Raw genomic sequence first — 282,254 nt, 5'->3', positions numbered from 1 at the left:
AGCTGACAAAGCAACAAGCAGGAGGATCAAGGTCTGCATGCTAAGCAAGTCCAAAAGATAGAAAGGGCCTTGGTCTCTGCCAGTATTATTGGGTAATTTTGTGAACCTTGGAATGTCAACCTATGGACTTCTTCCCTATTTGTTTAGCAATTGCTAGTTGCTTTTCTGTTATTTATTGCCAGAGGGATTCCTAGCTGATACACAGACAGATGCAAAATTCATTCTAAATGGATAGAGAAAGCAAGGACTTAAAGTAAGTTTGCAACAATAGGGAGAGGGAGAAAAATATGGATTTGAAGTGTACTGGACATGACTCAATTACTAGTTTAATATTGATGAGCATATTGCAGAGAAAAGTTACAGTACTGCATTTTATCTTGTCTGATACACTATTGATATAAAGGACACCATTATCTAATATGCTACTTAAACAAACCTCATCTGATTAAATTATGATACACTACTGATTGTAAAATATGTCATGATTAAAGAGATGTGAAAAGATGTGTATCTTAGAATCATTAAAAGCTGGTAATAGCTAATATTTGTAGGTACTATATGCTAGGCATTGTGCTAAGCACTGTATTTCAGTTATTTTGCTCAGAAATTTATAAAACAGTTATGGACTTATCCATTTCAGAGATGATAAATAGAGAATGACTATAGGTTTCTCACTAGGGCTCTAGTGGATGATCTTGCTAGTAACATGTAGAGAAACTATCAGGTAGAGTCTTAGATATGTTGGATTTGAGGCTCTCTTGTGAAATTCAGTGAAGCTATTCAGTAGGGAGTTGGGTATAAAGTTCAGAAGTGAAGGAAAAAAAGACATTGATTAATTGGGTCATTCATCCATTCAGTCAATATTTAAGCCTGCTATGAAACAGACTCTGTATTAAGTACTGAGATATTGTGAAGCAAAGCAGTCAAGTGGAGAAGATGGATATTATTTAGTCAGTCCACATATATTTTAATACATACTTTGTACCAGACACTGTTCTGTGGTTAACAAAGACCATATGTTTCTGCCATTGGGGAGTTTACATTCACTTGCATCAAAATTAAGAATGTGGCTTGTGAAAAGCATGTGAGCATGCTGACAGATCTCACTTTAAATTCACGACTATAGACTTTGGTACAAACACAGCCTCCATGCAGTGCTATTATATTGCTCAAGTAATTTTATCCTCTCACTCTCCCATGTCATTGTTTTTGTAAACAATGCCTTCTTTTCTCTCAACTGATGACATCGCTTCTTAATTTACTGAGAGAATAGAAGCGATCAGAAGTAAAACTTCTGATCAGCTTCCACCAATACTGAAACTACCAGCTTATCTGCATCTGTACCTATGTACTCTGTCTTCTCTTGTGTTGCACCGGATGAACTGTGTATGCATCTAAATCCAAAGCATCATTTTACTTTTTTTACTGGAACTTATTCCTTTTTGCATACTCAAAAACTTCATTACTAGATTGATTTACCTCTCTCTACTACACCATAACTTTATTATTTTCATTAGCATATAAATATATATTTCATCTGTGAGAAAACAAATTCTTGACTATACATATCCCTCTATCTACCTCCCCATTTTTTGTTCCCTTTTCCACAAATCTCCTCTCAATATTTGTCCAAACTTATTACTTCCACTTCTTTTCCCATTATTTCATGAACTGACTCCCATCAGGCTTTATCTCCACCCGTCAGTCACCTGTGATCTCCATGTTGCCAATTTCAGTGGTCAATTCTCAGTTCTCATTTTTTTTTTTTTTTTTTTTTTTTTTTTTTTTAAATTTTATTTATTTATTTATTTATGGCTGTGCTGGGTCTTCGTTTCTGTGCGAGGGCTTTCTCTAGTTGCAGCAAGCGGGGGCCACTCTTCATCGCGGTGCGCGGGCCTGTCACTATCGTGGCCTCTCTTGTTGCGGAGCACAGGCTCCAGACGCGCAGGCTCAGCAATTGTGGCTCATGGGCCTAGTCGCTCCGCGGCATGTGGGATCTTCCCAGACCAGGGCTCAAACCCGTGTCCCCTGCATTGGCAGGCAGATTCTCAACCACTGCGCCACCAGGGAAGCCCCCTCAGTTCTCATTTTATTCTATCTTTCAGAAGCAACTGACATAGTTGCTCACTCTGTTCTTGAAATCCTTCCTGAAGCAATTTCTTCACTTGAATTTCAACATCCTGCACTTTGATTCTGTCAATCATTTTCAGAATCTTTTACTTTTTGTTTTCCTGACACTTAAACGTTGTCGTGTCTCAAAGTTCAGTCTTCTAATTTCATCCCTTCTCAAGTCACATTCTCTCCAAAGGGATCTCTCCTTGTCCTAGGGCTTTAAATGCTGTATTTAGAGAGTATTTAAACTCTCATTCTCAAACAATTTCTCATTGCATAGTATCTATCCCTGATTGCTCCCTTCTGATTCAGAATTGTATTTAGAACTGCTTACTCTAACTCTCCACTGAAGTCTTATAGGCACCTCAGATTCAACAAGTTCAGAATTAAACATCGGATTCTTCTTCTCTTCCCAGTTGTTTTCCTCTCAGTAAGTGGTATCTCCATTAAACCAATTGCTCAGGCCAAAAATATGTGGATTCATCCTTAGTTTCTTCCTTTCTACTACTTCCAACGTAAAGTTTAGCAGCAAGTCAGAATATATCTTTAGTATGCTCACTTTTCTTTATTTCATCTATGCCATTCTAGTCTAAACAACCAGCATCCTTTGCCTCTACTAGTGCAAGGGTCTCCTAACTTGTATGCATGATCCTACCACTGCTCTCTTTCAATCCACTCTCTCACAAAAGCCAAAATAAATCCTTTAAAATAAAAATCTAATTACATCATGCCCTGGGAAGCTCCTCTAACAGCGCTCCATGATCCTGAAAATAAAGTCCAAAATTTTTACCAAAGCCTACAAGACCCTACAGGATTTGGTTATTTCCCTCCTCCCATGGTCAGATCTCATTTTTATGGCTTGACCCTGTCTTTTTTGTTTTTTTTAAGTTTATTATTTATTTATTTATTTAATATCTTTATTGGAGTATAATTGCTTTACAATGGTGTGTTAGTTTCTGCTGTATAACAAAGTGAATCGGCTATACATATACAAATATCCCCATATCCCCTCCCTCTTGTGTCTCCCTCCCACCCTCCCTATCCCATCCCTCTAGGTGGTCACAAAGCACCGAGCTGATCTCCCTGTGCTATGTGGCTGCTTCCTATTAGCTATCTATTTTACATTTGGTAGTGTATATATGTCTGTGCCACTCTCTCACTTCTTGACCCTATCTTATTCACTCTGCCGCACTCACGCTGGTCCCTTTCCTGTTTCTAGAATACATAAATCTTACTTTTTCTCAGGACCTTTGCACTTCCTGTTTTCTCTTCCTGGGGCACTCGGAATATGCATAACGTTTTCTCCTCTACTTCATTCATTTCTCTGTACCAGTGCCTCCACACAAAGGCCTTTCCTGACCACTCTACCAGAATAGCAGTCCTCTGCACATTGTCCTCTATTTCCTTACCCTCTTTTTTATTCTTCATAGCATATTTCATTACACATATATATGTGACCATATAACACTGTATATAAATGTAAATGACTATATGACATAAAATATATTACATGTAACTATATGATACTATGTGTGTATATATGTGCATATATATATATATTATACTATTATATACTATACTATTATATAGTATATATACGTATTAGTGCCCAGAACAGTGCCCAGTTGTTCATATTAGGTGCTCAATAAATAATTGTTGAAGGAGAAAAGGACTAAAATTAATATATAAAAGAATACTGTTTTGGCAAATATTGGTCTTTATATTCAGTTTTTCAAATGTGATTCCAATGTCCACAGAGTTGTCTTTCCCAGCACAGTTATTTGCAAAACTGAGAAGCATTCCTTTTGTGTGTTTAGTCACTGATAGAACATGTAGAGCTGAAAAAGCTAAGTATTGAGGACTTGATGCCTTCTATTAGAGAACATTTTCCAAGTTAAAATGTATTTATTAACATTCTAGGGACAGTAATTTGATTGTGAATTAAGCTATGAATTTACTAACAGCTATGTAACTCACATTTCTCTGTTTTTTATAAAGATATCATGGTTTCTTTAGATTCCTTGCCAATATTACGTTAGACAATGGCAACTTCATCATCTTATGCTATCAGTAATTTATTCCTTTCCTTTATTTCCGTCTATCCATCCATAACATTAATTGCACACACACTGAGTTCAAGGTCAATAACTCTTCCTGAAAATGCAATGAGGTTCTTTCTTTGTGAACTCATGTGGGTGTAAAATGTTGACATAAAGAAAGCACTGACAACTGGGGCCTGGATATTACTTGAACAAACATGACAGTCAATGTGACACTTCTGGAGCAATTTCTTACAGCAAAGTACCAATGACACATCCAATAATATCAAAATTGTCTGAGGACAGAAAAACAAGGAACTCAAAATTCTTTTTATGAACTGAGGATAGCATTGATTTCCAAACCTGGCAGAGATAACACAAAGAGACTAATTTCACTTATGTATACCAATTAAATGTCTTAAATGAAAATTTAGTAAACATAATCCAGCAGCACATTAAAGAATTACGGATTTTATGCCATGACCAAGTTCATTTTATTTCCATAGATGTAGAAAGGCATTTGACAAAGTTAAATATCCACTGAAAGTCAGTACCATGCTTAATAAGGAAACATTAAAGTATTTACAGTAAGTCAGAAGTAAGACAAAAAGTGTATCTCCACTACTCTTTAAGTTTGTTCTACATGTTTCATTCAGTACAAATAAAACAAAGTAAAATAAAATAAATAGGTAATAAGTATAAAGGAAAAGGTAAAGTTAGCATTATTTAAATACAAGATAATTTTATACTTGCAAAATATAAAAGAACTAGAGCTGGATAGTTCTAGAATTTCTTCATTTTTTAAAGATCTTACTTCTCTTTCCTCTTCCACCTGTATCATTTCTAGATTTCCATCTTTGAGCTCACTGATTCTCTCTTCCATATGGTCTGCTCTATTTTCAGTGCTTTCTAATGCATTCTTCATCGTATTTACTGAGTTCTTCAGCTCTAGTTTCTGTTTGGTTCCTTTTTAGAGTTTCAGTCTCTTTGATAAAGTATTTCTTCTGTTCATTAATGTTATTCCGGGGCTCATTGAACTGCCTTTCTGAGTTTTCTTGTAGCTCCTTGAGTTTCTTCCTAACAGCTATTTTGAATTCTTTATCAGTTAGATTGCAATATTCCATGACTTTAAGTTTGGTTCTGGAGCATCGTCATTTCCCTTGTCTGATATCACGTTACCGTGGCTCCTCATGGTACTTGATGAGTTGTTTCTCTGCCAGGACACGTGAAGTAGCAAACACCTTTCTTCTTTAGGAAAAACTTTTTTCTTTTTAACTTAATTAGAAAGATTCAATAGGTTAATCATTCGAGGACTTTCTTTTGTTTTCCAGTGGGTGGCGCTATAGCACAAGTTTTTTGGGTTTTCTTACCTGAACTACTGCCTCCAGTTGTATCTGAGAGTGGGCACTTTCCACCCTCCACTGCCTTTGTCAGAGGTGTTGCCTGGTGCCCTCATTGTCGCTGCTCTCGCCTTCAGGATCATTGGTGCCTTGCTGCTCCAGTGTCACCGGCATCACCACCTGGAGCACCAGGATGGCAGGTGCTTCTGACACATCCAGGGCCTCCTGGGCTGTAGGCTCTGGTGCTGTGAGGGGAGGAGAGGTGGGGATCCAGGGTCGTGGGTGTCTCTGCCATGGCTGGGGTTCTTGGGTCGTGGGTGCTGCCACTGTGTGTGTGTGTGGGGGGGTCGAGCTGCAGGCACCTCTGTGGCTGGAGGAACAGGGTCACCGGCCCTGCTGCCACTGTTGTCCGATACCCTGTGGCTGCGGGTGCCTCTGCAGCCAGGAGGCCAGTGCGCTTCTTTCCCTGATGCTACCAGGTTGTCTGGGGCTGCGGGCTCAGCCATTAAGGCTGACGGTCCAGGATTGCAGGCGCTGCTTCCAGTGTTCCCCTGGCTCTGCCTCCTTTATGTGCCCCAGTCCACCCACCTTTAGATGTACAGATGTTTGAAGTTCTCTGATGTCCTGATGTGTTGGACAGAAGCACCTTTGTTTAGCTGTGGATGTTTTACTCATTGTAGATTGAAGGGGAGAGATAAAGAGAGCATCTCACACCACCATGATGCTGATGTCACACCAAAAAGATTGTTCTTGCACTGGTGGGAGATAATGGTGCTTCAGATTAAGATTTAGAATGGAGGTAGGGAGAGCAAATTTAGCTGATTTAGTGATGATAATGCCATTGCCAAGATAGTTCATACAGGAGGAAAGGAAAAGTGAGAAGAGGGCAAGAGTTTGATGTGGTTATAAGACATCCAGGTAGAAGATGTCCAGAAGGCGTCTACCTCTTCAGCAGGGATATCCCAGGGTGATGCTCTGTTCTTCTTATTGTAACTGTCAGGTGGCACATGTTTCCATTTCTCCCATTTTGGGTGATATTAAATTCAATCACTTGATTAAGGTGATATGTGCCAGACTTCTTGTCTATAAAGTTATTTTTTTCCTTTGTAATTAATAAATATTTTATGGGGAGGTACTATCAGACTATGTAAATGTCCTACTTCTCATCAAAATTTCAATGAATTTATTTATTTGTTTATGCCAGTATAGTCATGTTTTCCTACTTTATTTATTCATGGGTTATCATCTGTTATTTCCTTATTTATTTTGATGCTCAAATAGTCTCAGATTTGGCCAGTGAAAGTCCATTTAAGCTGGCTTCTGGGTCCTTTTGACATGTCCTCATCCTTCTTGAGCAATTATCTTCTGTCCCAAGATATTTCAGGCTAATCTTATAATTTTCCTCCTCTTTTTTTTTTTTTTTTTTTTTTTTAGCAAATGACATTAGAAATCAAGAACTGGGCTGTAGGTATGCCCATTATTTTTATGGTGTCCCTACTGGGCTTTCTCAGCAAATAGAGCTGCAGAGTTTATGTATGTTTAAACACATAAACATGTACATACGTTCATACATACTCCACTTGGCTTCTGATGTCCCACCCATAGACTAGCCCTCCGTAAGGACACCCTCCTCCTCTTGCTCTGGCTCTGACAGCTTGAGCCAGGCTGCCCTCCTTTGTGAACCTTCTTCTCACCCTTGTCCGAGTTGTACACCCCACCATCTACTGTCTTAATTCTCTTCAACTCCGTATGACATCTATCTTACCTAGCTCCATCCAGTGGTGTTGGGCTGGATTGTTTAGAAAATGAAGGAAAGAGGTAGAGAGCTGACTTTTACTTCTTTTGTGGCTTGCTACATTTTTCAAATTTACTTTAGTAGCCATGTGCTGTTTATAAAATAAACAAAATGAAGGAAAAATAAACAAACAGACACGCCTAGACAGATAAACTATGGTAAATGCTATTTATTCTGTGAGGAAATTAAGTTTAATTCCTTCAGGGGTTGCTTAATTAGTATCTAGTTAAAATAAATAGAAAAGCCACTTTGTGGCTTGTCTTCTTATTTTCTTGATAGAGTCTTTCACAGAGCAGATTTTTAATTGTAATGAAGTTCAGCTTATCAATTATTTCTTTCATGGATAGTGCCTTTGGTGTTGTATCTAAAAAAGTCATCCCCATAACAAACGTCACCTAGATTTTCTCTTATGTTGCCTTCCAGGGTTTTATAGCTTTGTATTTTACATTTAGGTCTATGATAGATTTTGAGTTAATTTTTATGAAGAGTGTAAGGTCTGTGTCTAGATTCCTTATTTTTCTTTTCTTTTCTTTCTTTTTTTTGCATATGGATGTCCAATTGTTCTAGCATCATTTGTTGAAAAGGCTATCGTTGTTCCATTGTGTTGCCTTTACTTCCTTCTCAAAGATCAGTTGACAATACTTATATGGGTCAATTTTGAGGTTCTCTATTTTGTTCCACTGATCTGTTTGTTTCTTCTTTCACCAGTACCACCCTCTCTTGATTACTGTAGCTTTACAGTAAGTCTCAAAGTTGGGTAGTGTCAGCCCTTTAACTTTGTTCTTTTCTTTAGATGTTGTGTTGGATCTTTTGCCTTTCCATATAAACTTTAGAATAAGTTAATTGATATCCAAAAAATACCTTGCTGGGATTTTGATTGGGACTGCATCGAGTGTATAGATCAAATTGGAAAGCACTATCATCTTGATAATATTGAGTCTTCCTAACCATGATCATGGAATATCTCTCCATTAATTTAATTCCTTGATTTCTTTCATCAGAGTTTGATAAGTTTTCCTCTTATAGGTTTTGTATACATTTTATTAGATTTATACCTAAGTATTTCATTTTTGGGGGTAGATAATGTAAATGATGCTGTGTTTTTAATTTCAAAGTTTACTTGTTCATTGCTGGTATATAGGAGAGAAACTGACTTTTTATATTAACCTTGTATCCTGCAACCTTATTATTACCACTCTATGTAGCTGTCTGATACTAGTCACAGGAGTTTTTTTGTTGATTCTTTCAGATAGCTACATAGGTAATCATGTCATCTTTGAAAGGAGTTTTATTTATTCTTTCTCAATCTGTGAAACTTTTAGTTCCTTTTATTGTCTTATTGCATTAGTTAGGACTTCTAGTACGATGTTGGAAAGAAGTGATGAGAGGGGATATATTTCTTTTGTTCATGTTCTTAGTGGGAAAGTTCTAGTTTCTCGCCATTAAGTGTGATATTAGTTGTAAGTTTTTAGTAAATGTTTTTTATCATGTTGAAGAAGTTCCCCTCTATTTCTGTTTTGCTGAGAGTGGGTTGGATGCATGGGTGTTGGATTTTGTCAGCTGCTTTTTCTGCATCAATTGATATCATGTAATATCAGTTTCTTCTTTAGCCTGTTGATGTGATAGGTTACATTAATTGATTTTCAAATATTGAACCAGACTTGCATACCTGGGATAAATACCACTTGGTCATTGTGTATAATTCTTTTATACATTGTTGGATTTGATTTACTAATTTTTTCTGAAGATTTTTGCACCTATGCTCATGAGAGATACTAGTCTGTAGTTTTATTTTCTTGTATTGTTTTGGTACAGTTTTAGTATTATGTTAATGTTGGCCTTATAAAATGAGTTAGAGAGTATTTCCTCTTCTTCTATCTTCTGGAAGAAATTGTAGAGAATTGGTGTAACTCTTTCCATAAATGTTTGATAAAATTCACCAGTGAACCCCTGATGGTTTTTGTTTTGCAAGGTTATTAATTACTGATTCAATCTCTTCAGTAGATATAGGTCAATTTGAATTGTCTGTTTATTCGTGTGGGAGTTTTGGCAGAAGTGTCTTTCAAGGAATTAATCCATTTCATCTAGTTTATTAAATTTGTGGGCATAGCATTGTTCCTAGTATTCCTTTATTATCCTTTTAATGTCTGTGAGATCTCTAGTGATGTCCCCTCTTTCATTTCTTATATTAGCAATTCATGTCACCTCTCTTTTTTTCTTAGGTGGCCTGCTAGAGGCTTATCATTTTATTGATTTTTTCAAAGAATCAGCTTTTTGTTTCATTGATTTTCTCTATTGATTTCCTCTTTTCAGTTTCATTGATTTCTGCTCTAATTTTTAAATATTTCTTTTCTTATGCTTGCTTTGGACTTAATCTGCTCTTCTTTTTCTAGTTTCCTAAGATGAAAGCTTAGATTACTGATTTTAGATGTTTATTTTTTTCTAAAGAATATATGCATTCAATGCTATAAATTTTCCTCTAAACACTGTGTTTGCTGTGTCCTACAAATTTTGATAAGTATGTTTTACTGGTTCATTGCTGGTATTTTAGGAAAGAAACATTATATTAATTTTTTTCTCCTTCAGAAACTCTTTTATGTTCTCTAAAAGATGCAAAGACTACTAATGCCATATAGAAAATTTATAAGAGTCTTTTCATTTATCAACTTTCTTACAATATATTTCTAAAGTAGGAATTCTAGGAAGAGCTGATAGACAAGATATTAGAATTGGCCACTTAAAATCCTAAGATTCGTATGGAGTCCTAAGAGATTCTGAATAGCGAAAGCAATCTTAAGCATGAAGAACAGAGCAGGAGTCATCATATTTCTTGATTTCAAACTATATTACAAAGCTATAGTTATCAAAAGAAGATGGTATTGGCATAAAAACAGACACATTGACCAATGGAACAGAATAGAGAGCCCAGAAATAAACCCCCACATTTACAGTATATTGATCTTTGACAAGGGAGGCAAGAATACACAATGGGGAAAGGATAGTCTCTTCAGTAAACGGTTTTGGGAAAACTGGATATCCATATACAAATCTTACACCATAGAAAAAAATCAACACAAAATGTATTACAGACTTTAACATTAGACCTGAAACTGTAAAACTCATAGAAGAAAAGATAGAGAAAAAGCTTCTTGACATTGGCCTTGACAATGATATTTTCGATATGACATTAAAGACACAGGCAACAAAAGCAAAAATAGCTAAATGGGACTACATCAAACTAAAAAGCTTCTGCACAGCAGAGGAAACCATCAGCAAAATGAAAAGGCAATCTATGGAATGGGAGAACATATTTGCAAATCAGGTATCTGATAAAGGGTTTATATCTAAAATATAGTCATAGAACTCAATAGCAAAAAAACAAATCACCTGATTAAAAAATGGGCAAAAGACTATTTCTTCAAATAGACATTTCTCCAAAAAAGATGTGCAAGTGGCCAACAGGTATATGAAAAAGTGCTCAACATCACTAATCATCAGGGAAATGCAAATCAAAATCACAGTGAGATGTTACCTCACATCTGTCAAAATGGCAGTTATCAAAAAGAAATTAACAAGTCTTGGTGAGGATGTGGAGAAGAGGGAACCCTTGTACACTGTTGATGGGAATGTAAATTGGTGCAACTACTATGGAAAATAGTAGGGATATTCCTCAAAAAATTAAAAACAGAACTACCATATGATCCAGCAATTCCGTTCCTATTTATCCAAAGAAAACAAAAATACTAATTTGAAAAGATGTATGCACCCCTATGTTCATTGCAGCATTATTTACAGTAACCAAGATATGGAAGCAACCCAAGTGTCCATCAACAGATGAATGCATAAAGAAGATACGGCATATAAATACAATGGAATATTACTCAGCCATAAAAAGAATGAAATACTACCATTTGTGACAACATGGATGAACCTGGAGGATATTATGCTAAGTGAAATAAGTCAGGCAGAGAAAGACAAATACCATATGATTTCACTTAACTGTGGAATTTGAAAAAAAACCGAACAAACAAAACTGAAACAGACTCATAGATACAGAGAACAAACAGTTGGTTGCCATAGGAAAGGGGTGTAGGGGGATTAGTGCAATAAGTGTGGGAGATTAAGAGGCACAGACTTTTAGTTAGAAAGTAAATGAATCATGAGGATGAAATGTACAACATGGGGAATATAGTCAATAATATTGTAAGAACGTTTTATGATGACAGATGGTAAGTAGACTTATCATGGTGATCATTTTGTAATGTATAGAAGTATCAAATCACTGTATTGTGCATCTGGAACTAACATAGCATTGTAGGTCAACTAAACTTCAATTTAGAAAAGAGAAATATACTACTGCAGAAATTGCTTTAGTCTTTGCTTGAAACTGGTTACTCCTCATATGACCATACCATTGTCCAACCCCTCAGCCACTTTGAAGCCTGGCTGCTTGGCTGCTTCTATGCTAGATTTGGACACAGGAATATTTTCTGAGACTGGGAGCTCTGTGGTTGAGAGTTGGCCTCACACAGCCATTTAACTCAGAGGTCCTGGCTTTTACCCTGGGTGCAATGATGGAGGGGCCCCAGGTGCCCACTATCCTGGGTCCCATAAACCTCCACCCACCTCCTGGTTTTGAATTCTTCCTGCCATTGGGGCTTCTCCTCTAACCTCCCTGCAAAAGCCTTGTTTTTCCTCTTCCTCAGGAGCACCTAGAGTAATTTGCCCAAGTAGCCAGGGTTTTCACAAAGTTATCTTTAAGCAACCTCTGCTTCTAACCTTGAAAGTTCTTTACGCAAAACACACAAGGATTAGGCTACACTTTTGAAACAGGGAAGGGAAAAGTACCAGAGGATAAGAATCAGCACAGATCACATTCTTTCCAAATCCTTTTCAGCAGTGAAACCAAAACACTGGCTAATACTTTAGTAAATTATTCTTCCACATTAGGAAGGGGAAAATGCTGGGAAAACTGAGAGATGTTTTGTTTATTTTGGGAAAAGAAAAGTGGGCTTGTATACTTTCAGTTAAGGTTTGTTTGTGTAACTTTGTTTTTGGAAAAAAAAAAAGATAAAGGGACAAGGAAGAGCAGGCTGGTCTTGTTATTATTTGGGAAATTCCTGTTTTCATATGTATATATCTCCATAACCTCATATTATTGAATAAAAACATGTAGAGACTTATGTTGTTCTGTATAATTTTTTTATACAATAGTGAATAAAATGACCCTTCTCCCAGTTTCTTCTTTGGTCCTTGTTTGATAATGCCATCACTGCCCCACACATATATATTCTTTCTGCTTCTGCAAGCAAAAATATGGTTCTGGAAACCTGGAATTTTAATCCCAGGATTCAGTAAAGAGCACTAGCATTGAAACTTAACTGTTTTTTCTGGGAGCAGCAAGATGTTGGGAAAATGTGTTTATCTTTGTTTCCTATTGCTACCATTCTTTATGAAAAAATGCATCAGCAATATTTGACCTTATGAAAAAGGGATCAAAATACATAGTAATAAGTGGTACTCTATGTGTCATTTGAGGGAAGGGACTAGTACAGAGTTTCTTCTTCTCTCTTTGGAAAATATGAAGATGAAATTTAAAAAGTGGTCTGAACTGGGGAGAGAATTCTTAGACTTCTGGCTGACCTGCCCTCCTACCCTCCCTCCTGTTGGCCTATGTAATCCCTGTGATTGAGAATCCATTGTTTTATGCAAAATTCTTTCTCACATTCTAAATCAGATCTTTTGGATCATCTTCAAAGATTTCTTCCAAGTTTTCCGTTGTGAAACCTGTGCCTTGTGATTATGGTCTACAGTAAGGCCAAGGAGAATAGTTTCTTACATTGCTTCTGGCTCTTTCTCTGGAACAGTTTAGATAAAATGAGATGTATAGAAAAGTCTCTGAGATGTTTAAAATACAATGCAAATATAAAATCACATCAATACTTGATTTTCCTCCCCAGAAAAAAAGAAAGAAGAAAAGAAAACCCATATAAAAATTAAAAATGAATGGATAAAATTCCTTCACAAGTATGTTGTGTAGGTTGAGAATTCTCTGACCAAAAGCATAGCAACTGAAACAAAACTGGACTTCTGAATCAAATGAACATCCATTTCTCTCCTTTTCTTTTCCTAATGGCCCATTTAAAGGATGCTGAAGACAGAGATAGAAACCCACAGTAGGGCTGAAAATGAGAGACAACCTCATCAGGTTGATGGATAAGTTTCTTGCAAATTAACTGAAATGAATGAGGAATTATACATACCTAAGGATGAAACAGCAGGGGGCGCAGCAGCCCAGAACATTGAGGTGTAGAGATTGAAGCCATTATTTTGAGCAGGAATAGATTCTAATCATGGCTTGCTCTTTCTGGTGACCAGACCCCATCCTGAAGCTATCCAGGAGCCCACGAAAAGTTGCCTCATTAGAAGAAAAGATCTCCTATCACCTAAAAAAATTCCAATGGATTTAGGAGGTCTGTGTCAGAAACTAGGGTCAAAGACCAAATATTCGAACAAAAGATTCTCCAAGTACTCTTATACAAGGGTTTTAGGAGCACTGTGCCAGGAACCAGGGATATATATATAGGTTCACATATCTTGTGTGGTTTTTTAAATATGAATTTTAGAATCAGCATCTCTGATCCTAATGTTATTTGAATTGATTACATAAAATTTATAAATAAATTTAGGGAGAATTGACATTTGACATTTTTATAATGCTGACTTAACCTATCCAAAAATACAGTGTGTTTTAACATTTGTTCAAGTCCCTTTTTGTGTTCTTCATTACTAAAGTTTTTCTTATATATGTTTTAAACATTTCTTTAACATTTATTCCTGGGCATAATGAAAAAAATCAAATCCAGGACAATAAATGTACCCTTGGAATAAAAATGAAGTCAGAGTTTTGACTGTAGCATCCAACATTAACATTCAGAACTAAATAAGGGTATGCCTAAATGGTACTTTTAAGTAGAAAAAAATGACTTTAAGAAATTTAGGAATATTCCTCTCAGACTGTATTTGCTAGAGAATAGGGATTCTAATAGTCTTGGTCACAGAAGCCTCATAGGTGACCTAAGGTAGAGGTGCCTGTGTTGGAGCGATTTGTGGGTGTTGCTTTTGTCTCATGGAATAAATCTCATTAAGACTGATATGAAACCCATGACATTTTAAAAGACAGTTGTAGTAACAGAAGCACTGCCAGATGGGACATTAAAGAACAGACACAGTTTGAAATGAAAAGAGATTTCAGAGCCCTCAAACCTCTATAGACAGGAAGAAGACTGAGAATATATCTCAACTGAAAACATACGTCCTTTCTCGTGGAAAATAAAGGATGAATTAGAGTGTGGAGTGGATTCTGGAGCCACAGAGATCCACTCTGAGGAAGCAAGACTGAACCCTAATTAGAGAACTGACAACATGTGCCTGGTTAGATTTCAGAGTGGCTATGGACCATTAACTGATGTGTTTTTTTGAACAGAAATATCTGTTACAGTTGTCTTGTGATTGTCCCCAGCAGGGTGGCAGCAGATAACTTTTCTCTTTAGGTCACAGATCTTCAGATTGAGATGAACTATGCTTGAGGAACTGAAATTAAGGCAGATGACCCCAAGAAGTCTCATCTATACTTGGACCTAATTTAGATGACAAGATCCTGCATTTCAAGCCTGAAGCTGATGTCATAATATGACAAGACATCTACTGTTGGAAGGGAACACGGATGAGTGTTTTTTACACGTAAGAGAGATGCAGATGAGTAGGGGCCTTATGGAAGATCATGAAAGCTAGTGGCTAAAGATTGTTCCTCAATAAACCACACCTTCCAGTATTCACAGCCTTATGTGGTTCCCTTCCTTTGAATCTGAGCTTGCCCTATGGCTTGTTTTTGAAAAAGGGTCCATGATGGAAGTGGTGCTATGTGACTTCCAAAGCTAGGTCCTAAGAGGCTTTTCAGTTTCTGCCTTGGTTCCCTAGAATGCTCGTACTTGGGGCGCACAGTCTCTTGGAATCCTGCTGCCACGTTGTGAGAGTCCTGAGCCATCTGGAGAGGACATGTGTTGGCACTCTGGTCAACATTTCTAGGTGAGCCACCAGGTGATGGCCAGCATGAACTGCATGCCATCTGAGGAGCCATACTGGATACCCAGTCCAGTCGAATCTTCAGAGGACCACAGCCCTAGCCAACACCTGACTTCAAGTGCAAGAGAGAATCAAAGCAAATACTGCCCTGTAGGGTGAACCCAGTCAAACCATAGGACCATGAGAGAAAAATAATAAACTATTGTTTTAATTCATTACATTCTAGGTAGATTACTGGAACACATAGCTACGTAGACACACATACACATACACACACTTGACTTATAGCAGAGACTGGCTAGTTCTGCACCAAGTTTCTTTCCTTTTCCTTCTGAATACACATATTGACTGTCTCATCATATGACTGAGTTCTGGCTAATGGAGTATAAGTAAATGTGATGTACATCATACCCAGGTTTGCCATATTAAAACTTCCCGTGGGCGCCTTCACTCTCACTGTTTGCTTGCTGGATGAGTATTTGGAAGTGACACATTGAAAATGACAAAGCCTCCATCTGCTTGGGTTACTGTGCTTTGTCACTGAATTTTAGGGTTTACTGTTAAAGCAGCTAATGTAAAATTAACTAAATACATAGCTGAAACAAATTGGCAATATTTTATTTTGCATTTTACGTTTGTGTTCGTAAGTGAGATTGATATTTAATTTTCTTTTCTTTTTTTGTGTGATTCTTGTGATATTAGACTCTTAAAATGATTTGTATAGGTATTCTTTTTCTGCTCTCTAAATAGTGTTTTTAGGATAAGGATTATCATTTTCTTGAAAGCTTGGTGAAAATTTTCTGTAAAGTATTGTTACGCTACTCTCTTTTGTAAGTGAAGGAATACTTTTTACTCCTAATTCACTTTCATTTATGGTCAATGGTTTATTCAATTTTTCAAAATAATCTAACCTCAATTTTGATAATTTGTATAATTTTTTTATTCTTCTAGAGCATTATAATTTTCATCGAGGCTTTCAAATTTACCAGTTATCTGTTTTATTAATCTTTAGAATACTGACTTTTTGTTTTCTTGATTCTATCATTTTGTTGACTTCCACTTTATTAATTTCTTTTCTTCACAATTTCTGTCAACATTCTTTATATTTATCTTTTTTCTCATTTTTCTAGCTTTTTTTCTAACTCATTTCATCCATTTAACAATCTTTCTTGATTTTCCCATACATATAGTTAGTTTAGGTTTATAAAATGTACTTCTATGTGTACCAGGTATTTAAACAAATAAATTAGGTATTTTGATATGTAATGTTTTAATTTTTGTTCAATTCTAAATGTTTGTAACTTTTATTGTTATTTCCTTTTAATTTTAAAGTTTTTATGTGGAGAATTTCAAACATACATAAAATTAGACAAAATAATAAAATGAATAAAAAATTATCCACCATATTACATTAATATAATAAACTACTAGACTCACAATACTCAGTTCTAATATCCAACAATCTATGTACACTCTTGCCTTACCTATATCCCAGCCACATTCCCATCTACATTCACCTAACCACTTCACCTTTCCCATTATAATTTTGAAGCAAAGCCTGTAAATATTTCAATATGTATTTCCAGAAGAAAAGGATTATTTTTTAAGCAAAAATGCATTATCATTATTATACATAAACATTTAGCAAAATATTTTAATATCATAAATATTTAAATATTCAGCCAGTAAAAATTTATAACTGCTTATTAAAATGTCATGATGTTTTAAAAAATGTCTTTGGAATCAAGATCAAAATTAGGTCTATACATTGTGATTGATTGATTGATTGATGTGCCTTTTATACCTGTTTAATTCCATAGGCTCTCTCTGCTTCTCCTTCTGGGACATTTTATTTGTTGGATAAATCTAATTGTTTGTCAGTTTTCCACAGTATGGATTTTGCAAATTATATGCTCATGATATAATTTAACACATTCATTACTTTCTGTACACATATAATCTACAATATGAGTTAAATTACTCCTGACTGTACATTTTAAGTATTTTTATAGTCAATACCTTCCATCTGAAAGAAAGATTCTGTGAGGGTGGAGTCTGAGATTTTGGTGTCTAATCAAATCATGCTTCCTAATGACTACTTATTGTGTTTATGACTATTACCGACCCAATGAAAAGCATTATTTCAAGAATGTAAGATAGATGAAAGACAAAATGTATTACTCTATTATAATTTTAAGATATCTTAAGGAATGGAAGGGTAGCATTTAATAGGAAAGGCAAAGCAAAGATATAAGGGAGAGACTGAAATAAAAAACAGGCTCTTGAGGAAGGGACTTTGGGTGAGACTTACGGTTCTGCAGAATCTGAGGTGTTGGTAGAAAACAGGACGAGGAGAAATAGCATGAGACACGAGTGAAGAAGTCTGCCTTTCCCCATAGTGAGGGACAAATCGCAAGTATCGTATTGTGCCCAGCTCTCAGCTCTCAGCCTGGTCCCTGAGACCTTTCGAATTTACCAGGCTTTATGTGGCTGCTATTTGCAAACAAGCTCCACCCCAGTGCCTCCAAACAGAGTTCTAGTTGGGCACAGGTCCCCTGAAAGGGTTGATGCTCTCAGCGATTGCCTCATTACTCTGAAGGCTAAACTCTGTCTGACAGGCTCTGAGTCATTTCCAGAGGATAAAATTTATGTTCTAGTGAGAATGAACTTTCTTTAACTTTGACAGCAAAGCTCCTGATGAGGAACTTTCAATCCACCTTTCTTCAACGCCTTCAAAATTCTGATAAGCAGGTGTCAAAGAAAGCTACCTTTGAAGGTCATGGGACATGTCACTATGCCAGTAACTCATAATACAGAGTCATGTCTGGGATTGAGTGAGGTATAACTTTAACTTTAGGGGGATTTCTTTTTTTTTTTTTAAGGAAAGAACCATTGTTTTGTTTGTTTTTAATTAATTAATTAATTAATTAATTATCTTTGGCTGTGTTGGGTCTTCGTTTCTGTGCGTGGGCTTTCTCTAGTTGAGGTGAGCGCGGGCTATTCTTCATTGCGGTGCACGGACTTCTCATTGTGGTGGCTTCTTTTGTTGTGCAGCACGGGCTCTAGGCATGCAGGCTTCAGTAGTTGTGGCACATGGGGTCAGTAGTTGTGGCGCACGGGCTTAGTTGCTTCGCGGCATGTGGGATCTTCCTGGCCCAGTGATCGAACCCGTGTCCCCTGCATTGGCAGGCGGATTCTCAACCACTGCGCCACCAGGGAAGTCCTAGGGGGATTTCTTGACAGAGGATTGAGTAGGAGGCCCTGGGAGAAAGTAATTCAAAAGAAGTGCTTGTGTGTGACTAAAACTGCAGCTGTCCCCCACAAGCCCCCCGCACCCCTGCCCTCAGCACTCTCTCCTGGCCTCGCTCAAGCTGCAGGCAAGCTCTGCTCCCAGCACTTGTCCCCTGCATCACTAAAGCTGCAGATGTGCCCCACCCTCAATGCTCTCCTGCAGCCTTGCTAAGGCTGGGGTCGGGGTGGGGGTAAGCACAGTTTGCACAGGACACCTCTTGATCACCTGGTGCTGGTGGCCAGAGGCACTAACCTCCCCAGGCCCCACAAGTCTATGACAATTAGAAAGACAGTTCTAGGTAGGCTACCACACCCAGGGCACTGCACAGACAGGAGAAAGAAGCATACCCACAGTCTGCTGTGAAAAAGGCATTTACTTGTCCTGGAACTTTAACCTGAGGGACAGGCTTCAGGATTGCCACTCATCTAGAGGCTGCAGATGCACTCGTGGGGAACATAGGCAGGAAGACACCATTGTGGCACCCTCCCCTGGCCTTGCCATGGCTTGCTGGTACCTTCGAGAAGTGAGCATATACACTCATACGAAACCTCAATTTTGCAACTGTTGCCTAGGGAAGTATCCCCAGATCTCCTGGTCTGGAGGTCAGCAGGGTCAACAATTGCAGACCCACAGAACTATATATATTTACATAGTTTAAAGCTGCTGCCCGAGGATCTGGCTTTTGATCAGCCTGAAACTAGGTGCTGACTGAGATCACTCTTTTTGGAACACAGACAGGTCTTGAAACACCCTCAACAACTGGGACCTATCAAGAACAAAACTTAGACAATCACACAGGTTTGAGAGACAACCAAAAACTAGGGCAAGGATAAATGTTAAGTCTCATCTCCTACACAAGGCCACTCCTTCCAGACTGGGAGAGTTAGCTGTTTCACTTAATATGTAGACTCAAACACAGAGAGTCAAGCAAAATGAGGAAACAGAGGAAGATGCTTCAAAGGATAGACCAAAACAAAACTTCCGAAAAAGACCTTAATTAAATGGAGGTAAGTAATCTATCAGAAAAGAAGAGTTCATATAGTCAAAAAATGCTCACTGAACTTAGGAAAGAATGGATGAACATAGTGAGAGTTTCAACAAAGAGATGGATGATATAAGAAAGTGCCAAACAGAAGTCACAGAGCTGAAGAATATAATAAATGAACTGAAAGTAGGCTTGAGGGGTTTAACGGAAGACTAAGTGAAGCAGAAGATCGGATCAGTGACCTGAAAGGCAGAGCAGTGGAACTCACCCAAATAGAGCAGCAAAGAGAAAAAAGAAGTTAGAAAGAGTGGAGATAGGTTAAGAGGCCTATGGGACAACATCAAGCAGGATAACATTCATATCATAGGAGTCCCAGAAGGAGAACAGAGGGAGAAAGAGACAGAAAATTTATTTGAGAAATAACGGCTGAAAACGTCCCTAACCTGGAGGAAACAGACATCCAGGTTCAGGAAGCACAGAGAGTTCCTTATAAGAGGAATCAAAGAGATCTATACCAAGGCACGTTATAATTAAAATATCAAAAGTTAAAGAATCTTAAAAACAGCAAGAGAAAAAAAAAAAACTTGTTACATACAAGGGAACCCCCTAAGACTATCTATCAGCTGAGTTTTCAGCAGAAACTCTGCAGGCCGGAAGGGAGTGGCACGATAGATTCAAAGTTGTGAAGGAAAAAACTTCCAACCGAGAATCTCTACCCAGCAAGGTCATCATTTAGAACTGAAGGAGAGATAAAGAGTTTTCCACAGAAGAAAAAGCTAAAGGAGTTCATCACCACTAAACCAACTTTACAAGAAATGTTAAAGGGACTTCCTTAAGCTGGAAAGAAAAGTACTAACTAATAACAAGAAAACATATGTAAGTAAAAATCTCACTGGTAAAGGCAAGTATATAGTAAAGATAGTGGGTTAAGCTCTTGTAAAGCTAGTATGAAGGTTAAAAGACAAAAGAGTAAAATTAACAACCACAATAAGTAGGTAGTTAACAATAAGTTAAAGGAAACTCAAAATACAAAGGTGTAAAATATGACATAAAGACATAAAGTGTGGGAAGGGGAAGTAAAAAGGTAGAGTTTTTAAGAATGTGTTCAAATTTAACTTGCTAGCACCTTGAAATAGACTGTTACATATATAGGCTGTTATATGTGAACCTCAAGTTAACCACAAGCAAAAGCCTATAGCAGATGTACAAAAGATAATGAGAAAGGAATCTAGACATAACACTAAAGAAAGTCGCCGAACCACAAAGGAACAGAATAGGAGAAGAAGAAAGGAACAGAGAAGAACTATAAAAGCAGCAAGAAAACAACTAACAGAATTTTAAAAAGCTTATGAAACTTACTATAAAATATTATATTAATGCAAAGCTAAAATTTGGGTTTCTCTTTGTTAAATGGTATATTGGTTTTAGAAATTAAATTGTGGTCATTTATCTGGAATATAGTAGGTATTGTTTAAATATATTGTGTTTTTAATGAATCTGAGAAAAGTCCTTTTTCTTTTATTTATGCTCTCAATTTAGTAGATTTTGGTCTTAACAATGGTTGAGTTTATTATTTTTTTCTGTTGCAATGTATCCAGATAACGTTTATTCAATATTGCACCAGAATATTTCTCTCTGCTTTGTGTTAGCTTTACAATCATGTTATCTTCTTTTATGTTAATTTAAAAATATTTTATCACTTTGATTAAATAATAGCTAATAAAGGAATGTTTCCCCTGTTTAATCTAGATAGCAGTTGCAATTTGGCAACTCTCTTTTTCCTTCCAAGATTGAATCCTAAATTAAAAAAAATTAAATTCAGCATACTTTTCATTATATTTATTAATTAACTTATTAGGTTTGTAAGAGATACATGGGAAAAATGATCAAATTGGAAGATACACTCAGCCTTCTCTAGGTTAAGTTTGTATAGGTAGAATATTATTAATATAAATATTTCAGAAATTGTACCTTTTATGTGAAGGCTCTGGAGATTTGTCAATGTCTTCCCTGATAATAGTATATACTTAAGAAAATGTTTTCTTAAGAAAACATTGATCAAAACTATAAAATAGCTATGTGCAGTATGACTACAGAAAATTTTGCCATCCTTCATGTGATGTTATTGATTACTGTGATAAATTAAGTAATTTTATTATCAAGCAGGTATCTGCTTCTTGATGCTTGCTGAAGGCTTCTGGAAAGGATTCTACTAGATCCTCTGAACTTTGATACCTCAAAGAATAGACTCTTGGATTCAGGTTTCTGAGCTGTTATTCCTTAGACAACTTTCAGACTGTACTAGTGGATCAAGACAGGATTTCCATGACTCTTTTTACTTTAAAAACAAATGTAGTGTATATATGTCCATGCCACTCTCTCATTTTGTCACAGCTTACCCTTCCCCCTCCCCATATCCTCAAGTCCCTTCTCTAGTAGGTCTGTGTCTTTATTCCTGTCTTGCCCCTAGGTTCTTCATGACCTTTTTTTTTTTTTTCCTTAGATTCCATATATATGTGTTAGCATACGGTATTTGTTTTTCTCTTTCTGACTTCCTTCACTCTGTATGACAGACTCTAGGTCCATCCACCTCACTACAAATAACTCAATTTCATTTCTTTTTATGGCTGAGTAATATTCCATTGTATATCTGTGCCACATCTTCTTTATCCATTCATCTGTTGATGGACACTTAGGTTGCTTCCATGTCCTGGCTATTGTAAATAGAGCTGCAATGAACATTGTGGTACATGACTTTTTGAATTATGGTTTTCTCAGGGTATATGCCCAGTAGTGGGATTGCTGGGTCGTATGGTAGTTCTATTTTTAGTTTTTCAAGGAACGTCCATACTGTTCTCCATAGTGGCTGTATCAATTTACATTCCCACCAAAAGTGCAAGAGGGTTCCCTTTTCTCCACACCCTCTCCAGCATTTATTGTGTCTAGATTTTTGGATGATGGCCATTCTGACCGGTGTGAGATGATATCTCATTGTAGTTTTGATTTGCATTTCTCTAATGATTAATGATGTTGAGCATTCTTTCATGTGTTTGTTGTCAATCAGTATATCTTCTTTGGAGAAATGTCTATGTAGTTTTTCTGCCCATTTTTGGATTGGTTGTTTGTTTTTTTGATACTGAGCTGCATACACTGCTTGTAAATTTTGGAGATTAATCCTTTGTCAGTTGCTTCATTTGCAAATATTTTCTCCCATTCTAAGTGTTGTCTTTTCGTCTTGTTTATGGTTTCCTTTGCTGTGCAGAAGCTTTTAAGTTTCATTAGGTCCCATTTGTTTATTTTTGTTTTTTTTTCCATTTCTCTAGGAGGCGGGTCAAAAAAGATCTTGCTGTGATTTATGTCATAGAGTGCTCTGCCTATGTTTTCCTCTAAGAGTTTGATAGTGTCTGGCCTTACATTTAGGTCTTTAATCCATTTTGAGTTTATTTTTGTGTATGGTGTTAGGGAGTGTTCTAATTTCATTCTTTTTACATGTAGTTGTCCAGTTTTCCCAGCACCACTTATTGAAGAGGCTGTCTTTTCTCCATTGTATATTTCTGCCTCCGTTGTCAAAGATAAGGTGACCATATGTGCGTGGGTTTACCTCTGGGCTTTCTATCCTGTTCCATTGATCTATATTTCTGTTTTTGTGCCAGTACCATACTGTCTTGATTACTATAGTTTGTAGTATAGTCTGAAGTCCGGGAGCCTGATTCCTCCAGCTCCATTTTTCTTTCTCAAGATTGCTTTGGCTATTCGGGGTCTTTTGTGTTTCCATACAAATTGTGAAATTTTTTGTTCTAGTTCTGTGAAAAATGCCAGCGGTAGTTTGATAGGGATTGCATTGAATCTGTAGATTGCTTTGGGTAGTAGAGTCATTTTCACAATGTTGATTCTTCCAATCCAAGAACATGGTATATCTCTCCATCTATTTGTATCATCTTTAATTTCTTTCATCAGTGTCTTATAATTTTCTGCATACAGGTCTTTTGTCTCCTTAGGTAGTTTTATTCATAGATATTTTATTCTTTTTGTTGCAGTGGTAAATGGGAGTGTTTCCTTAATTTCTCTTTCAGATTTTTCAACATTAGTGTATAGGAATGCAAGAGATTTCTGTGCATTAATTTTCTATCCTGCTACTTTACCAAATTCATTGATTACCTCTAGTAGTTTTCTGGTAGCATCTTTAGGATTCTCTATGTATAGTATCATGTCATCTGCAAACAGTGACAGCTTTACTTCTTCTCTTCCAATTTGGATTCCTTTTATTTCTTTTTCTTCTCTGAGTGCTGTGGCTAAAACTTCCAAAACTATGTTGAATAATAGTGGTGAGAGTGGGAAACCTTGTCTTGTTCCTGATCTTAGTGGAAATGGTTTCAGTTTTTCACCATTGAGGACAATATTGGCTGTGGGTTTGTCATATATGGCCTTTATTATGTTGAGGTAAGTTCCCTCTATGCCTGCTTTCTGGAGGGTTTTTATCATAAATGGGTGTTGAATTTTGTCGAAAGCTTTCTCTGCATCTATTGAGATGATCATATGGTTTTTCTCCTTCAATTTTTTAATATGGTGTATCACATTGATTGATTTGCGTATATTGAAGAAACCTCGCATTCCTGGGATAAACCCCACTTGATCATGGTGTAGGATCCTTTTAATGTGCTGTTGGATTCTGTTTGCTAGTATTTTGTTGAGGATTTTTACATCTATGTTCATCAGTGATATTGGCCTCTAGTTTTCTTTCTTTGTGACATCTTTGTCTGGTTTTGGTATCAGGGTGATGGTGGCCTCGTAGAATGAGTTGGGGAGTGTTCCTCCCTCTGCTATTTTTTGGAAGAGTTTGAGAAGGATAGGTGTTAGCTTTTCTCTAAATGTTTGATAGAATTCGCCTGTGAAGCCATCTGGTCCTGGGCTTTTGTTTGTTGGAAGATTTTAAATCATAGTTTCAATTTCAGTGCTTGTGATTGGTCTGTTCATATTTTCTATTTCTTCCTGGTTCAGTCTCGGAAGGTTGTGCATTTCTAAGAATTTGTCCATTTCTTCCAGGTTGTCCATTTTATTGGCATACAATTGCTTGTAGTAATCTCTCATGATCCTTTGTTTTTCTGCAGTGTCAGTTGTTATTTCTCCTTTTCCATTTCTAATTCTATTGATTTGAGTCTTCTCCCTTTTTTTCTTGATGAATCTGGCTAATGGTTTATCAATTTTTTTTATCTTCTCAAAGAACCAGCTTTTAGTTTTATTGATCTTTGCTATCGTTTCCTTCATTTCTTTTTCATTTATTTCTGATCTGATCTTTATGATTTCATTCCTTCCGCTAACTTTGGGGGGTTTTTTGTTCTTCTTTCTCTAATTGCATTAGGTGTAAGGTTAGGTTGTTTATTTGAGACGTTTCTTCTTTCTTAAGGTAGGATTGTATTGCTATAAACTTCCCTCTTAGAACTGCTTTTGCTGCATCCCGTAGGTTTTGGGTCGTCGTGTTTTCATTGTCATTTGTTTCTGGGTATTTATTGATTTCCTCTTTGATTTCTTCAGTGATCTCTTGGTTATTAAGTAGTGTATTGTTTAGCTGCCATGTGTTTGTATTTTTTACAGATTTTTTTCCTGTAATTGATATCTAGTCTCATAGCGTTGTGGTCAGAAAAGATACTTGATATGATTTCAATTTTCATAAATTTACCAAGGCTTGATTTGTTACCCAAGGTATGATCTATCCTGGAGAATGTTCCATGAGCACTTGAGAAGAAAGTGTATTCTGTTGTTTTGGGATGGAATGTCCCTGTAGTTTTTTGTAGTTCCCATTGTTTTTGTTGTCTGCCCCCAGTGGCTAAGGTTGGTTCAGTGGGTTGTGTAGGCTTCCCACTGGTGGAGGGGACTAGTGCCTGTGTTCTGGTGGATGAGACTGGATCTTTTCTTTCTGGTGGGCAGGTCCAAGTCTGGTGGTGTGTTTTGGCGTGTCTGTGACCTTATTATGATCTTAGGCAGCCTCTCTGCTAATGGGCGGGGTTGTGTTCCTGTCTTGCTAGTTGTTTGGCAAAGGGTGTCCAGCACTATACCTTGCTGGTCATTGAGTGGAGCTGGGTCTTGGCTTTGAGATGGAAATCTCTGGGAGATTTTTGTTGTTTGATATTATGTGGAGCTGGGAGGTCTCTGGTGGACCAATGTCCTGAACTTGGCTCTCCCACCTCAGAGGCACAGCCCTGATGCCTTGGTGGAGCACCAAGAGCCTGTCATCCACATGGCTCAGAATAAAAGGGAGAAAAAAAGAAAGAATGAAAAAGATAAAATAAAATAAAATAAATTAAATAAAGTTATTAAAATAAAAAATAAAAATTATTAAAAACAATTTAAAAAGTAATAAAAAAAAGAAAGAAAGAAAGAAGAGAGCAACCAAGCCAAAAAACAAATCCACCAGTGATAACAAGCACTAAAAACTATACTAAAAAAAAGAAAAAAAAAACAAAAACGGACAGACAGAACACTAGGATAAATAGTAAAAGCAAAGCTATACAGACAAAATCACACACAGAAGCATACACATACACAGTCACAAAAAGAGAAAAAGGGAAAAATATATATATATACGGTTGCTCCCAAAGTCCACCTCCTCAATTTGGGATGATTTGTCATCTAGTCAGGTATTCCACAGATGCAGGGTACATCAAGTTGATTGTGGAGATTTAATCTGCTGCTCCTGAGGCTGCTGGGAGAGATTTCCATTTTCTTTGTTCACACACCTCCTGGGATTCAGCTTTGGATTTGGACCCGCCTCTGCGTGTGGGTCGCCTGAGGGCGTCTGTTCCCACCCAGAAAGGACGGGGTTAAATAGCAGCTGCTTCGGGGGCTCTGGCTCACTCAGGCCGGGGGGAGGGAGGGGTACGGATGTGGGGTGAGCCTGCGGCGGCAGACGCCGGCGTGACGTTGCACCAGCCTGAGGCGCGCTGTGTGTTCCCCCGGGGAAGTTGTCCCTGGATCACGGGGCCCTGGCAGCGGCGGGCTGCACAGGCTCCCGGGAGGGGCGGTGTGGAGAGTGCCCTGGGCTCGCTCACAGGCTTCTTGGTGGCAGCAGCAGCAGCCTTAGCGTCTCATGTCTGTCTCTGGGGTCCGCGCTGATAGCCGCAGCTCGCACCCGTCTCTCTCTGGAGCTCCTTTAAACGGCGCTCTGAATCCCCTCTCCTCACGCACCAGGAAACAAAGAGGCAAGAAAAAGTCTCTTGCCTGTTTGGCAGCTCCAGACCTTTACCCGGACTCCTTCCTGGCTAGCCGTGGTGCACTAGCCCCGTTCAGGCCGTGTTCATGCAGCCAACCCCAGTCCTCTCCCTGGGATCTGACCTCTGAAGCCTGAGCCTCAGCTCCCAGCCCCCGCCCGCCCTGGCAGGTGAGCAGACAAGCCTCTCGGGCTGGTGAGCGCTGGTCGGCACCGATCCTCTGTGCGGGAGTCTCTCTGCTTTGCCCTCTGCACCCCTGTGGCTGCGCTCTCCTCCGTGGCTCCGAAGCTTCCGCCCTCTGCCACCCCGCAGTCTCTCTCTGCCCACGAAGGGGCTTCCTAGTGTGTGGAAACCTTTCCTCCTTCACAGCTCCCTCCCACTGGGGCGGGTCCCATCTCTATTTTTTGTCTCTGTTTTTTCTTATTTCTTTTGCCCTACCCAGGTATGTGGGGAGTTTCTTGCCTTTTGGGAGGTCTGAGGTCTTCTGCCAGCGTTCAGTAGGTGTTCTGTAGGGGTTGTTCCACATGTAGATGTATTTCTGATGTATTTGTGGGGTGGAAGGTGATCTCCGCATCTTACTCTTCTGCCGTCTTGAAGCTCCTCCCTCCAAATAATGTTTTAAGGCATGCAATTGTCTAAGTGTAGAAGAGAGATATGTGTGCTAAACCATCAAAAGCATGAAAACAGCCCCGCTCTGCACAAATGGACTGTATTAGAAATTAGAAAGATCAAAAAAAATTTGCTTTCTTCTTCCCACCATTGCTTAGAAGATGGACTATCTATAATGCATCTCTGAAATAATTCTTTTTTAAAAAATCTTTCAGTGGTTTCTATCAACAAATAAGAAATATTGTTCTAGTCTTTCCTTATCTTGTAATTTTATTTTTGCCCTTATATTTTGTCTCCTTGTATACACTGTTTTATTCATTCAACTTATCTTTCTTACTATTTATGTCCATGAAATGAATCTCTAATTTTTATTCTGTAGTTCAGTCCAAATTTAGAAATTAAGTCAGAATTAGAATTCACTTCATGTGAAATGAATAAATGAAGATAAAATGTGTCTGAATAGGGAAGGCTAAATATTGTAAAAAAGTTGACATTCATAATCATTATAAATTTATTAGTAGTCAATGAATTTCCAAACAATGCTCCATGTGACTATGGGTATAATTCACATCATAAAAAGATTTCAAAATTTTACCTGGAATAAATAATAAGCATAGTATTGCAAAGAAAAGGTGAAAACAGAGAAATGAGAATGGACCAGCCAGAGTAATTATTAAAATATTTTATTAAGCCACAGTAATTCAAATATTTTAGTACATGTGAAAGAATAGACTAGCTAATCAATGAAATAGAATAAATCACTTAGAAACAAGTCTTAAAACATATGCTAATTTATTTTGTGATAAAGGAGTCACGTTTTATTAGCAGGGTAATATTGAATTGGTTCATAAATGATAATGGGACTATTAGAAAGGTACATACATGAGAAAAAAATGTCAGTTTAGATACTCACCAAACAACAGACAACAAAATAATTTAAGATGTAATTAAATGTAAAAATTTGAACCAGGACTTTTGCTTCTACACCTGCATGATTTCATCACCACAAAGATCTCTCTAATGTTATCCCTTTGTAAGTCACATCCCTCCCCACTTGCTCTAGCCTCCATAACCCCTGGAAACCACTAATTTATTTTCCATTTCTATGATTTTGCCATTTCAAGAATGTTATATGAAAGGAATCACACAATATGACCTTTTGAAATTGTCTTTCTTTTCACTCAGTGTAATGTTTTGGAGATCCATCCAAGTTGTTGCCTGTATCAGTACTTTGTCCCTCTTTATTACTGAGTAGTATTCCATAGTATGAATGTACCACAGGTAGTTTAACCTTTCACCTACTGATGGACGTTTTGGTTGTTTCCAATATTTGGAAATATTGTTTTCTTTTCCCCACCTTCCTGTGGGTTACTTGAACAGTTTTTGAAATTTCATTTTGATTTATCTATAGTTTTTTTGCTTATACCTCTTTGCACGGTTTTTCAGTGTTTTAAAAAACACTGTGGGCAATTAGGAACCAAGATGGCGGAGTAGAAGGACGTTCTCTCACTCCCTCTTGCGAGAATACCAGAATCACAACTAGCTGCTGGACAATCATTGACAGGAAGACACTGGAACTCACCGAAAAAGATACCCCACATCCAAAGACAAAGGAGAAGCCACAATGAGACAGTAGGAGGAGCGCAATCACAGTAAAATCAAATCCCGTAACTGCTGGGTGGGTGACTCACAGACTGGAGAACACTTACACCACAGAAGTCCACCCACTGGAGTGAAGGTTCTGAGCCCCATGTCAGGTTCCCAACCTGGGGGTCCGGCAATGGGAGGAGGAATTCCCAGACAATCAGACTTCGAAGGCTAGTGGGATTTGATTGCAGGACTTCAACAGGACTGGGGGAAACAGAGACTCCACTCTTGGAGGGCACACACAAAGTAGTGTGCACATCGGGACCCAGGGGAAGGAGCAGTGACCCCAGGGGAGACTGAACCAGACCTACCTGCTAGTGTTGGAGGGTCTCCTGCAGAAGCAGGCGGTGGCTGTGGCTCACCGTGGGGACAAGGACACTGGCAGCAGAAGTTCTGGGAAGTACTCCTTGGCGTGAGCCCTCCCAGAGTCCGCCTTTAGCCCCACCAAAGAGCCCAGGTAGGCTCCAGTGTTTTGGGTTGCCTCAGGCCAAACAACCAACAGGGAGGGAACCCAGCCCCACCCATCAGCAGTCAAGCGGATTTAAGTTTTACTGAGCTCTGCCCACCAGAACAACAGCCAGCTCTACCCACCACCAGTCCCTCCCATCAGGAAACCTGCACAAGCCTCTTAGATAGACTCATCCACCAGAGGGCAGACAGCAGAAGCAAGAAGAACTACAGTCCTGCAGCCTGTGGAACAAAAACCACATTCACAGAAAGATAGACAAGATGAAAAGGCAGAGGACTATGTACCAGATGAAGGAACAAGATAAAACCCCAGAAAAACAACTAAATGAAGTGGAGATAGGCAACCTTCCAGAAAAAGAATTCAGAGTAATGATAGTGAAGATGATCCAGGACCTCGGAGAAAGAATGGAGACAAAGATCGAGAAGATGCAAGAAATGTTTAACAAAGACCTAGAAGAATTAAGGAACAAACAAACAGAGATGAACAATACAATAACTGAAATGAAAACTACACTAGAAGGAATCAATAGCAGAATAACTGAGGCAGAAGAACGGATAAGTGACCTGGAAGACCGAATGGTGGAATTCACTGCCACGGAACAGAATAAAGAAAAAAGAATGAAAAGAACTGAAGACAGCTTAAGAGACCTCTGGGACAACATTAAACGCAACAACATTTGCATTATAGGGGTCCCAGAAGGAGAAGAGACAGATAAAGGACCCAAGAAAATATCTGAAGAGATTATAGTCGAAAACTTCCCTAACATGGGAAAGGAAATAGCCACCCAAGTCCAGGAAGCGCAGAGAGTCCCATACAGGATAGAACCAAGGAGAAATATGCCAAGACACACAGTAATCAAACTGACAAAAATGAAAGACAGAGAAAAATTATTGAAAGCAGCAAGGGAAAAACGACAAATAACATACAAGTGAACTCCCATAAGGTTAACAGCTGATTTCTCAGCAGAAACTCTACAAGCCAGAAGGGAGTGGCATGATATACTTAAAGTGATGAAAGGGAAGGACCTACAACCAAGAAAAAACACTGTGGAGAATGGATATGTATTTCAGAAGGGAAATATAACATTGGTAAAGAACAAAAGAAAAGATAGAGTTGTAAATGTCAAATTTATTCGACACACAAATTTCATGTACTTCCAATTCCCGTCCCTTCTTTCTCCCACTATCTTCTCTCCTGATAAGTCTTTGTTCTTCGTTTCTGGAGAAGTTCATCTGATGAAGTTTGTAAGTTTCCATCTTCAAGCATTTCCATGTTCAGATTCTAAACAGTAGAAGAAACGTTAGCAGTATTAGGGAAATTTTGTGATCTAATAAAGGAATAATTTTTCATATTTTAATTATAAATATTTGAACTTAATAAGTTTAATTATTTTTAATGATAAGGTTGTTCTCAGTTTTTTCATGTTTTAAAGTGGAAAGTGGAAGGTCTCACAGCAAGTGTTGTATTGTCAAAGATGAACACTGTCAGTCAGCCTAAAGGAAGGTCTTGTAGATCACATCTCTTGTGCTGTGTCATATGGATAATTTATAGTGAACAGTTTCCTGACTTTAACTAGTATAAGTTTAGAAACATCCCAGAAAGGCCATGGGTAATAAATATATCACCATTGAGTATAGAAACATAAACTAAATATTAGATGATTTCCCTTTTTTATATGTGGCAAATTCCTGGATTCATCTTCAAACAAGTCAACCCAGACACCAGTAATTATATTTTACTTGCATTTTTTTTCTACTGTGAAATTCTATAATACATTTGAGATAGTTCAATTCATAAATGATTTACCAAGGAGTTTTATAATATGGTAAGGATATGCTCAAGAAGCAGCTTTACACAGACAACACATATTTTATTTATTTTCTTTTTGTTGGCATTAGATTTTACTGTTTATACTTTACCAGCACTGCAGGGAACACTGTACTCTTCAATGGTGAATTCCTCTGAAAGGCAAAAATGACGAGACAGAGTGAAGACATTCAGTAATAAGCACGTGAATGGTTAGTTGTAAATAAAGTGTGTAAGCTACAAAAAAGAAAGTATAAAGCACAGTTACAGAGCCAATAAAAGGATTTACTTCTGTACTAAGCCTTTTGGGATTGGTTAGTGAGGAGTAAGAGAAAATTGGGCTTGGACATAAAGTTGAGGGACGGATTTCACAAATGGATAACTGTCTTTCTATAGGACACTGTATAGCCCTTTTTCACAACTATGTTTTTCTTATTGGAGTTGTACGTTCCTCTCTGAACCTTTTCTTTTCTAAGAAAGAGTAAAGTTTGAACGCTACCAGCATGCTAAGATGCTGGTAAGTTTCTAGTTCAAAGTCATGAGCAAATGGAAGAATTTCCTGACATATTATACAAAGTTTCCCAAAATTTGTGAAACTAACTGAGGCCCAAGTCAAAAATAGATCAAATTTTGGGTCTCATATAGCACATTCTTAGTTATTGCTACCCTTCTTTTCTTTCTGGAATAATTCAGTCCAGAAAAAACAACGTCATGGGGAATTTAGAAAAAATAGATCCCCTTATTGCTTTATGATCAATTTATAAGAATGATTCTAATACTTGTTTGGGGGCATAAGACAGATTAATATACAGGAATATGATTATCCTGTGATCATAAACTCAACTCTTTCTTCCAGTGAAAGATTGTAGAGTTTTCTTTCAGTTCAGGTGACCCTGCCCTAGTTAGTCATCTTTTTCCTTTCAAGGCTCAGCATGTCTGAATCCCACTCACCTGTCTCATAATAATCATAGGCCTTTACGGTAGCTGGTTTTAAATTCTTTATTGGGATGTCTTGTTCCACTGAGAAGGAGAAACTCAAGCTTTGATGGGTTAGCTGGAGAGACAGGAAAACTTGAATTGGAATCAAAGATTAACAGTTACTCTTTTCTTAAGATAGTATCAAACCCTGTACTTATGCTGTCCTCCGTACCAAAACCTATGAAAAGAACGAGAGGTTTTAAGACTTGCATAATACACTCAATGACAGATAAAAAGAAGGGCAAAAAGACGATTCTATGGACAGTCAAATGTAGTAAATTGAGCTTTGTTGACCTGGCCCAGCTTCATTTCCCTCTGTAGCTATTTTCTTTCCCCACAATTCATAAATGCTATACCGGGGAGTTTTATAATATGAGAAGTTGTGTAGGCGAAATACACTCTTTGGAACCTGGGTTGGTTTGTTAGAATCTGTAGTGGTTCTCCCGGATCTAGCAGAATCGCAGAGAATCTTACCTCTTCAAAGTAAATCAGGACATGGTTGGTGCTCACTTCAGTCCTTTGAATCTGAGGCCTTTCTTGGAGCTGTTGACCAAGAGGAAAGGCCAAAGATATGGGATGAGGAACTTTCAGGCTGAGGCAGTTTACAGGTATTTATGTTCTAAATGGCTTCTCAGAGACATCCAAACACTAATTTTGATTTCTTCAAGAATAATAGTAATAATAATACAAATAATAAAAGTAATATTTATTAAACCCTCCTTATCTATCTATCTATCTATCATCTATTTAGAGAGGGAATTATCTTCCAACTATATAAAAAGAAGAATATATGTATATGCTTACATACGATACAGTCTCCCTTTTTCTTTTTGTACATAGTTGGAAGATAATTCAATGCACTACACATTTCTAGAAGTCTCAGGGCCTGCTGGAACATTATTAACCATGTTTATGATTTATATCTTATAGTTGAGACCACATAGCTAGGATGCCCACTTTTAAAATGATGGAAACACACACTAGAGAAACAAGTTTGAGGGAATAAATCTCTTGGAGAACTGAATCAACACAATAAAATTGACAGCATTTGCCATGACTTTGCTATCTGTAAATAACTTAGGGTTTACCTTTTTCACTGATGCTTTCACAGGTATGAAGCCTGATACCATCTTCACATCAACAATGACCATGTTGGAGCTGGGTCGTTCCCCAGTATAACTATGAAGTCAAGGCATAGGGACAAGGCAGTCAAACAAAATTCTTTGGAATTCATTCAGGACAAAAGTCTCTCCTCTTTTATTTCTACTGTTCCTTATCCCTGGCTACCACTCAGCTTTGCCATCTACTCTATTTTCTTCTGCTATAGTTGTTTGGAAAACTCATTATGAATGCATACTCTGCAGGTATGGTAACATCATATTCTCAATGCTAAGCCTTTTCAGTAAGAGTGAAGAAAATTTTCTTTTAAATAACTATTGCAAGAATTTCTTGTTTATTATGTATGACCTTGGACAATGAAGATCCCCTGCACAAGAAAATCTATTTCACCATATTCTACAAAATGTCTCATAGTGGTTTAGGATTTACCTAATGTTGATGAGAATCTGGACTTTCTTGTGAGCATTGACTCCATCACAATTCTTGGGGAGAGTATCAACTTTCAGAGTAAAGGGAGATTTTCCTTCTTTCTTGGGCAGGATATTATATCTCAGGGATGTCTAAAACAAATTGAAAAAAAATCCTTTATTTTTGCACTCAAATCTCTTTGAGATAGATAGAGAAGTCTATCTCTTCTACGTGATTTATACCTCCCCTTAGGACACGTTTCTTTTTCTATTTTGAAGTTCAAATCGAATTCTTGAGACTTGTTCTCCCATTTGTGGCATCCCCTGAACCCTGGCAGTCTCACCTGGAGGTACACACATCCCGACCCTGACACTGCCATGCTGTACTCCCCTGGAACCTCTGGCAAAGTGACCTCCTGCAGCAATAGGCGATTGCCTTCATCTACTTGGAATTCTTCGGAGAAGGTCTCTGAAGACTTGATGGTGACTGTAGCTGCTTTCTCCCTTTTAGTGAAAGTTGCTGCTCCATACTTGGAGAGCGCTTGGAGAGCTACCACTGTATCCTGAAAAAAGATGGGTTCAGAAAGCACAGGAGAGGAAGGTAACAAAATCATACCAGATGTAAACCGTATCAACACTGTTCTCAGAGTTATTTAGTCATAAACACAGTTCATTAACTGGATTTCAAGTCAATTCAGACCTGGTTATTAATCATGAACTATTCTAGGTACTTTGGGGGAAATGAAGTTTCCTTGTTCAAGTAGTTTACAATGTACATATGGGAATGAGGCTCAAATATTTGACATAAAGTAGAGGATATTTCAATAATTATAAATTTATATAACAACATTTGTTGGAAAAATTCAGAGAATGGAGAAGAAATTGGATCTAGCATAATAAGAAAAGGCTGTGAAGAAGGTGAGAAATAAGATTATCTCTGAATAATGAGAAAGGTTTATAAAGACAGAAGAGAGGCATCAGGCAGTACCAGGGAGGGAAATGTTGTTGTAGTAAAGACATGGAAAAGAGTGAGCCAATTCCAGAAAAAGCGAAGGGATCAGCCTTTTGGCCATGCCACGCAGCGTGAGGGATCTTAGTTCCCTGACCAGGGATCGAAGCTGCGCCCCCTGCAGTGGAAGCGCGGAGTCTTAAGCACTGGACCGCCAGGGAAGTCCCCAGGGGAAGTAACGTTATGAAAACATGGCTGTAGGAGGGTTGGTCGACTTTATGGATGAGGACCCACTAAGGAGAGAAAATATGGGAGATTGTGCAGAGGACAGAGAAATAACCCACATAGAAAATAACGAGGCCGGGACCTTTCTGGTGGTGGAGGAATAGACAAAGTATAAATTAGAAACATTATTCAGCTATTCAACTCCTAGAATGTGGCTGTGTCTACATGGGTATTAGTATATTTATTTTTCTTCCTAGAGTCTCTTCACAGACCTGAGTGGAGGAGAAGCCCCCACTGGGGTTTTGTTGCTTGGTGATCCATTTCACAATCCGTGTAGCCACAGACAGGTCTTCTGAAGATGGGGCAGGCTGGGCAGTAAGATAGGCAAGGAGAGTGTAAGCTGTCATCTCCACTTCAACAGAAGGAGCCCGGGGTTGATAATAGAGTGCATTAACTTCTTGAGGTCTCCCAGGACGTTGCCAGTGGATGGAGTCCTCTTTGAGATAAAAAAGGATACAATCTTAAGCTTAGAGAACATTTTCAAAACCTAATTCATGACTGATCATTATAATTAGAGCTCACCTAGTGAATGGACATACAGGAAGTGAAAGTATTAAGTAATCACCAATCAAGCAAATCTTTGCCATGAAAGTAAATTGAGGTTCTAGCAAATCACATTGTGTCTTTGTGTCTGTTACATACTTGTGTGATATTAGAAGCTGGGCTGTTTAAAGTCTATAATGTGTGAATGGATAAAATGACCCATGTCACCTAGAGAACTTAAGTGTTAGGTCAATAATAAATCATCATCTTCTTCTTATAATAATATAATGGATAGAATATAATATAAGCATGGTATGTGTGAATTTAATAGGTCATCTCCCTTTGATCACTGGTGATTTTTGGAAGTCACTTTTGCGGTAGCAGCTCTTACCTTCTTTTACAGCCTCTTTGTCTAGTGATTCAAGCAGCTCACTTCGTTTGGCCTGGTTTCCTGCTAGAGCAAAGGCATAGGCCAATAATGCCTTGGTATAGACAAGACTTCCTTGGGTCTCTGAAGTAGATTCCCAGGCCCTTTCCAGGCAGAATAGAGCATTGCGGACAACTGGGTGCTATAAAGAAGATGGACCTTAAGATAGAACCAGGCTAACGAACTGTCTCCAGGCTAACCCTAGATTAAATGCCCCGATGTGCCTGTGCAACATCACAGTCTGACCAGAGGGTAATTTTCTTTGCAGCTTCCCAAAGGATCTGTCATCCATTATGCTCTAGTGAAGTATACTAATATTAAATAACATGAAAATCACAACTCATTTTCCTCAGAGATTCCTAGTTCCACAAGTTTTATTCCTTACATTTGTGAGGGAGGTCCAGGGAGTGTGGTAGTACATACAGTGACAGGCAGTGGCATCTCCAGCAGAGCAATGGTGATGTAGGCAGAAAGCGTCACCTCATCGTCTACCCCACCCTGTAAGGATCAGAGGCAGAGACACTCAAACACTCCAGTATTCATCAGCCAGAATCAGCTAACTCTAATTTTCCCCTTGGCCATCTTCACCAGAAAGCATCTTTCCTTGGGCAGTATTATTGATTTTTCCTCTTCCTCCTTCACCCTAAAATTCTTAAATCTGTCCCAAATCACTTTCCCTCACTTTTAGCAATGTATTGGAGCTTTTGGGGCATGCTATTTTCTTTCAATACAAAACAACAAATTTATTGCTAGGTTTCAGAAGCTTTAGAGTCTGCTGTCCTTCTCAGAGCTATGTCACCAGGACTTGAGGAATCAACAGGAGCATCGTAGCGCCTACATGTCACTGTCCTCAGGGCCCAGAACAAATGTAAAGGCGTCACCTTAATGGCGTTGTTTAACAATGATCCAGAGCGCTGGAAACAGCCATCTTCCTTTTGCTTCTGTGAGAGCCAGGTGAGGGAGTTCATGACGTGCGAGTCCTCCACAAAGATGTACGACTGGGCTTGAGCGAAGGACTTGAATACGAATGCAGTGAGCCTGTCCAGCAAGGAAGAGATGGAGACCTGAGGACCATCTCACTTTTAAAGCTCACTGTGTGCAATTGCCTCCAGGTAGCTTCACAGTTCCGTGGAGAAAATTGGTGGCGAAATGATACTTGAATACTGAATATACTCTTATTTGTCCAGCAAACTTCTGAATCTGTTTTAAAATCTCTCAACAACTTGATGGGTTTCCCCAGAGTCGATACTTTTCACTTTTTTTTCTCATAAAATGTGAAATGTGTAAAATGTGGTGCCTTCCCACCACCAAAATTGCCATTTTCTGAATGATTTTACTACATCACAGTCTCTTTCTGTCCTTCCCCTCCTCTCCTCCCTTAATGTAGAAGCTTCTTCCTCTATCATTTCACATTATGACACTTTCTGCCTTCTATTTCCGTTTTGGGGATCCTTACTTTACTGCTATTTACTATACTGTCAGAACAGTGAGCTTTCATAGATGAAATGGTGAGATCCTCCACTAGTGATGACACACATAGGAGTTTTTAAAGGATAACAAAATGGGCAGAAGACCTAAATAGACATTTCTCCAAAGAAGATATACTGATTGACAACAAACACATGAAAGAATGCTCAACATCACTAATCATTAGAGAAATGCAAATCAAAACTACAATGAGGTATCACCTCACACCGGTCAGAATGGCCATCATCAAAAAATCTACAAACAATAAATGCTGGAGAGGGTGTAGAGAAAAGGGAACCCTCTTGCACTGTTGGTGGGAATGTAAATTGATACAGCCACTATGGAGAACAGTATGGAGGTTCCTTAAAAAGCTAAAAATAGAACTACCATACAATGCAGCTATCCCACTACTGGGCATATACCCTGAGAAAACCATAATTCAAAGAGAATCATGTACCACATTGTTCATTGCAGCTCTATTTACAATAGCCAGGACATAGAAACAACCTAAGTGTCCGTCGACAGATAAATGCATAAAGATGTGGCACATATATACAATGGAATATTACTCAGCCATAAAAGGAAACGAAATTGAGTTATTTGTAGTGAGATGGATGGACCTAGAGTCTGTCATAAAGAGTGAAGTATGTCAGAAAGAGAAAAGCAAATACCGTATGCTAACATATATATGGAATCTAAAAAAAAAAAAAAAAAATGGCTCTGAAGAACCTAGGGGCAGGACAGGAATAAAGACGCAGATGTAGAGAATGGACCTGGGGACACGGGGAGTGGGAAGGGTAAGCTGGGATGAAGTGAGAGCGGTATGGACATATATACACTACCAAATGTAAAATAGATAGCTAGTGGGAAGCTATCTATGCTAGTGCCGCATAGCACAGGGAGATCAGCTCGGTGCTTTGTGACCACCTAGAGGGGTGGGATAGGGAGGGTGGAAAGGAGACTCAAGAGGGAGGAGATATGGGGATATATGTATATGTATAGTTGATTCACTTTGTTATAAAGCAGAAACTAACACACCATTGTAAAGCAATTATATTCCAATTAAAAAAAGAAAAAAAAGGATAACAAATTTCTATGCATGAACTCCAGGTATCAGAGAATAGCTATTTCCAGAATTCTGAAATATTGTGGATCTACAGAGAGCATATGGAAATAATTATCTTACCAAGTGTTTCCCTGACTTCTACTATGACGATCCCCAAAGGTGCTGTAAGAACCATCGCTGTGCTTATAATTCAACTGTCTTTGGTAACCTGAAGAGGAAGTTTGCATAGATTTATGAAATAGCAGAGACATTGGAGAATGAATCAGGGTTTTCCTCAAAACTTGTTGAGGTGTCACAGGGAAACTACTATGTTACTACGAAGTCTCCAAGACTTGATAATACCATCGAATTTCCTGGTTGTATAGTGGGACAACTTGTTGGATATCACAGCAACAATAATTATTAAATCTTAATCAAAGGGATGTTGACTTGAGTTCACTGGAGGAGATATTTAGGGAATCAGTTAATGTTTTTCCTTTTGGGGTATTCTCTCACCACTGGTGAGGTGGCTGATGGCTTTGGACTTGATCTTCTCTGTCAGCAGTCCTGTCTCATTCAGATACTTCAGAACATAGATGTTAGGGGCAAAAAGGACCATATTCTGCTCTCCACAACCATAGGGCATCTGGAGAAGATTCTGAAGATTTTGCATTGCAGAGCCTAGTATATCACCTGGGGAATGAAAGATATATGAAAAAAAAAAATCAGAGGAACTCAGAGCTGATTTACGTTGGGACAAGAAGACAGATTACTAACTAAGTGAGAAGTCAAATCATATGTAAAGGGGAGGAAAAGAAAGCATAAGAGGTGAAGGAAAACAAGAACTAGAAAGGAAAGAGAAATGCGGGAACAATAAAGTAGATAGTTCAAGGATGGAAAAAATAGGAAAAAATCTGAATGGTAGGATACATCTTTGTGATGAGCCACAGATCTGGTAAAAAACAATTATTTTAAAATCTATTAGGAAGCATCACTACCTAGCCAGTCTCTTGAAGATGAGGGCACAAAGAGATGACCCTTTTTACTTTTTAGAGTGTATCAAGGTATAAGATGTAGCACAACATCTATTCAACAGTGCAGTCCTTAGCTTGGTGCCCTTTCTCTCAATCCAACGCCTAGACTCAGGGACTTCATTAGTAAGGGATGGTGAGGCCCCATGCACTAGAATTATGGGGATGGACAACTGCTTCTTTCGGGCTGGGAGACTCACCCAAAACTGAATGTGTTGCCCTGGCAGAGCCTTCAACCACATTTGAAGGAAGTTTTAGTGACAACTTTTCAGGTTCTCCAGTTTCTAATGAAACAAGACAAATATATATAAGGGAGGGAAAAATGAGAGAAACGTTCTAGTTTTGTTTGAATTTTTTCATCTATATGATCAAGATCCAACATCTCACTTCTCTTGGTCATTATATAATCTCTTTGATGCAATCCAAGTTTCTCCTAAAGCCACAATTCATCTCACAGTGAAGTTCATATTAATCATATATATTTGTGTTAAACTTCTATAGATTTCCTTATAAGCGTATACCTTATGTTATATTTATTTCTTTCTCTTCATTGTTTATGTTCATTTCTACCATAGCTGGTGGTTGTAAAAAAATCATATTCACTCCATAAATATGTATTAAGTGCGTGCTATGTACCAGATTCTGTTTTAAGTGCAATGATATAGCAATTTTCAAAAGAAGTTTCCCGACATCCTAGAGTTTTCATTTTGATGGGAGTAATAAAATAACAAATAAATATTTAGTGTGACAGATACTGGTAAGTTCTATAGAAAAAAATAAAGCAGAGTAAGTGCTTATATGAGTGAGCTAGTGAGGCAAGGCAAATCAGGAAGTGCAGGGTGTGGGGAGAAGGTTCCCAATGATAAAGCTCATTGATTAAAAAATCATAGGTGACTGAGACTAAGTAAGTCAGGGAGTAAAATTTATAGATACCTAGGGGAAGAGACTTGCAGGAAGAAGGAACAAAATGTGAAAAGACTCCAGAGATTAGAGCATGCTGGGTGTGTTCTAAAATCAGATTAGGAGAACAGTGTGATTAGGATTAGATTAGGAGGAGCAGGGTGACTAGGGGAGAGGGTAACAGGATATGAAGTCATGAGGATAGAAAGGCTTTGTAGGTGATGCTGGAGACGTAGTCTTTAACTTTGAGGGATAAGGGAGACTCGTGGAAGATTTTGAACAGAGGAGGGGCATGATCTGAAATATGCTTTAAATGATCCCTCTTGTTGTATAGGAACAGGGGGAGATGACCAGGAGTCCAGTTAGGAGGTGACTGAGTTGGTCCAAGAGAGGATGGTCTAGAGTAAGAGTGGACATGATGAGAAGTGGATAGATTTCAGATATATTTAAAGGTTCAACCAGCTAGATTTGGGAATGGATTGGGTGTGGAGTAGAAGAGAAAGGACATAATAATGGACGACTCCAAAATTTTTTATCTCCAGCAAGTAGAGGAATGGAATTTCCATCATCTGAGATGGAGAAAATTGTAGGAGGAGCAGGCTTGTGGGGACTAAGCAGGGGTTCAGTTTTGAACATGCTAGTTTTGAGATACCTCTTAGACCTCCAGGCTTAGAAATGCAGATGATAAGTGAGCAGTTGAATACATGAGTCTGAGTTCAGGAAAGAGGTGTGGATCAAAGATGTACATTTTGTGGTCTCTGGTACAAAGCTGTTACTGAAGTTCTGTGACTAGATGAGATTATCAGAGGATACTTATATAGAGAAGAGAAGAGATCTGTAGACTAAGCGCTGTTCTCTAGATGATTTTAGATAGTGCAGAGTTGAATATTTTAATAGTAATTTTTTAATGACTGTGTGAATATTTAAATGGTAGTTTTAAGTGTAATAGAAAAAGATTGGTTTTCTATATATGTTAATGACCTAAAGTTCTTCCTAAAATAACTTGTTTAAATAAAAACATGAGTACACTTCAACTATTAACAGAATAACCAATAGTACTAGTGCCACAAAGATATTTCAATAGTTTGAAAATTGTGTTGGAAGAAGTTTGGGAAGCACAGGTGTATTGGAAAGAATTCTGTCCTATAGTCATCAGCTTTAGTCTTCATTATTAGCCAAGAGCTTTCAGGTGAGTCTCTTAACTTCTCTATGTCTTCATCAGGAAAAGATTGTTCTCCATTCAAATGTCCTTTGATTTGCACATGGGATAGTATACTTGTTTCCTTTTATTCCCCCCAGAGGAAACATGCCCCAAAGAACATTTCACAACTATATACTTTGGCAAGTGGCTTAACAAAAGAATTTTATCTATTTTTTGACACTTACCTGAAGCACAAAGAAGTGTGTTGAAAGTTTCCTCCTTTTCTATTCCTTCAGGCTTTGTATTGAAAGAAAAAAAATCAAAAAGAAAAGTGATAGTGAGTGTAGATAGTGATAGAGAAAAAGCAATCACTTTAGGAGAGAAACTGTTAGTGAAAACTTGAGTTGTGGACATATTCATATTCTTGGGAATGAAATGTCACTGTCGCATACCTATTAGATAATGTGATTTACGTAATAAGGCCTCTGAGACTCAGAGAAAGTAGACCCGCATACCTCAACTAATAAGGGCTTGACTACGGTGTCCTTCTGTCCAAGTGCTGGGACGTGGGGCACCTCATTGTCACACAGTTCCTGAGACTGCAGGGCTTCTGCAGTAGCTGTGAAATCCACCTTTCCTGGGGAATAAGATTCTTAAGGAGTTAAACAGTGATTCTATATTGAATGGTTTCTTTTTAAGCCTCTCCAATATTTATAATGGTTTTCTTTCAATCGATCATTGTCAAAGGAGGATAAAAAAACATGTATCTGAGTGGGAATGGAAAGCAAATCATTACAACATAAGAAGTAGGATTTGTGAACAACTTCACCACTCACCCAGTGACTTTGGGGTAACAGCCCAGGACACAGTTTTCTGCTTATTTCCACAGACACAGTGAGATTCTTCATTCTTCTCTACTGGGATGGCCAAGAAGGCTGGAGAGACCTCCAACTGCACGCTGACCTGTCCCCCATTCCCACCCACAAATTTGAGAAAGAACACAGGCAAAAGGTCAGTAACAGGGGGAAGAAGCTTAAAGGGACAATGCATACTAATTGAGAGGCTTTGAGAAGCTGTTCAAACAAGGTAAATCCTGTCAAATATTTTTTAGTTTAGATGTTTGCCATAAGGACTTTGAAAAACTGACAGGAATCAGGATAAATACTCAGGATTTAGGCTTGTGCCAACACAAGGAAGAGATATTTTCTTTAGTTAGAGTGAAAAAATAATCAGGGGGAAGTAATATCTGAATTTAGGAGTACACAAATAATGCAGAGTCCTGAATAAATATAACCTTACCACCTCAGACCTGTTGGGGAGCTTTGTTCTTAGTACTTATTCCATTCTAAAATTAGGCTACATCATGTTCAATTATGACTTACTAGGAGATTACCTGGGAAATCTAGGTAATGAATGGTGATTTTGTTCCTTCCTTCTACTTTTGCTTACGCCGAGAAGTGCCCTTACCCAAATGCAACGGGACACATAGCTGAATGCAGTGGCTTTGAGTGTGAAGGCTTCTCCTCGAACCACAGAGTAGGGAAGAGTGAGTTCCAGGAAGAAGGGCTGGAAGGCTGTAAGAGAGATGGTGGGGGAGAGGCCAAGCCCTGCAGTTCCAGACAAGCAGAGTGCGCCAGCCTTCCACTCCGTGATGGTGTCAGGGACCTTCACGGCCAACTCACTTCCACCCGATACACTAGGGAGGGGAAAAAGAGGAGGAGAGTCAGTGAGTCCCCTCTTTAGCAAGGACCACAGCTGATCCTAGAGCATGAAAACTTAGTGTGATACATGTTAAACTTGATATAAGGTTTGGCGCTCGTAATGAGGTCTCTGAAAGTTTTTGTTTTTTTTTTTTCTTTTTAGGGTCGAGGGTAGCTTCCTACTTTCTGTTATTTTAAGTATCTCAGGACCAAATTAGAAAAAGAAAACTGCATTGTTTAGCTATGAGATAAATGAACTATGAATCTAAACAACTACCAGAAAAGAGTGGAGCGGAACGGAAAGGATCAGGAATCAGTGATCACACCAGCATCACAGAGGAGGATTCAGATCCTTTTATGAACTCAATTCTGGGCAACACACAACTTACTCGAGTGCCACCAAGTCCCAGATCCAGGTCTCAGGGAAATACTTCCGGACTGTCTCTTTCACTTCCACAGCTGGAGAGTTTTCTCTCCCTACCATTGGATAAGCTATCCCTGAATTTCCACGTGCTAGAGCAGAGCCTACTGGACCTATTGGACCCGCTTGACCTGTGGAGAGAAAACACGCGGGGCCCAACATAAGCCTCAATTTTATCCTTAATTTCTTACAGCTGCCTTATTTATCAAGTAGAATAAGGTCATATGCTCAGGGAATGTTTGTTATTACAACAATTTAACCTACCGGTTTCTTACTTTGTTCACTCATCTATGTGTCCTATTGGAAGGCTAAATCCTATTGCTTCATCAAATGGTTTAAAGGTAACTGTATTTTTCTCTAGAAGTGAAAACAAATGTAGCTCTCCCTAAGCTGAGTTTTCAACTGGTGAAGGCAAAAATAAACAGTAATTTAAAACACAAAATACTGCTTATACCCTGACGGGATGATCACATGTTCTCCATTTGCAGTGAGAATCAAACAAGAGGAATTGATAGTAGCTACAACAAGAGGATTTCAGGAATTTTTTTTAACAGTTAATAAGATATGAGACATAAACAATAACATAGTAAAGTATGGGTTACAGACAACAGAGACTCAATGAAGGACAGAAAATAAACTTTAGATTGGCCAGAAAAGACTTTACAAAGCAGAACTTAAGAAGACCATGAAAGGATGAGAATCAGAGGGGAATGAAGAAGGCATTCCAAGGAAACAGCTACACATGTATGTACACAGATGTCAGAAGCAATGCTCCAAAGGGATAACAAAAAACTTACCCCTCAGGAGTAGAATGTCTATCTCCGGGTCGGGGGTGGGGGGTGGGGGCGGGCACGTTTAACATAGCTGAGTAAATAGTAGGTGTAATTATATAATAAAACACCATGAAGGTTAGGACAAATAAATTATTAAGGAGGCAGGAGTTAGGTTGATTTTAAAAAGTGATAAAAGCAACTATACTCCAATAAAAATTAATTAAAAAAAAAAGTGACCTGCCAGAGATCAGAAGACATATAAAGATAGTATGTATAAATATATAAATATAAACATACATAAAATAATAGCATTGAACATGCTCTTTTAAAACCTTAAATATGATGACCTATGAATTCTGGAAGTAGCGATTATGTCTGAGAAATAAGTGACATGACAGAAGCAATGTTGAAGGGTGATGCGCCTTTCATGGTATAGAGGCTGGATTGAAGTGGAGAAAGACGGAAGGCAAGGAAGGTAAATTATGATGGCTTTTTAGTACTTTGGTTATGAAACAATGAAGGACAGGACTAAGGTGATGTAACTGAACAGGAAAAGGAAAGAATGGATAGGTGACGAATACCAAATGTAAAATTTGTCTAGAGTGTTACAGAGTATCTGTGATAAGAATGTAATGATGGTACTTTGTTTTCAGGTTTTTCTGGATCATTCCACCTACATGTTTTCACTTAAGATTGAAAAGAAAATAATACACTTGGTATTAAGGGGGATGTGAAAATAAAGTAATAATAATGTTTTTTAGTTTTTTTAACCAAAAAACACTGTTATATGGAATCATGATTATATTTTTTTTAATTTATGCTCATGATACCTCGGTGACTTTGGTGTTGTCATTCTGACTTTCAACTGAGCCTCAAAAATGTTAAATGAGTCTGCAAATTTTTTTTTTTTTTTTGCCACACCACGTGGCATGTGGGATCCTTAGTTCCCCAACCGCAGATTGAACCTGTGCCCCCTTCAGTGGAAGCACAGAGTCTTAATCACTGGACAGCCAGGAAAGTCCCTGAGTCTGCAAATTTTCAAAGTTATATGTGTCATACCAGATAAAGGTATGATGAAAACTTGTTGTTGTTTTTTTTTTTACTACATGAATTTGTTTCTGTGGAGGGAATATTCTTATTCATTCCTCTGCTTTCATAACTTTACTCTTTGTCTTCCTAGGCAAATAATTTCTTCTGTATTAAATGTGTTTAATTTATTTTTAAAAAACACTTTATACCACCAAATTTCTTCTTAGAAAATAGGATTAGTAGCCATCCCAGCATGCCTCTAGACACTTCTCTAGGCCTGTTAGCAGCAGAAAAGAAAATAGTCAGAGCTAGAATCGTTTCAACTTTTCCTCTTTTCTAGGTATACTTGAGACACACAAAGAGACTAAGTATATTCACCAAAAGCTGAATTATTCTATTTTGTTCAATATGTCAAAATCACTTTGATTTCCATAAAAGAATATGACAGAGGCAAACAATATCTATATAATCCTTCACATTTCTCAGGATCCCTTGCAGGTAGGGCAATGAGATATATGCCACTTCCACTGCTGGCCATAAAAGTCATGTGCAAATCTATTCCTTCTTCCCCGTGGTAGTAACCTTGAAAGGCACATTGGAGATGGAGTCACAAGATGAAAGCCCAATGAACCTCCCTGACAATGACTGGTCAGGAGGTGTTCTGAACAGCTACTGGACTCGCAAGCAGTGTTTGTGAAAGGAAAAAATAAACTGTTATATGCTTAGCCTCTGAGACGTGGGGGTTTGTTTGTTACTGCAATATAATTTATCTTATCCTGACTAATTTAGGTATTGAAGCCACAGTGGGTAAAGGGGATTTAAAGTACCAAGACTATTGAAGACTATGACAAAAAAGCATTTGTTGGATGAGAAACAGAGAGAGAGAGGGAAAGAAATAATAATGGCTTAAAAATTATTTTTTCCGGGGAAAAATATTATATGAAGAAAATTTACCAAGAAGTTGCTGCAGAGTCACAACATTCAGTACTTTAAAAAATGGCTTTTTATCCCAACCCAACGCAGCAAAGCATCACTTTTCTTCTATTATTTTAGCAGGTAAATAATTCTCACCCTTACCTGCTGCGTAGATCATAGGTGCTCCTGGATATGGCTGAAACAGCTGACAAAAATGTGGCTTGTGGATTTTTGAGTTGGTAAAAATATTTAATCCTACAGACTGGAGGAAAAATAATTATTAAAGCATACTGGCAATCCAGTGTGGAGACTAGAATATTTCCTTACATTTGTATTATACTTTTACTATTATTGTACATATAGCTCATAGGATCATCATGAAAATCCCACACAATGGAGAAGAGGGGTATTTTATAAATATGAAAATGGAGTCACAGAAAGCCCAGATCATCCAGTTAGTGAATGCGAGTTGGGATTAGGCTCCACTTCTGATTCCTATTTCTGAACTTCGTCTCCTGTGTGCTGATGCCTCTTTAATTATCTTGTGCCTCCAAGAAACTTGAGTATTTTAATTTTGGATGTTTTTCTTTCCTTCCTTTCCCCCCCAAAACCAAACATTAACTTTGTGGCAGAGAGTAATTTTTTGTTTCTTTTCATTTGAATTTGTAGGGTTGCATGTTGGAGATTTTTTTTTAAAATAAATAAATAAATAAATTTATTTATTTATTTATCTATCTATTTATTTATTTATTTATTTTTGGCTGCGTTGGGTCTTCGTTGCTGTGCGCAGGCTCTCTCTAGTTGCTGCGAGCGGGTGCTACTCTTAGTTGCGGTGCGCGGGCTTCTCATTGCAGTGGCTTCTCTTGTTGCAGAGCACAGGCTCTAGGCGCGCAGGCTTCAGTAGTTGTGGCTGTCAGGCTCTAGAGCACAGGCTCAGTAGTTGTGGCGCACGGGCTTAGTTGCTCCGTTGGCATGTGGTATCTTCCCCTACCAGGGCTTGAACCCGTGTCCGCTGTGTTGACAGGTGGATTCTTAACCACTGTGCCACCAGGGAAGTCCTGGGGATTTTTCTTCACAGTCAGTACACTTTGTTTTGTCTATGTTTTATTGGAAAATATTCCTGGGCCTGAATATCTATGTTCAACTCATCCCTTTTGTGATTTATCCTTTCCTTTTTTCTTTCTCACTGTCTTTTAAGTATCCTGAATCTCTGCATGCAAAACACAATCGCAGATGTCCACAGCAGCCTGATTCCTAGAGCCCCCCTGTTCTAAGCTTCCTCTTTCTTTGATGTTAGTCACAGTTAAATACTACTTGCTGTCCTATCTCAGAGTACTTGGAAAACTGTGGGACTCTGAAGCACAGTTGTCAGTGGTGGCAGTGATATGGAATGGGGAGAAAGAAGTCAGAAAGAAATGTTTAAAGATGCTGCAGTTAGCTGATAAACCGAGTCTTGTTTTTCTCCCTCTACCACCGTCTGATTTGTGATTCTGAAGGCTCCAGAAGAGGGAGGTTTAAATTGTTCTCAGCTAAGCTGCAGACCTCATCAGCTAAGCTGATGTATGCTTTCCTCAAGGTATAATGAGAGTTTTCAGTCCTTTTTGGTAGAGATAAGATTTAATCTCACAACCTGGATAAACTTCCTTTTCATAACTCTGCCTAATTAAAGATACACATTTGAGCTAACGTACCTAAGGCATGCTAACGTTTCTACTCCAAGTTTTGTAAATCTTTTCTTTATGAACAGCTACTTTCAGTTTTCCTGAAATTTTACTGCACAGAAGGTGTTGGCTGAAGTAATGTACTTTGTGTATTCAGTCATTTACTCAATCATTTATTTATTGTGAAAATGACTGTTATAATGGCTGCCAATAGGGTACTCACCTTTCCAAGGGTGTCAGAGGTGCTATGGGAAATGTTTTGTTTTTCTCACATATTGGAATCTCTGAGAATCACTGAGAGGGGAATACGACAGTGATAACTAGCTTTGGGATCAACCTGGTTAAAGTTGTGGCCCTAAAAGTATACCCCTTGCTGTTTAAAGTGCCAGAGAAGTTCATGATTGACTCTCTGTGCATATACAAAGTTCTCTATGTCTCTGAGATTTCAATATTTTTCTGTTAATCGTAGGGTTTTTTTTTTTGGTGAGTGGGAGGAAGATCAGATTTTAGAGCTTAGAAATCCATTTGTTCTCCATCTTAACAAAGACTCAGAAATCAAATCTGGTTATGTTTTTAGGAAGAAGAATTACCTCAAAGATACTGTAAACATCATCATCACTCAGGACCTGCTTTGGTGTGTAAATGATTCCATTGTGAGTTATATCTTCTGCATTGATGCATTTTTCCCCATCTTCGTTCCCGGAACCTCCATATCTAACACTAAGGCTGCTCTTTACTGGTAGCAAATCATAGACCTGCGAAATAGAGAGAATAAAGGAAAAACTCTATTTTATTTTATTGTATTTTGAGTGTGATAATGTTCAATCTGGAGTTTCAGAGATCCTGGTGCTTATTTAGCACTCCCGTGCCAACATTATAAAAGGTGACACGGAAATCATGGGGAGATACTAAGGGTTATGGATCCTAATCCTCTTCTTGTACAAAAGAAATTAATACAGAAAGATATCAAATTAATTGATCAAAGACTCAGAGCCCATTTTGGCTGAGTAAGTATAAAACTCAAGTCTCTTTGTCTCCCAGCCCAAACGCCTACTTTTAAAAGAAAGCAAAAATGTGGACAGTACAGAGAAACATAATGAAAGAATAAAAGTCATTCATACCCATCACCCAGAAACAACCTCTGTAAATACTTAATTCATTCCCTTTTCCCATTTTATATGATTAAGTTCTTACCAAGTTTTTTTTTTTTTTTTAAGTCTACTATTTTAAGACCAAGTTTAACTTGGAAAAAAACTAGGTACAGGGGTAACCTAGAAATAAATCCATTCCAGTTCAGTTTTTGCCCAGAGCCTTGCACGAGGCTACCTGCTCAGTCATATAGTGTTCATTAAACACACAGTGACTCCCTGCGGACCTGCTGTCATCTCTTATCTACGCTACCACAATAGCCTCCTAACTGTTTCCATTCTTGCTCCCATACTCTGAGCGGCAAACAAGATCTTCTTACTAGATAAATCTAAATCACTAAATCACTCTCCTGCTTAAAACTCCTCAGTGACTTACCACTACATTTGCTGTCAACTCCTAACTCCACGGCAAGCTCACAGCGCTTGTCATGACCTTCTTTACTTTCCATTCCGCCTACCACCTCTACCATCCTCTTCTCTCACCACTACGTATAAGGTCATTACCTTTTCCTCTTTGAACACTGCAGGCTTGCTCTGACTGCAAGACCTTCAGGCACGCTGCTTTCTTTCTTTGTCACGCCTACCCCTGCCCCTCCATTATCTGATGATCTAAGAAGTCACCCCTAATTACTAATCACTATATCAAAAATTGTTCAACTCTTTTCTTTAGCTCAACATCCTGTTTATTCCTTAAATGATACTTATCAAAATTTAGAACTATTATAAGTTTATATGTTTTTGTTGCTTGCTTGTTTAATAACTCACAAGACTATACGTCTAAAATGGTCAAAGACCACATCTGATTGTTCACCATAAGAACTCCTATTCCTGGAGCAGTATCTATCCCATAGTCCAGACGCAGGGGCTATTCGTTAAATAAATAAATGGACAACGAAGACTGTAAACTATTGGGCCCTTTTGGAAGTTCTTCATTATAAGAAACATCTTTAAAAGACAAGTGTGAATGGAAACTCTCTTTTGTCCGTACTTAAAACCAATGAGTAAGTGCCTGCTTTTTAGAGAAGACTTAAAAACCTGGCATTTCACATACTATCTTGAATTGTGGTGTGTTAGACATGACATTGAATAAAATTTGGTTCAAATCCCACCTTTAAAATATATTTTTGGCATGTTCTTTCTATAGTTGCTTAATTTATCCTGGCTGTGTTTTCTTCATTCATAAAATTAAGGTAATAATATCCACGTTAAGGAATTATTATTCATTTATTTGTTCATTAAAAATGTGTTGAGGGACTTCCCTGGCGGTCCAGTGGTTAGGACTCCACGCTCTCACTACCGAGTGCATGGGTTCAATCCCTGGTCAGGGAGCTAGGATCCCGCAAGCCATGCAGTGTGGCCCTCCCCCACTGCCAAAAAACGAAAAAAAATAAATGTTTTGAGCATCTTCTACATGTAAAGACTGTGCTAGGCACAGGGAATGTAGTAGTGAACGAGACTGCTCACTCTTTGATATGTTATAGCAGAGAATGAAGTAAGATGATCTGTGTGAAGCACCTTGTGCAATGTCTTTTTTGGAAATGAATTGAATCCAAACTCATATGTGACTTACTACACTATGCCTGACACTCTGAAGAACTTGTCCTTTGCAGTTATAACTTCCAGCTTCCAAAAATAGTCATATCATGTGTGCATTTTCTGATATGCAAGACTGAAATGGGACTCACTGACTGAGGTGAGACCTCAGCTTCAGGCTTCATTAGCAGGACACTCTGGTCCACTGCACGGAGGGCACAGAGGGAGTAAGCAGCGGCTGTGACCTTCAGGTTGGTATCTGAGGCTGGCAGGCCCTGGGCTGAAGAGAAGCTCAAATTTACCTGTAAAGAGGATATGATTATAGCCACAAATTTTCTAATTGTTACAATCTTAAAACTCTCTTCTACCCCAGGGTAGGACTAGTCCTCTCCACACTTCCTTTCTCTTCATCCATGTTAGAGAAGGGTTAAGAGATGAATCTGCCTGGCAACTACCAGTTAACCATCTCTGGAATAAACTGGAAATGTGGTTCGGTTAACTCAGGTTTCCCACTCTTTTTATAACCAGTGAAATATAAGTTGATTTTGATCACAGTAAAAGAGAACCTTGAGTGGGAATTGGAATGCACACGCTAACAAAGATACATACCTATCTCCACGCAGTGTTTTTGTGATGAATGTGTGTAGTTTGCACGGGGCTGTGAAAAATCCTATTCCACCTCTAAGACCAGCCAATGAAGTCTCCTTCAGTTGGCCCTGTTAATCACCTGGCATTCTAAAGTGGTGTAGTACTGTTTATCAGGATCAGGAATTTACTCATTAATTAAAAAAACTAAACGTCTACTATGCATCCTAAGAGTTAATTCATTGACAATATTCAAAGGACTGTGAATAAAGAATAAGAACTACAAAATAATGAAAAATTGTGCGTAATTTTTTTCAGAGATTTGACTGGTTTGGCCAGTAGAAATTCATCTGTAAGTGAATCTATTGGTTCCTTATGTTTATATTAGAATTTTTTGAGTAGAATCTTGAGTAAATTATAAAATAATTTGGAATTTAGTCACTGCAGTAGCATCTGTTAAGCTTCCACGTTCTTGAACTGAAAGCTGATTTGGACTGGAATGAAACAGTACATTCCGTTAAATAATATTTGACTTGGATTGCTGAATTTAACTATGATAATCTGCTATGTGGTCTACTGAATTAATGTAACACTTTGGATTCATGTATATCATATGACATATATGAAAAAAATTAATTGATTTATCCTCAAGGTGCAGTAGTATTCATCTCTATAGTTCAATATATTATGAAAACACTGCTTTTGGAGAATTCTATTTTAAATATGTTTGTTTTTATTTTTAGAAAATTTAATTTCTTTAAAATATGTCTGTGAATGTCCATATCAAATGAACAAGTGAGTTATTTGAGATTATAATCACTGAAAATACTCCTAACCAAGAAATGGATATGCTTGAAAATGTAAAATGTTCTACTGATATGAGAACCAGAAAAGAACTTTAAGGCGTATTTTGAGAGCCTGTACCTATCCACATTAATCAATGTTATCCTTAATGAATAATTATTTCCAGTTAGGAATAACAGACAATTTAAACTGTTACATAGTATTTAATGTGTATAATAAATCTGTCATTATTAAAGTAAGAAAGTGGTATATGGATGGTGAATAGAAAACAGGTTTCCTCTTCCCAACAAAGATCAAAAGATTAAAGTATATTGGTTTAAAGAAACACAGGTCTCAGACTGACCTGGATCTTTCCTCACATTCTCAACCCACTTTTTACTCTGCTCATCACCCTGTCAGGATGTCTCACTTCTAGGGTCCTTAATTGTTAACTTTAATAACTCTCTAACTTTTAAACACATAGTCAACTTTCTTCTGAATACTGCAAAAATCTTCATCTATATTTATCATAGCTTAGCTCCATCTCTGATCAATGATAAGTGAAAAGATATTTGATGTGAAGTGATTGAATATAATGTCCATGGACTTTTGCTTCTATGTGGAAGTTTTATGATATGACACAGAAGCTGTCACATGTTTTTGCACCAGAGTGAAACCACTGCTGGGATGAGTAAAGTGTGCTGAAAGCTGTAGCATAAGATGGCCATTCCAAGGTTTAACAAAAAACTAACTACCCATGATTAGCAATAAAGACATTGGAGCTCGAAACAAAAGTCTCTTCTAGGTTTATATGAAACACACAGAACATCCAAACAGAACACAAATGATGCTCTTGGACACCTGTCCAGGTTTAACAGCATTCTTTACTAAGATGGAGTTGAAAATTTATTCAGAATCCACTGTGTATTTTCTTAGATCATTGTATGTTAAAAAGGACAATCTAAATATAATTCTCATTGCAGAAATGTTCACTTCCTGTATATGCATGTTGTTTTAATCTTCATAAAGCTCATGTTAGAGTCCTTGTAGGTATATTTTAAAAAATATATCTGAAGTCTGTGGATCCTATTTGATTGTTAATGTTAAGATTACACAGAAAATTCTGTTGGGATAAAGCTTATTAATATCTCAGTAGGCTTCTCATTACAACTATGCATTCTTTGGAAATATAAGAAGATCCCATATGCAACTTAGATTTTTATGCTATAGTCATTATTAGAGTGCCCAGGCTATGTTTCTCAAAATGGGATACATACATATACCCCTGTTCTGTTTCAAATTCAAAGTGAATTTAACTCACAATAAATTACTGATTTCTGCAGTAGTACATGGAGGCGTGTCAGGGGGATATGATAGAATAAAATTGACATCATTGTGAAGCATCATTTTTAACCGAAAATTTGGGGAACAAACATTTCAAAATTAAAACTATTAAAGGTTAATTGTAGAATATATTTTGAATTCCACATGAATTTTCAGATAAAGCAAGAGAAAAAATTGTGCTGATGGCCACCTGCTTTGAATGACTCCTCTAGACCTCCCAGGGCTTAGGCATCAATCTTTCCTTTAGAGATCCTTTGGCAGAAAGTTTTGGGAGCACTACATGGCAGTCTTTTAATGTACATAAGTTCCTTATTTTCCATACTTCAAAAGGGGAGATGAAGAAAAGGACTGGGCTTAAACAAAACACCCACCTTATTGGCAAAACAGTTTTCAATCTCGAGTTTCTCAGTATCTGCAATAACTTCTCCATTAGGTAAAATAGTATAAATAAGCAACTGGGCTGTAGGAGCAATGTCTGATTCCACTTGAAAGGAGAAGGAAAATACCCCTTTCACTGGAGAGTAAAGAAAGTTCAAGATAATAGATTAGGAAGAGGGAAGAGTTTCAATTTTATAAAGAAGAGGTTCTCAAATTATTTAACATATTTATTACATTTGGAGCGTACTGAAGTAAGACTTGCATTTATACCATTTTGCGTGCAGTAGTATTCAATAAATATATGCTGAACTAATGACATTTTCCCCTAAAGATGTAGGTTAAATTGTTCATTTCCTCTGCGGAAGTAGAAAAGAACATTTAGTGAATGTCTCTATTTTTAAATTAAAAAAAAAAAGACATTAAGAAGAGAGAAGAACTTTTAGACACCTTTAATGATCTCTATCTATGATCCAATCAGCACAGTTCTTGTCATATGCATGAGGCCAAGTCAAAGAATGCAACATAGTCTCTACCTTCAGGCCATTTAAAACAGAGCAGAGATACAGGTACAAATAATCACGTACAAAACAGTACGCCTCTGATTTTTATAAAAGAATTCAATGCATTTATCTTAGTGGTTACTTTCTGTGTGAATTACATAGTGTTTAATTCATGTATCTGCTTAATCTCATAAATGTTCTGTTTTATATTTGTAGCATAAATTTCTTTAAAAACTGTAGCCTTCCTATATCTATAGAAGATCTGAGGGCAGCTTGTGGTGAAAATACACAAAAACAGCAGGGTCAAAATAAATTTGAAACAATGATACTGAAACCATATGAAATTGGATTTCTGAAGCAGGGTTAAACATAGGCAGGAATACATTTTATTAAGAAGCTATAACAGGGCTTCCCTGGTGGCGCAGTGGTTAAGAATCCGCCTGCCAATTCAGGTGACACGGGTTCGAGCCCTGATCTGGGAAGATCCCACATGCCGCAGAGCAACTAAGCCTGTGCCCCACAACTACCGAGCCTGCGCTCTAGAGCCCATGAGCCACAACTACTGAAGCCAGTGCGCCTAGAGCCCGTGCTCCACATCAAGAGAATCCACCGCGATGAGAAGCCCACGCACCGCAATGAAGAGTAGCCCCCGCTCAACGCAACTAGAGAAAGAACATGCGCAGCAACGAAGAACCAATGCAGCCAAAAATAAATAAATAAATAAATAAATAAATAAATAAATAAATAAATAAATAAATAAAAATAAAGTTCCCCTTTTTTAAAAAAAGAAGCTATAACAGATGGTTAAACACTAGAGTGCTTAAATTTAACACTGAGTTTCCTAGAAATCAAAGACAAATGGGGGGCTTCCCTGGTGGCGCAGTGGTTGAGAATCTGCCTGCCAATGCAGGGGACACGGGTTCGAGCCCTGGTCTGGGAAGATCCCACACGCCACGGAGCAACTGGGCCCGTGAGCCACAATTACTGAGCCTGCGCGTCTGGAGCCTGTGCTCCGCAACAAGAGAGGCCCGCGCACCGCAATGAAGAGTGGTCCCCACTTGCCGCAACTAGAGAAAGCCCTCGCACAGAAACGAAGACTCAACACAGTCATAAATAAATAAATAAAAGAACGTGAATTTCTTTAAAAAAAAAAAAAGACAGATGGAAAAGCAACCATTTACATAGTTATCATCAAATAAAATGAAGTGTATTTTTTCTTAGAGAGACACTTCCTTCTCTGCATTTCACCTCTCAAGATACTCAGTATACTATATAGGATTTAAACTCTATTACAGGAACTGATTTTGAAGAAATTGCCTTAGGAGGCAGTTTGATTTTTGATATGCTATTAGGAACAACCTTACCTGCTCTAGAAAAACCAATATAATGATCAATCCCATAAAAATCAATGATTAAATGGAGAATTAGAGGCACTGTCCATATTTGAGTGCCTGAATTCAATTTTTTTAAGCAATAAAAAAACTTTTAGGGCTTCCCTGGCGGCGCAGTGGTTGAGAATCTGCCTGCCAATGCAGGGGACACGGGTTCGAGCCCTGGTCTGGGAAGATCCCACATGCCGCGGAGCAACTACGCCCGTGAGTCACAACTACTGAGCCTGCGTGTCTGGAGCCTGTGCTCCCAACAAGAGAGGCCGCGATAGTGAGAGGCCCGCGCACCGCGATGAAGAGTGGCCCCCGCTTGCCGCAACTAGAGAAAGCCCTCGCACAGAAACGAAGACCCAACACAGCCAAAAATAAATAAATAAAAATTAAAAAAAAAAAAAAAAAAAAAAAAAAAAAAAAAAACTTTTAGCAAGAGATATTTTACAATACATATTCTTTATTTTTTCTTGGAAGTATTGACTCACCTTGGGTGAATGGGCTTTTCGATCTTTCTAAATATGCTTTGTTAATAAATATTGCTTTAGTAAAATGATAGCCTATAACTATTCAAATGAACAGAAAAAAAGGAAGCTACTTATGAGATTTAACCTGGGGACATATAACAAATAAAGAGACTAAATATACTTATCTTTTCATAATAGATTATTTCTTGAAAAGTTAGTTATTCTTTCTGGGATAACAGATATCAATGGATATTTATGATTCAAGAAAATCTAGAAGGAGAATATGATCTAAAAGAGAGAGGCAGGAATATAAGAGAGATTTAAAGATGGTGTGTTGCTGGCATTGAAGATGGAAGAAGAGGCCATAAACCAAGGAATGCAAGAGGTCTTTGGAAGATGGAAAAGGTGAGGAAACAAGTAATCTCCTAGAGTTCCGGAAGGAATGTAGTTCTGCTCACAACTTGATGTTAGCCCGTAAGACTTCTGATCTACAGAACTATAAGATAATAAATTTGTGCGGTTTTTAGCCAGAGAGCTTCCTACAGAAGCAATAGGAAACTAATACAAAAACATACAGAGTAAAATTTTTCTTTGGTGATTTTCTGCATTTTTCAATTATTTTCTGCATTTACAAAATTTAATAATAAAATGAATATATTTTACTTTAGAAATAATGTTTAGAATATAGAAATGTTATAAAAAGGATAAAAAAAAGTTCTAAATGGACTAAAATGAACCTAGTATCCTTCTTTTATCAGCTTCCTCCTCTTCGGTTGATGGAAGAAAGCTGGTGACCATTTCCTCCAATGTAAGAAATAGCTTCATCTTGCTAAAACGTTTAGGATTTGACAATTTGAGAGAAAAAATAGGAAATCCTGAAAGTACTTACTCTCTCCTTGCTTAATGGACAACACATGGGTTCCTGACCGAGCGATGCTTCCTCTTGCTTTGATCTGAAGGCAGAGGGAAATACATGTATTATCATTTTAAAGGGTACTTATTAAACTTACTTAAACATATGTATAATACACAAATAAATAATAACTCACTACTTCAACCCAGAAATTGTTTTTGTTCACTAAATTTCTCTTTCAATATTTTCCTATACATATAGTTTAAATAATAAACTTTACTTCAAACAACATACTTTAAATAAACATAAAATTTTACAGTGTTTTAGAATTTTACTTAATATTACTACTTATCTTGAATATTAATATTTTAAATTTACATATCCTTTCAACAAATATTTTAAGCATCTATTATGCGCAAAGCAATATATTATAGTGAAGGCAGGTATAAAATATATGTAAGTATTCTCTATTGTTGCCTCTATTTAAAAAAAAAACAAACAACTAAAAGTATTTACACTCTCTATGTGCCAGGTACTGAACTAAATAATTTAGTTTTAAGATTTTTATTTAGTTTTGACAATAACTCTATGAAGTAGGTATAAATACTATCTTCAGTATTCAGATGAGATGACTGACATTTCTCTTTACAAATGAGATTAAGTAAATTACCTGAGGTCACATAACTAGGAAGCAATAAAGCTAAGATTCTAACTTACTGCCAATTTTTTCACTTTTTTATAGAATAAAAAAATACTATTTATAGTTAATGTTCCGATACAGAATTTCCTAAACATAAGTTTTTCTTCTTAAAAAGACTTACTTGGATAACTACCAGCTTTGAATATTTTAAATTTTTGTACATAAATAGGTATACTGACCTGAAAAGGATCATATCAATTTATAATATGCCTGTCAATGTACTTTTCCCTGCAGTTTCACCAGTTCTTGAACTTTGTAAATTATTTAGAACCTTTATAAGAATAAAATACTACTGCTTTATTCTTTTAATTTTCACTTCTCCAATTAATGTTAAATTGACATTTTTCCAGAAGATTGTTTATACTTTTTATTTCCTATTGGCTAAGTTCTTGATTTTTATCCTTTGCTTATTTATCTACTGGGTTCTAGGAAAAACAATCTTTTTGTCTAACAAGGCATTTGTCTTAAGCTCTTCCCTCTTCCATTCAATAATTTTCCATTGGAACTCAGAAAAAAAAAAAACTTAAAAAGTTTCAGTGGAGACCAGAACATAAATGAAAAATTAAAGCATTAATTTGTTAGGAAACAACTTCTCTTCACTCATAAAAACATTATATTGATATAAAGAGCATTACTTAGATAGGAACTCTATCTTTTTAGGGTCTACATAATTAGTAAGAGCTACACTGGCTTTTATTCTTACCAAATAATAGAAGGTTAATTCTTTTTCATCATTCAGAATCTGTCCATTCAGGATGTAGTGTGCCCAAATCTCCTGGGTTTGCCCACAGGCCATGGTACCAGCCACAGTTTCAAGGTGAACATAACTCTTGCTCGGGGAAAAAATATGCCTTACAGTGTGCTGTGCTGGTGTGTGAAATTCTTCAAGCCACCAGTTATCAAAACAGAGGTTATTCTGCTTGTAAGTGACCTAATGGATAGAATAAAGGTCTTAAGTAGGTTATTTGTTATTAACATATATTATGTATATATTGGTCACTCTGTCATTTACTGAAGATTTTATAAGAATCATGCTTACTTGGTTTCATTATAGGCTGCCTTCCCAAATAAAGCATAATCTCGAAACAACTTTCCCTTAAGTTTATTTAAGTTTATGCCATACTGATTTAGTAGGTATTATTCACTCATAGTCAAGATTACTTTTTCTTCATACCCTTATGGTTGTAAGTTGCATAAGGACATTTGAATATTTAACACAAAACAAAAATAGTGGTATACCAAGGAAACAAGGCAAAATCTAATTTGTAATAAAATTGTAAAAATGTTGAATTTTCAAGAGACTATCAAGATGTTCTAATATTTAAAAGTCTCCTGAAACTAGATCATGTTGTAAACAGAGTCTATCTAAAGTAAAAGTTTCTGACAGAGAATTTTTCATTTCTTATTATGTAGTTCTCCACATTGCTTAATTTCTACTTTAGTCTTTATCACCTTTTCTTTTCTCCCTGGAATTCACCTGCTTCCCATGTACCCTTAAATTCTGTGGCCCCAGTGATCTGTGTCTTTTTAGTCCCAGATGCCCCTTTCCACTTACCAAAACTGAAATGAAAGAAGACGTGAAGTTACTGGTATCAATGGAAATGTTCACCAAACCATGCTCGTTCGTAGTAAAGCCGGCACGGTATGCAGGTACGTCCACATTGACAACTACAGTTTCATTGGGGATTGGCTGATCCTTCTCGTCAACTAGAAGAACCTAGAAATAGGAAAGTGATAGCTGGTTTCGGGTGTTATATAGCAATAACATTTTCTACTCTGTCGTATTCGCCTCTTGACACCTTGGCCATTGTCACTTAACGAAGATCTTAGAATACGAAAATAAGATTTGTTTTCTGGGCTCTAAAATATTTTTCTTTTTGACATTTATATTTAGATAACTTATGAGCATTCAACTGAGAATAGCCAATAGTGGACTCATGATGTTACCTTACCAAATTTTCTTCATCTCTGGTGTTCTCTATCTCAGTATATATAGGGCTTCTATCCATCCGGTAATTTATGCAGGAATATGTAGGGCCTTATTTTTTTGGTCATGTTCTCTCTTTCACTGCCTATATATAACAGTGCCTATATCTAACCCATTGCCAAGTGCTAACCCTTCCCCTGCTAAACATCTTTTATTCCTATTTACTTCTCTCCAAATCTACTGCTTCCATTCCAGTTAAAACCACAATATTTTTTCCCATCCGGTTTCCTATATCTTTCTATTTAAGTTTATGCAGTACACCACCCTCTGCTGCTCTGTCCTTGCTTCAAACCATTCTCTATACAGTTTAAACTACACTGCTCATGTCATTCTCCCTAAAACTTTCAGTAACTTCTCAATCCAAAATTCTGAACATAACCTAAAACACACTTGGTTCTTTGATCCTGAAAAAGCTGTTGTACACCTACAGCCTTGGCTGTTCTCTCATCTTTCTTAAATTTCTGGCCAAGTCATATTCATCCTCCAAGTCTTCAGTTTTCTCATGCTTTTCTCTTGACCTGAAATGGTCTTGCCCCATTATTAATTTCTTGCCAATTTGATACAAAATACTGGAATACCTTAAGACAACATCAAATTCGTATACGTCAATAAAATGAGGAAATTGCCTGTAAACTGTCAATTCAAAGATTAGTTATTACAAAATAAAATGTAAAATGCCTAGAAATCTTACATTTCCTTGACAGTTTACTAAATTGGATATCAGTCTTATAATTTAGCAATATTATTATGAATATTGAGCCTTGAAACTAAAAAAAAATTTAAAAACTAACAATAATAAAAAAACTAGATGAAAATATCTTATTCTTTCTATAGAAAATTATATTATAAAATCATTGTTTATAAAGAGGCAGTCAAAGAGTATGCAGCCAAACTATACAGGAAAAGTGTATTATAAAGGTGCGTTAGGAAGTTAATTAGTAAGAATATGCTTTTTTTGGGGGGATTCTGTGACAGTATTTGCCTTTCAAATTTGTAATTTGTTATGTTCTTTTCTTACTCTAAATAAATATTCATTTTTATAATAAATTTTGATTTTGTGATATAAAAATTTGTTTTCTTAAAAGCCACATCCCCCCAATCATGATTATATTGAAGAGATTACTTTACCTGCCCAAAGAAAGGGAGCCCACGTCTGTAATGGGAATCCACTTTTGTAAATTTCAGTTTGCTTAAGGTGTTTGTGATTTCACATGATCCATGTCCAGTTAATTCCAACCCTGAAAAATAATTCAGTGAAGTTGAACTCTTCCATATATTCAGCTCACCTCCTACTTCCATCCCAGTTTCACTCCATTGTAACAAAATACCATCCATATACTCTTTTCTTAGTCTTTCCAGAATTTCTCATGCTTAGAAAATCATTGGTATCCATACTTCCTCAATTCTCTGTTTTCACAAATATTCTGCTTGTTGCACACATGTTCTTGAGAAGTTTTTCACCTCATCTCCTCTGGGATCTTGCTCTATCTTTGTGTCTATTTCACATCCACGCCTTCCCCCAACAACTTTCTGCATACAACTTGATTCTTCACATTGGCCTAAAAATATTCTTAAATTTCTATCACAAACTACTTCCCCAGCGAAAACATTCTTTTTACCACATGGTGAAAAGTATAGCCAATACCCAGTGCTCTTCCATTCAGTGAAGTGTGATCTGTATTTTAACTCCATCATCTAAAGCACCGCTCTATCAAGTCTAAAAGATCCTTATTTTCCTCCAATATGGTATTCTCATCTCAGACCTCATCAAAATGAACTCTCAGAAGTACTTCATACATAAGTACCACTGAAACCCTACCAGTGGCATCTAAGAAATTGTCCTTATTTCCCCTAACCCTGTGACTTCTAGTTTTATTTTGCTGACTTATCTGATACTATTTCCTAACTGCAGTTGTTTCTGTTCTTGGGCCCCTCATTGTCTGCCTCTAGCCTCAATTTAGCAATGCTAAGTGAGCTCACTTTCAGAACACTTGCATTTACTCTTAGGAGGATCTGGACACAATGAGAATGGTTTCAGATTTACATTTCTGGTTCTGATTTTGTTCTGGCTTTCTTTTGAAATTGTCAAAATGAATTTCATTTTGACATGAATGGAATGAATCAACTTCCATCTTGATGTTCCAAACTGTGATTAATTATCTTTGACACATTCTCATCACCATAGCTCTTTCTCATCTTTTCCTTATCTTGGTTAATGACACTTCCATTTCCCCGGCCCCCAAGTTGTAATCTTTGGGGTCACCTTTGAATAGTATTCTGATGTATCATATTGTAACACATTTTTCATCTAGCCTGTCCTTCTCATGCCTAACTTTAAAAAAAAAAATCAATTTATTTAGGTCATTCTCCTTAAATATATCTGAAGATATCCAATGCTTTTCATAATAAAGTCTAATCTCTTTAGTACATGATTTACTTTTCTAAAACACCTTAGCACCAGCCTACTTTTTTAAGATTCTTCTGGGACTGAACACATTTGTTTTATGCCTATTGTGCTTTCCTGTTCCATTGCTATCTTTCAAAATACTCTCCATTCTATTCAAATCTGCTCAAATGTTACTTTTCAAAGCCTTCTTCAGCTCTATATTAGAATTAACTCTCTCTCTTCATGCTCATTTGGCCCTTATTTTTTACATTTCCTGGGGAAATTTTATTACGGTTATATATAATACGTGCATACGTATATACATAGCCATATATATAATTTCTTTGTAGATTCCTAATTCCTTGAAGGCAGAGACCATGCCGTTGTTACAGTCCCCAGAAACTATAAAGCATTTTACATGGAATGGAAGTTTGATAAATGTTTAATAAATTAATAAATATTTAAAAATAATACAAACCTGTTCCCTCCTCTCTGACCTTGGCTTCCACTTGTAATTTCATGTCATATCCTTTTTGTCTCAGATGAAATATTTTACTTTTTACTAGTTGTGTGAAACAGCCTTCCTCGTCTGCCTGAAGAGAAAGGAAGAGAATTCCTGGGTCCTCTGATTTGTGATAAAAAAAAGTCAGTTACCAACCTATGAACATTTTGTGTTGGCCACAGAAGGAAATTTTACAAATGTTCTGACCATCTTTTGGGTGCTTATCTTTTCCCAAGCCCCCAAATGATACAAAATTTCTTCATTAATCATTGAGTTAATCATTGCCAACCTTTGCCTTCTCCCCTCTCTTCCAAAAGCCTATCCCATTGCTGTCATATTAAACTTCCTAGAGTTTCCCCAATGTACCATGGTATTTTGTCATTTTATCTCTTTGTGTGTGTGTATATATTGTTCCTCAAATAACATTCTTTCTTCCATTCTCATCTTGGCCAACAGTTACTGCTCTTCTAAACTCAGCTCAGACATAACATGTTCTAAGGAGCCTCTGTAATGACCTCCACCTAAATATCGACTAGGGACTGTATTTTCTTAACTGTGTTTTCTTGATATCTAGGACATTAAAAAAAACACATATATTCCTTGACTAGATGAATCATTATAGCAATTAGATCTCTAAACTAAACATCGGGTTTCATATTATAATCAAGATTTGTTTTCATTTTTGTACTTATTTACATGAAAATATTTATTGCATAATTAAATTTAATCTTATTTAATGTACTTATATGCAGATCTCATGACTCATTTGGAAACAGAAATTAATCCTAGTCTCCCTGATATAGTAAGGATTTTGGCAGCTAGATTTCTCTCATGTTTATCTTGCTTATCGATGTTTATCTTGAACTTCATCATCATATTCACCACCCTAGCCTTTCATTTATTGGGTCTCTACAACTTTGGTAACTTGCTTTTCCACACCCTTATAGTGTCCGCTCACATTGCCGCACCCTGGACTTTTATATACTCTTCCCCTGAAATCAGTATTCAAACATTTCATTTTTTAATACGTGTCCTACTGCTGTTTCCCTTAGTTATTCTTGCTCCACTTTTTCTCTGATGTAATCGAGGCCTCCAGTTCATCATCCCTCTCAGTCCCCCTCTCCTCAACCTGCTGCTGCTTTCAGTCTCCTCTACGCAGGGTAGATTCCATAGGGTATCATTTGATTCTCCCACTAGCCCAATTCTTAACATCTGTCACATTCTTCTTCTATTATCCTTTTGATAAAAGCCAACTTTGGAGACTTCCACATCCTTTTATGCCCATATACCTGGCATGTCAATTGCGGTCAGAAGGAAATGACAAAACTGGCCAAATAAATACCATTATAAATCCATGAGCCCAGCCCTCAAGTTGGTTCCGATCATTGCCAGGCAATCTTAAAATGTTTCCCTTACTCCACACTTCTCCTAGGTGACTATTTCAAACACTACTCTCATATTGTATTGTATTGTATTGTATTCTCTATTCTATTATCAGCCACAAGAAAACAAGATCTGGTGTTAATGTCCTGGGGAGAGTGATTTCCATATACCTGCTGACTAAATTCTTCACAGATACTTTGTGAATGTTTTCCATGGCAGGTAGAACTGTATCGTGAATATCTTCTGCACACATTAATTGTCACCAGACCACGGACAGGCTTTCCATATGTGTATCTATAACAGTAAAGAGTCACACAAAAAATACTTAACATAAATAACTCAGATGTTCTTCACAGGATTTGATCCATTCATATACCCATCTTATTCATTGACAGCAACTGTATTTCCTTCCAAAGCATTTGTACTTTAGAAGCACTTATTCTGAAACTCTGTCTTAATTATCTACAACTCTAAGAGAAAATACTTACTGAATACTGAAATACTTTTTGAAACACCTCCAAATGGAAAAGTAACAATGCAGTTTTTCTCAGATCTTTCTTCCCTCTCAGCTGAAGTCTTACTATAAAACTGCCTTATTTCCTTCTTTCTCTGCTGTCAGAGTATCTAGGTTATGTTTCTAGCTTTGCCAATACCTCCTAAGTTGTTTTAGGAAAAAAATTAGGGAAGCATACACAGTGTATTTCTAAGTCCTCCCTAACTCATGTATATTTTAAGAGGATAAATGAGGAATTAAATGGGAAAGCACTAGCTATAGAACAAAAACATTATAAGTGAACAGTATCATGATGACAGTCGGATTCTGCCAAATCTGATGGAGAGATGTGACATGGTATGGTCTGAATATTTATGTCCCCCCAAAATTCACTTGTTGAAACTCTAAACCCCAAAAGATGATAGTATTAGGAGGTGAGGCCTTTGGGAGGAGGGTGAAGTTCGCATGAATGGGTTAGTGCCTTTATAAAAGAGGCTCTAGAGAGCTCTCTTGTCCCTTCCTCCACACACAAGGACACAAGGAGAAGACACCAGTTATGAACCAGAAAGAGGACCTTCACCAGAACTTGACCATGTTGGCATCTTGATCTTGGATTTACCTGCCTCTAGAACTGTAAGCAATAAATTTCTGTTGTTAATAAGCTCCCCAGTCTGTGGTATTTTGTTATGGCAGCCTGAACGGACTAAGACGTGATGTGAAGCTGAACTTAGTCTATTGCTTCCTAAAGTATGCTTCATGGACCACCCACATTGAGATTTCCTGAGATATGCAGTGATATTCAGAGTCCCAAATCCTTCCTCAGGTTTATGATTGGAATCTCTAGAGGTGGAGCTGAGGAATCTACATTTTAACTAAGAACGTCCATAGATTCTGATGCAGACTTAGGTTAGAGACTTATTGCCCAAACTGTGAAGCCCCAAGCTTCCTCTTTTTATAGTCTCCCACCCCCAAAAAAAGTGCTGATAAAGTAATAAATTATTTACTAAATTTAATCACTTTGTTGAATCTTATCTTTAAATCTGAATCAAAAGCCTTTCCCTCTGATGGAAAAATTTATAGCATCAGAGCTGGTGAGAAGAATGAAAACATGTTTTTCATGTTGTTTTTAGAAGCAAGAAGTAAAATCAACCTCCTTGGTGCATGTAGGGGGGAACTCTACTGCACTAAAAGTAAGCAGGGAAGAAATAAATGACATGTATTTTAAATTCTACCTTATATATCCAGCCTTTAAGATAGAGGGTCTACTTAGCTTCTTTCTAGCTTTCCATAGTTTAAGAAATTGGGAACTATAAAAAAAACGGAAATAATAAGACATGGAATAACATGGAATCTATGAGCATGGGCTCCAGAGTTGGATGGCCCACGTTCAATTTAGCCCAGTGTCTGGGATATAGAAATATAGAAATGCTTCATGAAGCTAGATTTTTTTTTTTTTTTTTTTTTTTTTTTTTTTTTACTTTCAGAGGCAATATAGAATAGTGGTGAAGGGTTCAGGGTCTGGAGTGAACTGCTGGATTTAAATTCCAGTCTTCTGGAATTTACTGTCTGTAGGAACTTGAACAAGTTATTTTATCCTTTATGTGTTGCAGTTTCCTCATTTGTAAAATGAGGATAATTATCCCCATTTCATAGGATTAGTGTAAGAAAAAAAATGTAAATAAGTGCAAGGCACTTAAAACATTGCCTGGCACATTTTCAGTGCTCAGTTAATAATTTTTATTATTAGCAGTAAAAGTGTTGTATGCCACCACCCCTGCTCCCTAGTCTGAGTTCAGACAAGTTGGGGAGACAGTCATTCCTTCGCTAATTAAAACACTTCAAAGTCCAGTGATCATCATGGGCAATACAAATAAAGTAGGGAAAAAGAAATGAGATGAAGAAATGTAACTCACAGGCTGCAGACGGATACCACAAATTCATCATCTAGAAAACCAATAGTCTTGGGCATTTTCACTTGGACTTCAAATTTGGGCAACACTGTTATCAATAAAAGAGAAAAAAAATGGTGAGAGTGGGCAGGAGGTCCTGTAAGTATTAGTAATGATTCTACTACAGAACCTTGTAACAAAGGGTCACATAAAGTGATTTCAATTACAATAAGGGGCAGCAGGGCCACTATTGGCAAAGGAGATGCCGTCATAATCATGGGCAGTTGGTACCATGTTAACTTGGTTAAAAGCTGGTATTATGGTTCCTAGAATCTCCTTCTCTGAATTTGTCCAAGATTTCAAAGGTGGGAGGAAAGTAGCATCATTAGTCTCTAAAGATCACCATGGTTAGACGTGGTTACAGGTACAGAGGGACCAGCAGTTTCCAGTTTGTCCTTATTTTTTCCCTCTCTGTGTCCAGCTCTCCTTCCCAACTTCTAAACCCTGCTGACTCACAGAGACCCTAGGCCCACCATCAGCACCTGGTTATAGAAATACTGGAGTGGTAGGTAAGGAGAGGTAACAGTCTTCCATTGATTCTGTCAGTTTCCCTTCGTGTTCCACTCTGGCATCTGAAGGTGCCCTTGTGTGTTCTGATCTGTCCATCCCCACCAATGCTTCAGGAGGACTGGTTAGTAATTTCCTCTGAACTGCCATCTCCTCCTGTTGGACTCTGACTTTTCCAGCCTCTCTCATAGTTGTGTATAAGGTTTGTTATTTCTATAATGAATCCCTGTTCTATAATTCTCATGGCAGTTCTGGTGAGTTTTGGGAATCCTGTTTTTGTGATAGGTCTCCTTATCCATGGCATGATATATTTAACTTACGTTAGAAAATCCGCATAACTGATAACTAATAAGATGGTTTCAATGTCTGATTACTATTATTAGAGTAGATTACATGTAGGTCACACACAGCCAGAATGTAATCCCAGGAAATACCTCCTGTTATAAGATATAGATCAAGAGATGCATGTAGATAACTTAATGTATTGGTTAACAATTGATGTTTGAATAGGGTCAGATGGAACTATTAAAATTTCTCTTGCTTCTTGTTGGCTCTGTGATTTTGGTAAATTACTAACTTTTCTAGTATTAATATGTTCATTTGTAAACTGGAGAAGGTTTAGGATCTGCCTCAGAGGGCTACTGTAAGGATTAAATGAGATAGTGCATGAAACGTGCTTAGCAAATATTTAAATAAATAAAAAGGCTTGCTGATTTTCAACTATTATATGCTAGATTTTTGCTTGTCACCTACATGTAAAAATGATCCAGTCTTACACTCTATAATGTCATAAATATCTTGGACACATGCACAATTCTTACCATATTCATTCACCTCAAAAGAGTGCTCTATTTTTTCCCCTGACTCCTTCTGCAGTATGACCTTGTAGGGACCCAGCGTGGGCTCCACTGAGAGTGGGAAAGAGAGCTGGTTGAGTCCCCAGTGCAATTTGAGATTGTGCCATTGGAAAATCCGGTTCCTCTTGGGATTCTATAGGTAAAAACATCACAAGTTCATAGAAGCAACTGAATATATAATTTTGAGTAGAGGAACAGCTTTTCAGGGAGAGTGGCATTGGGAGTTGGAAAATTAGCTGATTGGTAAATTGGCACCAGAGGATTAGCAAAGGTTTCTAGGAATTCTAGACTGAGCAAAGGACATCTTTCCCAGCTATGAGATATGACAGGTGATAGTACCTTTTTTTGAGATTATGCATACCCATCTTGGTCAGAAATATTGGAAGAGCCACTAAATTGCATCATCTCAGGGAATTTTGTTCCTTCATTTATATCTTATCTACTCTCCCCAGGATTTATGAGAGACAGGGAAAACGGTGTTTATTTAGTTTTGGTGAAGTATTGGTGAAGTGCCAGTGGGGAAGGTGGAGGTGGAGACAGGCAATTTAACACAACTGGCAGTGAGTCCTCACCCCAACTGAGATACACAATATATTACCTACCTCAATATAAACCACTGGGAACTGAAAAGAAAGAAATAGTATGAGTGTGAGATAGAGTTTAGAAAGAGAACACCATGACATTAGCATTAATACAGTATCGGGACCAGAGGAAGTGAGCCTGTTCATTTCTTGTCCAAATGAGGAAATGTGGCCCCATTTCATTCACAACACTTTATGTTTAGTTTGGGACATACGTCTCTTAAGAAATCATGACTTCCCTTTAATGAAATAATGTACAATTGAGAAACCTGCATTTAGGTAAAAAGGTCCTAATAATAGTTTATTTTGCAGATGATGTTTATCTCTGAGAAATTCTCCATTTCTCTAGGAGAGAAATGAAATGCATTTATTTTCTTCAGTTCAATGAAAATAATTGAGTCTTTAAGGGGATAATTTTAACTGAGTATTTAATTTATTTTAAAAATGTAGTTGATGAGCTGATCTCCCTTATTCTCCAGCAGCGATACACTTCTGAGATCTTTCTGTGACAGATTTAAGAATCTCATATTGGTCTCGGTTCTCCAAAAGAATAGGTTTTACATTTTTGCCTGTTTCTGCCAATCGTACCCACTGTTGTGACACTCACCATTTCATTCAAAGGGTGAAAATTGACATCCACAGAGACAATGCGGAATCTCACTGAAACATAGAGATTTTTCTCATGAAACCCTCCAGTGGGAACTCAGGGTGGTAAGACAGATAACAACGTGCCAGGATTTCCATAAATTAATAGAGAACCACACCTTCAACCTTTCAAATTGCTTTTGCTCATTTGATTCTTTGTACCTGTTTGTCCTGGTTTGTAGATGGGTTTGTCTGTCTGGACAAAGACTAGGCTTTCTACTTTTGTTATGTGCATCGGCTTCCTCTTTATGAAGTGCTGGGTTGACCCTTTCACCTGCACAGTAATGAACGCTGAGGAAGATGATGACTCCGGAATCTGTAAAACCGAAAAGAGCTGAAGAATCTGCCCAGATCCACTTCTGAATGTCTCAGCCGCTGTGATTTTCTCATTTCTCTGGTTAGTCCCATGAAAATTAGTAAGGGATAGGGTCAAAGGTGATGTCCCCTCTTTTTACAGATTATTAGGATCGTGTAACATGACAGCAACGAATTGTTGATTTGACTGAAGGAAAAATGTCATTGCAATAAAATGAACTAATTCTTCAACAAGTTATGACAATGAAGGCAATAACAAGCTCACACTTCCACAGCAATATGGTAGTATTAAAATAATTATTAAATTTTATTTTTCAACGGTCAAAAACAGCATTACATATCATTGTTGGCAGTAAGCTGGTATGATTAACTATTTAATACTTTAAGTTAATTAAAGGTTACAAGGACAATACATTAACCATCAACCATCTGCGAGATCTTAGAGAAGTCACTTAACTTTATGAATCTATGTGTTTATATCTGTAATGGCATGAACATTATTTTCCTTAGAAGTTTACTTTAAGAGCAAAGATAATAATGGTTATAGAAGTCCTTCCTATAACCATTATTATCTTTTGTATATTGCACTAGTTCTGTTTGTAAATATTATGTAAGTATATTCAGTAGAACTTTTATTTTTAGACTCTAATTTGAAATTTGCTCTGTACTCCTCATTTTTTTCTTCCTTTTGCTTTTTTATTGTTGGGGGTCAGAATGCAAGGCATCAACTAACATGCTCTCCCTGTAATGCTCTCCCTTTTCCCAAGGAGGGATACTGACCATGAAGGAGCTGCAGTAGAAGGAGTGCTTCGCCTCCAGGTCTGTGAGGAGATTCCTGCTCTGCATCTCATACTCCAGAGTTACTGTCAGTTCCACTGTCTCATTTAGGTGATTAAGCACAACACAGGCCTTCTCGGTAACCCCAGCATACAGCTGTGATGGGACCAGGACCAGGTACTGCCTGCGGAGAAGAGGGGTCTGGGTCAACCATGGAGGGGCTAAAAAGACATCATTACTGTGGTTGTTTTCTAGATGATCTTTGCTATCATCACCAATCAGAGAGCAGAGCCAGATTTCAACAGGAGTGGAGAGGAGTACTTTCTTCAAAGACCAATCCAGAAGGCCTTAGAAAGTCAGAAAACCCCTACCAAGTTAAACATCAGTATGCTTCTACTATACTGTGGAAATATTCACTCTCAATATTAGTAAACCTATTCATAAGTTATGGATAAGCACTCCATGAGTTGTTATATATTTTGTATAGAAATAATTTTCAAATTTAGAAATTTTCAGTGAATCAAGTAAATGTGATCATACACACGCACGCGCACGCACACATGCACACACACAAATATTATTCAGAAATCCTGCTGTTCATGACAACATGGATGGGCCTTGAGGGCATTACGCTAAGTGAAATGAACCAGATAGAGAAAGACAAATACTGCATGGTATCTCTTACAACATGCGGAGTCTTAAAAAAAAGTCAAACTCAGAAACATAGAGCAGAAAAATGGTTACCAGGGAATGGGGGATGGAGGAAAATAGGGATAGGTTGGTAAAAGGACACAAACTTTCATTTATAAGTTGAATAAGGTCTGTCTGAGGATGTACTACATAACATGGTGACTATAGTTGATAACACTGTATAATTGAAATTATATAATTGAAATTTGCTATGAGAGCAGAACTTAAGTGTTCTCACCCCCCCAAATAAATATTTGAGAGATAGATGTGTTAGATTAATTGTTAGATTGATAGATTAATTAAACTCAATGGGGAGAATACTTTCACAATATATATGTATTGTACACTTTAAATATCTTACAATTTTAATTCTCAGTTATATGTAAATAAATCCCCAAAAAACTTAAAATTTTTTTAGTAACAAACAATATTATTAATCAATTAATTATCATTGAAACCAGTAAGAAAACCTATCCACGTGTGGTCTTGGGTTTCATATGGATGATAGCACAAAACTCTTTGTTCCAGGAAACATTAAGAGATAACGATAATACATGGAGAGGAGCTGAATCGCTTTTCACTACTGTTTCAGAAGCAACCTTAGCTCTTTTCTTTCTTCCACTCTCTAGAGATGGAAGAAAAACTAGGCTAATCATCAGACACATTACCATATACATCCAGAAGAAAATATTCTCCTGTTGCGGTTTGCCCATCGTTTACAATCACCTAAATGTGCTGCACTTTGTGATGCTCTGCTGGCCCATGACCCTCTCGCTTTCTGAAATGTCCTGGTCTAGCTGGAAAACTTCTATTGGCTTCATAAGCCTCATCTCAAAAGCAACTTTCTTATGTAGACTTTGGTGATGCCCCTTCACTTGTAGCAGTTCCCATGAAGAGTTAGGTTATCTCTGAGTATTCTCACAGAATCCTACAATGCCTGGTTCTGTTTTTGCATTTTATTTCATTTGCTGTGCACCATCTCTCTATCTCTCTCTTTTTTATACTATGAGGTACTAAGGGCAGGGGCCACATTTTGTTAATCTGTATATTCTCAAATCTAATGCCAGCCCTAAAGTTTTGCTGTAGGATTGAGTGAAATGACACACAAACCCTGGCTTGTCTCTAAGTCATGCATCCATCTTGGGAATACCTGCTTGGGGAAGACACAGACACTGAGTCACTTTACAATGGCCAAGACACTGCAGCCTTTTGCACCAGTCAAAAAAGAATTTATCTTTTTTCGGTAGGAATTCTATATTCTTATTTGATGAATGTCGTAGAATTCTATAATCTTATTTGGTAAATTATTCACAAATGTTACTGCCCTATATCTCTGAGTTTTCTAGAACTGGAGTATGCCTTTTACCACCTGTGCAATAACAATTTATCAACACTTCTGAGCTTTTTCAACAACAGATAATTTCAGAGGGAATCAGGAAATAAATAAAAAGACAGACATCAAGAAGCTGATAACACAATGGGAAGAGGAGCAATAGACTTTTCTGGAAATGTTGCTTACGGTTTGGAGGTAGCTGAAGCATCTCTGGGCAGGAGCAAGGAAAGCAGAATCAAGACTGGAATAGGCAGCTGACATCCCCTCATGGTGCAGAGAGGAATAGGAAAGAATGGGACTCTTGAGTCCTTGATTCCTTGAACTCTGTTCTTGTTCCAGAATCACTGGTTTTTATTTTACCTAATGGGCAGTAAAAGTAAATGGCTAACCATTTTTTTTTGGTAACATATTAACTACTTCCAGTATAAAAAAATCAATTGCAGATCACTTTCATCCACTTGCTCAAATTTTCTAAGTGCCTGAAAAATAGTAATGTTGAGGCTACATTAGCTCTGATTATTAATCAACACTTTAAATATCTTTAAGAAAAAACAAAGTAAATGACATGATTTGATGAAATCAATCAACATTCTTGATCTTTTTCTTTTTTAACAAGAGCTATTTATGTAAATACATTTCCCAAATCTCTTCTTGGTAGACCAGGGAGCATCACATATTCTCCCAAGCTTCACCCAATACAGTTATTTAATGAAACAAAGAAATAAAATTTATCACAGATGTTAAACAAAATAAGTATGAAGATGATCTCTCCTTTGTTTAAAAGCTTAGCTTTTGCTTTTTACAGCTGTCCTTATATATTTGTTTGTTTATAAAGAAAATGAACCCATGTAATGCATTTTTATAGTTTCTTAGTTCATTTAACATCTAGACTATAAAGCCAATAAATTAATTTTATCCTCTAAGGAAATAATCTTTGTTTGATGAACATTCTTATTTATTTTACCGTGAGAAATATAAACATTTTATCAATAGTGATCCTCATCCTATTTGCTTTTCTAAGGAGATGGGATGTTAGAATCTATTTTTATGGAATTCTGAAAATTAAAAAGATCCACACTATTACATTAGTATAACTAGTACTCCACAAAATTCAAGTGTGTGTGTTTTGAATAGAGAACTGGTTTAAACTATAAAATTCAATATGAGGAGAAACAAGCACTCCCTTGGATGAGGTATATTTAGTTCTTGACATACATTTTTGTATACGATCTGAAAGAGTGAGAAATGAAGATACCGTACATGACAGTCCTTAGTGAACTATAAAACTACAGATTTGTAAGATGTTAAAATTCACTATTTACACTATTTACAATAGCCAGGACATGGAAGCAACCTAAATGTCCATCAACAGAGGAACGGATAAAGAAGATGTGGTACATATATACAATAGAGTATTAGCCATAAAAAAGAAAAAAATCGTGCCATTTGCAGCAACATGGATAGACCTAGAGATTGTCATACTGAGTGAAGTAAGTCAGACAGAGAAAGACAAACATCATACGATATCACTTACATGTGGAATCTAAAAAAATGGTACAAACGAACTTACTTACAAAACAGAAATAGAGTCACAGCTGTAGAAAACAAACGTAAGGTTAAGGGGTGGGGGAGAGATAATTTGGGAGACTGGGACTGACATATACACACTACTATATATAAAATAGATAACTAATAAGAACCTACCATATAGCACAGGGAACTCTACTCAGTACTCCATAATGACCTATATGGGAAAAAAATCTAAAAGAGAGTGGATATATGTATATGTATAACTGATTCACCTTGCTGTGCACATGAAACTAACACAATATTGTAAATCAACTATACTCCAATAAAAATTAATTAAAAAATAAATAAAATGCCAATCATGATAATATTTATTTATGTATTATTTATTTTTTATGGCCGCGTTGGGTCTTAATTGCAGCACGCAGGATCTTCATTGAGGCATGTGGGCTCTTTGTTGTGGTGAGCGGGCTTCTCTCTAGTTGTGGTGTGCGGGTTTTCTCTTCTCCAGTTGTGGCACGCGGGCTTCAGGGCGCGTGGGCTCTTTAGTTTGCAGCACACAGGCTCTAGTTGAGGCACAAGGGCTCAGTAGTTGTGGCATGCAGACTTAGTTGCCCCGTGGGATCTTAATTCCCTGACTAGGGATCAAACCCACGTCCCCTGCAATCTAAGGCAGATTCTTTACCACTGGACCACCAGGGAAGTCCCCCAATCATGATGATAGACTATGAGTGATATAATGCCAGGTCAGAGTAAAATGTAATAATACATTGTGCGAGCCCTTGGTAGTTGGTAAATGCTTGCTGAATGAATATAAAACTCTTCTGCTTCAGTTTGGTTTCCTCTCTCGTTAGAAACTTTATGCTCTCTCCACTTCCATCCTGCACTCCTACACTGCCATAAATAAATATCTTCATTCTCTGCCAGCTTAATACGGAATAAATTAACTTACAATAAATAATAAATGACTTTTAAGAAGTCTCTATGTTACTTTTCACAGGCATAATTATACTTTTTGGATATATACCAAACCTATATTTTGGCCAAATGCCTAATGACTAAGTATAAAAATCCACATTTGTATGAAGCAAAATCACCATTGTAGTTTAAACTTCTGGAATAGAAGAATAAATCTGAAGTATTATCAAAACTTTATTGTTGTGATTTTTAATTGAAAATATTAGTAGATACATTTAAAATATTTATTGTAGAGCATAAACAATATGTTCTCAGAATTCTCAGCTAAGGCTTACATATTCCTGTGGTCTTCAACTCTTTTTTCCTTGTATTCCCTAAAAGAATTTTATTAAGCATGTAACCCTTCACACATACTTGATTTCTAAAACTTCTCTTCACCAGTAAGATAACAAAAAGTGTATTATAAATACTGACACTTAAAAAATAAACTGTAATACCATTTTTAAAATATATCTAGGGGCTTCCCTGGTGGCGCAGTGTTAGGAATCTGTCTGCCAATGCAGGGGGACACGGGTTCGTGCCCCGGTCCGGGAAGATCCCACATGCCGCGGAGCAGCTAGGCCTGTGAGCCACAACTACTGAGCCTGCGCGTCTGCAGCCTGTGCTCCCAACAAGAGAGGTCGCGATAGTGAGAGGCCTGCGCACCGCGATGAAGAGTGGCCCCCGCTCGCCGCAACTGGAGAAAGCCCTCGCACAGGAACGAAGACCCAACACAGCCAGAAATAAATAAATAAATAAAATGTATCGAATGAAATGTAAATACTGCAGTCATTTATTGCTTACCATCATCCATTTAAAACATACATGAACTCTTCTTTTACAAGTTGGAAATCTTACATCATTCTTGTTTTTCCTTGATCTTGGATTTCCATTCTAATTCCCCAGATAATTTTATCCTGGTATTTTATGCTTCAATATACTTTAAAGATCACCCTATCATACATTACTGAAACTAAAGATAATCAAAACTGTAAAAGAGGTTCTTGTACCTATACAGTTCTGAGTAGTAGTAATGAACTTTTCTGGATCAAGTTATCATTACAAGTATTGTCAATATATTCTTTTTTTTTAATAAATTTTATTTATTTATTTATTTATTTTTGACTGCATTGGGTCTTCATTGCTGCGTGCGGGCTTTCTCTACCTGTGGCGAGCGGGGGCTACTCTTTGTTGTGGCACGCGGGCTTCCCATTGTGGTGGCTTCTCTTGTTGCGGAGTCTGGGTTCTAGGCACGTGGGCTCAGTAGCTGTGGCTCGCCGGCTCTAGAGCGCAGGCTCAGTAGTTGTAGCGCACAGGTTAGTTGCTCCGCGGCACGTGGGATCTTCCCAGACCAGGTCTTGAACCTGTTTCCCCTGCATTGGCAGGCGTATTCTTAGCCTCTGCGCCACCAGGGAAGTCCCTGTCAATATATTCTTTATCAAAACTGTATATATATATACACACATATATATGTATGTGTGTGTGTGTGTGTATATATATATATATATATATATATATATATATACTATTATCTCAATGTATATTAAACACAAGAAAAAAATCTTATTTGACAATCATTTCTTAATGAAATTAAATGTATATTCCATCCTGTTGGCTCCCCCAATCAGATCATGTGTCTTTGGATTTATATTACTTACTGCTAGATTGACACAAGTTTCAACTATCTATTCTCTTGCTATGTTTTCTATTCTACTCTATTTTATTCTAGAATATTCCTATCTACGTCCTATCCTATAGATGTAAGCACCAAGAAATCTCGTTCACATAAAGAGAGAGATAAAAATGTGAGAAGTTCCGTTATAACATTATCATTTAAATATTTAGGTGTCTAAGTTATAAGCCAAAGGTCACACTGTAATCATCATTAAAGAAGAATTTTAATTACCTATCAGCTGATAAATCAAATATGATCTCCTTAATTCTATTGAAAGCAAAGCACTGGAAGCTAGGTCAATTGCAAAAGGGTTTGGAATTCAGTCACTAGAGTCATTCTCATTCTCAGTGTCTCGAAAGAATGCAAAAAAGGCTTACCAGCACTTATAAATGGTTGCTAATTGTTACTGTCTTACTTAAAGACACTTGATATACTCAAGAACTTTGGGGAGATTGAAATATTATTCATTTCAATATACTTCTGTCAACAGAAAACCTCACAAGGTGCTTTTTATTATTGTCAAAACTATGACTTGCACATGTAGCTGATTAAATTTCTAGAAAGCATCTACCAATAATCTGATTTGCAAAGCCAGGTGTCATTGTCCAGATAATCAGTAAAATTAGTTTTACGACCGATAGGAAAAATATTATTTCATTTTTAATTGTAATAAACTCACAAATATATATTCTTATGATAATTATCCCATTTCTGATTTCTAAGATAAAGAACTTTACTGGGTATTTGTTACCTGGATTCAGTGTTTCTTTCCATGCTCTCTATTTTATTATTATGCAACTCTCAGGGGCAATACAAACATTGACAAGAGTTGAGGAAGGAAGAGGTGAGGTTTAAAATGAAAATTTTTATTATTTCTGCCATCCACCACCACAATATGAATGAGTACAGAAAATTCCAAAATGAGCCAAAAGTACCCATTTTTAATGTCATGCTTTTTTTTATACCAGAAATATGTTTAAGATGGATGGATGTATGAGGCCTACAATGGGCTTATGATTCCTTGATTTAAGAGACTTTGTGCAAATATCAATATTTTGAATGTCTTTTTGTAAAAGACAAGCAAGTTTTTCACTCCAAGATATATCTAAAATACATATTATAAGTAAATATTCATATATTAAAATAAATCCACAAGTCATGTCTTGATTGAATTATCAACATTATGATAGTGATCTTATATAATTATTATCTACAAAGATCATAAGATTATTGATCATGCACAGTTTTAGGGATTCCAAAATGATGTTGAAATAGGTTGAGGCCAAAGCTGAACCTTAACGGCAGATTCTAGCCAAATGTCAAAGATCAATGTTACGGTATTCCAACTTTTAATAGTAGGTGGCCACTTAACTCACATGAATGAAAATATAGTAATGAAATTCCAGTCATCGGTTTAATAGGCACTCAATAAATATTTGTTGAGTGAAAGAATAAATAAAACAAATTGGTATCATTTCTTGTCTAAAGTAATGTTCATATAATCAGGGAAAACATCTGGAAAAGAAATAATCTGAAATACAGTATGGGAATATTCTAACTGACCTAAAAGCAGGAAGACATAGTAGTTAAGAGAATAGACTCAATTGTCAAACTCCTGGGAATGGATCCCAGGTTCCTCACTTACTGTGCCATCTTGGGCAAATTACATAACCTCTCAGTGCTTCAGCTCATATATAAAGTTGGCTTAAGAGTAGCTCTCCAAGGATTAGATTACATTAGTTAACACACTTAAAAGTACTTAGAAAGTATCTGTCATAGAGTGAGTGCTATATAAATGTTCGTTATTGTTAGTAAAACTGGCTTTCCAGTTTTTTATCTTAGAAACTTTTTTTATGCAGGGGACCTTTGTTGTCCCGTGAAATACTGATGTGTAAGATTCATGGTTTTGAGCACCAAGTGTAAATGACTCAGCCAAGAAATTCCCACACAGAGTACAATTGCACAAACCAAATCATTCACTAAAGCAAAAATTAATATTCATAAAACTTGAGATGAACTGAAATGCTTAATAACAATGAAGGCACATGCTGTATATTGCCTTGGTAGAATCTGTCTTACACATCTATCAAAATAGGAAGACTTTATCACAACATCAAAAGCTTTAATTACTTACCGCTAAATGAAAAGGAACAAAAGCTAAGCTTTGACTATAACAATAGCATTAAATTTTGACATAAACTAGGAAGAGAGGAGAATAAGTAAAAGTGGAAAGAGTTGACTTTGTAATTGCTGATAATTCTGATACAATTTTAATTGTATAAAAAATAGATTTTTTAAAAATCTCAAAATGAAGCTATTTAAAAAATATTCTATGAAAGACATCATTACCTTTGGACATATTTCTAAACTGTTACTTCCAAAGAAAAATATGTTTACAGAACATTGAGCAACCGTGAGTGGGTGAGAATGGAGGTGTCCTTGTCACTTAGTGTACATTGGGGGAGGTACAGTTAGAATCGCTGGCATAAGTAGAATGAAACTGAAAATCACATTAACACAAACGGGACATTCGTACCGATATATTTAATGAATAAAAGAAGGAGGAATCTTGGTTGTGACAGTCCTCCATGATTAACTCGCTGGTTAACCTCGTGTATATTTCCAAGTATTTCTGTGAGTAGCTGGTCTGGGAGAGAGCACACTGGAAACCGCGGGGCTTATATGGCGCATTTCCAAGCTTCGAGGGCTTCCCTGCACCAAGTCTGAGAGGCAGGACAAAGGATAAAAGGAATATAAGGTACGTGCTCTTTCTCTGTCTTATTAGAAAGACTCACGGTGAACACTAGCATGCTGATTCAGAGAGCAGGCCAGTGGACTTGTCAACCCAGCTGTGCTTCCTCCAGCCCGCTTTATTCAAGACTGTAGTAGTATTTTCTTCAGTACACATAATGAAAAACTGACCTAATGGCAAAATAATGTTCCATCCAGCCCCGTCTTCTTCCTCTGAGTCATCTGTGGAAGTTTTGTCCAGGAGGACATTTTCCATGCCTGCACACCCCTCCCAAACGCTGGTACTCCCCCATCCTCCACCCCCCAACCTGCTGACTCCTCTTGTCTGTTTCAGTCCTACTGATGCCTCGCTCTCCTCCAGCACCTGAGAACCCTCCTATCTTAAGGACTTGTGCTTTTGTTCCCTTCTCCTGTATTTCTCTTCTCCCAGATGTTCACACTGCTAACTTCCTTACAGTAAACCTTTGCTCATCGATCAACTTCTCAATGAGAAGCAAGTGTCATGTCTCATGGGAACATGATTCTTCATTCATTTGTTCAACAGATAATTACCGCGTGCTTGCTATTACTGGATATAGTTCTCATTGCCAAGGAACAGCGAGCAACAGGACGAAATCTCTGCCTTATATTCCAGCAAGAGGAGCCAGGCAATAAACAATAAAGACAATAAGCAAGTGCATTATATAATATGTCAAAAGTGACAAGTGCTATGGAAAAAAATAGAGCAAGGGAGATCAGTAGTGCCCCAAAATAAAAAGTTTAGATGCTGTGGTCAGCATAGCACTTGTCACTTTCTGATGGTAGAATATTTCTACATAATTATTTTTTGAGGTAGTATTAAAATAAAGATTTTGTAAGATGATAAAACTCTATTTTGAGTCCAGCTAGCTTATTCCATATCCAGTGAATGACCAGAGGGTCAAAGGTCAACTGAAGGTCAGTTTAAGTAGTAAACAGGTTCATGTTTTCATGACTGATTTTGCAAGAAAATGATAGTGGATAGTGATAATTAATAGTAAATAATAAAAATGTGAACTTGAGAGACGCTAATCTGAAATTTCCTAAAAAGAAAATAAGCAGACATTTTTAAGGAACCACTCAAAAAAATAAGTTTATTGTTTTGGGGGAATGTTGCCCTATTTTGAAAATCTAAAAGGGACCCCTCAGTTCCCAAGGTGACATAAAAGAGCTCCAAGCTAGAGGAGAGAGGAGAGATGTTGGGAGAACAGTAAGTTAGACATGGCCTTATGTTCCTTCCCCAACTACTGGGCTGACTCAAGGGGGGGACAAATTACATCATGGAGAGTGCACCTCTTTAGGGTGTGGAAAATCCAGGAAGAGCTGCTGCCCAACTTCTGATCTGGGGCTTCTGAGAACAACAAGCCCACTGAAGCTCTTCGTGTCAGGAGGCAAGGCAAGGACAAGCGAGATGGTAGCTTTGATACAGGAAAGAAGAGCATCCCTTCCCCTTCTTCCACCCCTTACACACACCAGGTTTCCACGGCGGATCCCAAGGAGTGTACAAGAATTCCAGACTTTTCACACATTCTTGTGGGGATTTATTGGACTCAAGATTTTGAGATGACAAAATGTTGCCATGTTTTAAGTGTTTAAAATAAATTTCAGAAGATCCTCTCAAGCATTTCATTTCACATCTTTCCCTTAGTAATCAATCTAACATTTATTATTATTAGGCATACTCATCATATCAGAAGCAGAAAAAAGGAGGTCTATTTGTCAAAAACATAAACAAAAGTAGGTTTTATTTCCTTAATTTTCTGTTGACAAACCAATTGACAAATTTATTACAAGAATCAGAGGCAAGCAACTCTCGAGAGGCTCTTGGAAGCAAGCTGGCTACTGTTTACAGTTAAATCTGGGGTTTGTATTTAATGTTTTTCTGTAAACTGTAATCTCTCCTATTTTGCTGTAATACCTCTTCAGGATTTAATCAGTACTGAGTGATTGTACATATTAGATACCATGTATTTTATATTTCATTTGTTCTCTTAGAAGAATTAGATTATATATTATCTGAAAAAATAAAACTATAGTGCCCACTAACGTGAGATATTAAGGGGCAGTGGTGGAAATTCTGGATTGTAAGTGTTTAGAATTAACCATTAAAAATTTTTAGCATTGGGGTTGGAAAAAGAGAGGCTATAGGTTAGATAACAGAGTGACTATTAAGGAAATTAGAACTTTTTTGAGGCTGAAAGAAAAGTCCAGGAACCAAAACAATTGTACCTTTAGAGTAATGCTTCCTAATGCAAAACAAATAAATAATTTCATGAAAACGCAAAATAAAAATACATGGTTAAAATAGCGTAATAAACTACTAAAATAATAAACCACTTAAAATGAAAAATAAAAAGAGAAGCAATAGAATAAGTTTAAGCTAAAGAAAAAAGTCAAATAGGTGCTTTCCAATGTCATCAGGCTAGAAATGTTACTGTAGTTTCTCCATAAAACATCATTTTTTTAAAAAATTGGGGTATAGTTGCTTTACACTGTCGTGTTAGTTTCTACTGTACAATGAAGTGAATCAGCTATAGGTATACATATATCTCTTTCCTCTTGGACGTCCCTCCCACCTCCCCCCCATCCCACCCATCTAGGTCACCACAGAGCACTGAGCTGAGCTCCTTGCATTATACAGCATGTTCCCACTATCTGTTTTACACATGGTAGTGTATATATGTCAATCCCCATCTCCCAATTCATCCCAACCCTCATTCCCCCCGCCATGTCCACATGTCTGTTCTCTACGTCTGCGTCTCTATTCCTACCCTACAAATAGGTTCATCTGTACCATTTTTCTAGATTCCACATATATGTGATAATATTTGTTTTTCTCTTTCTGACTTACTTCACTCTGTATGACAGATTCTAGGTCCATCCACATCTCCACAAATGACCCAGTTTCATTCCTTTTTATGGCTGAGTAATATTCCATTGTATATATGTACCACATCTTCTTTATCCATTCATCTGTCAATGGCCATTTAGGTTGCTTCTATATCCTGGCTATTGTAAATAGTGCTGCAGTGAACATTGGGGTGCATGTGTCTTTTTGAATTATGGTTTTCTGGGTATATGACCAATAGTGGGATTGCTGGGTCATATGGTAGCTCTATTGTTAGTTTTTTAAGGAACCTCCATACTGTTCTCCATAGTGGCTGTACCAACTTACGTTCCCACCAACAGTGCAAGAAGGTTCCCTTTCATCCACACCCTCTCCAACATTTATTGTTTGTAGATTTTTTAATGGTGGCCCCTCTGATCAGTGTGAGGTGATACATCAACACTCTTTGACATAAATCACAGCAAGATCTTTTTTGACCCATTTGCTAGAATAATGAAAATAAAACCAAAAATAAACAAATGGGACTTAATTAAACTTAAAAGCTTTTGCACAGCAAAGAAAACCATAAATGAGATGAAAAGACAACCTTCAGAATGGGAGAAAATATCTGCAAATGAAGCAATGACAAGGGATTAATCTCCAAAATATACAAACAGCTCATGCAGCTCAATATTAAAAAAACAAACAACCCAATCAAAAAATGGGCGGGAGACCTAAATAGACATTTTTCCAAAGAAGACATAAGGATGGCCAAGAGGCACATGAAAAGGTGCTCAACATCACTAATTATTAGAGAAATGCAGATCAAAACTCTGTAAAACATCTTGATTGAAACCGACAAGTTTGAAAATAATAGCTAAATAAAAGACAAAGCAAATCGTATCTCCTTCCACTGAATGCATGGCTGGTGGTGAGAGGTTTCCAAACAGATATAGCAGCTCCACCTACATGAAAGATGGCTGACAGACACTTTATTTTCGCCTCATTTCCTGCTCCATTGTTTAGAGCCTCAGGGTTGTGTTAAATTGAAGTTATCCCTAAACTGTGTATGTTGTCTATCGGAGGAAGACAGCAACTCCATTATTGCATTTGATAGCAGCCTTTGTAGAAGCCAGGGCCAGAAGGGGCTGGGGAGAGGGGAAAGGGGAAATGTATCTGGGTATCGAAGGAAGTTTGATGACATCCTGATGTGTAACAAAATGCCTGCATCTGAAGGTGGATTTGAGTTTCGTTATGCTCCAATATTTCACCGGATTATAGAAACAAGCAGTGGGACTGTTTAGCACAGCAGATTCAGCCAAGATCAGTGCTCTTCAAACAATTTTAACTGTGACTGCAGTAAGAAATGCAGTTAACATACATATACGTGTATGTACATACAACTGAAAAAAGTGATAGCTGAGCAATATTTCAACAGTTACGTGCAATGCACACTGACACTGCTAGCTGGGATTTCCTAAATTGATTTCAAGATCTGTTAAGAGGTTGGAATCCTCAGTTTGAAAAACACCGCCCTAGATGAAAGATTGTGGGAGGAAAGCACTGGGAATTGAGATAAGTGCTAATGACCACAAATAGACCTATAGGTATAGGTCTTGGAAAAGTATTCAACCCACCTATGTGTATATCAAGTGAACAAAACCAAGGGAAATCTACAAGCCTTTTAGCAAGTGAGTCTGGCAAGATTGCTGTTTGAGGATAAAGAAGCAAAAAAATGGAAATACAAAAAAAATCTAAATATCAAGAAAAAATGACCATAAAATTTGACTCAGAGGAAGAGCTTAAGTTTTTAAAAATAATTTACTAGATAAATTAGACAGAAATTTAAACTTAAAACTTCATCACCAACAAGTATCAATACAACAATTACTCAAGTGCATGTTTATTTATAAAAAGGAATACAATGGAAAAGAAGATAAGAGAAATAAATATATTCAAATATACTGAGCTAAAATAACATCATTAAAATTATCAAATATTACTTTAAAATTAAAAATTGATAAATCTGGTTCAAGGTAGAACTACTGACATAGATAATAAGTATGAGTTAAGACCAAAATGATAATGAGGTTAAAGGAATTTGAAAAGAAATGGGTTTTGATGTTCAGAGAAAGATGATCCCAAATAAATGTAACCTGTGTCTTCCACAGCAACCTAGCGAATGGAAAAAGTATTATTAGGAATATAGATGTCACACTTTGCTTTTAAACTGAAAGGTCATCTTTTGCATGAAAAAGAGGAGAGACTTAGGAAGAGTTAGCAAACTGGGAAAAAGTGATTTGTTCAGGTCTCCAAACAGGTGGAGAGATTTGCCCTAAGGAAAATGAAAATAGAATGGGATATTAAGATGAAAGTCCAAAAATAGAGAGATACACACTTCAAACTGATAGTTTTTGTTTGAACATTGATAAGTGTCATAACAGAGTACAAAAGAAATGCAATTTTAGTAAGACTTTGTGAAACAAAATTGTATTAGGGACTAAGCTTACACTTATCTCTCATCTTTACCAATTATTTTAAGTTTATCAACACATGTATTTTCATTCTGAAGTAGTAGGAAAGACATGAAGTATTTTAAAGGAAATGTTAACATTTTCTCAAAATTACAGACCCATTAAAACTGCTGGTTGAATTAACCCTATATTTTAGGCTGGGGCCTGACCTAATCCCCAGCCAGGCCAGATGGACTTGATTAGGTTAACTGTCCTAAATGCTTCTCCTTCATGGAGCTGGACCCCTTTCAATGTCAGTCGCTCCTCCCCTGTCCAATTAACTGCTACTCATCCAGTAAAAAAGCAGAGTGAGCATCTTCATAACCATTACATGAAACTCTTTATCAAGTAGATTGCTCACCTCTCTTTGGTTTATAAGGTTCTTTTTATAAAGTTTTGTTTTGTTCTTTTGACTGGAACATATTCCTCTGTCATTGAATTTTGCTTAATTCTTTGTGTTCTTTTCTACATACTAGGTATATCAGCTATCTTTCTCAGTCCTGAAGGAGTGGCTTTATTTAGGAGATGTCTGGTGGGGCTCAGAAATGCAATCCCCTCTGGCCACCAGAGCACCAGGTTCTCAAGGGATGTTCCCTACGTGGGCTGAGTGCGCCTTCATGTTGCAGTGGGGTTGCATCTGTCACAGGGTGCTGGTGGGCAGGGCTGACCCCTGGACCAGCTGCCGGGTGCTGGTGGGTGGGACTATCACTGAGCTGGCAGCGAGGCTTTGCCGAGTCTCAAGGGTAGGTGGGACTCTCAGTGGGGTATGACCACTGACACTGATAGGTGACAGGGAGAATTTCAAAAAGGTACCCGCCAGTGCCAGTATTTGCAAGGTAGCCTGAGATCGTAGAAATGGCTCCCACCAGTTTCAGTGCCTGGTGAGCATCCCAACTGGTTCCTGCCTCTATGGCGGATGCTTCAAGGTTAGCAAGTGGTTATCCTTCACCTCTGGTCCATGTGCTTTTTAATCTGGTGTTTTTGCACTGGTTTTTGGGTGGAGTGTGTCTGCACACGAGCCCTTTTAAAAGCGGGGTTTTCCAAATATCGTATAACATCACTTACATGTGGAATCTAGAAAAATGGTACCGATGAACTTATTTGCAAAGCAGAAATAGAGACACAGATCTAGAGAACGAATTATGGTTATCAAGGGGGAAGGGGTAGGTGGGATGAATTGGGAGATTGGGATTGACATATATATATACACCACTATGTATAAAATAGATAACTAATGAGAACCCACTGCATAGCACAGTGAACTCTACTCAGTGCTCTGTGGTGACCTAAATGGGAAGGAAATCTAAAAAAGAGGGGATATATGTATATGTATAACCGATTCACTTGGCTGCACAGCAGAAACTAACACAACATTGTAAAGCAACTATACTCCAATAAAAATTAATAAAAATAAAAAAGAATATATCAACAGAAATCTTGAGCACTAAGGACTGGAAAAAAAGAGGGTTTTTCCATTCTCTGCAGTTTTATGGTGTTCCTGGACATAGTCCCCATTGGTTTTCAAAGCCATGTGTTTCTCCTGTGTAGAGTCTAGGGGTTGGGGTGCCTGGCATGGAGCTTGAATCCCTCACTCCTCAGGGAAAAGATCCGTATATGTGTGGTCCCTCCTGATTGTGGATCACTGGGGTGTGTTTTTTTCCTTGGTGAGACCATCTGTCTATCACTCCTGGCCATCTTGATGCTTTCCTTTGCCCTCTGTTGTGGGGACTCTGTCCATCCAGTCTCCAGGTCCCTTCCCAAGGGAATTGTTCCATATGTAGTTATAGATCTGTTGTGTCCATGGGAGAAGGTGGGTTCAGGATCTTTCTATGCTGCCATCATGAACCCTCTCTCTCTAAGGCTGACTATTTTGGATTCCTGGTATAAGTGAGATCATGTAATATTTGTTCTTCTGTGTCTTTTGGCTGGAAGTTGTAGGATACCCCACAGACTCCTCCTTTACCTACTACGGTATTCAGTTACCACGTGGAGCCTGAAAATAAAGTGTATTTTGAGGCATGGTGGATTTCTTCATTTATTGGAAAATTTCAGCAAGGAACTTCCCAATTATTAAAATTCTAACCTATTCATTCAAAACACCAGTATGTCCTTTAATTCCCTAGGGAGAATTGAACCCATTGGGGTTCACATAGCTACATATTGTAGCCCTTGGTATATTTTGGAGCTGCTATTTTTTACAAGCCTAATTCATTGCCTGTCACTGATTTCTTAAGGTAAGCCATAATTTATCCCTAATGCATAAAATAGTAAGTGCACATTTATATACATTCAATAAATAAGCATAAAATGAGATGAAATCATACTTGCTTAATTATTAACTGGTAGATGTTAATAGGAGTCATATTAAAAAAACTATTTCTATCCTCTTGAGTATGGTTGCATGAAATAAACAATTTTGTGACAATTTAAATAAAGACAATCTTCCTCTGTAAAGTGCATTCTTACTATGTTTGTTATATGTTTTAGCAAAGCTGGATTATTGCTATTCCCAAAGTTCTCTGGATTCTCCACCCCTTTGCCTTCACTAACATTGTTCCTCTGCTTATACTCTCTTCCTATCCCTAATTTAAACATTTGATCATCTTTATTCTCTTAGGAGACTCTTAAACTTCACCTTCGAGGGCAGTCCTTCAGAGCTATCGGAGAGGCTGCCTCCTGGGCTTGAGTCCTCAGAAGGTCTGCCAAATAAAATAATTCTTGACTCCCTCTGTGAGAGCACGGGAATCACAACTAACTGCTGAACAGTCATCGACAGGAAGACTCTGGAACTCACCAAAAAAGATACCCCACATCCAAAGACAAAGTAGAAGCCTCAATGAGACAGTAGGAGGGGCGCAATCACAAAAAAATCAAATCCCATAACTGCTGGGTGGGTGACTCACAGACTGGAGAGCACTTATACCACAGAAGTCCACCCACTGGAGTGAAGGTTCTGAGCCCCACGTCAGGCTTCCCAACCTGGGGGTCTGGCGACGGATGGAGGAATTCCCAGACAATCAGACTTCGAAGGCTAGCAAGATTTGATTGCAGGACTTTGATGGGACTGGAGGAAACAGAGACTCCACTCTTGGAGGGCACACACAAAGTAGTGTGTACATCAGGACCCGGGGGAAGGAGCAGTGACCCCATAGGAGACTGAACCAGATCTACCTGCTAGTGTTGGAGGGTCTCCTGCAGAGGCGGGGGGCAGCTGTGGCTCACCACAGGGACCAGGACACTGGCAGCAGAAGTTCTGGGAAGTACTCCTTGCCATGAGCCCTCCTGGAGTCCACCACTAGCCCCACCAAAGAGCCTGTAGTCACCAGGGCTGGGTCACCTCAGGCCAAACAACCAACAGGAGGGAACTCAACCCCACCTATCAGCAGACAAGCAGATTAAAGTTTTACTGAGCTCTGCCCAGCAGAGCAACACTCAGCTCTACCCACCACCAGTCCCTCCCATCAGGAAACTTGCACAAGCCTCTTAGATAGACCCATCCACCAGAGGGCAGACAGCAGAAGCAAGAAGAACTACAGTCCTGCAGCCTGTGGAACAAAAACCACATTCACAGAAAGATAGACAAGATGAAAAGTCAGAGGACTATGTACCAGATGAAGGAACAAGATAAAACCCCAGAAAAACAACTAAATGAAGTGGAGATAGGCAACCTTCCAGAAAAAGAATTCAGAAGAATGATAGTGAAGATGATCCAAGACCTCAGAAAAAGAATGGAGGCAAAGATCAAGAAGATGCAAGAAATGTTTAACAAAGACCTAGAAGAATTAAAGAAGAAACACCTAGAAGAATTAAAGAACAAACAAACAGATGAACAAAAAAATATCTGAAATGAAAAATACACTAGAAGGAATCAATAGCAGAATAACTGAGGCAGAAAAACGGAAAAGTGACCTGGAAGACAGAATGGTGGAATTCACTGCTGCAGAACAGAATAAAGAAAAAACAATGAAAAGAAATGAAGACAGTCTTAGAGACCTCTGGGACAACATTAGATGCACCAACATTCACATTATAGGGGTCCCAGAAGGAGAAGGGAGAGAAAGGACCTGAGAAAATATTTGAAGAGATTAAAGTCGAAAACTTCCCTAACACAGGAAAGGAAACAGCCACCCAACTCCAGGAAGTGCAGAGAGTCCCAGGCAGGATAAACCAAGGAAAAACACGCCGAGACACACAGTAATCAAATTAACAAAAATTAAAGACTAAGAAAAATTATTAAAAGCAACAAGGGAAAAATGACAAATAACATCCAAGGGAACTCTCATAAGGTTAACAGCTGATTTCTCAGCAGAAACTCTACAAGCCAGAAGGGAGTGGCATGATATATTTAAAGTGATGAAAGGGAATAACCTACAACCAAGATTACTCCACCTGGCAAGGATCTAATTCAGATTCAATGGAGAAATCAAAAGCTTTACAGACAAGCAAGAGCTAAGAGAATTCAGCACCACAAGACCAGCTCTACAACAAATGCTAAAGGAACTTCTCTAAGTGGGAAACACAAGAGAAGAAAATAACCTACAAAAACAAACCCAAAACAATTAAGAAAATGGTAATAGGAACATACATCTCGATAATTACCTTAAATGTGCATGGATTAAATGCTCCAACCAAAACACACAGGCTTGCTGAATGGATACAAAAACAAGACCCATATATATGCTGTCTACAAGAGACCCACTTCAGACCTAGGGACACATACAGACTGAAAGTAAGGGGATGGAAAAAGATTTTCCATGCAAATGAAAATCAAAAGAAAGCTGGAGTAGCAATACTCATAGCAGATAAAATAGACTTTAAAATAAAGACTATTACAAGAGACAAGGAAAGACACTACATAATGATCAAGGGATCAATTCAAGAAGATATAACAATTATAAATATATATGCACCCAACACAGGAGCACCTCAATACATAAGGCAAATGCTAACAGTTATAAAAGGGAAAATCGACAGTAACATAATAACAGTGGGGGACTTTAACACCTCACTTACACCAATGGACAGATCGTCCAGACAGAAAATTAATAAGGAAACACAAGCTTTAAATGACACAGTAGACCAGATAGATTTAATTGATATTTATAGGACATTCCATCCAAAAACAGCAGATTACACTTTCTTTTCAAGTGCACACAGAACATTCTCCAGGATAGATCATGTCTTGGGTCACAAGTCAAGCCTTGGTAAATTTAAGAACATTGATATCAAGCATCTTTTCTGATCATGCTATGAGATTAGAAATAAATTACAGGGAAAAAAACATAAAAAACACAAAAAAATGGAGGCTAAACAATGTATTACTAAATAACCAAGAAATCACTGAAGAAATCAAAGAGGAAAACAAAAAATACCTAGAGACAAATGACAATGAAAACACGATGACCCAAAACCTATGGGATGCAGCGAAAGCAATTCTAAGAGAGAGGTTTATAGCAATCCAATACCTCAAGAAACAAGAAAAATCTCAAATAAGTAATCTAACCTTGCACCTAAAGGAACTAGAGAAAGAAGAACAAACAAAACGTAAAGTTAGTAGAAAGATAGAAACCATAAAGATCAGAGCAGAAATAAATGAAATAGAAACAAAGAAAACAATAGCAAAGATCAATAAAACTAAAAGCTGGTTCTTTGAGAAGATAAACAAAATTGATAAACCTTTAACCAGACTCATCAAGAAAAAGAGGGAGAGGACTCAAATCAGTAAAATTAGAAATGAAAAAGGAGAAGTTACAAGGGACACTGCAGAAATACAAAGCATCATAAGAGACTACTACAAGCAACACTTTGCCAATAAAATGGACAACCTGGAAGAAATGGGCAAATTCTTAGAAAGGTATAACCTTCCAAGACTGAACCAGGAAGAAACAGAAAATATGAACAGACCAATCACAAGTAATGAAATTGAAACTGTGATTAAAGATCTTCCAACAAACAAAAGTCCAGGACCAGATGGCTTCACAGGTGAATTCTACCAAACATTTAGGGAAGAGTTAACTCTGATCCTTCTCAAACTCTTCCAAAAAATTGCAGAGGAAGGAACACTCCCAAACTCATTCTATGAGGCCAACATCACCCTGATACCAAACCAGACAAAGATACTACAAAAAAAGAAAATTACAGACCAATATCACTGATGAATACAGATGCAAAAATCCTCCACAAAATACTAGCAAACACAACCCAACAACACATTAAAGGGATCATACACCATGATCAAGTGAGATTTATCCCAGGGATGCAAGGATTCTTCAATATATGCAAATCAATCAATGTGATACACCATATTAACAAATTGAAGGATAAAAACCATATGATCATCTCAATAGATGCAGAAAAAGCTTTTGACAAAATTCAACACCATTTATGATAAAAACTCTCCAGAAAGTGGGCATGGAGGGAACTTATCTCAACATAATAAAGGCCATATAGGACAAACCCAGAGCAAACATCATTCTCAATGGTGAAAAACTGAAAGCATGTTCACTAAGATCAGGAACAAGACAAGGATGTCCACTCTTGCCACTATTATTCAACATAGTTTTGGAAGTCCTAGCCACAGCAATCAGAGAAGAAAAAGAAAAAAAAAAGAATACAAATTGGAAAAGAAGAAGTAAAACTGTCACTGTTTGCAGATGACATGGTACTATACATAGAGAATCTTAAAGATGCCACCAGAAAACTTCTAGAGCTAATCAATGAATTTGGTAAAGTTACAAGGTACAAAATTAACGCACAGAAATCCCTTGCATTCTTATACACTAACAATGAAAGATCAGGAAGAGAAATTAAGGAAACAATCCCATTCATCATTGCAACAAAATGAATAAAATACCTAGGAATAAACCTACCTGAGGAGGTAAAAACCTGTACTCAGAAAACTATAAGACACTGATGAAAGAAATCAAAGATGACACAAACAGACAGAGAGGTATACCATGTTCTTGGATTGGAAGAATCAATATTGTGAAAATGACTATACTACCCAAAGCTATCTACAGATTCAATGCAATCCCGATCAAATTACCAATGGCATTTTTTACAGAACTAGAACAAAAAATTTTACAATCTGTATGGAGACATAAAAGACCCCGAACAGCCAAAGCAATCTTGAGGGAAAAAAATGGAGCTGGAGGAATCAGGCTCCCTGATTTCAGACTATACTGCAAAGCTACAGTAATCAAGACAGTATGGTACTGGCACAAAACAGAAATATAGATCAGTGGAACAGGATAGAAAGCCCAGAGATAAAGCCACAAACCTATGTTCAACTAATCTATGAAAAAGAGGCAAGGGTATACAATGGAGAAAAGATAGCGTCTTCAATAAGTGGTGCTGAGAAAACTGGACAGCTACATGTAAAAGAATGAAAATAGAACACTCCTTAACACCATACACAAAAATAAACTCCAAATGGATTAAAGACCTAAATGTAAGACTGGACACTATAAAACTCTAAGAGGAAAACATAGGAAGAACACTCTTTGACATAAATCACAGCAAGATCTTTTTTGACCCACCTCCTAGAGTAATGGAAATAAAAACAAAAGTAAACAAATGGGACCTAATGAAACTTGAAAGCTTTTGCACAGCAAAGGAAACCATAAACAAGACAAAAAACAACCCTCAGAATGGGAGAAAATGTTTGCAAACGAATCAACAGACAAAGGATTAATCTCCAAAATATATAAACAGCTCATGCAGCTCAATATTAAAAAAACAAACAACCCAATCAAAAAATGAGTCATGTACCAAAATGTTCATTGCAGCTCTATTTACAATAGCCAGGACATGGAAGCAACCTAAGTGTCCATCATCGGATGAATGGATAAAGAAGATGTGGCACATATATACAATGGAATATTACTCAGCCATAAAAAGAAATGAAATGGAGGTATTTGTAATGAGGTGGATGGAGTTAGAGTCTGTCATACAGAGTGAAGTAAGTCAGAAAGAGAAAAACAGATACAGTATGCTAACACATATATATGGAATCTAAGGAAAAAAAAAAAAAAGGTCATGAAGAACCTAGTGGCAAGACGGGAATAAAGACACAGACCTACTAGAGAATGGACTTGAGGATATGGGGAGGGGGAGGGGTGAGATGTGACAGGGTGAGAGAGTGTCATGGACATATATACACTACCAAATGTAAAATAGATAGCTAGTGGGAAGCAGCCGCATAGCACAGGGAGATCAGCTCGGTGCTTTGTGACCACCTAGAGGGGTGGGATAGGGAGGGTGGGAGGGAGGGAGATGCAAGAGGGAAGAGATATGGGAACATATGTATATGTATAACTGATTCACTTTGTTATAAAGCAGAAACTAACACACCATTGTAAAGCAATTATACTCCAATAAAGATGTTTAAAAAAAAAAAAATGGGCAGAAGACCTAAATAGACATTTCTCCAAAGAAGACATACAGATGGCCATGAGGCACATGAAAAGCTGCTGGACATCAGTAATTATTAGAGAAATGCAAATCAAAACTACAATGAGGTATCACCTCACACTGGTTAGAAAGGGCATCATCAGAAAATCTACAAACAGCAAGTGCTGGAGAAGGTGTGGAGAAAAGAGAACCCTCTTGCACTGTTGGTGGGAATGTATAGTGATACAGCCACTATGGGGAACAGCATGGAGGTTACTTGAAAAACTAAAAATAGAACTACCATATGACCCAGCAATCCCACTACTGGGCATATACCCAGAAAACCATAATTCAAAAAGATGCATGCACCCCAACGTTCACTGCAGCTCTATTTACAATAGCCAGGTCATGGAAGCAACCTAAATGCCCATCAACAGATGAATGGATAAAGAAGATGTGGTACATATATACAATGGAATATTACTCAGTCATAGAAAGGAACAAAATTGGTTCATTTGTAGAGACGTGGATGGACCTAGAGAATGTCATACAGAGTGAAGTAAGTCAGAAAGAGAAAAACAAATATCGTATATTAACACATATATGTGGAATCTAGAAAAATGGTACAGATGAACTGGTTTGCAAGGCAGAAATAGAGACACAGATGTAGATAACAAACGTATGGACACCAAGGGTTGAAAGCAGGGGTAGGGGTGGTAGTGTGAATTGGGAGATTGGGACTGACATATATATACTAATATGTATAAAATAGATAACTAATAAGAACATGCTGTATAAAAAATAAATAAATTAAATTAAAAAAAATAAGCCACCTTCCCCATGACACCTGTAGCAGACACAGCCAAGGCTCTTCCCGGATACCTTCCATACTTTCACTAGTTCTTTGCACCCACCCCCAGCTTCTTCGTGCTTTGCTTCTAAGTTTGCATCTGTGAACTTTTTCAGAGGTTTGTCTTGGGCTCCTTGACAAGTTCCTAGGGGTTTACCTCTGCCTTGGGTGTTGTCCATCACCAGCGACTCCCTGGTGCTGGAGTATGAAAGTTTAGCTTCCTTTCCTAAAAGTGGGACAAATTCTGAAGTGTAATCGATGCTATGTATCTTCCTGCCAGATCAGGCTGAAGTCAAGGCTTTGTCCAAAATCAGTTGCCCCCTTGCCTGGCTTCTTCCCTTCCAAGCCCTGCTTTCCCCAACTCTTTTGTTTTTTGGTGTTTTCTGGAGGCACTTTCTTAATAACTCACTGGTTCTTTTTTTCCTGTCTCAGGATCAGATTTTGGGGAAGGTGACCTAAGATAATACCTCCCTTGATAACTAAAATATGAAGCAAACATAATGCTTTCGTTCACTCATTATATAATTAACATATTCACTCATTATATAATATTATTCACTCATTACATAATATTTTTCACTCATATAATTCACCCATTCACTCATTACTACCCAGAACATAACAAGTTTTTTATTATATTGAGTTTTTTCAACCTTATTAAAATATGAAGTTTCTACCAGATACATTACTACAACATCATTCACTATTGATTTGAAAGATGGGGATTTCCATGGAATCATGAATAAATGTTTTATATAATGTCAAATAGTTCAAGTAAGTTTTAAATTTTATTATAAATAGTTTAATATAAAATAAACATACTCATTAAAGAAAATTAAGGGAAAGACTCCTAAGATGAAAACAAGTTAACTATAAACAAATTATAGAAATCCTAAAACAGTGCATGGCTTGTGTGCTTGAAATCTGTGTATATATTTTCCAAGTAAACTCTCCTTATTGATTCTCCATTTTTTTCCTTCTTTTAAAACTTTACACAGGCTACAATAGGTGTTTTAGAATGTCAACGCCCTGGGAAATACTTCAGATAGTACATAATACTAGATCACACACTGTTAACTTTTATTACTATTTTTTAAATCAGAGGACACCCTTATTATAAGAAATATGTTTTTGAAAATCTCAATTTAAAACTCATTTAATTCATACTTATCTTGTTAAAAGATGACATGTGTTTTTGTGTACTATTAAGTATAGTTCCCATGTGGCCAGAGCATCAATAACTTATAGTATACTCAGTTTGCTAACTTTAAAACTATGGAAATGGAAATATTTTTGTCAGTTTAAAAATATGAGGAGATATTTTCATTAAAGTTATACACCCAGAGTGAGATTTTAAAAAATATATGTATTTTCCCATCACACTCTTTCAAAATCACCTAATTCAATTTTATATGTCATAGATATTTCTAGTAAAATAATGACCAGATAGCACAAAATCATCAAAATAGGACAAAAAACTTCTTTCTTTATGGGGTGACAGCAACTGTCCGTGTAAACATAATACTCTTTTCTAGCCAGAGGAAGTGCTATCCTTTACTCTGGTTACTAAAGGTAACTGCAAATAAGCTCCACTTCTAATGCAACGAAGTTTAGAGGTTTGTTTTAGGAGCTTAAAACATCTTTCAAATTTTTGATGAAAAACTTTTTTGTCTCTTCAGGTGCCCAATGTCTTTACAGATTTACCTGTGAGTAAATCTTTCAAGAAAGAGAATTGCTTATTGTCTTAAATTTTGTGTTCCAACAAGGATAAACACTTCAAACAAATGCGATGGAACTCCTACTGTAGAATTACAGGACTCAAGGACTATTACTGGTGATTTCCTTATGGGAGGGACCTCTTGCAACCTGAAATCATGCAAGGTAAAAATCTACTCCCAGTTTCTTAAGGCCTGCTTTGTTGTCACTGCCTATAAGCTAGCAGGCAAATAAATGATTATCCTGTCCTTGTTTCTGATCTCTGAGTTAAATTTCATTGTTTGCTTTTTCTTTGATCTTGGCAAATTTGGGCAGAAGTGATGACAACACTCAAACTAGGTCAGACTAGGTCCTGGAATAGCATTAATTCCAAATGTAGGATATTTCTGTGCAGGATAAATACCAAATGTGAAGCTGGAACACATAAAGTCAAAAAATGCATCTAGATAATTTATGGGTCCTCTCTTTAAAATAATCTAAATGGCTAACTTTGCAACAACTTAGCCATCAATAACTTCCCATAAAATTTTTAGCCTGGATTGATGCTGTATCTTCTGTAATTTCTCAGAGGGCCAGGGAGAGATGAAGGTCTAGATATCAAACTGCAGATCCTAGTCACATACGAAGCTACAACAATCTAAATGTGCTTTGCAATTTTAACACAATGCAAGAGTTAATATCACAATATACTTTGTTTTTAAAAGCAACATGACACTGGGTAAGCTATGAATATTTGAAGCATTATACCTCAAACACTAAAGGTCAATTTTTTTGAAAACTGAATATCCTCAACTGTGTAAGACTAATTATTCATCTTTTGTGCTACATTATAACCCAGCGTCTTAGGCCCTCTACTAGAAAATAGATGGGATGAGGAAAAAGAAACTCATTGTAATTAAGTTTTTATGTTTCTGGGCTGTTGGAAGTAGGCAGAGGTTGAAAAGACTCAACCTTTTCAACCTCTGCCTTCTTCAGCTCTTAGCAAGAATCCCAGAAATCTTCCAATTTTGTCCCTAGCCTTATTTCTTGAAATACTTCCTATCAGGAAAGAAAGCATATTATCAGTTAATAATGTCAGTTGCTAAGGATAATCTTCTTCAGGCTGTTTTCATCATTGTATAATCCCCCAATCTACAGAAAATAGCTCTTCAGCTCCATAGCCCAGGCTCTCCTGTAACTCTTTTATTCACTTGAACTTGTTTTCCTCCCTTCTGTTTTTTTTTTTTCCTTCACTGCAAATAAGTCTATCCAATTCTCATCTTAAGGCACGATTTTGAATTAATTCTACCTCTGTGCTTTTTCATGCGCCATGCATCTCATCAGAATGTCTTCTTTTGACTGTAGTAATCTGTGCCTAAGAACTTCTTCTAGACCAAGAAGATAAGAAAAGACTTCTCAGCTTATTTCCATGCCATGCTGAACTTTCTATCACTGGACAGTTCTTTACGCACTAGAGTTCTCTTACCTGTTCTTGATACTCTCTATTGCTGTTCTACTTATAATTCAACTGTCAGCTTATAAATTTGTGTAAGCTGTCACTTAGTGATTCCAAAACTTGATTATTATTAGAATCAACCAAGGAACGCTTTAAAAATAGTTTCCAAGGCTCCCCACCCCAGACTTATTGAAACTAAATCTCTAGCCTTTATGCTACATACTCTATATTTTCAAATCCCTTTGTTGAGTATGATTGACATGCAGAATGCCATATATTTAATGTTCAGAAGATAAGTATACATCTGTGGGAAAAAAAATGAAATGTTTCATGAATTTGTGTGTTCTCCTTATATAGGGGTCATGCTAATCTTCTCTGTATCGTTCTAATTTTAGTATATGTACTGCTGAAGTGAACACTTCAATCTATATTTTTATTTTATATTTCAAGCAAACTTTGTAATGGATTTTAAATGACCGATTTGCTAGGCATGTATTGTGTACCATCAATTTAGATATCCTATAAATTATATCAGTTGAGTGTAATGAAATTTAGATGCACTCACCTTTCTGTCCAGGCTTGTAGATGGGCATCTGTCTGAAAAAGACCATGTTTTCTCGGGGCCTGATTGCTACCAATGTTCTCTCTTCCTGATTGAGCGTTGCTCCTTTAGCAGAGAAGGTAATGAAAGCCAGTCTGGCCTGAGGAAACTAGGGAGCAAATAAATACAAGATTGCTGTCTGTTTTATCAAAAAATCCCTCCCACTATGTGTTGGCGTCACTAAAAGTTTTAATTCATAACTTGTCGTATCTATTTTTTGAATAACCAATCTTGTTTATTTCTTTTGTTTTGTCACTTTCTTATCTCATCTCATCATTTAAATTAATTCTTTTCCTTTCTTAAAACTTTCCTTCTCTGCAATGGAATATTTCCTTTTAAATACCTTCTTCCTGTCAACAAATTTCTGTCCTAAAATCAAATGGCTTTGGCTCATCCCCTTGTCACCATCTATGACTGTACTTACATCATCCCAAACTGAGGACTATATTATTCTTTTAAAATTAAAAGAAATTTACACACACAGAAAAATAGTCTGATGTCTGTCTGTGGAAAGTCAATTATATGAGTACATTTTGTACACCTGCAATATTCTTTTCCCTATGAAACAGAATGAAGTATTTATCTCCAAGTTGATACATTTGAAGAAATCCTGTCTGGTAACATTCTCTTCAAATATTTTGGTCTGGATCTCACCATAGTTGAGGGAGACAGTCAAAACAACAGATTCTGTTTTGAAGATTGAAAAGCTATGCGTAAGCTTTACCTAAAGAGCTTTGTTGTAGAACAGAAAGGACGAGCAGAGCATATAGTCTACAAAATTTAAGCAAGAACATTGAAATTGAAAGTGTCAAAGCAATGTTTAGCTACTTAGCAATTATTTTGTTAACTGAAGGATTTTGGAGTTTAAGAAAAGTGCATTTTTTAACAATTTTATTTATTTATTTATTTATTTTTGGCTGTGATGGGTCTTTGCTGCTGCGCGCGGGCTTTCTCTAGTTGAGGCGAGCGGGGGCTACTCTTCGTTGCGGTGCATGGGCTTCTCATTGCGGTGGCTTCTCTTGTTGCGGAGCACGGGCTCTAGGCACATGGGCTTCAGTAGTTGCAGCAAGCAGGCTCAGTAGTTGTGGCACGCGGGCCTTAGAGCGCAGGCTCAATAGTTGTGGCACATGGGCTTAGTTGCTCCACGGCATGTGGGATCTTCCCGGACCAGGGCTTGAACCCGCGTCCCCTGCATTGGTAGGCGGATTCTTAATCACTGCACCACCAGGGAAGTCCCAAGTGCATTATTTTTTAATGTTAGAAATACATCAGAAGGCTGAATCTGAGGACTTGAAATTCATGAAACAGAAGGATGCTGGCCTATGAATTACATTTTGTAGCCCCAACAAAGGAAATCCCAATAACAAAGCAGCAGTTGATTAAAATCATTAGTTTTATAAAGGTTAGCAGTGTCAGTCTCTTCATACGATGCTTTGCCTCCAAATTGATAGTGCAAATTTCATTTCAGATTTGCCCACTCTTAGTTCAGCTTCTTTCCTCAGCAGCCCACTGATGCCTCTTCTTCAACATAAATACAACGTTAGAGCTCTTAATTACATTCTGGATATTTACTAGGCAAACATGATGATGCCTTTCAAGTTTGGAATTTACCGTATGAATTAATATATTTTTGATTATATCATGAAATGGTAATATTGCTTAACAGCAAATTACTGTAATAAAAATGTAATTAAGCTTGAGCTTTCAATACCAAGCTCTATTTGGCTTCCTCATGTAACAGTAAAACCCTATGCAATCATTTGCATTTTTGGAGAATGAGAGATGTAGATAAATGAGAAAAACACCCGGAAGTATTCTCATCTACATCAGGATCAAAACAGAAGTCACAGACTGTAGTCACCAGATTCATGTAGATCCAGGTACAGTGTGCTGGGAGCTCAGACATTCTCACTGGCAAGGAAAGCCTGTTGTGGAGTTTTATAGATCCATTCAGCTGCTTTTGTCATTCTTAAAGTGTAACACTTGTAACCTCATTGGATATTTTCTTTGAATTTTGATCACCTCCCAGTACCTGTCTATTACATGCCACTAGATGCAAAACTCAAATATCACCATCTCATTTATGAAAAAATTTACATTGACACTTAGACTTAAAAGATGACACCTGTGGGTGAATTTTTCAAGCACAAATTAAATCTCATTTCTGTAAGTTCAATTTTATCACAAATGAATTTATATCTCACTACACTATTATTTCCTGGTTGAGCTCTAAATTTGTGTTGAAAACTTAGTACCCATTTCTGGTTGATAATAGTTCCATAGAGTTATTGCTATGGGAGCAATTTACAAGTAATGATAGTGAGTGACCTAAGGAAGTTCAGATTGAAAAAAAAAGAATTATCTTCTATTTTTATAGGTAATTACTGATTTATTTTCTGTATGATATATTTTTGCATGCCAAATATATTCTGAATATTCTAAATTAAGAGAAAATAAGTAACCCTGGACCTCAAATTTTTAATGTAACGAAGATAAGAAAAATAAAGATAATAACTGACACCATTTATTATTGTTGGAATCACCCTTTATTGCTCCAAATAGCTTATGAATGTAGCAAGGTACATAAAGTGACACTTATTCATTAATTTATTCAGCAAGAGAAACTGCCATCTTGAAGATATTCTTAGACTGTTCCCTTGAAATGGAGACAGAAAGTCACCTATGTAAACATCAGGCAAGCTGGCACCCACTGCTGCTTGGCAAGAATGCAACACGATGTTCACTAGTTGCTTTTTTCTTACTTCTTGCCCTCCCCCCATTACTTTTTTGAGGTTGCATCTCTTTTTATTCCTTGATAAACAGAGCTCAGGGAAGTGGTGCAGCAATTTGCTTTAGAAACTTAAGAGGACTTCCGGGAGATAAAGAAATCACCTTCTTGTTCACAGGGAAACTTGCTGAGATGGATTTGTGTGGATTTAGGTAAGCCTTTATCAAGGTCTAGTGATCTGTAAAATAAAGGTCTCCTGGCAGAACACCAAAGTATTACTTTCTTTTTTTTTTGCATTGCATTCTCTTTTTTCCTTTTCCAAGAATATTGCCAAGTATTTTGTGTTACTTTATCTCTAGGAATTTGACTCAATACGAAACACTTGAAGATGATCTCATGATTGCTGTGATTACATCACATATCACAAAGGAATGAATCGTCTGCTGAGCTCTTCTCTAATATTGCCCTTTTACTGTAAATGGCAGGAAATCCATTCCATACTACCAATAGACCAACTCTTTTTTTCCCCTAAAATGCAAATTAATTATACGTGTCCTCTTTACAAACTTTTGAATGGTCCATAATTACCTACAGGATAAATCCCAAACTCATTAGTAAGTTTCTTCTTAAGAAAGTTCTTAAGGTTTCCAACTTTAGCATCCAGTTAATATTCACACATTTAATATATAAAGACATTTTATATCCAGATAATTTTGTCTACAAAGAAAAATGATTGAAGATTATATAGGCAACGTATACTCTTAAAAAGTAAATAGGTAGTATTTACTGGTGAAAAGTAAAAATAAAAAAGAGAAAAAACGAAACTGTTTCCAGTCTTGTAAAAAAATATCCCAAGTTCCATGGGCTTCCCTGGTGGTACAGCGGTTGAGAATCTGCCTGCCAATGCAGGGGACACGGGTTCGAGCCCTGGTCTGGGAAGATCCCACATGCTGCGGAGCGACTAGGCCCGTGAGCCACAATTGCTGAGCCTGCGCGTCTGGAGCCTGTGCTCCGCAACAAGAGAGGCCGCGATAATGAGAGGCCCGCGCACCGCGATGAAGAGTGGCCCCCGCTTGCCGCAACTAGAGAAAGCCCTTGCACAGAAACGAAGACCCAACACAGCCATAAATAAATAAATAAACAAAACAAAACAAAAATATCCCAAGTTCCAAAGTCAAGTTTGGAGTATAACTTTTGTTCTGTCCTATATCCTTCTCATCTCTCAGGCTTCACTTTCTTTAAGGTATGGTTTCTTAGGTAGTATTTATAATTTTTAATATTAAGAAGATAGAAAATTTCTGGAAAGAACCCTAATCATTTTGCAACCTTTGGTGATAATCACTTTGATGATAGAGATATTGCTTTGCACAACATTCAGTGTTATGCAATTGTTTCCTCTTGGATAAAGGCTAAAGGGCAAAGGGAAAATGTGCCTGGAATTGATCATGGGTTGTGTAATGAATGAGAGCGTGTCCTTCCCTCTGCGGAACATGTTCTTGACGAGAATTCTACCCACAACCCCAGCAGGAAGACACATCCTGCAGCAGATGGTAAGCAATGCGCCTCTGTCTTCTCCCTTCAAACCCCTCTTTGTGTGAACATCCACAGGAGTATGTACCTGGGGTGGGGCCGTGGCGCGGGGAAGCAAGCTCACAGTGTTCTCTTTGGAATTACCTTTACCTAAAAGAATAAGGTTTCTGTAAACTTGTTTTGATTTTGGCATCAAAGTTGTCACAGCAAGTTATAAAAATTTCCAGAATCTTTTTGCCAGCAGAGGCCGACTTACTCTTCCAGGCAGAGTGAGGTTGGGAACGAATGCACCCTGCTGGGAAAGCACTGCAGCAAATGCCACCCCTTTGCATCAAAAGTTATAATTTTGTTGTAGCCAAAAGGAAGCTACATTTACTCACCCTGTATTTTAAGTGTTAGTATATTAAGAATGTAGGTTGTGTGTAGAATTTTCCTTCCTTTCCCTGGATGGAACCTCACAGCCTGCTTTTGGATTCTGGTTCTATGACTTATCAGACAAATGGCCTCGGATGAGCCACGTAAATTCCCTGTGCTTCTCTTTGTCTATGAATGGAAATAATTATAATAGCAATGATTTATAAGTTTATTGTGGGGGTTAAATAAATTAATATATTTAAAGTGATTAGCACAGTGCCTGACGTGTAGAAAACATTGGATATGTCCCTTCTGAGATGGAATATTACACACACACACACATACGTGCACACACACACACACACACACACACACACACACACACACACACAGCCCAAAGTCCCAGTCATGGAGAGCATTACTGTGAGCAATCGATGATTCATGTCAGCCAGGCATCTGTACCGGCCCCTCTCCAGATGATTTCCCAGGATTAGTAATTAGAAAGAACTTTAAAAAGGAGGTATCGTCGGTTCTCTATGAAGATAAGATAGGAAAACAGAAGCAAGGAATTGGGGAAAAAAATGAATGATAAAGAAAATTTTACCAGCTGTAAGTAAAAGAATGCCTAACTAACAGAGATTTTAAAATACCAAACATTTATTATCTCATTTGGCACAAATTCTGAGGAAGGCGGTATCAGCATTAGTTCAGCAGCTCACCAATGCCATCAAGAAGTTTCTTCCATTCTTTCTGCTCTACTTCTTTGGTATATCAGTATTATTTGTCTTTTTGGCCACAGTTGGGCTCCTAAAGCAGCCCAAATAAAGAAATATTATTTCTTCCCAACAATATCCCAATATGGAAGAAAAGGAGTCAGTAAAAAAAGAATATTTTGCTTCTGAATCTCTCTTTCTCTGTGTCACCCTCTCTACCAGGGAGCAAAATCACTCTGGATGCTGTACCAGGAGACACACTCCTGTATAGGTCCTCAGTCAGATTTGGTTTATATTTCTCATTGTTAGACCAAAGTAGTGATCTGGGGCGTGTCCTTTAGAAATTTCCCTCCAAGGCTGAAGTACTTGAAACACCAGTTGCCGGGAATCTTGGTGGCTGCTGGCTCTGATGAATTCAGCTCCGAGAATTTCCCTCAGTATCAGAAAGACTTTTCACCCAAGTTCCCTCCTCTTCCTTAGAGGCAGCCTGGTATCCAAGGACGGGTGTTGTAATGGTATAGAGACCTGGTTCCCTTGCCTTAAGGTAGGAGAGCCCTAAAAGACCACTCCAGCCCCACAGCTCACCATGCCCTGTAACTTTTCTCGGGACCCATTGCTATTCAACTCCTCTTGTATGTACAATCCCGACTCCTTTATCCTCCACTGGTGTTGATCTTTAAAGTTGTCCCCAGTAAACCCCCTACACACACACTCCATCCCAGGGTCTGTGTTTCAGGGAAACTGACCTGTGAACACCAGTCACTGTCAGAGGAGACAGTGATAATGTGATTGGCTTAAAAAATTATGCTCTATCCAAAAGCACCCTGAGGCCAGAGCAAAACACAAGTTTTCATCTTACTTCACTGGTTTCTCCTTCATTTATTTATTCTTCCTCGACTTGCCCCTACCCCACATTTTAATGTTGAGTGCCTCAAAGCAAAGTCTTTGATCTTCCTCTCTATGTAGATTCACTGCCATAGAGATCTCTTCCCATCCATGGTCTATGTGCTAACATGTCCCAAATTTATTTTTTTTAACCCCGAGCTCTGTCCCAAATTTCTGTACTGATTGCTCAACTTCCAACCTGTTATCTCCATTTGAGTATATAAAATCACAAAAACTCTCTATGTCCAAAGATGAATTCCTAATCTCCTACTCAAGCCTACTTCAACCCCAGCAGCTCAGGTGATGGCAATTCTATTTTTCAGTAGCTCAGACCATACTGAGCACGGGAATAATCTCTGGTCACTCTTTTTTGTCATTCCTTATATCCAATTCATCAGGAAATTCTACTGGTTTTACCTTCAAAATATACCTAGAATCTGATAATTTCTTACTATCTCCACTGCTACAACCCTGGTCCAAGCCACCATCATTTTTTGCCTGGATTCCTGCAATAGCTGCTACCAGGCCTCCTACAGCCTGTTCTCAACACAGCAGCCAGGTGATCAGTTTTAAACATAACCGGACCAGGTCACTCCTCTGTCCAAAATCCTGCAAAAAAGTGTGATTACTTTACATGATTACTATCATGTAAGAACATGACAGATGGAATGAGTTATTCCCATGTCCAAGTACTTCTGTGTGGAGAGGGAAGAGGGGCAAGTGCCATACCATGTTTTGCTTTGCTAACACCAGCCTCATCCAAATCAGAGCTATACATCCTCCATGATCTATTCCACGGTGGTCTAGTTTACTAAGGACATCTTCTTAACACACACACACACACACACACACACACACACACACACACACACACACACACACACACACACACACACACACACCAAAGCTTAGCATTTCCCATTCAACACTCCTAAACTGGAGTATCCCTTCTGTCCCATTTTCTATTAAAATTTGGACCAGGGAAATGACTTTGGTTTTCTGTCCAAAATAAACTGGGGAGATGTTTTAATGAAAAGGGAAAGTAACAAGCTATATTGTTTGTCTACAGTTTTCTCTTCTTCAGAAGATATTTTGATCTCAGTTCCCTGATACCTTCCGTTCTCACTGTGATACTGAAAAATTTTGCAAGTGTAAACATTACATCCCAGACTTTCTCTGTGCCTTGAAGAACAGTAGCTGACTTTGCCATGCCCTTCTTTTCTCATTATAATCTGAGGGACAATTTTATTATCTGAGTAAACTAACTATTGGATACATGTTGAGTAAAATGAGGACTGAGAATTGATTATTTACTTAGGCAGAAAAAGGAAGTTTCCCACCCAGAGACATTATTTGCCACGAAGTGAATTTCCTTCATTTTTCTTGAATCTTTAGCACAAAATGTACTAGAAGAGTCACATTTTCCTTGAGTGGAATCCTTGAATATTTATAGAGTCTGAGGTGTTTTTTAAAAAAATATGAGTACTGATTATCTATCTATACATGTGATGTGATATTTTGGTAAACTCGGTATAAAGGAATTGTTAACACAGTGAAAGAAATTTTTGTGCACCACACATGGGCTGACACAAGCAGTTTATCTAGGATGAATCAATTAATAAACATTTATGAAGGGTCCAGTTGTAGTTTAGGCACTATTGGCAGTGTACATTGGGTAGAGAGACTACAAGAATAAATAAGTCTAACTATCTTCTATTAAGATACTCTATTCTTAATTTGTTGAATACCTATAGATGCTAGGACACTCTGTTTCCAATTTTTTGAACTCCACAACTGGAGAATTTATCTCTAGCTTTTTCCCGTCTGTAGCAGAGTCTCAGCAGAGTCAGAAGCCTGTACTGAAATCGGTAGAGAAATCATTTCACTTCCATCCCTGTTTCCTCCAGTTTCTTCCTGCTTCCATCTTCTCAATATTAACTCATTGCTGTAACGTAGTGTTAGGTTAAGCAAAAGACAGACATGGAGTACTGCTCTTCAGGAATAAGTGGTAAGCTCAGAACCATAAAATAATTTTTTTTTTATAAGAGACTCTTTTTTTTTTTTAATTTATTTATTCATTTATGGCTGTGTTGGGTCTTTGTTTCTGTGCGAGGCTTCAAACAAAGCCTTGAGTTTTCTAGGATGAAAATTATGAATGATGCATTGAAAAAAAAGAAAATCATAGACTCTGATGCAAAAGCACAGCATTTAATGGAATAGTAAAGAAACAAAATCTGATGAGAAGTCATAGCAAGCAGAATGCAGACTATTCAGGATGTGAGGCAGTTCATGGTTTTCTTCCAGGTTTGATACAGAAAAATGAGTTTGTTCAAAGTAAATTGTTTTCTACCTGGGACTTAAAAATATAGTTCAAACAATAAATAAATGTGTATATGTATATATATAATATGTGTGTGTATATATATACATATACACATTTATTTATTGTAGATAAACAAATACTTATATACAAACATGCACAAATATATACATATTAATATATACGATGTGTATAAAATATGTACATACTTATTTAATAACCTATCAATTTATAAAACAAAGATGAGAGGTTTTTTTTTTAAAAAAATGAAACATTTATAAAAAGCACATATATAGCTTAAAATTCTTTAAAGCTGTCTTAAAGACATTAATAAAGATCTTAATGTACCTATCAGGTAAGTACCTATCAGAGTACTTATCTAATGAACGTAATTATATAGACATTGTGAAGTACGAGAGACTTCTCTTTGCTTCATCTATTGTTTTATCTTCTTAGGTTTTCATTTTCTTACCAGATGTATTTTTAACAGTCTAAGATGCATGTAATTTCCTTACTTTTTTGCATGCTTTGTTTTGGCTCACTGGGAAATGGAAGCACTGCTGATGTAAGAAGCAAGGGCATATTCATTTGGAAAATAAAAGGAAAGTTCATCCTTATCAAATCTCCAACTTTCTATAAACAGATTATGTCTCACAATAGAGACACACTAAGTCTAACCTTTCCAATAATTTTGCAAGAGTGTCAATCACATCTATTTTCTAAATCCAGGAATATCCTATTAAAGTTTAAGGCACTTGACAAAGTACATTCAATTAGTTGGTGACACAGCCAGAATTCAAAGACTTCTTGACAAACTTTGCATGACATTCAACGAGAAGCTAATACCACTAACCTTCCAGGGAAAATTTTTATCTTCTTTACAACATCTTAATAATTGTTTTGAAACCTAATCTATCCAGATATTTTCCTATAACATTTCAGAATATGGCTCGCTCCTCTTCTCAAATTAAAGAGGCAACATGAAATGGTAAGTCTCGGCCATTAACAACAAAAACAACAGCAACAAGACCTGGAAGCTTAGCTAGTTTGTATTTCAAGTTAAAGGTGAGCTCCTTTGCATTGTATCAAAAGGATTCTACGTGTTGAAAAACTCTGGTAAATAGAAAATAGCCCAGTCAGAAGTTATATATATCATGGAGTAAAAAAAATCAATATATAAAGTAAAAGCAGATATTGAAGACTGAGGATAATTTTGGAAAATTACGTAGCTCAGGGAATCCTAGATACAGATATCATGTTCAATAGTTCTAGAGTATGGTTGCTGCTTGCCTACCTTTTTCATAATAATCGTAGACCATGACTGGGGCTGGCTTAATGTTTGACACATGGTTACTCTGCTCAACGGAGAAGGTGAAACTCTTTGCTGTACCACAAACCTGTAAAGATACAAATTATAAACACATCAGAGCAAGTCTACAAAAAAGAAAATCACAGAGCAAATTATTTCCAGAAGTTTATGTTCTACCCAATTAAATAAATCCAGGGTATCATGATCTAATATAATGACAAAATAATGAGTTAAGTAACATTAAATTGTATAAAATGTTAAATTTCACTGATTATATTGAGGTGCATGAAATTTAGTTGAAAACATTATAAAAATGTAGGCATTTATGTGAAGGTTAATGAGGTATACATAGAAAGGATGACCCTGGAACTCATGCCAGCCTCCGCTGGAGTTCAAGTCAAACTATAAAAGAATTATACATCTTTGACCAGACTATATTAGATACTGTGAGGAATAAAAAACAGAGAAATGATGTTTCTAAACTTGAGAATCATCTAGTCAGGTAGCCAAGGCATATATGAAATAGCATAAGAGTTAACAGGGAGAAGATGTTTAGTGGGATGAAAGAAAACTGATCATCTTTAATGTCTCATGAATTTTTGACAAGCCCTATCATGTATATCTATAAGAAATAGAAGCATCCAATTACCCTCAGAAGAAAAAGAAAGCCACGGAGGAAAAAATTATTGTCAACTTACATTTTCCAGGTAGAAAAGAACATGGTCATTCTTGAATTCACTCTTCGTTACTTGGCCATTGCTTTCAAGCTTTAAAGAGAGGGAGAGATAGATGTGAAAGAGTACCATTCCAGATTGAATGTTTCATGTTTTTTCTTTAACCAATTGTCAGGAATTTATTTTATGAATGTTCCCTTGTGCCATGATGTTTTCATAAGCACAAGTAGGAATTAATTTAAAAAACAGGTTATGAACTATGGGAAATAATGACTGCTAATTGCTACAAATTAAGAACCCATCCCTCCACTGTTCTGGCAAAAATATAAATGTGAATTGTGCATAAGTTTGTTTAAGTGAAGAATCCCATGGCTTGGTTTTGCTAACCAATTATTTCATCAACATACTACTGCTTTTTCTGGGCTGAGAGATTGGGCTTCTCTTATTTACCTCCTCAATGAATGACATGACAGGAGTAAAGCCTGATAGCATTTTTACAACAACAAGGACCAACTGGAGTTATTGTGAATTCCAGTGTATCTGACATTTAAAAACAAAACACTAGCTAAGACATCATTTTAGAAGAGTGACAATCTTATGGCAAGGGTGTGAGTACATAGATACCAACTTGCTGTAAGTCTGGAGGAGAGGCAAAAGCTGGAGAGGAAAGATCTGAAGACAGTCATTCTCATACGTCTGGAAACAATTAGAGTGATCATGGATGAGATGATTCAAAGCAACATAAGTTGGAGTAAAGAATGAATGATCTGGACCTAGAATCTCCCCCAGTCCTGCTTTTAAGCTTACCTGAGGCCTCGAAGTAAGAACTTATAGACAAAACTTTTAAACTTATGTTCCATATACTCATGTTAGTGTTAGATTTGTACAACACTTAAAAGAGACCTTTGTTTAGAAAGCAGGATGTTGGCAGAATCATACAACAGATATGCCCCAAGAGATTTTCTAGGTTATATCCCTGACTTTGGGACATGAAGTTAAGAGCAGTGTATTCCGTTCTTAGCACTGAGGTGCAACAGATTTTCATTTGGAAATCCTAAGAAAAATCCCCCAAACTAATTTTACTCAGTGTTTCACATATTAACCAAGATTAAACTCTTTGGTGCCTATAAATTATATTTTAATTCAAGAGAATTATTTTGCTTTTCTACTCTGAAAAAAATTTTTAAATTTTGCTCTGTACAGTTATAATTAAATAAGCATTTGTAGGTTTTCTCTTATCGGCCCTCCTGTGTTTGTCTTTAGAAAGAAAAATTGTATCTCCATTGTCCAAAACTGACAGTGATTCCACACAAAAAAGTGGTTGCATTGCTGGAGTATTAGTGTGGCAGAAGCTTTCAAATTGCATACAGTACAAATTATATTTGCATAATTCTAGCTTTGATTTAGTTGAAGATGTACTAAGTTGTGCTGTGTGCACAGAGAGCAATAAAGTGGCTATGCTACAGAAATATCACCATCAACATGTGAACTCATGATGACTAACATTATTAATATTTTTAAAAATTAAAAAAAATTTTATACAATTTTAAAGGTTACTTTCCATTTACAGTTATTACAAAATATTGGCTATATTCCCCATGTTATACAATACATCCTTGAGCCTATCTTATAGCCTCTATAGTTTGTACCTCTCATTCCCCCATCCCTATATCGCCCCTCCCCGCTCTCCTCACTGGTAACCACTAGTTTGTTCTCTGTATCTGTGAGTCTGCTTCTTTTTTGTTATATTCACTAGTTTGTTGTATTTTTTAGATGCCACATATAAATGATATCGTACAGTATTTATCTTTCTCTGTCTGACTTATTTCACGTAGTATAATGCCCTCCAAGTCCATCCACTGACTTCTTCTTTATCCATACATCTGTTGATGGACACTTAGGTCACTTCCATGTCTTGGCTATTATAAATAATGCTGCTATGAACATTGGGGTGCGTGTGTATTTTTTCAAATTAGTGTTTTTGATATTTTGTTATTTTGCTACTGTTTAAAATAATTCTTTTCTGATGTGCCACTTTCTCTCTAACCTGAGACTTGATATCAAAATGGGACACTTACTTGAGGGTTACTGTCAGGTCAAGATTACTCTGGAATATGTCTGAAGAGTTTTTCTTTACCATTTCCAAGGAAAGGGAAAATCCAGATTCCTTCTTAGGTAGTAGCACATTATACCTCAGGGTAGCCTAGAAAGAACAGCAAATTGTAAGAAAATCCATCCATTTATCCTGTAGTAATAATTGAAGCACTTATTGTTTCTCTTATTTCCATTATTAATGCACTTTGTTTTATACCTTCACTATCAGGGAATAAGGCTAAATGTAATCACTTGGTTTTCAGAAGACATAAGAATCTTTAATAATGTAATTTAGTGTATATATGGACATATAAACACTACCAAATGTAAAATAGATAGCTAGTGGGAAGCAGTCACATAGCACAGGGGGATCAGCCCGGTGCTTTGTGACCAGCTAGACGGGTAGGATAGGGAGGGTGGGAGGGAGGGAGATGCAAGAGAGAAGAGATATGGGGATATATGTATATGTATAACTGATTCACTCTGTTATAAAGCAGAAACTAACACACCATTGTAAAGCAATTATACTCCAATAAAAATGTTAAAAAAATAATGTACTTTAATAAAAATATCAGAATACTTTCTAACAGTGACATACCTCAAAAAACTTCTCAGTTATCCAGTTATCCTTAAGAGTAAGTAGGTCTTTAAAAAATAACTTTAGGGGCTTCCCTGGTGGCGCAGTGGTTGAGAATCTGCCTGCTGATGCAGGGGACACGGGTTCGAGCCCTGGTCTGGGAAGATCCCACATGCCGCGGAGCAACTAGGCCCGTGAGCCACAACTACTGAGCCTGAGCGTCTGGAGCTTGTGCTCCGCAACAAGCAACAAGAGAGGCCGCGATAGTGAGAGGCCCGCTCACCGCGATGAAGAATGGTCCCCGCTTGCCGCAACTGGAGAAAGCCCTTGCACAGAAACGAAGACCCAACACAGACAAAAATAAATGAATAAATAAATAATTTAAAAAAAAAAAATAACTTTAGTTTTCAGCTACTGAGTGGAAAATATCAATGAGAGAAAGAGTAAACATGGAAATATGCGAAATGGTAAAATATCACTTTGTACATAACTGAACAGATAGTCTGACTTTTTTACTGGCAAACATCCGTCTCCCTCACAGGTAGAGTTCTATTACCTGGAAAAATGTAGGTCTGAACACTGGACCAGTAAATGATTGTCACCGTTAACCTGGAAAATCTCACTGGATTCTTCACTGCTAAAGGTGACAGTGTTTTGGTCATCAGAGAAGGTTAAATTCATGTAGCGGGTTATGGAAAGAAGGCAGATGGGAGTGTCCTGCACAGAACAGTACAAGCATCGATCCAAGCTCTGTTATGATGCAGTATTAGTCATTATTTGGCCATGACCTTTAAAGCAACCCATAGAAATATTCCTATGACAGGTCAATAGAACAGCAAGCAGCAGCATTCTAAACATCAGGAAAAAATATATGTGCTTGTGCTAGTTGTTGCCATTTTTGTCAACAAATCTTAATTAGATTTTAGTTTTCTAAAGAATTTTATAATATCTGCTGTTGAAAATAGTCTCAAATCTGTTCTAAAAATTGAGGTGTTATATAATACAGCTGCCACAGATAATGCTTATGCCCAACTATCTTCAAAGATGGGAAGTCAGAATCCAGACAGGATTTCGGGAGATTCACTAACATATAGTTTTACTCAGAAACTAAGGCTGAAAAATAAGGAATGCAAGGAGGGAAGTGAAGACTTTCCTCGTGGGAATAAAACTGCATTTCTTTGCATTAAAATTTTGATGTATTTGTGGGGAGGAAGGTAATCTCCACATCTTACCCTTCTGCCATCTTGGAGCTATCCTAATTGGGTTTTCTAAATCCAAGTGGGTGAGCTTCCTTGGCTACACTTTTGATGTTAAGTTCCATGTATGTGTGTTGTAATACATGATATTTAAAAAGTAAATTTCCATGAGAATTGTAAAAAAAAAGCTTTTTTTCTTTTATGATACAGATTTCAAAGTGAATATTTGTGTACTTGTTATTTAATCTATGTTTCATGGATCAACACTGGAGACCACTAGCTAGAGCCACTTGAAGCTAGAAAAATGCTAGTATTGTTTAGTTTGTACTAATTGATACCTATCTGGGTGGTGTAAAGCCTTTCTACTCAAATTGTGGTCCCTAGACCAGCAGTATTGGCTGCATGTTAGAAATTCTCAGACCCCATCCCAGATCCCCTGAATCAGAAACTGCATTTTGCCAAGAATCTCAGGTGATCTGTGTGCACTTAAAAAAAGACTAGATTGGTAATTAGGCCATTTGAGTTCTATTCTCCTAGTTCACCACTGTTAGGAAAATGACTTCAAAATTCTAGACTTTGCTCCCTTTATAAAACAAGATGATCTCTAAATTCACTTCGAATTCTGAAATTCATTGTCAAATGTCTAATCAATTTTATGTGTATTTCAAGAAGATGAATACACTTTTTTTTTTTTTTTACATATATCCCCTTTTTTTGGATTTCCTTCCCATTTAGGTCACCACAGAGCACTGAGTTCTCTCTGCTCTACAATAGGTTCTCATTAGTTATCTATTTTATACACAGTATCAATAGCGTATACATGTCAATCCACTTTAAATGTTCCATTATTTCTGCTTTAGAGAAGAAATGGACACTTCTGTTGGAATATATTAATTCTGCAAATATGTATTGTGCTATGTCTTCTCTAAGGACAGAAGCTGGTTGTTTACAAGGGTATTCTGGGGAAGACCACAGTAACACCTTCTGAAACACAGTAAGCGTGCAATAAGTATGCATAAATAAATGGAAAACTGTATTAATCTAGAACTATTTCTAGGGACAGCAGGCCACCTCAGCCATGCAGACCTAGCCACACTCTCCTGTACTCCGCTTTTCCCATCCTTTCTCATTATGCCAAGCCTTGGAATTATAAACAAGTATACGTGTGTTTCAGGACACTCTCTAAACAAAATCTTAACAACTTATATTAAAAACAGCCTCCTTCATTACAGACCTAGAACCTAGGCATGCCAGAATTTCTTCTCTTCCTCTCACAAGGCGAAGAAGAATCCTGCAGAGTTACAGTATGATTTACATACTTCAAGATCTTTTCACTTGCTATTTCCTCTGCATGGAAAGCTCTTCTCCATAAATCTTTAAGGCTCACACCCTCATCAGCTTCAAGCCTTTCTTAAATGTCAACTATTCAACTCCAACGTGGAGGACCTGTCCGCCACATCATCCACCTGGTATCAAGGAGGAGACGATGCTGGAAGATGCTGACTGCTGCCCAATGGCATCAAAGGTCTTTCCCAACCAAGAGGACCTCACTGACCTGCAGGTCACCATTGAGGACCCAGAGGGGACCCCATATGCGGGAAGCCTGTTCAGCATGAAAGTCCTGCTGGGAAAGGACTTTGCTGCTTCTCCACCCAAGGGCTACTTCCTGACCAAGATCTTCCACCCAACGTGGGCGCCAAAGGTGAGATCTGTGTCGAGGTGCTCACGACGGACTGGACAGCTGGGCCGGGCAACCAGTGCGTGTTGCAGACCATCAGGTGTCCTCTGATCGCCCTGACCCCCAGGCTGGACACCCACGTGGAGGCGGGCCGCCTGCTCAGGGAGAACCACGAGGAGTACCCGGCAGCCGGCAGGCTCACAGAGATCCGTGGGGGGTGCAGGTGGGCCCGGGGGCAGCAGGGCTGAGGGTCCCATGTCCAGGAAGCACGCAGGAGAGCACGATAAGAAGCTGGAGGCCAAGAAAAGGATGGACAAGAAGTAGGCACTGTGATACCTGTAGTGGCCTCTTCTCCCCTCCCACCCCTGACCTGACCCCGACCCCCAACTCTGTCAGTTATTTAAATTATGACTGAGGTGGGGGAGGGTGTGGGGATACTGGGACCTGGATTTGTTTTTCTAAATAAAATTGGAAGAGCAAACAAACAAACAAACAGCAAAAAAGGTAAGGTCTTTCCGTACCTTACTATTTTAAATTGAATTATTCTGGAGTATGCCCTATTCATGTTCCTTGCTTTCTTTTCTCAAGGCATTAATTTATCCTCCTAAGATAAACTGTATATAGTAGTATACATATATATCTCTCTCTATATATACAGTATACATATATAATATGTATTTATAATAATATATTAAATTTATTAAATATATAGTAAATATAAAATTATATATGTATATATACATACTTTGTTGATTGATTTCCCCACTAAAATGAAGGCAAAGATTTTGTATTCCCCACACCTAAAAGAATGCCTGGTACTGAATCAGTGCTCAATTAATATTTATTAAGTGAATAAATGTAGGGGCTCATCTTGTACTTTCCCTGCCTCAGGATTAGAATTAGCCATTTCTCCAAGGATTCTTTGTTTCTTTAAGAAGAAGATAGTATTTAGAAGTCAAGATCTGGAATGTTAGCAAATGTGCATAGACAACTGATGGATGGATAGATAGATAGACACATACATCTATATTGGTGAGTCCACACTGATATCTCTAATTCCAATCTAATACATTAGAGTTATTCTGGCCTTCTACTTTTCAATATTTGTAAGTACATTTTCCAGTTGAGAGAAACATGGCTGTTATTATCTGCAATACATTTATTTATTTGCTCAATTCATTTAATTTGCTCAATAGAATGAATCTCCAAACCAGTACTAGACGTCTCCTCCACCTGCCAGCCCCTCCGTCCACCTCGAATGTGCTCTGCCCGACTCCCCTTTCCTTCCTCAGCACCCTGCCATCCTCTAAGGAGCCTCCATGTGTGGCTCTTCCGCCACAGACTGCCCCTGACACCGCCCTATCAGGAAGGAAAGATGGAAAGGAAAAATGAGAAGGGAAGATAGGAAGGGAAAATGGGAAACAAAGGGACAATGGGAAGGGTGTGCATTTTATTATTCATTATTTCATCCAGGAGTTTGATGGATCGCTTTTGTAAATGTTGTTCTTTTTCTCTTTTTTTTCTTTGTAAAAATATTCACATCGGTCTTCTAGGCTTCTTATTTGGGGCACAGTGTTAGTTATACATAAAGAAACATCAAGTGCTGAACACGCGCAGGAAGAAAATAAGGAAGAGTGATTGCCAGTACTGTAGAAGCCAATCAAGGTTTGTAGAAGAAGAAAATGGAACCAAAGCCTGATCTATGAGGCCCTATAAGATGGGACTCTCCCTAGTTATGTAACCTCAACTTCTTTCTCTCTTACTGTGAAAGGTCTGAGATAGCCCCCACTTGCAACGTGCAAGCTAACAGGTTAGCCTACCACAATTTCATGGATCCTGGCAAAAAAGCACAAGACTCTTGGTTTGGAAGTAGGGACCTTATTATTCCCAGAACAGCAAAGAGTGTGAGTTACATGCCTTGGACTCCTCCCACCAATGCCCTAGTCCCACTGGAGTTGGGTCAGCCAGTCATGTGATTGCTGCACATACAGTGAGTTGGAGTCACAGCTGAGGAATCAGAAGCTGAGGAAACACCTTAAAAAAAAAAGATTGGGCTGCAAACAAACCTGCCTGATCTTTGCCCTAGAAGGACAGATTGTCTCTTACGCTGGACAACAAACAAATCTGCTCCCTGCTCCTAAACAAAACAGAAGTTCCCTCTACTTCCAGGTCTGTTTGCTATAAATGTACCCTTGAAAAGACAGCCCAGAACAAAAGCTGATGGCTCATCTGACTATTAAACATGCAAAAATGCCAAGGACTTATGAACAACTGTCTCTCAACAATATCCATACCTTATTTCTACACCATCTTGGTTTCTGATGAACTTTCTCACAAATATGTTTTTTAGTGGGCCACTCGGATTAGGCTGACCACTAGTAACTCAGACCAAATTTGTTCAATTTTTCTTAGCATTTAATTAACACAACTATCAACAGGACTCCCAGCAGCCAGATGAGGTCAATCTCATGTACTGATCTCACCTATGCCCTTCCCAGGGTCCTAGCCACAACCAGCTAAACGAATCCATAAGCCACCAGGGTCTACCTTAGAAAGCCAGAGACTTTTTTCTTAAGTTTATTTATTGACTTTTGTATGCAGTTTAAGACATTAATTCAGGTATAGTAGGATATATTGGTGACTGCACAGACTCTACCTAGGCTCATAAGGAGAAAGGCTAAGGCAATTCTAACTTTTTTTTTTAAGTTTAAAAAAAATCTTTATTTCAGATAAAATTAATTCCATAATTAAGGATAAAACAAACACACTTCCTTGAGTCCATCATTTCAGGTGATTGTGATTTCCATGAACACTGGCGTTCCTGAGTATCATTTGAATATATGCCTACATGCTTGTGGGAAACTTCTGCAGCCTTTTCTTGGTAGAAATTCCAGTTTTTCTGAATTCTTCCCTTTCCTTCAGGTATTCCATTCTGCATTCTTCATAAAAGGCTGTATCATTATAGTAAGCAGTTACACATTCTTTCAATGAAGAATTTTCTTTCCAGCATTTTACTAGCATGAGGATTCCAGAGTCCTTGCAACATCTAGCGAAATCTTGAACTCGTTCAGAACATCTCTCTTGGGCCTTTTCTCTCATTATTTTAGGGATCAAAACATCTTTCTCAACATGTCTGAGATGCTGCGGGGTCGAGCGCCATGTCTACGCGTGGGAGGCGGCAGCCGCGTGACCACCCACACAGGTCAATTGTAACATTCTTTTTTCAAAATTTATTTTACTGAAGTATAACTGATAATTCTAACATTCTTAACAACCCTGGCCAGTGAGCTGAGGCTGATCTGAATGCCTTCCAGAGTGAAGGTTGGTGATATTGATCATTTCAGGTAAGTCCAAAACAAATTTTGTACCAACTATTCTAACTGTATTGTTCTTGTTATAGGCAAAACTACCATCAACCCAAAACTAAAATAGACAGTTGTTTTACCAGCAAAATGGGTTTATTCTGGAATAGCAGAGAATTGTAATTCAAGAGAGGCAAGAGGAAAGGTATTGTTCCTTTCTTTTCTTAAAAGCAGAAAAAATTCCCATGTGAAAAATGTCCTCCCTTGGACCAGAAGAGAAGTAACATTCTTATCATCATGGATAAGAAGTTGAGACTGAATTTTATGCAAAGAATTCTATACAAACAAACCCTGTTAAAATAATTCTTATCTTCCTTTTTCCTTCTGGTTGAGTGGTAAATGTGTGAAAGCTCTCCCTTCAAGGCTTCCTGACTCCATTTAAGGTGAGGTTTCCCTTTATTTTCACACTCCCCGAAGAGTGTACTTAAACAGCCAGTTGTCTTTCTGAGAAGCTTCCCCAAATAACCAAGGGTAGCTTCTTTTGGGAGCTGTCTTAGCTGTTTGAGAGCTATGTGATTTACTGATGGTATTTCCTTAAACATGTCCAGGTCTCATGACTACCCCTAAGGTGCTAATCACTGTATTTTGGCAATTGAGGCAAGTTAATGTCTTATTTCCACACAGAAGGTACAATCCCAAGGGTGTGCCTTGAGAAAAAATGCTATATGCAGTTGCTGGAGCTCCCAAGCAGGACTTACACATCAGTCTTAGGGCACAGACTGACAATGCCCCTGATGTAGCCCTCCAGCTGGCTGGTCTACCTTAGGAGGCCCAGTTCAGTTCAAATAATTGAGGCTAGTCTTTCTTTTTTGAAGGAATTTCTAAGGAAAGCTCATTCAACCTGTCCTGTTTGTCCAGGCCAACAGCTGGGTGCCATGTACACAGCCCACTGAGAGAGGATGAGTAAGTGTGGGTAAGACACTGGAGCAGTTGCAGGAGTTTTGTCTGAGAGGTACAGAACTGACACTGTCTCTTCCTATTTCCAATAGACTTTCCTGAAGAGTTCAGAGGAAGTACAATAAAATCATGGTTAGAACTGTTTGGTGGAGGCTGGTATATCCAACATTGATTTAAAATTAGGGCACTTGAAACCGTTTGAGAAAACTGCACCGGGGCATATAACTTCATGAGAAAAGATCTAGGTGTGTGTGTGTGTGTGTGTGTGTGTGTGTGTGTGTGTGTGTGTGTGTGTGTGTGTGTGTGTGTGTGTGTGTGTGTGTGTGTGTGTGTGTGTGTGTGTGTGTGTGTGTTTTTAATTTTTATTTTATATTGGAGTATCGTTGATTACCAATGTTGTGTTAGTTTCAGGTGTACAGCAAACTGGTTCAGTTGTACATATACAAGTATCTATTCTTTTTCAAATTCTTGAAAGACAAAGATACTAACATTCCTCCTGTCCCCAGACCTCCTGGGGTATTCTCTTCCCAGGTGCTGGAATTGATGCTCTATCTCCACCTCCAAAAACTCAGTGTGTCCCATTGCAGTAGCTATAACTTCACATTTTCTTCAATCATCCCATACTTGCACCCATGTCTTTTGTCCAAAAGTATCAGGTGCAAGAGAAACAAGGTCACGTTAAAAATAAAACTTACAAAGACCTGTGATGTCCCCTACTATGACCCACATGGGTTACTCTAGGGGAACTCAGCAAGCAGTGTACTCAACTAAGTGATCATTATCCTTATGAGCTAGGACCACGTCAATCCAACGAGACAATCCACATTGCTGAAGCAGAATTAAGTTCAAATTCCCTAGGCTCAGACCTCATCAACTGAATTTGTTTTTTTTCTTTTGGTTGTTTGTTTTTTAATTTTTATTTTATATTGGAGTACAGTTGATTTACAATGTTGTGTTAGTTTCAGGTGTACAGCAAAGTGAATCAGTTATACGTATACATATATCTATTATTTTTCAGCTTCTTTTCCCATATAGGTTATTACAGAGTATTGAGTAGGGCTCCCTGTGCTATACAGTAGGTCCTTGTTGATTATCTATTTTATATATAGTAGTGTGTATATGTTAATCCCAACCTCCTAATTTATCAATCCTCTCCTACTTTTCCCCTTTGGTAACCCTCATCAATTGAATCTGGATTCCTCCTCCCCCCACAGGATTGGGTAGGGTTGTGGTCTGGGTATCTGAAATTAAATACAATAGAAATGTTTGAGTCCTTCCTCCCCACCTCAGAGTTCCCCAGCCTACTCAGACAGGTACATATGGCCTTTGGTCCTCCTCAGGGTCAGGGAGACCTGTGCACTTTACACTGCTAAATAACCAAGAGATCACTGAAGAAATCAAAGAGGAAATCAAAAAGTACCTAGAAACAAATGACAATGAAAACATGGCAAACCATAATGTATGGGATGCAGCAAAAGCAGTTCTAAGGAGAAGTTTATAGCAGTACACACCTACCTCAAGAAACAAGAAAAATCTCAAATAAACAACCTAACCTTACACCTAAAGCAATTAGAGAAAGATGAACAACAACAACAAAAACCCCCAAAGTTAGCAGAAGGAAAGAAATCATAAAGATCAGATCAGAAATAATTGAAAAAGAAATGAAGGAAATGATAGCAAAGATCAATAAAACAAAAAGCTGGTTCTGGGCTTCCCTGGTGGCGCAGTGGTTGAGAATCTGCCTGCTAATGCAGGAGACACAGGTTCGAGCCCTGGTCTGGGAAGATCCCACATGCCGTGGAGCAACTAGGCCCGTGAGCCACAACTACTGAGCCTGCGCATCTGGAGCCTGTGCTCCGCAATAAGAGAGGCCACGACAGTGAAAGGCCTGCGCACCGCGATGAAGAGTGGCCCCCACTTGCCACAACTAGAGAAAGCCCTCGCACAGAAATGAAGACCCAACACAGCCATAAATAAATAAATTAAAAAAAAAAAAAGCTGGTTCTTTGAGAATATAAAGAAAATTGATAAACAATTAGCCAGACTCATTAAGAAAAAAATGAAAAAGGCTCAATTCAACAGAATTAGAAATGAAAAAGGAGAAGCAACAACTGACACTGCAGAAATACAAAGGATCATGAGAGATGACTACAAGCAACTATATGCCAATAAAATGGACAGCCTGGAAGAAATGGTCAAATTCTTAGAAAAGCACAACCTTCTGAGACTGAAACAGGAAGAAATAGAAAATATGAAGAGACCAGTCACAAGCACTGAAATTAAAACTGTGATTAAAAATCTTCCAACAAACAAAAGCCCAGGTCCAACTGGCTTCACAGGCAAATTCTATCAAACATTTAAAGAAGAGCTAACACCTATCCTTCTCAAATGCTTAAAAAAAAAAGCAGAGGGAGGAACACTCCCAAACTGTTTCTATGAGGCCACCATCACCCTGATATCAAAACCAAAGATGTCACAAAAAAAGAAAAATACAGGCCAATATCACTGATGAACATAGATGCAAAAATCCTCAACAAAATACTAGCAGACAGAATCCAACAGCACATTAAAAGGATCATACACCATGATCAAGTGGGGTTTATCCCAGGAATGCAAGGATTCTTCAATATATGCAAATCAATTAATGTGATACACCATATTAACAAACTGAAGGATAAAAACCATATGATTACCTCAATAGATGCAGAAAAAACTTTTGACAAAATTCAACACCCATTTATGATAAAAGTTCTCCAGAAAGTAGGCATAGAGGGAATTTACCTCAACATAATAAAGGCCATATATGACAACCCACAGCCAACATCATTCTCGATGGTGAAAAACTGAAAGCATTTCCACTAAGATCAGGAAGAAGACAAGGTTGCCCACTCTCACCAATATTACCCAACATAGTTTTGGAAATTTTAGCCACAGCTATCAGAGAAGAAAAAGAAATAAAAGGAATCCAAATTGGAAAAGATGACATGATACTATACATAGAGAATCCTAAAAATGTTACCAGAAAACTACTAGAGCTAATCAATGAATTTGGTAAAGTAGCAGGATACAAAATTAATGCACAGAAATCTCTTGCATTCTTACACACTCATGATGAAAAATTTGAAAGAGAAATTAAGGAAACACTCTCATTCACCATTGCAACCAAAAGAATCAAATACCTAGGAATAAACCTACCTAAGGAGACAAAAAACCTGTATGCAGAAAGCTATAAGACACTGATGAAAGAAATTAAAGATGACACACACAGATGGAGAGATATACCATGTTCTTGGTTTGGAAGAATCAACATTGTGAAAATGACTATACTACCCAAAGCAATGTACAGATTCAGTGCAATCCCTATCAAACTACCTATGGCATTTTTTTCACAGAACTAGACCAAAAAATTTCACAATTTGTATGGAAACACAAAAGACCCAGAATAGCCAAAGCAATCTTGTGAAAGAGAAACAGAGATGGAGGAATCAGGCTCCCTGACTGCAGACTATACTACAAAGCTACAGTAATCAAGACAGTATATGGTACTGGCACAAAAACAGAAATATAGATCAACGGAACAGGATAGAAAGCCCAGAGATAAACCCATGCACAAATGGTCCCCTTATCTTTGATAAAAGAGGCAAGCATATACAATGGAGAAAAGACAGCCTCTTCAATAAGTGGTGCTGGGAAAACTGGACAGCTACATGTAAAAGAATGAAATTAGAACACTCCCTAATACCATACACAAAAATAAACTCAAAATGGATTAACGACCTAAATGTAAGGCCAGACACTATCAAACTCTTAGAGGAAAACAAACACAGAACACTCTATGACATAAATCACAGCAAGATCCTTTTTGACCCACCTCCTAGAGAAATGGAAATAAAAACAAAAATAAACAGATGGGACCTAATGAAGCTTAAAAGCTTTTGCACAGCAAAGGAAACCATAAACAAGACGAAGAAACAACCCTCAGAATGGGAGAAAATATTTGCCAACAAAGCAACTGACAAAGGATTAATCTCCAAAATATACAAGTAGCTCATGCAGCTCAATACCAAAAAGACAAACAACCCAATCCAAAAATGGGCAGAAGACCTAAAGAGACATTTCTCCAAGAAGATATATAGATTGCCAACAAACACATGAAAGGATGCTCAACATCACTAATCATTAGAGAAATGCAAGTCAAAACTATAATGAGGTATCACCTTACACCTGTCAGAATGGCCATCATCAAAGAATCTACAAATAATAAATGCTGGAGAGGGTGTGGAGGAAAGGGAACCCTCTTGCACTGTTGGTGGGAATGTAAATTGATACAGCCACTGTGGAGTAAAGTATGGAGGTTCCTTAAAAATCTAAAAATAGAACTACCATACGACCCAGCAATCCCATTACTGGGCATATACCCTGAGAAAACCATAATTCAAAAAGAGTCATGTACCACAATGTTCACTGTAGCTCTATTTACAATAGCCAGGACATGAAAGCAACCTAATTGTCCATTGACAGATGAATGGATAACGAAGATGTGGCACATATATACAATGGAATATTACTCAGCCATAAAAAGAAACTAAATTGAGTTATTTGCGGACCTAGGTTCTGTTATACAGAGTGGATGGACCTAGGTTCTGTCATACAGAGTGAAGTAAGTCAGAAAGAGAAAAACAAATACCATATGCTAACACATATATATGGAATCTAAAAAAAAAAGGTTCTGAGGAACCTAGGGGCAGCACAGGAATAAAGACCCAGACATAGCGAATAGACTTGATGACACAGGGAGGGGGAAGTGTAAGCTGGGACGAAGTGAGAGAGTGGCATTGACATATATACACTATGAAATGTAAAACAGATAGCTAGTGGGAAGCAGTTGCATAGCACAGGGAGATCGGTGCTTTGTGTCCACCTAGAGGGATGGGATAGGGAGGGTAGGAGGGAGACTCAAGAGGGAGGGGATATGGGGATATATGTATACGTATAGATGATTCACTTTGTTATACAGCAGAAACTAACACACCATTGTAAAGCAATTATATGCCAATAAAGACGTTAAAAAAAAATTAAAAAGGTTCTGAAGAACCTAGGGGTAGGACAGGACTAAAGAGGCAGACGTAGAGAATGGACTTGAGGACACGGGGAGGGGGAAGGGTAAGCTGGGATGCAGTGGGAGAGTGGCATGGACATATATGCACTGCCGGATGTTAAGACAGATAGCTAGCGGGAAGCAGCTGCATAGCACAGGGAGATCAGCTCGGTGCTTTGTGTCCACCTAGAGGGATGGGATAGGGAGGGTAGGAGGAAGACTCAAGAGGGAGGGGATATGGGGATATATGTATACGTACAGCTGATTCACTTTGTTATACAGCAGCAACTAACACAACAATGTAAAGCCATTATACTCTAATAAAGATGTTTTAAAAATTGTATATATATATAAAGAGTAGACACTGAAAAAATAAAACAGTAATTTTCCTGTCAAACTAGACATTAAATATATTTAATTATAGTTATTTCTATAATCAAACATGCCAAATTTGCCAAATTTGACAGGTAGTAGGCAAACAGAAAGTGGAGGAAAAAACCAAGATGTGCTTAGAAATTTAATGAGAAATAGTAACGTTTGGGATAATTTTAAGTTAATAGAATGTATTGCGATTTGGAATTGAAGTCCAACCTAGAAACTTTTAAAATTTTTATTGGAGTGTGGTTGCTTTGCAATGTTGTGTTGGTTTCTGCTGTACGGCAGGGTGGTTCAGTTATACGTATACACATATACACTCTTTTTTAGATTTCCTTCCCATTTAGGTCACCACGGAGCATTGAGTTGTGTTCCCTGTGCTGTGCGGTAGGGTCTCATTAGTTGTCTGTTTTATATGTGGTGGTGTATTTATGTCGATCCCAATCTCCCAGTTTGTCCCACCACCCCCCTTTCCCCCTTGGTAACCGTAAGTTTGTTTTCTACATCTGTAGATCTATTTCTCCTTTGCAAATAAGTTCATCTGTGCCATTTTTCTAGATTCCACATATAAGCGACATGATATGGTATTTCCAACCTGGAAACTTAATGTGCCTCTCCCGTCTAATATTTTCACTCTTCTTGCTCAATAAGTGTGCAGCAACTTATTGGACTTTGTACAATTTGGACTTCATATGGACTTTGTACAATTTTCAAAATACCCATAGGTATTTTGCAATATTGGTCGATACTGTGCTTTAGATTTTTCCACAGTATGCTACCTAACTTTAATTTTTTTTTCCCCAGGAAGACAATCGCATTCTCTGTACATAATGTTATATTTTTCCTCTGCACTTATATTGTATATATCTTAATTAAGTTTTCTTGACAATTGTGTTTGCTAGCATTCTCAGAATGCTAAACAATAGGATAGCAAACACACTTTTATTTTTCCTGATTTAAAAGTATATAAGACTACAAATACTAATAGCTGTTATGCATTAAACACATAAACATCTGATACTTGCATGCATGATCTGATTTGGTAATTACTTTAACCCCATGAGGTTTCTATGTCATCTTAGCCATTCACAGCTGGAGACACTGAGACTTAGATTAAGAAATGTTTCCAGGTCAAATATCTTGTAAGTAGCTGAGCTAAGACTTGAACAAGATAGTTTTGCTGGGGAAATATACACTGTAAACTGCTAAGTAGCTGATTCTCATTGTTTCTAGTATTTTTGCTTAAAGAAAAACTTTTTTCCTGATGATATAATAATATCATCTTTTGTTGGTTAATGTTTACTTCATTTTTTATGCTGTCCTTACAACTTTCAACGTTTCTATGTCTTTATTTTAGGTATGTATTTTATATATAAATAACATATGAAAGGTAAAAAAAAAAAAGTGGTGGAAAGAAAAAAGCTGAGTTTTGTGTGTGCCTCATGAAAAAAATGCATTATTCATTGTAAATTAAGATTTGTTGCTATCAACTGCCTAGAAAAGGGAGAAAATTTTATAATATAAAATTTCTAAAGGAACATTGTGGCTTAATTTTGAGGTGTAATATATTTAATGGATTTAGTGTTGAATAGCTCGATACATTTCACAAATGCATTAATGATGAGTATAAACATTGGGAAGGGATTGTCTAAACTGATAAATACAATATTTATTAAACTAGATTAAATAAATATAGTTTAAGTTATGTTGCTAACATTGAAAAATAAGATATGTAAAATGTGACTACAGTTATACTGATATAATAATGAAAATATTTGTGTATAGTTTCACACATCTTAGTAAATTCAATAAGCAATATTATTTTTAAATATTAGAGAGGTAGAAAATATTGTGCTTCAAGGTTGGGCTGTGGAGTATGACAGGTTCAAATCTAAGCTCTTTCACTTACAAACTGCTTGGTATTGGGCATGTTGAAATCTCTTGGAAACTAATTTCTTCATCTGCTAAGTGAGGAGAATACTAGTACCAATCTTATAGCATTCTTATGAGAATTAAATGTGTTATTAGAGATAAAGTGCTTAGAACAATCTTTGGCACATAATAAAAACTCAATAAACATTGGGACGTATAAAGTGAGATAAGACATTGGACTTAAGTGAAATAGAATTCTCATCTGGCCTCATGTCTGCTTTTGTAGAATATGGTCATTGTATAATACACACTTTCTATGATTCTTTCTATGTTTATACATCTTATCTGAGCAATTAGATTAATTGGCATACCTAGACACGGAGGGGATCAATTCTTCAGGAAAACAAGTGGTCATTTGCTGGGTGCCAAGGCAGTGATTTGCATCATTCCAGGAAGGAGAATCAGTTGCTTGCTATGACTTTGACTCTGGTTAATTGGCCTGTAATTGTGTAAATTAGTACAACAACATTTGATTAATTTAGTACAACACAAACATGGGGAAATTTCTTCCTTACCAACTCCCATCTACCAGGATAAAAAAAAAAAAATCCAAGTGTAATTGAGGTCTTAGAAAGCCAGGCATTTTCCTTTATAAACTAAAGATTGTATAGATAAGAAAGCATTTATTTGGGATTAGAAAATATTCTAGTGTCAACAAATCACTAAGGTTCTTTGTTGAAAGCCTTTTAAAGATCTGAATTTCCTTTTGTCTTTAAAGACCTGTGATGTCTTTATTATAAAGAAGTAAAAAGAGGAGCTGCCAAACTATTATCCCACATTAAACAAAGAGAAAGAAATGGAGCATTATTTTCTATTGTAAAATCTTTATTATTCTAGATAGCCCTGGCCAAGAATAATGTACTCCTATTTTTAATCATGGCATAATTTTGAAGAAATAACACTACACAAATTAATCCCTTGAAGAGTAAGATTTTTGGTGCCCAGCAAGGCAAGCCACTCAGCATTACCTGTGAATCCTTTTTACTTTTTCAAACTGTTATCCTATTGCAACAATAAAATTGAGAACCTCACATATGATTTCACTCCACGTCTCTCACAAAATTTTGAATATATTTGAATCAATTTTTCCTCAACTTCTTTTAATGTCAGAAGATTAACTGTTCTTCCTCCATTTAAGTCAATTCCTCCTCCACCTGCATTGTAGATTATTCTGTCCACGTCTTTGAAATCTTACTTCTTAAACAATCGGTCCATGGCTGAAACAAGCTAATATTTCAACCAGCTAGTTTTTGCCTCATCCTGTCTATAAGAATACCCAGTCTTGATAATGCCTTTGCAACATGCAATTGAACAAAAAACATTAGCCCAGGGAATTCCCTGGTGGTCCAGTGGTTACGACTCCACGCTTCCACTGCAAGGGGCACAGGTTTGATCCCTGGTTGGGGAACTAAGATCCCTCACACGGCACGGCCAAAAAAAAAAAAAAAAAAAAAAAGTAGCCCAAAATAGATGAAATTACTTCCTCTTTCAATATTAAGTCAAATCACATTCACTTTCCTCTGTATTACAACACCTGGGACTACTGACTTTTTTCTGCTTAATGAGTCAGGGAGATCAGCTCGGTGCTTTGTGACCACCTAGAGGGGTGGGATAGGGAGAGTGGGAGGGAGGGAGGGAGACGCAAGAGGGAAGAGATATGGGAACATATGTATGTGTATAATTGGTTCACTTTGTTATAAAGCAGAAACTAACACACCATTGTAAAGCAATTATACTCCAATAAAGATGTTAAAAAAAAAGTTTAAACCTGAGGCTGGTGGGGCTGAGCAGGGGGAGCTGACCTTGCATGGAACCAGTGTAACTGATGGAGGTCAAGATTCTAAATTAGCAAAGGGTGTCCGTTTGAGGTTGTGGAGAACTGACGCTCTTTGCTTTATATGGATTTCATTTACACAGTTTTAGAATAGAACTTGCTTTTGTTTTTTTCAAGACCCAATTTACAATAACAAAGTCTGAACTCAACAAAATTCTCTAAGAAAAGCAAATGAATTTAAAAAATAAGTTTGCCCCGATACAGACCTAGTGGACTTATTTCAATTCCTCAAAGGCAAATATCTTTCACAAGACTTTTACCCATGCTATGCTCTATAATTAAGGTGCTTTTATCCCTCACTGCCTAGAAAACATCTACATTCCACCTAATATGTAAAATAATATATTGTTAAACTAAATCTGCAGACTAGCATAATCCCTCACCACTATATTTTTTATCACCCATGGCACCACCTATGATTTCTCCTTCATATTGCATTGTATTTGAAATTGATGATGCAGTATTTGTCTTCTCTACTTAAATATGACCTTCATAAAAAAAAATGACCTTCATGAGGGAAGACACTAAAAATCTGTATTTTCTTTTGACTGTCTTTTCTGTACCTAGGACCATATAACATATGGTAGTTGCTCAATAAACATTTTTCAATGAATAAATTATATTATGGCAGAACTGACCAAGCATCATTTATTCAATTAATAATTGTGAATTTTATTTATTTTTATAATTACTTTACCTTCTTTGATGAGAATAGCTTTAGGGAACCAAAAAGAGAAGCAGGGAGACCACTAAGAAGGCTGTAAGGGAAATACACAGCCAGGTGATGGTAGCTTTGTACTAGGATGGTAGCTGGGAAGATTGAGTGAAGAGGAGATATTTAGAATATCTAAATATTTAGGAGGTATTTAGAAAGTGAAGTAACCTGGAGTTGCTGTGAAGAATGAAAGAAATTGAGGAATGAAGAACGAATCCTTTATTTTTGCTAGTGCTATTGAATGAATAGTTAAAACAATTTCTGAGATGGAGTGTGAATGAGCAGAGAATTAAGAGTTCTACTTTACACATGTTGTGTATAAAATACAAATGCTTTTTTTTTTTTTTTCCAGATACAATGTACAGATGTCAAGTAGGCAACTGGATAAACTGGTCTGGAGTGCAGGGGAAGGATGGGAGCTGAAGATATAAATTTGTAAAATGTGTGCCTCACTGGCATATAGTTAATATTCATATCAAATATTGGCCCAGCTGAGCCAGATTCTTTAAATAAAATATTTTAAATTAAAAAAATTAAAATATAAAATTATTTTAGGCCAGTATTTTCTCTTATTGGAAAAAAAGTTTTGTTTTTTTTTTTGAGCCTATTAGGGCTTAAGAACACTAATATTTATAAATCTCAGAGGACTATATACTATGCTTTGACCATAAGAATCTGTACCTCCCCTATTCTTTTCAGATTATATTAAATAAAAAAATATTGTAGATCATCAGATATGTTCCAAGAACTGGCCAGAATGCTTGAAGCACAAAGATGATTACAACATGATCCCAGTCTGTATTAGCATGAAAATATGAACCATTGCGTTTTTTGTTATTGCAGTTACATAATTTTCTTGTGTTATTGTAGCAATTCCCATTATATAACCAAAGTACCATGCTCTAAGCACAGTGTTGTCTTAATAAATGTTCTAATCAAATTGAATTACATGTTAACAAAACTCACTAAAATTTTCTTTGTATATTCAATTCTACCTCTTCTCTAGCCCAGGTCAACCAATATAAACTCATGGATGAATTACATCTAGAAGTGATCAGTCCTATCCTAAATAGTTAAATGAGTAACATGAGATTTTTTTAAGCCAAAATTTCATTTTGATGGGTCTATTTTTTTTTAATGTGCTTGCAAGACTGTCAGTCTACACTACAGCTTTACTAGCATGTTCCAGAAGTAACCTCAAGAGGAAAATAATCCTGTTAGATTACGTATAGATGAATAGTTCAATATAAATTTTGCCAGAATGATATATTAAGTTTAGGCAAATAAACATACACAGGTTATCATAAGAAATTAACTTAACAACTATTTTAGGATTAATTTATCCTGGAGGATCCATAAGAAGTTATTTTTATATGGAGATGAATGTGTGAACTTTTAGCTTCAATATTTTGATAGTGAAGAATGCTGGTGTGTCGGCAAAGTACAACAAAATAAAAGGTATAATTGAGCAAAGTAAAGATATTTTATGAACAGTATATACCATGAAGACGTACTTGCTTGGTATTTAATACTGGCATTCTAAGAGATAATTAACTCCAGGTGCTTCTTCTACACAGAAGAACTATCTATCAGGACTTCTAACCTAAACACAATTAATTGGATGAAGAATTATTGAATATTACAAAAAAGTTACACAATAAATATTCTCCATATTTTCTTGAGATCCATTTTTATTGGATCATTCTTATCTGGGGAGTAGGAACTTGAGAAGCTCAGAGCAATTATCCCAGAAGACCCAAGCTAAATCTCTACATCTAGTACACTATGGTTATAACAAATCCCTTTTACTTACATAAAATATCTTTGTCTTTAAATCTGTAAATCCATAAATCTATATGAATCAAACCAATGCAAGTTAAGAAAATTACTGGTCTGACTTGTAACAAATTATTGAGGCCAATTGTATGTAGAAGTGGACTGTATCAGTCAAGTTTTTCCAGCTAATGTGAACAGTAAAGGAATTTATTGAAAGGTTGTTAAGGAACTTTTCTTTTCTTGATGTCCCTTTTGCTCACAGTGAAGCCCACAGGTCATAAGAATCTTCACCATTTGTGTGGCCTTCAGTTCATAACCTGAGGAATCTGATTCATTGATGGTTCTACTTGAATGGGGAGTTGCACCAGCCTAGTGTTTAATATAACTACTGCACTGTGGTACATGGAAGGGCTCCATGAGATCATCATGGTTCCATGCATACTCCTGCCCTCATTGTTTATCAGTAAATCTATTGTTTCTTGAGAGTGTGTATGTGTTATACCACAGGCATAAACAAGGGAATCTCCAAATGGCCAGATAACAGCTTCCAATTCAGTGGAATTCGTAAGTGAATAATAAAAATATATTTCACTCCTGGGTTCTAAAACATCTAAACCAGAAAGGCCCATATTCCTGAAAATGGAAAATAAGTACTTTGCAATAGCCACTGCCAAATCTACGCATTGGCTCCCAGAGTCATGTATTCCATCTCTGGAACGAAGAGGAGCAAGCCCTTCAATATAACTCATTCCTAAACCTCCATCCCCCAATATATCTTTTTCTAAATCAATAATCATCTTGCAACACATTTGTTAAGCTTCATAAAATGCTGTAGATCCTTATCGCGGGCCATTTGGTGGATGTTTTCATATACTTAGGTAATTTCCCCACATATGTGTTTCGCTTTGAAGAATTTCAAAAACTCCATTCCCAGATTATCTTGACACCAAGAAGCAGCTAAGTGATGTAGGTTCAATCAATCCCATGCATTGTTATGAGACTTGGAAGTGAGTGAAATGAGGAGGTGGTGGGGGAAAGTGTGAGTGCAAGTGGGAACTTCTAATTCATTGAAGATAAGCAGAACTTTTCCCATCTAGTCCAGTGTGTTCATTCCACCAATCAGGAAGCCAAGGGTGGGGATTCTGATCATTGCCAGGCATTATCAATTATAACCAGACACCTGGGAACTGGATAAATAACCAGGAGACAGATCTGGGCTCCATCATTTCTACTATGAAGCCAACTTGGATCAAATCTCCAGTTGTCCTTGATACTCACAATTCTCCACTCTTATCTCAGGTATTATTAAAGAGGCAGTATGCAATATTTTATAAAATATTTTGGTATTTTTATTTCCCAGAGCTCAGGCGCTTTAGTATTCAAGCAACAAATGTTTGGGAAAGCTAGGAGGAAGATTACAGGTACGTGTTCTCCACCCTAACTGAGGAGGGAACCAATGGAAATCATGTAAATATGGATGGATCAAAATTCAGCATCCAGGGCTTCCCTGATGGCGCAGCGGTTGAGAATCTGCCTGCCAATGCAGGGCACACAGGTTCGAGCCCTGGTCTGGGAAGATCCCACATGCCGCGGAGCTACTAGGCCCGTGAGCCACAACTACTGAGCCTGCGCGTCTGGAGCCTGTGCCCCGCAACAAGAGAGGCCGTGACAGTGAAAGGCCCGCACACCCCGATGAAGAGTGGCCCCCGCCTGCCTCAACTAGAGAAAGCCCTCGCACAGAAACGAATACCCAACACAGCCAAAAATAAATAAATAAATAAATTTTTTAAAAAAATTCAGCAGTCCACATCAAACACTGATGAAAAAAATAATTAAATAATCTCCTGTTCACCATTTATGAAGTGCCCATTGAGAGCAAGTATTTGGGGATCACATTGCACTGCTACAGTATAATACTGGGCTGACTACTTCTGAGGGTACTTGGAAAATTAAAGAAAAGGAATAACAAGTCCAGAACTCTAAATCAAGTCTTCTTTTCATTTTATTTTAATGTTTTTACTGAAGTATAGTTGATTTACAATGTTGTGGCAATCTCTGCTGTACAGCAAAGTGACTCAGTTATACACATAGAGACATTCTTTTTTAATATTCGTTTCCATTATGGTTTATCACAGGATACTGAATATAGTTCCCTGTGCTCTACAGTAGGACCTTGTTGTTTATCCATTCTAAATATAATAGTTTGCATCTACTAACCCCAAACTCCCAGTCCATCCCTCTCCTTCCCACTTACCTTGGCAACCACAAGTCTGTTCTCTATGTCTATGAGTTGGTTTCTGTTTTGTAGATAGGTTCATTTGTGTCTTATTTTAGATTTCACATATAAGTGATATCATATGGTATTCTTTCTCATTCTGACTTACTTCACTTAGTATGATAATCTCTAATTGCATCCATGTTGCTGCAAATGGCTAAGTCAATTCTTCTCATCCACATTTCTGTAAGAGAATTAATCCCTAAATCCCTAATGATGTAGTGAATTAACTTCTCTCCTATGCATTCAGAATGGTGCTATGTATGTGCCATCCTTGAAAGTACTGAGAAAATAGTCACATAAATCATTCTCTCTGGGACTTTATCCTCTCATAGAACACAGTCGAGGAAAGATGCTCTAAATTCTTGGCTCAAAATAAGCACTGAAGATGACATCACCAAGATGGCAACATAGGAGGTTCTTGAATTTCCCTCCTTTCACGGATGCAAGAAATATACAGTTGATTGTCAATCAACTCCCTCTAAGAAAAATCCAGAAACTAGTTGAGTAACTCCTACACATAATATAGGGAATTATCAACATAGTTGAATACATCAATTAATATAAATGATTGAACATTTTTGGTTCAGTGCTTACAGACAAACAGGAATTTGTGTACGAGATAATTAATATGATTTGTCTGTTCATTAAGGACATTTTACACTTTATTAAGATGGTAATATAATATAGACATTGTTCTATATTAACAATATAATATAGTTATATTGTAATATAACATAGACACTATTCTATTTAATATACTGATAAGAGTTGAACATATTTTTATTTTTAGTTAAATTTATCACCTATTTGTATATTTATATATTTTATGTGGGTAATTGCATATGTGGAAATGTATTAATAAATCCTTTACTGCAAAGTTTCGCATAAATGGTACACAAGAGTAGAATTAGAATTTTTCCTTTTTCCTGTAAAATGACTCTTTTTCTGTGCCCAGATAATAGATGCTCTTTTTGTTGACCAACTTATGCTGTTAAACTTGCTCTTGATGTATTTTTAAAAATTTCCTATTAGTCTTTCCTTCTTGTTGAAATGTGTTTTTAAAATTTAGTGTTCTATTTATATCTCATTTCCTTTGGCAATAGTCAATTTTGCCTTTCTCATATTTAGGTCCCAAATTAGGAATAACAGAACCGTTAAGATATCTTGTTTTGTATAATCAATTTTGGGGTCTTGGAAAGGCCCCCTGGCAACACATTTGCTCCTTTATTTTATTCACAGAAATAAGGTAAGAAAAATAAAAAAGTTTGTCAGTCTCAAAATTTGATTATTTCACACCAATGTGAGAAGAGTTTTGTTTACCAAACTTAAGTTAAAAGAACTGATAAATCTGGAAGAACGTACATCTTCCTAGATTTATTATTATAAATTAGGTAACATAATATAAATATGTTATAATGATTGTATACTTTTAAGATTAAAAAAGGATAGTCATGTTTAAGCACAAAGAGGGGTATAATAATTATTTACAAAAAGATTTTGCTTCTACGATTCTAGATTTGAACACTCTTGTCAACTGAGGGCACTTGGAGTTATATTAAAGTCTTCAATTATTTATCTCTTCTTCACCACTGCAACATGCTGAACCCAGGAGAGCTCCTTCCTCTGCTTAAAAAAGAACATCCCTCAATGGATTAGTCTCTGTTAGAAAATTATCTGTACTTTTGTAAATTTCCTTGTATAATCCTGATTTAATTTTGTTTTACAATAGTTTACACCTAAAAACAAAAACTTGAAATTATCAAGCAGGCCATACAATTACAGATTCAAACTCAATCATGGAATATGAACCTCTCCCCGAATTTAAATCAGTCCATATGACTGAGTCAATTTTCTTCATCTGGGCCTTCCAGGTAAAAAGAGATGAAGGTCAACATTTAAGCAAATAGTAATCACGTTCCAGTATGCTTGGTCATTGCTTGTTTTGAGAGCTACCTTTCACCGAGAATGTCATGATATAACTTTGTAAGGCTTTACTTTTTACTTAAAAACATCATTGTTCCTATCGTCAATCTTCAGTGAAAAGTACAGAGAATGAATGGAATTCAAAAACTGAAAATTGGCAAAGCTCTCAGAGACTTTAGATCTTCCATGGTCTAAGGCATTGGCTGTAAGCCTTGATGATATGGACCCTCTCTGATGGATTAAGTACCCCATGCATTAGGGTACTTCTCTATTCAAACAGATATAACTAGATACAACCAGTCTTATTAAACAGGTGCAAACAGCTTTGTAAAAATAATCACTCAAGCACATCCCTTCATAACTCAAACACGGAAACTTAGTCTTCTCAAAGAAACACCATAAAAAATCCACCCCTACCCTTTGAAGGAAAGGACCTTGACAGGCACTGTAACAACTAACATAGCAGTAAAACTCCAAGGTGTTGAGCCTTGGATTCATGTTTTCCAATTAAGAAGACACACACCATCTTCTCTTGATCAGTGGATATTATCTTCTGATTGCTGAGTGCCTATTCCAATGGGAGACTTTTTTTTTCTTTTTCACACACACACACTGTATTTTATTTTTACAAGAGATAAATAGACTGACACCAAGCATTGTAAATGGATGACCACAACTAAAGCAACAATGATTGCAATTACCAAACACGAAACACACTCATACTATGTCATAATATTGACATTCAGTCCAGTAATCCTCCACTGTAACAGCTCCTTTACTTTGCAATGAAAATTGATTTGTATATTCTTTGCCTCTGAGTCCTTGTGGGATTTTTTTTTTTAATTCAAACAGAAAGTCACAAAAATTATAATCATCCTCATCACATTGGGAGACTTTAAATTGAGGATTCTTCACTGTCCTGTAAAAGCAGATAGTTGCAGGGAGTAGAAAACTTCTGCCCAAGATGATAGAACAAAATTAATTTTCTGGCTCCCCATTATCCTATTTCTTTATTTCCTCTTCTCTAATCTTGCCTACTATTGTATTTTAACACCTCATATTGACCAAATGAATGATTTCTCAACAAGTTCCCTAAGGGAGCTTTTCTTTGTCTTCTTACTGTTGACACCCTCTGGTCTTCCGTCACTCAAGGAAAAATAAAATGATACTGTGCATTATCTTCAGACAATAGCTACCACTTGTAATTATCTGATTGGCAGGTCTGTTATCTCCTATCTGGTCCTGCTGTAAACCATCTGATAGCTGTTCCTTTAAAACATGCATTCTCAAATAAAAAAGATGTGGTATATATATATAATGGAATATTACTCAGCCATAAAAAAGAATGAAATAATGCCATTTGCAACAACATGGATGGACCCAGAGATTATCATACTAAGTGAAGTAAGTCAGACAGAGAAAGACAAATACCATATGATATCACATATATGTGGAAACTAAAATACAACACAAATGAACATATCTATGGAACAGACTCACAGACATAGAAAACAGGCTTGTGGTTGCCAAGGGGGAGGGCTGGGGGGAGGGAAGAATTGGGAGTTTGGCATCAGCAGATGCAAACTATTATATATAGAATAGATAAACAACAAGGTCCTAATATAGCACAGGGAACTATATTCAATAACCTGTGATAAACCACAATGGAAAAGAATATGAAAAAGAATATATATGTGTATAACCGAATCACTTTGCTGTATAGCAGAAATTAACACAACATTGTAAATCAACTATACTTCAATAAAATTAAGAAGAAAAAGGCAAAAAAACCCCAAAAAATGCATTCTCAACAGGGGTGACATCACCCCCAAGGGGGCAAAAATTAGTTCTTATAGGTTGAAAATATCTTATGCTTTTTATGTATAAGCATGTTTATACACACAGGATATAAACAGGTACACAGTCATCTATACCGACAGTAATAAAATCTCTTGGGTATGGTCATTAGAAACAAAATGTCTAAAAAGGCTATTCAAGGAACAAAATTGAAAAAACATTGAGAAGCACTGCTAAAATATTTTAGAAGGTAGATTTTCTTTACAGGTCTCATGTGGTACTTAAATTACCCTTACGTTATTAATCCCAACTGTTAATCTTATAAAAATTCAACCTTTAAACCATCTGCCCCCCACCAACAAAATATTTCTACGTATCCTTTCTTTTTTCTTTTGGCCTTTTTTTTTTCTTTTCACTTTGCAGCTTGAGGGATCTTAGTTCCCTGACCAGGGATTGAACCCTGGGCCACAGCAGTGAAAGTTCTGAGTTGTAAATACTGGACTGCCATGGAATTCCCAAAGTCACTGTATCCTTATCAACTTTGCAGGAAGTATTTAACTCTACTCAGAAGTCTGGCCACCTTAAGGGACCAATGATGGATTCCCTCCTATTAAAGTGAAGGATCCTTATACTACCATTTAGGGCTGTGCCCATCCCGGGTACCACTGTTTGTGTGGACATCACTTTTACTCTTAAAACCCAACAATTCATCTTCTAAAATTAAAAAAAATATATTGAAATATAGTTGATTTACAATGTTATGTTAGTTTCAGGCGTACAGCAAAGTGATGGTTATCCATATATATCTATTCTTTTTTAGATTCTTTTCCCTTATAGATTATTACAAGATATTGAGTATTGCTCCCTGTGCTATACAGTAGGTCCTTGTTGGTCCAACAAATCATTTTAAATCCTTTAGCCAAATTTAACATAGCTTATAGATTTTTACCTTAAGGAATTCTCAAGGGGGTGTCTGTGTTATAGCAAACACTTCTTTCTGTACTTCATAAAAAAATACAAACAATCAAGTAAACAGCCCATGACTAAGCTAAAAGAAAAAGCCACCTGGCTCTCTGAAATGAACCTAGAAGGATATTCAGACATGTTTTATCGGTCTGGGTTTAATGATCTCGGTTCCGGGCTTTGTGGTCTATTTCAAGTACTAAAACAATTTTGTTGCTGGTAGTTGTCTGTGTTGCCCTTGACTCTTTGCATCTTATCCAAAGTCTTAGGTGCGACTGCACATCCATGATTACATCACATGATTCAACAACTTGTAACAGCATCATGAAGGACTAATTCTAACTACAAACAAAGTTCTCGGGAAAATCTCCTGACTCACAGAATTTTGGCAATGGTTAAGATCTGGATATCACAGATTAACGTCCTATAACTTGCATTCATCTGCCTTTAACCAAAAGCAGGGAATTAAGACAGAAAAATATGTCCCTGAGAGCTCTTAGCTGGTGTTCTCTGCTGAACATAATTTCACAGAATACAAACATTACACAAGGTCACTCTGGGACCACGACAGAGTGAGACAAAAACAAGGTCACTCCCAGGAGTCACTGCACTCATAGGGGTGCTAGTGACCCTGGCCGGGGGAACTATGTATATAAAACACTGTCCCTACACGTACACAGTACTATATTTACAATAGATAACCACCAAGGACCTACTATATAGCACAGGGAACTCGGTTCAACATTCTGTAATAACCTAAATGGGAAAAGAAAAAGAATGGATACTTGTATGGGAAAAACTGCACCACTTTGCTGTACACCTATAACTAACACATCATTGTTAATCAACTATACTCCAATATAAAATTAAAAGTAAAAAAAACAAAGCAAACCCCCCCCCCCCAAAAAAACCCACTGCCCCCGTAGTGGCCCATGAGACTGGCCTCAACTTTAAACTGTTAGAAAAGAATTGATATATGAAGTAGGCCAAACCTTTAAACCCCATACAAAAAATCAATATGATCCTACACAACAAAACTGCCCTAAACTACCTGTTAGCTGACCAGGGAGGGGTCTGTGCGCTAACAAATACATCATGTTGCTTTTCTGTCAATGCAAGTGGCCTGATTTGGAGAAAATGCAGACAGGCTACTGGAAAAAGCAGCTTGGCTACCAGAAGCCAGCCAGCCTCCTCTGGCCGAACAAATTCGGAGCAGAGGACCACAGGCTCTCCCCGGCATGACTTGGTTTCTACCTTCCCTGAGCCCCTTAACCACCATTGTTCTCTTGCTGATATTTGGGCCATGCATCTTAAATTGTCTGGTGTCCTCTGTCTCCAAAAGGTTAGAATCTATAAAACTCCAAATGGTGGTCGCTCAGGGATATAAACAGGGCTAAGGCCGGGTGACAACCGAACGTTATCTGAAGGCGGCTGGGGAGAAGCTCTACTCCCCTCTCCGGGGTTATGACTGCACCCAAACTCAGGAAGCAGTTACAGAAGACGGACCGTCGCCCCCTCAGCGCCCCCCCCCCCAAGAATGAGACGCAGGGCAAAAGGCAGAGGAGGGGTTTGTCACCAGCAAAGCCCAATGGGGTCCCAGGGAAAAATAAGATGGAATCTAGGTGATAAGGTCTCACCTCTTCTTTTGGGCTTAGTCTACTTTCACTTGCCTGTAGGGTGCTGGGTATGGAGGCCTGGCGGCGACCACGTCAGATTAGCGTTCTCAGGGTAACACCACTGCTCCAGACATTTGAGCTCCGCGAACCGCTTGCCGAAGCGCCGCAGGGTCCTGTGAAGTCAAGATGGCGGCGGCGGGCGGTGTGCAAAGACGCTGCGGCGCGCGTTGCGCGGGAGGCCACGTGCAGCGCAGCTGCGCCCGCCCTGTGGGAACTCCGCCCCTCCCGCCTCCGACGGAAGCCTGCAGAGCAGCGCCCCGCGGGCCTCTCGGCAGAGCACGATCTCCAGAGCCTAGCTCGTACCGCTCCATTCTCGGACCGAAGAAGAAAACTTTTCTCTGCTTCTGAGCCAAACTCAGTCTCCTTCTATTGGCTGGAACGACACCACGTAGGAGGACCCTTGTTGGAGACCAACTGGTGAGAGTCGGTAACTTTACTGGTGATGTTAACACTGATCGTTGATTTGGGTGATGCCTTTTAACTTTTCCACGTGAAGGTTACTAGTTCTCCCGTTGCAATTATTATGGATTTGTGGAGAGATACTGTAAGACTATGTAAATATTCTTTAACTCATCATACTTTTAGCCCTCTAGTTTTAGTGTCATTTATTGATGGTTCTTTCCCGAATCACCTATTAGTATGATGATTACCAAATAGAGATTTTTTTTTAAGTCTATCATTCTTTCTACATTTATTAAATGGAATTCTACTGTGAGAAAAAAAAAACAAAACAAGGTCACTCATTAATCATCTCTAAGCACAGACAGAAGTCAGAACACTGTGTAACTGCAAAAATAACCAAATATTTCCCTCTCTTAGCTCACATCAGTGACTGCAGCTTCTTTTCCATTTATGGCTTAAGTCTCAGTATGCTATTCTTGTCCCTTGTATTAAAGCTATTACGAAACCTTCAGTGACTACACAGGGGTGTGCATGTAAAAAGAATTTTAAAATTCCAAAAAATATACTTACATGGAAGTTTTAATAAAGGCAAAAGATCTGATACCACAGGAGAAAGAAAACACAGGCAAATATCAGGAAGGTCCTAGACATACAGGCACATCTTCCAGGGTCCTCTTTCCATCACACAGGACAAGCTTTGTCTCTAAAACATGAACCACCAAGATGTGTGTGTAATATCTCAGCCTCTGGGAAATCAAGGCACAAGTTTGTTAAGAGATTTTTATTTCCCCACTGGTCACACAGCCGAAACCTGTCTATGTAGCCAGGTTTACCTGGTACAGAACATCAGTCTATACATTTTCAGCAAAAAATGTAGTCAAACTGATATAGGGCACATGCATGTGTTTTTGACACATTAAACCTCACCTTATAAATCATTAGTTCATCCATCCCTATCTTGCCCATGTTTTCTGGTGCCCCTGGAGATAATCATAGAGTTACCATAAAACAGCTTCAAGTTAGCACTATCCCTATACAATACTCAATAACCCCATGAACCAAATTGCCCAGTGAACCAAAATGCTGGTTTCTGGCATCATCCAATCCAGAGCAAGCCCCACTTTATCAAACTCTCCCCCAAACTTCCCAGCACAAGGCCAAATCCTGTAACAGATCCTTCCCACTGATATACTCTGCAGTGTGAGATAAAGTTGACTTACAGCTGAACTGGACCAGAAAAGCTGCAGCCTTATCCCTGGTAATTCATGGTGGTCCGACTTTGACTCTTGGCTAAAAAAGGGCAAGAGAGTTTATAAGGTACTGTTCAAAGTGTGAAACTCCTATGTGACCCTTAGGCCAGTTTGTTAATGGATGGTTTCCAACTGGCACAACCAGTTAGACAGCCTGACTTGACAATGTGACTGTGGGAATGCGAACCCAGATGGGAAATTCCGTCTCGAGCTTTCCCAGAGCTATGATTCCTTGCATAGATCTTGGTAGTTCAATTCAGAGGCAGAACACAGACCATGTGTGAAAAAAGAACCCTGGGTGATTACCCCTGGGGGTCTCTAGCCTACCAAATATTTGCCTGCATTCTCCTTCTCATGCTCCACTGTACCCATGGCCTTTAGATAAAGGCTTTACATAAGTATGCTCTATGGAGTCTTGTGATTGCTTTCAAATATCCAAACTGGCAAAAACCTTGCACCCAGGGATCCCCATGGTGTGTAGTATCCCTTGCTATACAGCACATAGTAAACTCAGATTTAACTCAGACCTGTTTTTTAAATTAATTAATTAATTAATTTATTTGTAAACATCTTTATTGGAGTATAATTGCTTTACAATGGTGTGTTAGTTTCTGCTTTATAACAAAGTGAATCAGTTATACATATACATATATCCCTATATCTCTTCCCTCTTGCATCTCCCTCCCTCCCACCCTCCCCATCCCACCCCTCTAGGTGGTCACAAAGCACCAAGCTGATCTCCCTGTGCTATGCAGCTGCTTCCCACTAGCTATCTATTTTATGTTTGGTAGTGTATATATGTCCATCCCACTCTCTCACTTTGTCCCAGCTTACCCTTCCCCCTCCCCGTATCCTCAAGTGCATTCTCTAGTAGGTCTGTGTCTTTATTCTCATCTTGCCCCTAGGTTCTTCATGACCATTTTTTTTTTTTTTAGATTCCATATGTATGTGTTAGCATATGGTATTTTTTTTCTTCTTTGTTTTTCTTTTCTTTCTTTTCTCTGAATGACAGTAAAATAGGATGGCTAGAAAGGGTAGAGCAACACAGCTAGCTGGAGGGTAGAAACTAAGTAAAAATGTAGCCAAAAGAATATTTTCTTCCAGAGCCCTCCAAATATAAAGTAGAATAAAAAACAAACAAACAAAAAGCTTGTATAAGTATTAGAATCTAGAAAAAATGTCTTCCATGCATGCATATATGAAATATTGTGCGGAAAGTTTAAAAAAAAAGATGCAGAGGGGCTAGATCGTGATTTGATGGTCTCAATTTAGAAGAGCAGTAGACCAGGTGATATGTTCAAAAGACTCTTCCATAATCCCACTAATATTTTTTTAATTATAAGATAAAAGGTAGTCCAGCAAACAAACAGATCGATCAGGGATGCCTTTGGGTTTAACCCACACAAACTGAAAATCAGTAGTAGTTAAAGCTCTTTTTTAAGATAGATTGATAACCATTAAATTGTCTTTAAATTAAAAAAAAAATTTATACAATTTTAAAGGCTACTTTCCATTTAAGTTATTGCAGAATATTGACTATATCCCCCATGTTGTACAATACATAAATTGCCTTTTTATTTTAAGGAAAGGTGGGATGACAGAGGTGGGACTGGAGGATGGGGGCAAGCAGGTAAGAATACAGATTTACTCTCCAGGAAGAAAACCAAGCTGGTATCTACTTCCATGAAACAATATATAACAGAAGACTGAAAGGGAAAATCTATAGAGTTTTTTGTTTGTTTTTAAAATTTTTCACCTAAGAATACTACACTCAGCAAAATTAAAAATTATTAGCGGACTTATTGAAGTATGCCACATAACATCTTTCCTGGAAAAAAAAAATCACCGTTTGACACACTTCCTCCTTCTTGATAACACTTCTTCACTTGCCTAGCAGGGCAATGCCTTTTGTGATTTTCCTTCTCCTCAGTGGTGTCTTATCCACAGTCTTCTTTGTGGATCCCTCCACTTCTCAATTTTGCAGTGTTGGGGTACCAAAAGGGCTAAGTCCCAGGCCCCTTCTCCAGCAACATTCCTCCTCTCAGTGGTCTCATTTAGTTCCATAATTTTATATGCTAATAACCTCCATAAATCCAGCTGTAGCCCAGAGCTTTCTCCTTCCCAAACTCATGCAATGAGTTACCTACTAGGAATCTTGAGTTGGATATCTAATGGACATCTTGATCTCACTCATCCAAAATGGAGCTGTTAATCTACCCCCAAACCTGCCTTACCCAAAGCTTTCCTCCATTTCACTTGAAAACATCTCCCTTTCTCCCGCTCCATAAAATCTGGAGTCACTGTCAACTGTCCTTTATCTCTCACATGCCACACCAATCTGTGAGCAAATGCTGTTAATCTCACCTACAAAATACATTCAGAACCTAAGTATCTCTGACTGCCCCCAAGGCTATCACACTGCTCTGAGCCTCCATCATTCCCTCCCTATTTTACTATAATAATTTAATTTATAATTGCACCCTAACCTTCCTCTGCGATTCTGACTTTGCCCTCCATAGTCTGTGTCAATACAGAAACCAAATCGATCCCCTAAAACTAAAATATAAGCCTGATCAAGTCCTTACTCTGTTCTAAACCCCACAATGGCTTCCCATTTCCCACAGAGGAAAAGCCAAAGTCCTTACAATGACTTACAGGTATCACATGGTCTCACCTTGTCACCTTGCTGTGATGTCATTTACTCAGCTCCAGCCATTTTCACCTTCTTGCTGTTTCTGGAACATGCCAGCTGTACTTTTGTTTTCCTTTAGCTCTTCCTTCTCCCTAGAACCCTCTTTCACTGTGGTATTATTGCCTAACTCTCTCATCTTTTTGATATTCTATTGGCTAAATCTCTCACCCATTTCTAGCCTTTGCTTAGTATGTCTGACCTTGACCATTTTATTTAACACAGCAGTCCACGCCTCCATCCCACACATCCTTCACCTTTTCTTACCTTTTTTTCCTCTCCTAAGTACTTATTACCTTTTATACTTTTACTTATTTTTATTGCTTATTGTTAATCTGAGCATTAGAGAATGGAAGCTCTATAAATTCCGGGATCTTTCCATATTCTGTTCACTGATATATCCCAAGTGATAAAAATATTGGTGGGCATTGTAGGTCAATCACTAGTCAATGAATAATTGATCCTGAACTTTAATGTAACACAAGTATAGATTAAGAATATCTAAAGGAATGTTCAAAAAATACAGAGTTAAATATTTTGTCATTATTTTAGGAATTACTAAAACATTTTAAGTCAAAAACTCAATAGTTGGAAGAAAGAAAATCAAGCTTCTAAATAATTCTTGAACTGAAAAGAATTTCAAACTATAACTACGGAGTATTTATTTAAAAAATGATGTTGTCAGCATACATCTAAATGTATGAGATGTGGCCAAAGTCCTACCCAGAGCAAACATCATTGTCTTGAATGCTCTTATTATTGATGAGCAAATTAAATTTCCAAGAGATCTACTCACTTATTCAGGATCACACAATTCAGGTGGCTGAATTAGGGCTTGAACCCATTTGTTTTCTCATTGCATGAACTCTTGTTTAGAAAGTACTTTTAGAAAAATAATAGCAGCTAACCAACAGCTTCTCGGAGCTTCTGTCTCATTTTATTATTTTATTATTATTCTAAAGAACGAAAAATAAGAAATGAATTGGTGCAGATATTAAAAGTCATATAGTGTTCCCGTACACACTGAGACAAGATTTCACAGATTGACACATTTTGTTGAAAGCGTAAATACTATAATCACTTAAACAATGAGGATAGGAGCCCCTCTAGTTCTTCGTTTTGTTTTAGGAAAACGAAAACAGGTGGTTATAAGGAGGTATCATTAGTGGCAACTGCCTCATGATTTGAAGTTGGAGATGGAGGAACAATGTAAATTACACTATCCCCGTTATCTATAGCTGAATAACAAATTAGTTAGTGGCTTAAAACAACCACAGTTATTATTATTATTTTAATAACTTTATTTATTTATTTATTTTTGGCTGCATTGTTGGGTCTTTGTTGCTGCGGACGGGCTTCTCTTTGCGGTGGCTTCTCTTGTTGCGGAGCATGGGCTCTAGGAGCGCGGGCTTAAGTAGTTGTGGCTCACAGGCTTTAGTAGTTGTGGCTCATTGGCTTTAGTAGTTGTGGCTCACGGGCTCTAGAGCGCAGGCTCAGTAGTTGTGATGCACGGGCTCAGTTGCTCCGCGGCATGTGGGATCTTCTTGGACCAGGGATTGAACCCATGTCCCCTGCATTGGCAGGTGGATTCTTAACCACTGCACCACCAGGGAAGCCCACACAATTATTTTTTATTGAATATATTTGACATATAACATTGTAAATTTAAGGTATACAACGTATTACTTTGATATATTTATATATTGTAATATAATTGCCATTGCGGCAATATTTATTACATTACCTAATTCTGGGACATTATTGTTGTCTATATTCATCATAGATCACTGTGGCTTGTGTACTATTCGTCGTAAGTTTGTACCTTAAACGTCATCAGTCTTACCCCCCACCTCCCATTCCCTGGTAACCACTATTTTATTCTCCGTTTTTTTTCTTTTTTTTTCAAGTTTAACTTTCTTAGATTGCACACATGAGATCCTACGGTACTTGTCATTCTCTGTCTGACTTATCTCACTTAGCACAATGTGCTCAAGTTCCATCCATCTTGTTGCAGATGGCAGGACCTCCTCCTGTCTTGTGGCTGAATACTGTACCAACCACAATGACTGTGTTATCTCTTACAGCTCTGACAGGGCTCAACCAGGGGATTCTCCCTTTGGGTTTCTAGTGCAGTTGCAATCTGATGATGGCCCTGGGTCTGGAGTCGTTGCAAAGCCTTCCCCACTTACACGTTTAGCAGTTGAGGATGGCTGTTGCCTGGAACCTCAGCTTGGGCTGTTGTCCAGAATACCACTATGTGGTGTTGTAACCGAAAGTGGGTTCCGGCTGCTCCCATTTCCTTGAGACCAGTTCTCAGAATTGTGGCGGTTTATGTCATGGCTACAGTCTGGTCATCATGTAGTTAACTTCTTCCACCTAGTGGGAGTTTCAATATCTACAATAGCCACTCAAAGGATGTGGCTCAGAATATTATCTATAGCCCTTGAGGAGGAACTAAAGGTCCTTGACTTTGCTTAATGACTAAACTATTATTGTTTGGTCTCCTTTCACTATTTTCATTTGTTTCTGCATTTTCTTACTTCTCTGATTAAACTTATTCTTTGGCTAAAATTTTTCCACAGACAAAAGGCAGGCTGAGGACATGGTGGTGGGGAGGACCATAGAGGGTCCTGCTCTGTTTCAGTCTCACTTCTTCTCAGCTTAGAGGCTGAGTTCCAAAAGCAAGCATCCCAAGAGCTTCTCAACGTAGGCGGAAGGTACACTGATTTTTACGATGTAGCAAGGGATGTCACTTTGGTTGAAATCATGTTCAAGGGCAGTGGGCACAGACCTTTATTCTCAATGGCAAATATCAAAGAAATTGGAGGTCTCATTTTTAAATTGACGCTAAAATTTTGAGGGAATGAACAAATCACTATCCATAATGCAGTACATTCTATAATAAAACTGGCCTAGACTCTTCAATAAATGAATGCCACGGGGAAATGAAAAAGAGCAGACGGACAATTCTTTAATAAAAGACACCAAAGTAATGTTGAAAACAAGACAACAGGCCCCAAATAGATTCACTTGTGCTAAGCCCCATGTCGCCAAACCAAGACTTAATTACAGTTTTGCCTCTCCCAGAATTGGAATCTTAAAGCAGTCAATTAGGAATTGTCTGATCAGAACTAGTTAGGTCATCTGCCTGATAGATTCCTACAATCCCTTAAAGGAAAGTAACTTTGCAATAACCAATCTACTTTTTTTTTGCCTACAACAACGTCCTTGTTCCTGCTCCTTTCTGCATATAAAAGTCTCATATTTTATAAAGCTCCTTGGAGCTCCTTTCTATCTGCTAGATTGGATACTGCCTGATTTGAATCAATTTTTGTTCAAACTCTTAAAATTTTTCATATTCCTCAGTTTATCTTTAGACAGTGACAGTCACCAAATGCAAAGTGTAAACTTTGATTAGATCCTGGATTGAGGAGGCAAGGGGTTCTAAAGGACATTCTGGAAAGATTTGGATGTAAAATATATCTTAGAATATATATTAAATTATTTTGACTTTCTTAGATTTATTTATATATGCAACTTACTATTCAATGCATTCAGAAAAAAAGGTAATAGAAAACAAGAAAGAGAGGCTATGTGGGAAAATTGTAATAATTGTTAGATCTAGGTGAGGAAAATACTGGTGCTGAACGAACTGTTCTGGAACCTTTTTGTAAATGCGAAACTCTCCCCCATAACTGCATTTTTAAAGTTGCAGCTGCACATTATAGTCACAAGGTGGCGATAGACTCACTTTTGAATTTGTATAAGGACACTCCTGTGAAAAGAGCATCCAGAAAAAAATATTTCTTAACACAACATCCTCAAATGCTGGCTCTAGGAGGAGAAATGTAAAAATCCCAGAGGGCAAAAATCACTGAGAAAATTCACACCACAGCTGAATAGTTAAGATTCAAATAAAAACGCTGGAAATTGGAAGAAACACTGAAGTAGGAAGAAGCAAGGACTGATTCTTGCTTCAGGGAAAAACCTAGTTCTAGTCCTGGCTTCATCAAGGTCTGATTTTGTGACCTTACTCAAGCTGACTATGAGTAGCTCTCACATGTAAAATGAGGAAAATACCTGAAGAAAAACTTGGAGAGCAATTTCAGTCAGAATTGGAATTCCATTTAGAGATTATGCCAATTAGAGGTCTTCGCTTGGAAATTTTTAGCCAGGTAGCAGTTACATAATTCCTAAAGTAGAACACTGAAAATTTCCCATGAAGCGCAAAGGTTAAATCCAAAGCACATTCTGATTATGCAGCATTCAAAGTTTATTTTGAAAGGGCCCTAATAGATTGTCTTGATAGAGAATGCAATTTGATTCGTATACCTGGGTGATCATATTTGGGTTCTAGCCCTATTAGTGGATCACCTTTTAAATGTTGACAAATCATTCTATGCTGCTTATATTATCATTTGAAAAATGGTCCTTTTAGAAAAACTGCTCGTGTAACTCAGCCACCTTGCTGAGGTTCCAGGCAATCAGCAACCACATACATGAGTGACAAAGGCTTTGAGCTAACCCGAGTCCCAATCAGCATCTCATTCCAACTGCACTAGAGACCCCAAGCAAGAACCACCTAGGTAAGTTCATTCAGTAAACAAATTTGATTTTATAATTATTTGTTTACTTTTCAGGAAATATTTATTGAGCATCTGCTATGTGCCAGAACCATGCATTGGCTAACAATACTAAGAAGGTTTTGATCTCATGGAGCTCATATCCCCATGGAAAGGGCCTAATAATAATAATAGCAATAGTGGTAATAAAATAATAACAATAATAAAATGATAAGTAGATAATTATCCAATTTCATATGTTATGAAGGAAATAAATAAGGTGTTGCAAAGGGACAAAATGGATAAATCTCTTCTGATTGATATACAACTTTCTTTTTTCTTTTGTTCTGTTTTGCTTGGTCGGAAGGGAACAAGTGTAGCCACAAAAACAAACAAACAAACACACAAACACACACACACACACACACACACACACACACACACACACACAAAACAAAACCAAGTAAGTCCACAAGAGGGCAGAATGGAGTTTATCGCAAACAATTGCAGATGTAAACTTTAACTGCTGCCAAGGGGTAAACTAAAGGCTATGACCACCAGATCAGGTTACTTCATGAGTTTATAGGTGTTTAGAACTTAAAAAATTTTTATAACTATCTTTGTACTTCTTGGATTTTCCTTTCCCACACTGCTTGGCATGAAAGTCAAAAGTTATTCTTTTTTACCAATACTAGCATTATAAAGGAAAAGAATCTGATTGCTGGCTACCTAAACATCTGTGGATCAGAAAAAAATGGTTAAAAAAAACCCTATGCTTATGCATCAAGAATGCTTTATTTTTAAATTTTTCCCACCATAAGTGTTTTTCCATGATACTTGCTTTTTTTAAAACTTGAAGTACAGTTGATTTAGAATGTTGTGTTAGTTTTGAGTGTACAGCAAAGTGATTCAGTTATACATATATATATTATTTTTCAGATTTTTTTCCATTATAAATTATTACGAGATATTGAGTATAGTTCCCTGTGCTATACAGTAGGTCCTCGTCATTTATCTATTCTATATGTAGTAGTGTGTATATGTTAACCATGATACCTGCTTTTTAGCCCACACTGTGTATATTGAAGAGCTCTGTGGAATGGGTGGGGCAGGAAGGTAAAACAGAAGGAAATGAACTTCAAATTCAAACACATGGCATAGGAAATAAACAGAAGGAATCTCACTGGTCCAGTCTCAAGGTCCATTTAATAAAACATACATAGACCATTATTATGCCCTTACTCTTTTAAATTGAGTCAGAGACTTCTCTTCCCTTCATTTTTCTGTCTTGGTACTTGTCCAACTCTAGCCAGGAGAGAAGTGGAGCCAGCTTTAAGATCATAAAAAAGACTAATTACAATACAGCCAAGAAGAACTAAATCCTATTTTAGAAAAGTGGGAAGAAATAGATTAAAAAATTGTGAGAGCCAGAGAGATTTGAGGAAAAGTTCAGAAAGAAATTAACATTTGATTCAAGATTTCCACAATTACTAGGCTTTTTCTAGGCAAAGAATAAAGGGATTGTGTGATGAAAAGAGCATCTCACACGTATGGGACAACCGTGAAATCATAAAACATCAGGATGTGTTTAGAGAGTGGTCAGGAGCCTGCGTCTGGAGCATGGGCTGCATAGAGGAAATGTAGATTGCAGATCTTGAATAACGTAGTAAGTTGACATGGCTTGGCATTGCAGTGAGTTTATTGTCAATAAACGTTGACTCAAATACTGCAACCAAAAAATTTCCTTAGACCTAATATTTTTTAATCTGCCTAGACTATGGTTAGACATGCCTTCCTCATGGAACTGTATCTTTATAGTCTGAGTTTCAGAGATGATCTCAGCAGTATCATATCCAAGAGTAAATTTGCTTGATTATCTAATACTGCAATAGCAAATGACAGTGTAAGAACCAAACTTCTTGGGCTTAGTTTCATTGTAAAAGGTTCTTGCAGATGTGTGTTTTAGGGGTGCTTCATTTCAGATCTAACAAGTATAGGAGAAGGAAAGCGCCGTATTTGGAATGAATTCTGGACTAACTGGATGGACTTAGCTTTGTCCTGAAGGTTGCTTTGAACATCATTCCAAAGAGGTAGGAATGTACATGGTCAGTTGTGGGAATATTTTTTCTAAGATTTCTGTTCTTTGCAGGTCTTTTTCCCCAAAGTATCAAACACTTCATAAATCTCACTTTTATCATATATTACTTGGTAATGATACTCTTGTCTAGAATGTTTTTCTAAATAATTTATTTCCTAAGTAATTGGCACAAACTGAATTATACTTTGAATTTTTGATGTGTTCAAAATTTTATATTAATGAGTATTGTAAATCAACATGTATGGAAAACAGGAATTAAAATTTTATTTTGGTCATTATAGTATTACTTGAATTTATATAATTATATAATTACTATACAATTATATAAATATATAATTTATATAATTCAAGTTGGTATTGAATTATCAGAGTAAGTAGATGTCTATTTTTCAGGAATTTTATTATGAGTCTCCTTGTATGATAAATTCAATATTATCATTTATTTGATTTCCAAAGAAAATTTGGCAGGTGTTTTTAAAAAGTGAACACTCAAGAGATCTATCAGAATAAACACATCTCTTCTGTAACTTCAGCTTCCCCAACTGCAGAGTTGAAAAAAATATCACCTTTTCCATTAGAATAATGGAAAATTTGATTACATATTTCCTACAGCGTGAGCCATAGAAAAAAGAAACATAGAAGGAAAATAAAAAAGCAATGAGGAAATTAAAATGGAAAGAGTTAAGGTCCCTTCCCAAACTCCTTTAGTAATACGTCTCTGATATGAGTCAAGAGAATGGATTTTAATCAATGTTCTGCCACAACCCAATTGTGTGATGGTATTGAAAAAAAAAAAAAAAGCATAGGCTGTGGGAGAAGCAGAGGACTTCAGAAATCATTTACTAAAATTTTTCTGGAGGTGAGCGAAGGCATAGAGGGAATGGATGAAGTCTACAGGATTAGAAACCATTTCCCTTAGCTGGTCTGGGCTTTGTTCCATAGAGAATCACTGTCTCTTAAAATGAGGTGTTTTCTTTATGTATCTGTTTTCTCATTTATTGAATGAGGAGATTAAACTTGAATGTCTGTAAGACTCACAACAGTTAGAATTCTCAGTGTTTGTTCCATTTTGTACCACAAAATGCACATTAGGCCATGCTAAGAGTATATACAGTTAAAATGAGAGAGACCTGAAATGGAAATTAAAGAAATGGAGAGGGGGGACCTCCCTGGTGGTGCAGTGGTTAAGAATCCTCACTCCCAGTGCAGGGGGCCCAGGTTTGATCCCTGGTCAGGGAACTAGATCCCACATGCATGCCTCAACTAAGAGTTCCACCTAATAAATAAATAAATAAAGATTAAAAAAGAAATGGAGAGGGGATGTATAGTCAAGTGGCAGAACATACTTTATTTTTGACAGGTTTTAGTTCTTTTTGACAGATCCATTTATTTTCTGCAGCACAGTCCTCGGAAAAAATTTGTGTCGTTGAGAGGCAAACACAATTGTTTTCTTCAGCATTACCAGTAATTTGTAATCTGTGGAGCAGAAGAAAAGCCTTTCTTTAGTGTTTGTGATTTTCTCACATAATTCTCCTCAACCAGCCAGTATGTTCTGTAAGTTTCAGGAAACAGCAAGATGCTGGTTATTAAGCATGGAATAAGTACCCAGTCACAAATATAATGATATAAATTCTAATAGAAAGCTAATATAAACCTCTGGAACTTGCAAGCTCATCTTCACTGGAAAAGAATTGTTCTAAAAAGAAATGTCATAATGATACATACAAAGAAGAAGCTTTGGAAACTGGGAATTGAACCTCCTATTAACATGTCATATGAAAAGTTTCCTACCTTCACTGAGCCTCGATTTTCTTAAATATATAGGGTATATATATTTGGGGAGGCATTGAGATCATGTATATGAAAGTGTGATCATGCTTAACAAAGAATGTGTTCAGTAAATGTAATAAGTACGTAGATACTCAGGGTCTACAGAATTTGAATATATCAATAACCGGAAAAGGAGGCTCAGTACGTGTTGTATGTAGTAGGAGGTTCCCTTTTTTCCCATTCCAAACAGGTTGGTGAGTGTCTGCTACAATATATGTACTGTTAGTTCCAAAGAAGCAGGAGTTTTGTGGCTCATTGCAGGTGGGGCATGAGTAGCAGTTAAACAGTGGGATGGCAAGATAGAGCTGGGGTGCCAGGATAGGGTGTGTGCAAGACATTCACCTATTTGTCTCGAATAGAAAGTGAAGTGGTAGCAGTGGGCAGGGCTCCATCACAGGTTTTCTTTGTTCCTTTGTCCCATTTCTTCTTGGAGCCCCTCGGCCCTGAGAAGCCAACCTGATTCTCTCCTAGTGCCTGACACCCGAGTCAAATCAGAATTTCTCTTGACCAAGCTATTGCAAAGGTCCCCTGTATTTTATCTCTTCCACCCTTCTGGTCCTTTCTTCGATTTTCAAGATAACTTTTTTACTGCTCATCTGGCCAAGTCCCCTTCCAAAAGGCCCTTGGTGACTTCCCAGGCCTTCTTTGACCAGATCTCTGCCTAGCTGTCTAACATTATCTCATTTAATCCCCAAAACAGTCCTGTGAAAAAAATTATTAACACCCTTTATGTTTTTCTTTACCTGAAAACCAAGGTAGAGAACTAAAATAAAAGCAGAGTCTAACTGATGCTCTTTCTACTATAATATGATACCTTCCAGGTTTACCTGATCACTATCTTAATCAAATCATCATTTTTATCCTCAGAATAAAGTAGAGTGTTCAATCGAATTTAATCCATCATCTTTGCCTATATTTTTGCTCATAGACTCAGTTTTCCAGTTTTATTATAAACCTTAATAAAATAAACATAATGGCCCAATAAGAAGCACACACACACACAAACCAAAATTAACCTTTACTATGTACAAAAAAATAAAAATAAGTTAATATCAGAGTTGCACTTATGTGTAAATAAAAAGTAGAAAAAATCCCTAGAAAAACAAAAAAATCAGAGTGTAGTTTTATTTACCAAAATATGTTTGCCTTTTCATACGTTTATTCTAGTTCAGAACACTTTATTTTTAAAATAATCTTCATTTTAAAATACGGCATCTAAAAAAATATTTTAGAACACGTGTCAAACAATGTCAAAATGTGCTAATTAAACCGACATTTCTTTTAAGGTCTAATAATTTTCCACACAATAAATTATTACTATATTTTAGATAAACTTGAACATGCTCCTGTGTCTTGAATTTTAACCTCTTGTTTTTTGAATGATAAAAAAATCCATTTTAACTGTAATTTATACAAATGTGAATAAAGCATTCACAGACTCAAAAAATGTAACACAATATCATCTGTTCTGAAAAACTCATCAAAACTTCTTTTCAGAAACTTGGTTGGATGTCTGCACACTTTCACTTTCTAGGGGAAAAAAATGTCCTGCCCTTCGTTGTACAAACAACGATGAAGTCCATTAAAAATTTATAATTTAACTGTGTAACATCAATCCTCCTATAACACCAATGGTTAACTTGACCATCTTACACAAGAAACTATGAGACAACCAAAAAAACGGCAAATAGCTCTTTGGTGGCATATGCAGGTTGACTACATCTCTTCAAACAACCCTCCTTTTACACCGCTGGTTAAAATAGGCTACAATACTTGTTACAATGTGAGTAATTTCTCTCAAATGTCTGGATACCCTACGCTGATATTTACTATATTTTTTCCTCTTGTATTCATCGTGCCAATGCTGGTTGTGACCCGCTAAGGTATGTGGCCCCACAGTTTGAAAAACACTACTTAAACAATTCTTCGTGCCGATAGCTTCCAGCTAGAAATTTCTTGATTTTTAAATGTTGTTATTTTAAAAACTGTTTCGTGTGCCCCCGCCTAAAGGAGTTAGTCTATTCCTTGTCTCCTAAAACTCCATTGCAGGTAAAAATATATATTGTTGCAAAGGGTTGATGTCTTTTCATATGTGGAACTTTTCAACCAACTTCAGAATCATTCTTCTTCTCAGACTATTCTGATCCTCCTGAACATTTCTAAACTAAATTAAAATGATAAATCTCAATCTTCAATAACAATGTTACTATCTTGCCATGTAAGCCTGATGTAAATTGAATATTCAGATTAGCTTATCCAGTACTCACATATTAGAATTTAAAAAGGATCCATTTATCCACTTCCAGTTCTTTTCTGATAATGTAAAATTTAATCCAATCCAAAATGGAATTCCTCCTTTGTCTATCCGGTTTTGTATGAGTCTCTATAAATGAAAGAGAAGAAATGACTGAATATTGAATCTGTTTATCTATTACTGGTTTGCATCTTTGTACTCATCCTCTGAAACCCAGTTCAAGTATCACCTCCTCTCTGAAGCCTTTCCTAACTCCCCATCGGAGTTAATTATTCCTTATTTGTGATATTTCTGTCTGTATATTTATATATATCCAAATATTTGTATTTATATTGTTGTATTCATTAAATTATATTTATTTTGCTTACATGTCCATTTAGTGTCTCAGATTGTGAGCTTCTTGAAGTCAAAATTAATACTTCCATCTGCATAGAATCCTCCAGGCTAAAGCACGAAGATCTTGATATGGTTAGAAGCAAGGGCTAAGCCGTATTAAAGTATTTTACTTAATTATTTACCAATTCTTCCTGATCTTGAATAAGCAGCAGACGGGATTCTTTTGTGAAACAGTTGGCTAGACTGTCATTCCAAGGTTTGTAAGTGTCAGAAAAAAACAAGCATTTATCTCGGATTAGTTGCCAATTTGTTGGGCACTTTAACAGAACTGGTCTCTCTAAAGTAAGAAAGAGGAAGAAGAATAAATGTTATGTTTCTAACCTGCCCCCCACCCCACTAACACTAATCACACATGCACAAGTCATTATAAATTCAGGGAAGTCTTCGATCATCACAGTGAGAACAATTCATGAATTTAATATAACTTTGAGGGTTTTGAGACCTACTGTTCATTCTGGTACTAAGATTTGAAAATTAGTGACAAGTTAAAACACTGACAGACAGAATAACTTGTTCAAGTCCACACAAAGCAGATGCTGGTAGAGTCAAAACTCTTTCTGAGATTCCTTAAATTCATTACAAGTGCTCTTTCCACTCCATGACGACAATATCAAACTTATCTAAAAAATGTCCACTTTAAACAACATGTAAAATGAAAAGCAAATAACAATTCATTTCCGTAAGTTAATGGCAAATACCATGGAGAAAAATTATAAGAAAATTTCTAATTGCTGAATTATATATTTGCCTATTAATGGGATCTATTGGATAGCATTTTCCAGAAGGATTTTCGTAGTTTCTTAAAATTTCTGTTCTGTACTAATGTATATAATAAATGATCACATTCTGCTACAGTCACTCAACAATAGTGTCTTTATTAACACACACTACTTAGTAAGTACGTGAACAAGATCAATGTCTTAATGTTTAATACAATAAATATTAAATAATTCATTTTATGTTGTGTTCCATTAATTAACTTCGGACCAGAGTTAGCTGCTCGACATATTCATTAAAATCATCAAATATCCCACTTAAATGCATATTTTACTTTATAGCTTGGTTTTTGGCTATTAATTATTGAATATCCTAGCAGCAGTCTCTCATAAGGCAGTATTATCTGGTGGTTAAGATCGTAGGCTCTGAAGATAGACCACCGAAGTACAATTCCCAGTGTCACCACTTAGTACCTGTATGACCCTGGATGAGTTGCTTAACCTTTCCATACCTCAGTTTTGTCAAACATAAAATCAGAGCGATAATACTATCTTAACGTATGGGTTGTTATGAGCCTTAATTAAGATAATGCATGATACCTATCAAATTTTTGCCATTATTCTTAGGAAAGTCAAAGCCACAAAATATACCTGTTGTTTCCTTCCTGTTCTCTTGAGCATCCGTGCTGCTTTTTTCTGTTGATGAGTTTTGTCTCAAGAATATCACTAATAAATCAGGAGAAATCATTAAGAAGATTAATGCTGAATGGTGCCGTGAAATGGATATATATATCACTTCAGGAAATTTTTATCTCAACAAGTTTGAAATGAACAGAAGATAAGAGCAATAGCGTGTAGTAACAAAGGGTCTACTTAGAAGACAACATAAACAGACACATAGCAAGTGAACACACACACACATTGAGTTACCGGCTTCTACTATATAAGTAAGCTCCCAGGTGTTACTTAAACTCTTAAATTGTTTACACTCCTTGCCTCATGTTCCATCTTCAGAATAAGTATAATTGTGCCTACCCCATGGGAGAGATTGCCTAGGACAATCTGGAATTTAGTAGGCACTTAAGGAACTGTAAATAATTGGAAATTTTTATTTTCTTTGTTATTGTCATGCTTCTATCATAATTGTGATTTTTTAAAAGTTCTTGGAGCACACGTGAAATCCCCCGTGAAGCCTATCGGAACAGTTAGGAAGGGAAATACGACAAAGGATGAAGTCTGCTTAGTAGGTACAGGCTGAGCACTGTTTTGTAAGTGTTTTTGTTTCATGGGTCTTCCACTAAATTTGGGGTGGCCAAATGTTAACATACTTTAATATTCATGGTAAAGTAGAATAAGTAGAACAAGAAATAAATGATCTTGCATCACTTACCTGAAACACTCAACCCAATCACAGTCAAGGCAAGAAGAATAATCCCAGCACAACCAAGTTTCAGAGCAAATTTATGCCAAGGTGGACCCTGACAAACATCTGAGACATTAAGAAAATATACTTGGTTAACTCAGTTGAGTTCATCTAATACAAAAAGCAGAGGTTGTTTGGATCACATAAGAAAGAGCTAGATTCAGGTTGGGGATAGGGGCAGGGAAGGATATTTATCAGTCATCTTAAAGTAGGGTTCCACAAGATGGAATCTCAGATCCAACTGAGAGTTTGCTTATAGATAAAATAGAAATATTCATGCCTCTCTTGTGTACGAAGGATTGGTATAAGAATCAAACGAGATAGATGTGACGGTGTTTTGAAACATGCCAAATGCTATACAAAAATGAAACATATACCCTACTGTAGGAAGTAAGTCCAAGAATTTTGTCCAAAAAGGAAGGCCTTCATTCATTCAAGATATGTTTGTTGAGGCTCTGTTTTATGCCAAACAACATGTTAGGTGCTGGTGATATAAGACAGTTCTATTCTTAGACGTGGATTCCTCTGCTTTACTGTTTTCTGGAACAATCATCTCCAATTTGGGCCAAATGGGTGGAATTCAAGGAAGAGTATTTTATGAGCTTGCATGTTATTTTCAGTATTTCAATGAATATAACGTAACATGAACCTGTGTCTACAACATTGCATAGTCTAAAAAATGTCAAATACCTTTGCTTTTCTCTGTATCATGTCAATAACAATGTACTGTATATCTCATGTTCATCAAAAGATGTGATTGTATTAATTAAAGTGGGATCATAAATTAATCATAACCTTATCAATGGATTTCATAGGGGAAAATAATCAAAGAGGAACTTATTAATGTAAAAAAATTCTTGGGAAACACTGAGCAACAGCTTCCAAAATTATATCAGCTCTGACAGGAATTATTCTGGTAATTTGTACTTCGGTTATTCTACTTGAAATTTTGCTTAGACAACTTCTATACCTGACTTAATTATAAGACCCTTTTTATTCCCATTTGGTTTATAATATGTTATATATATTACAATTATAAATTATTTTCTAAATTGTATTATGAGAGCCAAGGGCCTTTACAAGTAAAGGTTTACTAATTTAACTATATCATTTATTTATGTTATCTATTCCTTTTTATATTTTTTCTAATATTCCTCAGTATAAAGGAATACATGCTTTGAGTCACTTGTTAAAAACTTTAGTATCAGATATGTTAAAGTGTTGTCTTTATTCTCATTAAATGTTCCAGAGTGACCCACAAATCCATTTCTACTTTAGTTTTTTACACTCTCCCTGGCGATTAAGTTGTGCGACCCAGTTTTCAGACAACTACTCATGGTCTCTTCATTAGGACTCGGACATTCATAAAAGAGTTAGCTCTTTCTAAAATGTCACTGGGGAGATGGAATTTAAGATAACTAAATGTGATAAAAGTTTATGGGAGGAAACAGATAATAGATTAGATTTCAGGTAGTGACACCTGGATTATCATCTGGAGGGGAGAGATAAGAGTAGACAATTAGAGGAGCTCCAAGGTCCTGGGTGTACATCTGAAAATGGGAGAACCAGACTGGAGAATATTGACCTAGAACTTCTAATGTGAGCTCGTGTGACACAGAGCAACTAAACTTAGTGAACCTAAGACTAGTCCTACGTGACGTTTCCTCACAGTTGTATATTACTATTCTACCATTTTCTCTTCCTCAGCCTTTCCTCCCTTGAAATTTTGAAAAATGGAGAAAGCTGCATATAGTCACTATTTTAACATTTATTACCGAAGGATAGCAGTGGTTAAGAGCAGAGGCTCTCAAATCTAGCAGATTTGTATTAGAGCATGTTACTTCGGGCAACGTAACCTTCATAAACTACAAATTTCCTCACCTGTGAAATGTAGAATAATACCTACTTCATGAGGTTTTGGAAAGGGTTATATGAAATAGTTCTTCTAGACATGGTGTCTGATACATAATAACCGCACATCTATAATTTAAAGAACTGAGTGGAGGGTTCTGTGTTGTTTTTCTGCTGCACTATATTAGAACTAATAACAACAATAGAGTTATTGTACCAATAGAGTTACAATAACAAATTGAAGAGGCCAGGTAAACTTTAGTCATCTGGAAATACCCACATAAGGCTAGTTTTTTGTTTGGGTATAAACAGTATGCCAAATCATCTCACTTCATTTCTCTAAACCTTTCCATGGCTTTCTCTCAAGCAGATCTAAGTCTGTACGTCTGTAGAACAGCCTACAAATCCCTATTCATTCTGGCTTCCCTTTATGTCTCTAACTTCATCTCCTGCTGTTTTCCATACAGACATGCTCTGTCATTTCACACGAACCTATGAGCTCCTCCTACAAGATGACAGGCATGTTCTCATCCCACGGATCTTGCACCTGCACTGGTCCATCTTCTAAAAGGCTTTTCTCCCAGGAAGCATACCTTTGTCCCTCAGTTCTTTCAGGTCTTGACTCAAATGTCATCTTGTCAGGCAGGCTTCTATGATTATTCCATTTGATATCATACCCTCTCCAAAAGCTAACTCTCTATTCCATTTTTAAAAAAATATTTTCTCTATTGCACTTAATATTATCTAACACATATATGTATACATATATATTCTTAGTTATTCATTTATTTGTAAGTCTTCCTAGTAGTATAATATAAACGCAATAAAGGAAAATATTTTTTCACTCTTTTGTTCACTGTTGTATTCTCAGCACCTAGGGCATGCCTGACACAGGTGCTTATTTTTGGATGAATAAATAAACTCTAGAGGCATTTTTGCCAACACCTATCTACTTTTCTAAGAGACCAAATCCTGGGCCATAAACCAGATTCGTCACAACTCACATCTCTCTCTGGTTTTCCTGACTGCTTTTGATATAATCACTATTTTACAGTTGCCATTTTGGCTAAACTGTTTAGCCAAAGAGCTTAGTGGTAGTTTCACAATAATTGTAATACCAGATCAATGTGTGGAGAAAGAATGTCACCTGCCATTTCAGTAAACAAAGGATGTTGTGACCATAAAGCCACCAGCCAGTGCAGCTGCCCCGGATAGTAAAACTTGAGGGGAATTCACGATGGAGAAAAACAGGATACTGGCCCTAGATAGTTAAGATGCATGTCAAAGGAATTATTTCAATAAGCCCAGACTTTGCATCTTCCCACATATAGAAAAGCACTAAAATCTTTAACTTGAGGTGTCTGTTTTTGTGATTAGCCGTAAACTTTTGATGTTTGACTACATTTTTTTTTTTTTTTTTAGCAAAAGCTCCTGTATATCCCTGCTCCTCCCTTACCTCTTGGGGCCATTTCCTCAGAACTATCAGAGAGGCTGCCTTCTCAGCTATAGTCCTCTGTAAAGCTGCCAAATACATAATTCTCAACTTTTAAGTTCGGCATTTTTTTCAGTTGACAAGCGTTTTGTAGTCACACATTTTGTTCTGACTTTATTCTATATTTTCTCAGATTTACTTTTAGAATGATATTTTGTGGAATAATGACTACACTTAGAATAGACAAATTTTCTGGCCTCATTGATTTGGAATCACAGATAGTAGCTTTTGAGGAAAATCTCGCTGTCTTTCTCTATTTTCATTCTCCAATATCTTCCAACACCATCCTCCTTTCTCTCCACTTTTGCTAGATCTGAATAGGGAACAGAAAGTCTTTCTCTTTCCCATCAAAAAATAACCGTGGCTTGACAAATTCTCACTGTAGTTATCAAAATTCTCCAATTTCCCGTAACCCCCAAATGAAGGGTATCATGAAAGTATTTGATAACCCTAAGACTTTTCAATCTCCAATTTAGAACATTGATAACTTAATACTTTCAAATTATACCAAACCATCCTAAAAAGATACAACCCACTTGCCAAGCACACTATGGAATGAATATCAGGTTGGATAAAAATTGCAATATTATTGATGTTTAGTAAGTTTGGTTTGACTTCAGAATGTAATACTATGTTCTGATGATTTTATACATTTTTTTTCTGCTTAATTTGTAGTTTCTCTTCATCTATCCCCAGGCCATGGAATCCATCACCTATGACCTCACATTAGAATTCCCCATCTCTTTCACTCAGAATACTAACTCCTCTGACATACAGAAAATTGCCAACTTCAACAAATATGAAATAAGTGCATCAGTGATATTCTCCTGTGCCTTGTGGCTTAAATCCTTCTAAACTGTTATACTTTTCAATTTAAAAATCATCAGATTGTTATTATATTCAAGTTTTTGATCTTGAATATAATTTTCTTTCAGAACATTTTATCCCCTTCCCTTTGACGGGTGAAGGATGTTAATCATTGAGCCTACACTTTGTATTCTGAAAGGAATGCCACAGATGCAAATGTATTGGAACTTAATCACAGTATTTTACAGAGGGATTTGAAATAAGGTAGGTTACTATTACAGCAAGGTAGTAAAAAATCTCTAAAAATATTCATTTGTTAAAAAAAAAACAAAAACAAAAACAACAAAAAAGGGACTTCTCTGGTGGCCCAGTGGTTAAGATTCTGTGCTTCCATTGCAGGGGGCACGGATTCGATCCCCAGTCAGGGAGCAAAGATCCCGCATCCCTCATGGTGTGGCAAAAAATAAACAAATAAAAAAATCAAAATATTCCCTTGTTCATACATGTAAAATATTTCTTCAGGATCCTTTAGCCAAGGCTCAGTAATAGGAACTATATTCATTTTTCACAAAAGTATCTTGATAAAAAAGAAATCTATAAGGTATGTGTTTTTTTCCACATTTGTGATTACCTACAGACAGGCCATGCTGTATCTATTTAACATTAATATAGCTGCTGCTCATCTTCAAAGCCATGATTTAAAGCTACAAATTTAAGAGAAAAATCTAACTATGGAAGATATACAAATGCCAAAAGGAAAATCAAAGCCACTTACTCTGAGGAAGAGATGGAGGTGATGAGCTTTCAAGGCCAGCATTCCTGGATACGTTTAAATCAGCATATATCACCTGTCTGTCCATTGCAAAGAGAAGAATGTGGCACTAAACTTGTGTAAAAGAAAAAACTACAGTTCTATGAGGCAAGAGAAGCAAAAGGAAGTGCTCAGCCTTGAAAAGCTTTATTGTCTTTCTTACCTACCCACACTTCTAGTGGTGGGTTTTCTCTATAAATTAGTGAGAAAATCCACTTACTGGCTGTCCAGTATACTTAGATTGTAATATCTACTTTGTTTAATTAATTGGCCTGTTTGACAGAATTCTGGGAAGGTTTGTTTGTTGTCTTTGTAACCATCCTCTTTGAGTACTTTTCTCAGTGCCAGGACCAGCGTGAGGGAAATGAAGCACTCTCATTTCCCTCCAAAAAAGTCAGGAATCAAGATAAACAATATTAAATGTAATGCTGTAAAAAGTAAACACTAATGCAAAAAAACTGCAGGGTGCCTTTCAAAAGCTCTAAAGTCTTCCTGAAATATTTGTGCTCTCCCCAAAAGAGGCAAAATGTGGAAAATGGAGTTGTAAATGTGGAAAAGGCTGCTGAATAATACAACAGAGAAAGCAAAGAGCTAAAGATCAAGACTACTGTTCGCTTAAAATTATGGTCTTAGTGCAATGAAGTTTAATTTCAAGCTATGAAGCATGACTGTGACCGCTAGGAATCCACAATGGCCATGTTAGAAACAATTGATTGAGGAAAAAGTGTTCCCTTCAACCAGAAGCTTGCAAAATTATGTGAGCTCCAAAAGTATAAACTGGCTAGAAATATAAACCAAAGAAGAACCTTCACTTGTCTATATGTAGTATGAAATATATTGATGGATCCTTTTCTTTGTTACAACTGTCTTCACAATGATCTTCTATCACAAAAGATCCTTACTATGAAATCATTATTGTATACATATAAAATAAATCCTTCATGAGAATTCACACCTGGAGAATTTTTCTCATTATGTCAATGCATTCATTGATCATCTAATTCCCTACATAACACTTTCTAAACACAACATATCAGAATTCAGAAATTTACTGTCACTATTATAGATAGATAATAGACAGAGAGATAGATACAGATTATACACACACACATACACACATGCATGGGATATATATGTTATTAAACTTTTCAGAGGGTAAATGGTTATAAGCAACTGAGATTTAGAATGTGGCAATAGTAGCTATAATATTGAATAGCTCAAGGAGCAATAAAGATAGATTACTTTTAAATTTTATTTTATTTATGTATTTTTGGCTGCATTGGGTCTTTGTTGCTGCGTGGGCTTTCTCTAGTTGTGGCGAATGGGGGTTACTCTTCGTTGAGGTACACAGGCATCTCATTGCAGTGGCTTCTCTTGTGGTGGAGCATGGGCTCTAGACATGTGGGCTTCAGTAGTTGTGGAGCATGGGCTCAGTAGTTGTAGCTCGCAGGCTCTAGAGCCCAGGCTCAGTAGTTGTGGCACACGGGCTTAGTTGCTCCATGGCATGTGGGATCCTCCTGGACCAGGGCTTGAACCTGTGTCCCCTGCATTGGCAGGTGGATTCTTAACCACTGCACCACCAGGGAAGCCCCAATAAACATAGATTTTTGATAGATTTTTGATTTTGACTATGTCATCTATCTTGACATTGAGATTTGCTGAGTTAATAGTGGGAGTTTGAGTGGGTAGGAAAATAGAGTAAAATAAAAACAAAGTTAATTTTGAATGTGAATAAGTACAATAGAGGCTAGATTATGGCTACGACATGGAGAAAGGAGTGATAAGAGAATAATTTGTGCAAGAAGGTGAAAATACAAAAGGCAACAATTGGTGATAGTAAAACAAGATAATCCACTCTAGACTTAGAAAATGGTGACTTTAGCAAGATGGCAGACTAGGAAGCTATGCCCTCTCTATCCCACAGAGACGCTGAGTTAACAACAGTATGTGGACAGAATACCTTTGTGAGAGCTCTAGAGACCAGTTGAAAAACTACAGCACCCAGGCCTTTGCAAAACCAAGAAGAGATTCCAACAAAAGGGGTAGGAATCCCAGCATTTGGTGTGGCGACACCAAGAAGAAACCTTGTATAGCAGGGATCCTCCTTTGAGATAAAAACAAGAGTGGACTGTATATCCAACATCCTGGATTGTCTGGTGGCTACTCAAGGGACTGGTTTCTGTCTTGCCTGACACAGAGTGCTTATGGGACCCGAAGAAGTTTGGAAGCTAGTGAAAGCTGAGGCAAGGAGATGCAGAGCTGCAGTTCTGCAGGCAGGCATGGGGAAAGCAAGAGGTGAGAAAAGGTTTTGAGAAGTTCAGGAACCTCCAGCTGGGCTAACTGGTGAAAGGTCTTACTCTTCACAAAGGCACTATACAAAGCCTAGGAGTGCCAAATCCCAGAAAAAAAAAAAATACACACACACACACACACACACACACGCACTCACCACACAGAAACATGGCTCAATCAAAAGAACAAACAAAAACTCCAAAAACTGAAACTGATTAAAAAAAAAAAAAAAAAGTCAGATCTATGAGCTGCCTGACAAAGAATTTAAAGTAATTGGTGAGAACATAGACAACTTAATGAAGCGAATACTATGAATAATTGTATAACAACAAGTTGGCTAACCTAGAGGAAATGGATAAATCCCTAGAAATGTACTAAGACTGAATCATGAAGAAGCAGAAAATCTGAACAATTCAACAATGGGTAAGATTTAAATAGTATTAAAAAACCTCCTAACAAAGAAAAGCCCAGGACCAGACAAATTCATTGGAGAATTCTACTTAATATTTAAATAAAAATTAACACTAATTCTTCTGAAAATCTTCCAAAAATCTGAAGAGGATGGAACACTTCTAAGCTCTCTGAGACCAGCATTACCCTGATACCAAAGACAGGTAAAGACACTACAAGAAAAGAAGACTATAGACTAATATTCCTGATGAATATTAAAACAAAAATTTTCAGCAAAATACTAACAAACTGAATTCAACGGCACATTAGAAAGCTTATACATGATGACAAAGTGGATTTATTTCTGGAATAGATGACTGCTTAGCATAGGAAAATCACCAATGTAATACACCACATTAACAGAATGAAAGACAAAAACCACAAGATTATCTTAACTGATGGAGAAAAAACATTTGACAAAATTCCACACCCTTTCATGATAAAAACACTCAACAAACTAAGAATAGAAGGAAACTACCTCAACATAATAAAGGCCACTTATGAAAAGCCCACAGTTAACAGCACAATCAATGGTAAAAAACGGAAAGCTTTTCCTCTAAGGTCAAGAACAAGACAAGGACGCCTGCTCTCACCACTTCTATTCAGCATAGTATTGGAAGTCCTAGTCAAACCAGTTAGACAAGAAAAAGAAATAGACATCTAAGTTGAAAAAAAAAAGAGAAGTAAAATTATCTCTGTTCAGAGAGGACATAATCTTATATGTAGAAAACTGTCAAGAGTCCACACATGCAAAAAACTGTTAGACTAATAAATGAATTTGGCTAAGTTTCAGAATAAAAAGTCAATACACAGAAATCACTTGCATTTTTATACACTAATTAATGATCTGGAAAGGAAATGAAATTAACTCATTTGCAATAGTATCAAAAAGAATAAAATACTTAGAAGAAAACTAATTAAGGAGGTTAAAGACTTGTACACAGAAAACTACAAAATATTGCTGAAAGAAATTAAAGAAGACATAGATAAATGAAGAGGCATCCCATGTTCATGGATTGGAAGACTTAATATTGTTAACATGTGCATACTAGAACTACCGTATGACCCAGCAATTGCACTCCTGGGTATATATATTAAAAAAAAATGAAAACACTAATTTGAAAAGATACATGCACCCCAGTGTTTATAGCATCATTAATTACAGTTGCCAAGATATGGAATTAACCTAAGTGTCCATCAGCAGATGAATGGATAAAGAAGATGTGGTGTATATATACAATGGAATACTACTCAGACATAAAAAGAATGAAATTTTGCCATTTGCAACAACATGAATGGACTTGGATGGTATTATGCTGACTGAAATAAGTCAGAGAAAGACAAATACTGTATGATATCACTTATAAGTGGAATCTAGAAAATACAATGAACTAGTGAATACAACAAAAAAGAAACAGACTCATAGAGAACAAACTAGTGGTTACCAGTAGGGAGAGGGAAGGCAAGAGGGGCAAGGTAGGGGTAGGGGATTAAGAGGTACAAACTACTATGTAAAAAATAAATAAGCTACAATGATATATTGTACAACACAGGGAATATAGCCAGTATTTTATAACTATAAATGGAGTATAACCTTTAAAAATTGTGAATCATTGTGTTGGACACCTGAAACATATAAAATTTTATGTCAGCTATACCTCAATTTAAAAAAAAATGTGTATACTGTCCACAGTGATGTTCAACACAATCTCTATCAAAATCCCAATGGCATTTTTTTTCAGAAATAGAAAAAAAGTCATTCTAAAAGTCACATGGAATCTCTAGGGAACCTCGAATAAACAATTCTGTAAAAGAAGAACAAAGTTGGAGGACTCAACTTCCTGATTTCAAAACATATTACAAAGTGACAGTAACCAAAACAGTGTAGTAGTGGCATAAAAACAGACAAATAAACCAATGAAATAGAATAAAGAGCCCAGAAATAAACCTCCAGGTATATGGCCATAGGATCTTCAACAGCAGTGCCAAGACAACTCAATGGGCAAAAGACCATCTCGTCAACAAAGGATGTTGAGAAAACTAGATGTTTACATGCCAAATAATGAAGTTGACCCTTATCTTACACTATATACAACAATTAACTCAAAATGGATTAAAGACCTATAAGAACGTAATACCTATAACTACAAAACTCCTAGAAGAAAACATATAGGAAAAGCTTCATGACTTGGCAATAATTTCTTTTATATAATACCAGAAACACAGAAAACAAAAGCAAAAATAGACGAATGGGAAAGCATCAAACTTAAAAAAATTTGTACATCAAAGAACACAATCAACAGAGTAAAAAGGTAACCTACAAAATGGGAGAAAATATTTGCAAATCATATGATAAGGGGTTAATATCCAGCATATATAAAGAACTATGACTCATCAACAAAAATCAAAGAGCCTGATTAAAAAATGAGCAAAGGATTTGAATAGATATTTCTCCAAATTGGCATCCAAATGGTCAACAAACATATGAAAAGATGATCATCATCACGAACCATCTGAGAAAGGCAAATCAAAACCACAATGTGATATCAGCTCACACATGTTAAGATGATTAATATTAAAAAAAATAGAGAAAGTAACAAGTGTTGGCAAGATGTGGAGAAATTGGAACCCTTGTGCCTTGTTGGTTGGATTGCAAAATGGTGCAACCACTATGGTAGTGGTATGGTATTTTTAAACATAGTTTATCAAAGTTTAAAAATAGAACTATTAAATGATCCAGTAATCCAACTTCTAGGAATATATTCAAAAGAATTGAAAACAGGGTCTCAAAGAAATATATCCATGTTCATAACAACACTATTCACAATAGCCAAGAGTTGAAGCAATCCAAATGTCTATCAACAGATAAATGGTTAAAGAAAATGTGGTATATAAATGCAATGGAATATTATTCATCCTTAAAGCAGAAGGAAATTCTGTCACATATTGCAATATTAATGAATCTTGAGGCTACTATGTTATGTGAAATAAGTCAGTTATAAAAAGACAGTATATTATTCCACTTATAAGAGGTATCTAAAGTAATAAAATTCACAGAAACAGAAAGTAGACTACTGGCTGGAGGGAGGGAGAAAAGGGAGTTACTTAATGGGTATAGAGTTTCAGATTTGCAAGATGAAAAAATTCTGGAGCTCTGTCTTACAACAATATGAATATAGTTAATACTGTTTAACTGTATGCTTAAAAATTATTAAGAAGGTAAATTTTACGTTATGTGCTTTTACCACAATAGAAAAAAGAAAAAAATACAAAAGAAAACTTTCATAACTGATGGAAAACTAGCGTTCAGTAATGGTAAGTAAGGGAAGGGAGGGTATATTGTCTAAAAATATTCGAGATGTAAGGGCAGTGTTTTCAATAGGATCTCTTCCCTCTCCCCTACCAGAGGATAGGAAATGGTCAATTGTTGGAGGAATGCAATGGGACAATGGAGATGGGAGATAGAGTAAAAGTCTCTAAGGATTACAGTGTACAGCAGGGTCACCGCACTTATGCCCTAGATTGACAAATTAACCTGTGTGCACCATGAACTAGCTTATTCAGATATGGAATCATAAACAAAAATGATTCCTGCTAAATTTAAACAATTAAACAATACTTAATGCCTTCTAAGAAAATTTTTAAATATTAGAAAATTAGATGTGGTTTCAGAGAAGATAAATTCTAACCACTGAAGAATTCATCATGTAGCTATAGAGTATCACTTTGCATGACCCGCTCACTCATTGGCATCTAGCTGTACTGCTTAAGCATCAATTTTTGGTTTAAGTCTCAGTACTTCATTGTAAAAGCAAATATGTTTTATCCCTTCTTCTGTGTTCCTGCAGATCTGGCACACAAAACATATTTGTAATTCATTTGCAATGTGGTAATATCAACTTATGTCTGTTTTGCTATTAAAGGGACATTTTCCCTTGAATCATGACTGTTTTCTCATGCCAGGGAATAATTGTAACAAAGAAGAATAAACCTGACTTCATATTGGATCTATTCCTTTACCTCTAACCATTATGTCCTGTTGCCTGTGCTTAGTCATGCTGGCTCTGCACCTTTGAAAAAGAATGTTGCCTGAAGTATACAGAATATCCCTTTCTCAAGGCTCTGCCTCCCAGGCTTGACCTCTAAAGCCATAACATTTTTCATTGGTATAGAGATTAAAAGTTACAAAACAGAAAATAGCATTTGTCTCGTTGGAGGTTTATGGGAACATCATGACCAGACCTATGTGGACAGCTGCAAAAACAAAGGATTATCACATTGTCTCTGGGGTCTGGCCAGCACCACCAAGTCTGCGACAAACAGCTACCCCCCCCTCCCCTTTTTGTATAAAAGAAGCCTGATATCCAATTCGGGTAAGATGGTTCTTTGAGACATTAGTCCACCATCTTCTCAGTCTGCTTGTTTTCCAAATAAAGTCACTATTCCTTGCCCCAACACCTTATCTCTCCACTTACTGGCCTGTTGTGCAGCGAGCAGTACAAGCTTGGACTCAGTAACATAATTACATGGATATATATTGAAGGAATAAATGAATGTGAGATGTATTCTATGCTTCACATTTGCAGTGGGGAGCAGATCATACTGCAAAAATTAAAGACTTCTGAACACCAACTGAACCTACTGATTAACACCAGACCAAATACAAACTCTTCCGAAGAGTAAATGTACTTTCTCTAGCTTGTTCCATAATGGATTATACCAATATTCAGAACATTTTCAACATTTTGATGAGAAAAAGATATTGCACAGAAATTTTTTGTGTTTAAGGTTCAGGAATTTCCACTGCAAACAAAATTAGGTCAGTTGCCTTTATGCACAGGAAATACTTACCACAAATATCTCCCTAGAGACATTTAAGTATTTACACCTATGGTCAGTAAGTGTGTCAGCTAGCAGAATCCCAATTTAGCATTTGCCTGAAGTTCAGTCACTAAAATGTGTATCAGTAGTGTTAAAACTAACTTTTATAATCTAAGAATTGCATTTATTTTTAGAGTACACAGTTCTCCTATTGTTTCTGTGTTGTTAAATACAGAGCATGTAAACGGAAGATAAGGCAGCTGCTAGAAGTTAAATTCTCAAAGTCCTTTTATAAAGTGCTATGATCACTTTCTCATGAGGTTACTCATACAGTCATTCAGTCTGTGTTCATAAAACATCTACTAGGTTACATTCCATATTATTTGTTGGGAGGGTTTTGTAAGTAAAATTCAAATATAAAGTACATATACACAATACAAACTTAGCAACAAAAAATGTAAAGTACAATCTAGGTCTTCAGAAAATAATAAAAGGGTGGGGTGAATTTCCAGCTAATATTGTGTGGCTGCTGTGTTGGGGATGGTGGTAAAAATAAGAGAATTTATCTAAAGTGGAAAAAAAAAGTCTTAAAGCTAGAGGCCAAGAGACTTGGGTTTTGAACATCATGCAATGTCAAAGATTACATAAAACAATTCTCTGTGTTGTTTATCAATAAATATTTATAGTGAATGCCTAAAAAGAATGCATGTAAGTTATCTGTACCAATCTCAGATTAGATGTTACTTCTGGGAGAGAAGAAAGGAGAAAAATGGCTTTAGTTGTATCTGTGAATTTTATTTGTTTATTTTTTAACTTGATATGAAGAAACTATGGGCAAAATTGTCAATATACGTTATATGTGAGTCACATTGTTTTGAATCACTTTATCTGATTTTTTTCATTTTAAGTCTCAAATATGCTCTTGGCCATAATTTTATTTTCAATATCTTTAGTCATTTTGCTTACATGAATTTCATGATTAGCAATTTTTATTTTATACAAGCATCAACTTCAACTAGTATGATCTTATCCCATTTATTTTAGTTGTATAACATATTACCCATTATTTTATCTCCTTATGTGTGTGTGTGTGTGTGTGTGTGTGTGTGTGTGTGTTAGACTTAACTTTTGCTATATCTTCTATATTTTCTTTGTGTACTATATAGATGTGCATTCTTCTTTTGGAAATTTGAAAGTTTTATAATCTTATTAAGGTCTTTAGTGGTAACTTTATTTACTTATTTACATTTTTGGATTAAAATTTACATTGCTTTTATTCTGAGTGAGGTTGAGTATCTGTTCAATGCTTTAGAGCCATTTGTAGATCATTCCAGTAAATTTTCTGCTTTTGTCATTTGACTATTTTTATATTGAATATAGAGGAGTTCTTAATGAATTTAGTCCAAATGTATTTCTAAGAGTTTTTTGGTATGTACTCAAAACTGTTGAGTGTTATTATTTGACTCAAGCTCATACGGCACCTTTCTCCCAATTTATAACCTTTACATCAGGAGTCAGCAAATATAGGTCAGTGGATTAAATCTATCCTGCTACCTGCTTTTTTGTAGCCTGCAAACTAAAATTATTTTTTAAATTTTTACATTTTTAATTGTTGAAAAAAATCAAAAGAAAAGTACCTTGTGCTATAAGAAATCTATATGCAATTCAAATTTAATGTTTGCAAATAAAATTTTTTTGTTAGCGTTTAATTGAGGTAACACTGGTTTATAACATTATATATGTTTCATATGTACATTATATTTTGACTTCTGTATATACTAACAGTGTGCTCACCACCAAAAGTTTAGTTTCCATCCATCACCATACAGTTGACTCACTTTACCCATTTTGCCCTCCCCACCACACCCCTTTACCTCTGGTAACTATTATTCTGTTCTGTGTATCCATATGTTTGTCTTGTTTGGCTTGGTTTGTTCACTTATTTTTATATTCTACATATGAATGAAACCATATGGTATCTGTCTTTCTCTGTTTGACTTATTTCTCTTGGTTTAATACCCTCAAGGTTCATCCATGTCATCGCAAATGACAAGGTTTCATCTTTTTTATGGCTGAGTAATATTCCATTTTGTGTGTGTGTGTGTGTGTGTGTGTGTGTGTGTGTACCATATCTTTAACCATTCATCTATCGTTGGGCAGTTAGGTTGTTTCCATACCTTGGCTATTGTAAATAATGTTGCAATGAACATAGGAGTACATATATCTTTTTGAATTAGTGTTTTAGTATTCTTTGGATAAATATCCTGAAATGGATTAGCTGTATCATATGGTAGTTCTATTCTTAATTTTTTGAGAAATCTCCATACTGTTATCCATAGAGATTAAATCAATTTACCTTTTCACAAACAGTGTATGAACGTTTCCTTTTCTCCACATCCCTGCCAGCATTTGTTATTTCTGCCTTTTTGGTAATAGCCATCCTAATGATTGTGAGGTGATATCTCACTGTGGTTTTGATTTGCATTTTCCTAATAATTAGTGATGTTGAACATCTTTTCATGTACCTATTGGTCATCTATATGTCTTCTTGGGAAAAATGTCTATTCAGTTCCTCTGCCCATTTTTTAATTGGGTTGTTTGTTTTTTTGTTGTTGAGTTGTATGAATTCTTTATATATTTTTGGATATTAACCATGCATCAGATATATCATTTGCAAATGTCTTCAATTCAGTAGGTTTTCTTTTTTTTTTTTAATTTTGTTGATGGTTTCCTTTGCTGTTCAGAAGCATTTTAGTTTGATGTAGTCCCAATTGTTTAGTTTTGCTTTTGTTAGCCTTGCTTGAGAAGACCTATCCAGAAAGATATTGCTAAAAGTGATGCCAAAGAACATACTGCCTATGTTTCTTCTATGGTTTTATGTTTTTGAGTCTTACACTCAAGTCTTTAATTAATTTTTAGTTGATTTTTGTGTATGGTGTAAGATAAGGTCTAGTTTCATTCTTTTGCATGTGGCTGTCCAATTTTCCCAACACCATTTATTGAGGAGGCTATCCTTTTCCACTGTATATTCTTTGCTTCTTTATTGTAAATTAATTATCCATATACCTGTGGATTTATTTCTGGGTTCTCAGTTCTGTTCCATTGATCTGTGGGTCTGTTCTTCTGCCAATACTATGCTGTTTTGATTACTATAGTTTTGTAGTATAATTTGAAATCAGGTCATGTGTTGCCTAAAGCTTTGTTCTTTTTTCTTTCCATGAGCATGCTATATCTTTCCATTTCTTTGTGTCTTCTTCAATTTCTTTCAACAATGTCACAGTTTTCTTTTCTTTTTTCTTTTTTTGGTCATGCAGCACGACCTGTGGGATCTTAGTTCCCTGACCAGAGATTGAACTCGGGCCCTCGGCAGTGAGAGTGTGGAGTCCTAACCACTGGACCACCAGGGAATTCCCAGTGTGACAGTTTTCAATGTACAGGTATTTTACCTCCTTGGTTAAATTTCTTCCTAGGTATTTTATTCTTTTAGTTGCAATTGTAAATGGGACTGTTTTCTCTTTCTGCTTCATTGTTAAGTATAGAAACACAACAGATTTTTGTATATTGATTTTGTACACTGAAATTTACTGTAGGCATTTATTATTTCTAATAGTTTTTTGGTAGATTCTTTAGGGTTTTCTATATATAAAATATTTCATCCACTAATAGTGACAGTTTTACTTATTTCCTTATCAGTTTGGATGACTTTTATTTCTTTTTCTTGCCTAATTTCTCTACCTAGTGCTTCCAATATGATGTTAATTAAAAGTGGTAAGAATGGACATGCTTGTCTGATTCCTAATCTTAGAGGGAAAACTTTCAGTTTTTCACTGTTGAGTATGATGTTAGCTGTGGGTTTGTCATATATGGCCTATATTATGTTGAGTTAAATTTATTCTATACCCATCTTATTGTTAGTTTTCATCATATATGGGTGTCAAATAATTTTCATTGATCTTTTCTATTGCTTTTCTAGTCTCTATTTCATTTATTTCTGCTCTCATCTGTTATTTCCTTTTTTTCTGCTAACCTTGGGCTTAGTTTGTCTTTCTTTTTCTAGCTCCTTGAGCTGTGAAGTTAGGTTGTTTGTTTGAGATCTTTCTTCTGTCTTAATACAGGCATTTATCACTAAAATGTCTCTCTAAGAACAGCTTTTGCAGCATCCCATTGATTTTTGTGTGTTGTTTCCATTTTCATTTTTTCAAGATACTTTAAAATTTCCCCTTTGAGTTCTTTTCTCATTCATTGTTTGTTTGGGAGTGTTGTTTAACTCCCAAATGTTTGTAATTTTCCAGCTTTCCTCATGTTGTTGATTTCTCTTTTCACACTCTTGTGGTTGGAAAAGAAACTTGGTATGATTTCAGTCTTTTTAAATTTGCCAAGACTTGTTTGGTGACCTGTCACATGATCTATCCTGGAGAATGTTCCATGTGCATTTGAGAAGAATGTATGTTCTGCTGCTGTTGGATGGAATGCTCTATAAGTGTCTGTTAGGTCCATTTGGTCTAAAGTATGGTTCAAGTTCAACTTTTCCCTGTTGATTCAGCAATCTGTCCATTGCTGAAAGTGGGGTTTGAAGTCCCCTACTATTATTTTATTGTCCCTGTTTCTCCCTTCAGATCTGGTATTTGCTTAATATATTAAGTGCTATTGATGCTTTCTACTGCGTTCTTCCTTTTATTCATTGAATTCTTCAGGTTCAGAATTTCTGTTTGATTTTGTGTTTTCTATCTCTGTTAAATTTCTCACTTTGTTCATATATTGTTTTTCTGATTTCACTGAATTTCCTTTCTGTGCTTTCTTGTAGCTCATTGAATTTCTTCAAAACAGCTATTTTGAGTTTTTTATCTGGTAAATAATAAATCTCTGTGTCTTTGACTTTTATTATTGAAGGATTACTATGACTTTTGCTGATGTCATGTGTCTTTGATTCTTTTTTTTTAATAAAAAAATAAGAGTTATTAGCTTGCATTCTGAAGATGCAGGCCAAAATCTGTTAAATGTTATAAAGCAAGTTTAAAGATTCCTAAAGGAGATATAAACTTTTATTCTTTTAAATTGTTCAGTATACATCCTTACATGAAAAAAAGAAAAACTTCTATAATTGTGCAGTATCCATAATCTACTCATAAACACCCAATGTAATTTATAAAAATAATGCTTTTGAAACAAATAACCAAATCTTACTTAAGATACTCAACAGTAAATCTCTAATAAAAACTCTCAGCTTAATTAAGTGGCTATATCACCAAGGAACTCTTTCCATCACCAAACAAATTATACCCAATTCTACAATTTGCCCTCTATATTAAATAATAATCTTAAACAAGGAGAATCATAGGACATTGAAAAAACAAAACAAAACAGAACAAAAAATCCTCTGTGAAATATCTTGTTTAGCATGTTAATGCTGCATTTGGAGATATAATCATCTTTCTTGAACTATGACAAGTAAACTGACACCTTCTGAATGTCTTTACACTTCTTAAAATCAAAGGCATAACTGACAATTAAGTATTTTTCCAAATTTGCAACTCACTGTTTCAGGCAGAGTTGCATTGATTAGGCTGGTAGAAGTACTGGTTTTTGCATGGATTGGTTCCTTGGCCACAACCAGACACAAAGATCTAGTGGTTTGTTGTAATTGCTTGCTGTTGGGAAATGTTCTGACCCACTGGCATGTATGTGATTAATAGCCAATATTTGGTCATTTTCCTTCAACCTTTTATCCCTGCCAGCTATACTCCCTGGCTTCACTTCCTTCACGAAGATGTCAACTTCTCCCAGATTTTGACCTCTGAGGGTCACCACACTGAATCCAAGGCCTCCAGTTGAGGGCTGTTCTATATCTATGTATTCAATTTGCCGGCCCTGAGCCATCTGTTGCATGATTGAGTTAAAATCTTCATTTCCCGACTTTGGGGTCCAAGGAAATAACCCAGACACAGTCAAGTTATTAGAGGACCTTTGGGCATTCCCATTAGTAATGGCACCATCCATGATCATCAATAAGCCTTTTCTAGAAAAATCTAAGTTGGCTGAACAATCTGAGGGTATATGGCTGAGCTGCCCCTTCAGTTGCTTGATGGACTGTTGAAGTGTGAGTATCTGGATGAAGAGAGGACTAGTGTTTTATAAAACATAGATAGCTTCTCATTCTGCAAAGTGTCACCCTTCTCCTGCAATTTCATTTTCAAGCGATCAAGAACTTGCAGGACATGCAGTTTATCTGTAGCAGGATTTTCAGGCACTTTGAATTACTGTCTTCAATCACTTTTAAAGAAACCTGGTCAGGCGGAGGCACCGGTGAGAGGGCAGGTGGGGGGGGGGGTTCAGCGTCAGTCCTCCCTCCTGTCTTTGATTCTATGTTGCTCGGAGGTTTGCATTAGTGTTTTCACATTTGAAGTAGCAGTCACCCTCTCCAATCTTTACTAGCTGCCTTCAAGTGAGAGATACTTTTGGTTGGTCCTGCTTATATGTTGAGGCTTTCTCCCATCTTGTATGGACACACTTCCTCCACACTTCCTGCTCCCTCTTTTGGCAGAATTCTTAAGCGTCTATGCCTTCTCTCCACCTTACAACACACCAGGCTGACTGTTGGTAACCTCCTTTTTCTCTTCTAGAAGGTGGTGCTGTAGCTCAAGATTGTGGTTTCTCCCTTGTGCTCAGACCATGCCCTGTTTTCTGTGCATCCTCTCTGTCTATCTAAGCTTGCTTCCAACACCGCCCTCAGGGACACACACAAAGGACCAGGCACAGAGTGGGAGAAGGTGTGGGTTTGGCACCTGGGGCATTGAGGGTGCCCACAGGCAGTTGGGGGCATCCTCAAGTGAAGTTCTCCCAGCAGCTGTTGGGTGGGTCTCCTGCTCGAGTCTAGACTACAGTCAGTAGGCATCCCTTTAATGCCCTCTGATATTCTTATCTGCCTCTTGCTTTCATACTCTGTGTCAAGAGCCATCACGGCTGGGGAACCCCGGTGCTCACTCACCACTGTCTCTTTTCCCCTTGGGAGGGATTCTCAGCCTCCTTCTTATCTAAGCTGTGCCACCTTGAGGGAGGGGTGATGCTTGTAAAGTTCCTCTTACCCATTTCAGTGGTTTTTGATGTTGTTGTTGTTTGTTTTTTGCTCCTACGGAGTTCTAGAACTTCTTTAGAAACCTGAACATCTATAAAGGCTCTCTTGTCCAGATGTATCTGTGCAAGTCAGCTTTTTCCAGAAGTTGGAGCCTGTTCATAGGCTCCTGCCTGTTCCACAGTTTTATTGGGGTATATCTGCCTGTTACCCAATGCAGAGGTAGTCTTCCTGAGTACCTTGGTGTGTGGTGCTGGGTACCACAGCTCCCACAGAGGCACTTTTGCTCACGGATAGATGCCAAATTTTAGAAGTTAAAGAGGGGACAGAGATCCCGGGTGTCTTATGGCACCACAATATCACTCTGTAAGTTTTATAATTTAAATTAATGTTCTTAATTTTTATATTTGTTGGTTGATCAAAAGTCTATCAAATGAATTCCTGCTTTTGTCAGAGGAAGAACTTAGTCACATTTATATTTCTTATATTTGCATCCTTTTTGGGGGGTAATAATAATTTCAACTGTGGTTTAGCCTCAGGTCTATACTTCATCATATACAGTGTAATATTAATTATGTATTTACTTAAACTTCAATATTAAGTAGAGTCATTAGCCCTAGTGGAGAATCTATAGTTCCAGTAATTTTGTACAATGTCTTTACATTTTTTGAGATTCTTATTTCCAACTATCCATTGGTTGTCGGATTTCTTTGTTAAGTAGTTTATTTTCAGAAAGAGTCTATATATGTTGTATTCAGTAAGTTCCTAATGTTAGGTTTTGATTTTACATTTGCATGAGAACAGGAGGGTTGTAAGAGCTTGGCTCATTTGCTGTTTTCCTCAGACAGGGTAGACATTATTCTTTTATTTTCAGCCATTGATGGGGCTGTGACAAAGTCTAAGGTGAGGTTGATATTCCTCATTAGAAGCAGGATACTTGTTCTTTATACCTAAAAATAAGGGACATCACCAGGATGCGCTTTTTTTTTCTATTAATGCTCAGATTTAGTTGTCCTCTTATTTGGGTAGAGTTATCTTCTATCAATGCTTAACTTTTTTCTGTGGTGTTCTAGTCTTCAGAAATACTGATTTTATACTTGTCAGATCTCCTTATTCCTTCTTTCATAACAATCACCTTTTAAAGTGCTTTTACTTGTTTGGCAGAGTCAATTTTACTTCATGATGTTTCTACAGAATATCAGAAGGCATTCCTTTGTTTCTGATAAGGAACTTAGCAGAAGTTCCTTCAACTTTCACCTTCCTTTTCTGTGCTGAGTGATGCCAGCTCATTTTTCATCTCTCTCTTATGTCTTATCCTTTTAATTTCATCTGTTATAAGCATTTTTTTCAGTCTAAGTTGTCCATGATTTCTTAAAGAACGAAGAAGTATTTTTATGAAATTATCTTATTTTTCCTGAAACATTTATTCAAATAAAAATTCTTGATCTGCTTTTGGATTCTTTTTATCCTAATTGTGGTGGGGATGGCAGTAAAATGGTGCAAAGGGAGCATCTATGCATAGGTCCCCTGTAAATTATTTCTGGAAATTTGTTGTGGGGGGGGAAGGTTTCTAAGCCAGTCATTTGTTCAAAGATAGTTTTGGAAGTGATGGGTATAGTGATATGGATGGGTCAGGAATTTTCAATTTTACACCAGGTATAATATGAAACTGTCAAAGGGTTTTGAGGAATAGGTAAACTCTATATGCACACATGAAGAACAATGCAAGTAGAATCTGGGTGGAATACAAAAAAAGAGATTATATAAATAAATGTAATACCATTTTCAAATAATTGATAAGAAGAATCATTTGTCTGCTCTAAACACCCATGTAGAACTCTTTAATATCAGCTGATTTTCAGAAAATATTTTTCCGATGGTATTTAAACAGACTCCACCTTCAGATCCCTGACTGAATTTTTAAAATACATAATATATCATTTACGAGAAAAATATTTTAAGCACTAACAATAATAATATTCTAATTCAGAAATTTCAGCAGTCTAGCTCAGTATTATCTACGTTTAATCCTCTCCTAACCGCACTCTACATTTTCCCTGTATTTGTTGACCCATGTTTGATGGTTTTATTGGCTTTATTGCTGTTTCAAAAATTACATCCAAAATTTCACATCTTAAAACAGCAAGAATTTATTATATCACAGCATCTGTGGCTCAGGAACCTGGGTGCAACTTAGCTGGACACTCTGATGTAAGGTTTCTCAATCAAGGTGCTGGCCAGGAATGCTGTCATTTCAAGGTTTAACTGGAGGAAAATCTGTTTCTAACCTCACTCACACGGCTGTTAGTTGGCCTCAGACCCCTGATGGTTGTTGGCTGTAGACAGCAGTTGTTTCACACATGGACCTCTTCATAAGGTTCCAGGAAATAAAGAGTAAGAGAGTTCACACAAGACAGGATTCACAGTTTTTTTGGTAACTTATTCTCAAAAGTGGCATGTATTCATTTTGCTGCATTATATTCATCAGAAATTAGTTACTAGAGCCAGTACAGACTCAAGTAGAGGGGATTACACGAAGGCATGAACATAAGGACGCAGGATCATTGGGGACCCCTAGAGGCTGTCTAGTGCAATTCATTCTGTGACGTGCAATAATTCACATCTCTCCTACATGCAAAGTACATTCACCCATCCCAAGATTCCCAAGCATCTAATACCACTAAAACATTAGCTCAAAGTGCAGAATCTTATCAAATAAATCAGATTCATAAGTGGATGTTTCTTTGGATGTAGTTCTCTGAGCACAGTTTCTGTAGAAATATAGATCAGAGAAACTAAAGAGACAAGCTATCTGCTCCCCACACACTCAACATACAAGGGTGGGATATAGAATAAGAACTATAGACATTCTTGTTGAAAAAGGGATAAAGAGGTAGGCACACAGGAGTGACTGGTCCATAGCAATTCTAATATCCAGCCAGACAAACACCTGAAGCTCTTTGATTATGTTGCAAGATGTGGGAATAATGCTCTGTGTCTCTCAGCTCCACCCTCTGTGTTCTTTGTTCACCTGCTATGTCATCCTTCTTTTATCACAAAAGGTAGCACATATTTGTAGCTGAGAAATGTTCTCAGCCTACTTCACCAGAGTAGAAATTTGGGGGTCCAACTTTATTGTCAAGAGGCAATAAAATGCCTCTTTCATTTTATATTGTCTCTGACCTTTCAATCCAAATTGGCAGTGTTTCTGCTGATATCATTCTCTCAAAAACGTTGTGCATCTCCTGTGACTTTCATTAGGGCAATTGCCATTAAACAACAACAACAACTCAAACCTTTTTCTAACTTGGACCCCTGCTGACACACTGAGGGACAGTGCTGTAAGCATCCTAGAAGTCCTGTTGTTTGGTTGAGAATATCTGTGGGTTATAGCCTTAAGCTCATTGAAGGACATTTACTGTGACTATAGTTCTCTTTAGTGTGACTATAGTTCTACAGTTCTCTAAACTAATTAAAATTAGTTTTAATTTTTCTGAAAGCTAAACAATAGTTTTTACAGTAATATCCTAGGCTTCATTGTTAGACCACAGTACTCCTGGTATTACCATTGACTTGGTCTTTGTGCAGAAACCATTTGTTAATGTTACCATCCTGTGCCATATGGAGAGGCTGGGAGTTTTAAAATCCATAAAGCCCTGGCTCCATTTTGTTTAAAACATGCCTTCCTCCATTTCTGTCTCTCTTCTCTCATTTCACTCAAAACAGCAAGAAGGAACGAGACTGTGCCTTCAACATTTTGCTTGGAAATCCCCTTAGCTAGATCAATCCATTCAATTTAGGAGATTTTCTGCTTTCCACGTAACTGCAGATAACAGAATTGCTTAACTTTCTGACAGTATTTAACAAGAATCTTCTTTCCTCCAGTTTCCAGTAACATGTTCTTCACTTTCCTTTAAACACTCACTAACAGCCTCCACAAAATCCAGATCTCTATTAAAAATCTGTTCAAGGGAATCTGGACATTCTCTAACACATTCCTCAAAACCCTTCCAGTTTCTGTTCATTCCCAGTTCTAAAACTACTCCCACGTTTTTAGGTCTTTGTTATGGCAACACATCCTGCTGCATACCCAAATATGTATAAATTACCAACTGCTGCCTAACCGATTACCCCAACCACAGCATAACAAAACAAACATTTATCATCTCAGTTTCTATGGCTCAGGAATCTGGGCACAGAGTAATTAGGTGCCTCCGGCTCTTTTACAAGCCTGCAATCAAGGTGTTGACCGGGGTTAGTGATCTCAAGGTTGGCTGGAAAAGGATTTGTTGCCTAGCTCACTCATCTGGAAGTCGGGAGCTGTCAGGTGGCCAGAAACATCAATTCCTTGCCAGTGGGACACTCCATACAGCTATTCACAACATGGCATCTTGCTTCCCCTACAGTAAGGGCTCCTATAGTGTTATGGGTTGAATTGTGTCCCCCTAAAAGATATGTTGAATTCCTAATCCCCAACACCTCAGAATTTAATCTCATTCAGGAATGGGAGCATTGTAGATATAATTCATTAAGACAAGGTCATCCTGGAGTAGGTTGGGCCCTTAATCCAAAATTACTGGTATCCATATAAGAAGAGGGAAAACTGGACACTGACACAGACACAGAGAGAAGAATACCATGTGAGGAATTACACTGGTACAGGCCAAGGAATGCCAAGGATTCCTGGTGATATCAGAAGTTAAGAGAAAGGCAGGGAACAGACTCTCCTTGATAGACTTCAATAGAACATCATCTTCCTGACAACTTGATCTCAGAATTTTAACCTCCATAACTGTGTGAAAATAAATTTCTGCTGCCACCCAGTTTGTGCTAATTTGTTATGGCAGCCCTAGGCAGAAAATAAAAAGAGAAAAAGAAAAAACAATAAAAACAACAAGAAACCCAGCAATCCCACTCCTGGGCATATACCTGGAGAAAACCATAATTCAAAAAGATACACGCACCCCAATGTTCATTGCAACACTATTTACAATACCGAGGATGTGGAAGCAACTTAAATGTCCATCAACAGAGGAATGGAGAAGAAGATATGGTACATATATACAATGGAATATCACTCAGCCATAAAAAGGAATGAAATTGTGCCATTTACAGAGACATGGATAGACCTAGAGACTGTTATACAGAGTGAAGTCAGAAAGAGAAAAACAAATATCGTATAATATCACTTATATGTGGAGTCTAGAAAAATGGTACAGATGAACTTATTTGCAAAGCAGAAATAGAGACACAGATGCAGAGAAGAAACTTATGGATACCAAGGGGAGTAGGGGGGTGTGGGATGACTTGGGAGATTGGGATTGACAAGTATACACTACTATGTATAAAATAGATAACTAATGAGAACCTACTGTATAGCACAGGGAACTCTACTCAGTGCTCTGTGGTGACCTAAAGAGGAAGGAAATCTAAAAAAGAGGAGACATATGTATATGTATAACTGATTCACTTTGCTGTACAGCAGAAACTAACACATTGTAAAGCAAATAAAGTCCAACAAAAATGAATTAAAAAAAAAGAACAAGAAAGAAAACATAGTCTTCTAACCTAATCTCAAAAGTGGCATTCAAGATTTTTGCCCACAGCTTCTGGCTGGTGAAAGGCTCACTCCATGGTAGTCCCAATATGTGTTGCCTACACTCTGTGTTACAGCCACTATAAAATAAATAATAAATAATGCATACAAAGTATATATATAGCATTCTTTAGTCTAAAAAATCATTGAAAAAAGTGTTATTATTTATTTTAAGTAATTTGTGAAGGAGGAAGAAAAATCATTATTCCTTATGTCGGATTTTTGACCTGGAAGGGATTCTTATTTTTAGTTTTGCACAGGAAACACTAAGCTTTATCACAGCGTATAAGGCCTGATCTGCTCAGTCAACAACTTGGTAGTTAAGTGGACTTGTTATCTTGGCCACTAAAATTCCTACCTTCTCCTGTGACCTGCTCTCTGCAGACATTGTCTTACTGTTAAAAGATAAACTGAGGAATATTAAAAATTTAAAGAGTTTATTTGAGCAAAAATTGATTCGAACTGGGCAGCATCCAATCTAGCAGACAGAAAGGAGCTCCAAGGCACTGTACAGAATGAAAAACTTTCAGACAGAGGGGAGTAGCATCAAGGAACTTATACCAGGCAAAAAAAGTGGATTGGTTAATGCAAAGTTACTTTCCTTTAGGTGATGGCAAGATTACATAGCTATTGCTGGTCAGGTAATTCTTGATCAGCTCGTGTAAGATTCCATTTCTGGGGGAATCAAAACTATAGTTAAGTCTCAGTTTGGTGAAATGGTTGCTAGTGACTTAGCACAAGCGACTGCATTTTGGGCTCATCTTGTTTTTAACACCATGAACACCATTCCATGAACCCCTAATTCCCTCCACCTACTCCTGAAGTGCATTTCCCTTTATTCACCTCCCAGATACACGAGAGGCAGGAGGGAAGTACCCAGAGCATGTAGCCATCCCTTTCCAAATCAAGGAAGTCACTTCCCGGGTGTCCCTAAGTCACTTTCAAAGCCACTAAGTTGTTCCTCTCCCCTTTCCACAAGGGCAGGCTCAGAAGAAGTGGAGTTTTAGGAAGACTATTTCCTTGGGCTTTGAAGAAGTCTGAGTAGAAATTCTGAAATCTGTCCCAGGTGAGTGGTCTGCCTCCCTTCTTATACCTGAGTTTTGCAAAATTAGGGTGGGGGAGGGGTGGGGGTGATGATACCTGAAAACAAGATCTGCTTGCTCCTGGGGGCTGGTCCCCTCTTTATGTTGTGTGGCACCCTCTTCTTTACCCGAAGCAAACTTCCCCTGATCACCTCCACGACCTGCTGCTCTGGGAGGAGACTCTTCTAAGGACTTCACGAACCTGCTTCTTTTACTGACCTGGCAGTGAGTGTTTCTGCCTGCACAGATGCCAGGGCTGGAAGTTGTTGGATGTCCTGTCACCAGCAGCAGAGGCCTTGCCTGGGAGATTGTTAAAAATACAGGACCTCAGGTCCTACCTCGGACCCAGTGAATTCCAATCTGCAGTTAACGGGATCTCCAGATGATTCTCAGGCAGCCATATTAAAGTGTTCAAGCCATGGCTGTAAATGACACAGCCAGAATCAGTTATTTCAAGGCTTTTATTCCAAAGCCCCCCTGGATGTGTGTGTGTGTGTGTGTGTGTGTCTGTGTGTGTGTGTCTGTGTGTGTGTGCATGTGCACAGACTGTGGGAGTGGGAAAGGGAAGAAGGTGAACATTGGGGCTGCTCATTAAGAGTTTGCATTTGATGTTTGTCTGCACATTTGAGGGTATTTGTACATAAAGAAATGGAATAGTGATTGCTAGAGTGAAACTTGTGTAGCTGCTCCAAAAACCCAAGGGTTTTTTTGGTTTGTGTTTTTTTTGTTTTGTTGTTGTTGTTTGTTTGTTTGTTTGCTTTACCTGAGTTCATTTACTAAGAGTTCCTACCAGGGGGCGCTGCAGTCCTTTCTTTTTTTTGTCCTTAAAACGTCTGTATACTGAAGTCAGAAAGCTCAAATTATTGGTAAATGCTTCAATCCACATTATTTCATTCGATACATCAATACCTGCATTATCCAGGCGCTGGGTCTTTTGACTTTATGGATGAGGAAAGAGCAAGACTGATCATCTGTTTCCAATCTCCAAAACCCAGACTCCCTTTGCAGCCTACCGGACCACTTGTCGCTCTTATGATAACTTCAATACCAAGTTATACAGAGAAAGAAGAACTAAAATAAAATTTTGCCCAAGGCTGGGTAAGTAGTCTGTCTAAATTCGAGTGGATGAAAACAATATTTATTGTGTTGCTCTCCTAAGAGTCTTTTAATTGTTTGCAACACAAAATGCAACCCATATTGCAAACTCATATAAAATATTCTGTTAGGTCTTCTGCTAGAAATTTAAAGGGTATCAGGGTACCTCTGACAAGATTGATGTATGTATATGATGAACTGGACAGCCCTGATATTTCCCTAAATTTGTATAAACTTTAGACAGGTGTCTACCTAACTATAGATCCCTCACTTCCCTTTTCTTAGAGCATTTACTTTAGAAAACTTGCAATTGTAAATTCTTTCTTTCAGCCTGTTTGAGAGGTAAATCTCATAGCCTCTTGCCTGAGTCTTTGGGAAAGACCCAGGAACGTCTTTCCCAGAGACTTGGGAGCCATCTCTTTGAAATATAATCATCAAGAGAGACAGTTTCCCTTTCACCCCAGTCTCAGTTGGAGAATAGGAGTCTGATTTCCATAAAATATAAAAGAGCTATATATATATCTTTTGTTTTTTCCTGTAATGGTAAAGTTTTGTTTGCTTTATCAAGTGCGATAATCTGGATGGTCAGGATACTATTGTTACCTCTAATTAGGTACCTTCAAGAAAAGGAAGTCAGTTTTCCTTGCTCATGAAGATAATCTGTTCATTCTTCTCCTGACCTTCTCCTTCACATTATCTGTTGTCTGGGAACAGCCGTGTTAGTGCTTCTTCTGCTGCTGTTTGTTCGTTTACCCCACAGGTAATTCTGATACACTGCTTTGTAAGCTGGGCCTGTGTTGTAAAATAAACATCTTTAAAATTATATTTACCCTTCAGCAAGCGTAGATGGATGGGTAAAAATTCTCTTTCAAAAGTTACTGTGGTCATAGCAAAGCAAAAATACACATTCCAGCCTCAATCTTTTTCTCTTGATGGGTTAGTGCTTTAATTTGTTCAGCAGTGTCTCCAGCAGTTTCTAAAGTGCCTTTTTCAGGGACTTCCCTGGTGGTGCAGTGGTTAAGAATCCACCTGCCAATGCAGGGGACACGGGTTCGAGCCCTGGTCTGGGAAGATCCCACATGCCGCGGAGCAACTAAACCCATGTGCCACAACTACTGAGCCCACGCACTGCAACCACTGAAGCCTGTGCACCTAGAGCCCATGCTCCACAACAAGAGAAACCCCTGCAATGAGAAGCCTGTGCACCGCAACGAAGAGTAGCCCCCCCACACAACTTGCTGCAACTAGAGAAAGCCTGCGCTCAGCAATGAAGATCCAACGCAGCCAAAAATAAATAAATAAATAACTTTAAAAAGTAAAAAAATAAAGTGCCTTTTTCTGATTTTCGTTTAAAGGATTGTGGCAGCAAATGATCTTTGACCCTTAACTCATGTCACGCGTACAGAGCACGCTCACTGGAGCTCTGTCCGTGTAACATGTATAACTTTCAGTTCTAGGTTAAGGATTAGTGTGGGGGTTCTTAGGTCACTGTGCTAAAAACAGTTATAATGCTGACTAAAAGTCATCTGCTTTTTAAAATTAACAGACTTCATTTTAGCTTTATGAGAAAAAAAGCAGTTTCGGTTTGCAGAAAACTTTAGCAGAAAATACAGAGTTCCCATATGCATTTCTTCCTCTTAAGGTACCTTCCCCTATTTTTAACACCTTCCATTATTGTGTTACATCGGTTACAGCTGATGAACAAATTTTGCTACATTATTATTAACTGAAGTCCATAGTCTAAATGAGGGTTCACTCTTTGTGTTCTATATGCTATGGATTTTGAAAAATGTATAATGACATGAATCTGAAAGGGACAGAGTAAAGGGACAAAGTCGGTAATTAAATAGTTAATCCCACTAGGGGATTGTAAGTAAGAAAAGTATGGGAGACGCCTGTAAGTTAACGATCACTTAAGAAAGCAGGTTTGCTTAACCACAAAATGAAGCAGGCTTGTGTATCAACAAAACCATGCAACCGAAGCATGAGACGTGCCCCAAAACAATAAAACAATGGTGGCATGAGGCCCACATCCTGCTCAGTGAGCTCAGTAAGTTAATGACCCCTAGGACATGCTCTCTGCACATAAAAAACAATAATTTATGGAAAGGTGACATTGCATTGCAAAGTGAAAGACTCTCATTGTACTGAGACCTGAAATAATTTTTCCACAGTGCCATGACAGTCCTGGATTAACAACGTAGGGACAAGAAAACTCCCCAGCTGGATGTGGAGGAGGAGCTGATGATGGAAGCTTGACATCTGCTCAGGAATGAGGAACAAGGTGGTCTTTTCCTTTGATTATAAAACTGTAGCCCACTAAGTTCTTGGACGTGACCTCCACTTGACAGCCCACTTGTAAGCCTCACAAGCACCCTGTTCTAATGAATCATTTCTTATCTATCACTTTTCCTTGCTGAATTCTTTCTGTGCTGAGACATAAAGAACTGGAGCTCTTCGGAGTTCCCCTGAAACACCACAGAGCGGGTTCAAATCCATCACTGCAGTATCATACAGCATAGTTTCACTGCCTTAAAAATCTCCCGGGCTCCACCTATTCATCCCTCCCAACCTTCCCACGTTGGCCTCTTAGACAGACCTTTTCATTGTCTCCATAGTTTTGCCTTTTCCTGAATGTCAAATCGTTGGAATTTTACAGTACGTAGCCTTTTCAGATTGCCTTCTTTCACTTAGTAACCTGCATTAAAGGTCCTTTTACGTCTCTTCTTGATTTGAGAACTTTTTCTTAAGTCTGTTTTGCCAGAAGTTTTACTTTTGTTTTAGTTTCGAAGAATTCGTTAACAAAGAGACACCACTGGTCACACAAATAGACAATTTCAACTTAACTTTAATAGAAAATCGTTAAAAAGAAAGAACTAGAAACGAAAAGGGAGAGAACAGTAAAAGCGTGTACCTCACCAAACTGGGCCGACACCTACATCCAGACTCGAACGGCCCTGGGAAGTCCCAAAAACAGCAATCTAGAGTCCCAGCTGGGCAAGGTCCTGGGCAGTGCGTCCACTCCACGGGTGAGACTTTAAATTGCAGTTTAGGGGAGCCCCGCTTGTAATACCAGGCCGCAAACTGATATCATCAGTTTGCCAGCAAATATGCAGCTTTGGGTTTCTTCAGCGATGCTGTTTATCTCATTTTGTGCATCATAAGAATTTCTAGATCCCGGGGAACTGGCCAGGTCCCTGAGGCTCAAAAAATTGCACAATCCACTCCCTTCTTTGTCTTAAGTGCCGTCGGACTTGCTGGCCACAGCTCACAAACAGGCACGTAGTCCAGGCAAGGTCACAAATCAGTTGGAGGCCTAATATCGCTTCTGAAGCCTGAACAAGATGACTTCCATTTCAGTCCTCCTAACAAAGTCCCTGAATATTATGCCATTGTTTGGAGAGTCTATAGTGTGTTTAGCCATGTATATATTGACAGGCATCTTGGTTGCTTCCAAGTTTTGGCAGTCATGAATATAGCTGCTATAAACACACCTGTGTAGGTTTTGCATAAACTTCAGTTTTCAACTCGTTTGTGTAAATGCCAAAAAGTTAGATTGTTGGATCATATGATGAGTATATTAATTTCTTAAGAAACTGCCAAGCTGTCTTCTAATTAGTCATCTGCTTTTTATTATCAACCCTTGATGAAACTTCTAAACCATTTTAGGGATTAAAATAATCCACCAGAAAAAAAAATTTGTTGATCAAAGACCGATTTCTGCAGTTATTGTATTGTTTTGAGAACATGTTCATAAACTCCTTTCCAACTGGACCAATCTCACTGTGGACAGATCCTCAGCTTTGAAATCTGATCACCCCAAGGAAGTCCAAGAAAGTGTGATGGAGACAGGTGATGATATATTTAAGATCATTTAAAAATCAAAATGGAGTAACTATGGTTCACACATCCAAAATGGAGCCAGGTGGCCATCGCTAGATGTGGTTTCAGATGCAGTCTTGCATCACTGAGAACTTGAACTTTCTGAACTGTATCTAATTCAAGAACACCACCAGCCATTTTCACAATATCTGCAAGCAGCTGCCAGCTGCAAACATTGTTTCAGTGTCCCCCTCCCCGACCTGCAACTGTATAACCATTTTGAACCCCAACAAATTCTTGTTTAAACAAGCACCCTTATTTCTTGCCAGCTCCAATCCTAATTCTTGACAATTTATGTAACCTTGCAGTTTTTTGCCTTTGTGAGCTTTCCCCATTTTGTAGTCCTGGAACACATGCAACTCAATGCATTTTGATCTGTGCCTCCTGAGAGCTGAGGTCCGAACAAACCACAAATCAACACTTTTTGTGTGTGTGTGGCCACAACCAGGGTTTTCTGTTCTCAAAAGTCTTGGTTAACACAGCTTGAACTCCAAGGATACAGAGCCTCGTCCCCACCTCTGGTAGGCCAGGGTGCCAACCAGGCTGCAGAGCCTGCTGCAGACTTTCCCCCGCTTTGCCAGGAAGGCACCCGGTTTGCGAGACAGCCCGAGCAGCGGGCAGTCTTCTTTGATCCGCTGTTAGCCCACCAGGACCCCATCAGGCGCTCCGCAAGTTTCAGTGTCCTCGGGTGACTTTGGAAAGGAACCAAAGACCCCTAACCTGAAGGCATCCTGTTTACAACGGTTCTGACTTCCTCTTCTAACTGAAAGCACTGGGAAATGAATAACAGGAAGCAAAACTGGGTTTAAAAAAAGCCGGGCGTGTTACATCGGGTCGTGGGATATCTATTGCCTTCTGGTCTACTGCCAGGGCCTGCTTCCTGGCCCCTACATCTGGCGCCTGCCCCAGGCGTTGGCAGAAGGTTGAGGCCCCAGAAGCCAGAGACCCTCCAGGAGGGGCCGCGGATGGAGAGGGATGTGGGCGCGGACCCGGAAGCTGGAGCAGCCTGGAGAGCGCGTGCGCGTCGCGAGGCAGAGCGTTCGCAGCCCTGAGACCAGCCGTCCCCACTGGGCAGCCACTGCTCCAGCACCAGGTCGCAGTGAAGAGAGGAACCGCCCGAGAAGAGGAAGAAGAAAACGCCTTCCTTGGTTTCACCCAGGCTGTGAACTCTCCAGGGCTTTCCCAACAGGGATGAGCGTCTGGCCTAGACAGATGATTGCAAAAATTCTGACCTGATTTCTCCCCAGATGCCGGGGCCCCTAAGCCGCCCTCTTCATGGGAGTTTGCTCAACTTTAGGGAGTGAGTGGGAGATTTCTTAGGACAGGCCCTGTGGTCTGGGGATTAAGGGCTTTGAAAGTCTGGGAGACTGCGGCAGGCGTTCCTAGTGACCTGGTTCAGGGTCCCTCCCTCTTTTTATGTCTCAGTGCACCCCGACCCCAGGTTGGTATCTTAACTGGAAAATAGAGATCCCTTTGGAACTAGGCATGGCCCCCTCTGGAACTGGCCCCCTCCTTTCCAGGAACACACATTTCCCAACTTTCTTGGGGAGAATTGCCTTTAAGCTGGGTTTGAATATCCTCAAGTTCCCTCTGGCAGAACACGGGTATGTTAAAACAAAAAGTTCCCATCCAGGTGTCATACAGGTTAATTGTGCCACTGTTTTCTTAACATACTGCTCTTATTAACTGAAATTTCAGAAACAAAGACCTGGTTGAGATCAAGAGGCATTTATTGGGGAATTGTTAGAGCTAAAGCCTGGAGACACAGATTCAGGAAGCTCTGGAGTTGTGACCTGCCAGGCTAAAAAAATGGAGGAAGTTTATAAAAGACAAAAACAAGAAGCCATGGTTAGTTACAAAACTTGTTTGTCAAGAATTATCATTGGAGAAGTTGAGAGTGCTTGTTAAGCAAGGATTGGTTGAATTTGAAATAGTTGCATAACCACAAGGCCACAAGGCGGGAGGGGGAAACTTGAAACCAAAAGGAAGCAAGGGGGGGAGGGGGACCCTTGAAACCAAAGGAGCTGGCAGATGTTGCTGTGTCCTTGGATCTGGTACAATACAAAGAAAGTTCAAGTTCTTTAGTTCTGAAATCAGGCCCTCAATGGCCTCCCAATTCCATTTTTGTATGCTGAACTGTGATTACTCCATTATAATTTCTTTTCTTTTTTTTACATAAATTTATTTATTTACTTTATTTACTTTTGGCTACGTGGGTTCTTCGTTGCTGCGCGGGGCTTTCTGTAGTTGTGGCGAGCAGAGGCTACTCTTTGTTGTGGTGCGTGATTGGATGATAAATGATTAGGAATACAAAAAACATGAAAAAATGGGGCCGCCACTCTAACTAGATGTGTTACACAGCTGCTGCAGTAAATAAGTAAACTGCTGCTTCAGTAAACTACCTAAATTTCATTGATAGCACAGTATATATTTACTTATAACTCATGGAGCTGTGGAATATAGGAGTTCCTGGTCAGAATGCAGCTTTCTTCCCTGGAAATTCAGGGACATAGTTTTCTTTTCTCTTGAGGCTGTGCCACCTCTAAGATCTCCTTGATATTTTCACCTAAATAGAGAAAGGGGAAAGCTTTTGTGAAGACATGTCTGAGTGTCCTCAGCCTACAGCGGCTTGAAGCAGGATTTTGGTTCCTGACCAGAGAGTGAAGTCAGGTCGTGGCAATGAGAGCACTGAATCCTAACCACTAGACCAGTGGCCGGTGACAAGGCCCTGGTCAGTACGGCTTTGCAGAAAATGAATTTCCACAAAGAAACGGGAAGTAGTGAAACACGTGAAGTGTTTATTAGGAGGAAAAAGAGTACATGTGAATACACACACACGGGCGGGCTCAGAGGGAGAGTTGCGCCCTCGTGGTAGTTTGAATCACTTTTATGGGGCATTTCTTCTGGGTTTCCTTTGGCCAATCATCTTGCTTTGCCTGGTTCTGAGTCCATATTTGGTACATCTCAGGGTCCTCCCATGTGTGTGTGTGCATCTCTTAGCCAAGATGGATTCTAGCCAAGAGGCCTATGGGTAGGTTGACATCACTCCCCTTTTTGACCTCCAAAGCGCCTCTCTGAGCATGTATAGTCGGGAAGGTCTCCTTGACCTTGAAAATGAGAAATGTATGGTCTCTTATCTAGGCAGGGCTGAGCTCCTTCTCCTCTTCATCTTGGAGTATCTGTCCACAGGGGACAAACTCCAGCTGTTCAGCCTGGGGCCCATCTGTCTCTTGCCTCAAGTCCATTTCTGGAAGGTCTGTGCCCAGTGACATAGCGACATACCTCACCTTGATTCACATTCACATTAGTGAGAATTATTTCTGTGGCCACATCTAGATGAAAGGGTTGGTGGAAATGTATATTTATAATATAGAAAAAATCCTCAAAACCCAACAGCAAATATGCAAAGACTCTAATTACAAAATGGGCAAAAATCATAAAGATACATTTCACTGAAGAGGATAAACAGAACAAATAAACACATGAAAAGATGCTCGCAACATCTTTAGCCATTACGGAAATGCTAATTAAAATCACAGTGAGATACTACTCCACAACCCTCAGTACAGCTAAATTAAAAAACCCTGGCATCAAATGCAGGGAAGATGTGGAGAATCTGATTCACTCATACGTTGCTGGTGGGAACGTAAAATAGTATAGTGACTATGGAAAAGTTTGGCTTTTTTTTTTAAGTAAATGTACAATTACCATACAACCCAATCATAATTCTGAGTATTTATCCCAGAGAAATGAACATGTATTTCACACAAATACCTCTACACAAATGTTTATAGCCATTTTATACATGATAATCCAAAACTGGAAAAAAGAAAGAGATGTCCTTTAATAGAGGAATGGTTAAGCAAACTAGCATACATCCACACCATGGAATACTACTCAGCAATAAAAAGGAGTGAAGTCTTAATACACATAACAATTTGGATGAATCGCCAGAGAACTATGCTGAGTTAAAAAAAGCTAATCACAATTTCCTATTCTCTTATCTTTCAGAGATGCTTTCTGCTGGCAGTCATTAGAATGACCAGCATTCCAAGTGTAAACGCCAAAAGAAAAAATGGACTTGAGAAGTTTAAAACTTAAAATATAGAAAAAGAAAAGAACATATGAAAATTTTTTGTTTTACAAATGAAGTATGCTTTCATTAACTTACATCTAGTTCCTTCCACCTCTATTCCATCTTACAAGCCACTGCCATACTAGATCTCAAAGCACCATTCTGATTATTGATGCCCCATTGCATGACTGCCTTTCAACAGTCCCCAGTGGCTATATCCATGGCCATTTACTGTCTCTAATCTACCTTTATAGCACCAAACACCATTGTTATCAATATTTAAACTTCCCTTATTGATGCACTCTACACCAGCGATTCCCAACATAGGCTCCCATTTAGAATCATTTTGGTCGGGGGGGGGAACATCTCAGAAAATATGGATGCTCAAATACCACCCCCCAGAGATCCTGATTTAATTAGGCTCTCCTGGTGCATTAGAATCATTTTTAAAAAGCCTCCTAGTGATTCAAATGTGTAAGCAGGGTATGGAATCATAATTCTACCTCATTCCCTATAGCTGAAATAACAAGTTCAACTTTGTCTAAATCCTATCTTTCCTTTAAGGTTCAGTGTAAGTGCCGTCAACCCCCATGAAGTCTTTTCCCAAAGAGAAACACTCCCTGGCCCTTGGGCCACAAGCAGTGTAGTTGGTAAGTTAGTTACAGACCAAGTTGATGTCATACTATCATTATTGACCTTTTAAAGCCTCTCCTGTTTCATTTATCCTCCTTTAAGTCCCATTTCTGTCCCTCCATGGGCACCTATTCTTGCGCATTTGATGTGCACTATTTTTTTAAACTGATATTGTTTTTCACACAAATATATTTAATAAATATTATTATTTTAGTATAGTGAACAGGTACGTATCACAATATTATACTTAATTTTCATGTAGCGATAACCACCACCCTAATCATTAAATATTACCGGCCGCACTCAAGCCTTCTTGGGTTCCTGCCAATCACTATTCCCTTCTTGCTGCCAAAAGAATCTTCTTAACCTCAGAGATTATTTTTGCTTGTTTCAGAGCTTTTTATAAATTGAACAGTTCAAGGTGTGTTCTATTATGCCTGTTTTCTTGTACTGAACATTATGTTTTTGAGATTCACCCATGTCGTTGCCTATAGCAAGAGTTTGTTCATGCTCATTGCTGAATAGTATCCCATTGTATTAATATACCACAATATTTTTCCATTCTCCTATTAATGGGCATTTGAGTTTTCAGTTGTTGGCTATTACAAATAATGCTGCTATAACGATTTTGTGTATGTCTTTTTATGCACATATGTGTTTTTTTGGTGGGGGGCAATGTGAGTAAAATTTCTGGATCGTGGTTTAGTTATGATAAACTTTAGCTGTTATGTCAAAGAGTGTTCCAAAATTTCTATAAATACTTATACTCCCACCAACAGTGTATAAGTGTTCCAGTTGTTTTATATCATCCCTAAGAAATTATATACTGATCTTTTTCATTTTATCCATTATAGTAGATGTTTAGTGCTATCTGTGGAATATTTTCCCTGCTAAATTTTTTTTTTTCTATATCAAGGTAAAGTAAATATCATTCATGTTGTCTGGTATGGCAAAATTCTGGACGTTTCACAAAATAATACTAAGGAGTAATGCTTAATAATAAAGTTACTAATAGTAACTTTTGTCAACAGGGAATGATCTTCTCCTTAGGGATTCGGTGACAATTTGTTATGGAATTTATTCAAACATCTATTGCTATGTTTTCAAGGTCACCAGTCTTTTCTTCTGCAAGTCTAACCTGCCATTAATCTAGCCAGTGAATTTTTCATCACAAGAAATTGCAGTTTTTGTCACTAGAAGTTGGGTTTGTATCTTTTCTTAAATATCTTCTGTGACTGTACTTAATAGTTATAGAAACATTTTGATTTCCTTATCTGCTATTTGTAATATCTGTATTATTCCTGATGCTGAAAGCTCAGCCCTTTGTGCACTGGTGCCTAATCAAATCTCAGAGACAGAATTTTGGGTGCAGTAGAAAAGAATAGCTTTATTGCTTTGCCAGGCAAAGGGGGACACAGCGGGCCCATGCCCTGAAAAACTGTGTGTCCCAATCCAGGGGAATTTGGTGTGGAGTTTTAGCAATGGTTCAAGAACGGGGTTGCTGATAAGATTAGGGTGTGTGCAGGGACTGCACTCCTTTAATCTGGTCTCAGGTAATCTAATGAGTTTCTGTGGTTCCTTAAATCTGGCCTCAGGTTGTCTGCTTGAAGAGCTTCTCTGGTTACTTTAATCTGGAATGAAGAATGCTGACATCTTTCACTTGTTGGGGGTTTTAGTTCTATAAAGACCTTAAAGATATTGTTGTGTGTATCCCTTGAGGCAGAACCAGGACCCTGCCCCAAGGCTGCACTATTGTTTCTTGACTGCTCCTCCCTTGTCTCCGCCTCCCCTCCTTTCCCTGATTAGCAACTGTTCTAATCTGCCTTTAGAACTCAGGGAAGGTCATGGAGGCTGGAGTCTATTCCCTACAAACAAGAAATGGGGCACAGAAAGACTTCCATGCCCAGGAGCCCCACAGGATCCAGCTCGGTTTCATTCCTGGGCCTGTTTGTATTGGCTAATTTTCTTCACATCATGAGTCATACTTTTCTGCTTCTTTGAAATCTTTGATAGCATTCCAGAGATTGTGAGTTTTTACCTTGTTGGGTATTGGATATTTTTGCATTTCTCTAAGTATTCTTGAATTTGTTCTGAGACACAGTTAAATTATTTGGAAATGGTTCTAGCCTTTTGGGTCTCCCTTTTAAGATTTGTGTAAAGGAAAAGTCTACAGTCCTTCCTAATTGGTGTTTCTTCCCCGTGAATCTCCTTTACTATGCACACAGAACTCTTCACTTCTGTCACTTCTAGTCACCAAATGCACGAGATTTTTCCCCTAAACAAGCAATTCTCTATGACACTAGCTTGGTGTCCCATGATTTAACTCAATTCTAACACCATCAACCTGGAGATAGCATCAGATCCCACAGGTTAAGGGCTCAGTCCCACAAGATTGCTCCCCACTTCAGATGCCAGTGCAAGTAGTAGGCCCCCAGGTTACCCATAACTTCTGTTCAATTTGACTACAAATCGGAGATTACCATGACCCCCCTCCTCGATATTGATTAATTTGCCAGAGTGGCTCATAGAGTTCAGGGAAACCCTTATGCTTACCAGTTTATTAGAGGGTGTGATAAAGGATACAGATAAACAGCTTGATGAAGAGATTATATAGGGTGAGATCTGGGAGGGTCTTGAGGGCAGGAGCCTCTATCCCCATGAAGTTGGGGGGCACCACCCTCCTCATGTGAATGTGTTCATCAATTTGGAAGCTCTCTGAATGCCATGCAATTGAGATTTTATGGAGGCTTCCTTGCATAGGCATGATCAGTGATTAACTCCATTTCCAGCTCCTCTCCCCCCTCTGGAGGATGGGGAGGATGGCTGATAATTCCAAACTTCTAATCATGGCATGGTCTTGCTGTGACCAACCCCCTCCAGGAGCCCACCCAAAGTCACCTCATTCGAACAAAAGATGCTCCTAAGTGCTCTTATCACTTAGGAATTTACAAGGGTTTTAGGAGCTTTGTGCCAGGAACAGGAGCATTTTATATATATAAAAGATATATGTATTTTTCCTATTATCTCAATTTGTTAGAAGCAATCAGGTCACCATTTAGTCTATGGTTAATCATTCTCCACCACTGAAGCAAGATATTTATGAGTACTCTGTTTTTTCCCCCCAAGTGCAGTTTTTATTACAATTAAACAAAGACAGATAGTAAACTACCAGAAAGAACTTAAATCAAGGACCTAGGATTTTTTTCTCCATTCTTTTTTTTTTTCTAACTTTTTATTTTATATTAGAATATAGCCGATTAACAATGTTGTGATAGTTCCAGGTGCACAGCAAAGTGACTCAGCCATACCTGTACATGTATCCATTCTAACCCCAAATTCCCCTCCCATCCAGGCTGCCACATAACACTGAGCAGAGTTCCCTGTGCTATACACTAGGTCCCTGTTTGTTATCCATTCTAAACATAGCAGTGTGTACATGTCAATCCCAAACTCCCGAACTATCCCTTCCCCTCATTCTTCCCCCCTGGTAACCATAAGTTCGTCCTCTAAGTCTGTGAGTCTGTTTCTGTTTTGTAAATAAGTTCATTTGTATCATTTCTTTTTTAGATCCTGCATATAAGTGATATACAATCTTCCTCTTTCTCTGTCTGACTTACTTCACTCAGTATGACAAGCTCTAGGTCCATCCATGCTGCTGGAAATGGCATTATTTCATTCTTTTTAATGACTGAGTAATATTCCATTGCATATATGTACCACATCTTCCTTATCCATTCCACTGTCGATGGACATTTAAGTTGCTTCCATGTCTTCACCACTGTAAACAGTGCTGCAATGAACATTGGGGTGCAGTTATCCTTTTGGACTATATTTTTCTCCAGATATATGCCCAGGAGTGGGATTGCAGGGTCATATGGTAGCACGATTTTTAGTTTTTTAAGGAACCTACATACTGTTCTGCATAGTGGCTGTACCAATTTACATTGCCACCAACAGTGCAAGAGGGTTCCTTTCTCTCCACACCCTCTCCAGCATTTATTGTTTGTGGATTTTTTGATGATGGCCATTCTGACTGGTGTGAGGTGATATCCCACTGTAGTTTTGATTTGCATTTCTCTAATAATTAGTGATGTTGAGCATCTTTTCACGTGCCTCTTGGCTATCTGTATGTCTTCTTTGGAGAAATGTCTATTTATGTCTTCTGCCCATTTTTTGATTGGGCTGTTTGTTTTGATGATATTGAGCCGCATGAGCTATTTGTAAATTTTGGAGACTAATCCCTTGTTGGTCACATCATTTGGAAATATTTTCTCCCAATCTGTGGGATGTCTTTTCGTTTTCTTTATGATTTCCTTTGCCGTACAAAGCTTTTGAGTTTAATTAGGTCCCATTTGTTTATTTTTGCTTTTTATTTCCATTACTCTGGGAGATGGATGGAAAAAGATATTGCTGCAATTTATGTCAGAGAGTGTTCTGCCTATGTTTTCCTCTAGGAGTTTTATAGCGTCCAGTCTCACATTTAGATCTTTAATCCATTTTGGGCTTATTTTTGTGTATGGTGTTAAAGAATGATCTAATTTCATTTTTTTACATGTAGCTGTCCAGTTTTCCTAGCACCATTTGTTGAAGAGACTGTCTTTCCACCATTTTATTGTTTTGCCTCCTTTGTTGTAGATTAATTGACCATATGTGCTTGGGTTTATCTCTGGGCTTTCTATCCCATTCCATTGACCTGTATTTCTATTTTTGTGCCAGTACCATACTGTTCTGATGACTATAGCTTTGTAGTATAGTCTGAAGTCAGGGAGCCTGATTCCTCCAGCTCCGTTTTTCTTTCTCAAGATTGCTTTGGCTACTTGGGGTCTTTTGTGTCTCCATACAAATTTTAAGATTTTTTGTTCTAGTTCTGTGAAAAATGCCATTGGTAATTTGATAGGGATTGCATTGAATCTGTAGATTTCCTTGGGTGGTACAGTCATTTTGACAATATTGATTCTTCCAACCCAAAAACATGGTATCTTTCCATCTGTTTGTGTCATCTTTCATTTCTTTCTTCAGCATCTTATAGTTTTTGGAGTACAGGTCTTTTGTCTCCTTATGTAGGTTCATTCCTAGGTGTTTTATTCTTTTTGATGCGATGGTAAATGGGATTGTTTCTTAAATTTCTCTTTCTGATCTTTGTTATTAGTGTATAGAAATGCAACAGATTTCTGTGTATTAATTTTCTAACCTGCAACTTTACCAAATTCATTTTATGTATATAAAAGATATATGTATTTTTCCTATTATCTCAATTTGTTCTAGGCAATCAGGTCACTATTTAGTCTATGGCTAATCTTTCCCCACCACTGAAGCAAGATATTTATGAGTACTCTTAAAAAGCCCCATAAATGATGAGGTTTCCCAGTCTGGCTGGTCTGAACAGGCACTATTCCCATCTGGATGGGAACACTGGATACTGCTTCCTCTAGTCATTTCATATGTTTTGTTCCCTCCATCCTCATACACAAGTGCTGATCAGTACACTGCTGAATACCCGAGGGGAACACTCTGTACATCCCCAGAATCCTCTCTCTGTGTGTCTCTTTCTTTTCTGATACTCTATCTGCATAGGCCTTGTCTCTGAGCTTCCCCTCTTCACCTCAGGGAATCTCTTGGCATTTCTCTGGTTTTCCCCTGCTTAGATCACACCTACAAAACTATCTCTGGGCAGTAGCTGGGGCAATTGCAGGACTCACCAAATTTGTTTTCAGAGGATCACTGCCCTTCATTGATTGATGCCCAGTGATTGAAAAGGATTTTTTTTTCACACATTTTCTTTTTTTTCTTTTTAGTTGATTCAGGCAAGAAAGTAAATCTGGTCCCTGTTATTCCATTTTGACAGGGAACAGAAGTCTGTGGAGTTGATCTTTCTAAGTTAAAAGCACTTCGCATTTTAAAATTCTAAAGGGCTTAACTTCATTTATTTCCTTTACAGCCCACTTACTGGGCGGGGGTTTTGCTTCTCTTTTAGCTGATCGTTCAGATTCAAACTGTTTTCACTTCCCAGTTCCTGCTGTTGCAACTACTTAGAGACAGTGCCGAGTGTTCCTGTTGAAGCAGAAACATGACTGTGGAGGAGGCTTCTTCGAAAATCTTACAGACAGACCCTACATCCAGAGAAAGCATGGAGGAGGGACGATCTGGTAAGGTAAACTTGATCAGCTTTGACAAAACGAAACAGCTCTTAATCCACTAACCACTGACAGCAGGATAGAAATTGCACTGCAGGAATATAATTCTTCACAGTTCATCTCCATAGAAGGAGAGGTGTTTTGAGGGACTAGAGGTGGGTGAGAGGACAAGTGTGTAATTGTTGCATCGGTGATTATGTTACTGTGTATGTTACTTAAATATTTCTGCACAGTGAGTTAGGTTGCAGGAGGTTAAGAGAAAAATGTTGTTTGGGTTTATTTTATTAGTCCTTGTATTTCTCCCAGGTTGCTGGCAACTTGCACCCTGGCAAGTCACATTATGAAATTAAATAACAGATCATTATATCCCAGAGTCATGGCAAACAGACAACAATAGTTTTGTTTCTTTGTTTTTATTTATTTATTTAATATATCTTTATTGGAGTATAATTGCTTTACAGTGTTGTGTTAGCTTCTGTTGTACAACAAAGTGAATCAGCTATAAATATACGTATATCCCCATATCCCCTCCCTCTTGAGCTTCTCTCCCATCCTCCCTATCCCACTCCTTTATTTATTTATTTATTTATTGAGTTTTTTTTTTTTTTTATATGTAACAATTTTGAAATACATATACTAATAAAAGTTGCCAGTACCTACTGTATAGACAGGGAACTCAGCTCAATATTAGGTAACAACCTAAATGGGAAAAGAATTTGAAAAAGAATAGATACATGTATATGTAAAAAAAAAAATTAACCATGACACCTATTCTATAGTCTGACTGAATCTAATAATCATATATTTAGAATCTGTTATTTGTTAGACACAGGGCTACAAAGACAAATTATATTTAGACCCTGATTTCTGGGTTTCATCATCTCAAGGACAGCCAAATGAGTTACTACAATTTGATGTGATTAGTGCTACAATATATTTAATGAAACCATGGAGTTGGAGATGGCTTCACTTCTGAAGTGACTTTTGACCTGGTGTCACATTTTCTGGAAGAAATAGGATTAAAACTCACAATTTTAAAAGAAATATTTATTGGAGTATGGTTGCTTTACAGTGTTGTGTTAGTTTTTGCTGTGCAGCAAAGTGAATCAGTTCTACATATACATATATCCCCTCTTTCTTAGTTTTCCTTCCCAGTTAGTTCACCACAGAGCACTGAGTAGAGATCCCTGTGGTATACAGTAGGTTCTCATTAGTTATCTCTTTTATACATAGTAGTGTGTATATGTCAATCCCAATCTCCCAATTCATGCCACCCCTCCCTTCCCCCCTTGGCATCCGTAAGTTTGTTCTCTACATCTGTGTCTGTATTTCTGCTTTGAGAATAAGTTCATCTGTACCATTTTTCTAGATTCCACATATAAGTGATATTATACGATATTTGTTTTTCTCTTTCTGACTTACTTCATTCTGTATGACAGTCTCTAGGTCTATCCATGTCTCTGCAAATGGCACTATTTCGTTCCTTTTTATGGCTGAGTAATATTCCATTGTATATTTGTAACACATCTTCTTTATCCATTCCTCTGTTGATGGACATTTAGGTTGCTTCCATGTCCTGGCTATTGTAAATAGTGCTGCAATGAACATTAGGGTACATGTATCTTTTTGAATTATGGTTTTCTCCAGGTATATGCCCAGGAGAGGGATTGTAGTTCTGTTTTTAGTTTTTTGAGGAGCTTCCATACTGTTCTCCATAGTGGCTGTACCAGTTTACATACCCACCAACAGTGTAGGAAGGTTTCCTTTTCTTCACACCTTCTCCAGCATTTATTGTTTGTAGATTTTTTGATGATGGTCATTCTGACCGGTGTGAGGTGATACCTCATTGTAGTTTTGATTTGCGTTTCTCTAATAATTAGTGATGTTGAGCATCTTTTCATGTGTTTTTTGGCCATCTGTGTGTCTACTTTGGAGAAATAAAAGTCATAATTTTTTGTTCAAAAAGTAATTCTAACTAAATACAAAAGTATATTTTCTTTCCCTTGGGTACAAAAGTGCCCCACAAAATTTCCTTTTGGAATCAAGGGTAGATCTGATATTCAGTGATATCATTAAATATTTCAGCTAAAATCTATTGAGGCTCATTTATGTGTCCAAATGATTTTCTCTTTGCTTCCCCCTTTGTCTCTCTCCCTCTTTATGTCTCTCTCTCTCTGTCTCACAGGCTCTGGTGTACTTTTGTGTTCTCTCTCTCTCTCTCTCTTCCTCTGTCTCTTTCTCTCTTTCCTATTCACTCCCTGGCCCTTTGATTATGGTGGATCTTCAGCTAGCCTTATGTCATCCTATTTAGAGTACCTTACCAAAGTAGTTTATAAAATGTGTCTTAACCAGAAATTTTCAGGAGTGATCATAAGAATGATATGAGCATCTTTTAAACATAACCATTTTAGTTAAAGAGTTTTGATTTAATGAGAACATCAGAGTATTAAAACAACATAGTGATTGATTAGTAAAAGCATTTGTTGAAATATAGTATCTATGTGTTTAATTTTGTTATTTATCAACATCCATGCATTAAAAAAAAATTGTAACCTCCTTCCCCTCTCCCCAGTTGATGTTAGCTGAGAATTAATTTCTTACTGTTCTCTAAAGAGACTTTTGTTTAATAAAACCATGAATAGTTATTGACTCAAAAAAAAAGTCCCTGCAGAAACTGGGACTATTGGTATATAGATCCTTTGTCATTTAAAAACCGATGTGGGTGTTTGAGGGTGGGAGTTGGAGGCTAAACCTAACCACCAGCAAACCCTTTAGCATTTGTAGTTTATAGAAAATTTGATGAGAAAGAAAAAGAACATAGCTCTCACGTGTTTGTATTTCAGTCCAGCAGAAAGAATACCTTTTACTGAACCTCTATTTTCTGCTAAAAACAAGCATTTCCTTCTTTCTTCTTTCCTTCTCCCCTCCCTGAATTTTATTTTTTATCAACAGGATATTGTAGTTCCTGAAACACAGGGTTCATGCTTAATGAAAAAGAAAGTTCTTAAAGAACGTTAATGTTTTTCTAGCTAAGTCAAGTGCTTACATAACTGAAATTATTTGACCAGTGCAAATGTGAAACCAATTTTTTTGAAATTTAAACTGTTCCTGTAAGTTAACTAAGTTTTCTAGAACATGAAAATAAAAGTTAAAACCAGTAGACCAGTAATATGGTTCATTTCTCTGTTCTTCTGTGAGATAATTCCTGACACCATTTTTCAAACTAGAAATTTGAAGGTGGCTGTGTTCAGAGTGTAATACAAGAGGCATATGAATTTAGAGGGAGACAAAAAGAGGACACACCAGAGGAGAGTGTCAGGAAGGAAGAAATTTTCCTCTGCTCTTCTGGCTGGTTTAAGAATTAAATTGACATGAGATAAATAACAGGAGAAAATTAAACAAAGGTTTAATAACATGTATACATGGGAGAGACACAGGAAAACTGAGTAACTGACTAAAATGGCCAAAAACTTCACCTTAAATACTGTCTCCAGCTAATGACAAAAGATGTTGGGGGTAGTGGTTTGGGACTTAAAAGGGGAGGAAGGTCATTGACATGGAAATGGAAAAGCAAATGTTTGGTGAATAAATGTTTGCTGGGCCACACAGAGACAAGGGACACAAGAGCGGACTCTGATCTTTAGGCCATTTCCAGTTTCCCCCATCACGCTCACCTCCTAATCTGCAGAGATCTCTGGTGATAGCTCTATTCCAGGAACAGGCCTTCTATCTAAATTATTTTAGGCAGTTAGGGGGATGGTCAAAGATTCTTCCTGAGTCTTTGGGGTCTTGATGGTTTTCAGCTTGAAATAATCCACATGCCAAAGAGACATTTTGGGGTGGCAAATTTTATTCCCCTACAAAAAAGGAGAAGAGAAGTATTAATAAGTAAGCAAGAAAGAGAAATGGAACATGAAACAAGGGAGGGTGTTAGGAGCTAGATATAGGGAAATAAAGGAGAAGAAAAAGGGGGGACTTTTAGAAGATTAGTAAGGGGGCAAATAGGAGATTTATTGGAGAGGTGGAAGGGGAGATGTACGTCTTACTCTTCTAACAATGAAAAAAATGATGCAAGTCATAACATACTGAGTTTCTAAGACAGTTTTGCTTTAATGTAGAACCAGAAAGAATGAAGGCTGAGATTTTCTTATGGAGCCCAAATCCAAATGTCATTGTATACTGTTTAAACAAGCCAATTCGATATTTTTTTTCCCTGCCTAGCATTTAAACTGAGGCTTCCTATCATTCTGGAAGATATACGTGAAGTGAGTGAAATGTAGTGGTTAAAAGAAAGTCAGCAGGAACTTTTTCAAAGTATAGTTGACATTCAGTAAAATTCACTCTTTTGGGTTACATTTCTATGAGTTTTGACAAATACATATAATCATGTAACCACATCACAATCAAGATATAGAACAGTTCCACCCCCCCCACGCCCATGCCCTTTGTAAACATTTCTTTCCCATTCCCGCACCCTTTGGCAACCACTGATCTGTTTTCTACTCTTGCTTTAGAAGAATGTGTACGGAGTCTGACTGTTTTTCACTTGGCATAATGCATTTAAATTCATCCATATTGTACTGTGTATCAATAGTGTGGACTTAGTAAAGGGAGACATTATTCACAAGGACTCTTGCAATAGGAAAAGTGCTCTAGAAAGGTTCTCATGTTATAAATAGGGCAAGAAGGGGAACAGAACACGTGTGGGGAAAGAGAGCATGAGTGTGAAGAGCAGGTGTCACTTCCAGAGTTAATACTTCTCACTTGTGTTCCAGGGACACGTGGTCATGAGCACACACGAGCTGTTACTCATCTCAGTGCTTTCTTTAGTGCTTGTTTGCATTTTCAGGCAAGCCAGAATTTGGGGGTCTTTGGGGAGGAGAGGGGCTCACTAAAATTTACCAAGCCAAAGCCAAATAAGAAATGAAGAATTTTGAACATGTTACCGGGTGCCAGCTCGCTTAGCTTGCCGCACGACAGGCCAATGAATCGGAGAGGGGGTGCTGAGGCAGAGAGTACGACTGTACTCGGAAAGCCGGCAGACCGAGAAGATGACCTGCAAGGTTTAATCAGTCCTGTTTTCAAAAACTTCTCCAGGATTGGCTGAATTCCCTTTTGGGCCTCTTGTCTCAGAGGATATTGTTTTAGATTAGGCGTCCCAGCGTCCCTTTTTAATGGGATTTGCGTTGGTGTTGCATTTTTGGTCTTCCCTGGAGTGCCATCAGCCCACGCTTCTGGCCTTATCTTTTCATAGACCTCAGGGGGAAAGAGCTCTGTCTCCTTCTCTGGGGTTTCCATGAGCACCTTTTGTAGGCTTAAATCGTGCTCCAGTGGGACCCTGATGTCAAGCTGTTCTGGGGAAAAAGTTACTTGAGCATTTAATTTACGAAGGAGATCTCGTCCCAAAAGGGGGATTGAACACTTGGCATGTATGAGAAGCTATGTTTCAGGCTGAGGTCCCCTAGTTGGCATTCCAGAGGTTGTAAAAACTAACGGTTTTGTACTTCTCCAGAAATTCCTGTGACTGGGATAGACTGAGACGTTTTCTGTGCCACTTTGGTGTTTACCACAGAATATGTGGCACCCGTATCTATTAGAAAGTCAGTCAACTTTAGAATTGACAGTCAGTCAATTAGAATCAGACGCCTCAAGTCCAAGGGAGTCCCTGGGCCTCTTCATTCATTATCAGCGTGTTCCTCTCTTTTTACCATATGAGAGGCTCCTGTCTTCCTTCTATTATTCTTTCGTCTAGGGTAATCTCTTTTCCAATGCCCTTCCTCCTTGCAGTAAGCACATTGTTCCTTCCCCAATGGTGGCTTCCTTTAGGTTACTCACATTCTGGGAATTCAATGCTGCTGCCAGAAAAGGTGCATTCCATTTTGCATCTTCTTGCTTCTGTCGTTGTTCCCTGTTGTTGAATACTTTAAAAGCAACATCTACTAATTGAGAAGGGTTTATTCCAAATGCACCATCTAACTTCTGTAATTTTTTCCCTATATCTGGGGCACTTTGCCCGATGAAAGTCATATTTATCATCCTTACATTCTCAGGGGCCTCAGGGTCTGCATCCGTGTAGCGCCTATAAGCTTGATAAATCCTTTCTAGGAACTCTGCTGCATCCTCATTTGGTTTTTGTTTTATCTCTTGAATCTTGTTTAACCTCTTTTGTCTAGGTACCCCCTTTTGAAGACCCACTAAGACACACCTCCTATAATGTTCTACAAGTGGCATGCCCCCACTATTAGGATCCCAGTTAGGCTTAGCAATAGGGACTGACAGATTTGCTTCTGGAGTTCCATTTGGATCTACTAGGTGGAGCTGGTGTGCTTCCTCTCTAGCCTTGTCAATGACCATCCTGCTTTCATCCCCAGTACACATTATATTCATAAGAGTGTGAATGTCCGCCCAAGTGGGATGGTGAGTGGCAAATATGGAGGTGAATGAAAAGTTCAGTCATACAGAGTGGGTCCTCTCAGTAAGCAGGCTTATGGTTTTTCCAGTTAAGCAAAGCTGAAGTCGAGAATGGATTGTGTATCCATAGGAACCCAGGTGGTTGGCCGTTTGCATTAAGGCCTCCTACAGGGTATCGGCGCAAGGGAAATTGCCCTGCTGTGGATGTGCCTCCCGGTTCAAATTCAGGAAGCCCTGTGTGGAAGCTGTCTGAGGCTGCTTTATCTGCCTGGAATTGCTGGAGTAGGCAGGAGCTGAGATGAGGCATGGGGGTGGGTGTGCCTGGAATCCTTGGCTCTTGGGAAGATATTTTCATGTGCAGATAATCTTCAAATTGATATTTCTACCGGGAGATGAGCGGATGTCACTTCTAGAGACACTTTCACTTCTTTCCAATCCGTATGCCTTTTATTTATTTTTCTTGCCTTATTGCCACTGATACAACATCTAGTAAAAAGTTAAATTGGATTGGTGAGAGCAGACTTCCTTGCCTTGTTCCTGACCTTTGGAGGAAGGCGTTTACTTTTTCACCACTAAGTATCATGCTAGCTGTTCTTTTTCTGTAGATGATATTTATCAGGTTAAGTCCTTCAATTCCTAATTTGTTGGGATTTGTTATCTTGGATGAATAATACATTTTTCACATTTTTTTCTATATTTATTGAGATGATCATGTGCTTTCTCTTCTCTTATTTTGTTAATGTGATGAATTATATTGAGTAATTTTCTAATGCTCCTTTCAGTATTTCTAACCAGATCTCTTATTTATGGAGGTAAATCTGGATCATTTGTATGTTTCTTTTTCATCCTGATTTCTACTCTTTTTGATTCTTATTCTCTTATTAGCTCTTCTTCCAATAACTGGAAGATTATCTAGGGGAAATAAAACTCAGTTTCTTGGGCCATGGCTCTCATTTGTGGACCTGGACCTTTTGTGAAGGGGGTTGGCAATAGGGGACTTGAGGTACAGCTGACTTTACAGGTTGATTCTGTGATAAATTTAAGTTTTTCTTCCTAATACCTTCATGAGATTGAGATTATGACATTTGTATTTATAGGTAAAGGCCTCCAAAGAAAACGCCTACCATTTACATCTCCTATAATCCCGCTTTACTGTTGCATCATCATTGTTATGGTCCTAGCTACAATTGTGACGGTATTTTCCACTTTTCTGGCAGGTGAGTTACCTGTTCTCCAAACTTTACATGTTCTTCACACGTTTATGTTGTCGATAAATACTTATTGAGCTCCATTATGTACCAGGCACTGTGTGAAGTGCTTGAGGTATATCAGTGAACAAAACACGCAAAAAATCCTTGCTCCTAGGGAACTCATATTGTAGCAGGAAGACATAGATACTATATTATAGGGGTAACAGTTTGAGGAATACAAGTGGCCAGGGTAAGCCTCATTGAAAGGATGACTTTTCAGCAAACTTTTGAAGGTGATGAAGGAGCCATGTGGCTATATGGGGAAAGCATTCCAGGTGGCAGGAACAAGCAGAATCAAAGGAGGAATCTCCTTGGTATGTTGGAGGAAAAGCAAGGAGGCTTCTTCAGCTAGAGCAAAATGAGAATGAGGGAGAGTAACGGGCTGGGGGTCAGGGAGATAATAGCCTTATGAGTCAGTTAAAGACTTCAGCTTTTATTTTGAGTGTAGTGGGGAGGATCAGGAAGAGGGAAATTGTAGGAGAGGAATGCCATGATCTGAATTTCACTGTAGAATAATCATTTTGACAGCTACTTTGAGAACAGATTGTTAGAAGAAAAAGTAGACTCAGGAGCACCTATTAGGGCAAACTTGTAGAAATCCAGGCCAGAGAGGACTGTGGCTTGGCCCTGATGGTAACAGTGGAGGTGGGACTAGGTCCCAGAATCTATCTACTTTGAAAGTTGAGTCAATAGTATTTCCTATCAGATTGGATAAGGGAGGAAAAAGTGAGGTTATGGAACAAAAACATCTATTCTTCCCATAGCTTACACTCTGAAATCTTGCTGGTTTCAGAGCATCTAACAAGGGCCCAAATATTTTTATATATATTTAACAGAAATATGTATAAAACAAAAAACTACATAGGAAACCCTACGTTGTATTTTTGGTACTAAAATCAATATTTGAACTGTGTTATGTTTTGTCTACTAGAAGGTTTTATACCTCCTAAGAAATGTACCATAGTAAAATCTAGGAAAGGCAAGGAGTTTGCCTTTCTTTTGTCAAGAGTAAGAAGGACTGATATTAAGGAAGATGTGGGAAAGGGAATCTGTATGATACTAGGAACGAATACTACAGAAATCAAATGCTGCAGAAATTGATTTCCTTAAAGCCATTAGTGTCCCTGTACCCCTGGGAAGTCAGATACACAGGTACTCTGCTTGAAGTCCAGTGGACTGATGACGTTTGTGCCTGGGATAAGACTGTCAGTGATGACTTAGAAAGGCAACAATTGAATGTACGTACTTCAAGACTGACCTCAGGGGTAAAAGATCACCATATAAAATATATATATTTATTCACATATTAGTTTCTGTAGGCCATTCTGTTCCAAGGCAAATCCTCAATATAATAAAATCGTTTAGGAAAAAAACAACTACTGCTAGCTTGCACTCAGCAAGTGATCATGGATCTCAATATTGTATTCTCCCAGAAACCAAAGAAAGAAAAATGATCTCAGAAAGGCCTGCTGTTTTGGCAAGCAGTGAAATGCAATCATATTTCCACATATTGAGTAGCAGTTGGTATTTGATAAATGGCTAAGGCTGGTAGCATTCCAAGAGGCATTAGAAATCTTAGTTGGTAGCGCAGTACAGCTCAGCAATTCTGCACATAACCAAGAGCTGGACAGCGTCCACAGAGAGTATTTATTATGTATCCAGGCACTTGAGAATATGTTTCTGGAAGCAAAATAAGATGATGATAAGGGAAATTATGTAATGAGTGGTGCCAAAATACATATAAAGGAAAACTATTCATCGGGAAAAACAAACGCATTTGGGCATGGAAGACATTTTTAACAATTTGTCTACCTATAGAAAGTAGCCCCTGTTCAGATTTTAAGAAAAACAAAATGCTACTAGCAAAGGCCATAAAAGTACAAGAGTCTAGTTGATATTTGGCCATGTTTTTCTTCAAATCCCTCATTTTGGAATTTGGTTATACTGTACCTACACATACACATACACATGTATATATATATGTGTATACATACATATGTAAAAAAAAAGACTGACCTCAGGATGGTAAGTGGAAAAATAGATAAAAGGGATGAGAAAATGTATTTGTTATGATTCACTGTGTCTGTCCAACTTTTAGTGAGAAACACAAAGCCGGTCTTGTATGTTCTGTATGTCACCTGCCCAAAAGAATGGATTGGATTTGGAAGTAAGTGTTTTTATTTTTCTGAAGACGCAAGGAATTGGACATTCAGCAAGACATTCTGTACTTCATCAGAAGCTGTTCTTGCTCAGTTAGAAACCGAGGAAGAGCTGGTAAGAAGTATTTTTGGATCATGTTCTTTGTTGAATACTTAAGCTCCCTGAGAAAGATATATGCTGCATAGGGTGAAAGCTGAAAGATGAGGAAGGACCCCATTCCAGGCAGGCTTGGGGACATGGGATGCATATTAGTGCCTAATATTTGTTTGGGGTATATTCTCTGCCTGGAACCCTGTGAGACAATTTACATGCATTCTCTCATGTAATCCCCATAGTTAACCTTCAATTAGATGTATTGTTCCCATTGTACAAAGAAATATGGTAATCATGTAATTTATCATCCAAATTGGGACATTTTGGGAAGTGAAAGTGAGAATATTAATATTATGCTGGAACCACAGGCATAACCTGGGACTTTCCCAAATTGGGAGGTATGATCACTTTAATGTAATTTAGGATTAGAGGTATTTGAGTGATTTAAGCTGAGAAGTGGGGACTAGTCTCCCTCCAAAGTCTAAGCTTCTCAATTATACCAGGCTGCCACCCAAAGAGAGATGCTGGAGGGAAGAGAGACTCAAGAGTAATATGAAAGAGACACGTGTTCTTACTTTCTGTGTTTTATAATAGAACTTCCTGAAAAGATACAAAGGCCCTTCTGACCATTGGATTGGCCTTAGAAGAGAATCATCAAAGGATGTTTGGAGATGGACAGACAGCACTGAATATAATGCCTCGTACGTTTTTAGTCTTCTTTTCCTTCTATTGTGTTTACATGTGGTTATGTGTGTGAGTTGTGTTTATGGGAAAATAAATTTATTATCATGGAAGGCTTACTGCTCTATGAGGTACAGAATAGAAATCCTTTGTATGCTCTTCCATTTATTAGCTGTGCCTTTGGAAAAACTTATTGTGATTTCATTGAAATCTTTAGCATGATGATGCCATTTGACACAGTTTTTCCACTTTCATCCACTGACTTAAACTGTGCTGAAATCCCTATTTAGAATGTAGAGAGAACAGCTGATGCACAGCGGGGGTCCTACAATCCTAGAAAGCCACTGAAGCACTGATATCCACAGACCTTCAGTCCACTCTCCCAGCTGCTGCATCCATTCACAAAAGGAAGGTCGTCAGGGAACCAATGGGAATCTCCCCTAAATTATCTCTGGAAGGAACTTAGTAACATACCTCGGATTGTGAACACCTCAGTGGGGGTATTTTGAATTTAACCCTTACATTGGAGCAGATAAAATATAAGGGCCCAATCACTTCCATCAATCAAAGCTAAGCCATTTTAAGAATTTACTATTAAGTAAATATTTTTATTTTCACACTTGTATGAAACAGGTCAGGAGAACACTGAAAATAATCTTCACTGAAGGCCACTGACAATGGAAGTAATCAATAAACAGTCAATAATAAGAATAGAAAAGAGTTTTATTTGAGCCAAGCTGAGGACTAGCCCGGAAGCCCGCTTCGCAGATTACTCTGAGAAACTGCTCCAGAGAAGCAGCGTTTCCAGCAGAGTTTTATATTTTATATTTTATATTTAATATCTTGTCAGAACAGAGAACATTAAACAAGTCAGGGTTACGTTTCTTCAAGGTTTCAAATTAAAAAAAAAAAAAAAGACCAGCATGTACACAGCCGGCCAGTATGGCCTTCGCCCCTGGGAAGGGAGTCTTATCATTGAAGGAGGACCAGTATTGGTGTCCCAAGAAGAGGGGCATTTAATCTTTATTTTTAACATGGTCATTCTTCACTTCTGGTCCATGTGCCCTTTTCTTTAAAATTAAAGCGGATGCACAAATGTATGTTTGTTAGGCCACAAACAGGCTATTTTAGATAGTATAAAATTCAAGTTAACTCATGTATAAGCCAGAATGATTTCCCTATATCTCAATATGTGATAATTTCTTTTATCACCGCCGATGGCAGCAGTTCACTTGGCTACAACAGCAAGCACTAGTTAAATACCTGATAAACAACATAACTGGATTTGGTATGGATGACGATAATCTTCTGATATTCAAGCAGGGACTTTGAGAATAGAAAAGGAACGAAATACAGACATGGTATATATTTACGAAGAAGCCACATGAATGACAGATTTTCACTTTTCTCTTGTTCACATTAAACATACCTGGAGTAAGGGTGCCGAAGAATACAGAGGAGGAATGAATGTAGATGTCTGTCCAACCTATGCTTTTTTAATATTTTTGTGTTTGGTTTTAGGTTTGTCATCAAAGGAGTTGGGGAATGTGCCTACCTGAATGACGTTGGACTTAGTAGTGCCAGGAACTACACACATAGAAACTGGATTTGCAGCAAGACAAATAATAATGTCTCCATAGACTTAAATACTTTAAGGACTTTTTAGGGAATTTCATGCACCGTCTCCAAGAGATGCATTATAAGTTGTTATATACAGTTGCTGCTGTATTTCTTGGCCTGCCAAAAATATCACCAATGTGCATTTATAATACTTGTTAACAGCAAAAAGGCAAGCTATCCTTGAATGATGTAATACAGGGATTTGGAAGAGCATGATTCTAAATTAAGTAGGTGTTAAGTAATATGAGTTGATATTTATATTTTGAACCCAACAAATATGAATGAATTCCTCTTTTTCTATACAGACAGCCCTGGATTTGTACACATGGGACCATAAAAATGACTATAATAGCTGAAACCGTGCAAAATGATTTTAATAACCAATGAGAAAAGATACAATTGGTTAACACATTCAAAATTCTCTTACTGTCAGTTGAAAATATATAGGGAAATTTTTAAATGTACTAAGACTAGGGACTTCCCTGGTGGTCCAGTGGCTAAGACTCTGTGCTCCCAATGCAGGGGGCCCGGGTTTGATCCCTGGTCAGGGAACTAGATCCCACATGCCGCAACTAAAGATCCCGCATGCCGCAACTAAAGATTCTGCATGCCTCAACAAAGTTTGAAGATCACAAGTGCCGCAACTAAGACCTGGCACAGCCAAAAAAAAAAGAGAAAGTACTAAAACTAATATTTATTTTAGACTTTGTATTTTAAAACATTAGAGACACTGAAAAAGTGCTTTTTACACTTTAATTCTTAGTGTTTATGTTTTAAATTACTGTGTGCTAAATAAATATTATACCTATAAACAAATACCAATCTTTGGTTTACCCTTTATTGGATTTTAAAAATCCTGTTTTTATCCCAATTAAATCACAAATAGTTAGTTACTTCTACTCATTAGGCATTCAATACCCAACCTCAGCACTGTTTATATACGATTGAATTTTAGAAACAAAATGTTTTAAATTTTTACTGCATTAGCTACACTGTACTGATGAGTCCCAAAAAGGACGAAATAGCAATTTATAATGCATCCTCTCTCTTTATGTACTTCCATTTCTCCCATCTCATTGGTGTATTTGTCAGCTGCTTCTTTCCTTTTTTAAAATTTTTATTGGAGTATAGTTTTACAATGTTGTGTTAGTTTCGGGAGTACAGCAAAGTGAATCAGCTATAATACACGTATGTCCACTCTTTTTAGATTCTTTCCCCATATAGGCCATTACAGAGTACTGAGTAGGGTTCCCTGTGCTTTACAATAGGTCCTTGTTAGTTATTTACTTTATGTATAGTCGTGTGTATATGTCAATCCCAATCTTCCAACTTATCCCTCCCTACCCCCTTACCACCTGTTAACCATAAGTTTGTTTCTGTTTTGTAGATAAGTTCATTTGTACACTTTTTTTAGATTCCACATGTAAGCGATAGCATATGATACTTGTCTTTCTTGTCAGTTTCCTCTTGTAATTCTATGCAGTTTTGTATATATTTAATTTTGTGTATATTTTTATATATTGTATATTTTTATTATTAAATATACTTGAGATTGTGTATTGGATGCTTTCTGGCTTACAGTTCATTTTATCTCAGGTTTTCTAAGAAGCAGGGACTATGTCTAGTTGACTTCTGTGTCCTCGGAGACTAGTCTTGGGTTGGCCGAAAAGTTCGTTCAGGTTTTGTGATCCGGAAAAACCCGAACGAACTTTTTGGCCAACCCAATAGAATGCCTCAAGTACAGCATATGTTCTAAATATACCTGTGGATATATCTTCATGACTATGAGATCCTGCCCTATTTGCTTAGCTTTGCTTAGTTTCTGCTAACTTTCTCATAAAGAAAGGTAAATTTCCACAGAAATCTGGAAAGTAAAAAAAAAAAAAAGATTTTATATTGATAAACTTACAAATGAAAGTTTAAGTTAGTGTGACTAACTTACAAATGAAATTTGAGTCAGACTGTGACCCTAACTGACCTAGTATTCTTTTACAAACATTTTCCAAGCCATGTATCTAAAGCATGAATTCTGTTTCTTAGCTGTGACCTTTAAAAATTACATAGCCCCTCAAAGCAGAGTTTCTTCCCATGGAAAATATATATGAGTAGAGTTTCCTGTGCTAAATGGGAAGGAAATCTAAAAAACAGAGGATATAAGTATAACTGATTCATTTTACTGTACAGCAGAAACTAAGACAACATTGTAAAGAAACTATACTACAATAAAAATTAATAAAAAAAAGAAAACATGTTGAAATTAAACCTTTGATGGATATGAAACTATACCAAACTCACTTGGGAGCATGCAGACAAAGAAGTCTCAGAACCTTCACAGTTCCTGACAAAATTGTCAATCCTGGATGGGGAGGGGTACAAGTAAGTCTAATAATATTAAGAAGGATATTCTGTACAAATTGAGATGACTTTCTGACATAAAAGAACTTTTTCTTCTAAATGCTAATGTTTCTATATTTCATAGACCTTAACTCTAGTTTCAATCTGAAATAAAATCACACTTCAACCAGAAAAAAAATTTATATATATGTGTGTGTGTGTATGATTACCAGTTTCACTGGCTAGTTTTAAGATTCAAATGAGGTAACAGATGGAAGTCTCTTGTCACTATATCTGACTTAGTAAATATTTAATAAATAGTTTTTCTTCCATTATTGCTCTATGGAAATAGAAGTAAAAATAACAGCAAATATTCTGCTACCAGTGTGGGAACGTCTAAGTGATGATAAATCCAGTGTCACTTTCCTGCTGCCACCAGCAGGAAGTCAGCGAGCTGTATGAATCAGTTCCTAGTGCTTCAGTAGTAATCACTACTGGTTGAATTAATCATTCTAAGCTCATGAGGAAAACATTTCTTCACAGGAACAAGCCTGCAAAAGTACCTAGAAAAACATCTACATAATTTGGGACTTACCCATTCTTCCCCTTTAAATTCATTCTGATTCATTCTTTATATTGTAACCAGATGGATTATTCTAATCCAAAGTGTAATCGGGCCACTCCTTTAAATAAAATCTTTTAATGACTTCTCCTTTACTCTCAGTGTACCACCTCAACTCCTAATGCTAATCAGGGTCATATAATATAATTGTGTCACTGTGTCTCCAAAATATAAAAAACAAAACAAAAGCCTCCTAGAATTAATGAGTCCAGAAAGGTTGAAGGATACAAGTTCAAGACACAAAACTTAATCACTTTTTATACACTAACAATTAACATGTGGAAACAAATGAGAAACACAATAGCACCTATCATTCCAAAGAAAGTGAAATATTTATGCACAAAATTAAAACACATTCAGGAAATGAATGCTGAAATTTTAAAACGCTGATAAAAAAATGAAAGAAAACTGGATAAATGGAGGTACAGACTGTGTTTGTGGATTTGAAGACTTAACATAGTAAAAATACCAGTTCTTCCCAAAGTGATCTATAGGTTTAATGCAATTTATGTCAAAATCCAGCAGGATTTTCATAGACATAGACTATAGAAAAACTTATTCCAGAATTCAAATGGAAAGACATAGGCCCTAGAATAACAAAACAATCTTGAAAAAGAACAAATTGAGGGGAATGATTTTATATGATATTAAGGTTTACTACATTGCTAAGGTCATTAAACAATGTTGGCAGAGTGCTGGACACATAGATTAATACAAAAGAACAGAGAACCCATAAATAGACCCACATAAATATGACCAACTGAATTTTCACAAGGGTACCAAAGCAATTCAGTAAGTAAATGATGCTGGAGCACTTCGACATCCTCTGGCCAAAAATGAACTTTGACCTAAACCTTACATCTGAAACCAATATTAGCCCCAAAGGGACTCTAGGCTTAAATCTAAAACATAAAACTAGAAAGATTTTAGAAAAAAATATAGGAGAAAAATTTTTGGATATAGAGCAAGGCAATAAATTCTTAGACCTGACATCAAAAGCATGATTCATAAAAGAAAAAATTAATAAACTACACCTCATCAAAATTAAATACTTTTTTGTTTGCCTAATACCCTGTGAAGACAATGAAAAGACAAGCTAGGAACTGGGAGAACAGTTTGCACATAAGTTGTCTGACAAAGGACTAGTATCTAGAATATAGAAAACTCTCCAAACTCAATAATAAAAAATCCAACTAGAAAATAGATAACTTTTTTTAAAAAAGATTTTCTTTTAGGTAAGTTTCAGGTTTACAATGAAATTGAGATGACAGGTCAGAGACATTGCATATACCCCCTAACCAGACACATACATAGCTCCCCCATTATCAATAACACCCACCAGAATGGTACATTTTTCTCCAGAGATGAACCTACATTGACCCATTATAATCACCCAAAGTCTACAGTTTACTTTAGTGTTTATTCTTGGTGTTGTGCAGTCTATGGGTTTGGGCAAAACTATATTGACATATATGCACAATTAGAATTTCACTGCCCTCAAAATCCTTTTTGCTTTGTCAATGTATCTTCCTCCATTCCCTGACCCCTGTAACCACTGGTCTTTTTATTGTCTCCATAGTTTTACCTCTTCCAGAATATCATACGACTGGCGTCATACAGCGTTTTCAGATTGATTTCTTTCACTTAGTAATATGCATCTAAGTTTTCTCCATGTCTTTTCATGGATTGGTAGCTCATTTTTTAATATCTCTGAATAATATTTCTTTGCCTGAATGTTCCACAGTTTATCCATTCATCCACGAAAGATGTCTTGATTGCTTCCAAATTTTAGTAATTATGAATAAAGCTGCTAAAAACATCCTCGTGCAGATTTTTATGTGGACAGAAGTTTCCAGCTCCTTTGGGTAAATACCAAGGAGTGCAACTGCTAAATCATAGCGCCAGTATATTTAGTTGTGTAAGAAACCACCAAACTCTTTCCAAAGGGATGGTATCATTTTACATTCCCAAAAGCAATGTATGAGATTTCCTGTTGCTTCATATCTTTGTAGGCATTTGGTGTTGTCAGTGTTCCAGATTCTGACCATAATAGATATGTAGCAGTACCTCATCATTATTCATTATTCTAATTTCATTTTCCTGATGGCGTATGATATGGAACATCTTTTTCATATGCTTATTTGCCACATGTATATCTTCTTTGGTGAGGTGTCTGTTAAGGTTGAGTTTAAGAGTCCTTTGTATATGTATTTTGAATAACAGTCATTTAGTGGATGTGTCTTTTGCAAATATTTTCTCCCAGTCTGGTTTGCTTTTAATTCTCTTAATATTGCTTTTTTGCAGAGCAGAAGTTTTTAATTTTAATGAAGTCCAGCTTATTAATTATTTCTTTCATGTATTGTGTCTTTGATATTGTAGCTAAAAACATATCATCATACCCAAGGGCATCTAGGTTTTCTCTTATGTTATATTCTAGGAGTTTTATGGTTTTGCATTTTACTTTTAGGTCTATGATCCATTTTATGTTTTTTTTTTTGTGTTAGATCAGTGTCTAGATCATTTTTTGGTTATTGTTGTATGTGGATGTTCAATTGTTCAAGCACCATTTCTCCATTGTATTGCCTTTGCTCTTTTGTCCAAGTTCAGTTGACTATGTTTATGAGGGTCTGTTTCTGGTCTCTCTATTCTGTCCCATTGATCTATTTGTCTTAGTTCACCACACTGTCTTGATTACTATAGCTAGATAGTAAGTCTTGACATTGAGTAGGGTCTGTTCTCCAATTTTCTTCTCCTTCAATATTGCGTTGGCTCTTCTGGGTCTTTTGCCTCTCCATATAAACTTTAGAATTATTTTGTCAAAATCCACAAAATAACTTGCTGCATTTTAAATTGTGATTATATTGAATCTATAGATCATGTTGGGAAGAACTGACATCTTGACAATATTGAGTTTTCCTATCTGTAAATATAGAGTATCTCTCCATTTATTTAGTTCTTTGATTTTGTTCTTCCGAGTTTTGTACTTTTCCTCATATGGAACTTGAACATATTTTGTTAGGTTTATACCTAAGCATTTCATTTTTTAGGGTGCTAATAAAAATAAATGATATTTTGTTTTTAATTCCACATTTTGCTTGCTCATTTTTGGTGTCATGGAGAACAATTGACTTTGGTATAGTCTCCTCTCGCTTGTGAACATAAGGCTAATATCACGTGACTCAAAGCCCCAACCCTCTTCTCACATGGACTCACATGGTTGTTCTTTCTGGTATGACTATCCTCACATTAGCATAAACTATTGTTGACCGAAAAATATGCATAACCTAAAAGTTGAGACATGTTTTATTCGACAGACTTACTGAGGACTATAGCCCACAGTTGGCAGCCTCTTAGATAGCTCTGAGGGACTGCTCCAAAGGGGTAAGGGGTAAGAGGTAAGGGAGAAGCCAGAATATATAGGAGTTTTTGCTGAAGAAAAAATACCATGTAGCTGAACATCAAAAGGTTACTGCTAACCACATAAAAACCAGACATCTCAAATGAATAATTTTAGTGCTTTTCTATGTATGGGAAGATGCAAGAGTCTGGGCTCATTGAAATGATTCCTTTGATATGCATCTTAACTATCTAGGGCCAGTATCCTGTTTTTCTTCTTCCTGGATTCCTCTCAGGATGCACCGCTGGAGGCGGCTGCAGTGGCTGATGGATTTATGGGCACAGCATCCTTTGTTTACTGAAAGGGCGAGTGTCATTCTTTGTTCACGCTATCTAGCCAGGAAATTCCTATTACTTGGGAAAATCCAAAGGTTTAGAGGTTACCTCCAGGAACTGGGACAAAGTTCAGACCTCACTTTGAGTAAAGTTAATTCTTCACCACACAATGGGCAAGGGACATGAACAGATATTTTCCAGAAGAGAACGTACAGAGGGCAAATAAGACCAAGAATAGATGCTCATGGTCATCAGCCACTAGAGAAATGCAAATTAAAACAACAGTGATAAGTAACTATATACCTGCCAGGATTACTAAAAAAAGAATGACAATGCAAAATTCGGATGAGGATGCAGAGAAACTGGATCACACATTGCTGATGGGAATATAAAATATTACAGACACTCTGGAAAATAGTTCGACAATTTCTTTTTTTTTTTTGTGGTAAGAACACTTAACAGGAGACCCCCTTCTTAACCAATTTTTAAGTATACAGTATAGTATTTTTATCTATAGGCACAATGTTGTACGGCAGATATCTAAAAGTTATTCATCTTGCATAACTGAAATTTTATACGCGTTGATTAGCAACTCCAATTTTTCCCTTCCCCTGTTTCTGGCCACCACCATTCTGTTCTTTTCTTCTATGAGTTTGATTACTGTAGATACCTCAGGTAACTGGAATCATGCAGTGTTTGTCCTTTTGTGACTGGCTTAATTCAGTTCTCATAATGTCCTCAAGATTCATCCATGTGGTTGCATATTTCAGGATTTCCTTCTTATCTAAGGTTGAATAATATTCCACTGTATGCATATACAGTGTTTTAAACTTTTGTTCATCCAAATCTCTGTCTTTGTTCTTGGTGGCCCCCAGGAGTTCAGAGGATGCTAGGTTCCAGCGGGATTAGCATATGCCGAGTCTCCTTAGTTCTCTGAGACAGGCAAATTAGAAACCAGATCCTTGGGTAGCAGACAAAAAAGTTGTGGTACAAGTTGTGCAGTCCAACTGCTTCTAATGAAAAGCTGGGAGTGGGCTTTATCATTTTTTCATTCTGTACTGAGCTGAAGGGAGGAGCTGTGGGAAATGCCCTCATGCTCATTTAAAACAGCCCCTTTGGGCTTCCCTGGTGGCGCAGTGGTTGAGGATCTGCCTGCCAATGCAGGGGACACGGGTTCGAGCCCTGGTCTGGGAAGATCCCACATGCCGCGGAGCAACTAGGCCCGTGAGCCACAATTACTGAGCCTGCGCGTCTGGAGCCTGTGCTCCGCAACAAGAGAGGCCACGACAGTGAGAGGCCCGTGCACCGCGATGAAGAGTGGCCCCCACTTGCCACAACTTGAGAAAGCCCACGCACAGAAACGAAGACCCAACACAGCCAAAAATAAATAAATAAATAATTAATTAATTAAAAACAAAACAAAACAAAAAAAACAAAAAAAACCCAGCCCCTTTGCTGGAGTTCCCATAGGATCCAGCGACCCCACTCCTGAGCATCTATTCAAAGGAAACTATAATTTGAAAAGATACATGCACCCCAATGTTCATTGCAGCACTATTTACAATAGCCAGGACATGGAAGCAACCTAAATGTCCATCGACAGAGGAATGGATAAAGAAGATGTGGTACATATATACAATGGAATACTACTCAGCCATAAAAAGGAATGAAATAATGCCATTTGCAGCAACATGGATGGGCCTAGAGATTAACATGCTAAGTGAAATAAGTCAGGCAGAGAAAAACAAATATCATATGATATCACTTATATGTGGGATCTGAAAAAAAAGGTAAACATGAACTTACTTATTACACAAAACAGAAAGAGACCCATAGACATAGAAAATAAACTTATGGGTACCAAAGGGGAAGCAGGGGGAGGGATAGATTAAGAGGTTGGGATTAATATATATACACTACTGTATATAAAATAGATAACCAACAAGGACCTACTGTATAGCACAGGGAACTATACTCAATATTTTGTAACAACATACGAGGGAAAAAAATCTGAAAAGAATATATATGTGTACGACTGAATCACCGTGCTGTACACACACAACATTGTAAACCAACTATACTTCAATTAAAAAAAAAAACACCCTTTCGTTCTTTGCAGTCCTCAGGGTATTCGGTGTGCCCAGCCCCTCAGGCAGCACCTGGAAAAGTTGGGGTACTCGATGTGCAGACCAAACCCTTTGCTCCTTGGGGGAATCTGGGAGCAGGACATGCCCTCCTGATTATATGTAGAGGCTCGTGGGATGGGGAATGTGGTGAAAAAGTGTTGTCAGCATTTTCTACCCGTTTTGATGTGATTAGTTTCACACTCATCCAGGGTAAAGAAGCCTCTCCAACAGCTTCTGGATTTCTCACAAAGGAATTAATCTATGTGTGCCTGTTGAATTGGTGTATTGTGGCAGGAAAGAAGAGTCCAGAACCTCCTGTTTTGTCATCTTGTTGTGACACTGACAGTTTCTTTTAATACTAAACACGCATCTTTGTTTGTAATAGCCAAAACCTGTAAAGAACCAGATGTTCTGCAATGGATGAATGATTAAGCAAATGTTGTTACAACCATACAAAGGAATACTACTCAGCAATGAAAAAGGAATGGACTGTTGATACATGGAACAATATGGTGGAATCAATGTTAAAATTCAAAAAGCCAATCACAAAAGTTTACATACTGTTTGATTTCGTTTTTATAACATTCTTGAAATGACAAAATTATAGAGATGAAGAACAGGGGCAAGGGACGGGTGAAGGGAGAGGAAAGGGGAGTGTGGCCATGAAAGAGCCAGAGGATGGATCTATGTGGTGATGGATTCATTCTGCATCTCGACTATGTCAGTGTCCTCATCTTAGTTGTGATTTCATACCGCAGTTTTTAAGATGTTACCATGGGGGACACTGGGTAAAAAGGACATTGGATCTTTCTGTAGTATTTCTTACAACTGCATGTGAATCTAAAACGATCTGAAAAGTTTTTTAAAGTTTAATTAAAAAATCATGTTACCAAATTAGGCCCCACTGCTCACTGCTCCAAAAACCAATACCGGACAGAGGCAAATGTTGGTAGAAAGGAAAGTTGCTTTTAATCAGAATGCTGGCAATCTGGGGAGATGGTGGACTCAGTGTCCCCCAGAACCACCTCCAAAGATTCTGTTTGGCCACGAAAGTTTTTAAAGGGATACAAGGAAGCAACCTCGTTAATCATTGAGATGGAGGGTCAGACTCCTCACCATCCTCCACTGTGTGCAGACTTGTCGTGCAGGCTGGTTGACTTCTCGTGACCTTTCTTTCAATGCTATCTTGTTCACGCAGTTTGTTTACGAGATTACTGAAGGGGAAACTAGGGAAGATATCTGATCGTCTGGTAATCTGAGGTTAGTAATCTGAGGTTAGTGATAAGACAGAGGGGTCTCCTGCATGTAAGCAGCTCTTTGCAGAAAACAGCCCTCAGGAGGAAGCTCTTTTCCTTGTCATTTTATCAAAGCCATATTGTAACTAACTTTTAATCGGACTCCCCCATGCTCTACTCATCTCTGACCCGAGCACACATTTCAGATCTGTTAATCACACAGTACCTTGCCTAACTTGTGGGTTCTTTCCATAGATCAAAGAAGTAGAAATGAAGAATAAGTAATCAACAGATGATCAGATCTCTTCCCTTGCTTCCCCTTCGGTGATCTCCCAAACAAGCTGTGTGACCAAGATAACATCTAGAGGAAGAGCACGAGGAGTCGACAAGCCTGAACACAGTAGGGGATGGAGACAACTCTGACCCCCCCTATCTCAGTGATTAACTGACGTTACTTCCCTCCTTTTCTGTAAGACTTTCACGGCCGAGCAAAATCTCCGGAGGTGGCTCTTGGGGGACACTGAGTTCACCATCTCCTCAGATTGCTGGTATTCTGATTAAAGAAAGCTTGTCCCTCTACCAACGTTTATGAGTTTGACTTTGTAAGCGGCGAGCAGCAGTCTCAATTCAATCGGTAACATGCAGAGGGCCCTTTTCTGCAAAGAACACTTTCCTGCCAAAAGCTGCCTACAATACAAGCTATATTAGATGAAGGAAAAAACCAATTCATCTCTTTCATGCACATGGAGTCAGAACCCGCTACGTAATTTGCAGGGTCAAGTGCAAAATAATAAGGGTGGAGCGCTTTGTTTAAAAATTATTAATCGTTTCAAGACATTGATGGTAGGGCATTAAGCCAAGTATGAAACCCTTTTCAGCACGGAGAACTGTGCAGCCGGATGGTCTGCATGTGTACGTAGCTGATGCGGCACACGCAGAATCACTTTGCTTCTTGCAAAGGAAGGATTCTTGCTTCTTGAGGAGGGTCATTTTCTCTGCTGAGCTACCTAACAGGAGTTGCTTTGCTTAGCATGAGGCAGGAGACAGCTGGGCTCCAGCCTAGACATTTACAACTAGCCTCCTGGTTACATTTCTTGAGAGAGGAGACAAGTGGGCTCCAGGCTAGATATTTATGACCAACTTCCTGTCTGCACTTTAAGACAGAAATAACAACAGGAACAGGGTAAGTAGCTGGACTTTGTCTCCTGTGGACACTTTAAGGTAACAGTCACGGCAGGGACAGAGAGGGGCTAAACCCTGTTTGAGCAAAAGATCAAGAGGTCACGTATTTCCCAACCTTGGGGCAAGGGAGACCTTCCCAACTGCACATGCACAGAAGGGGTCTTTGGCAGTCAAAAAGGAGGGGGCACCACCCCATAATATGTGATGCCAAGGCCCCCTGTAGGCCTCTGGGCTGGAATCCATCTTGGAAAAAAGTTGCGCATGCGTGTTGGGGAGGGTCTTAGGGCAGGTCAGGTGTGGAAAAAGAAACAAGATAATTGGCAAAAGATAAACAAAGATCCGGAAGACCTGCCCTATATAAATGACGTAACCGCCTCTTTACTGCGCTCTTCCACATTAGGAAGGATGCCCATACCCTTCCTCTCCGGGTGTGCAGCTCTGTCTTGCTTCCGTCTTAACTAAACGGTTTCTCTGTGTGCTCTCCCACTTGTGCTGTGTCTCTAATAATAAACTTTGTACCTGGTTTTACAGTTTTTGCCTCCTTGAGAAATGCATTTTTCACTGGGGGCAAGAGCCAGGGGAACTTTGCTTCTAGCCTCGAGCCCCTGGTGGACCAGCGGCTAGGACTCCTGGTTTCCATCCAGGCTGCCCAGGTTCAATTCCTGGGCAGGGAACTAAGATCTCGCTTCACGCCACGAGCCTCTGCTGTCTCTCTGAGATCAAGTGGGCTTCACTCATTTCTCTCAGATCCTTTTCATGATACACTAGGATGAAATATACCATTTCTCCTACCCTTGAAGGAACACTGGTATTCAGAACATTTAAACCCAGGCACTGGCCAATCAGAAGAGTCTCTGGCCAGTGTGCTATTCTTGAGGGATATCGCTTTATCTGAGCCCTGAAGAAAAAGGTTGTAGATATTCTCCAAACTAAAGCTTCACCAGGAGTGGTGGGATGAATTGGGAGATTGGGATTGACATACATACACTAATACGTATAAAATAGATAACTAATAAGAACCTGCTGTATAAAAAAAAAATTCAAAAAAGAAAAATAAAGTTCATAATATTTCCTTAAGCCAGCATGAGTAATTGTGACTGAGCAGGACATTATGGGGTCTTCCTGGGACAGACCTCTCCCCCCATGTCCTGTGCCTGCCTCTTGTTTGGAGAAAAAGTGGAGTCTCCCAGGCCTCTCCTGAGTCACAAAAGGCTGGCTCAAGAATTAATGATTGAAAGGACATGAACATGTAGCGACAAAAATAGCAGTTGGGCCAGGTGACAATTTAGACAGCAATCAGCCGTATGGTAGTCATAGAGTCTTCAGCCCCTCTCTGAATTACCTAGATGGTAGTATCTGATGCGCATTTCCTGAGCTGTTTTACAGATGCTTACACCCCCCCACCAAATGGCAGAAGTTAACTACTTGATGACCGTGACTACTAGCCCCCAGACCTACTGGAGCCCAAGGACTGATAATGTTAACCCCTGTGACACCACCCTGTTACCTGACCATCAACCAATCAGAATCAAGCTGACCGCACACCCTGACACACCCCCCTTTAAAAATGCTTTTCCCAAAACCCATCAGAGAATTAGGGTTTTTTGAGCACTAGCTGTCCTAGATTCCTTGTCTGGCACCTGCTAAAAAATTTTTTTCCTCAGTGAAATTAAAACAACACTCTGTGTACTTTCTCCCTGCACACTGCAACTCCCTAGGAACCATGTAAAAACATGTCACTGTATCTTATGCATGGTATCAGGTATCGGATATAGGTTTTCATAAGAAAGTAAACAGGACGATAAGGTGTAGGAATTACAAAATTTGCATAGTTTAATAAAGAGCCTTTGTGTTATTTGGAAAGTTCTTTTCTCATACTTCTTTTATAATTTGTGTTTGAGCCATCTTAAATTTCAGGGGGTTTTCCAACTGTGCTATATATATTCTCTTCTCTTTTGCAGTTCCCTTCAACTGCAACATTTCCCCTTTCAAACTCAAATGCCTCACTTTTTCATTTAGCCAATGCCTATTCAAGTCTTCAGTTTGCAAATTTATTTAACACTTCTTTGGGAAAATTTCCCTTGGTTCGGTATCTCATTAAGTGCTCTCATAATAACTTATTCCACTGCCTTTTGTATCAATAACTTGTCACAATGAATCATATATACCCACTTAACTATTCAGTTTTCTATTAAGTTCCTCAAAGGAAGGGACTATATCTTTTCATTATTCTACACTCAGAATCCACCATGAGGCCTGGTGACTCAAATGTTTTAAGCTTCAAAAGTATGTGATAAATGGCAAGTGAATAACCATGTCATTATCCGGGCACTTAGTTTTCAGTTTCCTTTTCTCAGAATGAGGAGCGGTTACAGCACTGTGAAACTGAAAGATTTTATATTAACAGATTCAACACTGAGTTAACACTGACCTTTATTTACTGCCTCAATTTCAAACTAATTTCCAAATCAGATCATTTAATCGTGGATTCTGTCACTAACTGTGAATTTAGAACAAATTTACTTGGTCCCTCACTCAAGGAGTTCATCTTAAAATAAAAGTAATAATATCAGCCTCATTATGTAGTTTGACCAATTAAATAAGACATATTTAAATCTTTTGTCCATGTTTCTGGATCCATGTTTCTGGTAAGTGATAATAAACTGTAGCTTTATGTTGTCATGCCATGATAATAATGGTAAAAGTAATGTTATTAGTTCTGTCAGCTGTTTGGGAATTCCAAGAAAATGTGAAATTTATTAAGGTTACTTCCTTTTCTCTTTGACAACAAAATCATGAAATGATGTAAAAAGGATAAACTTGCAAGTTCAAATGTACTTCTGTCTATAATAATGCAAGTTGAGAGAGAACAACCTGATGCTGAGAAGAATTAGAAGAGCCAGATTCAAACAAACAAACAAAAAAATTTTAAAGGTGCTGGAAAGTTTTTAAGGTAACTGGAGGAACAGGAAAGATTCAGAGAAGTGAGTAAACATTTTGGGAGTCACTCGTCTCCTAGAGGTATTTTGGTGAAGGGTCGCCTGCTCAGAATCTGGGCAGAGGGCCATGGCTAGCAGGCACTCTCCTAGGTGAGATAAAAATCTCTGCCAATGCACTTGAAAGGCCAAAATCCTGAAGGCAAAAGAGGACCAAAGCAGTGAGATTAATATTTTTCCTTCAAGCCATTTGCCAAATTATTAAACTTCACAGGGAAAGAGACTAAGAAGAAAAAAGTGAAAAGCAGAGTGGAGTTGTGACAGTCATGTGGTGTTGAGGAGAAAAAAATTTAGATTCAGTCTCCAACAAGGAAAAGGAGCCTTAGTAATTATCCAGGATCTCAGATGGAATTTCTAGAAGGTTTAGTCATAGGTGCTAGGATAAAGAAGAAGTGGTGAAATGGTAGGAAGAAGGTAGATAGAATTTTGCAGAAACTGCAATTTAGACTTAATCCACTCAGTCACTGTTGGATTAAGACAATATCTATAGAATCTAACACTTACCAGAGGATAATGTGAATACTATCCGGAAGAAGGTTTCATATTTTATATATGTATAATTACAGTGAAAACAGTCAAGCAAAAATTCTCTTATTGTGCCAAGAGGTAAAACAAACAGACAAATGAAAGATGCTGCAATGAAAGATTCCATGTGGTACAACTATGAACTGACGCAGCCATAAATAAATAAATAAATAAATAAATATTGAAAAAGAAAAGAAGCTTGGCAAATTTAAAACAAAATAGACTTTTGAAAATTATACCTAGGAACGTTATAGTAAAACTACTGCAAATTAAAGGCAAAGTTAAAAAGAAAAAACAGCAAAAAGAAGGAGGTATCATAAGAATGGCCAGTGCCTTTATAATGGAAACAATGAGAAAATAAATATTTTTTTAAATGGTGAAAGAAAACAACAGAAAACCTAGATTTTTATAACAAGTGAAGATACGTTTCAGAAGTGAAGTCAGCACAAAGGCATTTATGTAAAACATAAAAGGATTTATCACCCCCAAATCTACACTGAAAGAAACATTAAAAGGAATTCCTCAAGCAGGAAGAAAATGATTTCCGATAGAAACATGGAAATGTGGCCAAGAAATGAAAAGCCATGGAAAGGGTAATATAAATTAATATCGATTATACAAAGCAGTAATAAAAATATCTTGAAAAAAAAAAAAAAAAAAAATATCTTGAGAAGTGCAAAGAGTAAAACTAGAATTAGATGCATGTCAACAATAAAATGTTGGGAAAGAAGTAATTTGAGTTAAAGTGTTCTAGGGTTCTAGTATTTCTTGGGAGTGGTAAAGTACTAAAATATATGAGACAACATGAAGTCAAGGATATGATTTTAATCTTAGAATAAGCACATAAACAATAGTAAAATAATGGTTGACTAATTGTCATATAGAGAACATACTAACCAATGCTGAGTGAATACACATTTTTTTCTATGGAATTGGAAATGCTCAGAAAAATTGATTACATGCAGGCTATCATTTGGGCCCAGGACAGACTGCCCCCAAATATACCTCAATGGAATATTGACTATTTTGAATTAAAGTTACTTAAGAACAGTTTGAATCTCCTGTCTGTCTCTGTGAAAGCAGAAAATAAATCTCTCATATGAAAAGTGCACTCTCTGCGTCTGGAGGTAGGATGCACTTATCACCAGAGATAAGGAATCTTGTTACTTCTTTAATTTATTACCCCAAGCCCAAACTCTGTCTAGATTCTTCACTAATAAAGTCTAAGTTTTTTTTTTTGTCCTGTCAATTCCTCACAAATTTATTGTTTATTCTTCTAAAAGGTATAAAAGCCTGCTTTGGCCCCTTCTTAGGTCCCATTTCTATGAGATCTCTGTGCATACAAATTAATATTTGCTTCTTTTTTTTCCTGTTAACCTGTCATGTGTTAATTTTTATTATTAGTCCAGTCACAAGAACTCAAGAGGGGTAGGAGGGAAATTTCCCTCTCCCTGACACTATAAAACAAATTTTAATGTATTTTAAGGGAATAAAATAATTCAGAGTGTTTTATCATCCACAGTGGAAATAAGACAAATATCAATAATGAAAGAATAATTTAATGATACAAATATTTGAGCCACCAAAAAACTATGAGAGCTCATCAATGAATTTGATAAACCTGCAGGATACAAAATCAATACACAGAAATCTGTTGCATTTCTATACACTAACAATGAACTATCAGAAAGTGAAATCAAGAAAACAATCCCATTTACCATTGTATCAAAAATAATAAAATACCTAGAAATAAGTCTCTCTAAGGAAGCTTATAAGACACTGTACTTGGAAAACTATAAGTCACTGATGAAAGAAACTGAAGATGACACAAACAGATGGAAAGGTATATAATGTTCATGGATTGGAAGAATTAATATTGTTAAAATGACCATACTACCCAAGACAATCTACAGATTCAATGCAATACCTATCAAAATATAAATGGCATTTTTTTTTTTTACAGAACTAGAACAAATAATTCTAAAATTTGTACAGAAACAGAAAAGATCCTGAATAGTCAAAACAATCTTGAGAAAGAACAGAACTAGAGGTATCATACTCCCTGTTTTCAAAGGGTACTGCAAATCTACAGTAATCAAAACAATATGGTAGTGGCACAAAACCAAGCACATAGATCAATGGAACAGAGTGGAACACCCAGAAATAAACCCACACTTATGTGGGCAATTAATCTATGAAAAAGGAGGCAAGAATATACAATGGGGAAAAGACATCCTCTTCAACAAGTGGTGTTGGGAAAATTAGACAGTTACATGTGAAATAATGAAACTGGACTACTCTCTCACACCAGGCAAAGGAATACATTCAAAATGGATTAAAAACTTAAGTATAAGACCTGAAATGATAAAACTTCTAGAAGAAAACATAGGGAGTATGCGTTTTGACATTGGTCTTTGTAACATTTTTTTTTTAATATGTCTTCTCTGGCAAGGGAAGCAAAAGCAAAAATAAACAAACAGGACTACATCAAACTAAAACGCTTTCACAAGCAAAGGAAACTATCAACAAAATGAAAAAGCCACCTACTGAATGGGAAAAGATATTTGCAAATAATATAAGTGATAAGGGATTAATATCCAAAATATACAAAGAACTCACACAACTCAACATCAAAAAAAAAATACACAATTAAAAAATGGGCAGAGGGCTTCCCTGGTGACGCAGTGGTTGAGAACCTGCCTGCCAATGCAGGGGACACGGGTTCGAGCCCTGGTCTGGGAAGATCCCACATGCTGCGGAGCAACTAGGCCCGTGAGCCACAACTACTGAGCCTGCGTGTCTGGAGCCTGTGCCCCGCAACAAGAGAGGACGCGACAGTGAAAGGCCCGCGCACTGCGATGAAGAGTGGCCCCCACTCGCCGCAACTAGAGAAAGCCCTCGCACAGAAACGAAGACCCAACACAGCCCAAAATAAATAAATAAATTAATTAATTAAAAAAAAAATAGGCAGAGAATCTGATTAGACGTTTTCCAAGGAAGACACACATATGGCCAACAAGCACACGAAAAGATGTTCAACATCACTTATCACTAGGGAAAAGCAAAAATGAGATAGCACTTCACACCTGTCAGAAAGCCAACAAATAGCAAGTGTTGGCAAGAGGCTGAGAAAAGGGAACCTTTGTACACTATTTATGGGAATGTAAATTGGTGCAGGCATTATGAAAAACAGTATGGAGATTCCTCAAAAAATTAAAAATAGAACTACCATATGATCCAGCATTACCATTCCTGGGTATTTATCTGAAGAATACAAAAACTCTAATTAGAAAAGATATATGCACCCCTATGTTCATTGCAGCATTATTTACAATACCCCAATTATGGAAGCAACCTAACGGTCTATGGATAGATAAATGGATAAAGAAGATGTGGTATATATAATACAATGTATTATTACTCAGCCATAAAAAAGATTGAAATCTTGCCATTCATAACAACATGGATGGACCTAGAAGGTATTATGCTAAATGAAATTAGACAGAAAAAGACAAATACTAGATGATTTCACTTATATGTGAAATATTTAAAAAATGAAGATAACAAAACATAAACAGATATAGATTATATAAACAGTTATAGATACACAGAACAAACAGGTATTTGCCAGAAAGGAGATGGGGAACAGAAGGAAAGAAATATGTGAGGGAGATTGAGAGGAAAAACCTCCACTTAACAAAATAAATGAGTTACAGTAAGTCCTTTACATATGAAACTTCAATTTGCGAACTTTCAGAGATGCAAACGTGCATTCACATGTCCAATCACATAAGTTAGCTCACGTGTCTGGTATACATTGTTACATGTGTGCATCCTCTACAAATGGTTGTGCTTTTATGTATTTTACTGTATAGAGTACAATAGTACAGTAGTAGTACTACAGTACTTTATTTCAAGCCCAGGATGTCCAGAAGGAAGCATAAAAGTGGCGGTGATGTAGCTGGTACAGTACTACCCAGACATCACTGGATCATTTTTTCAAGAGGGTAGATAGAATTGAACCCAGCAAGGAACCAGAACGTGTGCCATCAACATCAGGCATGAGTGAAATTGCAGCTTGCCCTCCGTCTCCTATTGCTGACAATCATTCAGCTCTACCATCTCCCACCTCCTCTCCCTCCTCCAGTCAGTAACTCTTCTTGCCTGTTCACTCGATGCCAGCCCCTGTGTGCCAGCTGTTGTACTGTACTACTGTACTTTTCAAGGTATTGTACTGTAAGATTAAAAATGCTGGGCTTCCCTGGTGGCACAGTGGTTGAGAATCTGCCTGCCAATGCAGGGGACACGGGTTCGAGCCCTGGTCTGGGAAGATCCCACATGCCGCGGAGCAACTAGGCCCGTGAGCCACAATTACTGAGCCTGCGCGTCTGGAGCCTGAGCTCCGCAACAAGAGAGGCCGCGATAGTGAGAGGCCCGCGCACCGCGATGAAGAGTGGCCCCCACTTGCCGCAACTAGAGAAAGCCCTCGCACAGAAACGAAGACCCAACACAGCCATAAATAAATAAATAAATAAATAAATAAACCCAAAAGTTAAAAAATAAATAAATAAAGTATATTTCCCCATGTACAATAAAAATAATCTTTAAAAAAAAAAACAAAAAACAAACAAACAAAAAAAAATGCTTTTATTTTTTGTGTTTGTTTTTTTATGTATTATTTGTGTGAAAAGTATTATAAACCTATTACGGTTCAGTACTATATAGCCGATTGTGTTAGTTGGGTGCCTAGGCTAACTTTTTTGGGCTTTGGACACACACTCAAAACTGAGTTCGTTTGTATGTAGGGGACTTATGTATTTTTTTTGTGGCAAGTTGCCTTCTGACTAAAAATGTGTGGCTCACCGTGTGCCTCTTTCATTACCCAATTTAACGTTGACTTGACATTTTCATTTACTGAGGAAGTTCTGACCTCAAACCGTTGAGTGTAGTTTTGGTTCTCTTATGAAAAGTGCAAACTGCATGACACGAATATTGTAGAGAAAGACTTTGTTCCAACCCTATGGATTGCAAATCGAGATAAGAAGTTGGGCTGTATGGAGTGAGTGTGGGAATTGGAGTGATAAGGTAACAACACTGATGGACTCTAGTTTCTACACAGGGAAAATGGTTAACAGGCACAGAGCTCTCGAGGATGAGAGATGGAGTGCTAGAGGTTATAAATTTGTTTATAATTTGTGTAAAAATAAGAAGATATTGAAATTCTTGTCCTAACAAGTAAGGAAAGGGAACTCTTAAGAGAAAGAGGTAAGAGGATGGAATCAGGTTAAATTTATGACTGAGAATGAAATTATTAATTTCACTGAGAACAATACATACTGTAAAGAGTCACACAGATGCAACATATTATATTATTAAATAAAGTAGAAAACCTATCATGGAAGCTCAAAGGAGAGAAAACATTAAAAGGTAAGTAAAAGACATTTACAAATTAAAAAAGTGAGCAAGTCCAAGTAAAACTTAGTAGAGCATTCAAATGAAATATCTTACATTGGATGCACTGTAAAATGAAAAATATTTGTATATATATGCATATATGATATATATATTTAAATGAGCTTGAAATTAACAAAAAACCTTGTATTTGAGATTTTGCATGATGATTTAATAAGTGTAAAAAAGTGATTTTTACCTGTTGGGGAAAATTAAGGTGTCATAATTTAGGATGGAAAAATTTCTTTATCCTTAATAAAAGTAGTAATCAATTTAGAGAGAAGGCAATTCAGATGAGGAAAAGATGATTTCTAATTCTTGTTAAATGATTTCATTTATTTCTTCATTCATTTGGTATTTTGAGTAACTTTCTAATAGCTGATTATAATATTTGCTAGATAATTCCAACATCTGTGTCACTTCAGGACAGCTTCTGTTGATTGTCTTTCCCCATGCAAGTCAAAATTTTCATGGCTATTCGTTTGCTGGATAATTTTGGATTGTCTTATGGACATTTTGAATAACTATTTTGTTATGAGACTCTTGACCTTGTATGAATGTTTGGCGCACATTCAAATTTTTGGTTTGTGCAGGCAATCACTCTGGCTAGGTTCAGGCCTTCTGTGGGCTCTGGTTCCAGTTCAGTTTTCAGAGCCTTTGTAGAGTTATACAGATATTTCTTGCAAGTACATAGCCAATGGCCAATCTGGGATTTGGGCAATGTTCTATTATGAACAGTTTAGGTCTCAAAGTCTTTGGTACATTAGAGTCAGGTGTAGGCATGCACAGCTTGTGTGTGTGTGGGCAGGGGGAGTCCAGGAGTTTGCTAATAAGATTCAAGTGTCTCTTTACAAAGTCCCTCCCTCTTTATCACCTGCCCAATACTTAATGGTTCCCAGAAGCTTCTTTTCTCCATCCTCCTGCCAGAAGTTTGTGACGTAATTACCCTGCTCTACCATGCACTTCTCAATTGTGTCTACATCTGTAAGACCATATAGCAGGAAGAAAGAGAGAAAGGAGGGGGAAAAAAGCAGAGGGTTTGGTCCAAATTTCTTGGAAGCACAGCTCTACCAAATGGAGAGGATTGTTCACCTCCTTCAGGGTTTTGGCAATTAGGTGTCATAGTTGCCGCTGTGGCTACCATCTTGAAATTGACAGAGGTTTGAGGCACACAAGAATGGAGAACAAAGAGAGAAAAAATGGGGTATTTTCATATTCTCCCTCTGTGTTAGGAGCTCACTTTCCTACTCAAACCAGACTGCTTCTCCTGGAGCTCTCTATGTCTGTGACCTAATAGATGCTCAATTCCAGGTTTCTGGGTGTGTTATATTCAGGACACTGATACGGGGGGTTGGAGGGGAGGTAAATTCAATATTAGTTTTTGTAGTACCCCGAATTCTGGTGTTTTGCATAGAATTACTGCTACTATATAGAGTTTATAGTCCTCAAGTAGCTGTTCTATGCATTCTGTCCAGGTTTTATAGGTACATTTAGTAGGAGAGACAGTGTGTGGTGTGCTAACTCCCCTTACTTGGAACCAGAATCACCCATTTGTTGGATGTTTATTGAATACTTTCTATTTCATAGGCACTGACCTAGATACTAGAGGAACATGGCAAGCAAAAAGACAATGTTCTGTTCCTAAAAGAGCTAACAATAAAATGACAGAAGGTTTTTATTAATCATCTTTCCTTTTTTTAACCCAGCCTATTTTGCCTTTGGTCCATGCTTTTTCAAATTGGCTCCCAACTCCCATTTAAGGCCTCTTGACTGGCCTACCCTCTTTCTCTCAGAAATGCTCATAGATGCCTAAATGCTATAGTTTAGGCTTAACCTGAGGCCCCTCTTCTGTCCTGTAAGGTATATGAATTTAGAATCAGGGCCAAACAAAGAAAACTATCTTCTAAAGAACTTCAGATTTCTGGTTTAGCATGTAATGGGCTTTGAAGTCATTGCTCCCAACTATACAACAAGAAAAAAACTGAAAATCAACATCTCTTTTTAGATTGATCAGAGAACTGAGGTTACATGGAAAACCATCACCCCCAAATTGAAGAGAGACACTGGTGGATTCAGAGACCACAACTTACTGGAGCAGAAGCCCAGGAACAAGAAACTCCACAGGATCCAGTATCAGGCTCCTCTTACGCAGCATATCTTCTCTGGCTTTGTTTCTTATACCAACTGGGTGTCCTACACTTCAATTCATTTCTGACACTAACTAATCGTAGTTTCCATCAGATCCCCCAAATTAAAGACCAACTGTCAGACACAGGTGAGGTCCCCAGGCTACTCACATGTCTGCCTGGCTGACTACAAAGTTAAGGCTTCCCACAACCTCCTCAGGTTTGATAATTCACAGATACAACTCTCAGAACTCACTGAAGACACTAGACATGTGATGACAGTTTTATTATAAAGGATACAACTCAGAAATAGCCAAATGGAAGAGGCACATGGGGCAAAGCAGAGGTGGGGGTGAGAGTACAGCACTCAATGCCCTCACCTGATAGAAATCAGGTGCATCGAAATCCCAGCATGGAGTCTGTGTCTGGAGTTTTATCCAGGTGTTACTATATAGGCATAACTGATTAAATCATTGGCCACATGATTAAATTTAATGTTCAGCCTCCCTCTCTCTTTGAAGATCAGAGGTCAGGTAGCTGAAAGTCTCTACCCTCTAATCACAGGGTGGTTGACTTTTCTGGTGACCAGACCCACCCTTATGTTATATAGAACCTCCACAATGAGTAATCGATGCCAGCCCTTGTATGCCAGCTGTTGTACTGTACTACTGTACTTTTCAAGGTACTGTACTGTAAGTTAAAAATGTTTTCTCTATTTTTTGTGTTTTTGTATTTTTTATTTATTATTTATAGGAAAAGTATTATAAACTGATTACAGTACAGTACTATATAGTCAATCATGTTAGTTGGGCACCCAGGCTAACTTTGTTGGACTTACGAACAAATTGGACTTACGAACGTGCTCTCGGAATGGAACTCATTCATATGTAGGGCAGTTACTGTACTCCAATTTTATTTCAATTAAAAAAAACTATTCTGGAGTGACACACCTACAATGTGGAAAAATCCACATTTAAGGTGAGTCCACAATAGAAGACAAAAAAACATTGTCTGGGAGAGTCAACAGAAGCAACAAAAAAGAGGATTAGGATCAGAAGAACCCAAGATCACGTTGTAAGTAATGAACCAAAACAGAGTATTACAAAATAAAGGAAACAAAAATAGATACTTTTTTTTTTTTTTTTTTGGCAAGGAGTATTCTTGGACTTTATTGCTGGACCAGACTCTATCTTGCTGTGAGATCTTTGGCTTCACATTTTTAAAATAACTAAATAGAACGTTTAGAAATGAACAATCTGTTAAATTTTTTAATGAATCAAATAAATAGCTGATTAAATTAAACCATATATACAATGGGATATTACTCAGCCATAAAAAGGAATGAAATTGAGTCGTTTGTAGAGACGTGGATGGACCTAGAGACGGTCATACAGAGTGAAGTAAGTCAGAAAGAGAAAAACAAATATAGTATATTAATGCATATATGTGGAATCTAGAAAAATGGTACAAATGAACCAGTTAGCAAGGCAGAAATAGAGACACAGACATACAGAAAAAAATGTATGGACACCAAGGGGTGAAAGTGGGGAGGTGGTGGTGGTGGAATGAATTAGGAGATTGGGATTGACATATACACACTAATTTGTATATAATAGATAACTAATAAGAACATGCTGTATAATAAAATAAAATAAAATAAAATTCAAAAATAAAAGAAGTGAACAATCTGCTAAATTTTTTAATGAATCAAATAAATAGCTGATTAAATTAAACTGAAGGAGTAATTAATGTACTGTAACTTAAAGCTGAGGATAATAAAAGATTAAAAAACATAAAACATTTAAAAAACTTGGATGATAGAATGAGAAGATGCCAGAAATCATTTAATAATAATTCTATAAGAAATAAATGAAATAGATGACAGAGGCAATATTTGAGGAGTCAATGACAAGCAATTTTCCAGAATTCTCATTATTGGGAAATGAAAAAATAAATTGCTACAATTCCTTTTAAGAAAAATTTGTCAATATCTAATAAAGTTGAAGAATGTGCATATTCATTCTATAAGCTTGTAGTTTTCTACTGGAGAGAAATTCTCAGAATAAGCACCTGTTTAGTAATGTACATTGCAGCATTGTTTGTAATAGGGAAAAAATAGAACCACACTAGCTGAGTCTTTCACAGGGAAAGTCTCTTGACATACTCTACTTTCATACATTAGGAAATCTGCATTTCATCATGGGGGACAGTGAACTACTCAAAAATTAAACATTATGCTAATTAAACTTAACTGAGGAAAAAATCTCGTTAATAGAGTTTAAAATAAAATATATGAATAATACATAAGCCCGTAAAGAATTTATTAATTTTATAAAGATCTGCTGAAACACTGTGCTCAGAATAAAGCTAATAAATACTATACAGAAGCATGCCCCACTCTAATCCTGATTCAAAATCAGTTATGTAGTTACATTATGCACAATTCTAATGGGTTTGATTATTTGAATAGTTCACAAACTATAAATAGTAGATTAGAAGTAAGGGATGAACATAGGCCTAGAGTGGAACATGAGGCTACATAGCAGGGAATGACAGCTGGGAGAAAAAAACAAATGATGGAAAGAAGAGGTAGTTAACAAAAAGCTTGTCAGTTTGAGTCCCTCACTTTGGAGGTGTATAGTAGTAGGTATTTCTATTTGTCTTGAAGTCTTCATTATATTACAATATGGTTTAAAAGTCCATGTTCATGGACACAATCTAAATGTCCATCAACAGATGAGCGTATAAAGAAATTGTGGCACATACATACAATGGAATATTACTCAGCTATTAAAAAGAATGAAATAATGCCATTTGCACCAACATGGATGGATCTAGAGATTATCACACTAAGTGAAAAAAGGCAGAGAAAGACGAATATCATATGATATCTCTTATATGCGGACTCTAAAAGAAAATGAAACAAATGAACTTATTTACAAAACAGAAACAGACTGACAGACTTAGAGAATGAACTTATGGTTACCTGGGAAATGGTTACAGGGGGAAGGGTGGAGGGAGGGACAGATTGGGAGTTTGGGATTGACATATATATATATATATAAAATACATACATACATATATATATATATATATATATATATATATATATATATATATACACTGCAGTATTTAAAATAGCCAACAAGGACCTATTGTATAGCACAAGGAACTCTGCTCAATATTCTGTAATAACCTAAATGGGAAAAGAATTTGAACTAGAATATATATATTCTTTTATATATTTATATAAACTGAATCACTTTGCTGTACACCTGAAACTAACACAACATTGTTAATCAACTATACTCCAATATAAAATAAAAATTTAAAAAAATAAATTCACGTATAATACTAACAAATAGAAAGTCCATGTAATTACTACTCAGAAAGCCCTCCTCCACTTCCTGCATGTCCTCAATCCACTCTCAAATCACCTCTTCTGGTTAACTCCTACTTGATTCAAATTCACCTTAGGCTTTATTTCCTCAGGTAAACTCATGCTGACCCTCCTCAGTACTTTGAGTGGAGGGAACCCATCTGTTTTATTTCCCAGGAGCCAAAACTAGTAACAAGCATGTCATTGCTCAATGATTGACTCAAAATACCCTTCTTACAGTGGATTATTTGATTTTTTTTTGTTATGTCACAGAAAGGAATAACATAAAAATATAATTGCAAAGGAAATTCCTTTTCTAATTAGTTAAATAAAATTCATGTCTTCAAGTCCTCACCATCTGGATCATGACCAAAGCAGTATGTTTTTCTTTACAGATTATTCTGCCATGTTTCATTTTTCTTTGAAAACTCTTAGTGTGTCTCTTGGTAAGATTTCATCTCTGATGGACAAAGTTGAACTCCAGAGACTTCTGGTGGCAAAATCCAAATGATAATGAGAAAACTGTCAACATGGTGTGCCTTGAGAAAAATTGGGAAGAATGTTAAATGTTTTTCTGTTGTTCTTCAACACCGTTTGCTCAGTGTTCTACTTTCCAGTTTCAAGTACCCACTTTGAAACTCCTGATGCTCCAGTCCTGCCTCTGTTGTCATCTACCTGGCCCACTCTTTCTTTCTCTTTTTTTTTTTGGCTGTGTACATAGGATGCTTTATTCTCCACAGAATGATACTTGCTACGGTGGGTTGGGCCTGGGCCGATGTCCCCATATGTACAGAACTGAATAAAGTGGGTTTCTGAGAGGAAGTCTGATTTGCCTTGACGTGGAATGGAGACGGGGAGGATGGAGGTGAACATTACAACCAGGATGTGTTCAGTCCTGTGTTGGTTCTGGCCTGGAATGCAGTGAGATAAAGCAACTCTCAAGGTGGTCATTTCCAGGCAGGGGCGGCCTGCCCTGCTTGGAGGACCTTCTGTCTTACATCTTCCCGCAGGACATCTGATCTCTCTCGAGCCCAGGCCGGAACCCCTGGCACAGGCAGGCTTACTCCAGCCATCGTCCTTTTCACCAGCTCTACGCGTTCTGGGTCCATGGGAATAGAGCTGTGGTTGCTCAGTGCTGTAGCTCCCTCCTCTTCTGCATCCTCGCTTTCCAATGGTGGGTCTGGGAAATGAAACCCCAGGGCCTGCAGAGCCAGAGGTCCTGCAGGGACTCCAGCTTCACCTGCTCAGGAACAATGCCTCCTCCACCATACCTGGCTCCGACACTGGATATCAGCAGCTACATCTTCTCCATCCCCCACTGGTGCCGGATCCACCTCCTCTTGTTCAGGATCTTGGTTCAGGGGCTGGTAGGAGTAGCCAGCTGGTCCTGCCCCTGTTTCCTCTTGCTCTTCCTCTGGTTCCTCACTGCTCCAATCCCCAGGGCCTTCTGTACCGCCCTGGTGTGGCCCGAGTTCCTCAGTCTGACTGGGGAAGATACTTTCAGGACCCACGGTGTCTCCCCCCGTAGAACTACTGCTGCCATCGGGCAGATGCCGCTCAGAGCCCGCGTCTGAACCCCTGGCCCACTCTTTTCGACAGTGTTGTGTGCCTGCATCAGACCTTTCTCCATCATTAACCATTTCATCCAAACTCACTTGTCTCATTACTTAAGAGCTTGGCTCTCTGGCAAGAATAAAAGTCAATGGTTCCAGGCTAGCTGATTTAATTCCTAAATAAGTTAACAAAAGTAGTGTCTAGAACTAAAATGAAGGATCCCTTTGAGTGAAACAGCTTTAATCACAATTGCACTGTAACGATGAAAAATTTCAGCTGTTTTGGTGCCCCCTTTACAGCATACATCTTCAAAAGTGTTGTCTATAATAATCCCCTCTTCACTATCCTCCTAGTCTCTTCCTTGAACCCATTTGGATGTCTGTTTTTATTTGTGTATGGTGTGTTTTTTCTTCTCTACCGCTTCACCAAAACTGCTCCTATTGGGGTCACCAATGACCTCCCCTAACCCCTAACCCTCCCTGTGGCCGGATGCCTCCCTTGCCGAGATGCAACCCACTTCGCCCCCACTTCCGAGTGATGGTCAGAGGAGGTGAGATCAGGTCGTGAGTTCTGGGTAGGAGAATGCTGCAGGGCGGGGGGCGGGGAAGGCTTCGCAGTGCCTCGCAAGAGCGTGAGAACCTTAGGCTCTGGGCTGAGCTATGGAGAAGGTGCCATTTCTTCTCCCTCTTCAAATCGGGCAGACACCAGGAGGGATGAGTAGGAGGAGAGAGGGCTGGCACAAACACCTGCAGGGCGAAGGACTGTTGAATACCACAAGCACAGGATGTCGCCACCTCCGCCTCTGCAGCCCCATCCCCTGCCCGCAGGCACAGGCAGAGCTAAAACAAGCACAGGAAGCGTCACCTCTGCCCCAGCAGCCCCGTTCCCTGGCCGCAGCCACCGCAGGCGAAGACTGAGGTCAGCCTTCTTATTACCATTTGGATTTTGCCACTAGAAGTCTCTAGAGTTTAACTTTGTCCATCAGAGATGAAGCCTTACCAAGAGACATACTAATGATTTTCAGAGAAAAATGAAACATGGCCGAAGAGCCGAACAATCCTCCAGTGGAGACGGAATAGTTGTTTCTTCGGTTGACAGCTCTGTGAAATGGCCTTTCATCATGGAACAGAAGGCGAACGTGATAAAGACACTGACCTCCCTACAGGAAGTCTTAGCAAATCTACTGCTCTTCCAGGTAGTAAAGACTTGCTGATATTCCTGGATGCACAACCTCATGAAATCCTTCAAGCTGCATGCTTGATCTGCTGCCAGATGTAAAAACCTCACTATCTATCTCTAAGCCAAACACTCCAACTGGAATGTTGGAAGTGGAGAAGGTAATTTTAAAACAAACGATTTTGGATTAAGAAAGAGCCCTGCACCTGTAATAGGAGGACACTGTGCGAGGCATGATCAATTTTAAGAAAACTCAAAACAAGTCCTGCATCTCGGTGGGGTGATGCGGTTCTGTCTCAGCCCAGAAGGGGCAGATGAGGTACCTTCATAAAAAGTACCCTTGCCCCCAAAGGGGTGCTTTTTCTCATGTGTACAAAGGGCACCACATGGCTAGCAGGGGGTTTGTCTCAGCCCCTCAGCGTTCACAGTGGTTGACCTTGGAGTTAAATTTGCTCCAGTCAAATCTAGCAAGACAGCTTCAAAGCATGGGCCCCACGGGGCTTACTTGAGGCAGGGACATCGACAGCAGCCCCTCAAGGTGCCAGAGGGATGGGTTTTGATGAAGACAGGGAGGGCTCCTCTGGCTTTGCTCAGAAGGTAAATGGCTTTGCCAGGAGCACCAGCACACAGGTGTGCGTGGGGTGGGGGACAGCGGGGGTGCATCCCACTTAGTAGTTTGGGATTACAGTGTAGGAGCCAGGCTGCCTGGTGGGAATTCTTGACTTTTTGCTTATTACTTCTGTGACCCTGGGCAAGCTACTCAACTTCTGTGTATTCCAATTTTATCTTTTGTAAAATGAGCATAAAAACCCCCCAAAACTGTTATCTGTCCATCTACAGATAGTTTTGTTTTACTCTGATGCTTGCCCAAAGGGTCTGCAACCAGCTAGAGGTCAGAATTTGTGACTTCAATGAAGAAGGACCACCTCTGAGCCCCACAGAAAAGGACGGCACCATGCACCTCAAACTCCCTACAGCCCCGCTCCAGAGGATGGACTCTTGGGGATGTCCTTACTTGGACAATATTCAGATCTTGCCAGTGTATTGATCAAGATTTCCAGAACTCTTTTTAGTTGAGAAACAACTCCATGAGACTGCCGACCCAAAATCCAGTGGAATAAGAACTAATGCCTTAAGGCTAAATGAACTGATGAGAGATATTATACTGTGGTTGTTTGGAATACTGTTGATGTTTTTTAATGCTGGATTTTTCTGTATCTATAAGGAAGCCCTTTTTTGCACTGTCTGTAACTCTTAACAATCTCATAGATTCTTTGGTAAACTGAAATGAAACATTTAAAAATGATATCTGATTTTTACTGTCTGCCTTGCTTCACCCCAAGTTCAGAAATATGTTGTCTTAACTTTTCGTGGAAATAGAGTAATTGCAAAGTTTCAAAGAAAAGAAAACCCAGAAGACAATAGTGAGGGTTAGTTCACATGTCACTTCAGGACCTTTTTCCTGTTATATGCAGCAAATGTGAGTTTGATCAACACACTGTGTTGTTGAGGGATTATCAAACTCAGGAGACTTTCTACTTGACAACATCCCTTAATGACCTGGGACCAAAAGAATGGTATGCCATAGATGTCGGCAAAGAGTCCTGCCAGGCATCCCAGAACCTAGACATTATGAAAGAGAAGAAAATAAAGGGTTTTTCAGCTTTTTCCAAAGCAGTAAGAAAAAGCAGGAGGAAACTGCATGTGCCCCTTCAATACTCCTAATAAGTAAGCCTTGTCTGACTTTTTTGAGGTTCAATATAATTTCCAAATCATACTTTTCAAACTCCTGCCATCAGATCCACCTAAGAAGACATGCCATCCATTGCCTTCAGTGCTAGAGTTCTAGAGTGCCCCACAGGAACTTGCCCACACACAAGGGAGACCAGCTTTTTATGTAGTGAATTTCATGAGTGTTGATGAAACAAATTAGTTCTCTGTGGAGTAGATATAGTGAGAACAGGCTCCCTACACCTCAGTACCACATCCTTAGAGAATTCGTCTTTGAGAAGAATAAAGCAAAAAGCATCATCTCCATCCTCTGAAAACCTCCTTGCATAAGAAGAGCCATATGAATGCTATGCAGTCTGTAGAAGCTGTGGATGCAAATAGGGCTTCGAAGCAAACTCTGCTGAAAAGTTACCCAACCCAAATGCCTGCCTTGGCCTTGGGATAACCAGTCGTGAAAAGTGCCCTGCCCCTATACTGACAGGTGCTACTTCTGTTTCTGAGTGCCCAGAAATGACTGATGCAATCGTAGCATTACTGCAATCTGGACTAAGCTCTTATTCAGACTTTGAGAGGTGGATAAAAATAAGCTAAGTACAAAGCCTAAAAATGAGGCTGAAAATAGTCCTGTGAAGTCACAAGACATTCCCTTTGTATCTACTGATGCAAGATATATGCCAAAATGATCCTGACTCAGCCCTTGGCAATGGTACTGCAGAGTCATCACAAAACTCCATGGGAAAAAAAGAAAGAAGCAAGAAATACAGATGGAGAAGGACCACATGTTATGGTATACCATACAAACAATGATAAGATGGCAGTTGGCTGTGCAAGAAAATTGGAGTTGTTGGGCCCAAACAAAGAAAAAGATAATATGAAATATTTCTTTCCAATTAGCACAGAAGATAATATGACAAATGGAGTGAGGAGAACAGAAATCAGTGTAGGGATGTTGGCAAAAATAACTACACGGTCGTGAAGTTGACAGACTATCAAACTATCAGGCCTGTAAAACTGATATTTCAGTTGTTACAGGAAAATGCTCTAGCAGCTTCATTAGTATTGGATAAAAATTTGAATCAACTCAGTGTAGAAAGGTAGTAAGGCAAGATGCACAGTGTAATGATGATCGTTTGACTCCTTTATTGAGTCCTTTTTTGACTTTTTTATTGAATTGATAAAAAATCAACTGCTTCTTATATAAAGAATCATCCATTTTATAGACAAGACTACAAACCCGAGTCAAAACCTTCAGATGAAATTACGGGAGAGTGTAGATCCAGAATTGGAATGGTTACTCACTTAAACTGAAATCTCACCTGGTGGTGGGGTAACAGGGTCCCAATACAATGAGTGTGACTGATGATGCAGTGGCAAATTTCTGAAATCGACTTCCAGGTCGATTAGAGATACTGGTACAAAAACCCATTTGTGCCAAATTTGGAAGATATAAAAACAATATTTAAACAATATTTTGGAGTTAAAACTTAGATCAAAGTTTTCAGATCTCCAGAACAAATCAAGTTTTGTGTTCAACATCTGGAAGAAAACTATTATCTTTATTCTAGACTAACACCGTTGAATCAGCTTTCTGCAATGGTGGAAATATTCCACATCAGTGCAACCAAAACTGTAGCCACTAGCCACAATGGGGCTCATGAGCACTTGAAATATGGCTAGATTTTTTAAATTTTATTTAATTATAATTGATTTAAATTTAAATACTCAAATGTGATTAATGGCTACTATATTGGAAAGCAGCTGTAAAGGTATGGTTTGGATTTAGAGATAAACAGGAGAGTGTGAGCCTTAGCTTGGCCACTGTTAGCTGTGTAATATAGGCAAGTTACACAGACTACAAGATTCATTCATTTTACTCTTAAAGTAGGAATAATAAAAATAGTTTCATAACTTTTAGGATACACTGCCTTGGATAAAATAAACACTATACATGTTAACTTTTCATATAATTAACTTCGCCTTGCATGTCTAAAGCGTAAAATTGTACAAATTCAGAAAGATGTGAATATTTAAAAAGAGCATCCTTGGTATGCAGGGATGTGAATATTAAAAAAGAGCATCCTTGGTATGCAGGGAAAAATTACTTTGCTAATGAACAATTAAATCTTCAACCTTCCTAAATCCAGAAGAATGGAAATAATGTAACTATTTATTACAGATAACTGTGAATATAAGTTCATACCACTGGGAGGCAGTATAATACATTAGATTAAACAGGATTTTAGTACAGAAACAGATTTGGGTACAAATCTCAGCTACATTATTCAATGATTCTGTGAACTCAAGCAAATTGTGTAAGCTCTCTAAGTCAAGTATAAAGTGGAAATAATGATGTCTGTCTTGACTACATCACATTAGAGCTAAGAGAATCACTTAAGAATTGTGTTAAAGCATCTTCAGTTTTACCATATTATACAGGAAGTCCCCATTCTTCACAGAATCATTGCAGTTATGAGGTTGTATAAGAAAGCAATAAATGTTAAAAGCAATAGAAGCAAAATTATTTACTGATGAGCTGACACTTGCAAATTGCCTGCCACTCACTCACCCTTCCTACCTGGCATTAGCCTTCCTTCATCTGTGTCATGACATCAAGGACATTGTGGACTGCCTTTCACCAGCTGTCAGACGCTAACACTTGATAATAGTGAACACAGTGTGTACTATGGCAATTACATTTACTTTCAAAGTAATTCAGATTTTACGAAAGCCATGAAAGTAGTAGTAGAGATTTGTCTAAGTTTGTCTAAGGCAAAGTTATTGACAAATGGGAGAACATCAGAATTAAACAAGTTAATGATTTAAATATAGAAAATCAACAGGGACACTAAGAAGATTGGCAGGTGCTTCAAAGGAGGATGAATTGAAGCACGAAGTATTAAGAGATGCTCTTGGTAAAAATAAAATCCAAAAATATTCTGTTTTTTTTGCAAAAATGACACATTATACATGTTACAGAAGTCAAACAAGAGGTAGAGTCGTGCTACCCTGCTACTATAAAATTAGGTTGAGAAATAATGGCCCTCTCAACCCTTGATTCTTTCTCAGTCTAATAATTACTGCATATACACAATTGTAGCTTAAATCTTATTTATTTATTTTTCGCTGCATTGGGTCTTCATTGCTGCGTGCGGGCGAGTGGGGGCTACTCTTTGTTGTGGTGCACCGGCTTCTCATTGCCGTGGCTTCTCTTGTTGCGGAGCACGGGCTCTAGAGCACGCGGGCTCAGTAGTTGTGGCACGTGGGCTCAGTAGTTGTGGCTCGCGGGCTCTAGAGCGCAGGCTCAGTAGTTGTGGCGCACGGGCTTAGTTGCTCTGTGGCATGTGGGATCTTCCTGGACCAGGGCTCGAACCCGTGTCCCCTGCACTGGCAGGCAGATTCTTAACCACTGCGCCACCAGGGAAGCCGCTTAAATCTTGGAAGTATAAGATAAACTTATTTTCAAAACTATTTTTTTTAATTTTTCAAGATAAAGTTTACTGAACTCCCCTGCCCCACCATTTATTATGAAATGTTGGTCTTTCTTTTACATTAGTTTGTACAAGTGGACTTTATCTAGTATCAATTATACAATGAGGACTTCTAGTACATATTAAGGTGACTTATTTAGGAAAAAATAAAATAAGATTTGGAAATTGCTGAAATAATTTGATGTGGTTAGATACATACTTTGGTGGGTTTTTGTTTGTTTTTGTTTTTATGTTTTATTCTGTGCCTTTGTATCAACTGTGCCTCTTCTCACAAACAAATGGAGACACAGTCAATGCTCTCAGATGGGCTATTTATTTATACAAATAAGAATTTTTTCAAATGTTATTGACAGTGTATTTTCTTCTTTCACATATTGTTACTTCATGTTTTCTTCCACTTTTCTACTGCTGTTCTTTTTAAGCTGAAAAGAAAGAGCCCATTATATATCAAGGCTATAACTCCTTGTTTTACATATACATTGCAAATGTTTTCCATGTTATTTGCCTTTAAATTTTTGTTATGGTGTAAACATATTTTGCATATGATTGTCAATAAATCCATCCATTTCTTTATTGTTCCTGTCTTTTTTTGACAGTTATAGAGAATTATTCTCTATATAATTTATTTCTCTTTTTGAATGTTTTGGTCAAGTCTCTAGATGACTAAATTGTTCTATGGCGGTACAAAGACCACTTTGCTCTACTCTCTTGGTCTTGGAGACCCTAAGTTTCCTAATCAAAATTTATTTTGATTGTTTTACGTATCAAAATGTTGCTTCCTCAGTAACAAATAATTAGGAGGATATTATTCTTGGTTGAACCAAATTCACAGTAGGTGATTAAAAAAGATGATTATTCACACATTAATATTCACTGGTAAAGTTTCTCACAGGATAAAGGAAAATTAAATAAAGACACTTAGGTGGTATAGAATAAGTATCTTTGGGAAAACTTTTTTTTTCAAGAAATGATGTATCCACATGCTGAAGAGTCCAGGCTCTGCATCAGACAACATGGATCCAAATTCTAGTTCCAACACTTCATTAAATGACTTGTTCTCTCTTGGTTTCCTCATCTATAAAATTGGGGTAACAACCCTCAGAGAGTGGTTTGAATGGTTGAAGAAGATACTGTATCTCTGTAATATTGTAAGCATGCATTACGATTTTTAAAATAATAATATTATTTAAATAAGTAATATAAATCATGAAAATATTTATTTTTCTATTTCTGAATAGGTGAATACCTCACTCATCTTTTCTATGATTGATATATAACTGATGTACAACATTATATTAGTTGCAAGTGTACAACATAATGATTTGTTATTTGTATACACTGTGAAATAATAAGTCTAGTTCACATCTGTCATAACACAGCTATAAAATATTTTATCTTGTGATGAGAAATTTTAAGATCTACTCACCTAGTAACTTTCAAATATGTAATACAGTGTTATTAACTATAGCCACTATGCTGTACATTACATTCACAGGATTTATTTGTTTTATAACTGGAAGTTTGTACCTCTGACTTCTTTCACCCATTTTGCCCGCCTTCCACCCCTGCCTGTGGTAACCACCAATGTGATCTTTTTTTTTTTTTTTTTGGAATGAAAGCTTATTTATTTATTTATTTATTTATTTTTGGCTGTGTTGGGTCTTCGTTTCTGTGCGAGGGCTTTCTCCAGTTGCGGCGAGCGGGGGCCACTCTTCATCGCGGTGCGCGGGCCTCTCATTGTTGCGGCTTCTCTTGTTGCGGAGCACAAGCTCCAGACGCACAGGCTCAGTAGTTGCGGCTCACGGGCCCAGCAGCTCCACGGCATGTGGGGTCTTCCCAGACCAGGGCTCGAACCCGTGTCCCCTGCATTGGCAGGCAGATTCTCAACCACTGCGCCACCAGGGAAGCCCCACCAATGTGATCTTTGTATCTGTATCCAGGAGCTTTTTTTTTTTAAGATTCCACATATAAGTGAGATCATATGGTATTTGTCTCTCTCTGTCTGCTCTGTCTGATTTATTTCACTTAGCATAATACTCTCAAGGTCCACCCATGTTGTCACAAATGGCAAAGTTTCATTCTTTTTTATGGCTGAATTATATTCTATTGTGTATATGCCACATTTTCTTTATCCTTTCAGCCATCAGTGGACACTTAAGTTGTTTCCATATCTTGGCTATTGTAAATAATGCTGCAGTGAATATGGGGGTGCATATTCAAGTTAGTTTTTTTTAAATTTTTTCTTTTGGCTGTGTTGAGTGGCTTGTGGGATCTTAGTTCCGCAACTAGGGATCGAACCCTGGCCCTCGGCAGTGAAAGTGCGGAGTCCTAACTACTGGACCACCAGGGAAGTCCCTCAAGTTAGTGTTTTCATTTTCTTTGGATAAACATCTAGAAGTGGGATTGCTGGATTGTATAATAGTTCTATTTTTAATTTTTTGAGGAACTTCCATATTGTGTTCCATAGTGACTGCACTGATTTACATTCCCATCAACAGTGCACAAGGATTCTATTTCCTCTACATCCTTTCCTGCACTTGTTATTTCTTGTCTTTTTGATAATAGCCATTCTAACAGGTGTGAGGTGATAATCCTTGAGGTTTTGATTTGCCTTTTCCCTGATGATTAGTGATGTTAAACATCTTTTATTGTATCCATTGGCCATCTGTATATCTTCTTTGGAAAATGTCTATTTAGATTCTCTGCCCATTTATAAATCAAATTGGATTTTTTTTTTTTTTTTTGCTGTTGAGCTGTATGAGTTCTTTATATATTTTGCATATTAACCTCATATCAGGTATATAATTTGAAAATGTTTTCTCCCATTCAGTCGGTCACCTTTTTATTTTGCTGGTGGTTTCCTTTGCTGTTCAGAGGCTTTTTAGTTTGATATAGTCCCACTTGTTTTTTTTTTTATTTCCTTTGCTTTTGGTGTCAAATCCAAAATATCATCACCAAGGAGCTTATTGCCTATTTTTAACTCTAAGAGATTTTTGGTTTCAGGTCTTACATTCAAGTCTTCAATTCACTTTGAGTTAACTTTGTGTATGAGGTAATATAGTGGTTCGGTTTCATTACTTTTTATGTGGCCGTCCAGTTTTCCCAACACCATTTACTGAAGAGATTGTCCTTTTCCTCATTGTATATTCCTGGCTCCTTTGTCATGAATTAATTGACCATACATGTGTGGCTTTATTTCTGGGATCTCTATTATGTTCCATTGATCTGTGTGTCTGTTTTTATGCCAATATCATACTGTTTTGATTACTATAACTTTGTAATAAAATTTGAAATCAGAAAGTATGATGTTTCCAGCTCTGTTCTTCTTTATCAAGATTGCTTTGGCTACTCAAGGTCTTTGTGGTTCCATACAAATTTTAGGATTGTTTTTTCTATTTCTGAAAAATGACATTGTAACTTTGCCAGAGATTGCATTGAATCTGCACATTGTTTTGGTAGTAGGGACATTTTAACAGTATTTATTCTTCCAATCCATAAGCATGGACTATCTTTCCATTTATTTGTGTTCTTTAATTTCTTTCATCAATGTCTTATAATTTTCAGTGTATAGGTCTTTCAGCTCCTTGGTTAAATTTATTCCTAGGTATTTTATTCTTTATGATACAATTGTAAATGCAATTGTTTTCTTGCTTTCTCTTTCTGATTGTTTGTTAATAGTGTATAGAAATGCAACAGATTTCTGTATATTGATTTTGTGTCCTGCAACTTTACTGAATTCATTTATTAGTCCTAACAGTTGGTAGAATCTTTAGGGTTTTCTGTATATAATATCATGTCATCTGCAATAGTGTCAGTTTTACTTCTTCCTTTCCAGTTTGGATGTCTTTTCTTTCTTGCCTAATTTATCAGTTACTTATGTTGAATTGCTCTCAATGTCTTGAAGACTATAGAGAAACAGAAAAATTTTTCTAATGATGTTTTCTAAGAATGCCCTTGTTTAATGGTTCCCTCTGCTGGAGAGAGTCTGCACTGCTTGTTGTTATCAGCTACAACTTGTGCAGGGACAAGCTAGTCAAGTTCCTAGAAATATCTGGAATTTTCCAGGAAATGAAATTTCCTGAAACCACTGTTAGCTGCATTGTGAGGGGGCTGGAGATAGGGTTGTCCTGCGTTTTCAACATCGCAGACATCTTCTGTTAAAATGAGGGCACTGATTGGGAAAGAACGAGATCTTGAAAACTAGAATGGGGACATAGGGGAAGATTCCAATCAAACTAGGCATATGAAACTCTAGATTCTATCGAGTCCTTTTTGCCATTAGAAGTATCCCTGTGACCCCTGTGTGAGGAGATTAACTTTGTTTTGCCTGAAGAAGTTGTAATGGCCTCCCTTAAGCAGAAGAGTCCTGAGGTGAGTGAACAGGGGGCTAACTTGAATCAACAGACCACTGTCCCCTCAATCAATTCCTAGACATGAGTCAGTTTACAGAGCCAGAACCTCTTTAATTAAGGGTCGGGGGACAAGTCCCTTGAGGAAGGGCCCTGCTAAACTGGCAAACTTTTTATAGTTAATCTTTTCCCCACGTTTCCCCAAAGAGATCTATGACAATTTACCTGGGTGACTGTGCATTGCGAAAAGAATCAGACTTTGGGGGAGTTATGGGCACTGACTCTGACCTGACACTAATTTCAGGAGACCAAAGACATCACTGTATTACACTAGTTAGAGTAGGTCAATATAAGGAGATCAGATGATCAATGAAGTTTTGGCTTAGATCTGCCTCACAGTGAGTCCAGTGGGTCCCAGAATCCATCGTGTGGTTTTTCTCCCAGTTCTGGAATGTAAAATTGGAATAGACCTACTGGACAGCTGGCAGAGTCCCCACATTGATTCAATGACCTGTGGAGTAAGAGTTGTTATGGTAGGAAAAACCAAGTGGAAGCCACTTAGAACTGCCTCTTTCAAGGAAAATAGTCAACCACACTACTGGAGGGAACACAGAGACTACTGCCACCATAAAGGACTAAAAGAAACAGGGGTGGTGATTTCCAACAAACCCTCATTCAATGCACCTATTTGTCCTGTGCAGAAGAAAATGAATCTTGAAGAATGATAGTCAATTATTGTAAACTTAACCAGGTGGTGACTCTTATTGCAGCTGCTATTCCAGATGTGATTTCATTGCTTGAGGAAATTAACACATCCCCTGGTACCTGATATGCACCTATTGACCTGGTAAATGCTTTTTTCTCAATATCTGTTAGTTAGTAAAGACTACCAGAAGTTGAGATTACATAGCAAGACTTTAATGCCATTTGGGCAGGTAAGCTTCTGCACCTCTGTTGTGCTCAGCTGTATTTTCTTCTTCCTCTCATTTCACCTTTGTCTTCTCTTTTTTCCTCTCCCCCTCCTCCTGCCTCCTTCGTGTTGGCCTCCTTTTATCTTTTCCTTTCTCAGATTATCCTTCCAGGTATTCATAATAAATTTATATTTTGTACAAGGATTTTGTTGTATCAGGTTTTGAATCCTCACTGAATCTGACTGGCTTTTATTTTCCTCTCCAAAATCAGGTTTTTGTTCCCAACATCTTTCCCCATCATGTCCAGTCACTGTTTTGGTTTTGGAACCATCAATATCAATTGTACAAATGGTTTTTGCTAACCAACACCAGGTATATCTGATGTTCAGATGGGTTCCAATAAAAACAATAAAAACAAAAGTTTGCTTTCAGCTGGCAAGGCCAGCAATACATCTTCACTGTCCTACCTCAGGGATATATCGCCTCTCCAGACTTATAATTTAGTCTGCAGAAATCTTGATCACCTTTCTGTTCCACAAGATATCACACCAGTCCATTTTAATGATGATGTTTTGCTGATTGGACCTAGTGAGCAAGAAGTCTCAGCTAATCTAGACATATTGGTAATTTGCATGTCAGAGGGTGGGAAATAAATCCAACAAAAATTCAGGGGCCTTTGACCTTAGTGAAATTTCTAGGAGTCTAGTAGTGAAGGGCATGTCAAGTTAACTCTCCTAAGGTGAAGAAGAAGTTGATGCATCTTGACCCTCCTACAACCAGTTTTGGAGGCAGTATATGTTCTAAATCAGAATACATGATATCATTCTGTTTTTCCCATAGCCAGGATTCAAGAACCCAGGAATCAAGGAGTGGAAATGAGAGTGGCACCACACTATTACCTCTATCGATTCACTGGAAAAACTTTTGCTTCCTATCCCTGTGACCTTAGTATGCTTTACTGGTCTATAGGTCTTAGTTCCAAAAGGAGGAATGTTTCCATTGGGACCACAGTAGTGATTCCATTAAACTGGAAGTGACTACTGCCGCCCAACCAGTTTGGGTTTCTCATGCCTCTGAATCAATGGGTGAAAAAAGGAGTTACCATACTGACTGGGTTAATTGATTCAGATTCTAAGGAAAAATTGGACTGCTACAACACATTAGAGGAAAGGAAAAGTATGTCTGGGATACAGGAAATTCCCATGACATCTCTTAGTACTACCATATCCTGTGATTAAAGTCAAGGAAAATTACAACAGCTCAATTCAAACAGAATTTGTGGAATGAATGTTTCAATCACTCTACCAGGCAAAGAATTACAACCAGCTGGGGTGCTTGCTGAGGGCCAAGAGAATATGGAATGCATAGTGGAGGAAGGTAGTTGTAAATACCAACTATGATCATGTGACCAGTTGCAAAATGAAGACTGTAATTGTTATAAGTATTTCTGCATTATTTTGCTATGAATATGTGAATGTATGTATATGTATATTTACACATAATATTTGTTGTTTTCCTCCCTTATCTTCACATCATATGTTAAATAAGATGTATTTATAGTAGTTAACTTTAATCTCAGTATTTAAATTACATGATTATCAAGGAGAAGACTGAACATTGCCCAAGGACTTTGCAGCCTCTTCTGTGGAAAGCTTAACATGTTTTTAGTTGTATGCAAGATAGTTGTATCATATTAGGCAGAAGCATAACTTTGTTATTGTCTTTATTTAGAGATTAAGTATGGTTTAAGAAGATTAAATATGGGTGCCAAATTGACAAAGCATGGGATGTGATGGTAAGTTGTATGTGTCAACTTGGTTATGGCTAAGGTATAGCACTCCGTTATTCAACAAACACTAATCCTGGTGCTGCTGTGAAGGTATTTTGTATATCTCATTATCATCTATAATAAATAGGCTTTAAGCTAAGAATATTATTCAGAGGTAACCTGGGTGGGCCTGATCCAATCAGTTGAAAGGCCTTAAAAACAGAACTGAAGTTTCCTGAGGAAGAAGAAATTCGTTCTGTGGACTGAAGCATCAACTCCTGCTGGAGAGTTTTCAGCCTGTCCTTCCAGTCGTCTGGTTATAAATTTTAGATTTGCCTAGCCGGCCCCCATAATTGTGTAACCTAATTCTTTGCAATCTATCTATCATCTATCTATCTATCTATCTATCTATCTATCTATCTATCTATCTATCATCTATCTATATCTTAAATTATCTGTCATCTATCATCTGTCTATTTTTAGCTCCCACAGTGCATAAGCAAATTTCTTGCAATAAGTTTCTCTGTTTCTGTATAGCTATCTATCTATCATCTATCTATATCTATCCTACTAGTTTTGTTCCTCTGGTGGTACCCTGGCTAATTCAACTCTCTTCATTGAGAATTCTGGTGACCCTTCTTCACCACAAGAGGAATGTCTCCTGTCTAATGAGTGGCTCACGGATCCCTTCTGCTGTTTACACAGGGCCACCAATTGGGAACAAGTAAAATCCATAGCAATCAGGCCCCATGAATCATGAGGTCCTGGCCATGGGGCCCCATGTATCCTTTCAGGCTGCCACTAGAGGGTGACATAGGGTCTTTGAATAAATCAGATTTGATTGTTTATAGTAATCTTTTTATATATTAATAAATTAGTTGGGATTTTTTTATCTATGACTGAGGTTGACCTTTATTTCTTTTCTTTATTTATATCCTTTTGGGTTGAGCGTCAGAATTTTTTTGATGTATAAAACAATTTGGGATATTTTGCTTCTCAAATAATCTCTGAAAGAGATTGTGGAAGATTTGCTTTACTTTTTTTTTTTTCCAGGGCCTGGAATTTTGTAGAAAGTTATAATTTATAGATTCAATTTTATTATAGTTAAGAAAAAAAAAATTAAGTTTCTTCTTGTATGAAGTTTTGTAAGTTGTGTTTATTTTTCTAGAAAATGTTCCATCTAAATTTTCAAGTTTATTGTCATATCATTGTTTATATTATCCTTTTATCTTTTTAACATGAACAAAATCTGCTGAAATGTACCCTTTTTATTTTTGAGATTGCTTATATGTGTTTCCATCTTTTTATCTTTATCAATCTAAAAGTAGTTTTAACAATTTAATTGGCTTTAAAAAATGCAACTGTATTTCATATCTCTATTTCATGTTCAATTTATTATTTTTGCTCTTAATTTGGTAATTTCTTTCTCCTTTATCTTGGATATAATTTGCTGCTTTTTATATTTTTGTACAAATGTTCAGATCATTGATATTCAGCATTTTCAGAATATGCATTTCTTTTTTTTTAAAATTTTTTAATTTAATTTAATTTTTTTTTGCAGGTTCTTATTAGTTATCCATTTTATACATCAGTGTATACATGTCAATCCCAATCTCCCAATTCATCACACCCCCACCCCCACCCCCTGCCGCTTTCCCCCCTTAGTGTCCATACGTTTCTTCTCTACATCTGTGTCTCATTTTCTGCCCTGCAAACCGGTTCATCTGTACCATTTTTCTAGGTTCCACATATATGCGTTAATATACGATATTTGTTTTTCTCTTTCTGACTTCACTCTGTATGACAGTCTCCAGATCCATCCACGTCTCTACAAATGACCCAGTTTCATTCTTTTTTATGGCTGAGCAATATTCTATTGTATGTATGTATGTACCACATCTTCTTTATCCATTCGTCTGTTGATGGACATTTAGGTTGCTTCCATGACCTGGCTATTGTAAATAGTGCTGCAATGAACATTGGGGTGCATGTGTCTTTTTGAATTATGGTTTTCTCTGGGTATATGCCCTGTAGTGGGATTGCTGGATCATATGCATTTCTGATACATATTTTCCTATAAGCACAACTTTAGCTATGACCTCCAAGGTTTGATATACATTATCACTCAGTTAGAATTATTTTGTAATTATTATTGTGATCTTTTAATATGATCCAGACTATTTTCAAATAAATTTTTTCATATTATATTTTTGTTATTTTTTCCTTTCTTAATATTGCTTAGTGATATTGCTAAGATATATTTTTTATGATTTCAATCCTTTGTAATTTGTAGAGCTCTGTTCTTTTTTTTTAATAGCCCAGCTGAAAGTCCATTTTATAAATTTCCTTTGTATAATTGAAAAGAAAACTGCAATTGTTTCATGTACTGCTCTTGATAGGTCATTTCTGTTAGATTTGTTAATTTTTTTTCAAATCTTTCACATATTTTTAAATTTTTTGTTTGTCTTAGCCATTGTTGAGAGACTAGTTTTTGTTTTCCTTGTTTTTAAATATACCCTGACAATCTTGTTTATTTGATTTGTTGACTTACATTCAGCATAATTACTTTTATATTTGGGTGTAAATCTCTTAGCAGTTGCTTTCTTAAAAATGAGTATTGAGAAGTCAAAGGGAGTTTTTGTTAAAAAAATAGAAAGTATATGAGAACAATCAAAGAACTCTTCTTAATGGAATTAACCAAATGCATTGTTATATATAACGTTGACTGCTCTTGTAAGAAATTGGGTTATGTTAGTGCGGGTTCCCAGATGCTCTCCAAAACACGGTGGATTTGTGGGGTCAGACTGGGATAGGGACTTGACAGAGGTGGATTTCTCCTTAAAATGAATGAGAAGAATAAAAAGTGTTAGGAGAGGGTGGGTACCTAAGAGAGAGGCACCAGAAAAGTGAGGACCTGAATGGTTGGAGATGGGGGGAGAGTTGAGACCATCAAGGGCAGAGTACAAAAGAGTCTTGGGGGAAAAAAAATCACACTTGGAGTATGATGTGCACTTCTTTCTCTATATGTCACCTTTACCCTTACTGTATCAGTTTTTGCTAATATTTGTGAAAGACGTCAATTAGGTAAGGGAAGTCTAGGCTCAGCCCCCAGCAGATATTGATTCTATATTGGTCCTGCAGTCTTCCCACTTTTCTACATCGATTATGTAAACTCAGAGAGACAACCAAGACAGAAACTCTTAGAAAATAATAGGATATCATTCTTCTCAGGGGATAGATTGCACAAGGCAGGGGTAGTATGGATAGGAGCTTTCAGACCATCTAAGTATGGTTTAGGGCTCCAGAATGAAATCTAAATACAGAAGATTCAATGGCCGTGATTTATTACAAGAATTCAGGATACTTGCAGAAAGAGAGTATTTTACCAATATTAATCAGTCACCCTCCCATATCAGGTGTAATTAGAGGGAGAAGTTGACTTGGATTTTGGACAAGTGGTTTAAATTTCTTATGTCTTTGATTCCTAATTGAGAAAAACAAAAATAAAAACTAGACTCCATACCACACAGAATTATTGTGAGTTTCACATAGGATAATGTATATAAAATCACTTTGTGTATGATAATACAACACATACACACACACACACACACATCTCACCCTTTTGGCATTGACCATTTGATCTTGTATGCTAAAGGTTGGAGATACCAAAGTCTAATCTCTTAAGGGTTTTCCCCAAGGACTAATTCTACTCAGCCTCACATAAGATGATAACATAAGTGATCTTGAACACTTGTGATAGATTCTCTTGGTTTCCAAGCTTGGAGAGCTTGACCCAAGACTGGCTTTCTTTTCTAAAAAAGTGATGGATTTACTTTCATTCTTTCCTGTATCCTTTTTCCTCACATGATATGTGGAGTTCCAGGGCCCTAGCACAGCTTGGGTTGACATTGAGTAGGAGAAACCACAGGGAAGGCAACATGAAGAAAGCCCTAGGGCGAGAGTAAAAGGATGTGGTGAAGTCAGGGATATCGGGAAATATGAATCCTGCTAGGATGGCCGGGTCCTCCAGTTCCTGTTCTGCTTCTGGCTGGAGCTTGTATCTTCTGTCTCTTGCAGCCACCGGAACAAGCTCTACCTTAAGGGCGCCTGCTGGCAGCTCTTGCAGCAAGATCTCTGCTGTAGCAATGGTGGAAGCTGAGCTGCTGTGTAAGGAACTTGTGCGGGGAACTTCTTTGGCCTCCACAACTCTGTGTCTTTAGCCTTCTCTAGCTCTGGTGTCCACCCTCTCAGCAAACACTTCGAAGTCACTAACCACCTCTGCTGAGCACTCTCTAGTTCTGGTCTTTTTGTCTCCTCTTTTCCTGAGTGATCTATAGGGCCCTTCTGTCCTTACTGGTTCCTATCTGAGCTCTGATCTATTCTCCCTCACTATCTCCCCTCTTCTCATTTTGTCATAACTTCACTCTGGGTCTTGCTCCCAAAGAGCTCCTTTTACTCAATCATTGGGCTTCCCCAGCCACCAGACACCACTCTGACATTGGTCAGCACATACTGACAAATCAATTTCCTTGTGCCCCACCAATGGTCTTATAACCTCTGCCTTGAGTCTTCTTGGCCACTGGGTTCTGCTAATCTTTCATGTGTTCTTTGTTGACCTTCATACTTGTTTTATGAACACTACTGTGTCCATAAAATAAAACATGTTTTTTTTGTTGTTGGGCTGTAGTACCAACATGCCACAATGTAAATGCTTTGCTCACTAGTTTATACACAATGTCCAACTCAGCATGTATAAGGTGGTTTGTGTTATGAGATAATATGCAAGAAAACTTGTAAGGATATAATCAAGGTAAAGAGGTGAGCATAAACATCACAAAAATGTTTGTCTCTGAAACACTTAACCCTTCTTATAAACTCCTTCGGTATTTATAGGATTCTCTTTCTATATGAGTCACAGAGCAGACAAATACTTGGGTTTTCAGCTGACTTTTAATGACCTAACAATTAGACCTCCATCATCTGAGTCTTTTTCTTTTGCACCCCATCTCCCTAGCCACGTATCAGCATTTTACTTCTGTGATCTCTTAGAGAAAACTTAATATAATAAATATTTTTTGAGTAGTTATTATGTAGTAGGTAATTTAAAAGGCACTAGAAATATAAAAACAGATATTGGGTCTTTATGTGATTTACAGTCAAGTGAGGGCAGAGGACATTAATCAAATATTCACTCAAAAGACTGGTATAGGTAAGACCTAAAATGTGGTAAGTGCTGGGGAGGGGAATATAATGTCAGAATATTTGACCTTGTCATGGAGCTCAAGGAAAAGCTCTTAAAAACTGAGCAGAGATATAGAGAATATTTGGGAGGTAACCTGATGGAGAAGAGAAGAAGGAGAATTTCAGGTCTAGAGAACAACTTCTGTGAAGGCAATGTGGTGAAATACAGCATGAGTTCCAAAAATTAGTTTAATGGAGTTGTGGTCCTGAGAGTTTGGGTGTTTGGTGTAGGAAGAGACAGAATAAGTAAGGAAAGGTTAAACCTGATAGGGATTTCTAGGCCATGTTATGGAATTTGGTATTATTATAAGGAAGATATTGAGGTATTTTTTAAAGGGAAGATTGCATTGTCAGTATATATTTTTTAAAATATCACAGAATTCAAGGCAGGGAATGATTGAAATGGAAGAAAAGTAAAACAGGAAGATGTTGTTATTGCAGTTATTTAATATTTTAGTACCTTTGTATTAAGATCATGAAAGGGGTGATGGAGAGAGGAGGACAAGTTTGAGAGAGATTTAATAAAAAAATAAATAAAACTTGGTGATATGAGATGGAAAGGGGATAGCAGCCCAGAGGTGTATGTGTGAGAGAGGGTAATAACAAGACTACAGCTGGTTTATAGATGGCATAATTGTCTTGTATGGCATACCCTTTATTGAGATATGGAGTGCTGGAAGATGGTTCCTTTTATGATGAAATTTTATGAATTATTTTTATATGTTGAGTTCAGAGTACCTTTGGGATTGTAGATTTGCTGTGTTAAACAGGCAGGACAGTATACAGGTCTAGTGATCAGGGAATGATCTGGGCTAGAGATATAACTTTGATAGGCATTGCATTGTATGTGGTAGTTGAAATCATGAGAACATAGGTGATTAGCTAAGGATATCATAGAGGGAAGATGCAGAAAAGATAAAGACTGAAGTTCCAAAAATACTGGCAAAACAAGACGGATGATTGAATAACTACATTGATCATTCTCATGCAAAAATCTATTCATCATATCTACTCATTTTCTAAAACATTTTTATTTTCTCTATTGCCCTTTCCACACTTCTGAGAAATAGTACTATACCCACATGAATCATAAATGGACACACACACACACACACACACACAGCCCTCTAGGACACAGGCAACCCTCTGAACTTTCTTATGATCTGAGCTCAAGCTTCATGTGGTGTCTCTCAGTCAGACAAATAGAGACCAATTTTCTGCCGAGTGGATTACAGTTGACAAATCCACTGATGAAGTTTCTCACAACTTTCTTCAGCTATCGCAGTATAAGACACCAGGACACATTTCATACTCCTGGTCCGTGGCTTATTTTCTTTCTTTGAAAACCTATAGAAAGAAAGCAAATGGTTACCTTTACGTCAGCCATGAATATATGCATATGTCAAGAGACTTAAAAGGAAATATTTTTTAATTTTTTGATGAAAATATAATCATTCAAACAATTTAAATACACAACAGTATGATGGGTAAAGCAAGTCTTCCCACTTTTAGCTTTATTTCTCCAAACCTCTCTCCAGAGAAGTTAATAGTTCATTAGAGATAGCTAAAATATTACCTCTGACTTTTTTTATCATTTAAAAATTGATCACTGTAAGAAATAAGCAGAAAGTTACGTTTTGTAAACTAAACATGTGCACTCATAAGAGAGTTTATACTTGCTAATTTACCTTTTAGATAAAAAGACAAAATCAGGCAGCGGGGCAAATCCTGTTTCTCACGTAAATCTTCTGAGTGGCTGGAGGGAGATTTCTTTTCTTTCTCAACTTTCTGTGTGAACCATTTTATAGAAATATTTATCAGACTGTAAGAGTCAGGAAATTTATACCTGTTCTATCAGTTCAGGGCCAACAATGTCAAACATCTCTATCTTGTCACATACAATATGGGATTAAAACCACAAAAAATGCAACAAACTTACAGCTGGGGGTCGAAAGTGCTATTGTCCACCCAGGTCCATAATTCTTCTCCAGGAGGGATCCTCAAACCAACCCAATAAGAGGCTGAAGCATGTAGGTTCTGCCATAGGAAAGTCTACAGAGAATAGGAAGTGTTACATGAAACAAAGTGATTCTGACAGATGCAAGAAAAATATCGCAAGTGCACCTTCTATATGCTTGGCACTGCACTGGAAGCTGGGAATGAACAGGTTAGACATGCTTCATGCTTTCAAATAGATCACAGTGGAGGGAAAAACTACTGCAACTCGATGGGATGACCGTTAAACAACAATTACATACAATGTTAGTAGATACCAAAGCTGTGGAGTCCAGCTCCCTGATTTGAGTCTTAGCACTACTATTTACACATCTTTGCACAGTTATTCAATCTTTTTACTTCTGTATTTTTCCAATCACTAAAATTCAGATTATAATAGTACTATCTCAAAGAGCTATTATTGTTTTGTTAATAAATAATAATATTATTAAACTCTGCCTGGCATATAATAAATGCTCCTTGCATAAATGTTAATGATTACTACTAAATACAAGTATGAAATAATATCTAGAAGCAAGACAATACACAGGGAAAGTTACAGAAAGAAAGCAATCTCTGAGCTGATGGGACACATACTGTTCATAGGTTTTTTTGTTTGTTTTTGTTTTTTTTAAAGATTTTTTTGGTGTGGACCATTTTAAAATCTTTGTTGAATTTGTTACAATATTGCTTCTGTTTCATGCTTTGGTTTTTTGGCCACGAGGGATGTAGGATCTTAGCTCCCGACCAGGGATCGAACTCACACCCCCTGCATTGGAAGGCGAAGTCTTAACAACTGGACCGCCAGGGAAGGCCCTGTTCATAGGTTTTTAATGTCTCTTTTTGTACAGTGGCATAACCCCTGAGCCAAAGTATATGGCCAGCCATAATAAAGGTAATATTTCCCAGCCTCCCTTTTGGCTAAGTGTGACAATGTGACCTAATTTCTGACTAATGGGATAGAATGAACAAATACTGAAATTCTAATTAAGCATTTAAAGAGTAAGTTCATATGCTTCTATTCATCATTTTCTTCTCCCCTGATGGCTAGACTGTGAACTGTGATTGGTTCTAGTGGTGAACCAATCAGAAACAAGTAGACACAGCACCCTACTGATGGGAGCAGAAATCTCACAGCAGTTTAGACTACAATGTGAGTGACATAACTTATTACATATATTCTAAGATAGATCTTTCCCCTATTTTAACACTTTGACTTTGGAAACATTGAACAATCTATGGCTTATGGTAGTTGAATTGGCAGCTTAGTTTTTGCTTTTTAATTGCACTATTTCTTTTAGGGGTACTAATGATACATCTTATAATTGAAAGTGTCTTAGATTCAATGAATAAAGTAAACATCCATTTGTTTCAGCTACAGCAATTCTGGAACTCTGTCACATGCAGCTTAACTCATATGCTAAATGACAAAGCTGTTTGTTGGAAAATAGTCATTAGGCATATAAAAGTGAGAATGGTGTTTCTCCACTGAATTATCTTTGCACTATGGTCAAAAGAAATCAGTTGACTATATTTGTGTGGGTCTATTTCTGGCCTCTCTATTCAGTTTTGTTGATCTATAAATCTCTTCTTTGCCAATACTATACCATATTTATTAATTTAGCTTTATAGTGAGGCTTGAAATTGAGTAGTGTAAGTCTTCCATTCTGCTTTCTTTGGGTTAGTTTGCTCTTTTCGTAGGTTTTTTTTAAGTAGAAGCTTAGAGTAATGATTCTACATTATCTTCTTTTCAAATATAAGCATTTGATGCTATAAATTTCCCTCTAAACTGCTTAAATTGAAACCCATGAATTTTGACATTATATTGTTATTTTCATTCAACTCAAAATATGTTTTAAAAAAATTTGCCCTGATGCTTCCTCTTTGACCCATACATTATTTAGAAGTGTGATGTTTAACTTTCAAATGAGTGGAATATTTCCAAACATCTTTGTGTTTCTAATTTGCAGTTTAATTTTGTTATGGTCTGAGACATAGTCTGTGTGATATCTGTATTTGTAAATTTTTAGTTCCCAAAATATGATCTGTCTTTATGAAAGTTCCTTGGAAAAAAATGTGTATTCTGCTGTTGTTGGATAGTGTTCTGTAAAATCAGTTAGGTGTAATTGGTTGATAGTGTTGTTCAGATTTATTTATTTATTTGTTTGTTTATTTATTTATTTATTATCTACTTGTTTTGTCAGTTACTCAGAGAAGAGTGTTGACATCTCCAACTATAATTGGGGATTTATCCATTTCCCCTTTCAGTTCTATCAGTGTTTGCCTTGTTGTATTCACCTGTATAATGGATCACTATAATGGGCTTTAAGGGCTAGAGGGTAGAATATTATGGGCTAAATTGTGTCTCTTCAAAATTCATTCTTTGAAGCTCTAACCCCCAATACTTCATGTGACTGCATTGCGAGACACAGCCTTTAGAGAGGTGATGAACGTAAAATGTGGCTGTTAAGGTAGATCTTAATCCAATCTGATTGGCATCCTTATAAGAAGAAGAAATTTGGACACACAGAGAGAGACAGATGCATGCATACAGAGGAAAAACCATGTGAGCACACAGCAAGAAGGTGGCCATCTACAAGCCAAGGAAAGAGACCTCGTAAGGAACCAAACGTGCCAACACCTTGATCTTGGACTTCTGGCCTTCAGAACTGTGAGAAATAAATTTCTGCTGCTTAAGCCATAAAGTCTGTGGTACTTTGTTTTGTTAACTCTAACAAACTCATACAATCCCTTTATTATTATGTAATACTCCTTTTTGTTCTTGGGAGTGTCTTGTTTTTTCTTATATTTTTATATACCTCATATAGATTGTTGAAAATTGGACATCTGGTCTAGAACAGTAGAGACTGAGTTACATAGTTTTGTGCTTGGAAATGAACACGCAGTTCCTCCTCCTAGGTCTTTAATGTGGAGTTTCAGTCAATCATTAAGTGACGGGCTAGATTTCGTATTTGTTGTTGCTATGGTAACCCTCACTGTTACACAGGTTTCAAAAATCCTGTAATGATATCTGGTGTTTCGCTGGTTCCCAGCCCCCGACTTCCACCCACAGAGCAACGCCTCCTTAACCTTGACCATTTAATTTTTCCCTGTGCGGGTCTATTCTAATTTTTCTACTGTGTCTCAGAAAGGATCTCTGCACATTCTTATTTCTCTCTTGTCCTTTTCCCAGCAGTATTCTTCTTGACTTCTTATTTGAAAGTTGTTGGCTTGGTAGTAAAATGTGGTGAAGGGAGTGGTCTTTCTTGTTCCGATGATGCTTCGGTTTTAGGCAGGCACTGAATCTCTGTGTCTTCAATGTGTGGCTTTTCCAGTTCTGCTGTCCCTACCCTGGCTGTAGTTGTTGACCCAGTGTGCATTCTTGCCCCTCCCACAGGAGTATTTTTTCCCCTGGTCCTCTTTCCCACCTACAATGACATTTCATCAGTTCCCTAAAGACAGCAGTTTGTCGCCCTTCTCTCCCCACACACACATTAAATTAAGCTTTTGTTCATAGTGCAGATAGCAGACAGGGAGAAGGGTCTTGGTGGAATTTCTTGCTACTTCGGTATTACTGCTGTTTTCTTCTACCAGATCTGCACCACAATGAACACTTTCTTATGGTTCTTTCCAATCTTTCTTTGAGAGCCGTTGGGGTCTGTAGAGAAATAGCCTTCAAGAGATTGTAGAATTCCTCAATTTCTGCAGACCTTAGGAGCTTCACACTGTCCTGCCACCCTATGCTCCTCCTTAACTCATTTTTTTCAATTATTTTGGCTGAACTCTTCTTTCCCATGTCTGGTGTCTGATTTTTCAATCGCAAGTAAGAGAGGATGTGTTTCCTCTCTCCCACAGGTGCCTGCTGCACCCTAGATTTTGGCTCTGCAACGTCAAGTCTCCAATGGATTTGAAAAAAAGCTGGCAATTTAAAGTCAACTTAGCTTTTATTCATTGTAAAAGAGGTAGCAAAATTACTTCCAGATCTTTGCACATGGAGTGAAAGCCATAAATCTCCCTTGCTTTTTTTTTTTTTTTTTAAATGTAAGCTTCTTTATTTATTTATTTAGGGCTGTGTTGGGTCTTCGTTTCTGTGTGAGGGCTTTCTCTAGTTGCGGCAAGTGGGGGCCACTCTTCATCGCGGTGCGCGGGCCTCTCACTATCGCGGCCTGTGTTGTTGCGGAGCACAGGCACCAGACGCGCAGGCTCAGTAGTTGTGGTGCACGGGCCTAGCCGCTCCGCGGCATGTGGGATCTTCCCGGACCAGGGCTCGAACCCGTGTCCCCTGCATTGGCAGGCAGATTCTTAACCACTGCGTCACCAGGGAAGCCCTCCTTTGCTTTTTAAAATACTTTTTCTCACCTCCTCTTGTTCTAACTCTCTCCCGTCCTCCTCCTCTCCTTTCTTTTTTTTTTTTTTCTTGCCATGTGAAGCTGCATGTGTATTCTAGATGGACTAATAATTTTTTTGGTCACCTTATCTTTAACTTATTTGGGAGCTGGAGAAGTATTTTCTAGAAAATTATTTTCTGTTTCATAGAGTAATTATTCTTCTGTAATATATATTTTACCTGACTTTGGAGAAGTTTCAAATGGAGATACTTATGCAGTAATCCTATGCTGATTCCTTTTGTGTTTGTATTTATCTTTGAAAGGGAACAATTGTGTTTGGCCCATTCATTTGCTTAAGAATGTGAAGAGGTGTAACCTAAATTGGAGGAGGAAAATTCCCATTAAACTATGTTGTCTCAGTCCCACTTTTTTCCAAAATCTGGTTTCTTGATTGCCCAGGAGACATGTTTTTCCTGCATTTCAGCATTTTTCCCTTTGATGGTGAGCAGGAAATAGATAAGGTTTTATGAAATCTTTCATCACTCTTTCTCCATGCAGTGATTTATTGCCTATTCCTTTCAGGGCATTCATTTTTCTTTTTTTTTTTTAACATCTTTATTGGAGTATAATTGCTTTACAATGGTGTGTTAGTTTCTGCTTTATAACAAAGTGAATCAGTTATACATTTTCATATGTTCCCATATCTCTTCCCTCTTGCAGCTCCCTCCCTCCCACCTTTCCTCAGGGCATTCTTATCAGATGTTTTCCAGCTTCCCCTTTTTTAAAATTGACCTCTAAGAGAAGAAAAAAGTCTCTTCTTAGTTCTTAATCTATTTTTGGATTTGGTTCATAACTGAACCCATTTGGACTGCATGTGACAAAGAGTTTTACAGTTTGATATTTGGGGTTACACTGGTTACACGGAAGATAGTTTACTTCTCTTTCTGTTTTTCTTGTTGTTGTGGATTTCTGTGAAACTCAGGATTTTTTTCTTTCCCCCTCAAAAGTTTCAACAGCTGCCCTGTTGTAAATAACTCCAGATGGCTGTTGTTCAACCGGGATTGTAAAGCACTGCTAGTCATCGAGTTTTCTGAAACTGAGCCTTTGACATAGCTTGTGATTCCAACATACTAATTCTTATGTTGAACCCTTATTTGATGTTTGCCAGTCGTGGTGGCGCAGTGGTTGAGAGTCCGCCTGCCGGTGCGGGAGACATGGGTTCGAGTACTGGTCCGGGAGGATCCCACATGTCGTGGGGCGGCTGGGCCCGTGTGCCACAGTTACTGGGCCTGCGCTCTAGAGCCCACGAGCCACAGCTGCTGAGCCCTCGTGCCGCAACTACTGAAGCTCATGTGTGTAGAGCCCGTGCTCCGTAGCAAGAGAAGCCACCGCAATGAGAGGCCTGTGCGTCGCAAGGAAGAGCAGCCCCTGCTCGCCGCAACTAGAGAAAGCCCGCACGCAGCAGCGAAGACCCGACGCAGCCAAAAAAAAAAAAAAAAAAAAAAAAATTTATAAAAATGAAATCAATACTGGCCTTATTTAGAAGGTTTAGTGTCCAACCTACTTGTAGCAAAATTTCAATCTAAATTAAGCCAGAGCTAGAAAAATACTACTTTTCTTCAACAAAGAGCAAAACCTAATGAGAAGGATTATGCTGTATTTCCTTTCCCCCAACATCATTTTTAATTTCAGCTGCCATGCAATCTGATTACAACCCTTGTGAGCAATGGATTAAACATGGGAGATGAGATAGATATTTTATGTCATACATTTAAAATGAAATCTGGTAAACAGTGGGGATTCCTTGTAGAGAAGAACTTAGGTATATAATACCAAGTGAATTCCTCTTATACCTAGCCAAAACAAAAAAAGAAGCCTAAGATAATAATATAGTTCAATGATTCATTCAACCAATAATTGTGTAGTTAATAGCAATGAGGTTTAAAAAATTTATTTCACAGAAATTTTCAAATTTGTAACACAAAGAAGGTATTGCAGTTGCGAAGGATGCTATAATCTCCAAATTTTATATCTCACCATATCAATGATGTCTCGGATCACCATGAGATGTGAATTTTTCATGACACAGTCATTTTTACTTTCATTCCAAGATTTCTCACTTTCAGCAACCCAGTAACATTTCCCCCCATGTCGCTTCCAGTCTTCAGAGGGGCATGATTTACTAGCAGTAGAAGAGTTGAAAGAAACTGGAAGGAAAAAGGATAAGTAATTAAAAGGAACTTGTGACTGTATCCCTAATACTGTGTGTATACTAATTAAAGCTTCTCAAAATGTGTTAAATTATGGCCTAAGCTTTCTTTGACAAAAGTAAGTGCTTTTCTCCGGTGGATTTTGAAAAAAATAAAGATTAACAGAATTGCAACATGTGTATATTGTTTCTTTCTCTCTTTCTTGTTTCTTTTTTCTTTCTCCATTTAGTTTAATTCTCTTAAAAATATATTATGCTTTCTATCGGCTAGGCAATGCACAGACACTAGGATAAAGCAATGGACATCCAAGCCTCAGGGAGATAAAAATTTGGAGGAAAAGTAGAAATTAGAGAATTTAATTAGTGGTCCGCCAATGAGCCAGACCTTTTGAGAATTATATATCACACTGGAAGAATTTTTCTTGGGCAAAATTTGTTTAATAGATGTCCCCCCGAACTCAGACAGATTGATCTACCCATGTACAAATGGATCTTGGCATCCAAAAATGTGCTGGTAACAGATAGATCTAATTTATAATATTTGCCAGTAGATTTAGATGATGACACATAGGTATCCTACACATACCAATAATTTATTGTCCCTTGAAATAAATATTCTTTAAAAACACACATATACATACACACAGTGACTTGAAGCCATTGAAGAGTAAAAAAAAAGCAGGCAGATTTTGGAAAGTAGCTGACACTTGAAATAAGGTATGACAATTTAGAAATTTCCCATTTGTACAACTTTTAGCCTAAGACAGACCAATGTTGGTGCCATGTAGAATGAGCAAAATTTTGGTAGACAATTTGAAGTCTCTCTAGTCTGAATAACCAAAGAACAGAATTTGGGGCAACTACAGATGTTGGAAATAAAGAGTAAATCCCATAAAAGAAAAAAACAAAAGGTGTGCATCAACTGCTGTGTATACAAATTTTCTAAGTCCCTGGCTGATGAATGTGGAAGCTAGATTACAGCTAAAGATAAAAAAAAAAAAAAAAAAAAAGAAAAGAAAAAAAAACTGACTTGAGACTTAAACTTGAGATTTAAACTGCTGCCCCCAAAATAGAAATTTAAATGAACCAAACCATACCAAGAAAAATCAACACTTTCTGGAGAAATGTATCAGAATCAGTCAAATCTTAAAAAATCAAATACTTTAAAAAACAAGCCAACACTTTTTAGCAGGAAATACAAACAGGAGATTTGGTCACTGAGGACTTTGGATATTTAAATAATTATATATATCATAAATAATAATGTTTACATTATTTTAAGAAATAAAAGAATAAATTAAAAAAATGATCAGATAACAGGAGACTATCACAAGCTAACTGGAGGGTTTGAAACTAAGTCCTTAGGTTTGAAAACTATAATCATTGAAATTAGACTCAGTGAATGAGCCTACAGCTTAGAAACAGGAACAGAGAGAATTTGTGAACCACAAGGTATATCTGAAAACATTGCCAAGAATTCAGCACAAATTGACAATCATGAGGACAAAAATGAGAGGTTAAGTGAAATGGAAGATAGAAAGCAAAGGCCTATCAAACATCTAATTTAAGTCCTAGAAATAAAATACAGAGAAGGTAGACAAAGAATTAGGAATGATGGCTGACTAGTTCTATTAAGTTTTACTTTACATATTTTAAGTCTATTCTATTGTTTTATTTATTTTTTATTTTTTATTTTATTTATTTTTTTATACAGCAGGTTCTTATTAGTTAACCATTTTATACATATTAGTGTATATATGTCAACCCCAATCTCCCAATTCATCCCACCACCACCCCCCCGGCCACTTTCCCCTCTTGGTGTCCTTACGTTTGTTCTCTACATCTGTGTGTCTATTTCTGCCCTGCAAACCGGTTCATCTGTATCATTTTTCTAGGTTCCACCTATATGCGTTAATATACGATATTTGTTTTTCTCTTTCTGACTTACTTCACTCTGTATGACAGTCTCTAGATCCATCCACGTCTCTACAAATGACCCAATTTTGTTCCTTTTTATGGCTGAGTAATATTCCATTGTATATATGTACCACAACTTCTTTATCCATTCGTCTGTCGATGGGCATTTAGGTTGCTTCCATGACCTGGCTATTGTAAATAGTGCTGCAATGAACATCAGGGTGCATGCGTCTTTTTGAATTATGGTTTTCTCAGGGTATATGCCCAGTAGTGGGATTGCTGGGTCATATGGTAATTCTATTTTTAATTTTTTAAGGAACCTCCATACTGTTCTCCATAGTGGCTGTATCAATTTACTTTCCCACCAACAGTGCAAGAGGGTTCCCTTTCTCCACACCCTCTCCAGCATTTGTTGTTTGTAGATTTTCTCATGATGCCCATTCTAACTGGTATGAGGTGATACCTCATTGTAGTTTTGATTTGCATTTCTCTAATAATTAGTGATGTTGAGCAGCTTTTCATGTGCTTCTTGGCCATCTGCATGTCTTCTTTGGAGAAATGTCTATTTAGGTCTTCTGCCCATTTTTGGATTGGGGTGTTTGTTTTTTTAATATTGAGCTGCATGAGCTGTTTATATAGTTTGGAGATTCATCCTTTGTCAGTTGCTTCATTTGCAAATATTTTCTCCCATTCTGAGGGTTGTCTTTTGGTCTTGTTTATGGTTTCCTTTGCTGTGCAAAAGCTTTTAAGTGTCATTAGGTCCCATTTGTTTATTTTTATTTTTATTTCCATTACTCTAGGAGGTGGATCAAAAAAGATCTTGCTGTGATTTATGTCAAAGAGTGTTTTTCCTATGTTTTCCTCTAAGAGTTTTATAGTGTCCGGTCTTACATTTAGGTCTCTAATCCATTTTGAGTTTATTTTTGTGTATGGTGTTAGAGAGTGTTCTAATTTCATTCTTTTACATGTAGCTGTCCAGTTTTCCCAGCACCACTTATTGAAGAGACTGCCTTTTCTCCATTGTATATCCTTGCCTCCTTAGTCATAGATTAGTTGACCATAGGTCAATACAAGCCTACCTCAAGAAACAAGAAAAATCTCAAATAAACAATCTAACCTTACACCTAAAGGAACTAGAGAAAGAAGAACAAACAAAACCCAAAGTTAGTAGAAGGAAAGAAATCATAAAGATCAGAGCAGAAATAAACGAAATAGAAACAAAGAAAACAATAGTGAAGATCAGTAAAACTAAAAGCTGGTTCTTTGAGAAGATAAACAAAATTGATAAACCATTAGCCAGACTCATCAAGAAAAAGAGGGAGAGGACTCAAATCAATAAAATATTATTTTATTAAGATGAAACAAATTTAGAGTTGGTATCCTTTCCTGATGGATTGAAACTAGGATTCTAGGACCTGGTAGAGATAGGATTATCTGTAACAATATGAGGATTAGAAAACAAGTTAGACAGAATTTAAAGCTAGAGGTTTATTAAATACCACTGTTACCACCTGTATCAAGGGTATAGGAGTACAGTAATACGCTTTTGTTCTGGGGATAATGTCCCACAGAATTTGCCCTCATAGTCTCACTAGTTAAACAAAATTAAAGTTTTTAGAATGTGGTCAAGGGAGCTTGGGAACCTCAAAATCTATTTTAAAGTTTTAATGAATTCCTAGAATTTGAATGTACACTATAACATGGACTGGTAAGTCTTTCTAATAGAATTATATATGGATGTTCAAAAAAAGAAAGGTATATCATTTTTCAATATAGAATTAAATTAACGGATTAAAAATAATAAAGAAAACAGCTGGAAAGAAAAAGAAAACAGAAAGGACAAATGACTGAGTGCCTTCTTGACTTTAAAAAGTAGGTAAATACATTCAGATCAGAAAGCAAGATAAAGATGACCATTTACAGTTTTTTACACGTAATAACATTAAAAATTGACAAAAAGCTACCTGATATGATCATGAATTTTAAGAATGAAAATATTTTGATCACACTCTGCACCCGCACATGTCCCAAAAGAAGTTAAAAAAAGAAAATGCAATTATTCCAATATAATACCTCTATATTCATTTACATCTCATTATATAAGCTTATTTTTCTCATTTGTCTTGGATCTTTAAATATTTTTGTCAAGGACTGTAATAGGTCCCTGAAAAACAATGATCTAAACCATCCCTCGCTAGGGGTAGAGGAATCTCCTCTTTATTCAGATATACCCAAGTAAACTCCACACTACTGTCCATACTTGTTTACCCAGGAATTAGGCAATATAAAATAACATTACCTATTGAGGTGCTTGTTTGAGATTTATTTTGCCCAGTACAGTATTTCTCTTTTGATTCATTATTTACTTTAGTATGTCTTGCAGATTTGAACTGGATAACTAATAAAAGAAGAAACATATTTTCTGTATTAAATACAAAGCAGAAAATCATTGGGCTCTAGAGACTCTGAAGTTCATTAATGTGGAAACTCCATAGTAATTTAAATGATTAAAAATTTAGAGGGAAAAACAACATTACTTTTTCCAAGATTTGGATGTTCCTTTGCAAGCATTCTTGTTAATCTTATTAATGTTAACTTTAGGGGAATTGGAAAAATATGATCTGGGACCAGAAAGATACTCACTTGTTTTTTTTCTGGAGTTTTCATATTTATTTTAATAAACACAAAATAACCAGCTCTGGATATAAGCCTCATTTGGATAGTTTGTGCTTTGTGAGTTCTTATTAACTGTATCATGTATCATTTGATTCATGGAAAGGGTTTTATGTGTTTTGATTTCAGTTCATGATTCTGTTCCTTTTGAGACTGTGCATGTAAATCCTACACATAGAAGGGTAGGGTGAGCCCAGAGTATTTTTCTACCATGAAGAAGACAGCTGTCTTTCTGATGGCCACTTAACTGAAATTACTTTTGGTAATTTATAATCTCACAATAGTGTGTATTAGGCAATTAAATCCTTAAAATCTATTGTAGTAACAAACCAATCTGTTTTACTAACAAAAAACTGTTTTGATAACAAACAAATCTATTATCTTATAACAAAAAGAAACATAGCAGAGATAGTTTCCTGTTTTTTGTTTATTGTTTTGGCCCCACTGCCTGGCATGGGGGGATCTTAGTTCCCTGACCAGGGATCGAACCCATGCCCTCTGCAGTGGAAGTGTGGAGTCTTAACCACTGGACCACCAGGGAAGTCCTAGCAGAGATGTTTAATGTTAAGTATTTTTGCTTCCTCCCCTCAATGTTAAAGCCCCAATTCAGCTGTTGACTAGTTTCATTAAACTAGTCAAACCACTTATCACTCTGGGCTTTGGATTGTTCACCTCAACTGGAGGTTTGACCTTGCTGATTTCTAGAGCCCCATTCAGTTCTAGAATTCTATGACTCTGCCTACTGACCTCGAATTACTAATGACATTCATAATTACTAATATCATTCACAAGGGCAACATAGGCAGACATAGCCTTTGTCTGTTCTAGAGTTTGGTTTAATCTGGAAATCTGAATTCCTTAGACTATATATATCATCTGGGAGTTTTTCTCCAAGCATTTATTCAATAAAATATTAAAATAATTGTCACATGAAATTGGGCTATGTTTAGTTATATCCACAGTATATGAGTATACTTTTAAAATACTTGGTTGATTTTAGACAAATTTCGCATCCATGAATACAAGATTGATGATGATGTCCAGGAGGAACTAATATGAATAAGCTTAAACAGAAATATGCTTCGTTATTTAATTTGCTTTCACTGACCACAGTGTCAGAGACGATGGTGTATAACTCACGATCAACTGCACTGGGAAATGCATTGTGCATAAAATGCACTTTATGATTTTGGTCATAAAATATAAATCTAATCTCTTTCCTTTATCAATGAAATGAATCCATAATATGTATTATATCACAAGCTGAAGTTCTATGGAAAATCTCTAATTTTAATTGTGTATCAAATTTCATGCTTTTTGTGAAGTTATAATGTATAGGAACCACTTGAACAGCAAACACAATTACAATAGGTGGTGCTAAAATAATACTTTGGGATAAATAAATGGTATTGATAGTTACTTACCAAGAATGCTCAGCACAATTACTATTACAAGAAGGATGATAATCATTGCACATCCAACTTTCAGGAAAATTCCATGGTGGTGAGAATCTATAAAATTGGATAGATTTCACTAATAAGCCCAGTAAATAATTCCTTAGGTAGTAAGAGGTAGGGAAGGGCTGAATAAACTTTGTCAGTTATGGTCTTGAGTTACTTTCCTTTGAAATATGTAGATCCAGCTTCCTTTTACACACACACACACACACACACACACACACACACACACAGCATATTTGGTCCCCTGGTTTGTGAAAAGGGGGACCTAGAAAACTGTGGATAGATGTAAATTTTTCCTTGTTGATTTACCATACATATTCCTCAATATTAATCTTAATTATGATTTACTCTCTGTATCCCTAAGTTTTTATATAAGACTGTGAAATTCCCCAGTCTCTAATAAGCTTACTGACAACGCTCACTTATTTGGATTGATCCGTTCTTTTATGCCTCCTCCTTTATACAATACACCTATTTCCTGTGACATGTAATTGTAATTTCATAAAATCATACATTTTAAAATAAAAGTAATTTTAGGGCTAATCTTGTCCAACATTCACATGTTAAAAATGGGGATTTCAAGTCGACAAACACACAGTTACTTGATAGCAGAGCTGAGACTGTAGCTTGGGTCTCTTGACTACCAAAATTAGTACTGTGTTCACTATCTACTCTATCTCTTGTACTCGAAAGATAAATAAATCATAAAAAGAAACTGGCATTTTTAGCTTTGGGTTGATAGTTAAAACCAATAGGCTCTTATCCCAAATAGTTACAGTATATCAATTCCACTAGATATGTGATATATACACACACACATACAATATACTGAGAGTGTACTACTATAACTGATGTTGAAATATAACCAATTATAAAACCAAGTGTCGAGACATTAACCTGAGTGTTTATTTAGTGGAATCCTATTATAGAGTGTTTTGTCCACATTATTATTGTTATTAAGTAAAACATCTTTAGTGAGAATTTATTAATTCTCAAAACACTAAAAGAAGTCCATGTATTTTCTTTTATTAGGCAAAACAATGCAAAGTATACCAGTCAAGGCCATCACCAGAAGAATGTGATAATATCCCAATACACATTTCTAGTGTGAAGAACTGGGATTACAGACCTAAAAAGCTGGAGAATAAAGCATCAGAGTTCATGAAAGGACTAATATAAGGGGTACTAGGTCATTCTTTTAGGCCCCTGAAGTAAAGGTTATAAAAGCATGAATTTCTGAATCTTAGCCTGGGATATTCTCAGTGGAATCATATTTTGTTACTGAGTTTTCACTCAGTGTCATGGTGATAGCCCTCTTTGTTTTATATCTTGGAGAACTGATGAACCTACAATATTTAAAGTGTTTAGTATAAATGAGATCCATTTATTTAGTCATCCATTTATTCATCCGCCTACCAAGCATCTATCGATTGCCTGCTTTGTACTTAGTACTGTGTGAGGTGCTGGGTATACAAAGATTAAGAGATTAGGGAGAGGGTTTCAACACACAGGAGGCTCTGAAATGGGAAGGAATATGGTAATTTTAAAGAGCAAGAGAAAGCCAACAACCAGAGCAAAATAAGTGAAATTCACCAAGCTTAGAAGAGAAAGGCAAGGGATAATTGTGTAGGACTCTGTAGGACATTACAATCCAATGTATCAAATAGTTCTTTCCCTCTTCAATGATATGACACATGAGAACAGAAGTTGCGTTTATCCACAACAGAGACATGCAGTGAAAGAATAATATGATATTTGACTTCTGGTCATAAGCATGACTGCAGGTAGATAATTTAATTTTTATATATTCATATATCTTCATTTTTAAGATTACAATATTGGACTGGACAGCATTAAAGATGTTGTCCCAAAATCTTTAAACCAGGAAAAGAGTAATGTCCTTCCCATAAACAGAAGAAATTAAATCCTGGAATGTAGAATCAAAAATACTGGTTTTGTTGCTTGAACTGAGTTAAAATAACCTCTAGAAAAATGGACCAATTATATGAGATTTTGGGGGAATGGGGGAATAAGAGTACAGTTCTAGTGCATGTTATTTTTCAAACGAAGTTCCATTAACTCATATAAAATGAAAGCTCCCAGTCTATTGAGAAAAGAAAGCAGAAAAGCCTCTATTGCGCAAGTTAGAGAGAGAATATTTAAACACAGGAAATAACAGACTCTTGGAACTGGAGAAAGCAACTCATCAGATCCACTTGAAAACTGCAAATGCATAAATATAGAAGAAAAAATACATTCTTGGGAAATAATAGAAAAGCAAAACATCAGATTCACTCCACAAGGACAAAGCACTATGAGGAGACTTTAAGTTATTCAAACATTTTAATAAACTTTACAATATAAAAATTCTTACCCTAGAGAAGAGAATATAAATGCAACATGGAAATTTCCCTAATGCTTCATGTATAAATACACTGGATTTGAAAATCTATTATTTCTGAGGTGGTTTGTGATTAAGGTTACAATATTATCTTTAGCTGTGTGCCTATCTACTCATGTTCCAAAAATATTCTATTACTCAGACAGTCATTAATTCTAAACTTCAGGAAATGAAATAGTAACATCATATGTCTCTTTAGTTTAGCTTAACATTTTTATCTTACCAATATGCAAATTCCAAAAGGCTAAATAACAATGTGAATAATTACCAGGGATATTTTTCTCAGTGTAAATGAGTTGATCATATTATTTTAAAAGGGCAGATTTGATTGGCGATGAGTAAAGCTGTAGAGCAGAAAGGGGTTATGAGTGTTGATGTCACCATGGGAGTATAATAAATGCTCACCACAAGAAATATAAGGAATAGAGGGTCTATGAAAACCAAAAGCCGAGTTCTACATATTAAGATTAAAGTTACAATTAACTTTATAACACTTGGTGTCATTAAAAACATTCACTCTTATTCTTGCATTCAGTAAGTTTTGCTTTGAATCCAGTCTCCTATTTCCAGTATGACAAATACAGACACAGGACAGAAATAAGGGAGATTAAAAGCAAAACTTGAATTTTAATAAGAGTTCTAAATCCAACTTACCAGATCTCTGACGTGAAGATGAATGTTCTGAAGATGAATGTTTTATATCAGCATAGACTATATCTCCAGCCATTGCATATATTTAAAAGAGAGAAAAGTCACAAGTAGTAGTCTGCTGAAGGAGTCTCATATTTTTGCAAACTTCCTGTAAGTGAGATAAATTGAGGTGGATGATCTTCTTCCCCTCTCCCAAGTTTGGTGGGTTTCCCCAGTGAATAAAAGATAAGAGCAATGTGTTCAGCCTTATCAATCAAGGCAATAGATTTTTGGACACTTGCATGATATAGAAGAAAACTACTATCCATGCAGTATTTTCTTGCTCTTCAGTTAGTTTTCTGCCTACATTTGGAATAATTTTAACTTTTAATAATACTACAGAAGATATTGCATCACTTTCCTCTATAAACCACTTCCTCTTTTAGCTAAGAAATATTCTCTGGCAGAAGCTCTTTGACCTTCTATCATTTTCTCCAAAGTGGAATAGCAATTTAGAAGGGAGGACAAGAAAAAAAGAGGGTTTTTAATATGAATGTAATAGAAAGAATTGATAGACTCCACATCTTGAAATGCACTGTAATTACCTAGGTAATACTTTAAAAATACTCTTAAAGCTATTTCTTCTCTTCTATGCTTTATAGTATTAACATCAAAGTAAGTTGAGGCATAGATTATGCAGTGGATTTCCAAACTGAAAAATAATCTATATGAGATAGAAATAACTCTATGTCAAAATACTTCAAGGTTCTGTCATAAAAGAAAATGCATCTCATTTTTAAATGAGGTTCACAGAAATTTACCATTGAATGCAATGTATTAAGCATAGATTTTAATCGCCCATTTCTTCTAAAACTCCACTAAAATTATATTAAAGGAATAAAAATGTATGAGTTCAAAACAATTAAAAAAATGAACGGCTTCTAACAGATGAAAAAATTCAGCGAATTCCTGGAAAATGGAGAGTAGATGGAGATGTGATAATTGATGGAACAAAGCAAAAGAAAGTGAAGCCTAGAATATTCAGAGGTAAATAACTGAGGAGATAGCCCAGCTGCCCATGAAGCCCTCATAACACTCAGAGCTCAGAAATGGCAGGTATGAAAAATGACAGGAGACATTAGCTGATAGCCAGTAGGGTTGATTTCCTCAAGATCCACCCAAATGCATTGCATAGAATTATTTAAACTGTAGTCACCTCTCCAAGACCCCAGTCAAAGTAATTTAACCTACATTAATCAAATAGCTAGAGAACATATCTTGGCTTCTTGACATGTAAGGGGTCTCTCAGTATAAAGACTAACCCCACAAGGCTTCTGACCTTGAAGGTCAGCCTTGAACACCAACCCTGTCTCCTAACACCACTTTGACACTCCCTCTTTTCTGGGCTGTTATAGCACTTTATATGTTGATCTGCATTTTATATACAAAAAACTGACTTTGAGAAGTTACATGCAGATGGCTTGCATAACCATTTTCAGAGTGGGGATTTGAACTCATCACAAACTGAATCCAAAGCCCAGGCTGTAATACAATAATGCTTTCTAGATTTTGAGGGTAAGAATCATGTTTTATTATTCTTGCTATTTCCATCATCCAATCTATGTCTGAAACATAACAGACACTTAGTAATTATGTGTTGGATTACCAAATCAGTTAATGCTACACTGAATTTTATTACTGGAGTGTAACATTCCATAATGAGAGCAATTACCTTTGACTAAAAAGTAGACTTCCAATCATATGCAAAGTAATATTGATGATCTAGCCATATACAACTAAAACAAATACTAGCATGTGGAGAACCTATTATAAGTTATATAATAAATCCTTGGAATTTACAAATTTAATATTAATGATCCCTGTCTCCTCTCTCTGCCCCCAAGTAACAAAGGGTATGCATTATGTAGTAATCTATAAATTCGATGAGATATGGCTTTTAATTGAGTGTCATAATCCCTATAGGTAGAGCTCGTTTAGCCAGAAAGACCATTTATATAAAGTCAACTTGTGGATGAATTACATAATGGAATGTTAAAAGTAGCAATGCCTTGGAATGCATGTTATTAAGTAATCCAAATAAAACACGTCTGGAAACAAAATAAAGCTGTTTAGTTAAATAGTCTAAACTCATCAAATGCTCATCAGCAAAGATGTGAAAGGGTAACAGATATTTAGTTAAGCTGCTGTATTTTAGGTATTATGTGTCCACAGTGATAGTCTCAAATTTGGTGACACAACTTTCCTGGGTATAACTTTTTTGAATGTCAAGTTTAAGCATTAGTGATTTAAATATGTGGTGTTATCATTATTGGTAGATACTACTTCTAAATAATGGAGTAATATGTACTTGAAATATCACTGCCCTAACATTAATAATAATTTTGTCAATCACGTTTCTGTGCCTGGATCCCAAATCGAATCCTCAATCCTAGCCTATTTCCTGGAGTACAAGTCCTCATTTCCAACCGCTTTTCGGTATGTCAAACTCGAAACAATCAAACAATCAAAAGTAACCCAGACTTTACTGCTCCTTCCACTGTGTCACCTCTTTCTTTTGTTGGCTCCCTTCCTTTGGAGAAACTCGGGCTTAATATCTTTCTTTTGATTCCCGCTTCTTTCACTTTTCGAAGTTACATGTGGGTGAGTGATGGAGGGTGGCAGATAATAAGTCATTCATTTGAGTTGAAGGAGTCTTTTGCAACTTAGATGAACTTGTGACAAAGAACATGCTCAGAGAAGATAATGCCATCTGGAATCAGGAAGAACTTAGTGAATGATTGAAAGTTTACCAATCAGAAAAGTAATTCCTCCTGTGCTTGCTGGCAAGAGAGGAAGGTAGAAAGTGTTTTCTCTGAATACTTCTGAGGGGAGAGAAAATTTTACTTTGCAGATAAATATCTACTTTGGAATATGGAGACAGGAAAAGAATTATGTGTCCTATGCTATATTTGTATTCGTGTGTATGTATGTGTATACATTTTTAAGGTCAACAATATATGATATATGTTTTTTAAAAAGCATATGCTTGTATGCATGCATGAAAAGATTTAATTTTATATAGAAATGACATGTCTTTTGCCTTTTTCAGTAATCTACAACACTGTCAAATATTCTAGGCTAGTGGTTCTCAACCTTGACTGCGCATTGAAATTTCCTGGAGAGTTGTGTTTTTTTTTTAAATACAGATATCTGGACTTCACATGAGACTTTAAAAAATTTTTTTCATTTGTCTGCATCAGAATTTTTAAAATCTCTCCTATATATGATTCTATATATAGCCAGAGTTGAGAACTGTCAAGCTACCACACATGAGTTTAGAGTGATGTACAGGTTCAGCAATAAGGAGAAGAAAAACTCAGGCAGCTGTAACAGGAGCAGAAATAGCAGCGCTGGTGAATAAGAGACCACATTTCCTATATGCCAAACCAACAACGACAAGGTCCATCATTTTTCCCACACCAGGGCAACTCCTTAGTAGTAGAGGCCAGATCTCAGGGAAAAACATGACTCAAAAGCTGGCTTTGATTTCTTTTTCAAAACAGGAGCCACAACTCAATGTGAACTAAAGGAACTGCATCTATGGATTGGTTTTGGTCCATGGGTGCCCAGGTGTCTCCATTACCTAGAGAGTGTGTCTTGGAAATTCAATCTACAGAAATAAAACAACAGAGGCAGTGTGTATAGAAATAACACTTACCTTACACTGGAGGAAAAGTAGATAGATGTTTGAGAATTTTCATTGGTTATTACAGCACATTAATTAATTTGAGAAGTATGATGTTGCATGTTACAGGTCCTAAATCTGGAGATTCTACATTTAGTAGGAGTACAGGATAGTCAGTATTTTCTTATTTCAGCCACCAATTTGTGCTCTGTTGTGGCACAGCAATATTTGTGGAAGTAACTGACTATATGTTAACTTAGATGGGCCTTAAGGATCTGTTTACTTAACGTTTACTTAGGGACTTTTAAAGAAAAGATCAAGATGTTTCAGTGTGTTGCTTACTTCTGGAAGAGTTCACTATATCCCTAAAATAATGGAGGTGCTGAAATCTAAGTTAGCATCCTTGAAAGAAAAGAAGAAACAGAAGCCACGTAAGAGATGTGGCTACTAATCCCAGACAGGAAATATTTACCAATGGTGATTTAGAACAGTGAAAAAAGAAGTTCTTCTGAGAGGACAAATAATAGTACAGCCAGTTGCATTATATTTATGTAACATGTTCATACTGATATAATTCACATGATGTGTGTATTCTGGATATTTCATATAAATGGAATCATACAATATGTAGCCTTTTGTGTCTGGCTATTTAATTTAATGTTTTCAAGGTTCATCCAGATTGTAATATGTATCAGTACTTCATTCTTTTTTATAGCAGAATACTATTCCATTTATGGATATACCACATTTTGTTTATACATTCATCAGTTGATAGACATTTGATTTATTTCCACTCTTGGCTTCCATTAATAATCCTGCTATGAGTTTTTGTGTGAACATGTCTTCAGTTCTTTTAAATACATACTTAGAAGTGGAATTGTTGGGTCATTTGTTAACTCTGTGTTTAAACTTTTGAAAAATTGCCAAATAGTTTTCTGCTGAGGCTGCACCACTATACACTGTCATCATCAATGTATGAGTATTTCATTTCTTTCACATCCTCATCAACACTTGTTAGTTTTCACCTTTTCAATTATAGCTGTCCTACTGGGTGTGAAGTGGTTTTGATTTACATTCCCCTAATCCTTTGGAGCACCTTTTCAGGTACTTATTGGCCCTTTGTATATATATCTTCTTGAGAGAAATGTCTTTTCAAATTTTTGTCCACTTTTTAATGGGGTTATTTGTCTTTTTGTTTTCAAATTGTAAGAGTTCTTTGTGTATTCGATTCAGATGAATGATTTGCATATATTTTCTTTAATTTCTTCAATTTTTTATTTTCGTTTTCTTAATAGTGTCCTTTGATGCTATCTTATAAAATTAGGATAAGCATGCTAATTTCTGCAAAAAGACAACAGAGTTTTTTTTTTGTTTTTTTTTTTAAAGTATTTGCTTATTTATTTATTTATTTATGGCTGCGTTGGGTCTTCGTTTCTGTGCGAGGGCTTTCTCTAGTTGTGGCAAGCGGGGGCCACTCTTCATCGCGGTGCGCGGGCCTCTCACTATCGCGGCCTCTCTTATTGTGGAGCACAGGCTCCAGACACACAGGCTCAGTAATTGTGGCTCACGGGCCCAGTTGCCCCATGGCATGTGGGATCTTCCCAGGCCAGGGCTCGAACCCGTGTCCCCTGCATTGGCAGGCAGATTCTCAACCACTGCGCCACCAGGGAAGCCCGACAACAGAGGTTTTGATAGGGATTACATTGTATCTGCAGATCAATTTGGGGGGTTATTGCAATCTTAATAATATTAAGTTTTCCAATACACCTACACAGAGTCTTTCCTTTATTTAGATCTTCTTTAATCTATTTCAACAATGTTTTGCATTGTCCAGGGTAAAACTCTTGAACTTCTATTAAATTTATTCTTCTGATGCTATTGTAAATAAAAAAAATTAAAATTTAATTTCTGGATCATTCATTGCTAGTGTACAGAAATAGAATTGATTTTTGTATATTGATTTTGCATTCTGTAATTTTGCTGAACTTATCAACTCTAACCATTGTTGTGTTTTTGTGGATTCCACAGGATTTTCTTTACACAAGATCATCTCAACTGCAAATAGAGATCTTTTTACTTTTAGCTGGGTATATATCTTTTCTTTTCTTTTTTTTTTTTGCATCATTGCCCTGGCAAGAACCCCCTGCACAATATTGAATAGAAACCAGGTTGAATTATTATTAAGGATTTGCTTTCCAACATTGGGGCAAGGAGTTCTTGTTACATATAACACAGAGACTTAGTCTCTAGATTGGAAACCACTAAAGTTTGTTTACATAGTTCTTTTAGATAAGAGTTTTTTTTCAAGGTTATCTTATTTTATTTCTTCTCTGGGTTAGAGGTGCTTAAGTTATCATTTAAACATACATTGATGGGCCATAAAGCTGACTTAGAGACATGTACACACTTCTGAGATTCTGGAGGTGAAGAGAAATACAACAACTGTGTGGAACTATATTTCCCTTAATCAGGGGAGGGGGACTGCGTGCTTTATGATGTATACATTTTCAGTTATGGTTTGCGTAGTTAAGTTTTTGGAAGGGAAGGTTTTTATAGTTAGTATGAGAAGGAGAATGTGCTCATATGGCCCAAACATTTAACATCTTTGTATGCTAGCTGCATCATTTCTATCATTTCAGGGACTGTTTTCATTTACATAGTTACTTCGCATTGTTCACATTTCCTGCTTTTTGGCATGTTAGGTAATCTCTGATTAGATGCTGGATATCGTGATTTTATGTTTAGAGTTGCCTGATTTTGTGCTCTTCATTTAAAGAATGTTAGTTTTGTTGTCTTCATTTGAAGAATATCAGGCAGTTGAATTACCTGCAGATAAGTTTAACAATTTTGAAACCTGGTTTTAATTTTTGCTAGGTACTGGCTAATGTAGCCTTCTCTTCAGTTTATTCCTATTACTAAGGTCTGAGGCTTCTGTACCGAATAGCCCTGATGATCACTGATGACTCTGCATTTTGGCTGTTACGAGCATGAATGTCTCCCCATCCTGTCTGAGCTCTGAGAATTGGTCTGCAGATAACTAATTCATTGTTATGTATCCAGCTTTGTGCATTTTCATTCTATGTATAAGCATAGTAGTATTCAGCAGAATCAGCAAGGATTTTTTTTGGGGGGGGTGGGGGGATGGGGGGAGGGCGGGGAACTCTCCCAACAACTTACAGCTGCCTCAGGCTCCCAAAGCCCTTATCTTTGCCTCCTCTTTCATTGAGGCTGCTAGCTCTCTTTGGATGGTCCTTCCTGCTTCCATGTTACGGAAAATTACCCCCAGTGAAATCTGGGGTCATGTTAGTGTTCATCTTTTTTGTTTCCCTTTTCTGAAGGAACACAGTCTCGACCTCTCCATTGTATAATGTCTGAGAGCATTTTTGCATGTATTTGCTAAATTTTCTAATTGATTATAAGTCTGATTCTTGTTAATCCATTGTGGCTGACGGTGCTATACATTTTAAACACATTTTCTTTCATATTACATTCTATAAACAAGTGTTTTTTAAAAGTGTATATTACATGGGTAAATTGTTTTGTTTCATTTTTTCTATATTATTTGGTTACAAGTTTCCAACACAGTCCATTGCAAGCATGCTGGATTTGGGATTTTAAAAGCCTGGGCCTGAGTCTTGACTTCAAAATGTAGTAGCTAAACAACTTTGGACAAATTTATCTCTTTAATGCCGAAGTTGTAATCTACAACAGATATAATAATATGAAAGTACTATTGTATGATATAGAACACTATAACATGTAATAAACTATATAAATATTGCTATTTTTCTCTTACACACCACTGGCTTCCTTTGACATTTATCCTACTATTTCTCTAACTTCTTCCTTACCCTTTTATGGTGCTTTATTTTATTTTTCCCCTTCCATTAATCTGGTGTTCTAAAATAGGCATTTTTCTGTTTAGAAAAAGAAACTAAAAATAATAATGCTTAAGGAAGAATGGTTATTTAATAATAACTTGCATGCATTTTTAAGAATTTGGAAAAGTCCCTTTTTTCTACCAGTTATTAAAGTACAATGAAGGAAAATAGGATACAACAGCACAATAAAAGATGAATGTCAATAATGGTAAATGTCAAAGACACAGAACAGATAATATAGTGTGTTAAGTAATTAACCACATTTCGGGGAGTAACTAAGAAAAGGAAGTTGCGCAAATCAGGAATGTCAGACAGTCACAAAAAGAAGAAATATGTTCTAAAATAAAGAGCAAAATTTTACCTTAAAAGAAACCATTGAATCATCAATTTCAAGTACACACAGAGAGATTGAGTTTTAAGCAAAAGTGGAGGGACGACCAGTAGTTTCAACTAGTAAGTAATGTCAAAAATACCTGAGACATTCATTTAGTTATCAGCACAGAAATTGATCAAAATAAGGTCAAGAGAGTTTTGTCAACAAAGACAACATACGTATCAGAGAGAGAGAAATTACAGTTTTCAGTAATTTGTCTGAATGTGTTTTTTTTTTACACATGTGAACTTGAAATATAGTTTGACTGAATATAATTAGATTGGTATCACATTTCCTCTGAATTTTAGTGGCACTTTCTGTCAGATAACATACTGTTATTAAAAAATACAATATCTTTCCAATTTCTGATCCTATTCCTGGATTTATATGTATGTTGAAGGTACATATCTATTTGCAGATAGATAGACAGATATCTCCAAATATTTTCTGCTCAGGGAAACATTGGGTGTATTTCTATTAGAAGATTAATTTTCATGAAATGTTATATAAAGTTTTTAAAATTTTAACAAGTTTATGGTAAAGATATTTACATAAATACAGTAACCTCCATTTACATTAAATCTGTAAATATATTCTGGTAATTGTATCAGCTAAAAGCTAACATTTATTTAGATGATTTTGTGTTTCAGACATTAGCTCATTTAAACCTCATAGCATTACAACAAATATAAAAGCTAGGTGATTTTATTATCCCTATTTATTGACGAGAAAGCAAAGTAACCTACCTAACGTCACACAGAAGGATAGGAGCT

At 37.3% G+C, this 282,254-nt stretch overlaps 4 protein-coding genes, 2 long non-coding RNA genes and 3 pseudogenes across 13 annotated transcripts; 2 read left to right on the top strand and 7 right to left on the bottom strand.

Moving 5' to 3' along the window:
- Positions 1-30,686: 30,686 nt before the first annotated feature.
- LOC309640825 (pregnancy zone protein-like) lies at positions 30,687-75,820 on the bottom strand. 2 transcript variants are annotated; one of them, XM_082420155.1, is made up of 36 exons: positions 72,377-75,820; positions 70,171-70,351; positions 69,238-69,391; positions 69,038-69,090; positions 68,452-68,472; positions 67,814-67,982; positions 66,450-66,534; positions 64,214-64,337; positions 62,637-62,751; positions 60,901-61,010; positions 59,341-59,502; positions 58,489-58,716; positions 57,122-57,185; positions 53,880-54,022; positions 50,949-51,098; positions 48,706-48,870; positions 46,617-46,716; positions 43,706-43,868; positions 43,084-43,312; positions 42,453-42,579; positions 42,132-42,253; positions 41,862-41,913; positions 39,776-39,859; positions 39,061-39,237; positions 38,686-38,773; positions 36,914-37,070; positions 36,456-36,530; positions 35,997-36,174; positions 35,335-35,558; positions 34,233-34,451; positions 33,911-34,041; positions 33,451-33,541; positions 32,837-32,905; positions 32,336-32,438; positions 31,498-31,539; positions 30,687-30,859 (listed from the first exon to the last, which is right to left on the bottom strand). In XM_082420155.1, the coding sequence occupies exons 1-36, from the start codon at positions 72,457-72,459 to the stop codon at positions 30,837-30,839; spliced, it is 4,461 nt and encodes a 1,486-aa protein (XP_082276281.1). In that variant the 5' UTR covers positions 72,460-75,820; the 3' UTR covers positions 30,687-30,836. The 2 variants fall into 2 exon arrangements, with proteins under 2 accessions (XP_082276281.1, XP_082276282.1); XM_082420156.1 differs by lacking the exons at positions 68,452-68,472; positions 69,038-69,090; positions 69,238-69,391; positions 70,171-70,351; positions 72,377-75,820 and having other exon boundaries at positions 67,827-67,905.
- A 16,619-nt stretch (positions 75,821-92,439) lies between these two features.
- On the bottom strand, positions 92,440-140,753 carry LOC309640927. The gene is made up of 6 exons (XR_014252440.1): positions 139,758-140,753; positions 125,485-125,612; positions 118,928-119,009; positions 110,043-110,167; positions 107,276-108,057; positions 92,440-97,560 (listed from the first exon to the last, which is right to left on the bottom strand). It is a non-coding gene; the product is annotated as an uncharacterized lncRNA (long non-coding RNA).
- LOC309640908 (ubiquitin-conjugating enzyme E2 S pseudogene) lies at positions 111,177-116,002 on the top strand (annotated as a pseudogene). The gene has a single exon. The product of its transcript is annotated as a ubiquitin-conjugating enzyme E2 S pseudogene (transcript).
- On the bottom strand, positions 116,085-118,027 carry LOC309640928 (COX assembly mitochondrial protein homolog pseudogene; annotated as a pseudogene). Its single transcript has one exon. The product of its transcript is annotated as a COX assembly mitochondrial protein homolog pseudogene (transcript).
- A 3,155-nt stretch (positions 140,754-143,908) lies between the features above and the next one.
- KLRB1 (killer cell lectin like receptor B1) lies at positions 143,909-187,661 on the bottom strand (the record flags this gene model as incomplete). The annotated part of the gene is made up of 9 exons (XM_082419273.1): positions 143,909-150,612; positions 153,234-153,349; positions 153,739-153,893; positions 154,984-155,058; positions 155,723-155,821; positions 160,681-160,757; positions 182,085-182,326; positions 183,739-183,763; positions 187,543-187,661. 9 exons carry the CDS (start codon positions 187,659-187,661, stop codon positions 150,465-150,467), a joined length of 1,056 nt encoding a protein of 351 aa, XP_082275399.1. The 3' UTR covers positions 143,909-150,464.
- Positions 187,662-189,312: 1,651 nt separating this feature from the next.
- Positions 189,313-212,597, top strand: CLEC2D (C-type lectin domain family 2 member D). 2 transcript variants are annotated; one of them, XM_082420383.1, is made up of 6 exons: positions 189,313-197,248; positions 197,722-197,857; positions 205,354-205,473; positions 207,605-207,780; positions 208,354-208,460; positions 209,962-212,597. In XM_082420383.1, the coding sequence occupies exons 2-6, from the start codon at positions 197,779-197,781 to the stop codon at positions 210,104-210,106; spliced, it is 627 nt and encodes a 208-aa protein (XP_082276509.1). In that variant the 5' UTR covers positions 189,313-197,248; positions 197,722-197,778; the 3' UTR covers positions 210,107-212,597. The 2 variants fall into 2 exon arrangements, with proteins under 2 accessions (XP_082276509.1, XP_082276508.1); XM_082420382.1 differs by having other exon boundaries at positions 189,313-197,857.
- On the bottom strand, positions 199,330-205,345 carry LOC309640949. Its single transcript, XR_014252455.1, has 3 exons — positions 203,681-205,345; positions 201,520-201,702; positions 199,330-199,769 (listed from the first exon to the last, which is right to left on the bottom strand). It is a non-coding gene; the product is annotated as an uncharacterized lncRNA (long non-coding RNA).
- Positions 212,598-235,444: 22,847 nt separating the features above from the next.
- LOC309640503 (male-enhanced antigen 1-like) lies at positions 235,445-237,821 on the bottom strand (annotated as a pseudogene). The gene is made up of 2 exons: positions 236,980-237,821; positions 235,445-236,910 (listed from the first exon to the last, which is right to left on the bottom strand). The product of its transcript is annotated as a male-enhanced antigen 1-like (transcript).
- Positions 237,822-254,007: 16,186 nt separating this feature from the next.
- On the bottom strand, positions 254,008-278,586 carry LOC309640897 (killer cell lectin-like receptor subfamily F member 1). 3 transcript variants are annotated; one of them, XM_082420378.1, is made up of 7 exons: positions 273,841-278,586; positions 273,567-273,707; positions 270,476-270,562; positions 268,678-268,776; positions 264,290-264,459; positions 257,869-257,981; positions 254,008-257,276 (listed from the first exon to the last, which is right to left on the bottom strand). In XM_082420378.1, exons 2-7 carry the CDS (start codon positions 273,637-273,639, stop codon positions 257,159-257,161), a joined length of 660 nt encoding a protein of 219 aa, XP_082276504.1. In that variant the 5' UTR covers positions 273,640-273,707; positions 273,841-278,586; the 3' UTR covers positions 254,008-257,158. The 3 variants fall into 3 exon arrangements, with proteins under 3 accessions (XP_082276504.1, XP_082276503.1, XP_082276505.1); XM_082420377.1 differs by having other exon boundaries at positions 273,567-278,586; XM_082420379.1 differs by lacking the exon at positions 268,678-268,776 and having other exon boundaries at positions 273,567-278,586.
- Positions 278,587-282,254: the final 3,668 nt, after the last annotated feature.

This window comes from Balaenoptera physalus (assembly GCF_965194825.1).
Source record: "Balaenoptera physalus genome assembly, chromosome: 13".
NCBI lineage: Eukaryota > Metazoa > Chordata > Mammalia > Artiodactyla > Balaenopteridae > Balaenoptera > Balaenoptera physalus.
Note: the sequence above shows the minus strand (reverse complement) of the source record. Positions and strands in the feature narration are given on the sequence as shown.

Coding starts and splice junctions, on each gene's coding strand:
- CLEC2D (XM_082420383.1), top strand. CDS start 197,779: ATGACTGTGGAGGAGGCTTCTTCGAAAATCTTACAGACAGACCCTACA. Junction 197,858..205,353: donor CATGGAGGAGGGACGATCTG/GTAAGGTAAACT, acceptor TTGTATTTATAG/GTAAAGGCCTCCAAAGAAAA. Junction 207,781..208,353: donor TAGAAACCGAGGAAGAGCTG/GTAAGAAGTATT, acceptor GTTTTATAATAG/AACTTCCTGAAAAGATACAA.
- LOC309640825 (XM_082420155.1), bottom strand. CDS start 72,459: ATGAGGGGATGTCAGCTGCCTATTCCAGTCTTGATTCTGCTTTCCTTG. Junction 36,175..36,455: donor AGATGCCACTGCCTGTCACT/GTATGTACTACC, acceptor TCTTCTTTATAG/CACCCAGTTGTCCGCAATGC. Junction 31,540..32,335: donor CTATGATTATTATGAGACAG/GTGAGTGGGATT, acceptor TTTGCCTTTCAG/AGGAATTCACCATTGAAGAG.
- LOC309640897 (XM_082420377.1), bottom strand. CDS start 273,639: ATGGCTGGAGATATAGTCTATGCTGATATAAAACATTCATCTTCAGAA. Junction 270,563..273,566: donor ATCTTCACGTCAGAGATCTG/GTAAGTTGGATT, acceptor CCAATTTTATAG/ATTCTCACCACCATGGAATT. Junction 268,777..270,475: donor AATTGTGCTGAGCATTCTTG/GTAAGTAACTAT, acceptor TTCTTTTATTAG/TTATCCAGTTCAAATCTGCA.